Source organism: Typha latifolia, chromosome 13 (genome assembly GCF_019914945.1).
Source record: "Typha latifolia isolate L0001 chromosome 13, TyphaL0001v2, whole genome shotgun sequence".
NCBI classification, from domain to species: domain Eukaryota; kingdom Viridiplantae; phylum Streptophyta; class Magnoliopsida; order Poales; family Typhaceae; genus Typha; species Typha latifolia.
Window position 1 is genome coordinate 2,472,477 of NC_133098.1, and position 273,098 is coordinate 2,745,574.

The 273,098-nt window shown below is 37.6% G+C and overlaps 43 protein-coding genes and 2 long non-coding RNA genes across 85 annotated transcripts; 21 read left to right on the forward strand and 24 right to left on the reverse strand.

Moving 5' to 3' along the window:
* Nucleotides 1-389: 389 nt before the first annotated feature.
* Nucleotides 390-3,409, forward strand: LOC140800052 (galactoside 2-alpha-L-fucosyltransferase-like). Its single transcript, XM_073154690.1, has 2 exons — nt 390-671; nt 1,853-3,409. Exons 1-2 carry the CDS (start codon nt 488-490, stop codon nt 3,322-3,324), a joined length of 1,656 nt encoding a protein of 551 aa, XP_073010791.1. The 5' UTR covers nt 390-487; the 3' UTR covers nt 3,325-3,409.
* A 2,560-nt stretch (nt 3,410-5,969) lies between these two features.
* Nucleotides 5,970-11,004, forward strand: LOC140799922 (probable fucosyltransferase 8). Of its 2 annotated transcripts, none has more exons than XM_073154478.1 (2): nt 5,970-6,424; nt 9,271-11,004. In XM_073154478.1, exons 1-2 carry the CDS (start codon nt 6,238-6,240, stop codon nt 10,761-10,763), a joined length of 1,680 nt encoding a protein of 559 aa, XP_073010579.1. In that variant the 5' UTR covers nt 5,970-6,237; the 3' UTR covers nt 10,764-11,004. The 2 variants fall into 2 exon arrangements, with proteins under 2 accessions (XP_073010579.1, XP_073010578.1); XM_073154477.1 differs by lacking the exon at nt 5,970-6,424 and adding an exon at nt 8,189-8,504.
* On the reverse strand, nt 6,597-7,259 carry LOC140799923 (uncharacterized). Of its 2 annotated transcripts, none has more exons than XR_012111115.1 (2): nt 6,924-7,259; nt 6,597-6,822 (listed from the first exon to the last, which is right to left on the reverse strand). It is a non-coding gene; the product is annotated as an uncharacterized lncRNA (long non-coding RNA). The 2 variants fall into 2 exon arrangements; XR_012111114.1 differs by having other exon boundaries at nt 6,597-6,831.
* Nucleotides 11,005-16,655: 5,651 nt separating the features above from the next.
* LOC140800225 (probable fucosyltransferase 8) lies at nt 16,656-19,609 on the forward strand. Its single transcript, XM_073154902.1, has 2 exons — nt 16,656-16,955; nt 18,122-19,609. Exons 1-2 carry the CDS (start codon nt 16,706-16,708, stop codon nt 19,579-19,581), a joined length of 1,710 nt encoding a protein of 569 aa, XP_073011003.1. The 5' UTR covers nt 16,656-16,705; the 3' UTR covers nt 19,582-19,609.
* A 493-nt stretch (nt 19,610-20,102) lies between these two features.
* Nucleotides 20,103-23,956, forward strand: LOC140800019 (probable fucosyltransferase 8). Its single transcript, XM_073154647.1, has 2 exons — nt 20,103-20,505; nt 22,333-23,956. Exons 1-2 carry the CDS (start codon nt 20,253-20,255, stop codon nt 23,790-23,792), a joined length of 1,713 nt encoding a protein of 570 aa, XP_073010748.1. The 5' UTR covers nt 20,103-20,252; the 3' UTR covers nt 23,793-23,956.
* A 504-nt stretch (nt 23,957-24,460) lies between these two features.
* On the forward strand, nt 24,461-26,392 carry LOC140800139 (probable fucosyltransferase 8). The gene is made up of 2 exons (XM_073154804.1): nt 24,461-24,713; nt 24,933-26,392. The coding sequence occupies exons 1-2, from the start codon at nt 24,461-24,463 to the stop codon at nt 26,390-26,392; spliced, it is 1,713 nt and encodes a 570-aa protein (XP_073010905.1).
* A 5,407-nt stretch (nt 26,393-31,799) lies between these two features.
* Nucleotides 31,800-34,549, forward strand: LOC140800330 (probable fucosyltransferase 8). Its single transcript, XM_073155062.1, has 2 exons — nt 31,800-32,098; nt 32,909-34,549. Exons 1-2 carry the CDS (start codon nt 31,897-31,899, stop codon nt 34,339-34,341), a joined length of 1,635 nt encoding a protein of 544 aa, XP_073011163.1. The 5' UTR covers nt 31,800-31,896; the 3' UTR covers nt 34,342-34,549.
* LOC140800328 (protein WEAK CHLOROPLAST MOVEMENT UNDER BLUE LIGHT 1-like) lies at nt 33,759-37,673 on the reverse strand. 4 transcript variants are annotated; one of them, XM_073155060.1, is made up of 5 exons: nt 37,551-37,673; nt 37,028-37,180; nt 36,758-36,934; nt 34,500-36,262; nt 33,759-34,301 (listed from the first exon to the last, which is right to left on the reverse strand). In XM_073155060.1, exons 2-5 carry the CDS (start codon nt 37,052-37,054, stop codon nt 34,295-34,297), a joined length of 1,974 nt encoding a protein of 657 aa, XP_073011161.1. In that variant the 5' UTR covers nt 37,055-37,180; nt 37,551-37,673; the 3' UTR covers nt 33,759-34,294. The 4 variants fall into 4 exon arrangements, with proteins under 4 accessions (XP_073011161.1, XP_073011162.1, XP_073011160.1 ...); XM_073155061.1 differs by having other exon boundaries at nt 37,028-37,173; nt 37,551-37,649; XM_073155059.1 differs by having other exon boundaries at nt 34,500-36,253; nt 37,028-37,262; nt 37,551-37,649.
* A 465-nt stretch (nt 37,674-38,138) lies between these two features.
* LOC140800075 (photosystem I chlorophyll a/b-binding protein 5, chloroplastic) lies at nt 38,139-39,896 on the reverse strand. 2 transcript variants are annotated; one of them, XM_073154723.1, is made up of 6 exons: nt 39,519-39,896; nt 39,303-39,435; nt 39,059-39,171; nt 38,840-38,944; nt 38,560-38,648; nt 38,139-38,473 (listed from the first exon to the last, which is right to left on the reverse strand). In XM_073154723.1, the coding sequence occupies exons 1-6, from the start codon at nt 39,653-39,655 to the stop codon at nt 38,331-38,333; spliced, it is 720 nt and encodes a 239-aa protein (XP_073010824.1). In that variant the 5' UTR covers nt 39,656-39,896; the 3' UTR covers nt 38,139-38,330. The 2 variants fall into 2 exon arrangements, with proteins under 2 accessions (XP_073010824.1, XP_073010822.1); XM_073154721.1 differs by having other exon boundaries at nt 39,515-39,896.
* Nucleotides 39,897-42,030: 2,134 nt separating this feature from the next.
* Nucleotides 42,031-42,883, reverse strand: LOC140800274 (ethylene-responsive transcription factor ERF109-like). Its single transcript, XM_073154962.1, has one exon. The coding sequence runs from the start codon at nt 42,830-42,832 to the stop codon at nt 42,155-42,157; it is 678 nt and encodes a 225-aa protein (XP_073011063.1). The 5' UTR covers nt 42,833-42,883; the 3' UTR covers nt 42,031-42,154.
* A 3,823-nt stretch (nt 42,884-46,706) lies between these two features.
* Nucleotides 46,707-48,405, reverse strand: LOC140800142 (alpha-amylase isozyme 3C-like). Its single transcript, XM_073154806.1, has 4 exons — nt 48,328-48,405; nt 48,114-48,246; nt 47,113-47,918; nt 46,707-46,982 (listed from the first exon to the last, which is right to left on the reverse strand). Exons 1-4 carry the CDS (start codon nt 48,403-48,405, stop codon nt 46,731-46,733), a joined length of 1,269 nt encoding a protein of 422 aa, XP_073010907.1. The 3' UTR covers nt 46,707-46,730.
* A 1,225-nt stretch (nt 48,406-49,630) lies between these two features.
* LOC140800105 (alpha-amylase isozyme 3C-like) lies at nt 49,631-51,538 on the reverse strand. Its single transcript, XM_073154768.1, has 4 exons — nt 51,371-51,538; nt 51,135-51,267; nt 50,174-50,979; nt 49,631-50,089 (listed from the first exon to the last, which is right to left on the reverse strand). The coding sequence occupies exons 1-4, from the start codon at nt 51,467-51,469 to the stop codon at nt 49,835-49,837; spliced, it is 1,293 nt and encodes a 430-aa protein (XP_073010869.1). The 5' UTR covers nt 51,470-51,538; the 3' UTR covers nt 49,631-49,834.
* A 1,522-nt stretch (nt 51,539-53,060) lies between these two features.
* On the reverse strand, nt 53,061-55,835 carry LOC140800241 (sterol carrier protein 2). 4 transcript variants are annotated; one of them, XR_012111153.1, is made up of 6 exons: nt 55,506-55,835; nt 55,378-55,438; nt 55,206-55,305; nt 54,998-55,122; nt 53,434-53,557; nt 53,061-53,355 (listed from the first exon to the last, which is right to left on the reverse strand). XR_012111153.1 is itself a non-coding variant. In XM_073154918.1 (5 exons), exons 1-4 carry the CDS (start codon nt 55,626-55,628, stop codon nt 55,041-55,043), a joined length of 366 nt encoding a protein of 121 aa, XP_073011019.1. In that variant the 5' UTR covers nt 55,629-55,835; the 3' UTR covers nt 53,061-53,355; nt 54,998-55,040. The 4 variants fall into 4 exon arrangements, 3 of the variants coding, with proteins under 3 accessions (XP_073011019.1, XP_073011020.1, XP_073011018.1); XM_073154918.1 differs by lacking the exon at nt 53,434-53,557; XM_073154919.1 differs by lacking the exon at nt 53,061-53,355 and having other exon boundaries at nt 53,378-53,557.
* Nucleotides 55,812-61,159, forward strand: LOC140800243 (uncharacterized). Of its 9 annotated transcripts, none has more exons than XR_012111154.1 (6): nt 55,812-56,358; nt 57,266-57,384; nt 57,487-57,520; nt 58,972-59,299; nt 59,974-60,051; nt 60,764-61,159. XR_012111154.1 is itself a non-coding variant. In XM_073154920.1 (4 exons), the coding sequence occupies exons 1-4, from the start codon at nt 56,253-56,255 to the stop codon at nt 59,037-59,039; spliced, it is 327 nt and encodes a 108-aa protein (XP_073011021.1). In that variant the 5' UTR covers nt 55,812-56,252; the 3' UTR covers nt 59,040-59,720. The 9 variants fall into 9 exon arrangements, 1 of the variants encoding a protein (XP_073011021.1); XR_012111159.1 differs by having other exon boundaries at nt 55,849-56,358; nt 57,258-57,388; XR_012111158.1 differs by having other exon boundaries at nt 55,851-56,358; nt 57,258-57,384.
* Nucleotides 61,160-61,930: 771 nt separating this feature from the next.
* On the forward strand, nt 61,931-64,958 carry LOC140800033 (abscisic acid 8'-hydroxylase 3-like). The gene is made up of 9 exons (XM_073154662.1): nt 61,931-62,309; nt 62,420-62,738; nt 62,848-63,000; nt 63,101-63,349; nt 63,449-63,538; nt 63,640-63,718; nt 63,806-63,912; nt 64,443-64,561; nt 64,667-64,958. Exons 1-9 carry the CDS (start codon nt 61,951-61,953, stop codon nt 64,758-64,760), a joined length of 1,569 nt encoding a protein of 522 aa, XP_073010763.1. The 5' UTR covers nt 61,931-61,950; the 3' UTR covers nt 64,761-64,958.
* A 2,133-nt stretch (nt 64,959-67,091) lies between these two features.
* On the reverse strand, nt 67,092-74,682 carry LOC140800032 (ferredoxin--nitrite reductase, chloroplastic). 2 transcript variants are annotated; one of them, XM_073154661.1, is made up of 5 exons: nt 74,474-74,682; nt 69,932-70,237; nt 69,242-69,596; nt 68,212-68,500; nt 67,092-68,081 (listed from the first exon to the last, which is right to left on the reverse strand). In XM_073154661.1, exons 1-5 carry the CDS (start codon nt 74,550-74,552, stop codon nt 67,326-67,328), a joined length of 1,785 nt encoding a protein of 594 aa, XP_073010762.1. In that variant the 5' UTR covers nt 74,553-74,682; the 3' UTR covers nt 67,092-67,325. The 2 variants fall into 2 exon arrangements, with proteins under 2 accessions (XP_073010762.1, XP_073010761.1); XM_073154660.1 differs by lacking the exon at nt 74,474-74,682 and having other exon boundaries at nt 69,932-70,410.
* A 4,096-nt stretch (nt 74,683-78,778) lies between these two features.
* Nucleotides 78,779-80,184, forward strand: LOC140800310 (uncharacterized). The gene is made up of 2 exons (XM_073155030.1): nt 78,779-79,480; nt 79,855-80,184. Exons 1-2 carry the CDS (start codon nt 79,120-79,122, stop codon nt 79,932-79,934), a joined length of 441 nt encoding a protein of 146 aa, XP_073011131.1. The 5' UTR covers nt 78,779-79,119; the 3' UTR covers nt 79,935-80,184.
* Nucleotides 80,185-80,946: 762 nt separating this feature from the next.
* LOC140800309 (cold-regulated protein 27-like) lies at nt 80,947-84,211 on the forward strand. Of its 3 annotated transcripts, none has more exons than XM_073155027.1 (5): nt 80,947-81,143; nt 82,427-82,615; nt 82,702-83,002; nt 83,560-83,676; nt 83,782-84,211. In XM_073155027.1, the coding sequence occupies exons 1-4, from the start codon at nt 81,036-81,038 to the stop codon at nt 83,667-83,669; spliced, it is 708 nt and encodes a 235-aa protein (XP_073011128.1). In that variant the 5' UTR covers nt 80,947-81,035; the 3' UTR covers nt 83,670-83,676; nt 83,782-84,211. The 3 variants fall into 3 exon arrangements, with proteins under 3 accessions (XP_073011128.1, XP_073011129.1, XP_073011130.1); XM_073155028.1 differs by having other exon boundaries at nt 80,948-81,137; XM_073155029.1 differs by having other exon boundaries at nt 80,998-81,137; nt 82,375-82,615.
* Nucleotides 84,212-87,382: 3,171 nt separating this feature from the next.
* Nucleotides 87,383-89,645, forward strand: LOC140799759 (heat stress transcription factor B-1-like). The gene is made up of 2 exons (XM_073154216.1): nt 87,383-87,811; nt 88,743-89,645. Exons 1-2 carry the CDS (start codon nt 87,581-87,583, stop codon nt 89,349-89,351), a joined length of 840 nt encoding a protein of 279 aa, XP_073010317.1. The 5' UTR covers nt 87,383-87,580; the 3' UTR covers nt 89,352-89,645.
* A 546-nt stretch (nt 89,646-90,191) lies between these two features.
* LOC140799758 (uncharacterized) lies at nt 90,192-92,645 on the reverse strand. Its single transcript, XM_073154215.1, has 4 exons — nt 91,982-92,645; nt 91,201-91,534; nt 90,704-90,785; nt 90,192-90,575 (listed from the first exon to the last, which is right to left on the reverse strand). Exons 1-4 carry the CDS (start codon nt 92,481-92,483, stop codon nt 90,378-90,380), a joined length of 1,116 nt encoding a protein of 371 aa, XP_073010316.1. The 5' UTR covers nt 92,484-92,645; the 3' UTR covers nt 90,192-90,377.
* A 956-nt stretch (nt 92,646-93,601) lies between these two features.
* Nucleotides 93,602-99,947, forward strand: LOC140799798 (THO complex subunit 5A). 6 transcript variants are annotated; one of them, XR_012111072.1, is made up of 10 exons: nt 93,602-93,957; nt 94,069-94,359; nt 94,921-95,257; nt 95,971-96,305; nt 96,903-97,159; nt 97,536-98,118; nt 98,196-98,309; nt 98,406-98,718; nt 98,831-98,933; nt 99,539-99,947. XR_012111072.1 is itself a non-coding variant. In XM_073154266.1 (9 exons), exons 1-8 carry the CDS (start codon nt 93,772-93,774, stop codon nt 98,661-98,663), a joined length of 2,361 nt encoding a protein of 786 aa, XP_073010367.1. In that variant the 5' UTR covers nt 93,602-93,771; the 3' UTR covers nt 98,664-98,709; nt 99,539-99,947. The 6 variants fall into 6 exon arrangements, 3 of the variants coding, with proteins under 3 accessions (XP_073010367.1, XP_073010366.1, XP_073010365.1); XR_012111073.1 differs by having other exon boundaries at nt 98,406-98,709; XR_012111074.1 differs by lacking the exon at nt 98,831-98,933.
* LOC140799800 (triacylglycerol lipase OBL1) lies at nt 99,276-102,351 on the reverse strand. Its single transcript, XM_073154267.1, has 5 exons — nt 101,905-102,351; nt 101,208-101,401; nt 101,055-101,088; nt 100,344-100,957; nt 99,276-99,788 (listed from the first exon to the last, which is right to left on the reverse strand). Exons 1-5 carry the CDS (start codon nt 102,209-102,211, stop codon nt 99,522-99,524), a joined length of 1,416 nt encoding a protein of 471 aa, XP_073010368.1. The 5' UTR covers nt 102,212-102,351; the 3' UTR covers nt 99,276-99,521.
* A 4,112-nt stretch (nt 102,352-106,463) lies between these two features.
* LOC140799760 (uncharacterized) lies at nt 106,464-108,103 on the forward strand. The gene is made up of 2 exons (XR_012111065.1): nt 106,464-106,555; nt 106,641-108,103. It is a non-coding gene; the product is annotated as an uncharacterized lncRNA (long non-coding RNA).
* A 5,228-nt stretch (nt 108,104-113,331) lies between these two features.
* On the reverse strand, nt 113,332-115,779 carry LOC140799990 (flavonol synthase 1). The gene is made up of 3 exons (XM_073154598.1): nt 115,238-115,779; nt 113,864-114,191; nt 113,332-113,703 (listed from the first exon to the last, which is right to left on the reverse strand). The coding sequence occupies exons 1-3, from the start codon at nt 115,702-115,704 to the stop codon at nt 113,491-113,493; spliced, it is 1,008 nt and encodes a 335-aa protein (XP_073010699.1). The 5' UTR covers nt 115,705-115,779; the 3' UTR covers nt 113,332-113,490.
* A 3,582-nt stretch (nt 115,780-119,361) lies between these two features.
* LOC140800197 (beta-1,3-galactosyltransferase 7) lies at nt 119,362-222,263 on the forward strand. Of its 2 annotated transcripts, none has more exons than XM_073154867.1 (12): nt 119,362-119,373; nt 218,377-218,483; nt 218,655-218,751; nt 218,829-218,887; nt 218,982-219,184; nt 219,471-219,534; nt 220,680-220,752; nt 220,859-220,979; nt 221,067-221,154; nt 221,248-221,373; nt 221,453-221,562; nt 221,648-222,263. In XM_073154867.1, the coding sequence occupies exons 2-12, from the start codon at nt 218,383-218,385 to the stop codon at nt 221,794-221,796; spliced, it is 1,191 nt and encodes a 396-aa protein (XP_073010968.1). In that variant the 5' UTR covers nt 119,362-119,373; nt 218,377-218,382; the 3' UTR covers nt 221,797-222,263. The 2 variants fall into 2 exon arrangements, with proteins under 2 accessions (XP_073010968.1, XP_073010969.1); XM_073154868.1 differs by having other exon boundaries at nt 218,832-218,887.
* Nucleotides 121,536-124,659, forward strand: LOC140800377 (G-type lectin S-receptor-like serine/threonine-protein kinase At5g35370). The gene has a single exon (XM_073155123.1). The coding sequence runs from the start codon at nt 121,611-121,613 to the stop codon at nt 124,452-124,454; it is 2,844 nt and encodes a 947-aa protein (XP_073011224.1). The 5' UTR covers nt 121,536-121,610; the 3' UTR covers nt 124,455-124,659.
* On the forward strand, nt 127,346-132,784 carry LOC140799732 (uncharacterized). 2 transcript variants are annotated; one of them, XM_073154188.1, is made up of 4 exons: nt 127,346-127,540; nt 130,139-130,207; nt 130,299-130,498; nt 132,260-132,784. In XM_073154188.1, the coding sequence occupies exons 1-4, from the start codon at nt 127,376-127,378 to the stop codon at nt 132,264-132,266; spliced, it is 441 nt and encodes a 146-aa protein (XP_073010289.1). In that variant the 5' UTR covers nt 127,346-127,375; the 3' UTR covers nt 132,267-132,784. The 2 variants fall into 2 exon arrangements, with proteins under 2 accessions (XP_073010289.1, XP_073010288.1); XM_073154187.1 differs by having other exon boundaries at nt 127,347-127,540; nt 130,139-130,263; nt 130,346-130,498.
* LOC140799731 (mitochondrial phosphate carrier protein 3, mitochondrial-like) lies at nt 133,320-144,343 on the reverse strand. The gene is made up of 6 exons (XM_073154186.1): nt 143,851-144,343; nt 137,765-138,126; nt 137,626-137,669; nt 133,950-134,164; nt 133,713-133,837; nt 133,320-133,610 (listed from the first exon to the last, which is right to left on the reverse strand). The coding sequence occupies exons 1-6, from the start codon at nt 144,148-144,150 to the stop codon at nt 133,547-133,549; spliced, it is 1,110 nt and encodes a 369-aa protein (XP_073010287.1). The 5' UTR covers nt 144,151-144,343; the 3' UTR covers nt 133,320-133,546.
* Nucleotides 145,685-146,750, forward strand: LOC140800205 (probable E3 ubiquitin-protein ligase RHC1A). The gene has a single exon (XM_073154876.1). It carries the CDS (start codon nt 145,832-145,834, stop codon nt 146,618-146,620), a length of 789 nt encoding a protein of 262 aa, XP_073010977.1. The 5' UTR covers nt 145,685-145,831; the 3' UTR covers nt 146,621-146,750.
* Nucleotides 147,336-149,786, reverse strand: LOC140799538 (L-type lectin-domain containing receptor kinase SIT2-like). Its single transcript, XM_073153891.1, has one exon. It carries the CDS (start codon nt 149,516-149,518, stop codon nt 147,530-147,532), a length of 1,989 nt encoding a protein of 662 aa, XP_073009992.1. The 5' UTR covers nt 149,519-149,786; the 3' UTR covers nt 147,336-147,529.
* Nucleotides 151,578-157,778, reverse strand: LOC140800005 (uncharacterized). Of its 3 annotated transcripts, none has more exons than XM_073154624.1 (12): nt 157,606-157,778; nt 155,738-155,797; nt 155,610-155,663; nt 155,446-155,506; nt 155,286-155,349; nt 154,407-154,456; nt 153,131-153,213; nt 152,892-152,962; nt 152,662-152,818; nt 152,205-152,341; nt 152,016-152,114; nt 151,578-151,872 (listed from the first exon to the last, which is right to left on the reverse strand). In XM_073154624.1, exons 5-12 carry the CDS (start codon nt 155,319-155,321, stop codon nt 151,594-151,596), a joined length of 912 nt encoding a protein of 303 aa, XP_073010725.1. In that variant the 5' UTR covers nt 155,322-155,349; nt 155,446-155,506; nt 155,610-155,663; nt 155,738-155,797; nt 157,606-157,778; the 3' UTR covers nt 151,578-151,593. The 3 variants fall into 3 exon arrangements, with proteins under 3 accessions (XP_073010725.1, XP_073010723.1, XP_073010724.1); XM_073154622.1 differs by having other exon boundaries at nt 155,286-155,362; XM_073154623.1 differs by having other exon boundaries at nt 151,686-151,915; nt 155,286-155,362.
* Nucleotides 158,206-159,842, reverse strand: LOC140799623 (ethylene-responsive transcription factor ERF014-like). Its single transcript, XM_073154004.1, has 2 exons — nt 159,717-159,842; nt 158,206-159,165 (listed from the first exon to the last, which is right to left on the reverse strand). Exon 2 carries the CDS (start codon nt 159,093-159,095, stop codon nt 158,472-158,474), a length of 624 nt encoding a protein of 207 aa, XP_073010105.1. The 5' UTR covers nt 159,096-159,165; nt 159,717-159,842; the 3' UTR covers nt 158,206-158,471.
* LOC140799940 (uncharacterized) lies at nt 165,052-177,574 on the reverse strand. The gene is made up of 4 exons (XM_073154501.1): nt 176,536-177,574; nt 170,265-170,402; nt 165,405-165,644; nt 165,052-165,327 (listed from the first exon to the last, which is right to left on the reverse strand). Exons 1-4 carry the CDS (start codon nt 177,418-177,420, stop codon nt 165,235-165,237), a joined length of 1,356 nt encoding a protein of 451 aa, XP_073010602.1. The 5' UTR covers nt 177,421-177,574; the 3' UTR covers nt 165,052-165,234.
* On the forward strand, nt 179,342-181,621 carry LOC140799539 (uncharacterized). Of its 2 annotated transcripts, XR_012111022.1 has the most exons (4): nt 179,388-179,654; nt 179,736-179,825; nt 180,023-180,105; nt 181,423-181,621. XR_012111022.1 is itself a non-coding variant. In XM_073153893.1 (3 exons), exons 1-3 carry the CDS (start codon nt 179,433-179,435, stop codon nt 181,498-181,500), a joined length of 390 nt encoding a protein of 129 aa, XP_073009994.1. In that variant the 5' UTR covers nt 179,342-179,432; the 3' UTR covers nt 181,501-181,621. The 2 variants fall into 2 exon arrangements, 1 of the variants encoding a protein (XP_073009994.1); XM_073153893.1 differs by lacking the exon at nt 180,023-180,105 and having other exon boundaries at nt 179,342-179,654.
* Nucleotides 182,268-185,583, reverse strand: LOC140800355 (transmembrane emp24 domain-containing protein p24delta3-like). Its single transcript, XM_073155096.1, has 4 exons — nt 185,127-185,583; nt 182,896-183,105; nt 182,726-182,802; nt 182,268-182,630 (listed from the first exon to the last, which is right to left on the reverse strand). Exons 1-4 carry the CDS (start codon nt 185,316-185,318, stop codon nt 182,486-182,488), a joined length of 624 nt encoding a protein of 207 aa, XP_073011197.1. The 5' UTR covers nt 185,319-185,583; the 3' UTR covers nt 182,268-182,485.
* On the reverse strand, nt 186,319-189,328 carry LOC140800452 (WAT1-related protein At1g44800-like). Its single transcript, XM_073155256.1, has 7 exons — nt 188,923-189,328; nt 188,064-188,126; nt 187,846-187,962; nt 187,512-187,749; nt 187,190-187,351; nt 186,953-187,104; nt 186,319-186,718 (listed from the first exon to the last, which is right to left on the reverse strand). The coding sequence occupies exons 1-7, from the start codon at nt 189,111-189,113 to the stop codon at nt 186,547-186,549; spliced, it is 1,095 nt and encodes a 364-aa protein (XP_073011357.1). The 5' UTR covers nt 189,114-189,328; the 3' UTR covers nt 186,319-186,546.
* LOC140800458 (STOREKEEPER protein-like) lies at nt 195,278-198,877 on the reverse strand. Its single transcript, XM_073155264.1, has 2 exons — nt 197,930-198,877; nt 195,278-195,604 (listed from the first exon to the last, which is right to left on the reverse strand). Exon 1 carries the CDS (start codon nt 198,791-198,793, stop codon nt 197,939-197,941), a length of 855 nt encoding a protein of 284 aa, XP_073011365.1. The 5' UTR covers nt 198,794-198,877; the 3' UTR covers nt 195,278-195,604; nt 197,930-197,938.
* Nucleotides 201,690-215,003, forward strand: LOC140799817 (uncharacterized). 4 transcript variants are annotated; one of them, XR_012111080.1, is made up of 19 exons: nt 201,690-203,265; nt 206,414-206,499; nt 206,593-206,970; nt 207,089-207,172; nt 207,246-207,719; nt 208,728-208,794; nt 209,696-209,888; nt 210,217-210,323; nt 210,467-210,685; nt 210,860-211,113; nt 211,199-211,720; nt 211,809-211,862; nt 212,042-212,107; nt 212,208-212,345; nt 213,076-213,129; nt 213,485-213,544; nt 213,935-214,030; nt 214,231-214,327; nt 214,408-214,683. XR_012111080.1 is itself a non-coding variant. In XM_073154289.1 (19 exons), exons 1-19 carry the CDS (start codon nt 202,002-202,004, stop codon nt 214,558-214,560), a joined length of 4,491 nt encoding a protein of 1,496 aa, XP_073010390.1. In that variant the 5' UTR covers nt 201,690-202,001; the 3' UTR covers nt 214,561-215,003. The 4 variants fall into 4 exon arrangements, 3 of the variants coding, with proteins under 3 accessions (XP_073010390.1, XP_073010391.1, XP_073010389.1); XM_073154289.1 differs by having other exon boundaries at nt 211,199-211,423; nt 211,499-211,720; nt 213,935-214,327; nt 214,408-215,003; XM_073154290.1 differs by having other exon boundaries at nt 207,246-207,516; nt 207,640-207,719; nt 213,935-214,327; nt 214,408-215,003.
* A 7,025-nt stretch (nt 222,264-229,288) lies between the features above and the next one.
* LOC140800020 (pentatricopeptide repeat-containing protein At1g05750, chloroplastic) lies at nt 229,289-231,099 on the reverse strand. The gene has a single exon (XM_073154648.1). The coding sequence runs from the start codon at nt 231,080-231,082 to the stop codon at nt 229,427-229,429; it is 1,656 nt and encodes a 551-aa protein (XP_073010749.1). The 5' UTR covers nt 231,083-231,099; the 3' UTR covers nt 229,289-229,426.
* Nucleotides 231,100-231,516: 417 nt separating this feature from the next.
* On the reverse strand, nt 231,517-239,073 carry LOC140799936 (uncharacterized). The gene is made up of 5 exons (XM_073154497.1): nt 238,146-239,073; nt 237,324-238,045; nt 237,143-237,232; nt 232,111-232,851; nt 231,517-231,991 (listed from the first exon to the last, which is right to left on the reverse strand). Exons 1-5 carry the CDS (start codon nt 238,249-238,251, stop codon nt 231,884-231,886), a joined length of 1,767 nt encoding a protein of 588 aa, XP_073010598.1. The 5' UTR covers nt 238,252-239,073; the 3' UTR covers nt 231,517-231,883.
* A 1,029-nt stretch (nt 239,074-240,102) lies between these two features.
* Nucleotides 240,103-243,773, reverse strand: LOC140799937 (protein CPR-5-like). Of its 3 annotated transcripts, XR_012111122.1 has the most exons (6): nt 243,326-243,773; nt 242,338-242,394; nt 242,216-242,251; nt 241,453-242,124; nt 240,462-241,309; nt 240,103-240,372 (listed from the first exon to the last, which is right to left on the reverse strand). XR_012111122.1 is itself a non-coding variant. In XM_073154498.1 (5 exons), exons 1-5 carry the CDS (start codon nt 243,638-243,640, stop codon nt 240,785-240,787), a joined length of 1,605 nt encoding a protein of 534 aa, XP_073010599.1. In that variant the 5' UTR covers nt 243,641-243,773; the 3' UTR covers nt 240,103-240,784. The 3 variants fall into 3 exon arrangements, 2 of the variants coding, with proteins under 2 accessions (XP_073010599.1, XP_073010600.1); XM_073154498.1 differs by having other exon boundaries at nt 240,103-241,309; XM_073154499.1 differs by having other exon boundaries at nt 240,103-241,309; nt 242,338-242,410; nt 243,326-243,542.
* A 2,796-nt stretch (nt 243,774-246,569) lies between these two features.
* Nucleotides 246,570-248,506, forward strand: LOC140800135 (probable WRKY transcription factor 9). 2 transcript variants are annotated; one of them, XM_073154799.1, is made up of 5 exons: nt 246,570-246,816; nt 246,927-247,067; nt 247,171-247,476; nt 247,568-247,681; nt 247,798-248,506. In XM_073154799.1, exons 1-5 carry the CDS (start codon nt 246,595-246,597, stop codon nt 248,302-248,304), a joined length of 1,290 nt encoding a protein of 429 aa, XP_073010900.1. In that variant the 5' UTR covers nt 246,570-246,594; the 3' UTR covers nt 248,305-248,506. The 2 variants fall into 2 exon arrangements, with proteins under 2 accessions (XP_073010900.1, XP_073010901.1); XM_073154800.1 differs by having other exon boundaries at nt 246,607-246,816; nt 246,915-247,067.
* A 1,502-nt stretch (nt 248,507-250,008) lies between these two features.
* LOC140800410 (uncharacterized) lies at nt 250,009-252,582 on the forward strand. Of its 4 annotated transcripts, none has more exons than XM_073155184.1 (2): nt 250,009-250,165; nt 251,272-252,582. In XM_073155184.1, exon 2 carries the CDS (start codon nt 251,349-251,351, stop codon nt 252,360-252,362), a length of 1,014 nt encoding a protein of 337 aa, XP_073011285.1. In that variant the 5' UTR covers nt 250,009-250,165; nt 251,272-251,348; the 3' UTR covers nt 252,363-252,582. The 4 variants fall into 4 exon arrangements, with proteins under 4 accessions (XP_073011285.1, XP_073011284.1, XP_073011286.1 ...); XM_073155183.1 differs by having other exon boundaries at nt 251,335-252,582; XM_073155185.1 differs by having other exon boundaries at nt 250,024-250,331; nt 251,335-252,582.
* A 602-nt stretch (nt 252,583-253,184) lies between these two features.
* Nucleotides 253,185-267,449, reverse strand: LOC140800360 (separase). Of its 2 annotated transcripts, XM_073155102.1 has the most exons (28): nt 266,691-267,449; nt 266,431-266,608; nt 266,229-266,336; nt 265,258-265,392; nt 265,107-265,167; nt 264,674-265,046; nt 264,384-264,495; nt 264,138-264,263; nt 263,015-263,311; nt 262,808-262,927; nt 262,494-262,715; nt 262,247-262,357; nt 262,024-262,170; nt 261,539-261,910; nt 261,355-261,444; nt 260,565-260,819; nt 260,361-260,484; nt 259,344-260,252; nt 258,954-259,197; nt 258,745-258,847; nt 258,374-258,565; nt 256,978-257,033; nt 256,664-256,893; nt 256,334-256,583; nt 255,660-256,056; nt 255,164-255,403; nt 254,466-254,553; nt 253,185-254,340 (listed from the first exon to the last, which is right to left on the reverse strand). In XM_073155102.1, exons 1-28 carry the CDS (start codon nt 267,389-267,391, stop codon nt 253,814-253,816), a joined length of 6,768 nt encoding a protein of 2,255 aa, XP_073011203.1. In that variant the 5' UTR covers nt 267,392-267,449; the 3' UTR covers nt 253,185-253,813. The 2 variants fall into 2 exon arrangements, with proteins under 2 accessions (XP_073011203.1, XP_073011202.1); XM_073155101.1 differs by having other exon boundaries at nt 264,674-265,167.
* Nucleotides 267,450-267,947: 498 nt separating this feature from the next.
* LOC140800403 (nitrate reductase [NADH] 1) lies at nt 267,948-272,680 on the reverse strand. Its single transcript, XM_073155170.1, has 4 exons — nt 271,631-272,680; nt 271,343-271,483; nt 269,520-269,752; nt 267,948-269,416 (listed from the first exon to the last, which is right to left on the reverse strand). Exons 1-4 carry the CDS (start codon nt 272,598-272,600, stop codon nt 268,091-268,093), a joined length of 2,670 nt encoding a protein of 889 aa, XP_073011271.1. The 5' UTR covers nt 272,601-272,680; the 3' UTR covers nt 267,948-268,090.
* Nucleotides 272,681-273,098: the final 418 nt, after the last annotated feature.

Genomic DNA, 273,098 nt, shown 5'->3' on the forward strand with positions numbered 1-273,098 from the left:
GACAAAAATATTTAATGTCTTATGCTAGTCACGGCACCAATATATAGCTACTCAACTTTGTCACACGATTAAATTAATAATCATTTTCCAATTAAGAAACTAAAAAAACCATTGGCATGTTCTCCACACTAATTTCATTTTTCTTTTGACGATTCAGATCACGATAAGAGTATTTGTTATTCAGCTGTCACATTTGAATTTGAAGAGTTTTTTTTTTTTAATGTTAAGGGATTCAATGTACAATAAAAAATAAATAAGGTGGTTATATGTAAAAAATAGGCTTGGGGGTGGGGTGGGGGGGCTTACTCTCGCAGTATCAAGATCATTTTCTATTACTGGTGGCTTTCCACCAAGCTATACGAAATGTATGATGACTTTGTGGGCCAAGTAATTGCTTAATTCTAAGTCAACAAATGCAAAACTATTTCTCTAAATTGGGTGGATCTCCAGAAGCCAGGAGGAGCGTGTGGAGGCGAAGAAGTTAACAATGGATAGAGAGATGGAAGACATTAATTTGGAGGAGGCAAAGAAGAAGGGTGGATGTTTGGGAACCAGGAGGGCTCGGTTGATGCTTCTTGTGTTCGTTTTGAGTCTGCCACTTTTCTACATCTTCTACGTAGATGGATGGGATCCATCAGAGCTTTGGTTTGATGAAGATAGTGAGATAGAAGGTAAACAGCAGCAACTCTTCTTCTTCTTCTTCTTCTTCTTCTTCTTCATAGCAATAACTTTTCAATTGTAAACTTTTCTTCTCCTGGTTGAGTTAGTAATTTCCTATAAAACTTGCCTTGGATTTGGGTGTTCGACTGTTAGTTCCATATGTTTGGTATAAAGATTATTAATTAGGAATAGTCAATTATGATGCCATCCATAGTAGTATTTTCTTACAGTTTTGTAGTCTAATAAGCCTTTAGGTTCTTTTGATCCTATTATTTAATTCAAAAGTTAGACCCCATCATTTTCTTTATCCTTTTTAATGATAAGTGTGTAAATGAGCCGAGCCTAAGCGAGCCGACTCTAGCTCAAATTTAGCTCGAAATTAATTTCAAGCATATTTTGAGAATAAGGCTCAACTTGGCTCAACTCGAATCAAGCCTGAGCTTGAATGAAGCTTGTTATCAAGCTATACACTAGCCTAGTTAGATTGAACCGGTGTTAAACTCAAGCTTGAAACCAGTGGAGGAGGCGGCGATGGCTTGAGGAGAAAGAGGAGGTGGTGGAGGTTTGCTGATGGAAGAGAAGGCGATGTTGACTTATCGATGAAGGAGTAGGAGAAGGAGGATGAGGCAACGCCGACTTACTAAAGGAGGAGGAGAGGAGGCGACGCCGATAGAAAGTAACGAAGGAGGAGGATGAGGCGGCGCCGACTTACCGACAGAGGAGGAGAGGAGGCGACATCGATTTACCGACGGAGAAGGAGGAAAAAGTGGGCCAGCGGCGGGAAGAGGATAAAGGGATTAGTTTGGAGATGGGTCTTGTGAATATTGTTTAGGGTTTGAATTTTGTAAGATAATTTAAACCGAACCTATTAATCAAGTCGAGTTTGAGTAAGCCGACTCCGACTCAGGCTCGGCTCAATTCAAGTTGAGCTAAGCCGAACTTGACATTTAGCCGAGCCAAACCCAAGCCGAGCTCGAGCCGCTCGTTTATTTTGACACCCTTACTTAATAATAGTAAAAATGAGTACAACGTTGTTTTATACTTTGGCAATAGCATTTCAAAATATGCTTCGAAACATTTCCTATGAATTGCTTTTCACGTCTATAATTAATTGTTTTCCTGTGATAGTTTGAAATCAGTTACAAATCTTAAACAGCTACTAACATTTATCTTGAAATATATATTCTACTAGGTTATGAAGCTGATTTTTTCACACCAAATTTTACATTGATCAAGAGAGACAAGCTTCTTGGTGGCTTACTTTTGCCTGGATTCGATGAGCAATCCTGCCTTAGTCGATATCAATCCGCATACTTTCGTAAAGAGTCGCCGTTCCTACCATCCTCACACTTAGTTTCAAGGCTTCGCCAGTATGAATCCCTTCACAAGAAGTGCGGCCCAAACACTCCACTCTACAAGAAATCAATCCAACAGTTGAAGTCCAAGCACAGTGCGAGTAATTTGGAGTGCAACTACGTGGTTTGGACTCCTTTATATGGCATGGGGAATAGGATTCTCACAATTGCCTCTGCCTTCCTCTACGCTCTCCTCACGAATAAGGTCCTACTTATCCATCTCCCACCTGAATTAGTCGACCTATTCTGCGAGCCATTCCCTAATACTTCTTGGGTCCTGCCGTCGGACTTCCCGTTGATCAAGGACTTGGCCGGCCTCCGTCTCGGTTCGCGAGTGAGTTACGGTAGAATGCTAAAGAATAAAGTGATTAATAATAGCCTGAATGTTTCCGCCGAGATGCTGCCTTCGTATGTTTACGTTCATCTTGTGGATGATTACAAGCACTTGGACGGGCTCTTCTTCTGCGAAGATGATCAGCTACTCCTCGACAAGGTGAATTGGATAATAGTGAAGTCCGATGTATACTTCGTCCCGCAATTTTTCCTAATAGAACAGTACATAGACGAGCTACAAAGATTGTTTCCTGCAAAAGAGACGGTCTTCCATCACCTAGGAAGGTATCTATTCCACCCAACGAACCACATTTGGAGAATGGTTACAAGATTCTATTACTCTCATCTGACCCAAGCCGAGGAAACGATTGCTCTTCAGATCAGATATATGCCGAAGACCTCCGAGCTTTTCGAGAATTTATTCAACCAGGTCATGTCATGCTCTCTGAGAGAGAAACTACTGCCAAACATCAATACTACGCAGGAGCAATTCGCTTCTTCTACAGCTGCAAATGGGGGAAAGCGAAAGGCAATTCTTGTCATCTCTTTATATGCTAAGTACTACGAGAAGATAAAGTCTATATACTATAATCACCCAACTACCACTGGGGAAGTAATTAGAGTATACCAACCAACACACGAAGAGGAGCAGCAAACTGAGCATCAATCTCACAACCAAAAGGCAGTGGCGGATTTGTATTTGTTAAGCATGTGTGATGTTTTAGTTACAAGTCCATGGTCTACATTTGGGTACATAGGGCAAAGTCTTGCAGGTTTAAAGCCATGGATTCTTTTCAACCAGGACTTGGAGAAAGTAGCAGATCCACCATGCGTTAGAGCAATGTCAATGGAGCCATGCTTCCATAACCCCACCAATTTTGATTGCAAAGCAAGGAAGGGTGTGGATTCTGGGGCTTTGGTGAAGTATGTCAGGCATTGCGAAGAAGCTTTTAGAGGGGTTAAGCTGGTTGATTAGGGCTTAATTGTAAATTTGTAACTTAACTTTCCTTGACCGATACATACATATATATATATATATATATACACATTATTGGGCTTAATTCTTGTCATCTCTTTATATTTTATTTGATTCAAATAGTAATTATTTTCCTTTGTGCTGTGAAGTTCTCAGATAAAGATCTCTTCTCCAATGCTGGGTTTTAATAAGGCGGCTAACGTCCTTTTCTAATGTCCAAGAGACCACGACTGACATCTATATATACATATATTATAAAGGTAGGTTTCCTTATTAATGTGGAATTGATTAATTAATCCATGGCCATCTGAGCTTTAACCTTATTTTGAGGGAAGATGGAGTTTCCAGTTGTAATAAAATATATTTTATCTATATAAACTATTATAAATGAAGTCATTATTTTAAGAACGCCAGCTCATGGTTGGCTGTCGTTACACGCAATTAAAGTGATAATTTTACTTAGATAATAGAAGCATAGAACTATCACCTTTTACACTATTAATAAGAAAAATAGAAAAATTAAAATGCCCCTTAATTATAATAGCGGAAGGGTTTGGTAAGTGAGTTAAGAAAATAAGATATTTAATTTTTCGTAATTCCTTATTTGCCCTCGACCAAAAGACCAAAACCTCTCTCTCTCTTTGCATCTCCTTGCCCTGTTTTAGCTTTTGTTTCTGATGCCCATTTCGCCATTGCCGACCTCATTTTGAAAGATTTGGAAGAACCCATCTCCCTCTTTGGAAGAAGAAGAAGAAGAAGAAGAAGCCGGTAATGAGGAGCTATCCGCCGGAGAAAGGGAATCCGAGATGGATGGACTGTTGGATCGCATCAATACTCACATTTTTTTGTCATACTTTTTAGGGGCATTTTAGACATAGCATATATCTCCTTATTTAGGGTCTTGAAAAATATTATATGCCGGGGTGTTTAGGTTAATTACACTGCCACACGATTCCTAAACTTTTTTTTACTAAGAATTTTTTTATCACATAAAATCCCCTAAGCTAAGAATTCGTTTACCACATAGACTGTTGAATTAAAGCGTTTATGCGGATATTTCTTTTAGTTCAATAGTCTATAAAGAATTTTCGGCAAGAGTAAAACGACTGGTGTTAATCTGCGGCGACGACGTGGAGTTGGGTCGGAGTGATGGTGAATGATTCTAGTGCCAGCGAAGGCGAGATCTTGGCAATGTCGACGAATCCTCCAATGCGAAGCATCAATCATGGCAGATCACTGTCAAAGCTAGATCCAAGGGCTTGGATCTCAGCTTCAGCGCTGCCAATGTCTTCCCGAGGTAGGGAAAGGGCGATGATATGATCCGCCGGCACTGCCCATCAAGATCCGCACACGCAGCCGCCGATGCTGCCGACGGTGAGGGCGGGGAAAAAGAGGGGAAGGTGGGAGATCGGCGGTCCTGGCTGACTGGTGCTAGGCTGTCGCAAACCGACGGTGGGGAGGCGATGTCAGCAGTCGGCGTCGCCTCCAGGGGAGAAGTCAGTGATGGTAAAGAGTAGGAAGATGATTATATTTTTATTAGAATATCTTTTATCCTAATTTAATGAAAGGGGCTTATAAGATTTACTTATTTTGGGGTTAATTATGTCTGATATAACTATCAGACTCACCTAATTTTTCAGACAATAATAAGTAGGGGAATGATTCCATACTAACCAATTAGTTATCGACAATAATTTTTATTTTTTTAATAAATTAAAGAGTATATAACATAGAATATATTAATTAAAAAATTAGAATTTAAGTATTTTTTATTGCTTATTCTTATAACTGTTTTCTTAATAATAGACCTTTTAACTCCTAACAATTTATTTTTATTTTTATTTTTTTATAAAAATTGAATAGCTAAAAAAGAAATAAAATATAATTAATTTACTCTTATAATTTAGAAAGGTGACCTGTTCATCTAATTAATATGATCGGTACTTTTGATTAATTTTATTTGGTATTATTTAATCTCAAACATTTGATTACAAGAGAAAAACTAATTATTCTTATTGAATTATTTGGCTAATAACTAATCGAAGAGTAACGATGAAGTTTTTAAAAATTTAGAAAGTATATTGTAATCTAAAAAAAAATTAGATATAATTAAGAAGGTGTAGACATAATTAATCCTTTAAACTACACCCATGTAACAATTGAATATAAAAAAAAAATTACTAAATATTAAACCCAAATATGTATATATAAAAAAATGAAACCCATAATTCAACCATTGAAGTACGATGGTAAATTGTATGTGGACCCTGGCTGATCCGGTTGCAGCGGCTTGTTATTCTGCCACCGCGGAGAGTGGAAGGTGATAGAGCCAGGGAAGCAATATTGACTGTTACTTGATGTGATGTAAGTGAATGACATAAATTATTGATGGGATGGCCAACAATGTGTAATTATATTCGACCAAGTTTTGTTGGGTAGTTGAGTGTATTTTTATCTCAATGAACTTTTCAATCCAAGTCTTAGACTTAGTCAATACAAGGCAATGCGCGGCCACTAACAAAGGCCTGGCAAAGTGCATGAATCGGGACGAATGTCTTATTCTAGTTTCGTTATCTTTTTCTTCTTCTTTTTTTTCCTTTTTTTTTTGGGTAATCTTATCATTCTTATCCGAGTCAAAACTTAGTACTCATAGGCCACACACAGCGTTGTTACTCGCTTAATCAGTTCATATCTTCAAAGCAAGAGAGGAGTGAGCAGTTGTATATTTATTAAAAATGTCATACATTTTCTTTTTATTATTGATTTTTTAGTTAAAACTAACAGCTTAAGTATTCAAAGTCACCGAGCAATACGTTAACCAGAGGAATATAATTGCTTAAGTATTCAAAGTTTATAAATGCAAGGCTAGCTAGTTCTCTACTTTGGGTTGTGTTGAGGTGAATCAAATTAAGAATGGAGAGAGAGATGGCAGCAGGTACTTTGGAGCGGGCAAAGAAGCTGAAGGCTGGATGTTTGGGACCAAGGAGGGTTCGGTTGCTGCTGCTTGTGTTCGTCTTGAGTCTGCCACTCTTCTACTTCATCTTCATAGATGGATGGGATCCATCAGAGCTTTGGTTTCAGGAAGTTAGTGACACAGAAGGTAAACAAACTGAACTGCAACTGTTCTTCCTCTTCTTCTTGCTTTCAGAATTTGATGATACAAGTAGGAGATAAAAGGATAAGATACTAAAGGTCAGCAATACATTTCCTATTGATTTTTTTTTTTTTTGTTGAGAAAGTAATTCATTAGTTATAACAAATAACAACATTATGAAGCTATAGACAGTGGTATTTTCTTACAAATATCAAATTCTTAGTAGTGAAAGAATTTAAGACCGTAGCTGTTGTATTATATATTTTGTTGCCTTTGAATTTAAGACAGTAGCTAGCTTTGCCACGAGCGTCATAGATTTGAATGCCTCACAAACTCAGTGGCCAGAGGGGAGGGGAGGGGGGAGCGGGGGCAGCCGAGCGTCGATCGCAGGCCGATCAATTTCTCTGCGAAAGCTGAACGGTGATCGATGAACGACGACCGAAACAACACCTACATGCATGTCGTCAAAACCAAAATAAAGAGACGAGGAGGTAGAGGAACTCACCGGTGATCCCAGGTACTGATGGCTGTTTCCGGGTCCGGTAGTCCTAGAGAGGAGGCGGTAGGGGAGGAAGCAGGGGAGGGCTCGTGTGAGAGATTGATGAACGTGAGGCTTTAAAGAAGAGAGGTGGGGGTGTCTTGCCGCATGTTATGCCGATAGAGGGCTCATTGGTGATTGCAACGGTGATGACTGTTTTTAGGTCCGACGGCCGAGGCCGGCGCAAAGAGGAGAGAGGTGGGGATGGCGACGCCGGAGATAAGGAAGCAGGGGAGGAGGGGAGAGGGAGTAGTTGGGTCACGCACAAGATTAAATTTCGGTGACACGTGACCAATTGACCATACGACAATTTCTTTTTCTTTTTTCTCTTTTGATACTACTAATCTAGTGAAAATTTCACTATATTATTTACATTAAACCCCAGAACTTATTATAATTTTCTACTACAGATCCAGAACCAGCAAGTGGGAACCTTATTAATCATGGCTGTCTATTTTGCAATTGGGCCATGTGCATTTTTTTTTATTGAGAAGATGGACCACTCGCACAGTTACTTCATGTGATGATTCTTGATCTGCATTAGTCGAAGTAATTGAATGCTATTAATTAGTTAACCAAAATAATAACTTACATATATATATATATATATATATATATATATATATATATATATTAGAATAAGTTTTGATGGGTGCCTGATGTCCTTTTTATCTTAATGATGTCATAAATCGAAGACTTAGCCTTAGTCAAAGATGATGTGCGGCCACTAACAAGGACTAGCGAATTGCATGAATCGGTAAACGCCTCGTCCTTTTCTTTTTCTCTTTTTGGTAATCTTATCCTATTCAAACATTAGTACTCGGGGGGCCAGGTCTCCATATAAAGCCAAACGACGTTGTTAACTCCCTTAAATTAATGAATATTTCCAAAGCATGGGAGGAGTGAAGAGATTTTGAGTTAAAATTTAACCTAAAATTAATACCGTTTAGTTTTAAAAGACTCACAGCACTCTTGGAGTATTAGATTATTTCTGCGTTAATTGTTAGTCTACCATGTAGATAACAAGTATCAATTTGAAAGAACCAATGGTTGAGAATATTTGAGATTTTAAAAGCAAAAAGGCAAGGTCGGATAATACCACAGCCATGACCCAGGTCCACGTGGGTGGGCGGCTTTTTCTTATGGATTTATATTATTTAATTTCTTCTTTTTCTCGGATACCACCAACCCACCGAGCAATACGATAGCCAGAGAAATATATAAATATAATTTTGTGGGCCCAATAATTGCTTCAATATTCCAAGGTTTATAAATGCAAGACTCTAGTAGTTGTCCACTTTGGGTAAAGCTATCATGAGGATTGAGGAGGGTTGTGTTGAGGTGAGTGAAGCAAATTAAGAATGGATAGAGAGATGGAAGCAGGTAATTATTTGGAGCGGGCGAAGAAGAAGGGTGGATGTTTGGGACCAAGGAGGGTTCGGTTGCTGCTGCTTGTGTTCGTTTTGAGTCTGCCACTCTTCTACTTCGTCTACATAGAAGGATGGGATCCATCTGACCTTTGGTTTCAGGAAGTTAGTGACACAGAAGGTAAACTAACTGCAACTATTCTCCTTCTCCTTCTCCTTCTTCTTCTTCTTCTTTCTTCTTCTTCATGCTTTTGAGAATATTTAGATTGATGCAAGTAGGAGATAAAGATAGGATGAGATAATAAAGGTGCGCAATTTCCTTTTGTTTTTTTTGTTTTGTTGAGAAAGTAATTTCCTAGTAAAATTGCCTTGGAATTGGGTGTTTGATTGTTAGTGACATAAATATATACAGATATTGAATGGGAATGGTGAGAGAATAGTTATAGCAAATAACAACATTAGTATTTTCTTTGCAATTTTAGGTAGTGTTACAAAAGCCTTTGGGTTTTTTTTTTCTTTTGTTGCAAATATCAAATTCTTAGTAATGGAATTAATAGATAAAGAAGTATAATAAGTTGTATTATTTTGCCGGCTTTGATTTTTAAAATCCTAGCTAGCTCTGCCGCTGCATAAATAGTAACGATATTTTTGGTACTTTTTTTTCTTTGACGAAGGATATTTTTGGTACTTGACATCCAGAAGCTTCTTTATTCATCCTTTCTTTCTGTACGAATAGCATATAGATGTGACATTTTATACTTTATATAATAACATCATCGCATTTAGTAATCAAATGCTTAGAAACTCTACTACAAATTGTTGTGATTACTTAAGACCTTTTCAATTTCTAGTATATTTTTCTTGAGAAGTTATCATAGTTTTTTTTTATATATAAAAAAAAAAGAAAATCTTAATACATTTATATCTTGATATATATATATTACTAGGTTCTGAAGCTGATTTTTTCACACCAAATTTTACATTGATCAAGAGAGACAAGCTTCTTGGTGGCTTACTTTTGCCTGGATTCGATGAGCAATCCTGCCTTAGTCGATATCAATCCGCATACTATCGTAAAGAGTCACCATTCCTACCATCCTCATACTTAGTTTCAAGGCTTCGCCAGTATGAATCGCTTCACAAGAAGTGCGGCCCTAACACTCCACTCTACGAGCGATCAATCCAACAGTTGAAGACCGGGCACAGTGCGAGCAATCTGGAGTGCAACTACATTGTTTGGACTCCGATAAATGGCATGGGGAACAGGATTATCACAATCGCCGCTGCCTTCCTCTACGCTCTCCTCACGAATAAGGTCCTACTTATCCATCTCACCCCTGAATTAGTCGACCTATTTTGCGAGCCATTCCCTAATACTTCTTGGGTCCTGCCGTCGGACTTCCCGTTGATCAGGGACTTGGGCGGCCTCCGTCTCGGTTCGCGAGTGAGTTACGGTAGTATGCTAAAAGATAAAGTGATCAATAACAGCCCGAATGTTTCTGCCGAGATGTTACCTTCCTACACCTATGTTCATCTCAAGAATGACTACAAGCACTTTGACGGGCTCTTCTTCTGCGAAGATGACCAGCTACTCCTCAACAAGATGAACTGGATACTACTAAAGTCCGATGTCTATTTCGTTCCGCAATTTTTCCTAATGGAACAGTACATAGACGAGCTACAAAGATTGTTTCCAGCAAAAGAGACGGTCTTCCATCATCTAGGAAGGTATCTATTCCACCCGACGAACCCCATTTGGAGAATGGTTACAAGATTCTACAACTCTCATCTGGCCCAAGCCGAGGAAAGGATTGCTCTTCAGATCAGATACATGCCGAAAACCTACGCACTTTTCGAGAATTTATTCAACCAGGTCATGTCATGCTCTCTCAGAGAGAGACTACTGCCAAGCATCACTCCTGCAAAGGAGCAATCCACTTCTTCTGGAGCTACAAATGAGGGAGAGGGAAAGGGAAAGGCAAAGGCAAAGACCAAGGTAATTCTGGTGATCTCTTTATATGCCAAGTACTATAGGAAGATAAAGTCTCTGTACTCGGACACTAGTACTGGAGATCAAGTAATTAGAGTTTACCAACCTTCCCATGAAGAGAGGCAGCGAACTGGGCGGCAATCTCACAACCAGAAGGCAGTGGCAGATATGTATTTGTTAAGCATGTGTGATGTTTTACTTACAAGCCCATGGTCTACGTTTGGGTACATTGGGCAAAGTCTCGCAGGTTTGAAGTCATGGGTTCTTTTCAACCAGGATCTTGACAAAGTGGCAGATCCGCCGTGCGTTAGAGCAATGTCAATGGATCCATGCTTCCATAACCCTAGCAACTTCGATTGCAAAGCAAAGAAGGAAGTGGATTCGGGGGCTTTGGTGGAGTATGTGAGGCATTGCGAAGAAGCTTTTCGAGGGGTCAAGCTGGTTGACTAGACCTTCATTTGTAGCTTGGCCTTTCTTTTTTTTTTTTATATAAAATATTTATCTAAGTTCCCAAGGGAAAATATTTTGGGATCTTTGTAGTGTCTTTAAAAATGTTGTACTTAGTAGACAATTAACTGATTATTTAATTTAAAGAGTAACTTTTTTTTTTGTGTATTACACTTTTACCCCTGTAAAGTTTGCAGAAAAGACTGCCATCTATAATATTTTTGGGAACTCTGTTTTACTTTTATTATCGTTTATATCCAATCTCACAATGTTTAGCATTTTACCTTTGAACCTTAAAAATACCTTTAGGTTTAATTTAATCTCATAATATGTGACGAAATAAATAATATTCTATTAATTTTAAAAATGAAATATCTAAAATTACTCCTCATAAAAAGCACTAGACTTTGTGCTCTATTTTTTTTCTTGATAGCAAGAGTATTTTAGTTATTTTATATTTACAGTTAAATTACTTATTTTATATAATTATATTTAATTAAAAAACTAATTTATAAGATGTTCTTGATAATTAAACCTAAAATACACAGATCAAATGATAAATAACTATAAGGCAAGATGTAAATAAATAATAACAATGAAATGCTGAGTATTTTTTTTTATTAATTTCCCATTAGTTTTATTTTTTATTTTTTTATAAAGGTAGGTTTCCTTATAATGTGGAGTTGACTAACTAATCGATGGCCATCCGAGCTTTGACCATAATTTTAAGGGAAGGTGGAGCTCTCAGTTGTTATAAAATATATCGTTTCTTTGACGAAAAAGAAGAAGTAAGTAATGTTATAAACTATTATAAATGGAGTTATTATTTTACGAATGCAAATTGGATTATGATCCAAATCGCAATTGGATGTCACTAAACTCTTGAAATAATTATTAATAACATCCAATGTTTTGACTACATTGTTAATAAATTCGAAAATAACTCGTTCAAAAGATCCAAAAACAAGTCGGCTGGATCTGACTTTCTCCCGCGAGATGTCCTATTTCTAACCCATATTATATACGAGAGGTTCTCACATAACTAAAATTCTATTTAAAATATAATTTTATTTAATTACGTGAATAAAGATAAAACTTAGCAAACTCCACTTTCTGATAAAACCTTTATTAATCGTAACATAAGCTTTCGTTTATTATCAAGATAAACCACACAACTCCGATGGTCATATTAATATGAAAAATATTAAAATAGATGAAATATTCTAATTTTTTTTTTCATTCCATTGTTTAGAGTTGCCGGGTTTGAACCAAGCTCGAGCGAGCTGCTATGTGTTATGTGATACCGAGTCATAATTGAGAAAGTAACCAAACGAAAACATAATTTAATCATCTTTTAGCACCTATTAAGGAACGTGATATCTTGTGAGGTTAGTGTAGATCATCTGGGAAGAAAAGTTTTCTTTTATTCGATGTGTTTATAAAATGAAACTGAACGTGATTGGAAGTGGATGATTTGCGTGGAGAGAAAAAGATATATCCTACCAGGAAATGGGAGGGAGAGAGAGAGAGAGAGAGAGAGAGAGAGATAGCAAGGTGGGATTATGGGCTGCTTCTCCTATGCACGTTTAGCTTATTTATGAGATATTAATAAAAAGAGTTATACTTTATTTTAATTATTAGGGTTAATTTTATTTTATCTTTTAAGTTCTTGCACCCTAAATCACTTTTACCTCTCAAAAATGTTTTTTTTTAATGGGCCTTGTATTTTAACTAAAGTAAAGCAGCTAGATTTTCAATCCAACTCAAAGAAGTCGCCCAAATTATTTAAATACATATTTATATTAAATATAATAAATAAAATAAAATTATAAAAGTTATCCAAAGTATCCGTCTCCTCAATTAGCTTATGAAAATATAAATAAAGATTTTTATAATTTGGATAAACTTTTTATAAGGTGTTACAAACTAGATCTGAACCGATCTGAATATAAAAAAATTATGATAATTTTTTATAGTGGTAGCTTCACGAGTTATGCATCTAATGATTTTGATTCACGTAAATAGAAGATCGGAGTGAAAAGTTAAAAATAAAATTGTAAAAGAAAATTATACTGGGCAGATTGGTAAATATTTAACGACAGTTATCGTCGTAGGGTAGTGGATGGCCAAGGATGGTGGTGACTCATGGATAATGATGGTGACTAAGATTTGAGTGCTTTAAATGGATCTAAGGTTAAGATTTACTTCTACAAAAATAAAGACAGATCATCAACTACGATAAAACAATAATAACTCAAACGTAAAATAACATTATAATCATTCTATACCTCATAAAAATCTCATGACCATTTTTATTTATAGGAGTAGACTCCTAGTAGATCAAATTAATATGAGGATTATTTGTTTTAATTTAAAATTAAAATAATAATTAAATTAGACTAACTAAACTCGATTAAACTATCTCGATCCCTCGCGGTCGGATCATGACATAGAGCCATCAAAATAATCAAGTCTGCATGAGCTCGGCTTGAAAAGCCCTAATAAGCTTAGCTTGAAAATGTGTTGATCTTAATCTTAAAAACATGCTCAGAAAATTCAAACCAAGCTTGATAATGAGCCAGCTCAATAAAACTCAAAATAATTATATATATTATGAGTAAAACTTTTTATTTTTGTTTTAAACTTTTTATGCTATATTTAGTTCTGAATTTTAATTTTATCATATATTTTTTAAATACATAGAGATTTCTATTAGTTTTTATTGTTATAATTAATTGGACCGTATTTTAAGCTCGATGAGGCTCAAAATTAGGTTCGAATTAATTAAGACATCAAAATTACCTATTGATCTACTTGAGCTTAATTAGCTTAATCAGAGCTAAATCAAATGATTTTAATTTAAATTTTCATAAATTTAGTTCGAAATTATTTTTAATTCAAACTCGATTAAAGCTAAGCTCGATTATAACCCCGAATGTTACGTTTTTTTTCGGATGGATGGAAAATCTAGCCGTTTTAGTTTTAATTTAGTTAGAAGAACATGAAATAATTTTAGACATAAGTTAATTAATAAAATATAAGTAACCCATATTATTATTATTATTATTATCTTAGTATATAGTTATTTAACTATTTATTATGGGGAATATAGACTATCATCAATCTACTTGGCAGTTGTGCTCAAATGGATATGATACCCTTACGGAAGTTAATATATTTGAATTATATCTTTTTATACACCGTTGTTGATATAAATGTAATGTTGTGAAATTAAGTAAAAAATAAATAAATACTTCTGTTGGATTGGCAACGTAAATTAAATAAGAAATTAAAGAAAAGGTAAAGATTAATGAATAAAGCAAGAACAAGGAAAAATAATGTGTAAATACTTACTGTTGTATGTATAATAGCAATTTTTACCATTATATATTTATGTATAAAATCACTTAAAAAAATCTCAAACTAATTCTTATACTTATAATTAAAGTAAAATTATTAATTTTTATATTAAACTTAATTAAATAGCATTAAAACTAACAAAATACTCTCATCATATTTGTTAAAGTTTTTGAAATAATACTACCAAATGATTAAAATAGTCACAGTGCTCGATTAAATTTGACATAAAAACTAACAATTTAATTTTAGTTATAAATAAAATGACTGATTTAAGGTTTTTTAAACTATAGGAGATACAATGATTTCGAATATAAGTATAGAATATTAAAATATATTGTATTTTAAATTTAATATTTTTGAGATGATAAAAGTAAAATTGCCGGATTTTTTTTTATATAATTCCGTTCATTTTTACATGTCCCTGCAGACGTCCAACAAAGGAAATAATTAAAAAAAAAAAGATTTACCATCAACACATTCCCATATTAGCTTTTCCTTTTTCTATTTCACTCCCTCCGATGCCCAGATAAACGAAAAGGAAATTAGAAAAAGTAGAAGAACGAATTCCTTTTACTTTGGAGAAAACTACGTTGATTTCACAAGATCAATGCATGTTTCCTTAATTTGATCCAATACTGCGTTAATTAACGTAACCGATCTGGGATTACCTACATACTGCTCGTGAATTAAACACCAAGAAGCCATCCTATTTAGATAGTGAGATGAAAGAAAAAAAAAAGGAGGAGGAGGAGGAGGAGGAGGAGGTGATCATTCCAATGGCGTTGAACAAGTTGGCCGGACGTCGGAGTGCCGAGAAGCTCTTCTGGTTGTTGTTTGCTGCATTAGGGTTGAGTCTGCCTCTCTTCTACGTCCTCCCCATAGCTGGATGGAGTCCATCTCGATCATGGCTTTCGGGAGTTAGATTGGCAATGGATAAAGGTAACCACTATTCTGATTTTAATTCCTTGTTGAACTCTTAAAAATGTTAGACTTATATCGTTGGTTCGTTACTTAACAATGCATTTTTACTGAGAGTGATGCTTTAAAGCTTTAGTTTGATTTCTTAGAACACCCCTGGATGAATGAGTCATTTAATTACCTAACACCATCAATAGTTATACAAGCAAATAATAATATTGGGAATAAGAGAGGAATAGATTTGATGTTATCCATCTTTCAGTGGCATGGCTAGGTGTGCTGGCTTCACAACTCCCAAAATGAAGTTATTATTTTTCAATAACTTAGCCACCAAACCTTCTTCTTAAAAGGTGGATTTTTTACTCAATCTTTTTAAGAATTCACATTGCTGCAAGATGGAGATCAAAGTTATTACTATGATATTATATATAAAGGTGGATTTCTCAATCCATGGGCGCCTAATTAAGCTTTCATATTGTTGCAAGATGAAGGTCAAAATTAATTATTACTATGATAATAGAGATAATGTGCCGTGGAAACTTCTAATTATTATTTTTTAATGAAAACAACGTGAGATTTGTATTTTTTTTTTCAAGAACTGCCAAATTTCAAGATGAGCTTGGTTGTCTATGATAGAAATAAGGGATACTAGTCAACTGAAATAATTAATAATAAATAAAAAATGATGTGGAAAATAGATTTCCTAATACAACTTTAGATTGATTTCTTTTTCTCTTTTCATGTATATTTACTCTTCTATGTTTAGTTGTCTCTTTCATTATTTGTGTCTATTTATGTTGCACATTTTGGGAACAGATATAATGTTTTAGAAAGCTATATATAATTAAGCTAATCAAACTGCCTCCTTTTAATTTATAACAAATATTTTGAAGTATCAAGTTTGTATTTTATATATATATATATATATATATATATATAATTTTTGTGTGGTGCCCATCCAAACAGGTTGGCTAAGAACAAAACTTTGAGGCATAAATTAAAGATTATCTAATTGCATGGATCGAATCAATCTAATTAAATACTTGTGAAGATCTGTAGTAGTTAATTACTTGCACAAATAAGAGAAATCTTTCATTGGGGTACGAGCATTCAAAGGTACCAAATTGAGATCTGATCCAAATATTTAGCTAATTAATTATGTCAGAAGTATTAGAAAAACCAGTGGCACATTCTCTAGGGCAATCTTTCTTTAATTTTTAGGAAATTTTTATAATAATTTAATAATTTTGTTATTAACAAGTGGTTTATGAGTTATTTATAATTGCATATATATATTTTTTACATTACACTCCACCAATAAAGATATAATTTATTTAACTTTATAAATAAAATTACAGGAGTAAACCTGATAAAATATTTTTGACAGAGTTTGGATGTGACTAGTCTAAGTTAATTATCCATAGTGTGCTATGACCATTCTAATCAAAAAGCTCAAAGATGTGGAGTTAGTCAAATATTCACTAAAATTTAGGGAGTAATTTAAAAATTTCCCTATTATATTAATCCGGGAATTACACCTCCGACTTCGAGAAGATCTGAACGTTGACCTCCGACTCCGGGTTCCTTTTTAACTCGAATTTGATTATATATGAACGTAAACCTAAACCTCTTATTCGAGGTCGCCTCATTAAGATTAATAATTAAGCATGGAGGCAAAGAGGAGCGATGGCCATGAGAAGCCGTCGAGCTCTACGGAAGAAGCTCCATTGGTGGAGCCGAAGAAGGCGGCGGAGCCCGTACGTCGAGGCTACGGCGGCGGCAGCCGGTGGTGCCACGTGATTCTTGCTACGTTCTTGTTGAGTCTCGCGTTGCTTTATTTGCTCTCAAGATCTGGATGGGCTTCATCGCAAGCATGGATTCAGGGAGATGGAGTGGTAGTAGATAAAGATAACAAAGGTGAGATTAACTATTCGTGCTTAATTAATCCAGTTAACCTTCATTTTTCGTACCTTGTTGGGAGAGATTAAGTTGATCTTCCATCTACTAGTAAAATCTAATATTATGATGAGAAAAAGGGATATTGCACCAGTGCAAGCAAATAGAGAAACAGGTCCAACACGCAAGAGAAAATTACTAGAAATTAATATGTAAGCAATCATAATGTCATAATATAATAATTTGTGGTTGCTTTTGACATTATGTGTCTTGTCATTTGTCCATGCATTCATTCATCATTTAATTCCAGATTGTTTGAGAACTAAAAATTTTTTTTCTTTACAATTTTTACCAAATATTTATTGACTTGATCATCCAGATCGAAGTAATATATCGCACAGTTTTTTCTTTCTTTAGGCTAAGGATTCTTATTGTTATTTTGTCTATTAAATTGCTCATGTTTTAATTTATTGTTTTCAAAAAGTAATTAGAAGAATAAGAACGCCCTAGTAATTTTCAGTATTCGGAAATTTATAAATAGGTCCTGAGGTAAAAGAAATTCGCATACAGTGAAATAGAGGGTTCTAAGCGCAAAATAACCTAAAAGATACTCCGAATGAATCTCTAGCATTATACTCTCTAGTCCCAACCCTTCTCGATATTTTTCAGTCGAAGGCGATATGATGACAGTTGACTTCATAATCAAGATGCTCTGCACCTCGTTTCCTCTCCAGATTCTTGCTCTTCTCAATCTCCTCCAGGTTAGAGGATCGAGCAATTAGGTTTTTCTCTGATTTCCTTATATTTCCTTTGTTCTCTTGTTTAATTATCTAGGATGTTTTTAGAATTCGAATTAATTGCAGTGCTAGGTCATGGGAATTTTTGTTCTATGTTCAGTATTAGTTTCTAGGGAATTGCAGTGCTACATTCTTCGAGTACTCTGCATCAGGTTTTAATCTAGAATTGGACTTTAATTGTGGTCATGGAAGCAGAAGTAGGTGGTTTTCAAGAATTCTCTGTTGCATTATTACTATTTCTTTGAGTTTTGATTCTCTCATTGTGTTGATACATTAGATTGGTCAATGATTCACTGTGTCAAAATCTATAGAAATGCAATATCTGAAGAAATTCTTGGCAAGTGCAAATGTTGGATAATTTTATTAACATGTTTGCCTTAACACATATAGGTTACGAAGATGCTTCTTCTCGGTCCATTGATGCACGCAAAGATAAGCTCCTAGGTGGCTTACTCTCCCCGAACTTTGATGAGCAATCCTGTGTGAGTCGATATAAATCTGCATTGTATCGTAAAGCATCACCCCTTTTACCATCCTCCTACCTTGCGGCGAGGCTTCGCAAGTATGAAGCCCTCCACAAAAAATGCGGTCCGAACACTCCACTATACAAGAAATCTGTAGAACAGTTGAAGTCAAATCATAGTGTAGAAAATTTGGAGTGCAACTATATGGTTTGGACTCCATATAATGGCTTGGGGAACAGGATGCTTACAATTGCCTCAGCGTTTCTATATGCTCTCCTCACTAATAGGGTCCTATTGATCCAAGTAACCGATGAATCACATGATCTATTTTGCGAACCATTTCCTGGGACCTCTTGGGTTTTGCCTTCAGACTTCCCAATTAAAGACATGAGCAGTAACCATCGTAATTCTCCAGTAACTTATGGGAACATGATCAAGAATAAGGTGATCAATTTGAGTGCAAATTCTTCTGTAGAGTTGGTGCCTCCATACGTATATATTTATCTAGTGGATGATTACAAACACTTTGATGGGCTTTTCTTCTGTGAAGAGGAGCAATTATTCCTTAACAAGGTCAATTGGATAGTGTTGCAATCAGATATATATTTAGTGCCAAGCTTCTTTCTATGGACACAATACAAAGATGAGCTACAACAGTTGTTTCCAGCAAAAGACACCGTCTTCCATCACTTAGGCAGATATCTTTTTCACCCCACTAATTCTGTTTGGGCATTGATAACGAGATATTATGAATCTTATCTAGCCCAGGCTGAAGAAAGGATTGGTCTTCAGATTAGAACTTTCAATTGGCCACGCATTTCTTTTGAGGAGTTCTACAAGCAAGTCATATCATGCTCTTTGCGGGAGAAATTGTTGCCTAATATCACCGATGATGAACAGTCTTATTTGTCTCGATCTAGCAATACGGGAAAACCAAAAGCAGTTCTAGTGGTTTCTTTATATGGGAGATACTATGAGCAGATAAAGTCCATGTATTATGATCACCCAACTACCACCGGAGAGATCATCAGCGTGTTTCAACCAACTCATGCAGAGCAACAACACACAGAGAAGCGCGATCACAACCAAAAGGCACTGGCTGAGATATATTTGTTAAGCTTGGTTGATGTTCTCGTTACAAGTTCCTTCTCAACCTTCGGATACGTAGGCCAAAGTCTTGGTGGTTTAAGACCATGGGTTCTCTTATGGCCACAGAACGAGAAGGCACCTGATCCTCCTTGCGGTCGAGCCCTATCGATGGAGCCATGCTTCCTCAACCCCTTTTACTTTGATTGCAAGTCAAAGAAAGATATTGATCCTGGGTCACTAGTTCGATATATTAGGCATTGTGAAGACAGAGTCAGCGGAGTTAAGCTGGTTGATTAGGCTGAATGGAACCTGAATCTTTTAAAACTCTCTTTTTTTTGTTGCTCTTTTTTAAAAAAAAAAAAAAATTTCTTCTGGATGGAAGTCCTTAGACATCACATATTCATTGAAAAGCAGAAGTTAAAATCTAGTATGAAAGGTAGACAAGTCCATGTTTTTGAGGCTGGTTTGATTATTTGTTGGACGAATTATTTCACCTTACTCATATAGCAAATCCTAATATTAGTTGAACATCACTTTGCCGGCCCATTCACAACAGAAGTCATTCCTCCAAACGCGACATGAATTGAAGACTAGTAAATTTCACACTGTACCATGACTTCGACTAACTATCCTTAACTACATTAAGATATAGTTTATTTAAATTTATAAATAAAATTACTTTTGGTATTCCTAATGAAATATTCTTATTTAGATATTGTTTGTCGTAAATTTGTTAGTGTAAATTGTAAGCAAAAACTAACTTGGTGTTAGTTAACTAAAACATAGGGTGTTATTTAAAAATTTCCTTATTTTTTTAAGCGGGGAATTACACCACCAACTACGAGAAGGTTTGAACGTTGAGTCCTGGACTTCATATGCCTTTAAAATAGACATTAATTTTATGTGGACGTAAACCTGGTCTTCTTATTAGAGGTCATCTGGTCACCTCACAAGGCTTAACAATTACCATGGATACAACAAGGAGCAGCGGCCATGAGAAACCTTCGAGTTCCAGGGAAGAAGCTCCGCTGGTGGAGCCGAAGAAGACGGCGGAGCCCGGACGTCGAGGCGGCTACGGCGGCCGCTGGTGCCACGTGCTTCTTGCGACGTTCTTGTTGAGTTTCACGTTGCTTTATTTACTCTCAAGAGTAGGCTGGAGTCCATCGCAAGCATGGCCTCAGGCTCAGGGAGATGGAGCGGTAGCAGATAAAGATAACAAAGGTAAGATTAATTATTAGTGCTTAATTAATCCAGTTAACCTTCATTTTTCGTACCTTAAGATATTAAATTTATCTTGTTAGCGTATAGGACATGGATTAGGAAGAGGTAATCTCTGAATGGGCAATTTAATTAATGTCGAAAGGGAGAGGTAACAGGGAACGATCTCACTCGGAAAAGGAGAATTCAATTTGATTATTAAAAGTCAGAATAGACTAAGGGGATATTGCAGCATTCGTCAAGAGAGTAAAGTCCAAAAACGCGTGTGGAAAAATAGTAGAAAATAATACGCAAGTGGAAAAATAGTAGAAAATAATACGCAAGTGGAAAAATAGTAGAAAATAATACACAAGTGAAATGTCCAAACTAGGGTTTTGTGCTAAAAGAATTTTCTTTTTGACGACTATAATCAAATACTTTTGGACTGCTTATAGATCGAAGTGATATATCATAGGGTGTTTTCACGTATATTCTTCTAAAAACTCTTATTTATGTGTATGTATATCTCTCAAAAGTTTATATATATATACATTTATTTAAACATTTGGTTTTTGCCTGATTATCACTCATGTCGTAACTTATTATTATAAAAAAAAATAACCTCAAAGTTATCCATGCAAAATCTATGAATTAAAAAAAATACATGTAAAAAAAAAAAATTAAATATATATATATATATATATATAATTACAAAGGAAAGCAGGCTAAGAATTAGTCAGCGTTTTGTGTCCTTAGCCAATTTTTATTTTTCCACTGACCAAGTTAAATTCGAGGTATCATATAAGAATAGTCCTACTTGGCTGCTTGAATTATTATTATTATTATTAATTATTATTATTGCAAACTTAATACTAAATGGTGTTTTAACAGTTTTAAGTCACTTTGCAGTTCAAGTCCTTGTATTTTTCACCATTCAGAAATTTACAAATAGGTCCTAGGGTAAAGGCAAATCACATACAGTCAAATAGAGGGTCCTAAGCGCAAAATGACATTACAAATACTTCCGAATTATACTCCCAACCCTTCTCGACCAGTCTCGCTCCACGGCGATACGAGTGTTGATTTCATGGCCATGTTGTTCTACGCCTCGTTCTGGCTCCAGATTCTTGTACTTCTCAATCTTCTCCAGGTTAGAGGATCGAGCGTTCGGGTATATCTCCGATTTCATTATATTCTTCTGTTCTCTTGTTTAATTATCTGGGACTGTGTTTAGAATTCGAATTCATTGCAGTGATAGGTTATCCTGGAATTTTGTTCTTTTCTTCAGCAGTAGTTTCTAATGTAATAAGGTGAGATTCTTGATTTTACTGTTAAAGAAAAAGGAATTGCTACATTCTTCGAGTATTATATGGTGTTTAAGAATTTATTATTAATATTTGGTTTACTTCCATTTTGACCCCCTGTACTCTGATTTAGCATTATGTTGCCTTGTATATTCTAAAAGCGTACAAATACCTCGTGGATTTTTTAAAAGTTACAATCTTTTAGACGTTATTAAATAATGCCATAAAATTATTTTTGAACCTTCAAAAGTCTAGAAAATATTTGTACATTTTTATAGTACAGGAAGACAAAGTGATACTAAGTCAAAATACAGGAGGCTAAAGTATAATTAAGCCTCAATATTTGTTTGAATGTTAATCTCTCCCTAGTAGATTGGTCAAGAGTTTATTATAACTCGATGAATCATCCAAACACTTCAATTCTTCATGTCACCTTGTCTTCTTTTCGATGATGTCTATTTATATTTGATTTACAAAGCCATAGAAATATAATATCTACAGAAATTCTTGGATAATGTTGTTAACATGTTTGTTTTAACACATATAGGTTACGAAGATGCTTCTTCTTCGCCCATTGGCACACGCAAAGATAAGCTTCTGGGTGGCTTACTCTCCCCAAACTTTGATGAGCAATCATGTGTGAGTCGATATCAATCTGCATTGTATCATAAAGCATCACCCCTCTTACCATCCTCCTACCTTGCGGTGAGACTTCGCAAGTATGAAGCCCTCCACAAGAAATGTGGCCCGAACACTCCACTCTACAAGAAATCTGTAGAACATTTGAAGTCGAATCATAAGGTAGAAAATTTAGAGTGCAACTATATAGTTTGGACTCCATATAACGGTTTAGGGAACAGGATGCTTACAATTGCCTCAGCATTTCTGTATGCTCTCCTCACTAATAGGGTTCTACTGATCCAAGTAACTGATGAAGCAGTTGATCTATTCTGCGAACCATTTCCTGGGACCTCTTGGGTTTTGCCTTTAGACTTTCCAATCAAAGACATGGGCAGTAATCACCGTAATTCTCCAGTAACTTATGGGAACATGATCAAGAATAAGAGGATCAACTTGAGTGTGAATTCTTCTGCAGAGTTAGTGCCTTCATACGTATATATTTATCTAGTGGATGATTACAAACACTTTGATGGGCTCTTTTTCTGTGAAGATGAGCAATTATTCCTTAACAAGGTCAATTGGTTAGTTCTACAGTCGGATATCTATTTAATTCCAAGCTTTTTTCTATGGACGACATACAAAGATGAGCTACAACAATTATTTCCGGCAAAAGACACCGTCTTCCATCACTTAGGACGGTATCTTTTCCACCCCACTAATTCTGTTTGGGCATTGATAACAAGATATTATGAATCTTATCTAGCCCAGGCTGAAGAAAGAATTGGTCTTCAAATCAGAACTTTCAATTGGCCACACATTTCTTTTGAAGAGTTCTACAAGCAAATTATTTCATGCTCTCTACAGGAGTTTTTGTTGCCTAACATCACCAACGATGAGCAATTTTATTTATCTCGATCTAGCAATGTCGGAAGACCAAAAGCAGTTCTAGTGGTTTCTTTATATGGGAGATACTATGAGCAAATAAAGTCCATGTATTATGATCACCCAACTACCACCGGAGAGATCATCAGCGTGTTTCAACCAACTCATGCGGAGCAACAACACACAGAGAAGCGTGGTCACAACCAAAAGGCACTGGCTGAAATATATTTGTTAAGTTTTGTTGATGTTCTGGTTACGAGTCCTTTCTCAACCTTCGGGTATGTAAGTCAAGGTCTTGGTGGTTTGACACCGTGGATTCTCTTACCATCGTGGCATGAGAAGGCAGCTGATCCTCCCTGCCGTCGAGCCTTGTCAATGGAGCCATGCTTCCTCAACCCTTTTTACTTTAATTGCAGGGCAAAGAAGGACATTGATCCTGGGTCATTGGTCCGGTATATTAGGCATTGTGAAGACAAAGTCCAAGCAGTTAAGCTGATTGATTAGGGTGAATGGAAGCTGAAGCTTATAAACCTTTTCCTGTATGATCTTTTGGTCCAGTTAGAAAGCATCACTTTATAAAGCATTGTCGATCTTTCGAACATTTTAATTGTATGACTAGAAGCAGACTCCTCTGAATGGATCAGGTTATGACTGTGATTTTATTACAATTTTCCCACACCATGAATCGCTATAGAGGAACGAAATCCATAGATTAATTTCAAGCCGAACAGTAAAACAGTATGAAATTAGTTATGTCATTGTCTCTATCGTTTTTGTGTCTATTACTTTGTGTCATAGGCAGCTGGATTAGGAGGTGCTGACCCAGAACCTCCCCAAATAATTATCTTCTTAAATTAAAATTGGATTTGTTACTGATGCAGATGTGAATCCTGAGATCAATGTATGGATCATGAGAGCAAATTAGTACTTTGACATTATACAATAATGTGCACTTAAGCTTCTAGTTGTTCTATTTTCTGTAACATAAAGTAATATTATCTTGATAAGTGTCAACAACCAAGGCACCCAATAGACAATTTGATCCACATATTTATAACAAAAGTAAATGAATCAATTTCTTTTGGTTACGTAATGGACTCCATGTTCAGGTAATTAACAGGTTGTCCTCTTATATTTGAGATCATCACCTAACAATACTGAATAGATTAAGAATGGGTCTAACGAGGTGCAGTAGCCATTATAAACAGCATTGTTCTGTGGAGATGGAGGTGCTAGAAGCTCCATTGACGGAGTCAAGGATGACGGCCCGGGTCGCCGGTCGTCGAGGAGCTGCGCGGCACCATGTGCTTCTTATTGTCTTCTTGTTTAGTTTTACGTTACTCTACATAGCCTCAAGAGTAGACTGGAGTCCAATACAAGCCTGTCCTCCGGGAGACAGAGCGACAGTGGATAAAGATATCAAAGGTGAGCTTACTGGCGTCTGATATTTTGTTTAAGATTCTCCAGTGTTTATGGGCTCGACGTGCGGCTCGATTGCAACATAATTTGTACTCTGGATCATATTTGAGGGTGGAGCAATCGGTTCTTTCCCTGATCATGTTTGATTCTGTTCTTCATGTCTTCTTATCTTCTCTATAAACTATGAATCTTGTTATTAACATGTTTGGATGCTTCAACCCATAGGTTTCGAAAAAGTTTCTTCTCCAATCATTGATACACACCAAGACAAGCTTCTGGGCGGCTTACTCTCGTCAGACTTCGATGAGCAATCCTGTGTGAGTCGATATCAATCAACTTTGTATCGCAATGCATCACCCTTCTTGCCATCCTCCTACCTTGTGGCGAGGCTTCGTGCGTATGAATCCCTCCACAAGAGATGTGGCCCCGACACTCCACTCTACAAGAAATCCATAGCACAGTTGCAGTCAAATCGTAGCGTGGGCAACCTAGAGTGCAACTATATGGTGTGGACTCCATACAATGGAATGGGGAACAGAATGCTTACAATCCTCTCGGCATTTTTATATGCTCTCCTCACTGATAGGGTCCTACTTATCCAAGTAACAGGTGAATTAGTTGATCTATTTTGCGAGCCATTTCCCGGGACTTCTTGGGTTTTGCCTTCAGACTTCCCGATTAAAGATATGAGCAGTAATCACCGCAATTCTCCAATGACTTACGGCAATATGATTAAGAATAAGATGATCAATTTGAGTGCCGATACTTCTACGGAGTGGGTGCCTTCGTGTGTCTATGTTTATCTAGTGGATGATTACAAACACTTTGACGGGCACTTTTTCTGTGAAGATGATCAATTATTCCTTAACAAGGTCAATTGGATAGTGCTGCAGTCGGATATCTATTTCGTGCCTAGCTTCTTTCTATGGACTCAATACCGAGATGAGCTACAGCGACTGTTTCCTGCAAAAGACGCCGTCTTCCATCACTTAGGACGTTATCTTTTCCACCCCACTAACAGTATTTGGGGGTTGGTAACAAGATACTACGATTCTTATCTAGCCCAAGCTAAGGAAAGGATCGGTCTTCAGATCAGAACTTTCGACTGGCCGTACATTTCTTTCGAGGAGTTCTACAAGCAAATTATTTTGTGCTCTATGGAGGAGGAATTATTACCTGTAATCACTAACGAGGAGCGACTTCCTTTGTCTAAATCTAGGAATGTGGTAAGACCAAAAGCAGTTCTAGTGGTTTCTTTGTATGGCAGATACTATGAGATGATAAAGTCGATGTATTATGAGTACCCAACTGCCAATGGAGAGGTCATTAGCGTCTATCAACCCACCCATGAGGAGAAACAGCGAACAGAGCAGAATGGCCACAACCAAAAGGCACTGGCAGAGATATACCTATTAAGCTTGGTTGATGTTCTTGTTACCAGCCCCTTCTCAACCTTCGGGTACGTAAGCCAAGGACTTGGTGGTTTGAAACCGTGGATTCTCTTACCGCCATGGCATGAGAAGGCACCGGATCCTCCCTGCCGCCGAGCCTTGTCGATGGAGCCATGCTTCCTCGACCCCTTTTACTTTGATTGCAGGGCGAAGAAGAATGTTGATCCTGTGTCACTGGAACGGTATATTAGGCATTGTGAAGACAAAGTCCAAGCAATTAAGCTGGTTGATTAGGCTGAATGGAAGCTCTTTTTGTTTTGATAAACCTCATCTTTTGGTGATCGATGACCGGGTGTAAATTTTGCATCACCATTAACCATGTAAAATCTATCAAAGCCTCACTATGTAGAGCATTGCCATCTTTTGAGAATTCTTACTGTCTGAGCAAGTGAATGAGATCAGGACCATTTTCTCCTATCTCTCTTCTAGAGAGCTCTTTCTTGCTTTCGTCGGTGTTTTCATCCTTCCTTCTCCTAGCCTGCATAAACTAGGGGATGGGAGAAGTCTTTCTCCCCCTCAGAGATGTTTCTTTCGGTTCCATTTTTCTTCTCTCTTCTACCCCCTCTTCTACCTCTCTTCTTCTTCCCTCTTTTCCAACCATTCCACGATTTAACCTCCTTATCCTTTTCATCGTCCGGGGCCTATTCCACTATGTAAGCGGCTGCAGAGATAGAGGGTGGAGAAAGGTGGAGGGGTTCATTTACGATTTAACTGCCTTCTCTGCTGCCGTCGCTGAGGGGTTTATCAGTTCGCGCCGAGATGTTCCCTTTTGGGTTTTTTCATGTCTCCGTCGGATCTTCGCCGGTCGGCAGCTCGTTGAGTCCCCTCTAGCCGTCACTTTCCTTGGTGCTTGGCCTTGCCTTGTGCTATGGGCTATGGCCATGGCCGAGGCCGATGGTGCGATGACTTGCGGGTTGGGGTTGGTTTGGTCTGCCTTGGGGTTATTTTTCTGGAATAGATTTGCTCCGCTAAGAATAGAACAAAGAGATCATAATAAAATAGTAAATTAAAAAATGATCTCAGTAGATTCACAAGAGTAAAAAGTCTCTAATTCTGTCATAAAAAATGATCTCAGTAGTTCAAGGCAGACACTATCAAACACCAAAGGACAGAAGATCGCAAATCACTAACCTACAATAGAAAGGGAAAAATGATAATAATAATAATAACACAGAGCCTTTAGATAAGACAAAAGAAAAAACTAAAGTAAAGCTCCCAATAAAAGCTTGGTTTGTAAATCTTAACATCGACGAGGCAAGTGAGAGGCAATAAATAGTGGCGAAGCATGTAGTGCTAGATCAAATATGAGACTTTTGTTTTAAAAAAGAAGATAGTTACTCTATCCTTCCTCTCTTACGTATATCAAGCTCACTTGTAACATTTGTATATGTAATGAACTGTTCTCACCTACTAGCTTTCCCTTAAAAAAGATAAATACATTTATTACGATTACCTCACACAGGAAAGATGCACAGAATAGTTTGTCCTCGAGCAATCAAACATCCCCACATCGCCTTGGACATCAATATGTCAATGCCATTTTAAAAAACCCATGTTTGCTTGCAATTAAATAAGCCAGCTAATCTTCTTCTCAGAAGGTGGATTTCTTACTGATGGAGATGTGAACCATGTGAGAAATCAATGTGCATTTGGCAAGATGGAGAATCTAATTAATACTTTGATATTGGCAATAATGTGCGTTAAAAATTTCAAGTTGTTTATTTTTTTATGGAAACATATTTATAATTTTTTTTAAGAAGTGCCAACTTCGTTAAGGCCTGTCCAATGTACGTGATGCAAATCGATTGGAGTAATTACAAAACCTAAATGAGTTGGCCCATAGATTTATCTAGAATTTGATACAATTAACTCTTTTCCTATAATACATTTTATTTGGTTAAGTTTTCATTGTTGGAAATATCATGTATTTAATATGAATATTTTATTAACTTTGAGTCTATATATTATTAATGATCAATTAGTGGTGGAATTAAAAGATCTTAAATAGTATTTTAATATCATATATTCACTTATTTAAATTTACGAAGAGAAGTAAATGAGAATTGACTTTAAAGTAGGTATCATAGTAATAAAAAATAAAGAAAAGTAAGTTTAGAATCATATTAGATATTTTTAAAATATTAGTATGGTATATAAATATCAAGCATTTTTATGGGCTTTGAGCCTCAAAAGGGGTATCTATTTAATAGATAAAGATATCTATACAAATTAATTCACATGCATTCGCTGTCCGACCCCGCTCAATTCAGTTCAAACGAATGGGTTAAGTCTAGGGAGACCAACACCCACTATTTCAAAAGTAATCGGTGGATATTAAGAAAATAGTGTCTAACACTGACTCGATTAATTATTACCGTCGATAATTATTAATATATACTTGTACTATTTTATCTTATATATATTTTTCTATATTTAATTGTCTAGTCTAAACTTAGTCTCTAAAATTTGAGGATTACAAGTATCATAGATCTATCTCTGGGGGGGTCTAAATAATACTCTGTTTTATACATATAAGAACTATTTTAATTTTTTTTCGAACCCCAACTTGACCATAAGAAGTGCATAGTGGGACGCCATCTCGCAATCAAAATTTTTAGTTTCATTGAACGTGCTCCACGTTAATCCTTTATATCAAGTACATGCATGAACGTATACCACGTCCTCTCATTCGAGATTACTGAAACAACTAATCGGATATGGTGAAGGAAGAAGCTCTCCTGGTGGAGCTGAAGAAGACGACCGGAGCTGCCGGCCTCCGGGGAGACTCGTGGCGGCGGTTGGTTCTTATTACCTTCTTGTTTAGTCTCACGTTGCCCTACGTACTCTCGAGAGTTGGGTGGAGTTCAATACCAGCATGGCCTCTGGGAGATAAAGTAACAGCAGACAAAGGTAAGAATGTTGAGCTTATTAGTGTTTGATTATTTTAAACGAAAATTTACTAGAGAGATTAGGATTCAATCGTTGGTGTTAATATCAACTTGGCGTTGAGGTATTTGAAAGATTTTATTTTTCTCTATTTCCCACAAAATATTTCGTTCTCTACGAGACGCTGAATGCCTCGTTCTCTTAAAACGTTAGCGGATGGAAAATTTGGACTTTCTCTAATTTCTATACTTTTCTTCTTCTTTTAGGTTAGAATTAGATTTTGATTGCAGTGTTGAGTTACATGCGAATTTTGCTATAGTAATTTGTAGTTAATAAATTCAGATTTTGAATTTACTGTGGAAAAGAAGTAATGGCTTAGATTGCCGTGTTTCGGAGCACTCTTGGATCATTGTCTGATTTAGAATTTAGACTTTTATTTTCATTTTACTCTTTTATAGCCAAGATTTCATTGATAACATTAAAGAGCTACAAAGTCAGGACATAGAACAAATAGTGAGGGAAGCCAATGACTTTATAATAGATAGCGTAACAAAAGATATTCGTATCAAACCCTAATAATTTAATATGAGTGTTAAAATAAACGAGCGGCTCGGACTCAATTCAATTTAGCTTGGACTGAGCTAAGCCGGAGCCTTATTTTAAGGCTCAATTTGAATTTCGAGCTAAGTCTGAGCTGGAGCCAGATTACTCAAGCTCAACTCGATAAGCTCAGCTCAAATATAATATTTATTAATATTATATATATTATATATAAATTAATTATTAGATCTTTGATCCAATGTCTATCATTAGATCTTTGATTATACTAACCTTAACCCTAAATCTAATAAAAATATCATAATAAACACATTACTTAATCTCTTCCTCCTTTCCTTTTCCTCCTCCTTCTCTTCCTCCTTCTCTATCAATTGGCTACTCCGACATCTTTTGGCGGCCTTGACCTCAACGTCTGCCTCCTCCATTGTCATCAGCCTTAGTGTTGGCCTCCTCATCTTCCTCCTTCGCCATCTCCTTCTCTTCATCTTCCCCCACCATTGCCTCCTCCTCGCCCTTTATCAACAAGCCACAACCGCCTTCTCCTCTCCGTCGGCCTCCTCATCCTCCTCTGGCCTCGATAAGCCATCGTCCCTACCGCCCTCTTCTTCTCCTCCTTCTCTATTCAAGCTCGGGCTCGACCTAAACTTAATTTGGCTCGGCTCGAGTTCAACTCAAGTTGAGCTGAGCCGAGTTTAAATATCTTTAAAGGGCTCGAAATTAATTTATAACTAAGCCTAAGCTAGAGTCGACTCGCTCAGGCTCAGCTCGTTTACACCCCTATAACTTAATAATACAACCATAATGCCCAACAATCAATAATAGATGTAGGGTGAAGATCTTTTGAACAAAAGAACTCAACCTCCGCTAAGAGAAGGAAAACTTCTCCCTTTCTCTTAGCCAAGGTGGTTAGAGAAGGGAAAATGGACAAGGTCGACAATGGCATTGTCGACAGTTCGGAGAGATTTTTTCTGGGAGAGAGGGAAAGAATACCCTAGCAGACGCTTTGGCAAAGGAAGGACAAGATAGCAATTTGTTGTGAACTATAGTGAGAAAGATTTTCATCTATATATTGATTTATCAAAAGTTATATCTGAATTAATTCTTGTTTTTATGTGTCAAATCCGCCTAAATTGTAGACATGTGTCTTATATATGTATCATAGAGTGTTGATTTTGTTATGCAACCTATTAGTTGCCGGGTTAAATTTAGTGAAAACTAACCTCATGCTGATTAGTCTGAATACATTCGATTAATATACTTGAACACATATAATGGGTGCTCGGACGAACCCGCATGGATTAGTCCGCACCAAAATTAAACTTCATATAATCATTTTTGAAGGAAAACCCCCCCCGTAGATGAGGAACTTCATTAGTGACATCTAAATAATTACAAACCTAGTACACAAATAAAATGAGAAAGCTAAGACGGCAGCTATTAAATAAGCCCGGGCAAGTTGGTAATCATCGAAGACACATCAAAAAGAAAAAAATTATATTAAGTCCAAAGGACACAGAAAATGTTACAAGCAAGACACAGTCCAAACGAAAACACAAACGCAAACAGCCCAGTGTCTAGTGGCTCATTCGCAATGTAGATGTAGGCATGCACAGCCTTGGGGGATACCAAGAGAGAGAGCTACAGTGAGAAGCACCAACATGAACACTGATTACCTCCACCGACAGCCATCTTGCTAAACGAAAATGAAACAAACTAAAAAAAAATGATAAGCTCAGGAGCAATCAAACAGAGGAAGGAAAACAACAAGTTGAGATGAAGACAACGAAGCCACCGTCTGAGAAGTATACCGCGCTGTACCAATCGGCTAAACTGAATGACCGAAAACATCTTCTCAATCGCAGCAAATCATCCCAAAATCCCTCCAACCATGAAAATGCGACAAATTTTGATTATTTGCACTTTTGATCGCAGGTTCCCATTGGTTTAGGGGCCAACTTATATATATATATATATATATAAGTTTAGTAAAATGTCCACGTTGATTACTAGCAGCAAAGAATCAAAAAAAAAAAAAAAATACTATCGACGACAGGCCCATGGATTTATTAGGTAGATCTGATTCAAAGAGTATTTAGTACAGTTCCTTCCAATCATGTTTTGTTCTTTTCGAACTGATCCTGAGAAGAGTGGACTCCATCTCTCAATTAAGTATTCTTTTTTTTCTCTTTTGATTCGCCCGACGCTCGGCTTCCATGTTCATTTATATATAGCATACAAACGTAAACCCACAGAACAAGCTATTGAACGGTAGCTGGACAATAATTGTAAGCCTTATGGGCATGGAGAAGGAAGAAGCTTCCGTGGCGGAGCCGAAGAAGACGGCTGAAACCGCCGGTCGCCGGGGAGACTCGTGGCGACGGTTGCTACTTATTACCTGCTTGTTTAGTCTTACGTTGCCCTACGTCCTCTCAAGAGTTGGATGGAGTTCGACACCAGCGTGGCCTCTGGGAGATATAGTGACAGTAGATATTAAAGGTAAACAAAGGTATTAGGTTGGTATTGAGATCATTTTAAAGAACTTTTTCTTTTCTCTTTTTTCCCTCTCATTTTCCATGTATTCCTCTCTTTCTATAATCATGTCTTTCCTATCGATCAACTTTAATTACATATATCAAGTAAGGATGTAGTACTAAGTTAACCTGAAATGGTCGTGTGGCCTAAAGAAATGTGCAAATAGAACCCCCCATGTTTAAGATACTCTGCGGTCCGAGATCACACCTCATTTTTAGCCCCTCTGGATGTCTTCCACTCAATGACATAGGACCACAGATTTCGTGGCCGAGATGCAGTAAAGCATGAAAAGACAGACATAGATCAAATCTCGATTTGATTATGAATAACGAAAAGAAGCTCAGTTAGACTTCATAGATACTAGATTGAAGACATTAACTTTTGAAGAACATAAAAAATCCTTTGGCCACAAGCCTACAAGACTATTTATGGACTACTTAATGAAAAAAACATAGTTTAACTCGCAATAAACACACTGGAATAAAAATTTTCTAAACTAACAAATTTACTGATTTTGAGGATTAAACAATGGAATTTGGTCGAGATTATAATTCTTTTCCTTCTTAATCAATAAGATTTGATTCTCGCATTGCTCAGACCTCTTCCAGATTAGAGGACGGCCGGAGCAATTGAACCTTTTTCCGATTTCGTCTTGTTTGATTATTTAAGAATCGTTAGCATAAGAATTTTGAGTTGCATGCGAAACTTTGCTCTACTGTTCTTGGCGAGTTCTTATGTTCTTGGCCACTGGTTCTGGAAATGCGTTTCCTGCAGCCATTGAGATACAAAAGAAGAAGCTTCTGGGCGGCTTACTCTCCCCGGACTTCGACGAGCAGTCCTGCGTGAGCCGATATCAGTCGCCGTCGTATCGTAAGGCGTCGCCTTTCCTCCCATCCTCGTACCTTGCCGCGAGGCTTCGCAAGTACGAAGCCCTCCACAAGAAATGCGGCCCAAACACTCCGCTCTACAAGAAATCCATCGAGCTGTTGAAGTTGAACCGCAGCGTAGACCATTTGGAGTGCAACTATGTGATTTGGACTCCATTCAATGGCTTGGGGAACAGGATGCTCACACTTGCCTCTTCATTTCTATATGCTCTCCTCACCAATAGGGTCCTGCTGATCCACGAAACTAGGGAATCCATTGATCTATTCTGCGAACCGTTTCCTGGGACCTCCTGGATTCTGCCCTCAGATTTCCCGGTGAACTTGCGGTGGATCACCCGCGACTCTCCGCTGATTTACGGGAACATGGTCAAGAATAACACGATCAATTACAGCGCGAATGCTTCTGCAGAGTGGGTGCCGCCCTATGTCTATCTTTATCTAATGGACAATTACAAACACTTCGATGGGCTGTTCTTCTGCGACGATGATCAAACGTACCTTGACAAGGTCAATTGGATAGTGGTGCATTCGGATATCTACTTCGTGCCGGGCTTCTTTCTATCGACTCGACACGAAGACGAGCTACAGCGGTTGTTTCCGGCAAAAGACACCGTGTTCCATCACTTGGGGCGGTATCTTTTCCACCCCACCAACACTGTTTGGGGATTGGTAACAAGATACTTTGATTCGTATCTCGCCCAGGCTGGGGAAAGGATCGGTCTTCAGATCAGAACTTTCAAGTGGCCACCCGTTTCTTTCGAGGAGTTCTACAAGCAAGTTATGTCGTGCGCTCTGCAGGAGAATTTGCTGCCGAATGTCACTAACGAGGATGGATTCTCTTTGTCTCGATCTAGCAATGTGACAGGATCGAAGGCAGTTCTAGTGGTTTCTTTATATGCCAAATACTATGAGGAGATAAAGTCCATGTATTACGCGCATCCGGTTGCTACTGGAGACGTCATTAGCGTCTATCAACCAACTCACGAGGAGAAACAGCATACAGAGCAGCATGGTCACAACCAAAGGGCATTGGCAGAGATATATTTGTTAAGCTTGGTTGATGTTCTCGTTACCAGTCCCTTCTCAACCTTCGGGTACGTAAGCCAAGGTCTCGGCGGTTTGACGCCGTGGATTCTCTTACCGCCGTGGCGTGAGAAGGCGGCAGATCCTCCCTGCCGTCGAGTCTTGTCGATGGAGCCGTGCTTCCTCAATCCTTTTAGGTTCGATTGCAGAGCGAAGAAGGAGGCTGATCCAGGGTCTTTACTCCAGTTTATTACGCACTGCGAAGATAAAGCTATCGCTGTTAAGTTAGTTAATTAGGCTGGAAGCTAAATCTTATAAACCATAAACAGTTTTTTCTTTTAATCTTTCTTTATTTTTGGTGATCAAAGGCATAATAAGTATATTCTGCATCATTTCTAGTAAGTATAGCAAGTCTGGTTGTAATGTTAGTATATTGGAGGTATAAGTTTAATTACTTTGAAGAATGAGCCTTTTTCCTGGCTAATGACATGATCATTTGTGGAAACAATGACCTCCTTCTCATGTTTGGTTCAGGTATGGCATTTACCATTGCATTTGTTGGCATGCCTGTTCTAGGAACTAGAGAATTGACACCAGGATCAGTTTCTTCTTCTGAATTTGATGACTCGTCAGAGCCTTGAGCAGCATCACTAGATTTTCTTTGCTGCTCACGTCCAGCTCTCCACTTCCTCAACTCCTCTTCTGTAGCCAGTTTCCCACTCCTGGCCTTGTCGGCCTTCTCTATCGCAAGTCTCAGTGCTTTTTTGCTTTCTTCCATTTTCCTATTTGCTTCTTCTAGCTTCTCTAACCTTCTTGATTCAAACTCCTTTGCTGCCTTAATTTGCTCTATTGCAAAGATAACTCGCTTGTTGGCGAGTTCTTCAGTCTCATGGGCCTTCTTGCTGAGCGTGTAGTATTCTTCTAGAGGAAGTGATACTCCAATTTGAAAGGGAGGCCTCGTACTTGCGACCTGTTCACTCTCTTCCAATGCTTTGACTGCTGCAGATGCCAGTTTCTGTGATTCTTTAGCTGCCTCTATCTCCTTCAAAGTAGCATTTAATCTGTTCTCCACGGTGCTGACTCCAGCTTTTGCTTGCTCTGCTTCTTCCTTTGCCTTCCTTAGCTCCTCATGCGCCAAGCGAGCAACTGACTTTGCTTGATCTGCATTCATAGCTGCTTGCTGCAACTCCTTGGGCAAATCTACCATCTTATCTCTGGCTTCCTTCTCCCCTACCAGGATTAGCTCGAGTTTGGTATTGGTTCTGCTCAGCTCTGCTTCAAGAGATGACACTTGTAAAGAAGCCAACTCTTCCCTCTGCCTCAGGGTGGTGAGGGCTGCCTTCTCTCTTTCTAGATCAAGATTCAATGAAGTAGCCGCGACTCTTAGACACATCACTTCATCTTTCGCTTTCTCGATATTAGCCTTTACTTCCTTGAGCTCCTCTAAGGTTTGAGCTAGCGTTGCTTCATTCTCCCCATCAATACTTTCTTTTTCTTGATCTAAGTCACCTTTCCCGTTGGCAGCTAATTCAGCTTTTAGATTGAGCAGCAACGTAGAAGCTTTCTCTAGTTTCGACTCGAGATCGTTCGCCAAAAGAAGTTGTTCATTGAGCTGCTGCAGTTCCTTTTCAGCTTGCTTCAGCTCATTCTCCCATCTAAGCTTGTCTTTCTCCCAGGATAAGGATGAACTAATGCTCTTCTCTTCTGCTTCAATATGTGCAGCATGGGCAGACTCCAAGAATTCCCTAGCTGTGATTAGTTCCAGTTTAAGATCCTCCATGTTCTTCTCAATCTCCTCGGATGCAGCAGTAGATTCTTCAGCTTCTCTAATTGCCACATCCCTTTCAGTGATCAAAGAAAGATACTGTTTTTGAAGCTCTTCCAGCTCCCTTTTTACTGATTTCAAATCCGAAAGAGCCGACAAATACCTTCCATTGGATACCTCAATTTGCGCGTTCACCGCAATGCTTTTGTTCTCCGTAATTCCTTGCTTCATCTCTTTGAGGCTTAGTTCAGCAATTTCTGAATCCTGCTTTGCCTGGGCCTCTTGTGTTTTGGCTTTCTCCAGGCTTAGCTTAAGTTCTTCGATTAGTCTCTTGGTGTTTTTCATCTCCTTTGGTACTTCTTCTTTATTATCATCTGAAGCTTCTAATCTTTTTCTGTACTCTGGAATCCCTTCTTGCACCTTCTCAATTTCTAGTTGGACATTCTTGTGCTTCTACATGAGTCAATAAGGGTGCATTGTAACCTTCTATTAGAGGAAAAAGGGTCTGAATAGAACATGACAAAGGAAGAGAATCTAAAATGTTGAAATTAAGGTTTTTACTTGTGAATAAAGACGCCATCTTATGAGATTAATCTAGAATTTTATTTAGAATATATATTTCTCTTTGCTAATTATGAGCAACTTTAATCAAATTGGGCTGCGGCCTTTTAGTCCAAAACAAAATAAGAATAAAAATAAATACCAAGTTTAATCCTCCCATTTTAAAATTCTTTGCAACTTTTGATCTTTCCTCAACATGAATTAATTGATGTGAAGGAACATAGATACAAAGAAGCATATTAATGGAGAGCTGTTCCAATATCAGATCTTTGAATGTTTAGATTATTTCTATTCCTCAATCATGGTAATCAACAACAAGTCTTTCCTAAGATTGATCTGAAAATCTCATCTATGCAGAAAATAGTCGACATCACAAATTCGCGTTACCTCCAATGTCAGGTTCTTTTGAGATTTCCAATCAACAACGCCTCCAAATTTGCTGACAGCCACTTTAACAGATTCAAAAGGAGCTTGACTTTCTGCAAGGCTTCTATTAACAACTGCCCCTTTTAAGTTTTCAGAAAGTTTCAGTGCTGCATTCTGTGTATCTCCAGCTTCCACATCCTGAAATAGAGCCCTTTTAATCCTTATCTGTCCAATGATCAGCACTTATAACATAATTCTTTCGGTTTTGAATTGGTATTATTCATGTCAAACCTCTATTGATGCTTCCAGTGATGACATAGATATGGCATCTTCTCCAGCTACAGGTAGTTTCTTCAGATTCTCCGATGAACCATCATGAACATTCTTTGGGATTATTATTTCAAAGTAGTTTGATTCGTTGTGCCCACGATTAGTATCTGCGTACTCCATGATGATGGGGGAAGCAAGATTTGGAGATGTTTGAGAAAAATTATCTTCAGAAGAAGGTAGCTTCTAAAATCTTTATCTGATGTTACAACATTACAAGAATAAGTTCAATGCAATAACATGTCTTACTATCAACTGTACCCTTTTTTTTCTTCTTCAGTAAGATGCATCAAAGTTGACTTACATGCCAAGAAATTCAAAATATTCTTGAAAATTTGTAACTTAAAAAATTTATATACGATTAGTTTCTAACTTCCAACTAAATTAGAAAGGCAACAAAAATATAAATCTACTTCATTATCTCATTGACTGTAAATGAACAGAAACATATCTAAATTGTGTAAAAATAATTAAAGAAAAAACTTACTCGAGTCTTTTCTCTATCTTAAGAGCTTGAAGGAAACGAGGAAGGAGAAGGAAATGGGAGTTGGGGGAGGGAAAAGAAAAGCACGTGCGGGAGGAGTTGTCTCCCCCACAAATCCGATATTTGTCTGCATTTAAATATGCTCTTCCTCCTGACCAGTAGATTGCTATCTCTTCTCTCATATTTGAGCCACGTAAAAAAATCTCGATAATTTGATAATATTAATGTGTCTGATTCACTCGTAGTCCAGATTATGGTGTTAGTCAATGACACAATGCCATGTCACCTTAATAATCGCATATTATCCGTTCGAAAAACAGAGCAAAAATGTACTAGATTGATAAATTCCTCGCATATTTATAGCTTTTAATCATTATTAAATAAAAAGATCCATGTCTTGACCCAATGAGGTTTGAAATCCAATAATCTGCATCATAATATCTGATAAAATAATTCCTCGGAACTTTCTCTGTCTGATAATTACAATTCAACCGAGTATATATGTTGAAGTGGTCCTAGTTCCATTATCTCCAACATTAGGTAGGGACTTGACGATCCAACATCATCATTTTAGTGCTAGATCTTTATCAGTTTGATGGCCTTGAAGCTCTAAAGGAAATAACTTTACTTGCAAATATAAATAATTTATACATTGATGTAGTGTTCTCATTGATAATGCTGAGAAGACAATGATGATAAAGATCTTATGTAACTCAATGATCATTCATACAAGTAAAAACATTATGTTCTGCAAGGCAGCAGCAGCAACTTTGTAGCTGCTTCTCAAGAATGTGAGCTCGTAATCGTCTGAATGATAGTTCGGTTGAACGGATCTGAAACATGCGTCAAAAGGTTTTCGATCGGACCAACATGGGTGACAGATGCTTGCACAAAGATGCCAAGCATAGCTACCATTGCCAGCCTCCCTGTGATCACAAGTTTTGTTCATGTCAGCAGATATGCTTCTCACTTTGGAAGTTACTGACATCATGAGAAGATTTAGAGAAGGTACCATTCTTGATCTCTTTCAGCTTCATTTCGTCTGCAGCGTTGACATCCTTAGCAAGGCCAAGTGGATCAAACAACGGTCCTCCTGGATAGCTGTTTGAGATTCACAATAGTAGTAGTTGAAAGTTAGTATAATTTAGTACAATAACATCTTACAATTCATTAAGTAACATGCTCTTATCTTGATAACATGAAACAAGGCATATAGTTCCTTTAAATCTTACCTTCTAACCTAAGATCTCATTTCTAGCATGAGGTTTATGATGAGGATGAGCAGTACCTACCCAGGTTGTAAACCTTCTAGTGAAGCTTCCAGTCCTATGAAGGTGCCTTCTTTCGCTTGTGATCCAGGACTAACGAAATCCATGTACCTCTTCGTTTCGGCGAATCTGTAGTTCGAATCGGAAACGCAAAATAGTGAGTTTGAAAACAATGAATTGGCACATTAAGTTAAGTAGATTAGTGTTTGATAATGGACCAAGACTCAGGTTCCTGAATCTTACCCCATTAATAGGAGTTGAACAATAAAGAGTGCCTGTGTACTGGCAAAGTCGAACTTTACAGCACCTGCTTCAAACCACACTGGTAGATTGCTTACTCCTGTTACTCTAAGAAACTAGAGAGCATCAAAACAATAAAAACTCCATCACTATGGCAGTAAAGCTAGCTTAATTAAATTTAGTACATTCCAACAAGAACAAGTTAGCAAAAATTCAGCAAAAGCGAAGTTGCAATGACTATGCATACATCAGTCACTAGGACTCCGGCAACCCCAGCCATGGCAAAGCGGCAATGCACGAGCTCTGCTTGTACATACCACTTCAAGCTCTTCGGATCCTCACCAAGCCCCAAAGGATCGAATCCGAAGTCACCGACGAGCCTAGAAACAATTGCTCAAAGCTTAATCTATTTGGAGATCTACGCATCACAAACTAAGAGAAATTGAAGGAGATACGGACGTGCCATCGAGGTGAGGTGGTGGGTCGAGGCCGGGGAGCCACGTGGCGCGTTGGGCTCGAGCTAGAAGCCGACGGGAGGAGGAGGAGGAGGAGGAGGAGGTAGGGAAAGGGGTCTTGTTCTTGTTCTTGCTCTTGTTCCATGAGGTGGAAGAGGGAGTAAAGGGGAAGGTATTGGAGATGTTAATGGAGGGAACTTGGATTCCAGCATTGGTGATTGATTTGGTGGGAGTAAACGCCATGGGTGCTGTTCGAAGTCTGGGGGCGAATAACCAACTGCTACTAGCCGTTTGGCGCTGCGACTGCGAGGAATTGGAGATAAGGATGTGGAATATGGGGCTATGGGCCATGCACTATGCTCTACGCTCTATATTCTCTATTCTCTACGGAAGAATAATTCTTTTGTGCTAAAACTTAAAAGAAGACTGGAAAGGGAATTAGGAAAACTTTTATATAATACTTTCTTTGAATACGATTAGGCTTGTGGATGAGCCGATCGAGCATAGCCTATGGTCCGCTCGAAATTGATTGATATTGAGCTCATTTCGAGCTCGAGCTGAGCCTAATAATATGGACTTATCTTAACTCACTAAGTTCACTGAGTTGGCTCAGTTCCTAAATAATTCTTTAATATTTATTTTATAGTTTCATCATTTATATTTTTTGAGAGGGTGCATGTAAAAATAATTCTTCTTTCTTAGTTTCTCGTAACTAAATTTATTCAGCCAATTTAAAAAGTTATTCTTTCTATTACACAAAGCACAGGATAAATCGAACCAGGCTCATCTTGTTTGAGGTTAAAGCAAAATAATCAACTGCTCTAGCTAGAACTTGGCTCATTTACTAATCAAGCTTGACTTTCGACTGAGCCTATTTGACAACCCTAAATGTGACTGTCTCTATCTTCTCATATGAATATATATTGTAATTTTTTTTTAAATAAATTCTAAAGGGTAAGTTAGAATTTAACCTTCGTGTTTTAGTTCAATTTTAGTTTATCTCTTGTATTTTAAATTTAAGCGCTCAATCACCCTAGTTGTTAAGACAAAATTATAACTAATGAAATTTTCATTTAAAAGTAATGTTGTTTATTGATGCTAATATTTTTCGTTCATGAATGAATTGTAAAAGGACTAAATTATTCATACCATTTTCAAGTTAGATTATATTTATGTAGGAGTTATTAAGTCCTAGTTAACAGTTGATTATCAGTTACAATTTAGTATGAACTAGTGATGGAGTTAAGTTCAAAGTAAGATAAAATTGGATCAAACTATAAGGGTGTAAATTATAATATCCTTAATTATTTAAATAACACTATTTTTTTAACAAACATTTCATTTTGAGTTATTTGTAATCAGACTCTTTATTTTTACAATAATTTTCATATAACACCTTACAATTATGTTGACTAACTACTATCAATTATATATTATGATTTATATAATTATGCTAATGAAGTTACAAAAATACCTTAAGGGCATTTACTTAGCTAATTCTATACTAACTGTTGTTTTTTTTTTCAAATTCAAATTTCAGCTTTTTTGCAGGCTTGATGTGCCAGTGCGTTCGAACGGGCCCTAGGGGCATTCGAACGCAGTTCCCAAAAACAGACTGGGTGATGCAGGCGTTCGAACGGCCCAACCGCGTTCGAACGCGAATCTGAACCCGAGAGCAAACTTGATGCATGCATTCAAACGGGGCTTTGGCGTTCGAACGCCAGTCCGCATTTGCACTAGGCGTGTTCGAACGCGCCCCGCGGAAATCCCCAACTTGAACCGGCCCTATAAATAAAAATGCTGGTTTTAGGGCTTGGGGCATTTGCAAGAAAGAAAAACTTGTAGGGGGGAGCCACCATTATTTAGAGTGAGATTAGAGTTGTAAACTTTTTGTATTTAAAGATTTGTATAGTGGATGTAGACACATCGCCGAACCACGTAAATATTGTCTCTCCCTCTTTTCTCTTTATGGTTTGCATTGATTTAGTGTTTATATTTGTGATTACCTTGGGTATTTGAAGTTCTCTACAACTAGCATCTTGTATTTTGGAATTCTCATATTAATATTGATATTAGCTTTGCTAACATTTGGTTTGCCCCAAATTATTACTATTCCATTTGAATTTGTTTGTGGGTGAAGAATTTTGCTTCCGATTCCTTCACCCATTTGAGTATTTACACAACACTAACTAAATTTACCAAAACACTCTTTTGAAAATGTATTCTTGAAGAAGTTTGAGAGATGGGTAATTTTGATATTAGCTCTTTATATCCGATAGTAACTTCACAGATAACCCAATACTTGGGCATCATTGAAAAGGATTTGACTAAAAATCTGTAGTTTTCTGTTCCTAGTTACTAATGATGGGATTTAAGCAATAATCACTTCGCAGGAAGCGCCGTCGTCACACTCATCACACTCGTCACATTTCGAGTTCATGGGAATCGTGCAAGCCAACCCAACAACCGCGTATTGGATATCAAGCCTTCCACGTCTCAATTATTATATAGAGCCCCCAATTAAATAACGTTCTTGCCACTCAAAATTTGCTTCCAAATTTACAAAAAGTAATTCCAATCCATAATCCAGAATTAAACAAAAAGAATTCTGGGTGCTGTGTAAAAAAATTAATTTGTTAAGTAACTACTGATCGCTGAGAGAAGTCATGGACCAGATCTCTCCATCATCTAAAGACAGTAAATCCTGCAGACCATCCCATATCTCCACCATATCGTGCTCTTGTTTTGTTCCTTCTTCGGATCGTTTGGGTGGTGGCGCTGGTGATTTTGGTGGTGGTTGTGATGGTAGTGATAGTTGGCCAGCAGGCAATTGATCAGGAAAGGGGAAATTGAGCTTGGCTCGCGCGCCCCGGAACTCAATTGCGGCGGCGTCGTAAGCCTGCGCCGCCTCCTCGGCGGTGTCGAACGTCCCCAGCCACTTCCGGACGGCGCGCCGCGGGTCGCGTATCTCCGCCGCCCACTTCCCCCACGGTCGCTGCCGCACCCCGCGGTACTTGTTCTTCTTCTCCTTCCTCTTCCCTCTTGGCGCGCTGCAACTGGCCGCCTCCTCTTCCTTGAAAAAGACGCAGCCGAGGCACCCACTGATGCCGCATTGGCGGCACGTCGCATTCTGCTGCTGCTGCGGCGGCGGCGGCGGCAGTGGCGGTGGCAGTGGCAGTTCAGGAGGAGCGGTGGAGAAGCCGGAGATGACGTGGATGAGGGCTTTGACGATGATGGAGGTCTCCTGCTCGCGAGAGATCCGGGACAAGGGTGGAAGCTTTAGCTTCGAGTGAGGCGATTGGAATTGTTGTTTTGGAACCATGGCTACTGAGAGTGGATGATGCGGAGTGTTGAGCCTTGGAGTAGGTTGAAGCGTGTTTGGCTTATAAAGGGAAGGGAGGGAAGAAGGAAGCATGCACGCGGAATGCAAACGCTTCCGATTTGTAGTTGGGATAGGATCGCTAATGGAAGTGATGACGTGGGATAGTATTTAAGAATTATAATTAATAAGAATGTTCGCCGGGAGGATTTGGGGATGAGGTATCACGTGGGAAATGTGATGAATTCTGGTGCCATGGCATTCTCTGGTGGTGTGAACACGGGAGGTGGGGCCACTGACATAATGCGTAGGTCAGCAAGGGTCCAATCTAGTCCACCCCTTTGAATTATGAACTGAACCAGTAAAACCGTACCTCAAGATCACAAGTTCGACTGCTTATAAATGCTAAATTTTTTAACTAGATATATTAAAATATACCGTGCTTATGTGAGTTTGTTTTACTGTTCGTGATTTGATCTATTTATAGTTTTAAGAGTCGACTCTAATATTCAATTTATATATTAGAGATTATTAAATCTTTATTTCTGCTCTATAATTAGCCTATAAATTTATAATTTTATATGTTTATAATAAGATTTAAATTCATGGCTTTATGAGTAATAATTTTGTTTGATATTAAGTCTGTGGACAAAATCATTACAATTCAAACAAATGTTTACAATATTTTTCTCTCTATCGAGTTATTTTTCCTACTCGAATAGAGAATATTGATTGTGGAGAATTGTTTAAATAGCTTAATACATTCCTAGGTAACTTGTGATATCTGCCACTGAATAGAGCCCAAAATGACGTTTGCAATATTGATCACCTTGATTCAGTCACCGTAGATGACATTGGCTCATTCATTAAGCTCCACTAGTTCTTTTATGCCAAATAGGAGAGCGAAAGCTTAAGCTTTACCCACTAGAGTGTGTTGCATCTGTCAAGGTAGATGCTCTTGATCTGTTTAAGGCTAGACCTTGGGCCGATAATCTAGACTCCCACTCCACCTTTATAGTCGCCCTTCCAAGATGCATGAACCCAGCACACGAAACTTTTTTCACTTGCCAACTCGAGTATGCTAAGTTTCATGTTCTTATCGTCTTGCTGCTGAAGGCGGAATAGAAAGATTTCAATCCATTGCATTGAATTAAAGCTGCTGATTTCTGAGACAATCTTTCTAGAATCTTACATATTCCTATCAAATACAGATGCATTCCTCGTTTTCCACACAAACTACATGGTATTAAAAGTATATCCTAACAATTCTTTCAAGAGATCAAACTAGACAATTTTCATGAACTGCTGGGAGATGAGGAGGTAATGAATTGTTTCTTAGTTGCTCATATAGAGAGGGTACATTTTGTCTATTCGCAGCATTCTTTTGTCGAGGATCGCTCGAACTAAGATTGCACCCATTAGGCAGCGCTAGACAAAACACTTGACTCGGACCTTTTTTCCATACCACCTTCCAAAGCTTTGCAGCTTGGCCCGAAGAAAGAGACCTTGCAGACACCTTCGGAAGGGCGTCACAGGCAATTCTTGAGTTAAAATCGTCAGTGGTCATGGATGTCCAAAGTAGCCGATCACTCATTTTCATTGAACCTGGATTTAGAAAAGAAAAGTTTGAGATAGCTCTCGCGACCTCCTCTGAGAATAATTAATGCACCAACTTCGTGCCCCCACCTCGCTTTAAGGAGTAATTGAGCATTCCAAATGTTTGCTCTTCTGTGAAATAAGCAAATAACAACCTATCGTGGTTTTTCAATCACAGAACAGTGACGTAATAGAAATAAAGTTCCAAACTATAAAATTGGCTAAAGCTAAGGTCTTATGTGTAAATACCACTGCCGGCTATAGCCCTATTTTAGTCGGACGTTGACCATGTGAGGTGGACTCTGAACTCAAGTATACAATTAATGAAAGGAGGATAATAGCTGTCAAAGGTTCGAAATCATGCTATTTGTGCGCGGAATTGCCACGGTCACACCCGCATGACGTTGACCAAACCAGACATTTCTAAAATCGGACTAAATTTAAACCCATTTCTATTCAAAGAGATTCTATGAAACCGTGCATATACACTATGAAACCGTGCATAGGAAACCAAGATAACTACCATAAGAGGGGAAAGAAAAATCATAGTCGTCCAAGACCATCGCCGTCTAAGAAAATTTTAAGTCACCGGTGGCTATTGTGGCTCATGCTACAAGTAAAGGAGAAAGAAGAAAAATAATAGAAAAAAAAAAAAAGAAAAAGAGAAAGAAGAAAAAAAAATACAAATAAAAATGAAAGAGATGGAGCGGAGGAGAGTGGAGCGGAAAGACAATAGATTGTTATATTAAAAGAAAATTATATTAAAACATAGAGAGAAAGGGAGGAGAGCACCTTCCTTTCTCTAGACACTAGATTTGAAGAGAAGGGAGGAGAGGAAGATGTTGAAGATGATTGGGTTAACGAAGTTTTAAAATACATCTTCTATTAATTAGATTGTTATATTAAAAGGAAAAAAAATATGTGAGGGTTCCATAATTAATTTTAGAACATATTGAGACTCTTAATTTTATTTTAGAGGAAAAATAAAAGAAAAAAAATTAATGATAAAATAGTTATTTAATACTTTTTCGTGACATTGATATATTTTATGTGGTTTGCTGAGTGTATAAAAAATGAAAATGATGAGAAAGTGCATGTGGCAATAGAGCAACAACAGACGTCTTAACTTAATTACCCCCTAAAATATTATTAAAAATTAAGAAAATTTATGTTTATCATCCAACCTTTTCATATATTGACAGTTTATATCTTGTACTTTTTATATTTATAAATTTCTCTCTATGTTTTATTGATATTTATTTAACACATGTTAAGACTAGCACTATTTAAGCAAATTGCATAGAAAAAGATATCTCATTTAATTCAACTTAATCATGGCCTTTACTTTCATCCTAGACTAAGGTTCAATTAAAGTTGGCTGGATGAAAGAGAAAGATACTTTCGTATGTATGCGAATTGACTAGTTTTTATGAAATTTGTTCTTAGCGCCATCTCATCATACTATCTATCTTCTATGAAGTCTAAACTAATTTTTTTTTGTAAGCTCAGTTGGCATAGTCTCTACAGGCCCGTTGAGACTCGGTATCAGAGACTTTTTGATATTTTAATATTTATTATGATAAATTTATCCTCTAGTATATATATATATATATATATATATATATATATATATATATATATTAAGTTTAATTAAAAAAATTAACGATTTGATATTACGATAAATTATATGAGAGGTGAAATGAAACAAAAGAAAGTTTATAGTAGTTTAATTTTAAGCATAAGGATAAGAAGTCAATTTTTAATTTACCCAAACTTCTAATATGTTAGATATGAAAAATAGTGACTATTAGTCAGGTCACTTTTGCGTTATAACTTATTCTAAGTTCGATATCTACTAGGTTTTAGAGTATGGGAAATTTTGGTCACATTATTATTCTTTTTAGCACCTGTTCCATATGGAGGTTCAATTTCTCATGCTTACCCTGTACATTTGTCCTAAATTAATATTCTAATCGGCAAGTGTTAGGTGTCTTTTTCAATAATATCCCATTTCTTCTGGGCTTGGCCCAAAATTTTATGAGGGTTAGTAGCCATTTTAATACAGCTTACAAATATTAGGGAAATTACATTCAACACTGAATAATTGAAGTACAAATTCTTCCAGGCCACTGCTTCTCATGTAGGTAGAAGATGAGTGGCCCCTTATGACTGAAAGCATTACAACATATATATATATATATATATATATATAATTCCAACGTAGCAATTTTATTCAACTATGAAAACAATGTAAATCAAGCAGTAATAGTATTGCATCCTTGCAGAAATCCACACACCATTTGAATCACCTCTTCTCCCAGACGCAGTAGTCGCTTCCATGAGCAGCAACTTGGAAGTTGGAAGGGACCAAATTGCCAATATCATATCTTGGCCCAAGCTTAGTGATGATCTTGTCATCGATGATTGCCATGTAGAGATCCGCTTCTGCGACGAGAATGCGCAGTGTGCTACTCGGATGAATGTTATTTCTGCTCCTAATTGCTGCCAGGTTGCTGATCTCCTGCTTTAATCCCCACTCGAACAAGTGATCATAGAACTGCACAAGAAGATCATAAACACACCTTGAGTTATAATTACCGTGCTACCGTATATTAATTTAGTATCAGATTACTATAGTAGATCATATTTTTCTTAAGTATATATATATATATATAGGTAAAACTTACAATGGTGGGGATTCCTGGATGAGTCAAGATGTAAGCATAACCCTGCATGACCTTATCAGAAGGAAAAGGCCACATCTTCTGCGTTGATCCAGTGTCATGGTTGTCGACGAACGTCACCGCCTTCTCCGGCCACCACCCGATCAGCCCTGGCGCCTTCCCGTTCGAATCCCGCATCCTCCACAGCTCCCCTTGCACCGCCGCCTGCAGAATCCCCTTCGTCGTGAAATCGAACGCCGTCGCCGGCCCCCCTACTCCTTGCACCCAGTTCACCAGCTCCTGCCTCTCCGAGTCTTGGTTGCTCGCCGGCTTACCGTCGCCGCCGTAGGATAACGAGATCCAGATCTCCGCGACGACAAAGTTGGGCGAGGTGTTGGCCACGTAGGTCTTCGCGACGCTCGCCGAGTAGCCCTTAGCGAAGTCCAAGCGCCAGCCGTCGAATCCGACGTCGGACTTGAGCCAGTTCAGCCAGTCGGAGAGCTCGCGCTGGACGCGCGGGTTGAGGTGATCGATGTCGGGGGCCGCCGCGAAGTCGAGACCAGTGTCGGGGTTGCCGGTCCCGTCGGAGTATTGTGTGTCGTCCCGGCAGATCATATCCGGACCCCAGTCGAGGCGGTTGTCGGCGGTCCCGCCCTCGAAGATGCAGTAGATGCCGCGCCCGTCCTTCTTGTCGGCGCACCGGTGGTTGATCACGATATCAGCGACGACTTTGATCCCCTTGGCATGAAGTGCAGCGTTCAGGGACGTGAGCTCTCCCTGGTTTCCGTATTTTGAGGCGTTGAGGTCGTACAGCCTTCCTGGCATGTAACCTGACAATGCAAACAATAATTTTTTCAATTGCTATTAGTTAACAACTCATTTTAAGAGAGCCAAAAGAAAAAGCTCCAACTCAGCTGGATAAAGCTCATATATATATATATATATATATATATATCAGCAACTGAATTGATTCTCAATAGGAAACAGAGAGCTCTTTCTTTCAAAAGATATGAAGTGAATAAGACCTTGCACTGAAACAGAGTGCGAGGGAGGGGGAAGCCACACGTGCGTAACTCCCGCGTTAGCTATATCATCCACTTGGGCCTTTAAAAAGTTGTACAAGCCCCCATCCTTTCTCCAAGATTCCCAGTTAAATCCCTGCATGTATTACATGTTAAAATATATAAAATATAAAAATTATTGTTCTCTATTAGCTTTCGAACTTTTCAAATTGCTTACCTGGAAAAGGATCTGGGCCAGTACCAAGTTTGAACCGAAGGATAGTAGTAGAAGAAAGAAAACTAGAAACTTGATCATCTCTCTTCTTCTCAATTCACCAGCTATTTGCTTCAAATATGATTCCACCAAACTAGCTAGCAGTAGTAGTAGTAGTTTGTTGAATGTTGTTGCTGCGATATGTGAAGAACCGAACACCCAACGGTAGGTTTATATAGAGACCAAGATCTCTAAACTCCTCACAGTGAGCAATCTCGTGGGTCCCAAGGTTATTCCGGAATAAATGCCAAGGGGATAAGGGAATGCCGTTGCCAACGGAAAGGGAATTAAATCTATGCACTCGAAACTAGATAGAGAGAAGAAGAGTGGCCTGATAAGGGCTAGAGATTGGAGGCGGTGGCGGATAATGGCGGCGGCTAAGGATTTATCGTAATTAATTAGAGACGTATAAAGATATCCGAGTTGGTTTTGTTTCGTTCAGTGGGACAACCCAACCAACTTCGTTATCCGCGGTACAAGTGGGAAAGAGTGCAAGAAAATACGACGGGATGGATTGGTTATCCGGATTCCGTTGGCCAGCAGAGCAACTGGGGAAAGCCTAGCTATACTGGGGGACGTATAGGAAGTGACAGGATAACCTGACGCACCTTATGTCCTTATCCACCTTTCTTCTAATTTTGTGCCTCGGATATTGTGTTGGACTGGACAGAACCTTCTTTCAAGCTTTCAGCTAACGCAACGCATAGTTGTTATATCTAGAATATATATGCATGCTAGCTTCTAGGTTCAATGACCTTTATCCAATGTGGACCACTAATAATTGACTCTATATTTGATTGGATCATTAATTCATTGGGAAATATGGTATTCACATCACTCAAATACTATTTATATCTCTATTTTTCTCTTTAAATTATATATATATATATATATATACAAGTTAAAATGCATGGGACGAAACCAAACTAAGGTAAAATTAATAATTCAAAGAAACAATAGATGCAACCCTACATGTATGATAATATGATATATCCCATTTCGTTACTCGGTAAGAGTACTGGAAGGATGAGAGCAGAGAGCGTCATCAAAGAGTGTCTGACCGAATCACTTCATCCTTCTTGGCCGACCCATTTTGCTTGTCCTGCGGCAGCAAAGGATTCAGCTCTTTTTATCTTTCATTTAATCTGGATGCTAATAGGAAATTTGACGGTTTCATTCAATTTGATTTCCTCTCTATATGTATAGGTTGCAAAATGAATTTACGAGTAACGAAATTTAGAAGATATATGACTCCATTTGTATGATCTTCTTGTCTCAAATGGATCTTCAAATCCATCAGCTTTGAATCACTTGGGAGTGTCCAATGCTTTGTTATACATCAAACCATAATAAGCTGGTACATTTTGAACTCTGCCGTAGTGAGAGCTTTATGATAATTAGCAACATTATCGTTGACTTATACTGAAAAGAAAAGAGAGTATAGTAAGACTTCATATAGAGCTGTTCTTGTTCAAGTGCTCCTCTCCCAGACTGCATAGTTATTACCAGTCGCAACAATCTGGAAGTCAGAAGGAATCAGATTGCCAACATCATATCTTGTTCCAATCTTCACAATAATCCTGTTGTCGATCTTCGCAAGGTAGAGATCTGCGTCCGCGACGAGAATTTGCAACATACTACTCGGTTGAATCCCACTTTTCGACCTGATTGACGCCAACTTATTGATCTCCTCTTTGAATCCCCAGTCGAAATAATGATCGTAGAACTGCACAAGAAAGTCCTCGATATTTCAATGTACATATAAGAGTGCGAGTGAGAATTGAGTTGGTCAAGATGATCAAGAACTCACAATACAAGGTATCCCTGGATGTGTTAGAATATAAGCATAGCCTTGCATGACCTTATCGGAAGGGAAAGGCCACAGATTCTGCGTGGAGCCCGTGTCATGGTTGTCGACGAACGTGACCGCCCTCTCCGGCCACCACCCGATCATCCCGGGCGCCTTCTCATTAGAATCTCGCAACCTCCAGAGTTCACCATTCACAGCTGTTTGTAGAACTCCCTTAGTAGTAAAATCAAATGCCGTAGCCTGATCACTTACTACATCCACCCAATTCACCAGCTCCTGCCGGTGCGCGTTCTGGTCGTACGCCGGCTTACCGTCATTCGCGTAGGCGAGCGAGCTCCAGATCTCGCCGACGACGAAGCTCGGAGCCGTGTTATTGACGTACATCTTCGCGACGTTCGACGAGTACCCCTTGGCGAAGTCGAGACGCCATCCTTCGAAGCCGACGTCGTCCTTCAGCCAGTTCAGCCAGTTCGAGAGCTCCCGCTGGACGCGGTCGTTGAGGTGGTCGATGTCGGGGGCGCCGCCGAAGTCAAGGCCGGTGTCGGGGTTCCCGGTGCCGTCGGAGAAGATGGTGTCATCTCTGCAGATCATGTGGGGCCCCCAGTCGAGGCGGTCGTCAGGGGTCCCGCCCTCGAAGAGGCAGTAGATCCCACGGCTGTCCTGCTTCTCGGCAGTCCGGTGGTTGATGACGACGTCTGCGAGGCAGTTGATGCCGCTGCCGTGGAATGCGGTGATCAGGGACTGGAGGTTGTCTTTGTTTCCGTATTTTGATACCTGGAGGTCATACAGCCGTCCTGGCATATAGCCTGAGGGGTGGAATTTCCACAAACACTTTTGTTACCAATTGTATCGATCAACGAATGCATCGTTATGTGGCAAATTTAACCAAGCATATATACAATTGAGTTATATATCATCTCCAAATATAAGGGAAAATAACTAAGATGAAGTAAATAAACACCTTGCTCAGAAACAGAGTGCGAGGGTGGAGGGAGCCACACGTGTGTAACACCTGTGGCGGCTATGTCATCCACTTGGCCCTTCAAGAAGTTGTACCACTCCCCTTCCTTCCTCCAAGACTCCCAGTTAAATCCCTGCATGCATGCCTAAATTACGAACAAACAAGAGGATATATACCACTTATAATTTCTCCTCTTCTTTTTTCCTTTGTTTTCCTTTATAGGTGTGTACATGTACCTGGAAGAGGATCTGAGCAATTGCCAAGTTGGAAGCAAGAGATAGTAGAAGAACTACTAGAAACAAAGCCAGAGATAGAGAGTTCGTATGCTTCCCCATCTCTTCTTCTTTCTTGCTTCGACGAATAGATGCTAAAACAAGGATTTTATATACAGAGAGAGAGAGAGAGAGAGAGAGAGAGAGAGAGAGAGAGAGAGAGAGAGAGAGAGAGAGAGAGAGCCTTGGCTTTCCAAAGTACTGGTATCAAGTATTTGGGAATTGGGTCCCACCTTATTATAATGATTGCAGAGGGATAGGATCATAGGAATGCCCATATAACGGAAAGGTTCAGGAGGGGGGACAGAGAGAGAGAGAGAGTATATATATTATTTGGGGGTATATGCGGTGGATAGTGGTGCTTTCCCACCTCTCTCTCTTCTAGAGCAGAGCGTATCCGAGCAACGGAGGATTGAGACAATATATGGATGCTTACCTGTTTGGCATATGACGTTATTATTGACTAGAATGCTATGATCTTCAATCTCTTATTTTTCTCTTTCTCCTCTTATTTTTCATATTCCTCTCAGATCTCAACCCTAGATGTAAATCTCACCACCATAATCATCTTTATCAACCCTTACCAGTATAATTTAAAGCCCTTTTCGCCCATGATATACACCTAAGACCCTAAATCATAATCCTATTTTTCTTCTTCAAACTTTGTCTTCCTCTTTCTCTCAAATCGTAACCTTAAGCATCAGTACTAATCCCGTTAGACATAAACATACGAGGGGTAAAATAAATATTTCATAACTTCGCCAAGGTGAAAGTGAGAACTATCTATAGTTGAAGGAAATTAAATTAGTAATGACCCAGTTCCTATAATTTTCACCTTTACTTTCACTAATATCCACCACTAGAGGTTTCTCAACATACAACTCTGCCATGGCAACTCCAACAAAGGAATCGGTGACAACGGAGGAGGTAACGTGGAGCTTAAAACTTCCCTTCACGTGTACTACAACATCATATGAACTCAAAGCCTACGTGACAAGTTCATAGTTATCTTACACCATCTTGTCAAGTAACTCTTTAGAAGGAATTGAGAAGCTTTCTGAATGCCACAACCCACAAGCCATTGATTGGAATTCTCCAAGACACCATTCAATGTATACGGATATAAGATTTATATGAGGACCCCATAGAAAGTGGAGAGAAAAAAAGAAGAGAAAAAGAAACCTACAAAAAGACATAAGAAGATTACAAGCAACCTGGATATTGATACAATTGACTTTTATCTCAATCAGCTAGTAATAATATGGCTTTATAATAACTTAAAAGGCCCACAAAACAAGGGATAGCTCTTGCTCGTTGTAGCGTTACTTCAAATGCACGTATTCACTAACACAACTCACTGGGCAAGCAAGTTATAATATAACACAGAATGATATAAGGCAACAATAATTCATTTCAATATAACTGGTAGCGTAGGCATAATCCACTTCCACAGATATTTCAAGGAGATATAATTGATACAGTAATCAGAAGGGTAATGCATAAAAATACTCATAACCTCCTCCTCAACTAACAAAGAGAACATCAGTCTTAGTAGCAGATATTAGTCGATGGAGAAAAGAAAAGCCTCAGAGAGATATTTCAAACAAAGTCTTTGTTCATCGATCATCGGTGTATATAATTTTGAATCCCTATATTACCAAGATTTTAACCTTCAGGTATACCACAAATTTATTCCACAAAAGGACTTCAAAACATAATGAACTAAATACAGCTGATGCACTCAGAGTAACATTTATGGAACATTAGGTGAAGGAACCTAATTACATCTCAATTCAAACCAGACAAAGAAAATTAAACAATCTTAAAAGACAATTGCAGATAGTCTCTTCTATCCTGACTTGACATTATGTCACACAACTTTATAACGACATGTTCAGGAACACATGGTAATCAACTCCTCATCTCTCAAATATAATGCAAAAGCTTGCCTGGAAGTGAGAGCATGAGAAAGTCAGAGAGAAAACAAGTAATATACTTAACTTTGAAAAAAATCTGTACAAGAGGACCTTCAAGAATTTGGAGTTTGCAAGAGGTCCAAAAATATGAGATTAAGATCAGTGCAATAATTCTTGTCAACTATGTTATGCAGACATCTGATATGGATTCAATCGTCCGGGTACCAAGGAGAATCTAACACAGGAACATTAGAAAAAGTAAACAACAGAACAAATCTGTGCAAATTAGCAACATGTATAAGTACATGTAACAATGCATGAACTGATGCATGCCAGCTGTATGAAGAGGACTCGAGAGGCTTGCAGTTTGCAACACCTACAATCTACCGAAAGGAATGCTCCCCTTTAAGGGTAGGACTTGGTTTCAGACAAATTTAAAGAACATACAGAGAATGAAAGTAGCACCTATTAATACTCTGGTCAAACATCTGAGAGGCATCTCTAATTAGAAGCTATGATCTGTTTCAAAATTTCAATCACTACATATTTCAGGTTTATAAAGAAAATAGGGTTGAGTTTGAGTTCATGAACAGGATTTTGGAACTTGGACTGATCAGATGGTAAGAAACATAGAACTGCTACTTTATATTATATAACACAATTAATCTTCTATAGCAAGGGCTAGCAGAAAATGACAGAACCCATCAAAAATCACCTTCAGATATCTGAGCAAAAATTAAAATATTGAATTCATAACCAAACAAAGTTCATTTTGATGGCCTAATATCTGATTCTAGCATATGAATTAAGACCTTACTTCCTGATTGCTGCACATGCACAATAAAATTCACCAGCATCATTCATCTTACAAGATTCCGGATATAGGCCTTCTAAAGAGGGCTAACTAGCCCTAAATTTCATCCAATGGGCACAAATTTTTTTAACTTGGGTCACTAAAATTTTAACTGTTAGTAGAAACTATGTGAGTTGCTACAATAACCAACATTTCCACAGTTAACTTGACATCTAATGGTGGACATAAAACTACTACAGACATCCAGTACTCATAAACTACAAATTGAAAGATAAATTATATGATTCTCTCTTCCTCCGCTTCTTTCTTCCCACATGATGAACTCATCAGTCCTATACCAGTCGCTGAAACTTTTGCTACATGAGATGCTATGTTCAACATGAGAACTTTCTTTTAGAACTGCCAAAATTAGAAAAGGAAATTGTCGATGTGTTCAAAGAACGTGAAAAACATCCCTATATCCTGTATCAAACATGCCAAGAAACCCAAAACTTGAAATGTGCAGGTACAGCTACTTCTCACACATATTCTACCTAATTTTTCGCACCTAATATTTCATAGTTTACTCCATTTTGCTTCACTACTAAGAGGTGCAACGAGGAGGTGACAAGATGGATATAAACTCATTGTACAGAATGTATCAAACAATCAGCAAATTCATCTACATTACCAACTGTAGCATACAAATCTATGTGAATCAAAGAAGTTTAGTAGAAATGAACATAATGTATTGTGAATTCCTCCGTAAATGTCAACATTGATATCACTTATACACAAACACCTTAAAATAAAGCTATGTAATATTGTTCAAAGCAATTTCATCATGCGATTCTCGTCTTCCATTTCATAGTGCAATTGTACCATGCTCGTATTTTTATTAGGCGAAAAATTATAAGCTTCCTTTCTACATCTTCGAAGGCTTAGGGAAAATATCCGGCGTAAACTTCTGTGCCGCACCTATGCTTCCCTTAATCTTCATCGCACCTCTGCATAATGATAATCAACATAAATCAAATCTCAACTTAAATAGAATAAGACACCAAAAAAAAAATCTCATTTTTTTCCTCGCCTAATGAACGCCATTTGCGGATTCATCTTCCCAGTCGCAATTGAGAGGAAATCGCTATCCGTGAACGAGAACGTGGCGTCGGGCTTCCCTTCGTAAGGACCTAAGGAGATAATTTTAAGCTAGAAGATCAAATTTTGTAGGGGGGGTGGAAAAAGTGAGAAGGGGGGAAAACCTTTGGTGACTTTGCCTTCTTTGAGATCGACGACGAAGATCTCCTCATCCACCCCAATTTTCTGTAAATTAGAAATCAGGACAATTGTTTAGGTTAAAGATAAGAAGAGAGAGAGATAAAGGAGGGACCTTGGGAGCGATGTTGAGTTGGTAGACGAGGCCGATCTTTTTGGTGATGTCTTTGCCGGCGTCGGTTTTGAGGTGGAGCTTCATCTGCTCCAAAAGCGCCGCCGACTTCAAGGAGCTCTCCATCTTTTTGCTTCTTTTCTTTGTTTGATTAGAGGTTCGATTTAGAGATGAGGGATGAGAGGAAAAGATTTGGTCGGGTTATTTATTGCAGGATGGAAGAAGGAGAGGAAGGTGGGTGGCTGCGGAAAGTAATGGCTAACTGCTCGGTATGGGGGGGTTCGCGGAGTTCGAGGAGGATGAGTTCTGTAAGCAGTCTTAAATTACGGGATATGAAAGATAAATTTCAATTCAACTCCACTATATACTTTATTATACTTAACACCCCATATTAAGTTTATTATGATACACCCTCCGCATTTTGGACCTGCTTAGTAACCTTAGTACCTTACTTTGACCTTTATTTCTAAAAAGCACCTAACCATAATTCTAAAGCCATCACTTATTAAAGAGATAAAAACGTATTTAATTTTGGTTTTTCTATTTCTTCAAAAGGATATTATTCTTTTTCTACCACAGCAACAATTTTACCTTGCGCGTAAAATTGGAATAAGAAATTGAAAAGAATACGAGGATCAATCTGTAATAACGAAATGTACATTATGAAACAAATGTAAAAGCAACTATGCAGTAGTTTTATACAATTTTGGGATACGTTTGGTATTTTTCTACAAACATCCTATAGATAAAATGTGGGTAGAATTCTACCGCATCTCATTCAAGAGCAGCGAAGCTTTGCGAAATTTCGGCCGTTGGGGTGATCAAGAAGATGATATCGCCCTCTTGAAGCACAAATGTGAGTAGTAGTCCTTCTCCTTTTCTATAATGATGGATTACTTTGTTTCCGATATGGTTGCTTCTACTGCATCATCTAGTTTGGTAAGCAATTGCTTTGCACCGGAAATTCTATCAAATTAAATGAAAGATTTGATGCATAATTGCTTTTTTATGTTGGGATCTTGCAGTTAGATGAAGTAACATAGTTATATATTATGTTGGAAATTGGAATCTTGCAATTAGATGAATGTGGCGAAGTTTCAAATGTAACGTAGTTATATATTAAATTAATTTCTTTGGGTTGGTTGTTGGAATCTAGTTAGTGTTTAGTTATTCTACACGGAGTTGTCTGTTGTCAACAAATTTCAAGTGCCATAGATGAAGACGTAGGCAAGGTGTTTGTCATAATGCCTGACAGTGTTTCTCGAGAGTCATAGCTGCATTCTAGAACATAATACCCAGAAAGTTACTGGGAGGTAGCTTGTTGATATTAAGAGGGAAGACGCTACATTGTAAGCTAAGAAATATGATCTGCCAGAGGCTTCTCTTTGCATAGTTTTTCCATGACATTTGAAGTGTTCAAAATCTTATGGCATCACTAAAGCAGTCCTTTGTACTGATTTAAAGCACCTGGTTCTTTTCCTTCCAAATATCAGTGAATCCTGTTAAGATGCTGCATTTGGTGTGAAGCAAACCTGACTATTTATGAACAACACTTTGATTTATGTTAACGATTTCTGCCACCAAACTCTAGGTTATGTGGTCGGTTAGTTTCAAGGACAACTTCTTAGTGGGAGAATGGCATGAATGATAAGTTGGTAGTTATTGATTCTCTCGTCAGGATTCGGATTAATCTTAAATTGATTTGATAGCTTGGATTTGTGCTAGATTTGTATCTGGGTACTGATATTGATATAGCCATATAGGTCATATGCAAGCACTGCATGGAGCAACTCAAATCCAATCCAGTCACACCCAGTTAGGCAGCCTAGTAGACCTTTGGCCCAAGGACTGCTACCCAAGGAGCGATCCAACATGGAATTCCGTAGGTTTTGCCATGTTAGCCCATCAATATAGTTGTCTACTAGACCACCCAAATAATTAAGCCACTAGATTGGGAAGCCCTGATCATTCTCTTGCTTGGCAGGTTGAATGTCCAAATCCAAAGATGCCTCAATCTGGTAAGGATCTGCAGGTGTTGAACTCTATGGCTTTCAAGCTTTAGTTGGTATAATGAGTCATCGTGTACTAAAGCTATATGTCGTATACTCATCTAGACTACATATTCCATGCCTTCGTTCTTTATTATCTGTTAGGTATCCTGGGCTGTGGGTTGGCAGTGATCCATTGGTTTCGGAGTACTGGAACTTTCCTGGATTCTCTTTATTATTATTGCATATTGCCAATTATTGTTGCACATTGCCGATCTGCTCATGAATAAGTCGTATACTGATGGAAGTGATGACATATGAAGGTAGTGATATTGTATTTATGTATCCATCCTTTTATCAAAAGAGAAAAAAATAGAAAAGCACAGACATTTGCTTTTTCAGGGAGCTTTGTCTAGCTTCTATGACTCTTTCACTAGCTCTTGTAGGATGAGTTATCAAAAGAGTTGTTTTTATTTTAGTTATTAGGTAAAATATAATTTACACCCCTGTGGTTATATCAAAATACAGAGTGCCTCCTAACTTTTGTTCATATTACTTAACCCCCACTTCATTGTTTTAATATATATGACACTATTTTACATTCATTAGGCATATGCCATCAAATTCCCAGATGCCCCTAGGTTAGGTAAAATTTCTAAAAATGTCCCTACGGTGACAGGTATTATTTGTTGTTTTGAACACAAATGTAAATAATATGATGTTGAATTAGATGTCATATGTGTACATTTTCAAATGTCTTTTGATGAACAATACTCCCAAAATGTCTTACCTTATGATTCTATATAGGATACTGTCAATATAATGCACGACTTAGCATAACAATTTATATATGTTATATGAGTATTTTGAGATGATTTTTATGTCTCTAAGGGTAATTATGTAATTGTGAAAATTTGGATGTATGTGTAATAACAGTTCGCAAGTTATAATACTCTTTAAGCAAAAACATGCTATTTAAGTAGGTATTTTTTAAGAGAAATTTATGATTATGATATTTGAAATGTCATATATATGTATATTATATATCTCATTTTGAGTTAGTCAAAATGCATGTCAACAACTAGCTAGTGGTGTTAAAGATTCATGGATGTTCAGTTTTGCCAAATCGAAGTCGAGTTTTGTTCATCTCGATGCCAATTAGAGAGTGACACATTCCATATCTTTTGTCGTTGTTCTTGGAGGTTGACTGTAATAATGCACCAATGTCGGTATCTCCATTCTTTCGGCAATGGATTAATTCGAGGGGGTAAAAGCTAGGGATCCAAACTTCTGCATCTTGTAAAGGAGATGTATGCCTTCTATCTACCCTAGGTGGAGATTGATTATTGGATAGGTGGATTGAGATATATTTTTGTCAAGTCAAATAAGTTATTATCATCCATTGCGAAGAGCTTAGATTTTTAGTTCCACAAATGGTGGTTCAATTCAAGATATGACATAGTTTTTTTTCCTTGTTTCAGAATCTTGTCACCTGAAGAGAAGACCTTTCGGTGTGTCGCCACATGACCTTGAAAATGTTCTTGAATAACACTAAAAGATTTTGGTCAAAAGATAAGAACATAGTGAAGATGACGCTTACATTGCTGACCAGAGGAGATAGGTTTTTAAGGGAATATTCGTATATCGTTCGTTTATCAAGCTTATGCTCCATGCATGATAACTTTTGATGATGAGTGTACTGCATCCTTTTCAGTTCCTACTTTCTGACTCCCAACTTGTGGAAGTGGTTGAATAGTCAAACTGATGAATGTGAGATACTTATTATCTCAACTGCAGACTGGAAACCAGGTATCGTTTAAGTTAACACTGCTGAAATAATTATTTGAAGATGTCCCTCAATAAAATTATCCTTTTGGATTTGATCACAATAATCTTTTTCTCCCTTCAGCATGCAAGATACAACTTGATGAATAAAAGTACAATAACATATGAACATGTTGCATCATAAACATAAAGGACTTACTAGTTAGACATAGAAAGTTAGTTCTCACTGGAAGATGGTCCACGCTTATGATGTAAGTTTTAGTCTTGCTCCTAGTCAAAGGACAACTCTGGCATTGGTTTATCCGTAAAAATGTTCTCACTGGTGAGGACCATAAGCATAATGTAAACACTTACATGAGTAGGCTTATATTACTCGAAGGAAAAACCTCTTTCAGTTTATGTTTTAGAGCTACCTGGTTCCCTGAATAGTGATGTTTTTGATATATGCATAAATCTTATCTGAATGGATTGTGTGTATTTGTCGATGTGTTTGGGTGGCGATGTAAGTAATATCTCTAGATCTTGTAAACAAATTCTCTTTTAAAAAAAAGTTTAGAGGTGTTCAACTTGAATTTTTTTTTTTTAAAAAAAGATGGATAAGTGTATTAGACTTTAACTCGTAGACTTTCTTGATTCAAATCAAATTTTGTCTTGAGCTGCAAGCTTTTGAATTATGAGTACAATTGCTACACGTTCAGGTCCGATTGCAACAGAGAGAAAGTAGTGAAGCTCCCCAAAGGAAAACGAAATGACAAACAATTTGAGGAGATCAATAGGTGAGTTGTAATCATCATTGGTCACCGACATTTTGGGCATTAGGGATCCAAATTCTAGAGCCAAATACTTGTTGATATGCTTCTACAATGAATAGTATCGAACTAAAATGAAGGAGCAAGTATATCATGAAACATTTCTATCAATGCCTTTTACATGTACTAGTGATTGTAACATCCCTAGAGTGCTAGTCAAAATATGCATCCAAGTTCCTTCATAATTAGGGCAAGGTTGCATCTCACAAAAGTAAGCACTCTACAAGCCTACAACCAAGAAAATATAAAATCCTAGACTTTTGCCTGAACCTCAACATTTTGAATTGAATCCTCAGAGCAAATTGCGAATTTTTTTTTTTGTTCAATTGGTTATCCATAATTTTTTTTATTGATCATGAATTATTAAAGTAAAGATTAATTATACTTACCCCTCTTCTAAATATTTTTTTTATTACATAGACTTCTTAAACTAAGAAATTCTTTCCTAATTATTATTATTATTATTATTATCAGTTTAAAAGATTTATGTGGATAGAGTGTGTGTATAGAAAAAGGTAATAGTTTAGCGAGGTGAAGTGAAATTATCCTTAAAAGAAACCAAAACTTATTATTCTCGTTCGTTCAAGAATATCCAGTCCATTTGAGAAAGCCACAGAACGCTCTCAATCTTGTGGCTAAATTAGCGTTGGAAACCTCACAAACAGTTGAATTGTTACAGGTGACGTCCGACAAATCCAAAGGCAAAATAACCGACTCGGGCGTTGGTTATCTATCAAACGCCGACCTTTCCTACGGATCCGCTGTGGCGTGCCCTTCCACCTCCATTAGAACTATCTCGAACACCCACCCCCAGGATCGTGACGCGTGTCATTTTCGACCTGTGCCCGAAGCCGACGTCTTACGGCCGCACCGTCCGAACTTTCCCGAGCGGCTTGTCCTCCCCGAGTAGGTGAGTGAGTTACGAAAATAGTTTTGTAGAAGAATAATGCTAAAGGAAAGGATACCTCCAAACTAGGTTTTTTTTTGTTTTTTATTTGTTTTTATATATACATAATTGTCGCTTAGAATTTTATATTGAACTTTTTTTAAAATATTATAATCGCGGTTAAAAGATTATTTTGCTCTTATATAAATTATTTAGAATACTTCTCAAGGTATATAATGTGACCAATATAATAGTAAAGAATTTCTTATTCTTTTGTAAGATAAAAATTAATTATAAATGTTTTACGTGTTAAACTTTAAAATTTAATAGTATTTAAGTTATTTATATATATTTGTTCACTTTAATTATTGGTTAAAAATATTTTTGCTCGGATGACAATTCCCAAAGATGTATAAGATTTTTATAGCAATTATAATATTTTTTTAAATTTTCAGCGGTAAAATAAAATAAATCTTGTTTTAAATATGTATGTATGTGAAAATCTTGCAGATTAATAATATTCCATAAATCCTAAGCATATTTTTTTTTTGAAAAAAGATTCATTCATTCGATATCTCTGATCGCATCCGTATACAAAAATCTAATACCTCAAGCTCTCCTCCATTCATTAAAAAAATAATACTGCGTAGGCTCATACTCTCCTCTATGCGGACGTGCCAAGTTATGTCCTTCACCAAAACGATCATAAAGAGAATTGGTTCTCAAATTCAACCGTGAGAATGGCTGGTCCAAGAACAAAGATACACCCCCGAGTCTCCCCTAATCAAAATCTCAGATATGATACGCATGTACTGTGTATGATTAAATATAGTAACCCAATTAATTAAGGCCTTCATGAAAATGATACCAATAAAGTGCATAATTATATATATATATATATAAATATATATATTCCTTACCAGCCATTTGTTCTTATCCTACACCCCGACTTACCACTTCCTCTCTATATAAACCCATCAATGCTTTCCCAAAACACCCACCTCAAAGATCTCCTCAAAACTCTCCAATCTCCACTCTTCGATCATCCCCACCCACCCCTCCTCCTTAATTCATTAGACCTAGTCTTAGCCACAAGAAGAGATATCCCCACCTTGGTCTCAAGCTTCAGGGAGATGGGGATGGCTTGTGCACTAGCTTACACCTTCTTCCTTTTAGCCCTTGCCTCTTATTTTACTGTGAGAAAGCTCAAGAGGAGGAGGAGACCCCAAGAGAAAGCCCTGAAGCTCCCACCTGGCTCCTTGGGTTGGCCTTACCTAGGAGAGACCCTCCAACTCTACTCCCAAGACCCAAATGTCTTCTTTGCCACCAAGCAGAAGAGGTTACTTAATTTCTTAACTCCCTGATCTCATTTAGACTTTCTTTTTTGTGCAAGCATAAGAGTAAACTAAAGCTTTTAATGTATGGTTGCTGGTTTTATTTTTTGTGAAGATATGGTGAAATATTTAAGACCCATATCTTAGGTTGCCCTTGTGTGATGGTGGCTAGCCCTGAGGCTGCCAAGTTTGTGCTGGTGACCCAGGCTCATCTCTTCAAGCCCACTTACCCAAGGAGCAAGATGAGGATGATAGGCCCATGGGCCTTGTTCTTCCACCAAGGAGACTACCACCTTCGCCTTCGGAAGCTCGTGCAGGCCTCCCTGAGCCCTGAATCACTTCGCCCCATTCTTCCAAGCATCGAATCTATGGTGATCTCCATGCTGGATTCATGGGATGGCCATGTCGCTAGCACGTTTCATACGATGAAGGAGGTTAGCTCTACTCAGTTGGTTGAGTTTGAGATTTTCTTTTTCTTTTTCTTTATATTTGTTATTTCCATTGTCATAGCGAGATTTGCTTATAGATCGGTGACCATCGCAGCTTTCGTTTGATGTGGGCATTCTTGAGATATTCGGTGGTCGTTTAAGCGGTTTCTCCAAAGAAGAGTTGAAGAAGAACTACTTCATCGTCGACAAGGGATATAACTCGTTCCCTAACAAAATTCCTGGAACTCCATATCAAAAGGCAATCCAAGTAAGGCTATCTTTCTATATGTGCATTATATTATAGTATATAACTTGAGATGAGACGACTGAATTAATCGTATGTTAATTTGCTTGTTTCATGTATATAGGCAAGGAAAAGACTTAATGAGATACTACGTGAGATCATGAAAGAGAGGAGGATCAAAGGAGTGGTGGAGAAGGACCTCTTAGGGTTTCTCATGGACTCCAAGGATGGCAAGGGAGAGCATCTCTCCGACGACCAGATCGCCGACAACATCATCGGCGTGCTCTTTGCGGCGCAAGACACCACCGCAAGTGTGCTCACTTGGATCATAAAATATCTCCACGACTCTCCTAAGCTTCTCGAAACAATCAAGGTAGGAATTAATAAAAGAACACATTGTTTTAAACCTAATGTATACTTAGCTACTTTGAATCACTTCTAGTGACTTGATTTGATTATGGCATGCATGTAGGTGGAACAGATGGCCATACATGAGGCTAATGGATATGGCAGCAAACCCTTGACATGGGCACAGACAAGAAGCATGACGCTGACTCATAGGGTTCGTACATGCATGCGTACATCCGTCTCAACTCTCTTTTAGAACATTGTCTTTATTCTTATGATTACAAGGATACCTTTTTTTTTTTTCATATGATGCAGGTTATCCTGGAGAGCTTAAGGATGGCAAGTATCATCTCATTCACCTTTAGGGAGGCAGTGGCTGATGTGGAATATAAAGGTAATCTCTTGCATCAAACTAAGGAAGAATTTGATGACATTAGTGTGATTATTAAGGAGATTTAATGAGTTCTATTAATGGTTAAAGGTTTCCTAATCCCAAAAGGATGGAAGGTGATGCCTCTCTTCAGGAACATACATCATAATCCAGAATTCTTCCAAGATCCACAGGAGTTGGAGCCTTCTAGATTCAAGGTATTTATGGTTGTTTCTAGTTATGTTCCTTTCACCGCATTTATTAAATCCTTTCTTTTCATAAGTATTGAGGGACAAGTATAATGTGTGGTTAATTATGACCGTATTATTTGTCACTTTACTACACCCACCCCTAAAACTAAAATCGTTATATTTTAATTTATTAAATTATAGGTCAAATTTTAAAGATATTGGTTATAGACAAAATTGTAGAGAATGAGATAGAATATGATAAAAATATACATATGTTCAATATATTTATTATATTTTTATCATCTGAAATCTAATTAATATTATTTTGAATACATCGAAAAACTTATCTAATCATTTATACAGTTTTTTAATAAGTATCTGTAAACTTTAACTTTAGTTTGATCAAATTTATTGAAAAAAAATAAATAACAATTACATCTTAGTCTTAACCAGGAATAGATTAACACTATACGGATTAAGTGAATTTAGCATAACTACAAAGAAGTAAAATATACTTTCTCTAACTATACTCCTTTTCTCATTTTCTTTGAATGCAGGTAGCACCCAAGCCCAACACTTTCTTCCCATTTGGTAATGGCGTTCATTCTTGCCCGGGCAACGAGCTAGCAAAGCTTGAAATGTTCATCCTGATCCACCATTTAGTAACCAAATACAGGCAAGAATTTGAATCTATTTTCTATCTCTTATTTAATCTATTATCTAATTGTTGATATGTTATTTAGATCAATCGGTTATTAACAATCTCTTTGTTGTATTGCAGGTGGGAGATCATAGGATCCCGGAATGAGGTGGAATACTCCCCATTTCCAGTCCCTAAGAATGGCCTCCCAGCTAAGTTGTGGAAAACGTTCTAATTACGAGATCTTAACATCATCTAGCCAGCTAGAGCTTCCCCAATTCATCCATTTGCCATTGCAGTTTTGTAAAATTGCTGGGCTTATTGTCAGTTAAATAATAAGATTGCAAGATCATGAGTGGAAGATCAGGAGTTGAGATCTTGTTTTAATGATCTTCCAGTGGAATGAAATAAAAGGCCGTATCTTTGCATCTTACTTCCTTTTGCCTCTCATATATATATATATATATATATATATATATATTGATCAAATCTAACTGTAATGTTTATAAGAGAAACTGTTGAGACCCAGTGTTAAGTAATTAGATTAAATAATGGTGACATGGATGAAAAGTACGTAATGTGAGTGCCTTGAGAGAGAGGGGGACGTGAGACTCAAAGTGGGTCGGTGGTCGGCTACTCCTAGATATGCCAAATTAAAAGGAACCAATCGAATCATTCCAACAAGGGCATTGGGTTCCCCTTCCATCTGGGATGGTCAATAGAGTTATAACTTGGTAGTCACATCCACTAGTTTCAATTCCAGAAACCATTGGTAGGGACTAACTCTAGAATACTCCGGGGGAGGAAGAATAATGGGGTAATTTGCAATAAAAAGTTTTTTAGTTTTTTAATTAACAGAAATAAGCTCTTTATTTATTAATTTATAAATTTAGATATGTTTTATTGATTTAGATTAAATTATTCTTTTAATCTCGATGTGCGTATTGTTAAAAATTATAGCATACATTTTGCATAAGCAATGTGTATAAATATATAGGCGATGCATAATATTTTTTAAAAATCTCAATGCGCACATCGTTGAAAATTGCCGTGTATATTTTGCATAGACGATGCGTATATATTTCATAGGTAATGCATGACTTTTTTTAAAAAAATTAAAATGTATCTTTTGTATAGGCGATACGTATAAATTACATAAGTGATGCGTTATTTTTTTTTAATCTCAATGCGTATTTTTTAAAAATTAGAATGTACATTTTGTATAGTCGATGCGTATAAATTACATAGATGATGCATTATGTTTTTAGGACACGATAGTTCTTTTGAAATTCATCAGAGCTAAATCAGTAAAAAAAAGTTCAAATTATAATTTAATAAATTGAAAGTTTATTTCTGCTAATTAAAAATTGAAGAATTTTTTGATGCAAATTGCTCATCTTTTACTCTAAAAAAAATAACACATCGTTGAGATAAAAAAAAAAGAAAAAAAAGAAAAAGGAACCCCTGATCTCGTCCTTCATGTTGCTTACGAGTGAGAATCTTGAAGATTTCCAGTGTCCCAATCTGCGTCTAGAAGTCAATAAGAGTTTATCCAATAAAACTTATGTGACTTGGCTTCCGATAAATCGAGGCCTTTAAGTCTACCTCTAAGTCATACGTTCTTGAGCATTCTAGTCAGTTGACCTGCATGGAGATGGAAGAACCCAATCTATAGTTAATTTGGACTCTTCTGGAGCTAACAAGTGGTCACAGGGAGGCATACTTCTGAAGAAGAGGTTGCTCCCTAACGTTGATAAGATTCCTGCCTCTTTGTATCACACAACCAATTCACAAATTACTTTTAGCATTAATGGTGTTAAAGAGACTTGGTTCACCCTGAGGGATTTGATTGGTTGACATGTATATGGAATCTGGAACACCCAGTCAAAGTTAAAACTTTGTGATATGGAAAATCAAAAGAGGACAATAGTATATGCTCCACTAGGGTTTTGGGCGATTTCTCTACCTCAAGAGAGGGTCTTCTCCGTCACTTATGTTTTCTCCTCTCCTCTCCCTCTCCTAACTAAAGTGACTAAGGGAGGGAAAGGGCTTATCCCTCCTCAACTACTTCTATTCATTCAAGTCTCATACTGTGTTTCTGTGTAGTGTTGACAACAAAGATTACGAGAGAGACTTGTTTCTAGGACCGTTGCCCTATTTTCTCTGATATTTACTTGAATGTTTGTGTTTTTTTATCATGTGCTTGACACAAAGCTTTTCCATTATTTGGTCTGTGTTTTAGTTAAGTACATAGCTTGTTCAAAGGTCTTCTAATTGCCTTCACTCTCTTTCTAGTGTATCAAGTTGTAACTGCTCTACTTAATAAATTAACCTTCTATGAACTTTCTCTAAAAAAAATAACTCTAGGAAACTCGTAGAATCATACACATGCTATTCATTTCAAATTTCCTATTGGTCCCGTAAGCCCAATAATACCATGTCTATAGATAAATTTTACAGTTTTCAAATAATATTAATTAATAAATAGAAACCCAATTTTATAAGAAATTCCAGCAAACAAACCAAATGTTTCATCTAATCCCAATTCAATTGCTAGAGTTATAAGTTAGCGGCCAAATGCATCATATATATTAGTGCTTATTTCTCATCAATGGAAAAGATAACAAGGTTCTGTCTCTCTGAGCAGTTTTATGGATATCATGTACATATACATATCACAAACTTCTTTCTTACACAAACAGAATAGAAGGAATGAGCATTTCATGAAACTTCTTCTCCATATGCTGAAGGCCATCACTAATACATGACAACCCCTTGAACTCAAATAGTATCAAACAGATCAGTTTCCAGTAAGCTCCTCTTCTTCATCTTCTTCTCTCTCCCTAGGAACTGCACCAAACTTGTTCACCAGAATGTCCACCACCACTGGAACTAAGTCCTTGCATGGCACTGACTTCTTGTACACATCTCCCAAATGCGAGTCACTCCCTATCCTTCCACCCAGGTATACATCCGCTGCTTCACAAATCTTCCCCTCCGCATCCTTGGTTAAGCACCCCATGAATCCAATGTCAGCCACCTGCACTTGCCCACAGGTGTTTGGACAACCAGTCCAATGCATCCTCACCGTCCGAGGCACCGACACGAGCTTCTCCACCTCCTCGGTCACCTTCAATGCCCGTGCCTTGGTCTCTATAATCGCCTGCCCGCAGAATTGATTGCCAGTGCATGCAACTAGACCTTTCATTAGCAGAGAGGGCCGTGGAGAGAACTTGCTGAGGAGGGGCTCATCGAGCAATGACTCAATCTTGGAGTTGTTTACATTGGGGATTATTATGTTCTGCTCTACAGTTAATCGGAGTTCACCTGAGCCGTATACATCGGCCAAGCGGGCTAGGTCAAACATGTCGGAGGCTTGTAGGCGGCCGACCGGTATGTGAAGGCCTACAAAGGATAAACCTGCTTGCTTCTGTGGGTGGACGCCGAGGTAGTCTCTTCTCTCCCATTGCTTTTGGATTAGATCTTCTTCAGCTTCGCGCTCTAGCTTCCCTTGTGGCATTCTTTTCGCAACTTCTGCTCTGAACACTTCTATCCCCTGTAGTTGTCAGCAAGGTTAGACATACATCATTAGTTCATCACCTAACCAATTTAAGTTTTTATGTTAATTAGTAATCTAACACATCGTGTATGCCATCATATAGAAGGAGAACAAGAAGATATCTTACGAGTTCATCAATGAGCCACATCATCCGAGTCTTCTGGCGATTTCCTCTGTAGCCAAGGTCTCTGTAAGCCTCAAGAACTGCTTTGCATAGAGGAACTACGTCCTCTCCCGGGACCCAAGCATCCAGGGGAATAGCCTCTGCGCATCTCTTGGGGCTAAAGAATCCACCTACAAGAAGATTGAAGCCAAACCTTCCATTTTTCATCGCAGGCATGTAGGCGAGATCATTTATGTGAGGGTGTTCATAAAGATCATGGGAGCCAATGACACAAACGTTCCACTTTCTTGGACTACAAAAATTGGTAGCTATATGTCAGCAAATTACTAGTGTAGTTTTTATACGAAATATAACCCATTCTACAAACAAGATATGATAATTAAGCATGCCCAATTTGCACAGATTTCAAGGCATCTTACTGTTTACTGTTACTATATTGCAAATCTTCTTCCTTGCAGTACAGAATTAATCCTCTTAAAGGGTAGAAAGTACTATTATGTACGTAACAATTTCTCAAACCTATTCTCTGTAAACTTCTTAGATTCTACATACTATTAGTTACTAACTGTTGCCACACTGAATTGTAACTACCGATCTAACAATGAATTGCAACTGCCCAATTGGGTTAAGATGCTTGACTGCTTATTATAAGAGTTGATTCCTTCTATAGTATGTGAATTTCACAGGGCTCATTGAATAGAGAATATTATAATGAAAGCACCATGTGGAGAGAAGACAAAGCAACAGACATAAACAGCGCGACCTAATATTTTAATCAGAGATTTCTATAAGTCTCTCAACCTCTTTATGACTTTATACTCTTTTGGTGCTTGTTAAGGACCTTTAATAATGTTAATATAAGAAAGGATTCGTCTTTCTCACTAATTATCCTTCACCATGAGCATGCCTTCCTCCTTTCTAAGTCACAGTATTCTCTTGAGATGCAAATTCCAACTAACACAAGAGGAAGTTTTATATTTTAATGGACGGATAAGTTTAACGAGATTCAAAAGGGAACAGTTGGTGTGCTCACAGGTTAGTGACGGCAGGGTTACCCCGGAAGTTGCCGGTGACGAAGGCGGAGAGGAGGTTAGTGTAAGGTCGGGTGTCGACGATTTCATAAGGGTCGATACCGGCGAGAGGATTACCAACCGGATTTCGCACATTGTCCATGCCACTCTGCAGGCTCGTGAGACCGACGCCGCGGAGCCCGTCCATGATATCGGGCACGTCGGGCAGCTGCACGCCGCGAATTTGCCAGTTCTGCCGTGTGGTCACATCGGCGCAGCCCTCCTTCCCGTAGCTCTCCACCACACTCGCCAAGTACCGCGTCTGATCGCTCGTCGTCACGCCGTTCGGAAGTTTCAGCCGCATCATGAACCGTCCATCTGCACCACCACCAACACCATCGTCATTACCACCAACACAAACAAGCATGGCCATTGCAGTTATCACATTTATTTTTTTATAGCTCAAGTTCATATCTTCTAAGCTAGGAAAAATGCAAAACCTTGCGACTTCGAATTGGTGATTCCTATATATATAATCAATCTTCCAGGTATAACAAAATGACTATAAATCCTACATAAAATGGAACCATAAGCACCGATTCTATAGAAGTATTTATATGGATCAATTTTGAAAATTTGGAAATTGCAGTGTCTGAATTAAAAATAAAAATTAAAACTAAAAGGCAAAGGAAAAGAGAGGATGCGATACGTACAATGGTGCTTGCGACGATGGAAAAGGCCGAGCCACTTGAGCCGGACATCGATGTCATCCTTAGTAATCTTAGCCTTATCGATCTCCTCCATCGACATGGAAGCTAGTTCTCGGATACCGTCCTCCATGACAAGCGTCATCGGCTCCTTCTCAAGCTTCACCTTCTCTTGCGGGTTGATCCCGGCCCTATGCTTCTCCTTCAAAACCCAATACCCGTCTCCTCTCTCCTCCACCCTAGCCTCCAATCTCCCCTCCTCCACCTCCACCGCCTTCTCCTTCGCCGGCGCCGGAGAGGGGATGGTCGAGGCTACCACCGTCATCGACCTCCGACGTTGGTGGATCGGTGGGGAGAGGAACCTTTGCAAGGATGCGGAGGAAGCCATTGGTTTTGGTTGGTGGTCTCAGTTTGAATGCCATGAGAAGGGGTGGAGGGGGCTTCTTTAGTAACGGGGAAGAGGAGGTGGTTTTGGGCTCTTGGGTGCTTCGAAAGGCCAAGGTTCAACTTTCTATGAAGATTGATAGGGCGAATTTACCCAAAAGCCCTTGCGTTCTATTACATTAGGAACTTTGGACATAACACACTGCATTTAAGCAAATTTACCATTTGAACTCTTATCATAAATAAGCAAATAATAATAATAATAATAATAAAGTATTGTTGTTAAGTAAAATACAATATTGAGGTTATGTTTTGCTTATTTTATAAAAAGAATTAGGGTGTATTATGAAAAAAATATATTATTTTAACTAATAGTGGTATGTATTTTGAAATTTGGTTCATATAAAGAGCATTCAAATGGGTTTGAGAGCATTCAAAGGGTAAATTCTAAGAGAATTTATATTTTATAGATGTTCGAACGTTTTTCTACGTTCTAGGATAGCTTTTGTGGGTGTTCAAATGCCTCATGGATTTTCTTTAGTATAAATTAGCTCAATAAATAAAAAATTTAGGTTTTAGAGTTAATATTACAAGAAAGAAAATATAAGAAAGTTAGCCATTATTATATTAAGAGAGATTAAAGTTGAGATAACTCTTTGTACTTATATTTTTATAGTAGATTGAAGATTGCTCCACACATTACCGAACCACATGAATTTTAGCTTTCTTTTTATTTTTTTATACTTTATAATTATTTGTAATAGAAATTCTAATACTTGCTTTGAAGTATTTGATTGTTATTTATGTATTATTAGCACCGAGTGTTTCCAAATTGGTTACATCCGTCCATTACTATTCCATTGAAGAACTTTGAAGGTGTTGTATCTTTCTGCCATTTGTAATTTAGCACAAGATATTTGTGGTTGAGACTCTTTGATTTATAAGAAAATGATTGAAATTGCGGTGTAAGAACAGCAAAATCACTTAAATATAAGGTACTATATACAAATTTCCCATATGGTAGTATGGTAATTTGAAGTCATGTAAGGTACACATTCTTTGGACTATAACGTGGGGTGGGAAAGGCATTTTCTTTTTGTTTGGATCAAATAGTTGAAATTAAATACTAAATAGAGCGGCTCGCAGGTGTTCTCAAGAGACGGCTACCCGACCATACCATGCGACGCCTCTTGCACACCATTCCAAATACCAAAGCCCAAACTTAATTACGTAGCGTATCGGTCTTTTGTTATTCTTTTTCATTAGATGAGGGCGGACTCCAGTGTCCAGATCAGCGGCTAATTTTGGCCCTAGCCCAAAATAAGGGCTCACTTACTTGATCCAAGCAGTCGAGTCACCTCGTAGCTTATATGATCATTTACTTACCTACTAATTTTATTTTAATCCATGCATATAGGTTATATACTAGATAATGAACCTAATCCTTTAATTCATCATCCCAAAAAATGAGCTACACCTAGTTCAAATTATACGCATATAATTCTCTAGTAAAAAAGTTTCATAAAATATTAATCTTAATGTTCATCAATTTTGTTATGGATTCGTAATATTTAACCATTGAAACAATTGATGCTGACAAGCTCAAGTATTCAGAAATAAAAAACTTCCTAGCGAAGATGCTCATTAGAATAGACATCTATTACATTTTGCCACAATGTTGATCAGATTAAATATAAACTGGTCGTGTAATGACTATTAGACAAGTTCAAATTATCTCTCAAGGAAAAAGGAAAGAGTATAAATATAGAAATGAAAAGCTTATACATCAAGCTAAACAGAGGGAAGAGAAGTATGCTGTCCAACAAACGACGGTGCCTTCTGCATATGCGTCCATATTAAAGTTCTTGAGAAGGTAATATCCACCAGTATACCTTTTCTCTGAAAAATAATCAGAGATGAGCCGCTCTAGCATTGATTAGGATAAACTACATGGCAACTATCATCAGGTGTGATATGTATATTCTGACCTGCTCTTCACCAAGCTCTTATATATATCTTCTTGGTAACTAAGAGACAGAGTGAGAGTAATTAAACAAAAATCAACTGCTTTGAAAATCTACATTTACATCTCCAGGCAACCGGAACTACTCAGTGGCATCGACAAACAAAAACAAGATCAGTTAAGTTGATATAAATCTGGAATACAGCAAGTAACTCTTCATGGATCCAAGTTTCTTCTCGAGTGCTTCATTCAGTAGTCCCTCTTCCTACGGAAATGCCTGAGAATGAAATTATCAGCATATAATGGGTACTTCTTCCTTATAAGACCTTTGATGCACTTCCAGTATGAGAAATCCACCAGCTCGCCATCCTTCTTGACTATGAACAGACAGCGAGAGTTTTCAAATTCCGGATGAAACCCTATCTGCCAGTAGAATAACAACAAAATCAAAGAATACATTAGTAATGAATATGCAATTATGAATAGGAGAGTGACTTCAAATAGCTTATACCATAAAATTAAATCATAACTTTAGGAAAGCAGAGCTACATGATCACATAGATCATAAATAAACCAGTAAAATAGCAGATAACAAATTTCAAGCATACTGTACATTCATACCTAGGACTTCATGGCACACAAGGCTCCCACATATGTGGATTCTAGGGAGGTACCAACTACCAGGCTTTACCCAAATTCAGCATTGTCAAATACATATATGCCACATGGTGAACAACCTTAAGTCTTTTATTTATTAACCAGATATTAAAGTAATCAACATATAACTAAATAAAATTAAGATCAATGGAGCAGAGTTCTTCCAAGAATTGTACTGAAGCAACAATTCCATAGTGACTGAGGAGGAAAGATAAAAAAAAAAAAATCAAAGATTTTAATGCTGTGCAGCTCAAAGCTGTGCCATGAGGATTAAAGAGAAAAGGTGCCTTGGAAAATGTTAACCTTTTGGAGATGAGCGAGTGGTTAATCAATGAAGTGCCAAGAGAGCTGTATTGATTTAAAAAATGTACGGAACAAACATTGAGATGTTAATGCAATGTATTACAAAATCTACAAAGACCCCTCCAAGAGGAATAGAAAAACTCAAGTAGATATATAAATGAGCTTATAAATTAAAGTAAATTTCCACAAAAATACATCTGCTTGAAAGCCGTTTGATATGCAAGAAGAAGATAATAGCAATTTGAAAGATTTTTGGTTCTAACAAAACATACTGTGATATAATCAATCCCACATCCTATCTTCTTTTCGTACTCCGGATGATTAGAAAGCAACCTTTCAATAATTGTCTTCTCATGCTCTGGACTCAGTCGGTCACCACTTTCATACCTGAAAAAAATACATCAAATAAAACATAAACAAGTTTACTGCAGAATGCAAATACTTTTGCACAATAAAATAAAATCATATCAGTCAGTTTAGCTTAAACCATCAAAGTGTCGGTTGATAGAGAATCAAAGTTAATTTACTAATGATTCACAGCCGAATATTGTATTAATTACATCCTTAATGTTTAGTACTTGCTCATTTGCAAGTCATGTCTATCTACTCTAAGATTAGCTGCTCGCTTGAATCATCAAATTGTCAAAATTCTTCCATTGGGATTTCATCGATGCTAATAAATTCTTGTAGGCAATACCCACCCAGATTTCTTAAAAATTTAAATGCTTGTTGCAACTAAACAAAATGTGAGCGCGATGAGTAGATAAAGGAACTGCGGTGTCAGAACAATCAATTGTCTGTAGCTTTTGCAAATGATAACTGAAGAACTTGCAGGATTTGAATCAAGCATAAGACCTACAAGCATAACAAGCTTCAACTGCTCTGAGACAATCTAACATCAACCAAACATGCAATTCAAATCAACAAGCTATATCAAGATCGTAGTTTCCGTGATCCAAGAATAAAAATGACCTACTCTCCAGACTGCAGGATCATCCTCACGAATCCAACGAGGGGCACCGTGTCCTGCAAGATCATGTCCTCCCAATCCATCAAATCTCCGCTCGACCGCCTCCCTCTCCCCTCCACGGCGACCTCGTCGGAGACGACCGAGGGCTCCCGCTCCTCCGGCGAAGGGGAAGAAATCGAAGGCCTTCGCAGTAGAGCTGGGTCTCGTGCCCGAAGGCAACGAGTCACGGCTCTCTCGGATCTGAGAGAGGGGAGAGTCGAAGGGGCGAAGCGGTTGCGGCGGAGTAGAAGAGAAGGTGAGGAGAAGGAGATGGAGATGGAGATGGAGATGGAGATGGAGATGGCGGCCATTGATGTAGTTTTCCACCGCTTCTTGCTTCTCTCCCGAATTGGATCTTAGTCTATGCCATTGCGATCTCTCTTTCTAAGGATTTGGTTGAGCAGGGAGTGGAGAGTGGGGGAAGGGGGATCGAGGATAGAACCGGCATTTTAGGTAAGATGAGATCGAGCTCGACCCAAACTAACCTTCATGCACTCTGGTTTGATTTGGACTCACACGTCATGTGTTTATTCGTTAATATTTCCTTTAATACGTTTTATGATTATTATGTGCCCACGTGGCTGGATATGCAATTCATGCAGTTATCACAGGGATAAGCAAATAAAATAAAATATGTGATCTCTTAACAAGAGTTTAGAGCAAGCAATAGAGTCGACTTGCTATTGCATTATTGTGCACCAGGGCTTTGCTTCCTTATTGTATTCTTAGTGCCCTTAAGTTTGATTTATTTATTTATCTATTTATAGTTCTGTATATTATAATTAAGTATGAGACTTATATCACTAATACACTAGCTCATCCCTTAATTTCTCCTCTTTTATATACCAGTTTTTTTTTTGGGTATTTGTGTTGGTTGCTAATGAATTGGGCTGCATATGGGCTTTTCAGAAAGAAAAAAAAAATAGTGCACTTATAATTTGTATTATTTTTTCATATATAGTTATAACGAATGTTAAATTCATTATAAAATGATCCAAAATATTTTTTACCAACAATAAATTGGGAAAAAGAATCTTGAGAATTCTATAATCTTGTTCCAAAATTTCTTATACAAAAGATAGATAATATGGCAAAAATAATTAATAAAAAATTATTTTCAAAATCTGAATTTTTTACTTAACTACAACGATATAAATTACAACCTGTTTAAAATGAATACTTACATGAAAGGGTGCTAATAATAGTTACACTGAGACCCTATAAACTATTGTCTATTTTTAAATAGATTTTAGTTACTTACTTTTTAATGGCATTTTGACTCTTTTAACTGTGAAAATTTTTAGAAATATCCTTTTTTTTTAAGTTGTTTATTAAATTTTTCTATGAAAAAATTAAGACGGTTGACTTGGACCCCACACGATCGTACGGCGGCGACTCCACCGTTTCCTGCCGTGTGTCAAACTTTGGGCGTTGGCCAGCTAACTTATATTATAATAAGAGCTATTTGCACCCGCGTGATACCCACTCCTTCACCCAACCCGAACCGAGGGGCCAGCTTGGCTCCAGCTAGGCAACTAACGGGGCATGCACACGTGGCAATTGAGTTGGCTTAGCTGGACCAACGCCACCTTTGGACAGCTACATGGTAGAAAAAGAAAAAGAAATATAATTATATGTCCAGCTTATAATTAGCTTATAGATTTATAATTTATTAAAAACTAGCACTATTTCTTACTCTACTTAGTAAATAGAATATTAACTGCAGTCCAGTATCCATGAGTGATCGAGGGATGCATTTTTAAAAATAAACATTTTAATAATTAAAGAATAAGTTCTCTTGCTGATAACGAATTGTTTTAATATAAATTAATTAATAATCCGAGAGCCCATGAGATCTAACCACTTCATACAGTTATACTAGTAGTTGAGTTTTAAAAAATTATTTTTTTTATGAATGAAGATTCCCTACGGCTGCATAATTATGTAATTTCTTTGTAGAAAAGTACTTGTTTTTATCAACTCGCTCTCAATGATAGTAATTTTTATTTTATTTTAACTCATAATCTTAGATAGTTTGTATTAGTAATGTCATACTTATCAAACGACATCTTTAGCAGACATTATAAGCAATCCTAAGTATTAGAGCTTAAAGTAAAAGTTGATGTGAGAGCCTCAAATTGTGATACTAAATTTTACAGGGTGTTTTCTGATCAATAATCTCTTCCGAAGGTATATTCATTGGGGATATTCTTTATTTACCTTCCAAGCTCGGCAGTCGACTGGTCAGTATTATATCTCATTTAATTGTTGTCATTTTCTTTGATTTAGGCATGATGTGAGCATAATGACACTAAAAACCAAGTCCAAGTAAAAGATATCAATTAATAAATTAAATCTTGATCAACATTGTACTACTCGGCACTTGAAAAGTCACTATAGCTTAGCTTAGTAATTAAGTTTTTATTTAGTAAATGATTAATCTATGGGCTCGTAATATGTTTAAAAAAGGGTCTTAGTATCGTAATCTTTGACCTCTATTAACTTAACATTGATGAGTTTTCAATTAGCCTATATATATATATATATATATATATATATATGCCTCGTTGGATTCTCCAAGGCCATAATTTGCAAGATTATACAGCAACAAGATGTCACTATTGGTGTAGATACAAGTTGTCAATAATGGAGAGCACTTGCTTATGGTGGAAACAAAGTTCGCATGATCAGATAGCGTGTCTTCTACCTCAAATTAAAGACAAGTGGGGATTTAGGTTTTCTGGACCACATTCAGCAATGTCTAAAGTTGGGTGTTGTTATTCCCAAATATACGGGTTCCAATTTGACTAAGTTATCTCCTAATTGTGCAACTTTGAATTAATGTAAGAGTTAGACCAGTAATTAACAGCTTTTATTATAATGAGCTATGGAGTTTATTTATTTGAAGGAGCTTATATTGTACGACAATTTTCGGGTTCAAATTTTGACGGTATTAGTATTTAGTAAAATACCATTAAATTTTCACTTCTCTTTATTTTATTTTATTTATTATTATTATTTTAAGAAAAATATGTAGAATAAGATTTTATTTAGTAACATGATTTGTTACAGCTTGTTTGATTCCTCAATTATAAGCGAAAAAAGATAAAACAAGTCTCACACTTGGTTAAAATATAAAGTAAACAATAGAAGAAAAAAATACTAAAAAATAACAATATTAAAAGAGAGAGGAGAATGAGTGCCGAGGTACATTAAAATAAGTTTCCATCTTGACTGACGTAAACAACACTCTAAAGAAGAATGCAGGGCTAAGTGGGTCAACATCTCACAACTCCGTCAAGCTTTCAAAGACCTAGCACCACAACTTGCTAGAAAAACTAAAATAGACAAACCACGATAACCAAGATAACATGCAACTAAAGCAACAACCATTTACTAATCACAACTCACACGGTAAAGCAAACACAAACAACGTGAGATAGAACATTGTTTGAGCCTTGTAGTGACGGAACCTCGAGTTGGTCGCATTGACCCTGAAAACAAAGCCATACCTAACCCACGAGAGGCATAGTGGGTCGCTGGCCTGAGGCGAGTGACGAGTAGACGGGGAAAGACTCAGCTCATGCACTAATCTACCTTCCTCGCATCTACAACAGCTACACAAGTAGAAGATGAAGGAGAGTGAGGAAGAAGCTAGGCCTCCATGTATATATTTTAGTTATTTTTCATAGGAACATACTTACATTATATCTAATTTACTAAATATATAATATAAGACTAAAACTTTATAAAAATAGATAATGCATAACGGGCCAAACCATAAGCATGCATAGAGGGTCAACGGACAAATGCTTGCCCATGCCACCTATTACCATATCAGGTTTGGTCAGGTCAAACTCAAATCAGACTCTAGTTCTTGACGAGCAAGACCTAAATCAGGCTTAGGCCGTGCATGGGCGGATCGATTCTAATGATAATTTTTAAGGCTAGAGAAGAACAAAAAAGTGCCAATAATGACGAGAAAAAGACTCACTAAACAGAGATACTACAATCGAAAAAATTTAGTGCCGATGATAGAAAAAAAATTATCTCACACTCATGCAGCAATAAAATTTTCACTTCTCTTTTAAAAAAATTACAAAAAAAAAGTGAAACCTATACAATTCATTCAATTAATCTCTCAAAATATTAATTTCCATTCTTCCAATATAGAAGCTCTTAAAAACTCCATTGACCTTTCCCTTTGCGTGTTAATGAAACATTCAAATTTTATAAGTGTACACTTCTTCAAACTTTATTTTATTTTTTAGCATAAATAAAATTTAAATATAAGAGGAATGTTGAGTGTACACTTTTGAGTGCATCCAATATTCCAATGTCTTTGCTTTTCGTTCTTCAGAGTAAAACTTTTCTTATTCAAAACAAATGAAAAAAATAATAATTATGTCTTATTTTCTCTCCCAAAGAAGTAGAGTACAAATTCAAATCTTCCCATAAATCATCATGCCAACTCATCTCAATGAATGAAATTGAATCCATATAAACTCACCTTCCATTCCAATCTCACAGCAGTCCAACCAAATAAGCACTGGACACCAATTACCCCAACAATCATGTGCCGAAATTGCCGTTACTTGGAACAAATCTTTCCTTCTAAGTGCTCAATTATTTACCTTCCAGAAAAAAAAACCATTATTCTAATCACGTTATTATAGTATAAACCTACACCAAATCATGAAGCGGACCAACCGAAAGCCAACCCCTCCTCCTTTCCCCATCTCTCCCCCAGCCCTTTAAAAAGCCCCCCCAGCTCTCTCCTCCCCTCTAATTCCCAAATCCCCCTTTTACCCTCCTCTAACACCATAAGCTCCCCCATCCGCTTGGGGGTGCGGTGGGGGTAGCTCGGATCCCTAATCCATGTCGGATCCCAACGCTAACCCTAGGCTCGGGGGTCTCCTCAAGCAGCGGTCGTGGTCGCCGGACTCGGAGCGGGACGAGACCTGGATCCGCCGCAAGGGGCTCCACCGCGACCGGAGGGGGATCCGGATCCGGAGCGTCACCGACGAGGATATCGACGAGCTGCGCGGGTGCATGGATCTCGGATTCGGGTTCGACTCCGATTGCTGCGGGAAGAGGTTGGCGGAGACGTTTCCGGCACTTGATTTGTACTATGCGGTGCACCGGAGCTACCCCGCCGCTGGAACCTCGCCGTTGGATTCGGCCTCCTCGTCGTCCGTTGGCTCGCCGGCTGGGAGCCCCATCTCGATCTTCTCTCCAGGTAGGATAGAAGAATCGCTGTTTTCTTATTATTTAGGTGGTAGGATATCCGCTCGTTCTCGCGTCCATGATCGAGTTTGGAAGCTTAGTTTTACAAATAAATACCCGTAACTATTTCTTATCACATAAAACAACTTTCGTTCATTAAATGCTGCAAAATAAACTTTCACGCCCTATATTTTGATGATTTCAAAAGTTTAGGACGTATATAAGTTTTAGGGTTTCAAGATATGATTTGATTCTAATAGAATATTTCTTTTGATATCTTTATGTTAGCCTGTGATGTTTTCCGAGTATAAAATCCAAATCAGAGATCTCGTGTGTGAAATATAAATTGCCTAGAAACTAATGCGACTTAGAAATCCTAATGTGAAGGTGACAACCCGGAGGCGATGAAGGCGAGGCTGAAGCAGTGGGCTCAGGTGGTTGCTTGGTCCGTGCGCCATGGTTGCTGAACTCGGCGGTAAAGTTACCGAGATGAGAAAAGGAGAAGGAAGGATGCAGCGATGCCTATTTGCCTTGTGTGCATATATAAACAATAGTTTTATGTATTAAAAAAGAGTTTGAAAAGCCTTCGAGTCCCTGACCTGCCGACTAACTTTGTTTACTGTTGTTATCTTTACATTTTTCTATCTCCTCCTTTCAAATGTATCCTTGGAAATGCAAGACAAAAATATGAAGAAACTTCAGGAACTTTTCTGTTCATCTACAAAGCACTGCAGTTTGTTTGTTTGTTTGTTTGTTTGTTTGTTTGTTTGTTTGTTTTTTATTCTTTTATTTTAATCGTGCTATATTTATACTATTATATGTGATGTCATGGATTGGACAAAGTATGATGGACATGTATGTAATTAGGTATCAAGTTACAATAGTGGATTTTTTTATTTATTTTTCATTAGATTGTATTGTTTTATGTATCATTTGGATGGATTTCTTTTCTTAAGGGAAAGCCATAGGCAACAATTCCATGATACAAGGGGAGATAATGTCGACCCTTTGAACAAATCCTTACAACTTGGGTGATGCTTACGGTACATTGAGGTTAGCATTAAAAAAACATATAAATGATAATTAAAATTTTTAAAATAATACTTAGATCGGAAACCCAAAAAGAAAGTAGAAGGACAAGAAAATTCTCCATCCTTTGCAAGTCTACATTGCACTCTTCCGACAACATTCCAGTCTTTACTCTGTTTTGATGCCTTCCTTGGCCTTATTGGCTAAAGATCAAACTGCATTTACAACTTCCAGTCTTTGTTATCGTTTGTTCCTCTGTTATCTTCAATAATGATGTAATCTTAGATACAACCAATTAACTCCTCTGCGTAGTCCCAAAAATATCTTGGCTTCTGCCAAACCATGTTATTGACACTATTCCGTGTTAGGGGCCTCGCGTCGCCACGTGTAAAGTTCGTGCTACGTGTTCCGAGTTAGGCGAGTTAAGGTAAACCATTTTCTTCCCTTTTCTCCTCCCCACTTCCCTCACCGAGCTTCTGCTCTCTCTCATCTTTCTCTCTTCTCTAAATTTTAAGTTGTAATTCTTGTTCCTGGATAGGATGGATGATGCCATGGATGCAATCCCGGTTTTGGTGTCGGAGAGGGAGTTGTCTGCCATGCAGGAAAGCGACCTCGGAATTCGCGCCAGTGAGGAGAGCCGGGTGAGGGTAGTGGAAGCTTATTCCTCTTGTCTCAGATAAATTTCTATGGGTTATTGCAGCAAATTTTACTTTTATTTGTCGAAGAAGAACTTTAAAGGGGAAATGAATTTGATTTGTTGGTGTGGTAGATGTTTGTAGTTTGGTACTCTCTTGTCACTCAATTTAATTAAAAAAAGGTTAAAATTAAACTAACAAAGAACTTTGGTTTGTGGTTCTTTCATGTTAACTTGTCAAAGATATTGGATAATTTTTTTATTTAGCAATTTAGGTAACCAATGTCAGAAATTTGATTAGCTTTTTGTTCACCAACTCTTACCAACTGCAGTTATCCTTTTGTCTCACATCATGGTTTACACTTGGAGCAATGAAAGATATTAGGATTGGGAAAAAGATGAGGCAGAAAAGAATGAGTTCAGATATTTTAGTTCTTCTCAGACTCTTTATTCAACTAAGTTCAGGAATATAATTTAATATATGATATAGCTTAGCTGCTGCAGATTGGAAGGTTTTATTTTTTGTGAGTACATGGAAAGTTCTAGTGTTGATTTATTGAAATTGGATCTAGTACTAGTGACATAACAGAGGATTATTTTCCATGTAACTAAAGCACATTTGTCTTTCGGTGTGTGTATCCCTATCTCATATGAAGCTTCTTTTGACTCTCCTCGAGTTGGAATGAACTTTAATCATATGTATCGAGAAGATGCTCAAGTGGAAGAGGGTTCTTATAGTATAGTGTGAGAAGTTACACAAATTAGTTGTACAATAAGAGTTTATTCTTTTTCTTTGTAGTTTTGGCTGTCTTTCCTTTACCTCAATTTTTTATATTCAACAAAAGACCCATTAAGGTGCAGTGTTCATAAACTGGCCAAGTTAAATAGCTTAGCATGGCATTTTATAATGAATATTCTTATTTTTCACATAGCATTACTTATGTTTGTTTATGCAGATTCATACTAATCATGATTTTCTTGGTGTCCTCTTTTCTTGGTGAAGTGATTTCTCATTTAGTATTTATTATATATATAGCTCTTTGTCTATTGCATAAATTCTGAGTAGTAAATGTCCGTCTACCTGACATACTGTCTTAACTGATATGTAACAAATAGATACATTATTGACAAGCTTGTCGATTTACTGTCTAAACCTGACTAATATTTTACTCCGACAAGTATTTAGTCTTCTAAGGGAATGTCTTACCTATTTTGTGTGACTTTCTAATTGGTGTGTCTGCCAGATATTCATGATGACAATGGCTCACAAAGATATCTGTGTAATATGGTTCTCAGGAAATAGAACCGATGTCCACTGAATGGACTGACGAGAAGCACAACCTATATCTTAATTCCATAGAAGCATCATTTATAAGTCAGTTATACCACAGCAACTACTGCTCGAACGATTTGCTACATTTGCTGCCGATTATGGAAAAGGATAAGCCATTGACATCACGCACTAACAAGCCAAGCTCTGGCCAGGTACCAGAACTACATCAGTTTTCTTTTTTTAAGTATGTCAACTTCATCCAAAGCTTTTCTCACCATCTGAAAAATCTCTGTTATAGTTCAAAGTACTCCGTGATGGTTTCTGGACGAACCCTTCCTTTGAAGGGGTTAGGGATGGGGTTGATGTAGAAAATGGAACTAGATCTCTAGCTACTAATCCATGGATCCAACATTTTAGATCACCTTTAATTTGCATGGATCAAATGGTGAAATCTTCAGAGGAAGCTGGCGCTACACATACAACCAGTAAAGTCATGAACTATGGAAGCGAGAGGCACACAGAAGAACTTGTAACCGCAAATCTTCCTAGAGCTACCTGTTCTCAGATGTACTTCCGAGATTCGATTGGAAGCAATAGAGGTAAAATAAATTTCTAGTCTATTTTTCTATATATATTTTTTCATATATCCTGGAAAGAAAGATATGTTCTTTTTATGTCTTATATTTGTGTGGTTGAAATATCGTGCCTAATATATGTTACACATTAGCAACAAGAAACAATCCGTATAAAGTGATCATTCCAATTTCTTCTGCAACCGAACACACCATAAGCATTCAGCCTTTTCTCAGGTGATGCATGGGCGAGGGATAAGCTGTAGGTTTTCTTAGTTTTGGTTGGCTTATAGATGTGGAAATAGTTCAAGAAGATCTTTAGATCCTCAAAGTTATCCAGAAGGCCATCAGGTAGCATGCATTTACAAATTCATATGACCAGCATGTGTGTATATTATGGAAAACAATCTCTACTGCGCATTTTAGTACTATTTGATCTTTCCTTTAGAACGACACAAGTTACCGAGTCTCTTACATGCTTAGGATGCCCAAATTACAATAATTTGTGCGGATGCATGATTTTCGTTGCAATATTTGGCACACATTTATTTCTTCAAAATGGGTGAAAATTGGAATTCTCTCAGAGGTGTCGGATCAGAATTTTGTAGACAAGAGTTCAGGAGTAAAGTTGAGTGGATCAAGCAAACGGAAAAGACCGAGAACTCGGGACAGTCCTGCGGCGAAAGATGCATGATACCTGGGTATTCTTTTTTTTTTTTTCTTTGTAACTTCCATTGGCGTGAAATTTTGTGTGCTTATGTGATGGTTCTCAAGGTAGTCCTGAATTCACCTCAATTCTTTTTCAGGTAACTGCATTTAAGAACGCAATCCTATCACCAGGTGCTGATAAATTGGAAACAAAATGACTCAAATTTTAGTAGAAGAATGAAATTACAGAGCAGTATAGGCTTCCTGCAACTTGGAAGCTGGATCTCTCTATTGGTTTTGAGTGTTCAAAAATGTTCATCAATGGGAGACTGTAGCACATCTACAAATGAGGTTACAAAACTGTTTCTATTCTGAAGTTCCTGCAAAATTGATGTGTTATAATCCATTCCTGTATGTATTTTTGTTGTACTATAATTTCTACCTTCCTGTTTCTAAATCAGCCACTAGTCTAGAATAATTTGTGCAAGTGATGATGATTTGTGAACCCAAATATTGTTATTGAACATTATGATTTATTATGACCCAAAACGTATCTCAAGTGACGGGGAAAAAGTCCTCATAGTTGAATTGCGTTTGTCTCCTTGCGTTCTTGCGACGTTTTCTTCGTTTGACATCTAAATCATTGGAGAACAACCCCTAAAGTATAATTGTGATGCAATTTGCTACTCGTTTAAATATCTAATTTAGCCATTCTGGTTTTCTCTTTTCTTTCTTTCAACATGAAATGATTCGAGTTAAGACCTTGAATGTTTCAAGGACTTGGTGCTCCAGAAATGAAGTATATATTATTCTACGTTTACTTAATCTGGTGTGTGGTCAACCTGACGCAGGGGTTGAAATTTAATCCTGATAATGAGGCTGAACAATTGGATTAGGGGCTTGAAATTTAATTTGGAATAAGAGAATAAATATCTCAACCATTTATGCTGGTGGTTAAGTGATATTAGTTAGGTAGTTTTGTTGGAATCATATATTAATTATTGATCTACTTAGGTTGGCATTGGGTAACATATGGGTTATTAAAACTCACTAGATTGGGTTCTTCAAACTATATGTATTTATTTTTGATAATAAGATGCACACAAGTATGCATAAAAGCTTATTTTTGCTATTTTAAAGCTATTTTTTGTTATACAAATGCCCACATAAGATATCTTATATTTACAAAAAACCTTTCAAAATCTACAAAAGTTTTATGTCAACTACTAACAATTGGATGGAGGTGTGAAACATCTTAGTGATTAAATTAGTACAATTGGATGGAGGTGTGAAACATCTTCTCAATTGGACATAAATTTCATTGCAGAAGTCAAAGGAGAATTTTTTTTTCTCTCAAAGATTTAACCACCACCAATGGTGACCCACAAGGGAAAGGGAATTTGGTACCACTAGGGTTACGGTTAAGCGTACTTGCCTTTGGGTTTAGTGATTTATAATATAGTCAAGTCGTGCATAGAAGCAGAGGAAGTCTCATGCAAGACAAGAGAATGCAGCAGGGGATGTTGATTTATCCACCAAATTGTTTGAATATTTTGCTAGGCAGGTTTCAAGCAATTGAAAGGAGAAAGATTAATTTCCAGTAAAATACCAGGTGAATCTTAAAGAAAAATTTGTGATGGATCCATCTGAATATATAATTCTATTTGAAATAGTACAATTGTCACCATATTTTTTTAAATAATGAAATATTTTGATTCTTGTTCTGAAAATATTTTTAATAAAATAGTTATTACCCATCTTTCTTGAAGTTCGGAGAGTAAGGTATTTATAATTAATTTTTTTCTTAAAAAAATAGAGTTTCTTTTCTTGTACAATAACATCGAATAAATTAGATACTTTTAAAAATATTTTAAGTAATTAAGAAGCAATTAGAGGTGAAAATGAGTTGGATTAACTCCGACCCGCTATCCGATCTGATTCGGATCAGATTCGGATAGAAAATTTCTATTAGATTCGAATTCCGTTCGATATCCGTATTCGTAACTTATGATTTTTTGAACAATGTGTTTGGCATTTTCTATAAAAATCTCAATTTAATTAGAAAATAGTGAAATTGACGACTTTTCACTAAGTTGATATACATAGAGAGACAATTATCGAACCGGATAATTGTGTGGATAGCTTTTTTCTCTTTGACTTGATTTTAATTGCTTACCCACTATAATTCTAACCTTTTCCCACCTGCATCTTGATTAACGCAATATATATATATATACACTAGAAAGGGTCATATTAAGGCAAGTAGGCAGGTCCTATTTCAAAATTATAGAATCGTACGGCAATACAGAAATTAAAAATCCGTAGCATAATTTTAAAACGAGAGATGTAAACATAGTAGTCAACTATTTGAGATGACTACAGGACTCGATCAAATCTGGCAAAAACATGAGAGCGTTGAGGCAATCAAACGCGACATCATTCTCTTCTTCAAGTTTGGAGATTTTTTTTTTATATACTCGTATGATTCGGTCAGAGTAAACCCAGCGCTTAACGGATGTATATAGATCAGGAATCAAACGCTATCTAATGGGATAAAAAAATGACCAATTCTAGTAGAGTGAGTAAATACTTTTTTTATGATCAATGATATTATTATTGAGTTCAACTTTAACCCTAAGTAATGTTGTGAAGAAATTATTTTATGAATTGGTAACTTGACTCGATTTGCTTGTCTAGATTAAGCAGTTAAACGCTCAGTCAGCCCTAAATATTTTTATATCTAGAGAAAATTAATTATTTGTCAATTCTATATCTAATTTTCAAGCTCGCGAATGATAATTGCTACTTGCCAAATCAGTCGCTTTTCCACAAATCTATTCGTAACTCCGTCAGACTCAGACCTCTCTCATCGATGGACAGAATTTTCTTTTCTCATATACACCCTCTAAAGTCAGTAATTTGCATGTATACACCCTCTCCAAATATCTACGTGAAAATAAAGAATTTTGTAGGGGTCTATATGCAAAACAAATGAGAGAGAGAGAGAGAGAAAAGGGTGCGTTAGGTACATTCATCTCAATCTCTCAGCTTTCCTTCCGGTTCTTTTTAAAACCTTTTCCTTGGTGTCAGATAACTCCCCTCTCACCCCTTTCCAAAAGACTCTAGAAGCCGCCAAGGCACCGTGTCGCATTGTTTTTGACCACACTAGCCCTCTTTTAAAACTTATTTCCCAAGTAGATTATATCTTAAACTTAATACTAAAATTATTATTAAAATAAGTTAGTCCTTCCGCATTTTATACGGCCAAAAATAAAGTGCCAATCATATTAAAAAAATTAAAGATTGAGTAAAACATATTTAAAAGTAAAATTTGAAGGAGAGATAGTTCTTTTTCTATGATTAGGCTACGAAGAATAACGTACCATTTATAAAACTTTTTTGTATTTTTATATTAGCATTTAAATTTTGATTGGATAAAATATTTAATAATTTAGTGTATTACTTAGAGGGTCTCCATAAAAACCTAAAAATATTTAGAGGGTTTTTGTAAAAATCGAGTATAGTGCAGAGGTGATTTCGATATTAAGTTAGGGGGTTTAATCTATTTAAACTTTAAAATTGTCTAATTTGGTCAATTACTCCCTTTTGGAAGCCGCCCCCAATAAAAAAAAGGCGTGCGAAGCGGGAGGAATAACTACCGGATGACCGGCACGTGTCCCATCCAGCATCCCGGTACGTGAGGCATCCGTAGGAAGCTTCTTATGTTTGGAAGTCGCGACTCCCCACCCAAAATCCTCAGGACTCACTTCCTTATAAAGCGCGTATCTAGAAAGCTATGCTTGCTGCTTCTTCTTCTTCTTGCAAGAGAAAGCCAAAATATCAATTCCGTTGTGATATAGAGAAGCAAACAAATTTGTTATCAATCTCTTCTCTCTCTCTCTCTCTCTCTCTCTCTCTCTCTCTCTCTCTCTCTCTCTCTCTTCCTTATTTGTAGATATGATGAGGCAAAAAGGTAACGGCGGGGCAGGAAGGATGTCGGCGCCGGCGCCGTTCTTGTCGAAGACGTATCAGATGGTGGAGGACGCGGAGACGGACGAGGTGATATCGTGGGGGGAGATGGGGAGGTCGTTCGTCGTCTGGAAGCCGGTGGAATTCGCCCGCGATCTTTTACCAGCTCACTTTAAGCATAATAATTTCTCCTCCTTCGTTCGTCAGCTTAACACCTATGTAAGTGGTAGCTCTTCTCCTTCTTTCTTTCTTTCTTTCTTGAGATCTTTTAGCGTTTGAATTAGATTGGAGCTGAAGTTTTAATTAGTTAGGATTTTGTTTTCCCTTAGAGGAGGGGCTGTTTTAGGTAGCTTCGTGAAGTTGGTGTGGTTTTATTTTCTCTATGGGTGGTTGAAGAAAGTGAAGGAATTGTAAGGATGTGCAGCAGATCGTCTACAGTACCGACTGCAGGAAGTTTTTGCTGTCGGTATACTTGGCAGCTAGTTAAGATTGGGAAAAAAAAAATTCAATAAAAGGGGGAAATTTGCATATAAGGTCTTTTGAGAGAATTTAACCATAGCTGCAGACTAAGATAAGCTTAACTTAATCTATTTCAGTCGGGGAAAATGAAGATGTGATTTGCGACTGAAATAGATAGTTAGGGTAGGGTGTTCTCTGCAATAATTTCGTTGCCGAAGCATCCAGATGCAGGAAATTGCTGCAGGCGAACCAACGATGTCTTGTAATTAAGATAAGTACAAGATTAATTGTCACCCTTAAACTGAAAAATGCCGTTCCAGAATTTTGTGATGGTGGGGATTTTTTTTGGTTGTATCTGTGTCATTCGGGTGATAAGATTACTACCAGCCACGCCAACTGTTTAAGGTGGGACTGGTGTTAATTCAAGTAATTCTGGGTCGCCTGGGCCACTTGACCCAACCCGATTAAGCTTTGGCTCGGGCTTGGGCTTGAACCCTCGTAGCAAAGTTAGATTCTGTAACCTCTTGTATTCATCTTTTTAGTGTATGCGATCAGAGTCTAAAACTAGGTTCCTCTGTCTAAAATTATTGGAGATTAATTTGCGTCCATGAGCAATCCTAAGCGATTATCTGCAGAACTTTTCCTGCAACCAGTGTATTTTGCAGCTCAACTCAAATCTGTCCCTGTGCAGGGATTCCGCAAAGTGGTGCCAGATCGGTGGGAGTTCGCAAACGAGAACTTCCGGCGTGGAGAGCCAAGCGTCCTCGCCGATATCCGCCGCCGTAAAGCAGCAGCGGCGCCGTCCCAATCCCCTCATGCAGGAAAAACCGGCATCTGCGACCAGTCTCCTTCTCTTCCTCCTCCTTCGTCCACCACCAACTCCGGCGAGGTCCACAGCTCCTCCTCCACCTCCTCCCCTCCACCGCCGCCGCCATCCCAGATCCTCATCGACTTGACCAACCAGAACGTGCAGCTCAGGAGAGACAACCAGGCCTTGAACACGGAGCTGGAGCAGGTGAAGCAGCATTGCGAAGAGCTCCTCGGCTTCCTCTCCAAGTTCGTCGACGTCAAGGAGCTAGATTTCCGGAGTCTGATGGAAGAAGAGGCAAAGGTGGCAATAAAGGAGGAGGAGGACGTAAACGGAAAAGAAGAGGAGGGGTGTCTTAAGCTCTTTGGGGTACTTCTAAAGGCTGAGAGGAGAAAGAGAAGGCTATGTGAAGAAGGAGATGCATGCAATGTTGGCGAGAGGCCCATGAAGATGGGATTCCTGCAGCAGGGAAGTGGAAAAGTCTGCAACTGAACTGCTGCTCCCGGGAGTTGCTGTACATTTTGATTACTTTGTTACATGAAATAGAGTATGTCAAGGATGCTGTATAGTGAAAAGAAGAATGAAGCTCAAGCAATGCTCCATTCTTCTTTTTGTTATTGTCCAAACAAAGACAAGTTTGGAGAAATTTGTGTAGTCAAGCACGGTGTGAAGTTGCACCATGTTGATATTTAGACATTTAGTAGTTGGCTGTACTGCTTGTAAGGACCATATATTAATCTTTCTTCTAGTCTCAGATTCAAACAGGAAGGCTAGAAATTTTTATAAGCTTGAAGATGAATTGAAGTTCTTCCTAAGATCAAACACTGTTATTCAAAGAATTACCACACAAGTGTTTGTAAAAAAAAAGAAGAGCCTTTTGCATGCATATCAGAACCTACATTTTAAACAGACTTCCTTATTCCCATTAGGAAAAACAGAAAAACTCTTGCGATGCACCAGCAGAGTACATGGTAGTTCTGACAAATAAACACTGAGAACTGAAAGTAATTGTATTTCTAAGAGTGTCAAGTTGCTATCTCGACTCAATTAGTCTAGAAAGTAGAAACTACAAGATATTTTTATTATGCTACAAAGGAAATTCAGTAAGCTCCGTGGTTCTGAAAGGAACAGACTAAGCTTTCTAGGTAGAGGAACTAATGGTACTTGACAAGGTACTCAAGGAGCGGAAAAAGAATAATAACTCTTCATTTTTGTAAATTTCTGCATACTGTAAGTACTCTTTTTTATGTAGGTAACAATTCCTAGTCTTACTTTCTTGCCTTATTGTCTAAATCAAAAAATACCAACAATATAACGGGAACAGATAGCAAATGCACTTGCAACACTGGCTATAAAGTTTTACTTGTCAATAATGTTTGACATCTGATGCTAATAGATCTAAACCAATTGATTACAACAGTTAAGTGAAAACTCGAGCACTTTAAAGCTTGTGACTATATGAATATTGATATGGAAAATTACCATTAACAGATGTCCGCTAGCATAATCCACAAGATACTAGAAGGCCTGGCAGATGAAGCAGCTACTGATTCGGCCAGTTTTGCTGAAATATGATATTCTTTTACTGGTCCTAGCAACATATTGCGCTTGGTCAGCAGATACTGCAGTACGCATCATCTTTGCTTTTTGTTGGGCAGAGTTGAGCCTGCTGAGAATTTTGTCCATTGAAGATGACCTTTTCTTTTCAAGTTTCATCTGAACCAGTATAACATTTCTTGAATAAATGAATGCCCAATGCAACAATAAAGCTAAGCTCTTATCAGTTTACAAGTAATATATGATAAACCTACATATCTAAGACCCAACATTCAATACAGACATACCTCTAGTTTCTGGATTGCTGCCTCAGCTTTTGCTTTTTGCAGATTCTCCCATGCCGTGATCTTTGCTTCCTCTCTCTTACACCTTTAAGCAATAAGGGGATCAAGGTTTTAAACACAGAATAAAAGTCTGCAGTTTCTCAACTGCACCTAACTACAGGTTTGTAAATTTTATGAAATCTAATCGAAACAGATAGTCCTTTAATTTGGTGAGGTCATATTTAACTTCCCACAGATAATGCTAATTAAAGTTGATCAGTCACCTTTACGAGATGGCCTGACGGAAGACTTAGCTAAGATAAGATAATTAAAAAGAAAAGTATATGAAGCAAAGCTCTATAGTATCCTATCAGCTAAAAATCAGGGCAGTGGTATCCAATTTAGACTCTTAAAAGGGTACTAATGTCTAACAATTCATGTCCCAGAAATGATTCATATCCACATAATGATGATTACAAATTTATTATACCAAGCTGAGAGTGAAACAGAGATATGCTTACTTTGACCTGCGTTTTTCTGTTTCCTTTAGTTCCCAAGAAGAGGCCTCAGCTTCCAAGGCCCCTTTAATCAAATCTATAATGTTTGTTGATCGCTTATCAGAGCTCTGTGATACATGTCTCTTTGACCACCTAGTCGCAGTCACCTGATCATCTACCTGCACATCTCTGACTTCAAGCTTTGAGAACTGACTCTCCAGCTCTGCAATGGGATAGACTGAAGGTGAATGGGAAAAGGAAAGCCTCTCTGTTGGAGTACTTCCCTCGGAGCTCATTTGTGTCGCCACATCCTTTGTTAGAATCACAGGCCCTTCTCTTGTAGTTTCAATTTCCTCATCTGCAAAATCGAATCAAAGACCAATTAGGTAAAAGATCAGAAATTAAGGATGCTGAAAACTCCATCAAACAAAGAAGGGCTTTCATGGAAAAATCACCTCCAGATGACTACTGATACAGAGGTACCAGGAACAAAATAATGGTATCACATGACAAAGTTATTTTAAATAGTTCATAGCATTTCCAAACATTCATGTTAATACTCCTACGAAGCGAAAAATAAAACTTTTCTTTTCAAATAGTAAAAGACTATGTGTGCTGTTTCTTGTGTGTGCTACCATCTAGTATTACCCTTTTGTAGATCTTAGCTACAAAGCTATCAACATCACATGAATTTTTTCTAGTCTATATAAATCATTGTAATATCTCAATCTACAAGAAGCAGTTACCAGATGCCAAATAAGAGATTAAGAGGAAAGAAAAATTAATCCACAACCTTGAGTAGTACCTCGGGAGCTAGGCAACGAGGAAGACGACTCGATCAGCACATCCGACCACCCATACAAGCTCGTCGACCTAACTATACAAGGCTCCCCATTCTCCCCTCCACTGCCGCCACCGCCACCACCTCTTCCACTCTCGTTACTACCTCGCCGCACCATAACCCCAGTCGAGAATGGCGAGCCCACCGCGAAATTCCCGGCCCCGGCGCGGTCGAAGCACGGCAAGACCGGGGAATTCGACGGGTATAAGCCGTTGATTCCAGCCGGTTGGGCCAGCGGCCCGCTCTTGGACTTGGGCCTTCGGTGGTGCGGCGGTGGGAAAGATAGCTTTCCGTTTCCATCACCGGGAAGTGGGCTAAGGATCCACTTCTCCGCGTCCTCCCATTTCGACGGCAATGCCCTTCCATTGGTTAAAGGTAGGACCACGCCGTTGCTTCTGTAACCTCTGCTGGTGCTCGAGGGAAGTGGGACTCTCTCGGAGCTCCATCCTTGGTAGCCCTTGCTCATGCCGCAGAGGTGGGGAGAGTGGATGAGGAAGTGGAGCGGGGAGTGAAAAATAGCAGGAGAAGGGGGAGGAGAATGGTCACTTTTGGGTAGAGCTGGATCTGGAAGAGCAACACTGGAGTGGAGCTCGCGTGCCGCCAAAAGCCTGTGCCTTTGCCAGTTGGGGACAATAAAAAGGTAAAAGACGAAACGATAGAGGACAAGTTAGTCATTTCGAAGCTACTGTTGGTAAATGTAGGACTAATTACTAATTACTAATTACTAAAAACAAAGACAGTTTAAACTAAAGTAAACTAAAAAAAATTCGAGAAAAAATAAAGGCCTTGAGAAGCCCCTCAAGAAAATCGAGAATAATTTTATTTCTCTTCTCTGTTTTTTTTTTAATTTTAAAAATCAGGCTCATTTTATTGCCCGTCCATTAATCATCTTTATATAATCCCTATTCGTTATAATTGATCAAAGATCCAAAACAAAGGACAGCTCTAAAGAAAGAACCTGTCAGATCCATTGACTACCATTTCCAGAGCTCCATCCTTTTCACACACTGCCCTTTTGTTCCTCATCTGCGATACTGTGTATATGCGAATAAAGAAAGACTTTAATTTGAAGCCAGCAGCCCATAATTACATGTTGAAATTAGAGGAGGAGGAGAAATAAGAAACCCGACAAAGGTACCTAAAAGCCCAAAAGGCAAAAATAAAATCAAATATTGAGAAAAAGGTAAAGAGTGATCCAAGAGATCAAGGCGAGAGTGGATTCCGTCCGGATCGGTCCAAGTTCACCATCAAGCAGATCCAACCATCATAATTGAATTTGAAATTAAATACAGACAGCTCATATGATTGATTATAGTGCGGACCAATCTTTCAGGCATATTTACCAGCTCTTATGATCCCCAATTCTGCAGTTCTTTTTAGATATTTTTACATAATTACTACTCAACTTTTTAATTATATATTTTTAGATATTATAATTGTCACAGGACTTGTTAAACCTTTTTTAAAAATATCATTCGGACAGTTAAATCTAACTAGTCACTGTTAAAAATTATTTTATATTTATATAAATTATTTAGAATGACTTTAAAAGTATATAATTAACTAGTCCCCGTCTCCCTGACTACTTTGGTTTTAGGTGTGTAAACGGGTTCGGATCCAGGGGTAGGTCTAACCTCGATCCGGCCCGAGAGGAGGTCTAACCTCGATCCGGCCCGAGAGGACTGAAGGCAGATGGAAGACCGCATTACGGATACCTTCGACTCCGAATCGAGCTGAAGCAAACCGTCGCAGGCATGGCGATGGAGGTTGATGCCGCCGGCCCTAAACCCCGCACCTCTCACGACCTCCTCGAAGAAACCCGCACGGCCATGGAGGAGCTCGCCTCCCGCATGCTCTTCATCAAGAAGGAAGGCCGCCCCAAGTCCGATCTCCGCGAGCTCGTCACGCAGATGTCCCTCCACTTCATCACCCTTCGCCAGGTCCATTCTTGGCCTTCACCTCTTCAAACAACCCTAGAAACCCTAGAAACCCTAGAAATCTAACACTAGTTTCTTCTTTCTCTCTCTCTCTCTCTCCCTCTCTTCTTGTAGGTGAATCGAGCGATATTGCTGGAAGAAGACCGGATGAAGGCGGAGACGGAGCGCGCGAAGGCGCCGGTGGATTTTGCGACGCTGCAGCTGCATAACCTCGTGTACGAGAAGAACCACTACTTGAAGAGCATTAAGGCTTGCAGGGATTTCCGGTCGAAGTATCCGGACATAGACCTCGTCCCCGAGGAGGAGTTCTTCCGCAGCGCGCCGGAGGATATCAAGGGGAAGGTGCTTGCAAGTGATGCTGCGCATGATCTGATGCTGAAGAGGCTCAATTTCGAGCTCTTTCAGGTATTCTCTTGGTTTAGTTGGATGTTGTAAATTATCATATTGGCATTTTAGAGCAGATTCTTGATTTTGCTTCAGTAATGTCCCTTGTTCCGGCAAATTTGCTGTTTGTTCTAGGGTCTCGATATGATTCTATGTTTTTCGGTGGTCAAGACGGAATCTCATCACTTAATCACTAGCTTACATCTCATTGCATTTTGTCCTTAAATGAACAAAACAAATAGTAATGGGAAACTTCCAAGTCTCATGACATCATCTACTAGGCTTTCAATTACCCTAATTTGAAAGGAATTAAAAGTGGAGAATCACCGAGGCCCTAAATTTCCAAAATTAGTTTCTCTAGTTAACCTGTGTTCAACCTAATGATCGTTGAACTTTCTTTCTTCTGAGATTCTTACTGCATAACAGCACACTCATTGCAGCTGTATCTTTTTTTCCTTTTGAGGGGATCATTTTACTGTAAATTTTTAATTGTAATCAGAAACATACTACTTTGGGTGAAGAGTTCTTTCTATATGGAGCTTGTACTCTGTTCAATGAGCGCCTTTTCTTTCTTAATACCAGCGGAAGGAACTATGCAAACTTCACGAGAAACTGGAGCAAAGTAAAAGCAGTCTGTTGGACATGATAGCTAAGCGGAAAAAGTTCCTTTCAAGCCTCCCATCTCATCTGAAATCTCTGAAGAAAGCAACCTTGCCAATGCAGCAGCAACTAGGGATTTTGCACACAAAGAAATTAAAGCAGCAATATGCTGCAGAGTTACTTCCTCCTCCTCTTTATATAGCATACTCACAATTGTTAGCCCAGAAAGAAGCCTTTGGAGAGAGAATTGAAATGGAAATTACAGGAAGTACAAAGGATGCTCAAACTTTTGCTCGGCAGCAAGCTAATAAGGAGAATGGTAATTTTCGATAAATTTGATTTGCATTGCTCCATGTCTATGTCTACCTCTGTGTGGTGGATTGCCATTGATTTGTTTCTTTCCCTACATTTGCTCATAAATGACTTCCATCAATCAGATCTTCATGTGATAAATAAAGCCATAAAGGAGATTATATATTTCAAAGACGCTTTACTATTATCAAGCTAAGGTCATATGGGAAAGTAAATTCTAGTAGGAAGTTCTGGAAATACAGAATTATTATTTATAACAATTTCAATTGGCTTACAAGGTTAATTCCTTTTTCTTCACTAAGGTGATCCCTGAAATATTGACAAGGCTAAGAATTCATCAGGAATGAAGGATAAAGTATAACAGAATATGTTGCAATAATGGATGTCACCAATTATAACTGAGTAAGACACCCTTTATCTTGAATGTAAGTATGTCCCAATGGTGTGAGTCATCTCGATGCCATGTACACAGAAGTGGAGATTAATACCATGTCACTTCTGACTAGTCAGAAACAAAATGTGGTTAGGGTATCTCCACCCAGTCACCCAGATATGTCTAATCCATTCACATAGCATCTCCTTTTGGCTAAAGCATCAAATAGGCCATTAGTAACCAAGGTGAAGCAACCTGTCAATGTGCATTCATGTAACAAGTCTTTTTGGATTTATCATTTGTAGCTCAACTATCAGATAGTTGTAACAATGCAATTGTAATGTCAGGTCTAGTATCAAATGGTGAGAACAATAAGTTGGAGGATGATCTACTCGATGAGGAGGAAGATTCCCAGAGAAGAAGAATGAGGCCAAAGAAGAACCTGGTCAAGGAAACTGCTGATCAAGCAGGGGTTTGCCAACTTCATCCACTCAAAATCATTCTTCATCTATATGATGATGAAGACTCGAATGCTAAACCTCGTAGACTAGTTACATTAAGGTTTGAGTACTTGGTAAAATTAAATGTCATATGTGTTGGACTTGAAGATGCAGAGGAAGGGTCTGACAACATCTTATGCAACTTATTTCCGGATGATACTGGTTTGGAGCTTCCACACCAGGTATTTTCTTGAGCCCGTACGGTAACTGTTAGACAACCATTGAAGGTTGTAATTTTATTGCTGATTGTTAAAACTTAAAGTTTGACCTGGTTCCTGAAAGAGTCCCACAGTTCTAGACTTCTAGTAAATGGATATATGCAAATCAGCTTTGACATGTGCACTTTTATATAAAGGTTACTCTTAATTTACTATTTAGAGATTATTTTTATTTGTCAGCTGTGCTCAAGGCCTAGCATCTTTTGTTTAGTAATAAAATGTTGTGTAATTTGTCCAAATTTTAGGAGATATTGTTAACACATGCAATTTTTCTGTTGAATGTTGTATTGGTCGGACCTTGAGTAGAGATGATGATTTTGCTGAAGCATCTGGTTTCTTTGTTTCTTGGTACCTTAAAATAATATGGGTCTTTAGGTACACATAACTTACTTATAGGATTATAATTAGGTCACTTGAACCAGTCAAAAGATATATGCCTTTCCATACTTCAGCTGCATTTTAATTTCCTGGAGTCTACTTGTATATTATTTTTCTTTTTTCAGTATTTTCTTATTTTTTATTTCCATTAATTGAGAAAAATCTCTGATTGTTGTTATACAGATGGCTAAGCTTTATGCGGGTGATACTCTGGCCTTTGGTGAGAGGACTTCACGCCCATACAAGTGGGCACAACATCTAGCTGGAATTGATTTCTTGGCAGAGGTACCTCTTTCACATGGCAGCAATGAATTTTCCAACAATGAGACACTGAAAGGTTTCGATGTGTCTGCTGGGCTTGCTCTGTATCGTCGTCAAAACAGGGTGCACACAATTTTGCAGCGGATCCGCACCAGGAGAAGGGCTCAAATGGCTCTTATGTGAGTCACTGCACTGGATTTGAGAATTCTGGATGATGACAGTAGATTTTCAGCAGCTTGGATAAGTAGAGCAGAGTGTTTATAGCTGATCATTTAAGCTCTAAACCTTTTCCTCCAATGCACTTTGTGCAGGGAGATTTCAAGCATTTGATGCGTGAAATATGTTTTCTTGCAAATTTATCAAGATATGGTTGTTCATAGATTCCTCCTTGAAATCATTGCAGAGTTTTTTTTTTTTAAAATATGTCCTATATTTGAAGTTGCCTTGATTTGAAACTCAATCTATGGTCGTATCCTTTTTCTTTACTGTGTATCTGTAGTTCAATTGGTGAGGCATGCTTTGTTTGAAGATTTGGAACCTTTTATTGGCTTACAGGGAGCAGCTTGATTCCTTGATGAAGCTCAGGTGGCCACCACTAGCCTATAGAAATGTTCCATGGGCCTTGCAGACCCCATTGTGTAATTTACGCAGTTGGTCACCAGCAGGAGTCATTCCTGACTCATCTTCTCTTTCTTCTGTTGTGGTGCGCAAAGCTACAGGTGTTGCCGACCTTGATCTGGACATAAGATCTGTGACATCATGGGAAGAAATAGAGAGTACAAGAGAGGATGGGGAACTTCCTACAGCAGTAACTTCAAATCTGACAAATGATCCTAGCATCGCACTTTCTAATGGGTCATCTGATCTTCTTGATCATTCTAGAAGCCTGACTTTGATTTCAAAGAGCATTACACCTTCCAAGAAGAGCAGCTCACAAGTTTTGGGTAGAAATGAGGATTATCCTGAACTAATGCTGCTGGATAGTGAGAGTGAAACTGAGCAAGCGTGCACTGACCTAGAAGCTGAAAATGAAAGTCTTATTGTTGACAAAACCTGGAAAGATTATGCTACAAGAGAGTTCAACTTGGTTCTAAGTAAAAAAATTGGAAACGAGAGGATCGTGGAGTTGGAAGCCAAGGTATACACTATTCTACTTCATTTGTTTTGCTTTCATACTCATGGTGTGCTTCCTTAAAATGCGCTTCTGTTTGGCAGGTTAAGATTAGCATTGAATATCCTCTCAGGCCTCCACTTTTCAGATTAAACTTGCTTTCTGAGGGGCATCAAGGTTCGAAATCGTATAATGAACTCCGTGCCATGGAAGCAGAGGTTCGTGGTTATAGAAAAGCCTTCTCAAATTTTGTTTGGTTTTCTAATTTCCAAAATATTATGGGAGTTCATCTTACCTGATATGTGATTTTACAGATAAATCTTCACATCCTTAAGAATCTACCTTTGGCCTATGAGAACTACATCTTAGCCCACCAAGTATGTTACCTGGCTATTTTATTTGATTTCAATTTTGATGATTGTCAAGAGAAAAGAAAGAGCACTTCTGTGATTGATGTCGGACTCTGCAAACCAATTAGTGGAACAATACTTGGTAGATCAGTTAGGGGAAGAGATCGTAGGAAGATGATTTCGTGGAAAGGCAAAGGCTGCGCTCAAGGCTATCCATGCTAAAAGTTTCCTGAATTTCAAAGTTGATTGAGACGCCTTTTAGGCCCTGGTAAAGCAAGTAATTTTCTATGCTTCAGTTTGGCATATATCTTTTCCTGGTGAAGTGCATGTAATGGCGTGTTCTAAACATAGTTGCCTCTATTTATATGTCTGGTTTCTCATTCTTGTAGGATTTTGTAACCATCTTATATTTACTCTCCGATCTACAAGCAAGCTAGTTCAGCCAATTCATGGTGGCCTTGTAGATTATGGCTTGCTCAGACAACTCAATAGGTAGTTATTGAAGTACTCATCTTGTAACTTCATAATGTCACAGTTAAACAAAAACTTATCATGCAAGTCTCTTTTTGTTATGCATTGATAGCAAACTCCCCAAAGTTTATTGCTATTTATATGCAAGTACGGATAGGATAGCAAATGCTGCATGGTAATTGCTATTTATATGTATATACGCATAGCATAGGGTGGTATCTGTTGTATGACTGTAGACTGTAGTGTAAATTGTTGAGTAAAATAAACATATATCTCGGATGTACACCTCCACCCAAATCGATGGTGGATTATTTTGAGTGTGGAATGCTATCAATTCTTGGACACTGTTATCAAGTCACAGGCTGGTCAACAAAACAATTTTATAAATTTCAGATGGAAACTTCAATTACAGCTTATTTCTCCTTAGTTAAAATGATGTACAAGAAGTAGCAAAATTTTGAGTATTATCTGGTCCTGAGCTTCTATTGTTCAAGAATTGAAGAAAAAAAGATTTTCTTATTTTGCACTTATAATATGTTCACCATGGTTTACACTATCCGTTTTATTATTCTAGTTTCAAGTAGGGTGCAAAATAGAAATCCCTAAAAGCTATTCATCTTTGTTAGATTCATCTGCTGGAACGAGTGCTGTTCCCAACCTCGTAGAGTTCACGTAATCTTGCGGCGAGTGAGGTGGAATCCCAGGAATCACCAGTCCAACAATCCTTGCGAGTCTCAGCAGCCACCCTTCTGTGTAGTCCGAACCTTCCACACATCCAATGAACAAACTCCGGATAAGCTCCCATGCTGCATTGATGTACTTGGGTATCACTGTCCAGAGTGAGAAGTAGTTCTTGTTTGGTTCCTCGCTTATTACCTGATCCAAGAACATATTAATGTCATGTAATCTGTTCAGGTTATGTCGATAGGATAGTGATCAAATAGTTAGACTTATACAAATGGTCAAATAGTTAAAAGGGACTTATATTGTACAAGAGATTTTTAATTCGGAATCTCACTTCCCTTTTTTTTTGTTTATGTTTGTTTATTTTTTTCTCTTTGTTTTTAAAAGAGATTGGAGATTAAACTCCAACTAAAGCTTCATTAATAATGAAAAAGAGTTACATGATTAAAGATGCCAAGCGAACCCAAGTAACTAAAACGTTCGACCAGATTGCTAATTTATAGGTGCCTAGAGAGGTATATATGTATAATTGTCCAAAAAAAATAGTATAAGCTTAAATGATTAAAGTCGTGGAAGGGCTTATATTGTATGAATATTTAAGTTTTAAACTCTAGCGACATTCATTGCTTTAACCAGAATATGATAAAGTCCCATTTCTCTAAAAATAAAATATAAACACAAATTTTACAAGAGAGAGAGAGAGAGAGAGAGAGAGAGAGAGAGAGAGAGAGAGAGGACCGGGCTCACCTTTCCTCTGTAGCAGCTGTCATAATAAAGGCATTCTCCACAGTGCTTGAACAAGAGAGCAGAGTCATCATAGGGCACCCTTGGCACTAAGTCATTGCAATAAACAACCCTAAAGTACCTCCTCTTAGGCCTATCCAACTTCTCCTCCACAAACTGCCCAAGCTTCTCATCTCCCACACGAGGTTGCCCAAATGTGTACACCCCCTTCAACTTATCCAACAACTTATCCTCCCCATGCACTGCTAATATAGTTGGGAATAGGATAGCCAATGCTCCTCCTAAGCTATGCCCTGCCACTATAAACTTTGCCTTCTTGTTCTCATCTAACACTTCCCTTAGCTTCTCTCTGACGGCATAGTAAGCAAATGGCTTCGTTGCATCCTTGAGCTCTAACTCTTCTGGCCACCCAGAGTTCCTTTGCAGTCCTAGTGCCTTCATAAATCCACCATGGATTTTCCCCACTTTTGGGATCTCATACCATGAGAAGTCTATGTCAGTGCACCATTGGCTTGCATTGAATGGCTCAGTGCCCCTGAATGCCACTACGACTAACTCAGCATCTACAGGTTTGTCACAGAACATGAAGGCTTGGGTGCTGTATTCTTCTTGGAAATCTGAAACATAGAAGATTACTTTGTTAGTTGATAAGATAAGAAGGTTAATTAGCATGAATAAGATTGTTACAAAACTATATGCATGAAGTAATCTTACCATTCCAGCAATTATAGAAACCTAAGAATGTCATCTGTACATAAGATATACAAGAGAAAAGGTGTTAATTTCTTTGCATGGGTATTTTAACCAAACTTGGTGTAGTCTTATGCTGTATATACATGATGGATTGAGGAAAAAAAGAAATTCTACCTGCCAGTTGTTATGGATAATGGTCTGGATGCATGCTTCATTTTCATAGGCTAACTTTGCAGCCATGATTGAGAGTGATGCATGGTATTTGCTGTCGCTCGGTTTAATTTTCTTATCCAAATCGACTCGCGTGTCGATTAGTCCAATGGATGATCTATAATTGGATGACGTTTTGTCTGGAATTGCAACGTTCCCTGGAAAAGATCAAAATAAGAAGCTCTTAATTGAAGCAATTGAAGAGTTTCAGTTTGGAAACTCATTCGAGTAGGAATCATTAGTTTCTTGATAATGGATTCAAAGGCATCATGTCTTCCCTAAAAAGCTCTTAATCTCGATATAGAAAGTTATATCTACATAGACACAGATGCGGATAATTTGAATGTTTAAAATCATACAGAAATATGACTTTAAATATCGATTTCAAGTGGAACTAGTAAGGTCCTGACGATCGTAACTATGCTAAGTCAAGTTTAATATTTGGTAATATCACTTTCAAAAAGTTGTTAATTTGTAGATGTAAAATGCAAGAAAATCTACACGTCCTACTTGTTTGATTAGTATTAACTACAGCCTAATTTACTATAATCTTGTCACAAGGTTGACATTAGATAAGAACACCATATAAGTTAATATGCAGACGACTTAAACATCTTGAACTATTTTAACACTTCATGCTTAGCAGATTATTAAGACTAACCTTGTAGGATATTTCTGATGAGCTTCCCAAACCCGCCATTTTCCAAGAGAAGGTTCATCCAGAACTCAAGTGCAGAGCCAAGAAGAGCCATTGGCTTCTTGAACAACAATAGAATCATTTGCAGGAAGAGAGAGACGAAGATGGCCCATCGTCGCCGGCTTTGATCAATCACGGTGTCAATGGGGCAATCAATTGCCTTGTTCTCGTCAACTTTGCCGGAGAATAGGAGATAGAAGAGATCAAGCCACCCTCCCTTGTCTGGTCTCAAGATCAAGAAGTCATCGTAGTAATCATCTTGCAGATCCATTACCGTTAGAGAAGAAGAAGAAGAAGAGTTCTAAGCACTTGGAATGAGCCTTTCAACCTTTGGTTGCCTTAAACTTTGTGAATAAGCTTAAACATATAGAGTAATAAAAGGCAAGCCATTAGCCCACTAGGGAAGTGCTTATCCACCTAATCCGACCTATACTATATGTTTAACTCGTTGACAAGCTCAATTAATTGCTTAACCTTTTATTGAGTCCATGTTTTATATATCGTTCATATATATATATATATATATATATATATATATACTTGCACGCAAACGCATGGGCCATACTAGAAAGCTTCTAATATTGCTTGGTCATGATGTGAAATGGAATCACGTACAGTCCAAAGGAACCTTACATGACTCGAGAATCCTATGGAACTTTTGGCAATTGAAAACATTGGTTGGTGGGAAGTTTCGTAGGGCAACTCGTAGTTGACCAGCTCATTGAACAAGGAAAGATATAGTGCATTGTTTAAGTACAATCGTGGTGATTCCCTTTTTCTTTGCACTTTCTCCTCTGAAAAAACTAATTGGAGATTAAGGATACTGCATTCTTGGCTTTGCTTTAAATTAAGAGAAAAAGGAGAAAAAAAAAATTTGAGGATAAATTGGTCATTTAATATTCTCTGTTAATATTGCCGTGGATTTGTTTTTGTGTAATTAACCCTAGATTAAAAATTACACAAGGTGTGAAGTGAAAGTCTTCGTGCGAGAAATAGCTATCAAACTTAAAGCAATATCCAGTCTCCATTACCCACCAAATAAATTAATTAAAGGTGCAAATGGTGGGTCCTTGCACTCTTTAGAAAGGAGGAAAGCCAAGGCTCACTAATTTGAAGAGGCTTTTGGATTTCACTTCCAATATATATGGTAGGGATTATATTGGTATGACAAACGCATTGCATGAGGATGTGAAGAGATTGGATAAGAAATATTATTTTGCCTTGCTTACAAGCCAGAGGTAAAGCCTTCCAAGCAAAGAAGAACAACTGCACGAGATTGACATGCATGATGATGCATGGACTTAGCAAGCTGCTCTTTATTTCTTGAAAATAGCAATGGTAAATGACATTCCTGCCCCTAAAACGACACAATCTCCGTTTACCTGCATAAAAGGCAAATTATGCGTTCTTATTCTTTATAATTGCAATATGATGTTAGGTTAGGTTATAGTACAAGGGTGAGAGTGTAATTTAGTCAAACAATTATAATAGATCAAGCCTTTATGAAAGATGGAAATATATACTTCCATATATTGCCTCTAGTTACTCATATAATTATTATCCCTTGATATCACAATTAATTAGCATATGTTAGATGCGTGCAAGGTAATGTAATACATGTAATACTACATTGATCAAATGACTTACCATGTAAAGAGCATTAGAAGCTTTGAATCGATCAAACTTGATACTTGTTCAATATTCAAGTAGGAATTTCCTAAGAAAAATAATAGCTCTTAAATATTGGTGTAGCATAAACTAAATTATAAAACTTGCACCAAAATATTAATCTCCAGTGTGAAAGCATTCTTTTGCTGCCTATTAGACTAGGCCAAGAGTAAGAACGAATCTTCGTTCAAACAACATAAAATACACGGGAATTAGAAGGCAATGGAGGCTCACCTTCCTGCCTCGCTCTTAGTAGATTTTGATGAATTTTGGGGCTTCTAGCCCTCTAAATATGCTCTTTTTATTCTTCTTCTTCTCTCTCTCTCTCTCTCAAATTTGCATTTAACACCTTGTATTTTAATAAAATTATAGTTTACGCTCAATATTTTTACTATTTATAAATTAAGTCTTATGATTGAGCAAATATATGCAGAAAATACCTTGGATTAGCTTTGAATTAACACCGTGAAAATATTCCGTTAACTAGAGATATTTTATTTCTAATATAACTAAATATCATTATATCTAAAATGACTAAAACACTCTTAGTATGACTTGGTTTAAGATATTTTCATAATTTTCTTAGTATAGGTAACTTAACCTAGATATTTGGTTAAATTTAACTAATAGATCTAACAGCAATGTGCTTTCTGTATATATTCGCTAAATTATAGGGCTCAATTTATAAATAGTGAAAATATAAAGTATAAACTATAATTTCATTAGAAGACATGATGTATAATATAATTTTTTTTAGTTTTTTGACATTCTCTTAATAAATTAATTGGGCCTGGCCCAATTAGATCAAAAAGACATATAGGAATAAACCCAAGATAGAACTCAAACTTCAAGCATCGAGGAAAAATTAAATCCTAATTCCTAACTCATAGGGCAATATTTAATAACGATTGGAATTTAGGGATATATTAATGAGCTTTAGAGAATTTTAACCCACCAAGAGAAGGAAAATTGGATAAGAAATATATGAGCTTTCATTTAGGGGAGTTGTGGGCTACTCGCATAGTAATTATTTGTGACTCCAATTTTCAAATTTCTTTATTGGGCAGGTTTACTGAACTATATTGCATTGAGAAATATTTAAATAACACCTTACGTTTTAGTAACTACGATATTCAAATCACATTCTCGGTTAAATTTAACTAATCATTATGCAAGAAAACAGTGCATTAGTTTTTTTTTAAATAAAAACCAGTAACTATAAAAATATTTTCCACCATTTTCCTATTATTTAACATCTAAAATATTGTTACCTAACTTAACGTACCATCACAAGATTCATACTTCTCAAGAACATTTTTAGGGTATTTTAGTCAATTTCGTTAGTGCAGAAAAAAAAACTGTCTTAATAACATAGTACATTTTGAATATATATATATATAATTTGCTTTCATAGTAGAGTTTTTTACCAATTTTGCCCTCCCAATAAAACTTATAGGTCTAGAACACTCCAAAACGTATATGCAAAACTATGTTATTAAGGATCCCTAATCTGATTTAGTAACTAAATATTTTTTTTATCTATTTTATATCTAATCAAGTTTACTCTTTCAAAAATCAAGACTAAAAAATAAGATTAACCAAGCAAGCCCTCTTAAGTTTTAAAAATTGTTATGTTATCCCAAATATCAACTACTTAAAAATAATTTCAAAATTACTCAAAAAATTTGCCAAACCTACAGCAATCTATATGAAAATGGTTGAATTGAAAATTAAATTTAATATAATTTTTTCCCATAATTTTTTAAGTGATTTTAAATTTTATACATAGGTCTCTAATCCAATCGGCAACTTATATTTATAAATCACTTATTGCAATAGCTATTTTAAAATGAACATGATTTCATATATAAATTTGAAAATAAATTAAAAGTATAAAAGAAAATTAGAGATAAATTGAAAATAGTAAAAAAGAGAGAGAGAGAGAGAGAGAGAAAACTCTTCCAGAGTCGTCTAAAACTTAACAACTTGCAGTTATTTATTAGTGTGAGAATGTGCATCATCATGTGACATTATCATATTTTAGATAGCCGAAGAAATAATTAAAATTGTAAATTTAAGCCCGAGAAGAATAATTCATCTAGGGAGAAAGCAACGGTCAACCACCAAACTAATGAACCCATGTGACGGAAGCTACTTAATTGGAGCCCAACAACGTAGACACGTGTCAGAGTTGGCAATAGGAAGCCAACCCCGACCTTTGAATTTAGGTTGGCCTCTTTAGGAGGTTCATTGTATCAACCCCAACCTTTCAATTTTAGGTTGGTGGGCAGTAGATCCCACAATTGCGACATATTTTACTGTGTCGTACAGAGATGGCCAAAAAATTAAGTTTTCAAGAGATGAAGTTGATGGCATGGGATGGGATGGGGGAGTTCCCGCGACAAATGATGATATGTTTCTTATTCTTGGATCCATCTGCCCTTTTTCTCTTTAATATACTCAAATATATATATATATATATATATATATATATATATATATGTATGTATACCAATATCTAAAGACTTATTCCTGACTCCATTGATGAGCACATGATCGTCTGAAAACTTGGCAGGTTGAAGATATGTTATTTCTTTTCTTCTTTTTCTTCCATAAAGTTTTTCTTTTCAATGGAGAAAACATTTTTATCCTGGTAGAAGGAACGGTGCCGATGCCACTAAGACTCGAACTTGATCGTACTCAAAGAATACGATATTCGAAAGAGAGTGCATCAAAATGGACCGACTCCCAATAGTGATATCCTTAATGAAAGCAACCGGTACATGAGCTCCTTTAACTATACATAAAGAGGAGGTAAGTAAATAACTTAGAATTTACTTCCGCATCGGGTTGATATTTTGTCCTCCGAAAGAATTGTACTTTAGTGTCTTCTGTATTTTTCCACATGACTCAGTAGAGGGGAGAGCTCTCTCTCCTCTACTTAGAGGTAATTTCCTCTAGTCTTATTTCCTTTTTTCTTTCTCTTCTCTACAGGTTTCCTCCTTTGTTATTCTCCGTTCTAAGTGTTGCAGGTGTAGCCCGATGAGGGTGGGTGTGCTCGTGCACTACCCTTTCCCCACCTCGTTGAGCTTTTACTCTTCTCTTCTCTTTCATCATCTCCTCTTCGACCGCTTGATCTCTTCGTCGCTCATTGACATAGAAAAACACGGGAGAGATTTAGGGCTCTGCAACTTCACTCCCTCTACACTGTATCAGCCTAGGGTAGTGGCAGAAGGTTAGAGGAAGACTGTCTCTTTCTTCTTTTATGTCAGTAAGTAACGACTTTCTGAGTGGTGGTAGATTTGGAGTTTTTTTATGGGAGTTCTCTCCTCGCACTATCGTTCCTATGGTAGTTTAGGACCCTACCTTCTTCATTCTTTTTTATTGCAGTCTATGTATATATATTTTTATTTTCTACTATTTCTCTATTGTGATACGGTAGTAAATGTAGGGTTGTGTGTGCCCAGGGAAGGGGTCAAGACAGAACTAAACATTGAGCATTTTTTTTTTTTTTTTGCTTTTGTGTTCTTGTGATCTTTTGTGCACGTCAAGCTTAGTATCATACTTTTACGGGCTTGTTCAAAGGACATCGTATCTCGCCTTTTTACTATTAGACATTATGCTTATATCTTTACTTGTTATGGTTTGCTATTTCCTTTTGTTATGTTGTTCAATATAGACGAGTTAGAGACGTCCCTCAGTTTCTCTCCTTGTATCATGCTTTATAACTCTTGGATATTATTAATGAATTGCTGCCTAAACATAAAGAGGAAAAATATAAGCTTGGGAAAACGATAATTAAACATTAACTTCCTTTACACATCGATCGACCTAACAAGACCCAAATCAAACATAAACAACATAATATCAGGTAACGGATAAATGAACCTAATTATCATAGATAATACGGATAAGAGAATAAATGGGAGCTTTGTGATCCTCCCCTTGTTTGCTGCAACGAGTGTAGTTGGCTCTTCAAGAACTTAACATACTGGATAGCCTCCTCTAACATCGAGGCAGTATCCATCTTCGTCCCACCTGGAACTAACCTTTGCAGTATTCTAATCCGTTCACTTATTCGCTCTCTTCGCATCCTCGCAGCTACGCTCTGTGGATCCTTGGATATCTTCACGTTTCGACGCTTTCGCGGTGGCTCTATCGACTCCTTATCGACCTGGATAGGTTGCATCGCGGCAATTCGGAATACCATCTCTCTCATCGAGTCCATGGAGGAACAGTGGGAGTTGTAATTAGCTACGTTTGTAGGAGTCTGGGGAAAAGTATGGAGCTGAGAGTTCTCCATTTGGAATAACTGCATGCGAATGAGCTCCGTCTGGGCATCCGGGGAGGGATTTAAGAAGTCCACGTCCATTTGCTCCACTTGGAAGAGAGAGAGAGAGAGAGAGAGAGAGAGAGAGATCCACAAAGAGAGAGCGAGAGGACTACTAATCTTGCAGGAAGGCTATTTATAAGGGATATAAATATATTTTACCCTCCCCTCGTGCACAGTGCTGGATGAAAAATATTTTCCTCCAAACTAGTCCTTGTCCTTGAACTTGGTTTGTAATTTACAAAATCACACCATAACAATTTCAAAAAGAAGAAGAAGAAGAAGATACGGACTATGTAAATATGTGACCCTAAAATATAAAAGTAATTTCAATTCATCTTACTTCAAGTAAAATGTATTCAACCATGTCTTATTTTTATGGAACAGATATTCCTAATGAATATTCTCTACTTGTATTTCTCTTGTTGTGGGTATTTATGGAGATTTATTGATATAGGTATGAGAATTATTTTTCTTTATCTTTGGGAGAGCAAGGGTTTCACATCACATAGTTTTGACATTTGACCGGCAAAACGAGGGGCTCTAACACTATAAACCCGAGATATAGTTGATAATGATGTCTAATTTATTCCCCTTGTCTGAATCGCGAAAAGATAATTATTCTCTGGAAAAGGTCTAAATCAAGCTTGAATAAGTATTTGACTCTTTAGAACGTTCTTTATAATATTATCTATCAAGTCCTAATCACTCAAGCATGCTATTACTTGGTCCCCCAAGGACCTAAGGCCAAGCTCAATCTATGTCGGCATGAAAAAGGATTAGGCTTAGCTGGAGCCTAGTTTACTTTTATCTGGCTTAAACTAAATTAACTTGCTCGTGAGTGATATTGGTTGATTCGCATTTTATCTTTATTATTATTTACGCCCTAGTATATTACTCAATGGTTGAATATTCACTCCTAGCTCATAGGGTTTGATTCTCTCTCATAGACATTAGAATTAATATGTAGTAAATTTTTCATCAAAGTGTTTTACATATATGGTGAGTTTAATCTATCTATTCGAGAAGACTAACACATTTGCCTAGCTTTCTAGCTTACCACCTCATGATCAATAAAAAAAAATTAAAAATATTTGCTATTTGATTATGTATTTTACTTTTAATGTCTTAAAAATATTTTATTTTTAATTTTCTTAACGGATAGTTACTATATAGATTAGTTAATTTAACTATATATACAAAATAATCTTCGTCCCTTGAATAAATTTTAAAAATTAGGATAAGATAAAAGGAGAACCAGATTATAAGGCAAATGATGAGGAGTGGTTTATGTACTTTTATTTTTTATTTTTCAAAAGTAAGGAAATGTTATCTATTATATTAGTTGTTATTAGGTAAAACGTAACTTAAAGAGTGTATTTTAGGCAATAAATGTAAAATATATGGATCAAGTAAATGATAAATATCTATGTGCTAGATATAAGTAACAACAAAAACAAAATGTTATATATTTTTGATCAATTTCTCGAGGTCTTTTTAACTCACCTATTCAGAAATATACATGAAGTAATTCTGTTTGATAAACGTCCTAAAAGCACTGTCTAATATCCTTGCCCAATGGGCTGTACTACTGGTCCATATGTGCATTGCAAAATAGGCCCGTCCCCACCAAATAATGAAGCATTGACAGGGATGCAGTCAAACTTTAATCAGTCCATTATTCGCTTTTGCCTCATGAATCCAAAGACATCAGATTCAGTGAATCTCGCAGAAGATATATAGTGTCCTTAGTCAAAGGCCCACACCTTTTGATTTGGCTAATATATAACTGCGAGAAAGAGGGCAACACTGTAACTCGATAGTTCGATTCAATTAGTTATTACGATCGAGTTTAATTCTCATATAAATATTAGAACTAATGTTTAATAATTTGTTTATTAGAACGCTATATGTATATATATATTGGACTATTATATGCATTTCTTGAAAAGATTGATGATCTAAATATTAGAAAGACTTAAGACTTTTTATTAAACCTCTTAAAAAAGAAAAAAGAGAAAAATAAAACTAGAGAGAAGGAATTAGATTAAGAGGTGGGCTCATCTATCTCCAATGCTCTCCTTTTACAAGGACATGAATAACCACTTAAGCAATCTCCAAAAAGATTAATTCATCATCTCTCTGCTGCTATCTCTATTAGTATAAGCATTATTCAGCACTGGAGGCGTAGAAGGCTCCTCTGCTATAGTAAGTGAGCTACTGGAAGTGGCATTTCCTCCTTCATCAACGCCGCCGCCGGAGGAGGAGGAGGAGGAGGAGGAGGAAGGAAGCGAGAAGGAGGTGTGAAGTCATGAGTACTCCTCCACTGGTGAAAGAGAGGAAGATGGCTATAAGTGTATGGAAGAAGCGAGGATAAAGATGGAGAGGAATAAGACGAGGCCATCCTTCTATGGAACTCGTAGAATAGATGCCTCTCTCGCTTTCTAAAGAACTCATTTGCAAACTCCAATCTCTCCGGTATCACCTTCATAAATCCCTGTTCCAGGCATGCATGTAAAACCACATAATTAAATAGCCTTCGTGGAACTTAAAACCTACTATTAGTGTAATAATATCTCTGAATAATATTATGATAAGATACGTTACATACGTATTTATGTGTTGAGTTGACGGACGGACGGAGGAGAAATTGTTGTACTTGAAGCAGTTGGGGAGGAGGTCGCTGGCGAACTCTCGACGACGCCAAACGACAAAAGAGGAGAGGCGGTCGTCGCCCCCACGAGACGACGGTTCGTAGTAGGATCATCTACCAAATGTAACAAGAATGGTACAGCCATTAGCTTCTCCATTTCCTCACCTCTTTCTTTCCAACTCCTCTCCATCTTTCTCTAGATTTGGAGAGATCTACGTAACAAATGGGTTGAATATATATATATATATATATATGATTAATTACACTTACATCTCTTAACTATAACTTATACTAACTTTTCATAAAGACTCTTAAACTATTTTTTATTGTAATATTTCATATAAATTTTGGAATAATTCCAATGTCACTCTTCTCTGTCAGTCTACCGTTACTTAAATTGAACAACTTAGACAGTCATATCAAAGTACATTATATAGGAAATGACCTAAATAACCCTATTCTTTATTTTCTCTCATCCTCCTCCCATCTCCATCTCCATCACCATCACCTCCTCCTCCACCGTTGACGACCTCCCTCCTCTGCCACCGGAACTCGACGACATCCGAGGCCACCAACCCATCCGAGGCCTTACCTTCTTCTTCTTCTTCACAATCTCCCCTGCCCCCTTCCCCTTCCCTAGTCTACGAGCGACACGCCCGCCGCTGAGGCCTCGAAGGCCCTCGACCAGCCGATGCTAGAGGCGATTTTCCCTCCCCCGCCGAGTCGCTTCTATCGCCATTGTTCTGCCGACATCCGTAGAGCTTTTTCTGTCCTCGATACCTCTCTCGCCGACTTGAAATGGCCTCTCAATCTTCTCCTCCTTCGATGCCCTTAGTCTTCCACCAATTGCAAGCACCGACTCCATGGTCTGGTCTTACATCGCCGCCGCTATGATGTCCCCAACCCATCCTCTCGCGCCGAGGCCACCATGTCCCTTGCCAACCCCGCCTTGGACAGCCACCGCAATCGAAAGATTATCGTCGAGGAGGGCGGCGTCCGCCGCTCCTCACCCTCCTCCGCTGCGTCGATTCCAAATCTTAATCCTCCTCGTCCTCCTCCCTCGACGCCCAGATTGCCGACGCCATGGCACTTGCTAACCTCGCCACCGACCACGACTTGGTTGAGTCCCTCCTCGTCGAATTCGCCGTCCAGCGCGCAAGAGGAGTTCGCGAGGGAGAAGGCGTCGTGCGGCCCCTCGTCTCCTTGCTCTCGTTTGAGGTATCCCTTGATGATTCCGCTCCGTTCGACACCAAGAATCCCACCAGCATCCATTCCTTGGTGAGAATCAATTGCGACAGCAAGGGAGAGGGCTTCCCATCGGCTCGCAACCAGCACTACTACCACCACCTGCATCACCGCAAGGAAAGGGAGGACGAGGGCGACGATGTGAAGCTACCACTCAAAGTGAAGAGGGCCCTATGCTTATTAGGGTATAATAGCCTTTGGGCACTTTTTGTCACAGTAGTTTCACTTTAATCCAAAATTTATACAAAAATAACAAAATATATTTTACGAAGTGTAGATATAATTAACTTATATATATATATATATATATATATATATATATATATATATATATATATTTGTTTCAGGTTTCAAGGCAAACCTATGTATATTATGGGTTTTGTATTCTGTGTCATTTGTAGAGATTCTTTTTAAGTACTACACCTCCTCTCTATCAAAATTTAAGGCTCATAGTTGGGATATTCAATGCATCATCTCAAGTTTCTCAACTCACTCAATAAGCTCATATTTCATTAATATTTCCTTTTAAAAACAATAGAAATCAATCATTAAAAACTAATTGCCACAGTTTTTTTTTTCTTTTAAAAAGCCTGGGAGAGAACCCAGGGGATAGCATGATTTCACAACTTAACGTGGGGAAATGGGCCACTTATTTGTTCTTTTTTCAATCAAAGAAATTTGAGAAGACCATACAATTTATTAGATTTAAAAAAAAGGTTGTAGGGTAGCCCAAAAAAATTTCGTCGTGTGGACGGCTAAGCTGGGCCCCGTATCTTAATAGTATTTGATCACTCATTGATTGGGGCAGCCTAAAATTTATCAGATCTTAATAGTATCTTAACATTATTCTCTTATAGGGTGTGGAGCTAGCCTGTAAAACTTTCATAATCTTAACTGGATAGCTAAGGTATACGGGGCCCCTAATTTTATGACTTGGGGACCCCTATCTTAGTAGGGCCGGCCTTAGCCCTTAGGCGACTATATAAGTCGCCTAGGCATTTGGCCGGCCTTAAATTCAGAGCAGTTGCCAGTTAATTTGGCATGAAAAGTAGTTAAGCATTTAGATTACAAGATCTTCAAAATTGATGGATATTTGACTTACCTCTTCATTAAGCAAGTATATGGGTATTGATTTGTTTTCGTGTTCAAACAGTCAAATGGAGTCAAATATATAGGGAAGCTAGCTAATCTAATAAACAGTAATGACTGCGTCTAGCCATGTGCATGAATCGTGCACGCGTGAAAGCTTGGGTACGTTCTTTGACAGGAGGTAGGGACGTGGGACGTGGGACGTGGTACGTGGGACGCGTGTTTGCACGTGATGCTTACTTGGACTTTTTTGTTCTTTTATTGAATTAGTCCGAATAAATCGCTAATGGGCCGTATTGTTGGACTTGCTATGGCTGATCCATGATGAGAGAGGCCCATGAAGTTTTTCTATTAACTGACGATGTCGCTCTTATATTAATATTCCGAGAAAAAAAAAAGACTCGAATTATATTATATATATATATGTATATATATATTTCCAAAGTAGATGAAAGTAACACGTGCATAGCAGAACTTAAACGACGACGACAACTATAACATCAACATTACAAGCTAAAGAATGCGAATGAAATAGTAACCATAATTATATTAATTTAAAAAAAAATTACTGGGGAAGCTTGTTAAGCTTGCAATACTTGTAGTCCTTGTACTTCTTGGCCTTGTATTTTGGTGGATTCTCTTGGTTAATTAGTTGTGGCAGAGGACCAATGACCAGTTCATTTGGAGGCTCGCAGAACACTGGCCATGACATCCGCACCTTCTCCTTGTTCACGGTTGTTCTATGGAGAACGCTTTTATACTTCCCATTGCTTAATATCTATTTCAGATCATATGAGAAAAATATTAAAATAAACGATATAACGTAATATCACATGCAATAATAGAATAATCTTTCTCACTTGTATTGTTGGTCTAATACTCAACGGTAAATTGTTATTTTGTCTAACGTGAGAATGAAAATTAGAACAAGAGATTACCTCAACCTGGTCACCAATGTGGACAATGATGGCATTAGGGATATACTTGGCGTCAAACCAGTGATCATCCTTGAAGACTTGTAAGCCTGAGACTTCATTGGGAACGAGGAGAGTTAACATTGACATGTCAGTGTGTGGTGGAACGCCAAGAGCCAAGTCAGGGCGAGGACATGGTGGGTAGTAATTGATTTTGAGGAGTAGCCCCAAGTCTTCCCCACCAGATGCCTCCTTCATCACATGCTTCTCTAGTCCCAATCCAATTGATAGGATCTCAAATAATTCATCCATAACCTTCACCAAGTGTTCAGTGTATTCCTCGTTAGCCTTCCTGTCAAGTTACATAAATTAAATCAAAACAAGAATACCGAGATATGTTACAATGGTGCTAAGCTTGATCCACACTAGATATACTTTTGGCTGATCTTGTGAAGGGAAAAAATAATAATAAGGTTGCAAATTTACAAGTGAAAATAATATGATTTGAAAATTTTTGGAGAGACCGCCGGGCAAAGGAAAAGAAGTTGCTCGAGGTAAGTGTATGATCTAAGTTTACATCGTCAGTATAAATACTTCTGGAGTTCCTGGATCCTCTAAACTATTATTTATTTTTAAGTAGATTATTTATTTTTATGATATTTAAATCTAGAGATCTGGATCAACTAGACTTTTTTATTTATTTTTCAAGTAGATTCTCTTATATACTTATTTATTTATTTTTATGATATTTACATCTAGAGTTCTGGATCCTCTAAACTATTGTTTATTTTCAAGTAGACTCTCTTATTCATTTAGTTTTATGATATTTTACCTACTTAGTTATCTAATATCTCTACCTCTTCATCATATATAGGAAAAAAAATATTCTATGTCTATTCTGCTCTTAATTTTTCATACCCATTGATCTCGGAGCTTTTAAATAAACACGTGATAATTTTTTCATAAATGATTAACTAATAAAATGAGCATTTAGAAGATTTTATAATTTTGAATGTGCTAAAAAAAAGAAATCTGTGTAAAAATAAACAATAGTTTAGTGGATTACAATAGAATTATTGATTAGAACTTGCGACTTAATAATTAATATAAATAAGATAAATTGGTTGACTCAAAATTTATTTGTTTATGATTTCTGTTTGTTTGCTAGAAAATAAAATTTATAAACGAGTGACTATAATTTTAAAGTAACTCTCTCATCTTATAAAGAAAGAAAGTAGAAAGAAAAAAAAAGAAGTAAAACTACTTCTTTAATAAAGTTACATTTATTTATTGCGATTAAATATTAAAAGATAGAGAAATCCATAAAAAAGTGATTAATTTCTCATGGAACACCTGAGAGAACTAAAGAAAGAGACATAGAGAGAGAATACTAAGAACCTGTACGTAGATGGGTTGCTAGGCCAGATGCCATGGTTAATGAGAGACGGCGGCCAAACGTTATGAAATAAAAAGTCCACCCAGCCCTGCTTCCCTTCCAACCCCTTCCCCAGCTTCGTCCCGTACCCTTCAGTGCTCCCCGATTCGGCTTTCATGGCGTACTTCTCCTTCTCCTCCTGCGGCAGCTCGAAGAACTCCTTCCCCACCTCCTGCAGCTCCTTGATCACCTCCGCCGGGATTCCGTGGTTCACCACCTGGAACATTCCCCACTCGCAGCTCGCGTCCACCACTGCCCTCACGACGCGTGTCCTGTCCGGGTCCGACATGTCCACCACCGGGATCTCCGGGACCGGACCGCGGAACGTCGTCCTCCCCGGCTGTTCGTGCTCCGACCGCACGAACTCCGATGGGATCGCGTCGAGATTTGCCTTGAGGGACGCGATGGATTGCACCCTTTCCACCTCCATCTCCTTGGTATACTGTTGCTAAGAGATCGAGCTAGCTATGTAAGGTTGTGTGCTCACGCGACGTGAGTGGGCTAAGAAAGAGAGAAACGCATTGGCATTTAATACTATGACCCATGGAGGTTGGTTTCTTGAACCGCTGAAGGAATGGATACGTGTAACGACAAGAAGCACACGTTACTTGTACCAACTTAGTAGTTAGGGTGTAGGTTGCGCTGGAAAATTTTACAAATAACACCCTTCATTTAAGTTTATTATCTCTTTATGTATACATCTACTACTTAAGACAACTTCAAGCGTATAACGAGAATGCTTCGTTTGACTAGTAAATAGTTAAAACCTACTGCAGGAAGTGGATTGATCAAGCTTAAGAGTATTTCTGTTCCCTATTGCAGGAAATTATTGCCGTTGGATCATGTGCAGTAGTTGATGTACGTACAGTAGCCGACCGAGCGAAAGAGCTAGAAGGCATCATCACATGTCAACGCTACATCTAGAAGTAGAAAAATGTAGAGAGATGAAAAGAACCCTGTAACGTATAGGGTTAGGGATTGAAAAACGAGTCACCAGCTTTGACTCAAAGGCTCGGAGGTTGGACTGTTCACCAGTTTGACCCAAAGGCGAGAAAGTTGAATCGTGACCAGCTTGACCCAAAGGCACCAGCTTGACCCAAAGGCGGGAAGGTTGGATCGTCGACAGCTTGATCCAAAGGCGAGAAGGTTGAACCATCAATAGCTTGACCCAAAGGCGGGAAGGTTGGACTGTCACTAGCTTGACCCAAAGGCGAGAAGGTTGAACTATCACCAGCTTGACCTAAAGGCGGGAAGGTTGGACCGTCACCAGCTTGACTCAAAGGTGGGAAGACTAAACTCCTCCACCTCTGGGTGTCACTAAAATCAACTTCGACAACTCATGGGACTTGCTGAGTAATGATGATGTGTTGGTTTCTTAGCACGTAACCACCACCATGGTGTCACGATGTTTGCGCTTGCCATCGGATCACAATGGACACTGCCCTTGAAGTTGAACACAAGGCCTCCTTTTTGTTATAACCACTGTTGCTTGTATTGAGGTCAATCATGTCATTTTTGAAGGGGATTTCAATGTGCTCATCAAAGTAATCAACAAGCTAGATAAAGTCCGCTCATGCATCCGAGATATTGTTCACTATTACAGAACCATTTGTTATTCTTTTTTATCTTTCTTTATTATGTATGCCTTTAGAGGTTGTAATAGGGTAGCCGATTGAGCTGCCCGTTTTGGAGGACGGCATTCTTTTGATGCTCCGGGTGGGGTGGCCGCTCATCATCCCCCAGATTTAGCTCTTATCACCTCTACTGATGTCGGAGCATTTTTATCCCTGGGACGACTTTTAATATATAGATGATCTCATAGGTTCTTTAATTAAAAAAAAGACCATGTATGTAATTAATAAGTGTTCATTTAATTGTCAATAAATATGATAGGGTACATTTAACCCTCTTTTTATTTGAGGAAATATATTAACTAAATAAACAGGACTACAGTAAACCTCGCTTAGATCAACTCAAAAAAGTTGCAAAATTGGTGTTATGCAATGCAATAAAGAGCCATCCTTAAAAACACCCAATTAATTATTTAAAATGATTAAATAGGTCTTTTTATTAGTTTATCGTTAAGATTTTTAACATAAAACTATCATATATAGATTTGTGGGTGAGTCCCATGATCCCATCCTTTGCCTTCCAGTTTTATACTAAATTATGTTCCTATTAGACTAAGTCATCTAAGTATTGACGATTTGGTAGATTTGTAAGCTTTTTTATTTTAATGCTTAAGTTGACATTAACTAACTTAATTGTGGACAAAAATATATTTGTATTAATTGCTCCGATAGTATTCCTAATTTTAATATTTTCAGACAAATAATTTAACCTACTCAAACTCATAGTAGTCGTATGCAATCTATTTAAGTACTTAGATCTAGATGGATATGTTGCTTATGTTAGATTATAATCTATACATGATAGATATGTTATAAATCGAGAAAGATATTGAGACACAAGGGAAACCCAACATTTAAGGATAATTTCTCACAGTTTGAATATATTTTTATATAAATAAATCTTTCGTAGTCTAAAAATAATGTAGACTTTAGCATAATATTGTGAGTATTATGATAATATAGATATGTTGTGAGGTGCATAATACTTATGTATGTTTATTTTATGATACATATGACATTTCTCTCAAATCTCAATCCTTAATACCATCACCATCTTAATCATTATCACAAATACTTGTAGTTCTTCTCTTTCTCCCAAACCTCAAATATGTATGTAAATCTCATCACTATCATCAACCTTTCTAATTTTTTGATCTTTCTCTCAAACCACACACTTAAGTATAAATCTCTCCACCACCACTACTATTAACCCTTGTAATTAAGGCCATTAGTACCTGTGATATAGACCCTAAATCCCAATTATTTCTTTCTTCTTTACAAGTTGTCCTTCTCCTCTTTTCTCTCTATCTCTCCTCTTTTTTAAATCCTAACTCTAAATATAACAAATACTACCATCACCACAACTAATCCAATTATAAATAAACTTCTAGATGCTTAATAGTAATTTCCTATCATTTCTTAACACTATCGAGGGGTCTGATCATTTTAAGTAGTTGAAGGGGTTAAGTTGGAGAGAAAAAAATTTAAGGCGATATAAAGTGAAAATGACCGAGAGGATCAAATCTAATTATCTCTAAATGTAACTATATGAGCATGGAGTTTTTCTTGGGCTCGGCCGGGCCCAAAATGAATTGGGCTAAAATCTGGACAAGGCTCTACCCTGTCTAGTTTCGAACTAGTTTTGGACTGGATCAAAGCTTGGGGGATTCAAGTTTTAAGACTGGATTCAGTCTATTCCCATATTGTTAGGGTGGCAGTCCAATTGCAGAATTAATTTTTCAGAAGAAAAACAAAATGGGTCATTTTTCACTTGCATAATAATCTTTGAACGAAAATTTCTAATTTCTATCTCGTATGCAATAGTAAAAATTTTATTATTCTTTGATAGTTGCATGCCTTTTTTTATATGTATTGAGTGCATTTCAACCTTGTTTTGACTGGTGCTTGCTTTTTATATTGAGCATTTTCGTTAAGGAAGGTGGCAAAGAATTTTAAACATAAAATATTAGTTTAAGTAGAATTCAAGAAATTCAAATCTAATATACACGGGCGGACGGACCATCTACGGGCTGATGAGTTGACCATCAATAGATAGATCGTTATCTCTAGTCTCTAATGGATGGGTACAAGCTCAAGCCTCATCAGACTTGGACAAAGTTTAAACCAATCCATTCCCTAAGTCTAATCAGAGTTAGCCCAAAGCAGGCCAGGCTTAGGTCAAGCTTTGACCCGATTTTATTGAGTTAGATATCTACCGGTTATATTTTAGTTGTTAAAAATAAAAAGTATGAAGGAGAAGGTGAGGAGTCGTTATATACCCTCCATTCAAGACTCAAAGAGAGACGAGTGAATAAAAATTACGATCCAACTTTCAACATCTTAGTAGAGTTATAATTACACCTTGACAAATGAAAGGAAAAAAAAAAAGGAAGAATATTCTCTTTTTATATCGTTAAATTGATTATTTTAAGTTGAAAATTTTTAAGTCCAGTGGAGAAAACGGTAAGAAATACAAAACATAATGCCATTTATAAATTTCCTACTTATTGACAAAGTGTGGGGTAATTTTTTTTAAAAGATCACAACCGACGTCTAACATCAATTAATAATTCGAGGCAACCATCGGAGTGGAGAATGATGCATGACTAATTCTCTTATCTTGAGAGAAGGTGAAGATTTGACTTAGATGACAATATCCAAGGTGGGAAATAGTTCATAACAACTTTTAAGATATTACTAATTCATTTTCGTTCATAATTTCTTTTTAAGAGATATACAAAATTTAATAGTATTCTAATAAGTCGGTCATCTTAGAATGTGGCCCCAAAATACTCATACAGTGATATGAAGCGGATTATTCCGTACAAAAGTCTATTAGAATCGGAAAGCTAAAATAAAAAAAGTTCGAAATGAAAACTTCCCATTCCAAGTACACCTAAAGTCTAGGCAGACTTCTTCTCTTTTTTACAAGCTAATCAGCAATTATATTAGCTTAACGATAAGTACGAGTAATTTTATAATTGTTCAAATTATAAATTAGATTTTTAATGCCATCAAATGATAGAGGCAATAGACTATGCAGGCTATTGAGTTGATCATGATGGTTGAGTTCGACTCAAGCCACACATTTGAGAAATTCCTATGACGAGTGCAAATAATAGTTTGTTTTATTGTATTTGCTTCTATTATAAGTTTCGATTTATGAGGTCCACATCTACACCCTACAATTAGATGATGACTATCAGTATGTTGAATTATGAAACCAACCCCACCAACTATAGATTCATTAACAAAAGAATCATCTGAGTTCAATTTGATCCACTCAGCTTGCACTATCTTTTTGTACTTAAGGCACACAATGTGTCATTGTCAATGAAGACAGATAAGAAAGGTATTTCTTAGCTAAAAGTTAAAAAGTTAAGCTAATAGCAAAACAGAAAGGTTAAGGACATGATGAGAAGCAGAGACTTCTCCCCATATTTGGTGTACCCCCCTCCTTCCCCCCCTCGGCGGGTCTCTAGTATGTTATACGAGCATCCCATACCTAAAAGGTACCCAACATAGGTCTTCCCCAAAAACCCTGATCACTAAGGTAAACAAAGTAGAAAAGGCACCAATTTCTATACCCGTTCGTGTACTATATTGTGTACATGCGTGTGTACTTATTAAGGCACACACGTTTACGTACTTATTAACGTGTGCGAGAGGGGTAGGGGGCACATAGTTGTGGCTAATGTCTTTCGCAGCACTTTTACATGCGAACCAAGGTCATCTTGCATTATTTGTTCCAAACAAAAACCTACCAGTAGTGACGTCGAAGTCTCAATTTTAGGTGAGGGATCCTATCTAACAAATATGAGGATGGAGCTAGGTTTTATTTTCTCAATATATAGTTGAGCATAATATCCGTTACCAAAGGCAAGAATTTGAATCCAAGCATTGTGAAGCTATTCCATCTTATTAGATAAAGCAATCTTATTTCTTAACTTTTAGATGTCAACGTAAGACAGCACAACAACCATGAATCTGTGCCTTTTCATAATCAGGTAACCCGTTACACACATACATTCAGAAACTAGCATATCATCTATCCTCTAAACTGACATTATTAGTTAGATGAGCTTTCAACAAATCCCAAAGAGTCAAGCCCACTTTACAATTAAAAAAGAGATTGATCAATGGCTTCTGTCTCATTAGAGCACATAGAGCAACTTAGGATATCATACTTTATCAAGTGAACCATATAGGCACTTATTGTCTAATTCCTTGAAACACCTACCAAGCACGATGATAGAGCAGCTTGGCCTTAAACACAATCTCTTTATAAAATTATTGGGATTAGTTACGATTCTAACTTTAGACAACAACTCCATGCCTTGCTAATCCAGCCTGTTTACACCAACCCTGAAACATGATTAAGGGTGGGATTAGAACATGCAATCCACCATCTCTCTCTATAATCTCGAACAATGTCCAGAGTCTGACTATGACGACTCCAGTTAATGATGGACACGCAAGATGTGTGGGTCCCTCGTAGATAAGGAATTCAACCCGTTTACAGGCTTAGATTCCGATAAGCAAATCCATATCCATGTGAAAAGGAAGCTACAGCCTAGAGATTGCGGGCGCAGCCGCGCAAGCGCAAGCTGGTCCACCATCCAGGTTTGACTTGAATTCGAAACCCAAAGCCGAATAGCCAATAGTTGATTCATGTAGCTGTCTTCAACAAGGGTGTGAGCAGCCAATGCCAATCGCTCTTGCCATCCCCCAAATGGAAAATATTACACGTCGCAAAGAAAAGAATCCAACAGTACCTCTTTCCGAAAAGTCAACGCTCCCCAAAACAAGCAGCAACCCCCACCATCCATACCACCATCACCTCCTCCTTTCCTCACCTCATGGGCTCAACTCCCACACCCCAATGCCTTGCTCTCTCCTTCTCCTCCTCCATCTACTCCTCCTCCAATTCCATTTCCATCTCTCCTTCTCCGGCAATGTCTCCACCGAGTTCCTCTACCCACCTTTCACCGCCTCCAGCCTCCTCTACATCGACTCCGGTGGCGTCTTCCTCGTCTCCCGCAACTCCTTCTTCCAAGCAGCCGTCTACAAGCCGGGTGCCCAGCAATCCCGCTTCTATCTCGCAGTCCTCCACGTCCCATCGAAAACCCTCATATGGGCCGCCAACCGCGCCGCCCCAATGGTTGACACCTCCGGCTACGTCCGCCTCTCCTCCGCTGGCCTCTCCGTCTGCCACTCTAACGGCACCTCCATCTGGTCGACCCCTGGATTCTCCTCCTCTGTCTCCTCCCTCCAACTCCTCGACTCCGGCAACCTCCTCCTCCGTGACGCTACCAACGCCACTCTGTGGCAATCCTTCGAACACCCCGCTGACACGCTCGTCTCCTCCCAGTCCCTCCTCGTCGGGTCGTACATCTCTTCCTCTAGGTCCGACACCGACCTCGCCGAATCCGATTACCGCATGACAGTTACCTCCGGCGACGCTGTTCTGACCTGGATCGGGTCAAAGTACTGGCAGCTCTCCAACGACAACCGCTCCGTCAAAGACCGCAACGCCGCCGTCGCCTCCATGTCGGCGAACGCCACCGGGTTGTATCTCTTCTCCCCGCAAGGTTCCGTCGTGTTCCAGGTCCTCCTACCTCTCGCGGAATTTCACGTCGTCAAATTAGGCTCGGATGGCCGGCTCCAGATCACGAGCTACTCGTCTCTCAACTCCTCGTCAGCCTTAGGCAACGAATTCGTTGCCCCCAGCGGCGGCTGCGACCTCCCCGTCTTGTGCGGCTCCCTCAGCTTGTGCACCGCGAGGGGCAACAAGTCCTCATGCGCCTGCCCCGCACTGTTCGCGCCGTCAAGCAATGGAGGTTGCCTCCCTGCCCAAGGCTCGGTCCTCGCCTCCTCCTCCTCCTGCGAAACCTCAGCCACCGCCGAGTATTTGAGCCTAGGTAGTGGAATCGCCTACTTCGCGAACAAGTTCGCGGCGCCGGTCACGGCTGGGCAGGGAAGTTCGGCGTGCCAGAGTCTATGCAGTAGTAACTGCTCCTGCCTTGGCTACTTCTTTGACAGGTCTTCCAAATCCTGCTATCTATTGGAACATCAATTGGGTTCTCTGTACAACACCAACGCAAGCGAGATCACCGACGCCTTGGGCTATCTCAAGATTGTGTCTCCTGGATTACCACCAGAATCCTCTAACGATTCGTCCAGAAGCCACCACATCCTGCCCATCTTGCTGCCATCGATTGCGGCATTCCTGCTTATCATCGTGGTCTCCTTCATCGCGTTCGCCTGGTTCAAGAACTCCAAGAAGAAAAGGAAGAAGATGAAGAGATCCAAATCCATGATCATGAAAGAGATCCAGCTCGGCCGGCAGAAGTCGCCCGCCCGGCGCACGCCGTCGAACGTGGACTCCGACAACGACGACGACGACACCGGAGAGATCTTAATACCGGGACTACCCACGAGGTTCGACTACGCCGAGCTCGAGGCGGTCACTGACAACTTCCGTACCAAGATCGGATCCGGCGGCTTCGGCTCGGTCTACAAAGGCGAGCTGCCGGATAAGTCACTCGTGGCCGTCAAAAAGATCGAAGTGCCCGGCGTCCAGGGGAAGAAGGAGTTCTGCACAGAGATCGCCGTGATCAGCAACATCCGGCACGTCAACCTCGTCCGCCTCCGCGGCTTCTGTGCCCAGGGATCGCGGCGTATGCTAGTTTACGAGTACATGAACCGCGGATCCTTAGAGAAATCCTTGTTCGCCCGCACCGGCCCGGCTCTGGAATGGGGCGAGCGGATAGAGATCGCCGTGGGCGCGGCGAGGGGGTTAGCCTACCTCCACTCTGGCTGCGACCACAAGATCGTGCACTGCGACGTGAAACCGGAGAACATCCTCCTCGCCGACGGCGGCCAGGTCAAGATCTCCGACTTCGGGCTCGCCAAGCTAATGGCGCCGGAACAATCTGGCCTGATCACCACGATGCGCGGGACGCGCGGCTACTTGGCGCCGGAGTGGCTCACCAACACCGCCATCTCCGACCGCACCGACGTGTACAGCTTCGGCATGGTGCTGCTCGAGGTCGTGCGGGGCAGAAAAAACCGGGGCGATCGGAACGCCGCCACCAACAATTCGGATTGGACGAGCGGCGGGGGGAGTGGGTCCGGCCAGGGGAGTGAGTACTTCCCGATGGTAGCATTGGAGAGGCACGAGGAGGGAAGGTACGCGGAGCTTGCGGACCCGAGAATGGAGGGCAGGGTGAGGGAGGAGGAGGTGGAGAGAGTCGTGAAGGTAGCGCTGTGTTGCTTGCACGAGGAGCCGGCGCTGAGGCCGAGCATGGTGGCTGTGGTGGGGATGCTGGAAGGAAACATGGAGGTGTGGGAACCGCGGGTGGAGTCGCTTAACTTCCTCCGCCTGTACGGGAGGGGTTTCGTCACCAACTCCGCGGCGGCCGGAGGGACGAACCGGTTGTTCGGGAACGGAGGGGATAACATTACCAGGTCGGTGACGAGCAGCACAACGACCACGAGTGGGTCGCCGTCGTATGTGTCGTCGCAGCAGTTGTCAGGGCCCAGATAGCGCCAGTTGCGTTCTGGAGGTCGGCGAATATGATTAATCAGGATATAGATTTGGTTGTTTTTTTTTTCTTAAGAAGAATGGGTATCCCCATTAGATTACTGGATGTTTCCACTTGTTTAATTAATTTGTGCAGTTTCGGGTGTCAATTGTTAGGGAAAGTGTTGACAGCTTCAATAATATATTTCTTGCACAAAGAATTTATTAAGACTTATATGTCTTGAAGCATGGAAACATATTTTTGGTCCATTAACTTGTTTAAGCTTTTGCATCAACTAATTTACCACAATTCTGCATCGGATTCAATGTAGGTAGATTCATATGGATTTATCTAAGTGGTTTGTTGAGTAGACATCAAAATGTTGATAATGAATCTGATGATTCTGATCTAGGACAGCAAAACAATCAAGCCTGCTTCAGCTCGGCTCAATAAGACTCCATCAAATTTGGCTTGAAAATAATTTCAAGTCAAGTTTAATTTTTAAAATAAATTTAAAATAATTTTAAGACAAGCTTTATCATAAGCTAATTTGCAAAGGCTCAAAATAATATATATATATATATATATATATATATAATATGATTAATTTTTATACTATACTATAATTATATTATATTTTAAGATTTACTTAAGTTGATTGTTATATAATCTGATCTTATAAAGTTTAGTTCTAAATTTTAATATTATTATATCTTTTTTAAATACATGAATATCTTTATTAGTTTATATTTTTGAATTATAAATTATTTTAAGCTTGATTCAAACCTAAATCAAGCTTAATATAATCTAAGTTTGATCATGCTCGAAATTTAGCTTGAATTAATTAATGCTTAAAATTGCATATTGATTGCCTCGTTTAGACTCAATAACGGCTTGAGCTCAAAATTAGCTTGAATTGAAATAGTTTTAATTCAAGCTTAATCACAAATATATGCTCGAAGTTAATTTCTTATCCCTAAGACCTCGTCTACTCTAATAATAAGATAAATTCTATAATATATATATTTTTTTATTATTCATAAAATAAATAAAAAATTATGAATAATTATTCTTGTGGTCACTTGAATTTTAAAATAAAAGTATAATAATTATTTTTTACATGATATAAAATAAAAAATTTGTCTTAGTTTTTCTTACTCTTTGATTTGATATAAAGTATATTAATATGAAATTATAATGTTTAACCGTTATTCTAGAATTAAGATTTGTATTCTAAAATTTTAAAATAAATTATTCTCAAAATGAAGGGAGGCTAATTTTAAGTCAAATAGACCTTCTTAATCTTTAAAAATATGTCTCAAAGTTTGGAAATAAAAGAGATCTAGTGTTCAAATACAAAATATAAAATAAATATTATTCTCTAATCACTTAATGATATATAGAGTGCTGGTCTAATAATTTTAGTATCTAGTTATTTTTGAACTAAGACCGAGAGGTTGATTCAAAGTTCCAAGGAGTCTGAGTTGAAAAGTTTGAAACTATATACTCCGTAAGAATCACCTTATTTGAGAGTTGCTGATTCATCTCTATTCTCTAAAAATATGTTAGTAAACAATAATATTTAAAGTCTTATGTTGCTTGCACTTTCGAGCTCTTTAAGTACAAAATTAGCCGCAATCCGTGGCATTGTTTAGAATAACAATTTAGTAGCAATTGTTTTCTAGGAAGCAAATTAGTAGTAGGTTCTCTTCACCTAAGCCAAGCCGGCAGGCGCAGCGCAGAGCAACTACGAAGGCATTGAGAAAGAGACATGAAATTTGTACTACTAACTGGTCCACACAACACGTCAAATCGCATTCAGATTCATTCATGCATCGTGTATTCCTTTTGGCTTTCTCTGCAATAAATAATATGGGCCATCGCCCATCGGACATCTCAATGCTACTCGTTCAACTCCCACCTAGAAATTTGGCCACTAATAAAATTTTATAAGATGCAAGTTTGACTCGATCGTATACAATTTATGACATTGCAAGGGAATACATGGACATGATCCGGCAAAGCACCGTCACAATTATTGACTACATTGTTTATTTGACACTGGAAATACTATTCAACCTAGACTAGGTAGAGTACTATACTTATTTTTAACCCTTCGAATGTCTAAAGCGACGTACTCATTGGGGGCATCAGCAACCATTTCTTTCCGTGGAGAAGATCAGAGTGAACTTATCGGTTGTCTAAAATAATTATAATATATATAGGAAAACATATATAACTGTAGATTGGACTACTAGCTAAAATTAACTCTCTTATTTTTTGGGAAGGTCAAGGTAATCGGCTCATTTTGCCATCTGAACTTGTTTTTTAGTTACTGCCTTTTCATAATTGTAGGAGCTTAACTAGCCGTAGAATGTAAATATACTAGTTGCTTTTCAGCTTTTCTATACTAAAAAAATACAAAAAAATAAAACTATTACTGCTGAATAATGGACTTTTTATTAAACATAAAAGATTTGAAGTGTTTAATGCTCAATTGTATTCATTATCTTTTTCTATATTATATTCTTATTTTTATATCAAAATTTTTTTTTCTACGTGTTACACATTTGTTATGTCATAGGGGCATTTCTAATTAAGAATAATATTACAAACGTCGTTTTAAGCAAACAGTAAATTGTACTCCTCTCTGGTACGGGAACATAATATATTTAATAGAACATGTTAATATTATAAGTCTCAATTATTTTGCTTGCTCGAGTAAGCGAGAGTGACTTGTCCCTTATCTCAGTCATCCGCGCCATCTCCTGTCACACGCTCGCGCATGGTATTATGCGTGCCAAACTCCAGTCCGCAGTCCGCACTCGCCAAGAAAAATAAACGGATCGAGTACGTGTGATTTCGGATTCGGGTTTGTCATCCTCACCAAAGCCTTAAAAGTCGAAGCCCGCAGGGGGAAGGGTAACATTTCAGCAGAGAGGAGATGCGTGGAGTCGGTGGTCCACTTCTCTGCATTGGCGATTTGCTCAACGACGTCGCCGCCGATGACGGCGCCGTGGAGGGGGTCGAGGAGACTCCTCCTCCTCTCTTCACCACCGCGAGCCTTGACGGTCTTCTCGAACCGTCCGATCTCCAACGCTTGTTTGAGGTATTGATCCTAAACCCTAATCAACGTTTCTTGATGCTCTCTTTATAGATCGGAACTTTACATTTGATTTACTATGCTTAGATTTCCCGGTTTCTGCTATCTACTCGATTTGAGAATGTGCGTTCTTGTCTCCCTGATACTATTTTCGATGCTGTCGGTTCAAATCGACATGTTTCGATATTTATCTACGAATGATCTCTTCTTGATCAGATTATTAACGAAAATAGATAAATTTTAATTGAGTACAAGAATCCGTGGTGATGAGTTCTTGTGTTCTTGATTGAAAAATCTACACGGTTGTATGTAATCCAGTTCTTGGTTCTTGCTCCTATTTTTCTTGCAGTGGTCATAGATTAGATTATGTTAATTAGAAGCTAGTGCAGGATATGCCTCAAGAAACGTCGACCATCTCTTTGTGTTGGTTGTTATTGAGTGATTCTTGGCCTTTGGATGCTGCACAATGTAGTGCCTCTCTCTGACTGAATTGCAATCATCATGTCACCATGCATTGTTGTAATTTGATTTAGAAGACATAACTGAGAGCCATCCTCATAGTTTTAGTATTGGCCATCCAGATAGGTATGATCTCATCCTCTCGATTCCAGTTGTGTCTGTTCTCAATTGGGCTTCTTCTCCATTGGTACATTTTCCCACAGATGATAATTTGTTGAAGTTTAACCTCAAAAGTCTAGATTCTTGTGAATTCTTATGCTTCTCATAAGTTTTCTATTCATTTCTTTAAGTGCAAAAGAAAAAAAAAAATTATGATGCAACTTGTTTGCCTAAATTTTGTCAAGGAGTGGAAGTATTTTTGATGTTTGTCATCTAGAATTAGTGATTGATTGGACAAGCAATAATTTTTGGCATAAAAAGACTTACCATAAAGCTTGAACACCATGGGCATACCTTCTCAAAAAAGCATAAAGAATCATAGAAACTTTTTTATTCTCACTATAGAAAATATATGTCGGAGGATCATTTTTTCTTCATGTTACTTCTGTTTTCTTCCAATTGATTTAATATAGCAAGAAAACCAATGATTGGCCTTATCTAGATCTTTGTAACCTTAACAAGGGCTATAATTTATATGGTAACAATGATCCATTCTTATCGGTTACTTTACTTCTATATGAATTCTTATACTAAATTGTTTATTTTGATCTAATCGAACTTAAGTCTAACTGTTTTTCACCTGAACTCATCAATAATGTAGTTTCGTTCTTGGAACTTAATAATTATGAAGTGAGGAATACTTATGAGGACTTAGCACAAGCTTATACATGGTCTTGGACTTAAAGGAGACCTTCTGGTTCCTTTTGAAGGTGTCTGATATATACAAGTGGCGCTGAATCAGGTCAAGGTGACTAGTTCGGCACCTTCTTGGGATGTAATCTTGATTCCTTTTAGTGTATAGAGGTTGAAGCGGCAGTGCTTATTAGATTTTCCTTCTATGGAGGAATTTCATGAATAGATTCCTATTAAGTTATCAGAGGTCGAAGCAAAGTGCTTTTAAAATTTTGGCTAAATACCATTTAGAACCATTGAATAGATTCCTATTAAGGTATGAGAGGTCACACTGCTTCTGTAATTTTAGCTTTTCTAAATAACAGACTATTCTCTGAGTAGATTTTCCTGGGAAAAAGATGACAAATCTTTGCCTTGATGGGGAGTTAATATGAATAGACGATCACATCACCAATATGAATCCTCTTCTTCCAAGTGTATTTTCTGCCAATAGAAGGGCATCATAGGAATTGCAATTTGTGAAATTTATTATGTTAATGAGTTCTCAGATTTGTTTCTCATGATCCTCGGTTCAGCTCTAAGATTATCTTATTCCTCTGACATCCAGCTTCCCAATAATTCTTCATATTGAATCCATTTGAATTCTCATCTATGAAAGCAGAAATATGGAGATTACAGAAAACTTGGTTTTGATGACCTCTGAAATATTAAATACTAGAATCGCAAGAGGATACGCAGTAGGCCCTGGACATCTCTAGAAGCTGTATGTTCATATCATGGATGGCCAAACTGTATTTTGAGGTCTTTTCTGCAGATTTCTGTGAATAAAAGTATAAAAGACAGCTTAATGAGATAAGTTGGAGGTGGCAGATATTGGCATATAGCTAGGACTCTAACAATGAAGACTTTGACAGTATGTGGTATGGTAGTTGGATTGAAATTGTCAGGATTACATAATTTTCATATATATAGGATATAGTTAAAACATATGGATACAAATAATGGACAGGGTGGATGACTTGGGAGGCACAGATTAGAGTCACTGTTAATATCATTCTCTAGATAAAGATTCCTTCTCAGAATTAAGCTGCAAAGAAATGGAGATACTTTAATATTTCTATAATAGAACGGTTGGCACTAAGGTGTAAGGCGTGATGTGATATATTATCTTTCCTTTGTGCTCTGCATGTCAAACCTGGCTGATAATGATTTTCTTAGGGTTGACTAGACTCAGTTTTGCAATTTCGTTGCTAATGTTGTTCCTTGTCATGCTTGTATGCTTTAAATTATGGCAACTTTATACACATCCTATGTGACTTTCATATGAGTAATAAATTTCTTGCCCTGATGCAGGAAAATTACGAGCAGTTGATTGAGTCACTATCTGGGAGTGATCATTCATGGACTGCTTTGATGCTAAAGGTGCTGAGTCTTTTCTTAGGGAAACTTAATTATATACTATATAGAATTTTGTCCCGGTAATCCAATCTCATTTTTCTTGGTAATATTCTAGTTATGCACTGCTTTAAAGACTGCTGATAAATTGGTTAGTACTGCCAGTTCAAATGCTGGATTATTACTTGAGAAAGTAAAGGTGCTTGAGGGCATACTAAAGAAAGGTGATTCTGCTATTGCTGCAGCAAAAGCTCTCCATACCACGCACTTAAGTAAAGAAGTCTCTTCAACCACTAGTTTGGAGGCAACTAGGCCGAGGTAAATGAATTACATAAAGAAATTTTTACATAATTGTTACTGAAAAGCTTTCAAAAATCACAATTGTCACTATATTCTTCAAGATATTATAATTGCCATTAATTATGATGCTCTTTTAAAAATATCATTTCATTAGATAAATATAACTAATCATAATTAAAAACATAACTTAAGTTTAAAAAATTATTTTGCCCTTGCCTAAATTATTTAAAATGGTCTAAAAGCTATCTAATATTATATCCAGTAGAATATTAAAATGAAATATATTTTCTTTTATGCAAGAAGAAAATTATTGATAAATATTTTACATTATAAACTTTAAAAAGGTATTTAAGTTATTTTTGTATGTTTGCTGATTTTAAAAACTAATTATAATGTCAACTCTGAAATAGTCAAAAGGTTTTAATGATAATTTTAATATTTTAAACAATATAATAGTAATCATGATATTTTAAAAGTTTTCAGTAGTAATTATGTAAAAAAACCCTTGCATTGAAGGTAGAGAACTTTATGTTCCATTTAGAATGCCAAACTACCATGGATGCTCGAAAACTCTCCTGCACCCCCTTCCTGGGCAATTTGTTTTTGAAAGAAGCTGTCTCCCTCTCTCTGTAAGTTATCCAATATAAGTTAAAAGGAGCATAGAATGGATTTAATGATTGCATGATATCCTTCTATTCTTTTTATCTCTACTATTGCAAGAATCCTTTTAGAACTTTTGTGCAATAATAATTCAATTGCTAATTTTCAAAATCATGAGATACTACTTTTGAATCAGATTATCTTCTACCAATTCCTCTTTGAAGATCTCTTTATCAGTGTTTTAGATATAGCAAACAAATTTCCTGCTTTCTACTCTTAAATATTCAATTAAAATTCATTTGGCTCAAGTGTTTGCTGTCGTCTCCTCCTTGGGCAATGCCGAGTGACTGCAATTCTGAGCCGTTTGTTGGGTTGACAAACTTTCACGCCAGTCTAGCTTTGCCTTTTGATCCTCCCTCTAGTCCCTAGCCTTTCTCAAGGGTACTACCAACTTGAGGTAGCAAAGGATGGGGAGACCTTGGCTGAGGTCAACAGGGTTAGAGCCTTTTGCAGTAGCATGGGCCAGCTTGGAAACTCTTACGATTTAATCTCCATAGGTTTTCGACCTCGAGGTCCTTCTCGGTGGTCTCCCTGGACTCTAATGCTCGCGGGTTCCTTCTGCCCCACTAGGCAACCAGTTTAAGTAAAACTTCCTTGCCCTCCAAGTTGAATTTTTTTTTTCTTAGTTGGTTGTCCTTTCATCAAGTTCATATGGGCTATTTGCTCACTAGGAAATGGCCTTCCCTTGGCCCCTTCAGCATTTTCTCCTTGATTGCATCTTTCTTAGGTCATACCAGGACTTCTTCCTTATTCCTAGTTTCGGGGTGCCCTCCCCTCCCATGGTTGATAAATAGTACTGTTTCTCTCGAAGGACAAAGACATTGTGCCAACAGTGAGGCATGCTACAAACCCACTTCTTTGGCCTATTCTAGTTGCTCATTTGGAACGAGAGGAACCGACAAGTTTTTAGTCCAAGTTCCCCATTGGCATTGGTTTCCTTGTAGCCTTCCTCCTCCCCCCTCCTAACTTACATGCTTTTCTTGTTAATGAGCATTTCATGGCATGCTTCTGTGCTCTGTCACGATTCATTTCTTCGTTTTTTTTCGTTTTTGAACTACTTCACTCTTATTGATAATTCTTTTACACAAAAGGTTGAGCTACTCTAAAATTTATGTGCAGGGATTGAAGGACAATGCAACAGGTACTCGGCAGGGCAGTTTAGCATGTCAATATTTAGTCACATAATCCTTTTGCATCTGCTAGGGTCAGGAAATTTTTTCACTTCCTAAGGGCTTCTCCCCCCTCCCAGAGGCTCTTCCCTATACTCTGCGAGAGGTCTTTCGTTCCCTTCGCCTTCCTTCTTTTCCCTCATTCTTCTTCTTCCCCTTCCTTTTTGCACTTCTCATAGCCTTTGTTGTTCCCCTAAATCATTCTCCGCGCTTTGTCGCTTGTTCAGTTGGATTGTTCAGGAAATTACACTTGCATTTTCCATTCAAGGTTCTTCCCCCGTGATGCTGCAATATTGACCGGGAGGAAATCTTACTTTTAGAGCTATCGCCCAACTTCCTCCCCTTTTGCAAGTGCTTGTTTCTTTGATTTGGTTAGTGCTACCTTTTATAATATGAGATTTTTTTCCTTAAAAACTCCAGATATTTGATTGCAATTTCTTCTTGTTTTATATTTGAATTGCAAACTCTTTTTTCATATTTGTGGTTTTACTTTTTAAAAGTTTCTGACAACGACACTTGTGAGAGTAGAACGATTATTTTATACCGATTTTCGAGGTCTCTCTTTAAACATTATACTAAAAAGAAATCAAAATTTTGAAAGTACAAATCCTTTCTGTATTTTAAAATGCTTCATTTTAAAATCTATACATGAGACACGCATGCATCATGATCAGGAAGCCGCAATAGTCTTAATCGTAAGTATTGCGGCAGTCCATATCCTTCGCAAAAATTAATAGACCAGGAACCCTAGTTGCTGCCGCCGCCTTCTATTCCTACTGAGCAATAGTCTTAATCGTAAGTATTGAATCCTCTTTGAACATTTGTTTTCGTTGTTCATCTCATTTGTAGTAAATCCAAACCTCTATTCCTAAAATCCTCAGCAAGGTTCTCTCGTTCATCTCATTTACAACATAAGTTTTTATTCACCTTGTCGTCTTTCGTTCTTTTCTAGTTATTTTGGTTTGGGTCGCATTGTACACACTTAGGCTTTATGTCAATATCCAAAAATGTAGTTCAACTTTTAAACATTCATTGGAAAATTTTTAGATTGCAGCAGGATGAGAGAATCGGTTTGTCATTCTCTAATTATCAAATGATAACCTTGGGATAACTATGCCGCCTTAGGTTTAGGGATGAGAGAGCAAAAACATCCCATGACACGCCGAAACGACTTCAAAGAAATAATAAGAACCCATCAAGGATGGGCACATGAATACCGCTAGTCAGCTGTAGAAAATCAAGCAACAGCTTTCACCTCTGAAGCTGGATCTGCAGCAGGAGTAACTCCACCTGTTGTTGGCCTGGAAAAATTCAAAAATTCAAACTCATTAGAAGGAAGATCATGGTCAAAATTTTCTCCTAATCTATCACAAACACAAAAATTCAGAAAGAGAGATACTTACAGACCAACCATGACTTTGAAAGCATCATAAATACCCCACTGAGCCCCAGTAAGAGTGCCAATCATGACAATACGAAGAGGAAGTCCACGAGTGAAAAGACCCCACAGTCCTAGCTTTTTCACGGCCTACAACCGAAAAACCCAATTCATTTTATAGATCAAGATGCGCGAATTCGGAAACCAACAAAATGACAGGTAATATTCATAAATAGAGGACATAGAAACTTAAAAATCTCACATCACCAACAGTAGCACCCTTGGCGTTGTTAAGGAAGGAGACAAGGTTGTCAGCTGGGTGAGAAACGACGGCACAGAAGACTCCAGCAATGTAACCACCAGCAAAGCTCACTCCAAGCTGTAGAGACTTGCTGCACTGATCCTTTGGTGTGGGAATTGCGTGTTTGTAAAGCTGCTCCACAATTGTCTCAAAAGATGCAAATTTCATCATAGTATCTGCATACATGAATCATCCAAGGTAATAAAGCAGTTGGAAATTAGGCTTTTCCTTAGGAAAATAGAGAGAAAATATTTCCTATTTGTGTATTTATTTGAATGACATTTTTCAGGAAAATTTTAAATAGAAAATGCCCCTTTCATAAGGGCAAAATTGCCAAACTTCATTTTTTTTTTCCCATCTCTTCCTCTCCCTCTCCCCTGTCACGCACTCTTCTCTCCTCCGCCTACCACCACCTCCTCCTCCCATCTCTTTTCTTTCTATTTTTCCCACCAAAATTATCTAAAATATCCAAACAAGAAAAATTAAATCAATCCAAAGGAAAAAATCACATAGGATTCTTTAATTGCACTTTCTCATTCCTACATGTCAAAATTCCTAAGCTAATGAATAAAACTACAAAAAGTAAAAGCAATCTAGGTTTTGATTATTGCTTTTGACAAATTGAAAGCACAACACAGGAAACTTGGGAAAGTAACATTGAGATAAATGGGAATTTCAATAATTACAAATTAGCCTTGCAAGGCACCCCAATAAATCAGATCAAAAGTTTATGATACAAATAGTCTCCCTAAGTATAGTAAGTAGCCTTTTAATCTCAACTAAAAAAATGAACTGCATACAAAATGACTTCAACACTTAAAATTTCAATCGAAATCTCAGCACAAGAACTCTGTGCAGAAGAAAATAAGGAAGTACCAAATTAAGAGGGAAAAAACTTAAATGGCTAAGGAACTAAAAGTATCGTTCCACTTAACAGTATTTCTCACAAGTTTACAACTCATCAATGCAAATTAAAGGCAAAGCTCTCTTAATTAAATACAGTACAATATCTAACAAAATTATTCAGGTCAACTTAAGCAACCATTTATATTTTCAAACAGGAAACGGCAAATGATTTAGCTTCTACCAGTGAACCACACTCAAGCATGTTTCTATGTTATTTGAACTACAAACTACTTCATTGGAGTGCAACTCCATTTACATAAATATGAAGAGTACTCAAGCAGAGAGGAATATTGCTATACGCAGCCATAAAATCTTGAGAACCACAATTAGATTACAAGAAAAACTACGTGCATTGTGGCAGTTTCAAATGTAAAAAAAGTTGATAATAGTGGGGCAAAATTTTTACCTTCATCACTTCTTTAGAAAAAATATTCCATTTTGTATAAACAAGTTCATACAGCCTAAAAGAGACAAAAGACAGTTGTATTTTCTTTCAGTAATCCAACTAATCAGATTTCACATTAGCTTATATGACTAAACTAAGGTTTAAGAAGAATAACTTAGTTATTAAATATAAGTACTGAATCAGTTAATTGTTTGTTATAATGAGTAGCTCTTTACTTCCACTCAAATTTCTACAAGACATAGATCCACTTGTCTGCAGAACCTATTCAATGTAGTTCGATTAGTGATGCATTCCAATCCAAGGAATTATGTGCCACACGACATTTACTTGTCAAGCAGACATCTAGGGGTAAAAAGCACCATATAAGAATTGGATGGCGCTAAAATCATCTAAGTATCCAATTTTTTTCTTCAAATATGATTACGGATATGGATGGTGAATAATTCATATCCGCTAAATACAACTATGAATACAGATACCAGATATATTCATATTCAATTTTTGAATGCATAAAAACTTGTAACGTAATTACTATAATCTATAGACAATTAGTAAATATATGTGAAAACTAGATTAGATATTCATATAAAAGTATTAAAAAGTCTTTTATAGCACTATTTTCATAATATTTTAAACTAAATTATATGTGGATATTAATTTAGATATTATTCTTCAACTCATATCCGTATCTAAATTCGAATATCAAGATAAATAGAAAAATCTCAACCTATATCCCACAAAACTAGGATATACAATCGGATCGGATTGGATTTAATCGGACTCGTTTTCACCCTTATGGACATCTCATGCTAGTGGGTTGTCGGAACAAAAAATGGCCGAGGAGGAGAGCGAAGAGAGAAAGAGATTTATCAAGGAAAATCAAATTATGAGTACAACAACCATGTTTACTTTTTTAATCCTCTTGAAGGACGATCATAATTCTTTAAGAGAGTAAATCATGAAATTGACATTTCAAAAGAGCAACACAGAGGGTGCATTCGATTGCATGATTAGATAAGGAGATTTAAATCATCTCTAAGCTTATCCCAAGAGATAACATTAATACAATATTAATATCATATTCCAATTTTAGTCAACTATTTGGCTAAAGTAGGACTATGAATATGAAAACTAAATAAAATTACATTGTTATCCTTGATAATATAAATTATTATTTTAAACTGATGCTGATTATCTTGAAGTTAAATTATATCATTAAAAGAGATTTTTTTCATATTTTAAAATAAATAGTAACATTAATTATTATTTTTTTAACAAATATTAATTATCAAAAGTAATGGTATAATATAATATAAAATTAATATAAAAGTGCATAACAATAAAAAAAAATTAGACTATTTGATACAGTAATACTTTAAATAAATAAAATATTAATAAAAAGTAAAATAAAAATAAAAGTAAAAGTAAAAATTTAATAATTCAGATTATTAATTTGTTACTAATATACCTAAATATTAAAATTTATTATTTTGTTATATAAGAATAATACAATAAAAAAACCCTTATCTCTTCACTCGAGATATAACACCCCACCCCTAAGTGAGATGTTATAATGGTTCTTGCCGGATCGACCAAAATCGATTCCGATCCAGGCCCGATCAAAACTCTCTATCTTTCTCTTTCACTATATCTCTCTCGTTCACTCTTTCTCTTTTTCTCTGTTTACCATATAGCCATTGTTTTTCTTATGGAGAGATCTAGCTCCAACGAACTCCGGCGAGACAAATCTAACTCCGATAATTTTATTTCTTTATTTCTCAGAATTTTATTTCTTCCACTCTCTTTCTTTTTTTTCTTCTCTTTTCTTTTTACACCATAGTTTTACTTTCTTTTGTTTGATTTTCTTTCACTCGCTATCTATCTAATCTCTTCTTTATAGTTTCACTGCAGCATAGTTTTTCTTTCTTTATTTTCTTATTTTTGTCATTTTTTTCTTAATTTTTAGAATTTTTTTGTATTTTAAAATAATATTTATAATTTACGTAATTAATAAAAGTTTGATCGAATCCAGGCGACCGATACATATCGATTTTTCAGAAAACTAATCTCGATTTTTTGAATTTTGCTATAACCCTTATTTTAAGAAATAAGGCATCTGATCCGGACTCCTAGTTCCAATCATTTATGAAGTTCCAATCATTTATTTCATACCTAAGATATGTGAAGCTCTCGAGATCACTAATTCAATCTCATCTTTATGTTCCCAAAATAGATGCACTCAAAGAAACAACTATTATGACAGAGATAAACATATGCATTAAAACCATTTGGTATCTATGAAAAAAAAAGGAGACGGGTACTCACAAGGTATCTGTCGTCCCCAGAGTGGAACCAATCCTTTGTATAGTCTGTATTATGGAACATCAATATAGTGGTTACCAACTATTTCTAAACAGGAGGTTAAGAAACAAGTGAGATAACCAATAAAAAAAAAGATTTTTACCCAGTGTAGCCTTCGGATTTGACAAACTTTGGCAATCCATCAGACAATCCCCTAGCAAATCCAGGCTGTGTCTGCACACGCACCTTTACTGCCTCCATGGGGCAGAGAGCTACATCTGCGATGACTTCAGCAGAAGCAGAACCAGCAAGGTAAATCAATGTCTTATATTTGGTAGCATATTCAGGTCCCACAATATCTGAGTAATACTTCTTAAAGAACTCGTAGAATCCAAACTTGCAAGCCCCTTGAGCACTGTAACCAAGCAGTGTAGGCACCCAGCCCCTGAAGAAACCTCTGACCCCTTGCTCTTTGAGAAGGACGCCAAATCCTGATGTGATGCTCTTGTACTTGGCTGGATCAATCTGGAAAGTTGCAACAGAACCTTCAATTCTAGACCAAAATACTTCTATATACAACAGATAACCTACAATTCTATAGAAGCTAGTGTGAAGCCACAAAAATGGCAAGAAAAAGATGAACTAAGATCAAGATCTGTATCCCTATTATATACAGACGTCTACAAACAAGCATGCCCTCCCAAGCAACTGAAGAAACCAAGATTCTCTAGAATGAAACACCTAAATCAAGTCAAAATCAATATAAGTGTTGATCTCCTCTGATAATTAATTACTATAAGCATCCATACTCCAATTATTTAAAACAATAAGGATGGGCCCAAAAGCTCCAAACCTGTCAAACGCTAATCACATCAAACAGAAGAATCTAAAAGCATAATATGGTTCCGGAGCAAAAGAACAAGTCCAAGATACTCTAGAATGAAACATTCAAGAACCAAGCCAAAATCAAGAAACCAGACCTGATCTACTATGTATAAATTAAACAATATCAGCAATTAAGCATCAATATAACAATCAAACACCAATGGCATCAAAAAAAATGTAAAAGCATAATATGCTCTCCAAGCAACAAAAAGAAACAAGATTTCTAGAATGAAACATACAGGAATCAAGCCAAAATCAAGAAACCAGTGCTGATCAACCATGCAAATTAAATCATATAACCACCAATATAACAATTATTTAAACCATGAGGATATCCAAACCGATCAAACCCTAATCACATCAAACAAAAGAACTAAAAGCATAATATGCCCTCCCAAATCCCAAGCAAATGAAAAAAACCAAGATTTCTAGAATGAAACATATTAAGAATCAAGCTAAGAAATCAGCGCCGATCAACTACGCAAAGTAAATCATATAAGCTTGCAGTTCTTTAAAACCATCAAACCCTAATCACATGAAATAAAGAATCTAAATGCATAATATGCACTACCAAGAAAATGAAAAGACAAAGATTGACTAGAATGAAACACACCAAAGCCAAGCCAAAACAAAAAAATCAAAACTGATCTAAATGCAAATTAAACAATATAAGCATCAATATAACAATTATTAAAAACCATAAGGATCTGCATACGGATACAAATATATCAAACCCTAATCACATCAAACAAAAGAATCTAAAAGCATACTATGCGCTAGTGTATTGAAAAGCATCGTTGGCGGTCATCTTGGCAGGGCGGCGCACCGACCACCCCACTTATAGGGAAGGCAACCATCTCTTGGCTCGCAGGCCGAGCCAAGCTGAGCAACCCGCTATAATGTGTGAGAGAAACTAACCCTTTTCTTAAAAAAAAAACCCATCATTCTCCCTTATTCTCTCACTTTGATCCCTAATAGGCTAAAACCATTGCTCTCTCTCTCTCTCTCTCTCTTTCGTCTCCTAAGAAGCAGCAAGCAATCAACAACGGTTAGCAACGCTAACCCTCAAACCTATTTCTTTCCTTTTTACTCTCCTCAATTTCTTCTTTAGAATCAAGCTCTCATGGCTAGCTCGCAACTTCCCGATTTGGAAGGCATAGGTTTTTTGAACTTGGGTGATGCTTTAGGGAACAATCTTCTCATAGCCACTTTCCTAGAGGTTATTATCGGGCTAGCCAGATTTGGGCTAACTGGACTTAAATATTTGTTCATAGTTCAACCCACCAATCACTCGGGTTGGGACAGGTTAGAATATTCTAGCCCATTACCGACCACTGGCCCGTTAGATATTAAGCTTGAGTTGGGTATAATGGGTCTAACATAATGGGACATATAGTTTATTAAACATCCAATGTAGGACAAAAAATTTTAGGAATATGCATGAATTATGAATCGAGCAATAAATAAAAGTAATGGGTCGAGCTTTTGGGACCGAGCTAGGTGAGCTAGAATGTTCTAGCCCGGCCCGACTCGAGTGATTAGCGGCTTAGGCCGTGAACAAATATTTAAGCACGGTTGGCCCGAAAAACACGGCACAGCCCGCCTGATGAAAACCTCTAGGCTAGCCCGACTAAAATCGAGCGGGTTCAGACAAGGTTTAGGCGAGTTGGGTCTAACGATCATATTTACACTTTCCTCTTACATCAAGCACTATTTCTTCTTCTGCAACAACCTGAATTTATTCTCTATTTTAATATTCCTAATACAATGCAAATTTGTATTCGAAGGGTAATTAGAAACAAAAAGTTATATTGAAAATAGAGATTAGAAAGTTGTATTACTATTTGTAATGCACTAATGTAGAAATCATAAAGCTATTTTCTGTTTCTAACCACAACTTAGCAAGCTCATTTATTCCACTATGTAGAAATTGCAAACATTGTGGTCAGGGAGTGTAACTTTTTGAATTATCAATTATGTTTTGCGTCTTGCTATTTTTGCCCAATTTTATATGCAGATATGGCCCTAATTTCTCTCAGACGACACCTTTGGGTCGGTCAACATCATCTAAAGTGTTTGTTAGCTCCATTAACCATAGGTGGAAATATGGTTACTTTACTTGTAAGAATGACGATAGAGTAAAATGCAAACTGTGAAAATGTCACAAGGGGAGGAATTAATAGATTTAAAAAGCACATTACTCATATTAGAGTTAATGTTGTGGCTTGCCCAAAAACTAGTAATGAAGTACAAAAATTAGTAAGGAACATCTAAAGGGGAATCAAAAGAAAAAGGATGAAAAATCAAGAAAGGCAACAAAACTGAGGTAAAAAAAAAATAAACATATTTGAAGAGAAGTAAGATTTAGAAATTTTAGATATTGCAAATAAAAGATTAAGGGATAGAGGTCCTATGGATAAATTCAGCTATCCAAAAATTGCAGTTAGAGAACAAAGAAAGATAAGAAAGAAGCATAAAGAATAATTTTGAAAAAAAGATGAAAGAGAGAGTGAACAACTGCTTAGGGCACTGAATATACAAGTGTAGCATCCTCTTTCATTGCATTAACGACTAAGTATTTTATGTATTGATAGAAGTAGTTGGTCAATATGGTATGGGGTACCAGTTGGCATATATGCATAATTTATGCGAGTCACTTTTAAAAAGGGCAAATAATTAAAACAAATGATGATTTGAAGAACCATAGAGTTGCATGGAAGAAAAATAATTGCTCGCTTTTAAATGATGCTTGGATAAATCAAAAACCAAGAAGCATTATGAATTTATGAAACAATTGTTAGTTGGGGGTTAGTTTTCTATATTGTGCTGATTGTTCTAAAGAGGCATATTTAGGTGAATATATCCATGATATTGTTATTGATGGTTTCAAGGAAGTGAAAAAGAAGAATGTTCTCCAAGTTGTGCTACTGCAAATTTAGCATTTGTAGCTCAGTCAAGGGGCCAAAAATGAGTCCCGTCGACAAGTTTTTTCCCGCAAAGGCCTATGCCAAGCACTGTCAGCCGCAGCGGGCAACTAGCAGTCGAACGACGGGTGCTCGCTGCTAAGCAGTTTGTGGATTCTCGGCCAAGGGGCCAAAAATGAGCCTCATTGGCTAGTTTTCTCATGCACAGGCCCATGCCAGGGGGATATTTGCTGGAGCGCGCGACGCCCATCCGCACTAGCCAGTAGACCTGTTTTTTTGGCCCATGGCCGAGGGCCTCAAAACATAACGCCCCACAGACGGTTGCTAAAAAAAATCCCCGCATATACTAGACATTTTGTGTCCCTCACTGTATAAATCAAATGTTGGAGATGGTATTCAAGGAAAAAATGATTAAAGCTTTAACTGAACGTGAGAAGGAAATCATGATCTTCATTTATGTGACATCACAAGAAATAAAGTATGACGTGGTAGTTTATTGATGTGGCCTAGAGATGAAGAACATCCCAATATGGAAAAGTATAAGGAAGCATCTAAATCCACCCCTAAGGAGAAAATATAAGGCCTCTATAATTGTTTATCTACCTCCAAGTATCATTTTCATACTAGCATGGTTAGATAAATTGAAAAAATTAAGATAGCCCACCAAGCCATAGGGAAAAGAAAATCAAACCCACATAGATCGGTAGAGACAAAGAAAGCATGAAATCCACCGTAAAAGATAGAAAGGAGAAAGAGGAGAGAAGGTAAGAGAGATAAATGTGGAATCCTCCACAAAATTATTATTTCTCAAATTTCCATCATTTTTTCAAAATTCCCTTCACCTCTATGTATAGAGATGAGATCACATCAAATCATAATTTAATCTAATTCGGATCTTTCATAATGTAACTAAACTATGACTTGTTAACTTAAAAAGCAACCAAATCCCAACAAATTTACCTCAAAACAAATTAACAATCAAATCTCCTAAACTTTTAGGAGTTTTAACTAAATTGAACACTTACATCAAATCTAATTTTTTAGATAAAAATACAATCAAAGATAAAAAGAGTAAATGAAAATATAATTCCCATCATTTAAGTTAGTAAATTAATACCTAATTTTTAAGCTTAAGCTAATTGGAGTGGATATAGAGCTGGAGCCCCTACTTGAAAACAAAGATTTAAGTTCTTAATTTGACATATACCTTCTTAAAATATGACAAAATTAGAGCTCATTTGAATTAGTAATATACTATTGTATAGATTAAGCTGTCAATTCTAATCAATAAATTTTATTGTCATATTTATTTAGTCTTTATTTGAGATTTATTCAAAGAAGATAAACAAATTGGAAATAAAGAGGTGGAATGATCTAGTTTATGTATAATTTAATATACAAATAAAGAATCGAAAGGTAGCAAAAGAGAAGGATCATATAGCTTCAAAAGAAAAAAGAAAGAAAAAATGCAATGGATTTATTGGATAATGAGTCTCTCGAGCAAGAAGCCTTTCCAAATAAAGGGTTAACTTAGAAGATTGTGACAAAAGCTAAAAAGTATTTGGCATCGAGGAAGAACATTAGATTTGCGCAAGCTACTACTAGTAAACTCCCTCCCTTTCTCTAGATAAGCAATTAATCCGATAGGATGAGGGAAAAGACGGCAATAATATTGTCGAGGTAGAGCTTGATGATGATTCCAATAATAAATTATTAGCAAACAAACCTGTTCCTCGAAATTGTGAAGAATATTAGAAGAGCACATTTATGTGTTATAGTTGTGAACTTGATAGTTTTGATCATGTTATTTACCGTGGTTGTAAACTTATTCTTAAGGTTTTGATAACTTTGATCGTATTATTTATTATATTATGGTTGTGAATTGTGATCATATTATTTAATATTGGTGTAATTTACTATTAAATTTTTATATATACTCTGTTAGCATATATCATATATTATATATAATTATTTTTTATATTTATATCTTAAATATGATAGAACTCCTCGGTGCCCACCTTCTACCCAGCTGCTACTCAGTACATTGCTATGCCCTCCCAAGCAAATGAAAAGACTAAGATTTTTCTAGACTGAAGCATACAATAATCAGCTCAAAATCAACAAATCAGCCGCGCTGAACTATTATGCAAACTATATAATAATCCGTATACGCATTAAACAAAAAGAACCTACAAGAATAGTGATCCCTGAAGCAAAATTTTTTAGAATGGAACATATAGAATCGAACCAAAATTAAGAAAATAGTATTGATCTACTATGCAAACTGACTAATAGTATCAATAATTCATCAATTATTTAAAATCGTAAGGATCTGTACACGGATCCAGGCCTATCAATCCTAATCGCATCAAACAAAAAGAATCTTTAACCCTACATCTAGACCTCTTGCGCAATTACCAGATCTAAGTATCTAACTCACCTGCATGTTGCACTTGACGAGATCGAGCGGGGTGACGGCCGTGTGCGTGAGCCCGCAGCTGGCGATCCCTCCGGCGGTGCAGGCGGCGTAGAACGCCGGGGAGTACATCTCGATCTTCTCCTTCGGGGACTGGATGAGGAAAGATCCAGCCGGATCGCCACCAACAGCAGGAGAGGGATTCGCCGCCGGCAGGCTAGGGGTCCGGTTCAAGAACCTCTCGATCCCCATGGTCCTCGTCGCTGCGGACGAGTAGAGAAAGTTTGGAAGCAGCGATTCGCGGGATTGCTGGGAAAGATCCATCACGAGACGAGGTAGAGATCGAGGTCGTTGTTTCTTGTAGGGTTAGGGATCGATTCGGGAGGGAAAGGAGCAAGAAAAGGGAATCCGTTTCTCGCGTTGTTTCAACGGAGAACGGAGAGGAAATGTGATGGACTCCAGCATTTTAGGGTATTATAAAGGAAATGAATCGAATTTAGTCTAAAATAAACTCTATAATAAAAGAAACCAGTGGCATTTCGTAATTTTATTGATCAGTTTTGGAATATCTGAATGAATATTCCCTCGAGAGCCACCTGGAGACTATAGATTGGACTCAGTGATGGTGTCTCCTCTTACAAAAGAATAATATATTCCTAATTATTATTTAACACCCTTCCTTTAAAACCTATTTTCGATTTACACTATTTCTTTTTAATAATTTACAAATTGAGCCTTAAGTTTTATTTAATACATAAACAATCTGATGTGTTAATTAAATATAATTAGGCTTCTAGGTTAAGTTAACTATACTATAAAAATTATGCCTCATCCAAAATATATACAATCTTCCAAAAATCAACTTTAACTGTTATATCTAACCTTATTCAGTTATATGCAAATTAATTTTCTTTTGGAGTATTTTATCTAAGGAAGAAGAAAAATGATAAATAAGAGTATTTCTAGTCGTTTTAGAAAAAAAATATTATAATCTAAACGGTGTTAGATTATAACTAAATAGTTCAAGTTGATGCATCCGTCAACTTTGTCATCCTCATGACAGGTCAAATATTTCTGCATGTATATATTTTTTTTCAAGATACTCCTTTCTCTTATCATGCACTTGGATCTACATTCAACTGACTTTACTCTCAAGAACCTGGAGGATATATTTTTCTTTTTCACTAGCTCATGTATGTACAAGTTTGAAAACTGCATAAGTTTGTGCCTTATGATAGATAGCTATGCATATAGTTTTCTATTTTTTTCATCTTGATGTCACCGTTAAGTACTTAGGCCTGCTTTGAGTTCAGTGACTCTCCTGAATTAGTTCAAAAAAATTTAATTTGATTTAGTAACTAAATACATTTTTATTATTTTTTATATCTAACTAAGTTTACTCTTAAAAAATTTAGGCTAAAAAATAAGAATTAATCAGGTTTAGTAATCAAATATCTTTTATTTTTTTTATATCTAATAAGATTTAATCTTTAGAAAAATTAAGACTAACTAATCTGATTACGGAAAAGCCTTAACAGTTTTAAAGCGACTTCACGAGTATTGATGCATATCATGCATGCCTACATTCAAAGAACTTCCGACACAAGCAACCATTTCTCGCTTTGTAAAGCGTTTATTATACATGACCCATGGGCCTTAAACGTGGCCTTATGGTTGAGTTGGGGCCTGGGACAATTTTCTCAAAGATGACCTTGGCTTTACTTGGTCTGGTAGCTAATCTTACAACAAGCTAGCTTTGCAACACAAAACTTTCTTTCTTTCTCGCACTCTTGCGATGCCTTCCTCCTCATTCTCTTGGTTTCAAGCAATAAGGTTTGCATCTTTGTAAGGCAATCAATAATTTACAACTCGCCACAGGATCGCTTTCTACTCCTCGGAAAGCTATTCTTTCCATCCAAACTATGCATTCCACCCCCATATTATTCCACCCACTATTCGCCACCACATTTCCTCTCTAATCCCTGAAATCTTCAAGAATCAAGACATGCCGTCGAACGTCGCGGGGAGGACGTGCCGCCTCTTCTGGTGCTATGAGTGCCGCTGCGCCACCCGCATCATCTCCTCCCCATCCTCCGAAGTCTTCTGCCCGCGTTGCTCCGGTCGCTTCCTCCTCGAGATTGACTTTCCTCGCCCCGCCCTCTCCCCCGAGGTTATCTCCCTCCCCTGCATCCGCTTCCACCCTAACCGATCTCAAAACGCCTTCGATAACTTCCCCCGCCGCCGTCTTCCTACGCCGCCTATCCCAACTCCACCAATGGAGCGCTCAATTCCACCTACCGTCACTACGGAGGACTATTTCACCGGCCCGAACTTAAACAACCTCATCGAAGAGCTCACGCAGAACGACCGTCCCGGCCCGCCCCCTGCGCCGGCCTCCACCATCGACGCGATGCCGACCGTGCTCGTGAGCGAAGCACATCTGACTGATGGATCGCAATGCCCAGTTTGCAAAGAGGAGTTCGAGTTGGGGGAGGAGGCGAGGGAGATGCCATGCAAGCACGTGTACCACTCGGACTGCATCGTACCATGGCTCAGTATTCATAATTCATGCCCTGTTTGCCGGTTTCAATTGCCGGGTGGAAGAGATGGGAGTAGGAATCAAGATGGGAATGTGGAGAGAGAGCCGAATCGACCAAGATGGAATCCATTCGCTTTGTTGTGGCCTCGACGGGACTACGGATCTAGGAATGTCGAGGGAGATGATGACTTGATGGTCCTTCGTACTTTTGTTCTTGTCTCGGTTTGCTTTGCCGTAGTCTCGTTCCTTATTTAGAATATATGCATGCAGCTTTCACAAACTGAAGGCAATCTAATCGATGTATCTATTTGAATGACTGCATTAAGATGAATGCTAATTGAAGTCCATCCAGTAAGTCTGGTAAATTATATCAATAAGTTTGGGAGCTGGGTCTTTATTTGATAGTATTTGATATGATGTAAGCTCTCATTCATTTTAGTAATACTTTATTTATTTATTTTAGAATAATAAGTTGAACATCATAACAATTTCATTCTAAATTTTAAACAATAATTATCAAAATTATATCTTATATTATACACTAATTTAATTACTAATTTATCCTTGATATATATTTTATCAACCTACTTTATATCAAATTGAAAGATATTTATAATAATTTTATAAAAAATAAAAAATATATTTTTCATCTCTTTCTTCACTTTATATCAAATCAAAGATAATTATTAAACTTTTATTTCAGAATACAAATAAATATAGAAATAATTATTCTTAGAAAAAAAACTCATTTGAAAATAACAAAAAAATGCTTCATCCCCACTAGAGGCAGAGGCATTGGCCCTTAGTCCTTAGACTAGCAGAAAAGTTTTAGAGAGCAAACCTTCAAATTTCTTACTTCTTTATATCAAGAAAAGAGAATAAAAACCTTCGTGGCTGTACATCATCTCTCATCCTGGGTAAATTCAAATTTCTAGCCTCTTCATAACTCAATCTATAGAACTAACTCAAATAAAAACCTGATTTGATTAGGTGAGCTTGATATTAAACCGAACTCTTAACTCCATCTATGTCAACGGTAATACATTATTCATCCACATAAGGTAAGCTTGATTACAATACTTTACTATTATTTATACTCATATTTATCACAATTTTCTCCAAACGACGCAACAATCCATCTTCTTGCACGTAGAGACTATTCCATCACCTCCCTCCCTTGAGAGAGCCGGTCGTCATCGTCCCATATGACGAAGGATACGACATCCGAGACGCGAAGAAGTCCATGGTGTCGACTTCTGAGAACAAAAGAGCCTTGTCCTCTGCAAGGAAGTAATCGCCGTTGAGGTATTGCATCACCTGCCTCATGCTAGGCCTGACCTCCGGGATGGACTGGCAGCAAACTAATCCCAATTTGAGCACCATTTCCATCTGTTCCTCCGCGTAGCACTTCCCAAGCCTCGGATCGACCACTCTCAGCAGCTCTCCCTTCATCCGGCACTCGTTCACCCAATTCACCAGGTTCGGTTCCTCCGACGGCTCAATCGGACGCCGGCCGCAGGCGACTTCCAAGAGCAATGCGCCGAAGGCGAACACGTCGGAACTAGTCGTTGCTCTGCCCGTCTGCGACAGCTCCGGTGACATGTAACCCAGAGTCCCCACCACACGAGTCGTGTGTGGGTTCGTCCCGCGCTCGTGCAATTGGGCGAGACCGAAGTCGCTCAGTTTCGCGTTCATGTCGGAGTCGAGGAGTATGTTGCCTGCTTTAATGTCCCTGTGCACGATCACTTGCTCCCATTCTTCGTGCAAGTAGAGAACACCAGAAGCAATAGCCTTAAGTATCTTAAACCGCTGTTCCCATGGAAGTGCGTTCGTATTACCGTCAAAGAGGAGCTTGTCAAGGCTACCGTTAGGCATGAACTCGTAGACTAGAAGCAAGTCGTGGTTTCGCTTGCACCATCCTTTAAGTTCTACCAAGTGTCTGTGTCTCACCTTCCCCAAGCTCGCCACTTCGGTGACGAATTCTTTCATCCCTTGCCTACTACCATTTGAGACCCTCTTTATGGCCACTACTTGCCCGGTGCGCCGCAGCACCCCCTTGTACACATGGCCGAAGCCACCGACGCCGAGGAGCTCGGTATCTTTGAACCCCTTGGTTGCTTTGTAGAGATCCTTATATGCAAATCTGTGGGGGTGGTCAAGTTCCCAGTCTTCTATAGTTTCGGCTAGTTTCGCCTGCTCCCATATATACCAAGAGGCAAAGATCACCATGGTTATCAGAACAAACGTACCAACAGAAGATGCAACTCCGATCTTAACGCCGACTGTCTTGGAGGTTGAAGGACCTCTCGGCGCTCGTGGGAAGTTGGGTAGCTGCGAAAGATCAAGGGGTTGAGCAATCCCATTACTCTTGAAGCTCCAGCCAGAGATGAAGTGTGAGCTTGCCGCCTTTCCAGTCGCGGAAGAGAAGCCGACGTACATGTACTCCTCAAAAATAGGCGAGAGATCGATGACTTTCGATATCAGAGGGCGGCGAGGTTTTGGTAGTGATAGAGGAGCTATTGTCACGTTGAGAACTGTGGTTGTGCCATTGTAGTCTATCCATGCTTGAATCGGTTCCCCACTCTCCATTTTCAGATCAACCTTCTTGGAGTCGTCGGCATAGTAGACGGCCGATCTCGAGATATTCGATATGAGGCTGTTTATGTCAACGCCAACGTGGTTGTCGTCTATGTCAAGAAACATGGTTGCCTCCTGAACTGTGTCGAACTCTACCGCAAAGACATGATTGGAGAAGTTCCCATTGTTTTGTGGTCCTAAGATGCCAAGAAACGGCCCGGGTTTGACGCCGGGTAGAATTTTTGCGCGGGAAACAGCGAAGACGAAGCCCTGGCCGCCGGCGTTTCCGTCAGGGACAATGTCGAAGACGAAGGCCGTGCTGAAAGAAAGAGCCCTAGAAGTGTTATCGAGTTTTTTGAGCATGAGAACTGGAGAGGAGAAGAAGGCATGGCCCATCACTCTTCTGGTGCTGTTGGTGAGTTGGAGCACACCTTCCAGTGTGACGAGAGCTGAGCCATCCAAGCTTAAATTAGTGACATTTCGGAATCCATTGAAGGTGAATTCATCAGTCGTCAGAGATTTAGCAGAGGAAGCTACAAGGAGAAGGTAAAGAAGAGAAACGCAGGCGAACACCATGGCTTTGATCAGAGATGGGAGACTAGAATGGGAGCAACTAAGAGATTGTGCTAGACTGCTAGTGAACTAGTAAACTAGCACAACCCACAATAGTGATGGAATCTTTTGACATGTCAAGGGTGACTTTGTTGATCCATAGCCTGGAGGCAACTAACTGAATATATTATCCAGTCTAGGAATCAGCTGAGATGATTATGATTACACCCTCTACATCGAACATATTAAATCGTAAGTAAGAATAACTACCTTATAAGACAATAAAATATATGATGAAAATAATACTAACACTGAATCTTTGTTTTGCATTTTAGTGGCTAACTTGGGATTGAAGGGTTAAAACAAAAAAAATCAGATTAAAATTAGGAACGTTCTGTTAACGATCCAAAGTTTGGTTCGAGTTGATCTTCAAATAATTGAACAAGTCAAGACAACAGTCAATGGTCACATATTAAATTTACCATGTACGGACCTTGTACATACCAGGTTCAAAAAAAAAAAGAAAAAAAAAAAAAAACGTTTCTCTGCTGGCAACCATAAATACCACACCAATCTCATTAAATGATGTCCGGACTGTTCGACATCAAATGACAAGAACGTCGGCCTTTGACAGACACTGCCTCACATGTCTGCTGCCATTCCCAGCTGTCGTATCCAAGCTTAGTTTGGTTACCCTATAGAAACCAATGGACGCACCATTCATCTTTCCGTGATTCAGTCTACATCCGATGTACGGTACCAAATTGATTAGCTGACTAAGCTTCCGGTGTTCACGAGATCGACTTAATTTTATCGTGGAAAATTTTATTTAATAACTAGTGATGATTTAGCTTAATAACTCGAATCGATTGATTAGTTGACAGTACGATTGATTTAAGAATCAGATCGTACGATAGTTTAAAACAATATTACAACAACATCTAGCGACACATATAATTTAAAATCTAAATTAGACGATTTAATATATTAATTAAAGTTTAATAAATTCTTAGTACCTCTGTACTATTTGTCGAGCTCATATGCAGTCTTCTTTTTTTTGTATTTAGTAGGTAGGCTATAAATCCGTCTGGCAGGTAAAGAGACGGGAAAGGCGGTAAAAATTTCTCTTCATTTAAAGAGAAGAAATAAATGATGTGACGTGAAAACTGACATTGAGTGAGGAGGATATGTAAAGAGAGCCAAAGAGGTTTCCTCGTTGTGGTTCAACGGAGCCCACGTAGAGGATCAATATTCATGCTCCTTTCACTTGAGAGAATCTTTGGTATAAAGTTCGTTATTTGTAGTCAACCTACATGATGGCTGTGAGTAAAAAATTGAAAAAAAAAAACAACTCTGAAAGTTCATGAACCCAAGGCATATTTTTGTTGACATCTCTGAACAGCAGAGATTTCAGGAGAACATACAGCATTACAGCAGCGCGACCAAGACAATTGTGGATTAGAGCATAAATAAATAAATATATATATATATATATATAATACTAATTAGTTCAGTATTTTAAGACCGAACAAAAATACTAAACTAATTAATATTTTTACTTAAAAATAAAATACTAATTAGTTCAGCATTTTTACTAGGGCCACAACAAATTAGACTTTATTTTTAGTAATAAATTTAAAAAGTAATCTATTTTGGTAAAATAAATCAGAACAAGACTAGTTTTGTCAAAAAACTCTATTTTTGTTGACTGGTGCAGCAGCTTCCTCCACCATTTGCAGAGAAGCGAATGTTCATGGACCCAAGGCAAAAGAACACTTAAATCTCTCGTGTGATTTTAAGAAGGCAAACTTTCCTCCAATTAATTAGACAATTGAAACCTTTATGCATCTTCTTCTCCTTCCACAGAAGTACACTTATTTTGTCCAGTCGCTTAATATAACTGAAGCTCTTCTTTTCTTTTCTTTTTTCTATTGCGACGGTTTGTTCTGATAGCCATTGTGATCTTTCCTCTTTGTATATATGAGGCGGGCTAGGCCTAGGGCCAAACCCAGCAGGCCCAAGAGCAACACTGATGATATGCCTATATCCTTCCAAAGGATGAGAGCATTTTGACCAAGTTCTGTACTTCAAGCTAATTTTCAATATATATTCTTCCAAATTATCAATTTCTGTAACAGGCATATACATACTATAGGCAAGTTGAGAATAATCATCACAAGTCGAACAGAACTTAGCAGAAAAGAAAGTTGTATTTGATAATTCAAAGCGTTTATACCATGGCAAGAAAGTGAGTTAATCTTGATTAAATAATAATTCAAATAATTATTGTCTTCTGCCCATGCCATAAATAAATGAGGAATTGGCTTACTTCCGAGAGGCTCGCCCTTTAAGACCAAAATGAAGCATGCCTTCAAAACCTGCATGAAATCCTTTTGTGTAAGCTGCATTCTTCAAAATCATCTGCGATGAATTTGGATGTCAGATAGTGTGCACTATGAAAGGATCTTTACCGGTTGTCAACATATGCATAATCAGAAATGGTAATGCAATTAATACTCACTGTCATGCTCTCCAAATCAGGAGTAACGCGTCCCCTGACTCTATCTATAATTGAAGATTCTGGTAGTTCTTTGGATTCAGTGCTCAAATACTTGGTTACCTACAAGGTTCGGTTTGACAAAAGCAAAATTAGATAAAATCTTAGAAAGATGAAAGGTGATATGAAGTAATAAACCCAAACCTTGACTACCTCTGCCAGGAAAACTGGGGAGATCTTTTCCAAGACCTCCTTTACAAACTTATCAACATCCGTAGCTTCAGCCAGTGGATCAGTTGTCCGCTCTGTTATGGTCAAACTTTGAAGATTGAGTTGACTATTAACTTCCACTGCAAAATGTAAGACATGTTAAATTTATGCTTGAATATGATAAAATCAGTCACCCAAGAAAGAAGATTTATAGCAAACCGAAATTTTGTTGAACAGTATGTATTACAAGGATAAATAAGGAAATACAAGACCTATATCATTAAACTGCAGACATTGTGCCTATTCCTGAAAAACCAAGTACAGATTATGCACCAAGTCCCCAATACAACTAGAGTAGGAAAACCGATGGACAAGAAAGAAAAGGGGCAAGCAGAACAAAAACAAGTACAGATCATGCATTCAAAAAACAGCAAGTCATGCATATTTGACAGTGCTTCACCTGACGGATATGTTGGCTCTTTCTCCTTAGGCACATTATGTTTATTTGGGAGATGAGCAGAAGTCACTTTCTCCACTGCAGCTGACAAACTTGGACCTCCAGATGGAATGAGGGATGCAAGATCAGGTGGTTGATCCTTACCTACCAATGGAGAAGCCTAATACAAACCAATTATTGTCATTTATCCTCTTTAAGAATAAATGAGATACTTTTACTTCTAAGTAAATCACCTCCAAGTCTACATATGTTGGGTGTCTTCCAATTGAAGTCAAAAACTTATCTAGGTTGACTGCACTGAGAGCTGCCATAAAGTATGACAAGAAAAATAACCACATTAGTAGTTTGGACAAGGATGGAAGAAAAAATTACACAGCGAATGTTCTAAGTTACTCCAATCAACAAAATACTTGACTTAAATAATTAACATAAATTTAGCATTAAGGATTCCATGTAAAAGATTGACCCTTACCTAATGTTACATCATTTGTGAGTGGATGAAAATAGCAGCATTGTTGAGCCTTAAAACCTTGGTCCAACAACAATGAAACAGTACTGCATTGAAAAGGTATAGCATAGTAAGACCATAGAAAAATGTATTATTTGACTCAACACGGCCTCCAATTTCATTATTGGCCCACTCTACGTTAAATATGATCTTTGCCGAGAAATCAAGTCATAAAATAAATTTAAACTGGCCCAAAAATATGTTTTGTATTTCTTGTTATATTCTTTTATGGTTCTTTTTTTATTTATCTCACATTATTACATATTTAACTTAAGATAAGTAATTATATTTAATTATTATTATCCAAGCACATGCATTTGTGATCTCAGCATATAGCAGATAGAAAGCTGCTGAGTAGCTCACATAGAAAAGCTTGCAATCTCAAAACCATAGTTGTTTTAAATCTTTAAAATTTACCATTGAGATTCTTCAATGCAAATTAATAAGAAAAGTTGCTTGTGGAGTTCAAGAAGCATATCAATCCATTGATCATAGAAATGATCCAACATTTCCAACATGTCATAATTGTGATTCCACTCATGGATTGCAGCATCAATCAGCACGAGTCATATCGTCCCAGTGAATTATCAGCACCGAATACAGGGGGGTGGGGAGGAATATCTCGATACTATCTCATGGTTACCCATATCGACACGTGCCTATAGGAAGTAGAAATTGAATATAACCTATTTTAAATAAAGCTAATTTAGGATCTATTTCATCCCTTGTCATGTCTCTTCATATTGTGGTGCTTGATCTATATAGATTATATTTCACATTTTAGAAATCAGAGTAAAGTTTTGCTTTTCATGAAATTATTTACCCTAACTTAGAAGATCCGATAAAAATGATGTATTAGAACCTAATTGCATATGTTACACCAATATCTAGTGTTAAAGGACTTTATATTAGGCCTTCAAACCTATTTTAAGGTCCCTAGAAAGAACTAAAAAATATTTTTTCGACTTGTCCAGGCTATTTAGTGTGCCGACGACATAGCATGCATCAGCGATATGTAGTGTCAAATCAAGGTCGGCCTTTAACACAACAATCCTTGGTGCCACTGACTGTAAACAGAAGAGAGCAAAGTTCTGCACACACCAGATAGCAATAAAAAAATGCAAATAAAATAAAACTAGCATTCTAGTCAACTTTACAGCTAATGTGGTTCAAAATATGGAAAGAAAGGTTTCTACTCAAATCAGGATGCTCAATGTAGCAAATCAGACTAATGACATACCTTGCAGACTCGTTAACCAATGCAAATGGAGTAACACAGCCTAACGGCACCTGGGAAATAAATAGAAAAGGAAAGTTTTAGTTTAAAGAAACACAGTAATATACCATTTTACATATGACACATATTTAAAGTCAACAATTAAGAACATTATGTCCCAATGCCCGACTAATTAAGATCAACTGAATGAAACATTTCTGCCATTCAATTCTATTTGGACAATGTCCTTTACCAAGCTAGACACTAACTCCTACCTAACTTCTTTTTGGTGTTCCTCTGTGCTGTCCAAAGACACCCTTTCCCATGAACAGGTTCACTAATTGTTGGTTAGCTTAAATTCTCCGAATCCTCCAATTCATAATTCCTAGCATCAGCAATGCTCCGCACAAGTAGTCAGCATGCCAATCAAAATCACTCATTTCAACACCATACATCATAAGCTTGACTTAACCAACACTGATCAAAAGAAAATATTTTCAATCACTAGTCTACTTCCTCCAAGAGTACATTACAGCTAAAACTTCCACAATATCTCTATCACACTTTATAGAGGTTATCTCAACACCACCTTTGGTTTCTGTGCATTATCCTTCAAAAAAATAGCCAGCCCACGTTTAACATTGGATCATCTTCCCTAGGTTTCGACCTCTTTATCTTCCCTTAATCATCACACATGGTAATTCTTCAATACCTACTGCATCCACTTCTGATTTTTGGCATTGACACGGCTAAACTTGTTCCAAGTACCTAAGTATTTTACAATTTACATACGACAGCAATAATGCAATGAACATGAAGCTGATAGAAAGGTTATAGCAGGATCTTGCAAGACAAGATGACACTGTCACTAAAAGAAGGAAGAGAGAGAGAGAGAGAGATCACCTGAAGTAACTCTTGCAAAGCTTCCTCGGGAGCCATCCGCAGGCCTCCTTTTCCCAAACCAAGCCTTTGGGACAGTACTAATTGTTAAAAAAATAATCAGCAGTATATTAACTTAGATAATCAAAATTTTGCAGCTAGATAATGAAGTGCGGAAATGTACTTTTCAAGTCAACTTTTGTGCCTGCAAGAGCAGAAACGATGTAAAATCTATTTTTCTTGTCCTGCATGTCAAGAAGCAAGGCAGAGTTAGGCACTTAATATTTGAATGATTATAAATTTATAACAAGTATGAACTGCACAGTTGATCATCTTGACTCAGAATACCTTTAACAGTAGATTTTTACTCAGTCCACCTCCCAAATGTCCAACATAATTTGCCTAATGAAAGCCAAATTTTTGTCAGCATTGTATTATTTGAGAGAGCAAAAAGAACAAGTTCTTCATCCACTAACCTGAGCTTCAACTGTCATTACAACAGGATGTTCATAGCATGTAAAATCGATCTTAAGCTCCTACAAATAACAAAGTATAATCATTAAATAACCTTTTTGTGGTGTTGCCCAAGAATATCCATATTATAGTGGAATATGATGAATTTAAATTTTTCAGTGGCTTCTCTTGATGTAGTAATTCATCACTTTTAGAAAAGGGAGCACAAAGAGCATCTATGGCCAGCATTCAATGAAAAACACAACAACGTTTCACCAATGTCCACCGAGGTACCTCCGTAGCACACTACAAACCCAATAGTAGGAAGAACAGAAGAGATATACTTCTGCTGGGTTCATAGAAGCCAATAAAACCAACTTAAATGTAAAGTTGCCTGGACTGGATCTTCATAAACCAGAAGTTGACCCTAATAGGCTAATATTCCTTATGATTTTCAACAATAAGGAAATGTAAAAGGAGATGAAATGTAAAAAAGAAACCGAGAAACATATTTCATACAGATAAGCATCTGGTAACTTGAGGAATATCTATAATTTATGATATCTAACATTTCAGGCCAATTGAAAAACAATGTTGAGATGTTTTTTATCAGTCTGTTATCTAAGTTTAACTGTGTGAGTTCATAGAATGCAGAGCACCTAAACTTAAATAGTCAAACATGCATCCAAGAGACTTCTATGACCATCTACTTGCACGATCTCAAGAATCTGTAAAACAAACTTTCAATCAAAATAATTTCAAGAAAAATAAAAGAGATAGGAAATGTGAAACTATAATTCATAACAAAGAAGTCTTAAATTATAGTACATTACGAATCAACATAATGAAACTAAAGAATGAGAATCCAATAATCCTAACTCTAAAATTTATAAATTACGAGAACAAAAAAGAAGATTTAAGATGGGATTTGCACTCATACATCAGGCCAAACCAGGGAAATGAAGTTCCTTCGAATGGAACAATATCAACTAAATTAAAAGGCATGTCTAATCTTTTGCTTGATAAGACTAAGTATTGAGTTTACTAAGTGAAATAGGGAACTGCACAAATTACCTGTTAGTTTTAGGACTGCATAATGATTTGCCACACACTATACAGAAAAAAGTCTATCCTGGCAACTATGGACTAGATCTTGATGTTATTTCTCGATTCTATCTATCATTATAAATATAACGCCATTGTTTAATTCTGGTTATCAAATATGAAATTGATAATTGCTCATGTGTCGCAACAAAAATGAGCAAGAAACAAAGCCATTTTCAGCTCAGCTTGCCACAATGACAAGATATACACGCAGCAGGACAGATGTTTCACTATATATATACTCCACTCATTATGGAATGCACATCGGCTATGATACCCCTTTGGTATTTCATGGGTATGCGCTTAGCTACTATTCTTTAGTACAAATAATTTCACAGAAAATGATGAGATTACCTTCACAAATACACAATTTGGAGTTTACAACCACATTAATGGAAATGAAATCATTTTGAAAGTTCGCGGTTCAAAAACTACGACCAGCAACACACGAAATGCTTCAAATTATGCATTCATTGCTGACGAGCCAACATTATATGCCCCTTTCAAAATATTGCAGTATTGCACACTTCAAGTTAATTTCAAGTAAAGAAAACTAACTGAGTTCTACTAGTACTACAGCCAACTCGTAATAAAAAACATACTGGTCTAGCCAACAAACTGAATCAAATGTCAAAAGAGATCAAGAAATCTCATTGAAGAAGTCTATAACAACCCGAGTTTGAGCTAATCCGGCAAAATATATCGGAGCCGAGGGTAGTACAAGGTTTAATCAGGATAACTTTCCCATCGGAGATCGAAAGGAAGAGAAGAGATCGAGAATATGAACCTGGAGGCGCGCGAGAAGCTTCTCCTTCGTGTAACCCATTTCTCCCTCTCGAGCAATTCGATTCTTTTGCGGCTCCGACGGCAGAGTCTCAAGGGGAGAGGAGAGAGAGATAAGAAGAAGAAGACGACGACGACTAGGGCGTTTCCCTGACCAATTCTTAGCGAATCAAAGCCGCCGATTGAGTTGAGTCGGGGTCCAATTAACCTGACTTGATACGAGCCAAAGTCATACCAAGGTTCGATTATGGTTAGGTTGTCCTTAAATCGCATTAAGATGCACAATCACGAGAGAATCACGATGCGTCGACTCGACTGGCTCCATCACAGAATGTCACAGAACAACGAACGAGTTAACCTTATTCAATTTAGAATAGTCACATAAACTTTTCATTATGACTTCCTAAACTAATTTTTACGTCACCTCACATGTAATGCAAGCTTGTGGTGTATAATGTTTGCCTTTTCCTTTTTGAAAGCAATAATGTTAGCCTTTCATCTTAAAGCAAATCCATTATGGGCCTACTCCTATTTTGTTCCTTTTGTGATGAACTTTTCTCCTGTGCATTTGCCATCCTTCATAGATCAATCTGAAACAAACAAATAATAAAAACTCTTCCATTATTAAAGTTCACATGAACTTATAGGATCCATTCTGAGTCCTTTTACACTGGAAACATAGTATATCTATTAATTCACTCCCAGGAAACTACCTAAAATATGTAGCTCCACAGAAGCTATTCATTGCCTTAATTAACTTAATATAAATCAAAATACTACGACCAATGCGGTCATTTGCAGTAGTCAGTATCCTCTTCTCCTGATCTCAGCTTAGAAAAGTAAGAGAAAGAGAAGCATATCAGGAATTGATCAGCAAAAGCTCCACAAGCTTATCTCACCCTCCTCTTCCCAGTCCTCAATCTGCGCAGGGGCAAAGAAGTTGCATGCACTGAGCATGTAGTCCATGCACTTGGGCGATTGGAAGAACGCCTCTAAATCAACTAACGACTCATTCAAGCTTTGCTCTGCCACCAGTTCCTCCGTCAGGCTCGTCGCAGACGTGTCGTCGGCTGTGGTGTTTGAATAAGGCGACGGCGGTAACGATGACTGCGGGTGGTTGACGATGGCATTGGCGGTGGCATTGGCGGCGGCGGCAGCCGCGACTCTTTGGATGGATTTCGGCGACATGGCGGCGGCCGGGAGGTGGTAAGGAAGAGAAGGGGGGAAGTTGAAGCTGGCGGAGGAGCCCTTGATGCAGAGGAGCGCCGCGTCGTAGGCCCGCGCCGCCGCCTCTGCGGTGGAGTAGGAGCCTAACCATATCCTAGCCTTCTGGTTCGGTGCTCTGATCTCAGACACCCATGAGCCCCAGCTCCTCATCCTGACGCCTTTGTACTGCCTCTTCCCATTGCTACCTGCACTCTGATGGTGGTTACTATGAACTGCTCCCGTGGAGTTTTGTGGGCTTTGGAGGACTTTGCCGCTGCTCTTCACCATTGGTGAGTGCTGTTGTTCGAGATATTAATTATTGTAGGATTTGTCTCTCTTTTGTAACAACTTGGATTCTCTGAATGCGTGAAAGGCAATCGAGGGATAAGTGGCTTATTTATAGATGCTTATCCTGGCAGGATAGAATAGTCGTATCACAAACTTTGTAACGCAGTAGGTCAGATGGTACATTAGTTTAGAATAATTTAGTACTTTTTTCGACACACTTGTATAATAGTTTCTTATCAACGCATTATTGTTTTTGTTCCAATTGCCCGTTCAAACTAATGACTTACATTAATATATATATAAGACATATAATTCAGTACAGATGACCAAATCATACTATTCATGATTAAGTAAAAAGAGATCCCTAATTGGAACTAATCACCCGATGAGTTGACCATATGGCATCAGTTGTAGATTGGTCGAACCACCACATGCATGGGATGGAGGTATTTTTACTTATTAACGTACATGGGTAGATCGTATATGGAAGGCATAAGACGTTAAGCCTATTAAGAATATAGATCTATTTTGCCAGAGAAAACAAAGGGAAGTCATTAGATCTAAGGAGCCTTTCGCTTTGTTCACACAAGGCGACAGGGAGTAAAATAATTATACAACAACCTGGGATTCTCTTGGGGCCGGCCGAGGCAGCTTCGTGGATATGCGAGTGTGGGGGAGAGTTGGCGACGTGGAGAGATGTGGACGCGAGCGCAGCGCAGCGTCAGCCAACAGCCAGTACTGAACACTTGTCCTCCCTAGGGAAATATTTTTTATCCTATTTATAAATCACCCCTCTCCTTTCTGATAAAATGGAAGAAGAAGAATAAAAAAACCACAAACACTCTCATTCTAGGGTGCTATCTACAAATTTGTCCTCTATCCGAAAGGACAAGGAGGAAAAGAAAAAAAGAAAGAAAAAAGAAACAGATAATGGTGTAGGAGAGCTTAGCTGGAGCTGCACTGGCTTCCAGAGGCCAAAACCGCGTCGAGCCTCGATCATGTCTCAAAATCCCAACTGCTATGTCTGCTCCCCATCGTCGACCTCCTTCCAACGAAGCGCGTTGGCGATCTTGACTTTGGAGAAACCGACGTCCTTTTCGTGTACTTTTTATACCTCGCTTTAATTTTATCCGCTTGTGGGTATGTGAGAATCTACTGGTAGCTTAGAATTGATTGATACTGATGTCGATTTCATGTGACTGTCACTGTGTGAGGTGAGGCCAGTCTCGTCTCACTTTACTTGCAGTGTGTTGTGTTGTTTGTATGGCAGAGCCTCTCAGGTGATCAGCTGCTCGGCTATTTTATGCGCTGTTTGTGGTTAATTAATTTTCGACGTCCGAGTACGGCACGTCGAAAGTGCTGCTATTATTTAAATATTTATTTTGAGCTTGTTAAAATATAAATTTAAGTGCATGTAAAGATAAATAACATTACCTTAAATTAACTCTCGCTTCTCTATCATATAAAAAAAAAAGCAGTATTTGAAATACAGTTTTTTTTTTCTGACATACACTTAAATCCCTCTCTCTATAAGTACTTAATTTGTTCTTTTTAGAAGCTTTGCATTTGATAGTAAATTGGTATTATCCTGGCTACCAGATAAAATTTTCACATACAATATATTAATGCATGAAACTAAATATGTACGACAAAAATAGTCTCAACCAAATGAGTTATTTATATTTCTACATACAGTATCAATAAATACATATACCTTGCATATGTGGAACTAAACGAACTTTAAATTTTTAGAGTAGTTAGTGATTGAATTAATATGTTATTGAGACGGAGAACTTGAGATTGAATCCTTCACTCATTTAAGTCAACTTCATTTTTTATGTCTATCGTCACAAGCTCGGAGAGAGAGAGTATTAGAATATAAATGACTTGGAGAGAAAATAATTATCCCCCTTATAATAACTAAATAATTTTCCTAAAGGTTTAATTTATTTTCTATTTTTTGAGTTTCTTTTAGATTTAATTTACGATGATTCTTATATTTCTTCTCTTATCTCTTCTTATTTTGTTGTATATTTTTCTCAATTAATTCATGTTGTTCGTTTAATCTTTTTATCTAATAGCTAAGTAGCCTAGCCAAAAACACTAAGAATAGTTGACGTAATATTCTATCTTAAACTAGTGAAGTTTTAAAATAAAAATTTAATTGTTTAAACGGATAATTAGAAATAGTACATTATGTATATACACATTAGAGAAAAATTAAATAAAATTAACAAATTAAGCTTTTAAAGCAATTGATAAATTAATAGATCTTAGTGTCACGTTAAAAGCGTGCAAGATAAATTGTTGGCCATTACCTAACTTAGGCTTTTAAGTTAATTATTTGTCTAATAAAAAGACTCAAATTAGCCCAACGACTGGGTCAGTCAATACCAGGACGGATTAGGTTAATTTTACACTATTGGATCTGTTTAATTAAAGTTGAAATAAATCTCATTTACGAAATTATTTTATAATGAAATTCGTAGACTACGTGATCATTTGAAGAAGTCCTTGTGAAAACTAAAGGGAACGCATGCTGTGGCCTCAAGGAAATCTTAGTAGTCACCTAAAACACCTGTAAAAGATTAATAAAGTTTAATAATAATAATAATCTCTATTCAAGCTGATTAATTGAATCATATAATATTATATAATGACCAAATATGATGCCAGTTGTCAAGACATGCCCCATTAGTTTAGAATCTAGAGTGAAGCATTTTAGTCAAAAAAAAATTATATAATAATAGTATTCTGAGTGAAAGCATTAATTATCAGCTTTATTGACTTCTAAGCTAAGTACCACTGTACTTTATTCTTTAACATAAATTATAGAGATAATTATACTTAAATTCCTAAAATATTATCAATTATTATATAACCTTTTCATTATTTATTTTGGTATCTTGACTTCCTTAATTATGTAAAATCTCTAAAATATTTCTTTTATTAAATATTATATAAACACTCTTAAAAATTATTTTATACTTATTTTAGAGAAACCAGAGGGAAAAATAATAATATTATTAAATATATGGTATATATTGTTAGTCCGTTACATAATAATTTCAACTAATTAATTATCTTATATAGTATTATAGCTACTTTTTCTACGAGTTATGAGGTTCAAACCTCAATAACTTTTCTAATTCTTAGTATTATTGTATAGTGAATTGCACATTGTATTATCTATCATATATTCATATATGATATTAAGGGTTGTAAGTTGTAACTAAAGAGTTGTATTAAAACTATGATATAATAAGATGGTTATTTGATGTTTTCTCTTTAACACCATCACTGAGGTTGAGAGATATTTAATAGTTTATAGTATTAGAGCTACTTTTTCCAGAGGTGTTCAAACCTTAATAGCTTTCCTAACTCTTAGTACTATTTGTATAGTGGATTGTGCATGTCCATGCATGATATTAAGGGTTGTATGTAAAAGAGCGTTATATAACAAGCTGGTTATTTGACGTTCTCTTGTAACACCATCACGAGGTTGAGAAATATTTAATAGTGTAAGGGGTCAAAGTCTCATAACAAATAAATAAATAAATAAATTTACGTAAAAATAAGTAATAATTTAAGTATCTAAACGTAATTAACTGCAAAGAAAGAAAAGGAGAAAGAAATTCATGTGATTAGATTCTTTTTCTTTTTGGAATGTGATTACTATGATGCCGTATTACTTTAACTTCTCTTTCCTTTTTTTAATAACTTTTTGACTAATAAATGAGCATTACTTCTCCCGTATGCTCATGGTTACGCGTCTTTAACAGCCTGGATCCCAGCACGGGATCAAAATAGCAAATCCCATGAATTAAGTACGAGCTTCACCATCCCAATCAATTATAGTCAAAGGGGGGGGGGCGGAAATAGGCAAAAGGATTTAATTACACACCCTTAGCCTTCATTTCAGAGCTGTACTCCAATTAATCGATGCCTGGGAGGCTGGAAGGAAGCAAGGGAGAAGCTTCTTTGAAAGGGATTTTGTCTGCGAGACAGTTGTTAAGCTTAATTAGAGCGAGGTAGATGCATAGAATCTGTGGACGAGAATGACATCAGTGTCAGGAATCTTAATTTGTGAGACAACTGACAAGCTATTTAAAACCGTGCTTAATAGTTGAATTTGCCTCTTTGAAGCTTGTAGGAAGCTCCTCGGCCTCATTAGTTGTCTTGTGGAAATAGAGAGCTAGATCGAGGATGTTGAAGTCATGCTCAATAAATCGGATGTTGTGTCCTTGTCTTTGAGGGTGTAGTTTTAGTACTTGCATCAACAACAATAATGGTGATCATGGTCTTATTCGATGTGGATAAGGTGGTGCTTGTCTCTCTGATACAAATAGATATGAAACACAATTAATTTGGGTACCAAGCTTATATGTTTGGTTTTCATGTCCGGCCTTAGATGTTAGCTTATTGATCCAATATACTTGAGATAGAAATACAAAACAAAATTCTGGTATGATGCTATATTTATATATACAGGGATAATTACACTCTTGAAATAGTGCTTATTTTCACACAAATTTTGTAAAACCTTTGAAATGTCTTTTTTATTAATTACTTTACTAAGACAGTCATTAAACTTTTTTTTTATTAATATCATCGAGAGACGAGAGATATTAGATAATTAATAGTGTTAAAACACAAAAAAAATTTAAAAAAAAAGAGAGAGTTTATATGAAAATAAGCTATCATTTAGAGAGTCTAAACATAATTATTCACACACTAATATATATATATATACAACGTGGGCATTTGGTGCATCACGATTTATCCACGTTTGGACCACAAGGTATAGCGTGATTCATGTGGGATAGAGCTGCTTATTACACGATTGGTTCATGAATAAATCCATTCAAAAATCAGCTAGATTCATAGGATTCAGGACGGTTTAGGACAATCAATCTGCAATTCTCACGTTTTCGGATATTGATTGAGAACGTACGATGATGAAAAATGTTATGTATACTTCCCATTTTAATCTAAGAGGGATCTATTGAGAAAGAAAGAAAGATACAACGAAAAAAAATACCTCTCCAATAATAAAAGAAAGTTTTCCTTCGTTTCTCTCCACTCTCCGATGGAAAAAAAGATTAATCAATAAAGGTCTCTTTTCTTTTCCTGTTCTCTTTCTTGTTCTGTAACAAATTCTATGTAAACGGTGAGAATTTTATTTTATTTTATCGTATTCCCTTCATCAAATAGATATCCTATTAAAAGACGTTGTCGGAGCGCCTTTTATTGCCGACTTACTGGAACCCAGTTCGATTAAGAGTCAAAGACCTACGTCGGTGTTAGATCTATGGGTTTATGTGGACCAACTGAGAGCATAAAAACGAAATGAAGCTGCAAATAAAGCATACTCCTCCCAATGAGAGGATGACCACCTCCTCCAATTTCCAATCAGCAAAACATATAGGCTATAAGCCTATAACCAATGCTGGAATCAACATCAAAAGTCTAGAATCAACAAAAATAAATCACCATAACTGATGCTGGAATCAGAAGGAATAGAGAGAGAGAGAGGGAGATGAGCTGAAGAGAGTATACTAACCTTATGAAGCCAAAGAGAACCAGCGGAAGCCAAAAAGAATAAACCAATACAAGTTGCAGCCATTAATTTCAGAAAATCGGAGGAAGCCAGAATTTACAGTATGAGGTCATGCAATGGCCAAAAGTTTCTGAATCGCAAAGCTTAAAATGAAATCTAAAAGACACTTCAGAAGTACGGCAACTAGTTGCACGAGATTCGGGCATTAATGAAGCACAAGGACAGATCAAGACAAAAGATTAGGCAGTTCCCAATCCTTCCACAAGAAAAATATGACAAAATGAATCCTCTATGTATATTTAATAACTTGTAGGAAATAATATTTAGTCCAGCAGAGTTGACAAAAAAGAGTAAAGAAAAAGACAAGGTTCTTTACTAAGGTAGGAATATCTGGTATAGATGAAAAAAGGTGTATCCATTAAAAAGTATCAAGCATATCTCTATGTTGAGATATTATTAGAAGATGTTTGTTACAATATATGGTTACATCATCGATGTTGAGTTTTCCCAGATTACATGCTGCTGACTGAATCATCAGGGAAAAATAAACATAATCATATACTGAACTTGAGAAACTACCTATTGTGAATTCGCCATCCCAAAGGAGCTCAAAGCACTGATAACATGCTCATACACCTTGATGCCTTCCAGAAACACCGTATCCTCCAGAAACTGAACCCAGAAGTCAAAAATGTCAGCTCAATAACCGAAAGTAGATTTATTAAAACAAAGGAAGCCTGTATATAAACCTCATTATGGTCATGAAGCAAAATAGGAGTATTTGCCATTGGAGAAAACCCAAGGGTGGGAATGCCCATCTCTCGCATGAACCGGGCATCAGTTGTCGACGATAAAATTTCAGGTCTAGCTAGTTTCCCACCAGATGCTATTACGGCTTGTTCAAATACAGGCCACCACGGGTTGGTTCCATTAGTTGGTGTCATCAAGGGACGTCCTGCATAGTCCTTTATTGGTCCTTTCTGAATCAGCTGCCACATTATAAAGAACATTAGGAACAACAATGAAGGATGCATATTAAGACCATAATGTATTCAAGATCTGTGGGGAGAATTTTCTTGCACAAGGTTTATAAGGATCATATACAAGGAGTCTTGTACAAAAGAATTCACTTATTCTAGCAAGATCTGATGGGACTTATACTAAAAAATGCCATATTGTATTGCAATTAAGTCGATTTTATGCTCCAATATGGAGGGAAGGCGAGTTCAATGCCTTATTTTACCATAACACAACCAAGAGAATGAATCCAACACCCAAACATTTTTGAAAAGACCTGAAAAAAAAAAGTTTAGCATGAAAATATTGATTTGATCAAGCTTCCGGACCAAGACCAGAAAGCAAATATTCGATGATTTTAGTATGATCGGAGTGATTAGATGTGAATTATGTTGAAAATATAACGTATTTGACATGAATATTTTATTTAACTTTGAACTCAGGTTTAAGTGGGGTTAACATATTATTGATGAAAGATTAATAGTGGAATTAAAAGAGCTCAAATAATATTTTAATGTTATATATTCACTTATTTAAATCTATGAAGAGAAGTGAATAAAAATTGACTCTAAATTGAATATCATAGCAATTGAAAATAAAAATTGACTCTAGAAATTGATTAGCGGACATGAGATCCGTGAGTGGGCCGATTTTTCCATTAGTTTACTCGTCGTTTTGGAACAACAAACTATGAGAACTTTCATACTATCCTTAGCAAGATGATGCAACGAACATCCGAGTCGGGGTACTGAGCAGAGTTTGAGAGGGTGCCGAAGTCGTTGCATACTATCCTTGCCCGAGATCACCTTGAGAAGCACTTTTATTTCAGAGTTGCGGGAGGAGATTCAAGGGGACGTCCAAGCTCTCAATCCTCTCACCTTGGAAGAGGCCTTCGAGAAAGCCATACGGCTGGAGCAAAACCACAAGGCACTGCGAAGTGTATCAAAAACAAAGTGGACTGGCCAAGAGGGTCGTTTGGCACCACGAGAGACCGGTGGTTCTGCTGCAAGTTTGAGGACAGCAGTTGATGCATCTAGTTCGAGGGCCCCTCTTAAACAATCTTCAGATGTAAGGGGAGGCACACGTTTCTGTCCAGAATTCTTACACCTGCCTAAGTGGAGGACCGAAGGGCGAAAGGGCTGTGCTTTTGTTGCGATGAATATTTCACCCTCGGGCACCGATGCTTGAAACCAATCGGGAGTGTAATGCTCATTTACGGTCTCGAAGATGCTGAGGATGAGATTGATGGTGAAGAGATCATAGAAGAGCCTCAAGAGGAAGCCTTGGACGAGTGCGCAGAGGGGGATGTGCAAGCCGAGATTTTTTTACACATATATTCGGGAACCGCCGCGCCAAAGACCCTACGAGTGGATGGCCTTATTAGAAAACGCTGTGTGCACATCTTAATCGACTCCGAGAGCACACATAATTTTCTAAATGAGCGGCTGGTTAGAGTCATTGGATTGGAAGTGGAACCGACGATTGGGTTCAACGTCGCCATTGGAGACGTCACCAAGTTGAGGGCGAACAACTTATGCACCAGGTCGGTATCTGAGTCCAAGGTCACGAGTTGACTGCGGATTTGTATCCTCATGCATTGCGAGGTGTTGATATGGCCCTAGGCACATAATAGCTACAAGGTTTGGGCCCCGTCACGTTCAATTTCAACAACATGTGGATGACTTTTCCAAGAAACAATAAAGTGGTGTGATTTGATGGAGTCAACTCTTAATCGACCCTAACATTAAAAGCCAATGGTGGGGCTGCTGGGTGCACGTGATGAGGCTTACCTTTTTCAGATGGGACCAGCCGAACTTGAGCCAAACTTGAGCTCAAATACACCTATTACATTGCTGGACTTATTTGCTGAATTTTTAGATCTATTTGAGGAAGCGAAGGGGCTGCCGCTGGTTAGAGAAGTCGGTCATCGTATAAAAATAATTCTGGGAGCTGAACTGGCGAACGTAAGGCCTTACTGATACTCTCATGTGCAAAAGGAGATTATATCAAAGATGGTTGCTGAAATGCTAGAGTAGCAAATTATCTAACCAAGTCGCAGTTCATACTCCTCGCCGGTATTGTTGGTGCGAAAGAAAGACGGAACGTGGCGCTTTTGTGTTGACTATCGGGCATTAGACGTCATTACCGTCAAAGACCGGTATCCCATTCTTGTCATCGAAAAGATGCTGAACGAACTTGCAGGGGCTACTATGTTCAACAAACTTGATCTCATAGCTGTCTATCACCAAATTAGAGTTCACCAAGCAGATGTGCACAAAACGGCGTTCCGAACTCTAGACGACCACTGAGTTTCGAGTGATGCCATTTAGCCTCACAAATGCTCTAGCAACTTTTCAAGTTCTTATGAATGATGTGTTCAGACCTCTGCTGTGTCAGTATGTGCTAGTATTTTTATGATATTTTGATGTATAGCAAGACCGAGAAAGATCACATTGAACATCTTTGCGAAGTGCTGAATTTGCTAAGATTGAACCATCTAAAAGTGAAGATGTCAAAGCGCCTATGGGGAAGACCACAAGTGGAGTATCTCGATCATATTATTTCAGCCAAAGGGGTGGCGGCAGACCCAAGTAAAATTGCATGCATGCTCGAGTGGAAGACAATGCGAGCACTTCGGAGAACTACTAGGATAATCTTAATAAGAAGTTATCTATATGAGTGTGAAGTGGGTCGCTTATATGAGATGACTAAGCTAAATCTCTTAAGCAATAAAAGAATTACCATGCACGTTCATAGCCAAAATAAACACACCATATAGAACCGTGTTAAAAAGAAGCTGTGTGAGTATTACTGTCTTGGTTTATACAAAAGCTAAACAGTTCAAGACATCAAATTCACTAGTTAGCAAATAAATCGATAATACTTGCACTAGGAAAAACTCAAAGCCAAAAGTTGTCTATCCTAATATGATAACTTTTCATTATACTCTCAACCAAGTCTATATTTCATATGTATTTACAACTAATTTATTTATGTGAGGAATTATTAGAAATATTATGTATTTGACATTAATATTTTATTAATTTTGAGCTCATATTTAAGTGGGCTCTACACATTATTAATGATAAATTAATGGAGGAATTAAAGAGCTCAAAAAATACTTTAATATCATATATTCATTTATTCAAATCTATAAAAAGAAAAAAATGAAAATTAGCTCTAACGTGAATATCGTGGTAATGAAAAATAAAGACAAATGAGTTTAGTACCATATAAAATATTTGAGAAATATTAGTATGGTATAGAAGTGTCAGACTTTTCATGAACTTTGGGCCTCAAAGAGGGTACTTATTTTATGGGTAAAGACATCTACGCAAATTAACTCACACATATACGCGTGCTGCTCGACCTCACTCAATTCGGTCCGTTTCTCGCGTGTGGGTCAAGTCCAAAATTATTTTTTACCTAATACAGAGTTGGATATAGTCTAGTTTAGGTCGGGTTCGGGTCTGATTGAACTCGAAGTGGTGCATCCCTTGGAATCTAAAGCAGTTAATCCGTTTAAACTCGAAGATATGCATTCTTTCATGACCAGATTCCAACCGTTTGCATCCCTTCGTTGTGCCTATTTAAGTCTTTACATAGTTCGTCAATCTGCATTATTTTTTCACAGAATTTTGTTCATTCTACTTGAGTCTTGTCTACATTTGGGAGAAAGTATTGCATGGTTCTGGTTCAATAAGACATTCGAATAGTAGCTTCCTTTCGAGTGCAAGACAACCGTTGTATCCTAGAAGACTAATATCTACTGTTCTATAAGCAATTGGTGGATGGCAAATTAGTCTTTGAGAAATAGTATCCAACACTAGACTCGATTATATAGAATTTTACATTCTGTAATCTGCAAGTTTATTTAATTAATTTACTTGTTTTTAATAGAATTTTTTGTGACTTTTAGAATCAGATTGTTACTGTCGACAAATCAGTCAATTCGAGGCCAACAACAGAATGAAGGAGCTTGAAAATAGCTTGCTCCTGAAAATGTAAATAGTTTATCATACACATTTGTGTCAGATTCTCTTGCTGCCACAAAATGTAATGGCGAGGATCATGCATATTCTTGGACTTGTATGAAGCCAAAAGATTTTAAGTATAAAACAATTGTCTTCAGATTGTTGTATATAGTATGGGTGAAGCAAATTTTAAAGGTGCGGTAACCTCTGCGATAATCTGGATGCAAATATGGCATAAAAAATAGTGTTATAAAAAAAATCACGACTATTCCACACACATTAAAAGCTATCCATAGTTGAGTAAGCTTTTGGTAACAAAAACAAATAACAGAATAAACTGAGGTACAACTAATATCATACTTCAGGGTAATGTGCAACTGGCCTTGCATCAATGAATGGAGGGATTGCAACCTGATCACAATGTCTCAGCTCCTTTCTGGAGTAAATAATCAATCAAGGAAAGTTACTCCAATTAAGTATCTGAACACTTTATTAATTTCCCTTTCTTGTTGTCAACCAATTCAAACAGCAAAGGACATTGAAGCAAGAACTCATGAACAGTAACACCAAAAATAATAAGAATAGAAAGAGATTATAAATTGCCAAAGCTGATCTCACCTGGAATGTCATATTTTTAATAGTCGGAGCCCATTCCTCATTGATTCTTTTTATTAAGAGTTCTAGATCTGCAGTTGGTGGAAGGCGAACATCAAAACCTACCTCAGCTTCTGAAGGTTGCATGTTCATTACAAAACCCTGCAGTGATTTATTCCAATTAACACGGAAAGCCAACAAGGAATTCCATTGATCAAATGGTATATGACTATCTTTGATGTAATGGCATCTACACAGACTGATGAATCATATGTCATGCTTTATGCAATTTAGATATACATGATAAGATCAGGTGATAAACAACAGCATATTAAGGGATGATAATAAAAGTGTACTCTATTTCAGATAAAACCTCGAAACGTTTACAGATCTCAAAAGAAAGACGAGCATTTTTTTTCCCACTCAAAATGACCATTTTAAGAAAAGTTTATTTATCTAAGGTCAGTCTTTGATATCACAAAATCAAAGGTTAAAACATCAAAATTCATAACAAGGTAAACTAGAAAAAGATTTCACATGCCATCATATATATACTTCAAGCATCATATAGACACACAATTGCCAAATGCTAATGATGTGAAACACAACACTTACTGACATATGCCAGAAACATAAGCTCCAGCACACAATTAACTAAATATGATACTATCCAAACCTCTTTCTTCCATTTTTCACATTATAGCTGACAGCCAAAATGATTCTATTACGGATTCTACGTAAATCACACCTGACAAATTATATCCAATCATTCTATATTTGCTATCCAATCCGATGATTTATAGGATTTGCTGCAACTTATTGTAACTGCATTATGTTAATATATACATATGATTGCCTGGCTCTCTATTCAACTTTTGATAGAGGAGAAACTTATTCCTTGTGTTTCTTCATGGCATCAGAGGCTGTTGTCTAATGACACTGATCAGAACTCATGACATCTGCTGCTTCTACCTCAACACCATCTCTCTCCTCCTCCCTTCCTTCCATTGATATTCACTTAGACTCTACGCAGTTCAAACATTTTCTCTGCCCTATTAGCTACTTGACATTGTCGAAGGTCGTGTTCCTATCCCACTACCTACGGTCTCGTCCTCTCGCAAAGATGGTGTTCAGTCTATTGTCTCTTCCAATCCCACCTATGAATCATGGCTCATCTGTGATCACTTGCACTTGGTTGGATCAAGCACGTGTTATGCAAATTCGCATCCAACTACATCACTTATAGAAAGGCTCTCTTATAATGGCAAAGTATCTTTGTAAAGCCCATAAGAATGTAGATAGTCATACTACCATTGGTCGTCCCCTATCCGATGATGAGGTTGCATCTCGTCTTCTACTTAGGCTCGGTCCTGACACTACTCGCAGTTCAGAACGGCTCTCAACGCCATCGGATTTGTTCATACTATTGAATCTCTTCATGAAATTCTTTTCACACAAGAGGCCTCTTTACTTCTCGATCAAACTTCTCCTATTGAAGAAACGGCCACATCTCCAATGGCCAACATAGTTCAACACACCTACAAGTATGTTGTCTCTGATTCTTCATCATTAGCATCAACTTATTATGGAGGAAAGGGTTGTGGCAAAGCACAACAAGGGTTCAAACGCCAAGTTTGCTCTCGTCATGGCCACTCAGCCTTGACATGCCACAATCGCTTTAATCCAAACTACTGATACCATGCTCCACAATAAAGTCCTCTGTTGCAAGCTACTGTCACTCTTCTTCCTAGCCCAACACACCTGTTAGTGATTCATGTAGCATCCAGACTCTGGCGCAACTCATCATGTCACATCTAACCTTGCCAATCTATATTTAGTCAAGCTATGCCAGACCAGATCAAGTCAAAACCAGTGATCGTTCATGTTTAGTGACTTCCCATATCAGCTCCTCTTCTTTTATTTCCAATAATCAATTTTCCCGTCTTAATAATATTCTACTAGTGTCTTCTATATTCCATCATCTTCTCTCTATTTCACAATATTCCCTAGACAATAATTGTTATTTTGGGTTTCATTTCACCTTTTGTCTTGTGAAGGATCAGTCTATGGGCAAAATACTTCTTAAATGTCATTTGCAGAATGGGCTATACCGCTATATTGTTCTCTACTTTCCGACTCACACTCTTCCCTGGTCACTCTCCTTGCTACCTGGCATCCTCCCCATCTATTTTCTACACTGCATCATCGTCTTGGTCATGCTGCTATGGATACTACTTGTCTTGTTGTCTTCTTCATCAAGAGTCTTTGTTATTTTCTAAAAGCAATGATGTTTTCTGTTCAGCATGCGTCATGAGTAAATGTCACCAATTACCTCCTATTAATAATATGTCGTGTGCTTCTGACCCATTAAAACTAGTTCACGCAAATATTTGGGGTCTTAGCCCTATATTGTAGAGGAATGGTTATTGTTATTACATTCATTTCTTGAACAATTATTCAAAATTCTCATGGTTTTATCCCATCAAAGTTCATTCCGAAGTTTGTGAGATTTTTCAAAAATTTCGTGCTCATGTCAAAATCAAGTTTCTACAAATTGAAGGTGCTTGTGAATTTTTGTTCAAACACTCCAATCCATTCTTTTGACACATGATATTGGTCATCGCATTTCTTGTCGTCATACACCCCAACAAAATGCGGTTGCAAAATGAAAACATCACCATATTGTGGAGTCGGGACTTGCTCTAATACATAAATCTAGTGTTTCATCTCACTATTGAGACTTCGCTTTTGAAACAGCAGTATATGTTATCAACCATCTTCCTACTTGGTCTTACGTTGGTCATCACCATAGGAAGTCTTACTTCACAAAAAGCTTGATTATGTTTTTGTTTGTGTTTTTGGGTGTATGTATTTCCTATCTTCGACCTTACACACATCACGAGCCCCGCTCTACACCTTGTGTTTTTCTAGGATATCCAACTAGATACATTGGCTATCATTGCCTTGATATTTGGTATGATCACATCTATATTTCTCATCATGTTTTCTTCGATGAGAACACACTTCCTCTTCAGTCATCTCCACTTCATTCATCATTGTCTTCTTCCCTTATTACTCTTTCATCTATACCCATGCTTAGAACATTTTACCTCACCCATTGATTTTTTTCCTCTAGTGTTTGCTAGTGTGCAAGTAACTTTGGTGTTTTTGCCACATCAACTACTAGCGAGTCCCTACAACCTCAGCTACTACCCACTATCCCTTTGATGAAGCACTCATCTCAGTCGATTGGTCCACCTGGGCCACCATTGCTGAAGGTATATAGTCGACGACCACGTGAAAGTATCGTTAGTGTTTGATCAACTACCACCAACATTTCAGTCCAAGAACAAACATTTACTTGCAATGTCAACTCTGCTTCACACATCGACTCCTAGCAAGATACTAATGTTGTTTCATCAGCTCCTGATGTTGACACCACTAATGTTCATAAGGTGCCTATGCTTGTTGCTCCAGGTGATCCTGTGACTACCAAATCCACCTCAACTATTGCTGACTCCTCTCATTGGCCTATGATTCCTCCTATTCAGCTATGTGTCAATTCTCCCACTCCAACTATGGTGTCTCAGTCCTCTCATTCTATGGTAACAAGACTCAAAGATGGCATTGTCAAATCCAATCCTCGTAATGAAAGCAACCATCCTCTTGCTTTTATAGTTTATGGTGCTCCAATTGAACCCACCTACTTTTCTCAAGCAACCACAAATCCCAAATGGCGGCAAGCTATGAGTGAGGAATACAATGCATTAATAAGTGATGGCATTTGGACCCTTGAGCCACCTTCGATTCGACGCAATATTATTGGATGCAAATAGGTTTCCAAAATAAAGCACAAATATGATAGTTCTATAGACCGTTACAAGGCTCGACCTGTTGCCAAAGGCTTCAATCAATGAGAAGGGGTGGACTACACCGACACTTTCAACCCGGTCATCAAGCCAGTTATCATCCACAATGTTCCCACATTGGTTGTTTCTAGAGATTGGCCCATTCGTCAACTTGATGTCAAATACATCTTTTTAAATGGTCATTTGGATGAGGTTATCTATATGAAACAACACCCATGCTTTATTGATCCAGCACATCCTGATACCATTTGTCACCTTCATCGATCTTTATACGGTCTCAAATAAGCCCCTCATGCCTAGTTTCAACATCTCAATTCCTATCTGTGTACTTTGGGTTTTAGCGCTTCTAAAGTTGACACCACTGTTCATCATGCATACGTCTACTTAAACTATCTTTATGCTCGTATATGTAGATGATATCATCTTAATAGGGTCCTCTCAATTACGTCTTGATGCACTTGTGTAGTCTTTGTAGGAGATTGCTATGAAGGACCTCTAAGCTATTTCTTTGGTATTGAGACTCGTCGTACTTCTTCAAACTCGGTACTTACTTGGTCCAAATATATACACGACCTGTTACAGCAGAGCAATGTGACTGGCCAAACCTGTCTCTACACTAGCCTCTAGTGGATCCAAATCTTCTTAAGGCAATGACGAGCCTTTTCAGGATGTCGGCCTATATCGCAGCATAGTTGGGGCTCTTTAGTATCTTACTCTCACCCAACCGGATATTGTTTTTGCCATTAATCAAGTGTGTCAACATATGCATCAACCACTCATATGCATTAATCTGATGTTAAACACATCCTTCATTATCTAAAGCACACTATCTCTCATTGGCTAGTTTTCTCACGTGCTACTATTGATCATCTTTATGCTTATTAAATGCAGATTGGGCAGGTGCTCTAGATGATCATCATTCTATGAGTGGCTTCAGCATTTTCTTAGGCTCTAATCTTATCTCCTGGAGATCTAAGAAAAAATGCACGATGCCTCACTCTAGTACAAAATCTAAATAAAGGATAGCTAACACTACTTGTGAAATTTTTTGGATTCAAAGTCTTATTGGAGAATTATGTGTGAGTTTTACAAACTCACCTATTATATGGTGTGGCAAATTCTTAGCTATTTATCTTACGATCAATTCGGTCCTTCATGCTCATACAAAGCATATTGAGATTGATTATCACTTCATTCATAAGCATGTGGCTAGCAAGCAACCCCATGTCCGGTTCATTTCCACTATTGGTCAAGTTGCTAATATCTTCAGAAAGGGTCAATAATCTACACGGTTTCAAACATTACTATCCAAGCTCATGGTTAGGCAAGTCCCCATTCACTTGCGGGCCAGTGACAACTAGAATGATTCTATTATGAATTCTACGTAAATTCCAATTGACAAACTATATCAGATCATTCCATATTTACTATCTAATCCCATGATTTAAGGGATTTGCTACAGCTTATTGTAACTGCATTGTGTTAATATATACATGTGAATATGTGATTAACCAACTCTTTATTTAATTTTTGATAGAGGAGAAATTTATTCCGCATGTTTCTTCAATAGTCATTAGGTTTCAAAATTACATGAAATTGTTTGAAGATATCAAACGCCTTTGGCAGGCAACACACTGAAATTTACAGATATCAAATGCCTTATTTTACTTGGTAGAGTACATCATTAAATTTAGACAATTAACTAACATTTGACTAATCTTAGTAGCCCAGTGAGTTGTCACTATGGAAATAACAGAAGTGCAGAGACTGAAAAATGTAACAAAATTAAGTTATAGCAATAATATAAAAGTATCAAAGTGAAAGGACAAAATGGGATATGGAAATTATATTTTATAGATTAATATAATAGCCTAAGAAGTAAGAAATCAGAAGTGTAAAAAACAGTTGTTAAGTGTTGATTTACAAGAAACATATTGACTTACATGGTAATCTTGATTCTCTTTCCTTGTTAGCTTTTCAATACTAAAACGGGCAGTTCTACTCAGTCTTTACCTTTTAATGGGAAAAAGGTCATGTTATATAAATTAAATATGACCTCATTTAATTCTAGTACATGAAAAATTCTCTTCCTACAAAAGATATATCATGCATGGTATCTACCCTCATATCTAAATTAGATTAATTGTTCCACAACCATTAGGCTACTGATCTCACACACAAATATGCCTTCGGTCATCATCAAACTCCTTTCCTGTATTATGTCTAACAAAAAGATTTAACCATCAACTGGTATCTCACTTCCCTAGTTTCATTTAAGTGTCTAACATTTTCCCTCTTCCCGTGACTAGAGTTCTAAACATGGATAATTTTTAATCCAACTTTACCAGTATCCAATACTTCCAAGCATCAAGCCTAATAGAAATATCACAATTAAAACAAAATAGCATGTAAAAAAATCAGCTCACTGTGGGGCTCGGTGTGCCAGCCTTCATGTAAACTGGATTTGCCGAAATCACCTCCGATGCTGCCCTGACCCCAGCCTTCACCATATCAAATTGGCTCTCCCTAAACCTCGCAACAGCCTCCACGCAGTCCATCAAATTCTCCATCGCGCTGCCATCATACATCGTCGATCCATGCCCCGGGGACCCGACCGCCTTCACGATCAAACGCCACGGCGACCGATCCGCGTAGAACACCCTAAACTCCTCCGTCGGCGACGCCTGCCCCTCATCAAGAACAAACCCAACATTAAGCCTCCTAAATCCCTCCGACGCCGCAAACTTTGCGGCCCCATCGGCGCCGCCGATCTCCTCATCAGGGACTAGCGAGACGTGGATGGAGCGGAGAGGGGCAAAGCCGGAATCTTTGAGATTGCGGAGGGCTTCCAAGTATTGGATCGCGATGGACTTGTCGTCCTGCGCGCCGCGGGCGTAGATGCGGCCTGTGGAGGGGTCCCGGAAGGCAGCGAATGGGGGATGGAGCCACTTGGAGGGCTCGGCGGGAACGGAGTCAAGGTGGGAGTTGAGAAGGAGAGAGGGAAGGGAGGGATCGGAGCCCGGCCATGAGAGGAGGAGGAGGGGTTTATTGGGAGCGAATTCGAGGGTCAGGGTTTGGAGGCCAATGGACTTGGCTTCGGAGAGGAGAAAGGAGGCGGCGGAGGAGTAGTCGGGGTTGGGGTGGGCGGTGCGGATGCGGAGGTAGGACTGGAAGCGAGCGATTTGGGCTTCTCCTAGTGGGGAGAAGGATGCGGTGGGAGAGACGAAAGGGAGGAGGAGGATGAGGAGGAGGATGGAGTGTGTTGGAGTGGGAGTGGGAGCGGGAGCGGGAGTGAGTGAGAAGAGAAGCATGGCTGGAAGAGTTTTTCTTACCTTTTTTTTTTTTCGGGGGCAACAAAGGCACTAGTATTACCTAAAACAAAAAAGCTCAAAAATAAATCAAGCATCAACAGTGCTACGGAGTGTATTCCTAGATTTTCCATGATCAAAGAAAACATGGAAGGGCAAGCTTGTGAATTGTGATTGAGAATTTTGATGAGAGATTTCAAGTTTGACTTGAAGGTCATAATGGGAAACTTACGAGACAATGCAGCAGCGGGCTATAAAGCCCATGCCAGCCTAGCCAAAACCAAGCGAAAAGGCCCATCACAATTAACTCAAATGACCCCTATCGGGACGCTCGGCCTAAGAAGCCCTGATGCTCGGCCTGCAAAAGGCTATGAAGGGCATCAAATGCTTCAATGGCGAGTGCAAGCGCTCCATAGAAAAGCAGGCTCGTGGTAGAGGTCTGCTTGTTGTTGAAGATTCGGTCATTGTGGGCCTTTCCCAGCTGTTGTACGCTTTGAGCAATTAGGCATTTTGGGAGCGCGGCGATTTTTTTGTCAAGAGCAACACTTCTAAGTATCTAGTTGCCATGGCTCCACTCATCCTGGAGCCTGAAATCCACTTGAATATGTTGTTCTGTAGTCATCCAAAATATCTTGCCACCTGTGCATTTGATCAAAATATGCTCCATTGATTCCTTAGCATCCGACTATATCGAGTAAGAAGCATTTTGGGGCTAAGAAAAAGTTATCAAGATAGGCATTAGTAGACAGGCTTTTTTCAAAATACCTTCGGCGCAAATATTTTAGGGTATGTTTGGATACTTACAATATTATAGTATTTAACTGATTTTATAGTATTTTAAATTCTGTAAAAAAATTATACAGAAAGATGTTTGACAGCACCTCTTATGGTTAAAATTTACTATGGTATCAAGCCAAATTATGCTAAAACTGTAGTAAAAGAAAATTTAGGTTGAGCTTCGTATTTTTATAAACTTGGGATCATCGTGTGCTTTTTTTTTTTTTTCCTTTCTCATGTATATTTTTTTTTTTCTTCCCTCACTCACACTCACTCTCTCTCATGTGCGAGAAGAAGACATGAGCTTAGTCTGCATTGCTCTCGCGAGCCACTCTAGCGCGCATGCTGTATTTGGATCAAGCGCAGCTTCACTGTGCAACATGAGTGCTTGACTATAGAATGAGGTGTCCTCAAAGCAATAGAGTTGGTCTCCTTGGGAGCTGAGTTGATCCCAAGTGACTATGGCGGGCTTACCCACCTATCTCGTGCCTCTAGTCTTCGCCAACCTTGATTGTGCTGGCTTTGCTCCTTGACCTTATCCTAAAGACATGGGCTTCACTTTGGTTGTAGGTGGAAAGGCAGCAATTGATGCCCATGGATTACTATTGTCATTGGCTATTATTGTCTTTAGAAGTTTCTTACTTGATCTTGGGTGACGGTGAAGCTATAGAACCCCACATGTTATCTTTATCGTCGTGAGAGGATGAAGACTTTGTATCTAATTCTCATCTCCTCCTCGACTGCAACTCTTCCCCGATATCCCTCTTTATCTGAACAGCTTATTTTTATTTATTTTCTAAATAGTTGGTGGAAAAAATTCAATATAATTTGTAAAGCTCATCCAAGCAACGTATAGTTAAAAACTCAATGGTATTATATCTTCATAGTAATAAGATATGCATCATCTTATTACCGTGGTGTTAAAACTCTGAAAGAAAATTTACATTGTATCCAAACATGACGTAATCTTGATTGAGAATTTCTAAGGAGCATGGCTGGAAGGGGTTTGATCAGGCGTCTTATGTATGTTTCCTTAGTCAGTTATTGACTATAACAGTATAAGGTAAATTTAAAATTTTAAATCCGTGTCGGTGAGTCAAGGCTTGTCTATATTGGTCATTGGGCTTTGCAGTAGCGGCCCGGCCTTCGATCTATTACAAAGCCCAGTTATTCATGGCAAAACTTTTTCTAGTCTCTTTATCCAGCAAAAGAATTCCCGAGAACTACTCCCAGAATCCATGGCAGCATTAATCCTCCCACCCACTGCGTTCGCCGCTCGCCGCGGGGTAGTCGTAGCCGCGGCGACACGGGCTTTCTGCGGCACCACCGCCGGCGGGCAGAAGCGGCGTTTGGTCCTCTACTCGAAGCCAGGATGCTGCCTCTGCGACGGCCTCAAAGAGAAGCTCCACGTGGCGCTCTCCCTCGGCGGGCCCCACTCCCTGGAGTCCGTCGACCTCGAGGTGCGATCACTACCCCCTTATCTCTCTCTCATCTTCTCCCTCATCCTCCTCATCCTCAGCTATGCCGACTTCTCCCTTCAGGTGCGGGACATAACTTCGAATCCAGAATGGGAGCGGATGTACCAGTACGAGATCCCGGTGCTCGCCAAGGTGCTTCCTGATGGAACCGAGGTTGGTCTCTCTTGGCAATTCTTAATTTAATTTCTTTGTTGGCTAGTTGGATTTCATAAATTTATGATCTTGGTATTATTTATCTTGTTTTATAGCGGAGAAATTTGGGTTCCTGGGTTTTATAGATAAGATTAACCTAGAGATCTCAATTAAGGTATTTGCGAGCTTCCTTGCTTATCTAATATTCCTTGCTGAAGGTTGGGTGGAGATAGCAAGCGTTATCAATCTTGATGATCAAGATTTATTGGAGACATGCCAGGATATTGTGGATAAATATTGGGTAAATGGTGCAAATTTAGTGTGGCTGTGATGTGCATTTATGGTACCTAACAGTTACTAGTACTGTTTTCTGATGAATTATCTGCTGCTATGGGCTATAAGCATGGAAGGAAGCTATTGAAGGATTTGGGGAAGAAGGGAAGGATTTCTACCAATATTGTGTACTTCCCATGAGTACAAGATTCAAGAATGATCTAGCTTGATTTTGAAACTTTCTAATTAGAAAATTGAAGATGTTGACATTATTTGTTGGTATGTTCCGAGTGCCAAAATTTCCCTCAGTAATCTGCAAATAGTTCGACTATCACAAGTTTGGCCTCTGCAGCACTATATTAAGTGCAGCATATTTCATAAGCTTGTTGAACTGCAAACTATGACACGTCAAGTAAATCAATCTGTCAAGAATTCAATGTCATAATATTCCTTGGTCAAGAAGCGTGTATACCTAGCAAATATAACAGATTTAGCAGATATATTGCTGATCTAACTTTGGTGCTCAAGGGAGCATCAACTGTCTGTCTGTTGTTACGAGTACATTCCTCAATTCAAACATTCTTTGAACCACCTCTACTTCCTTTGTTTCCTTCAGCCCTCCTTCATGTCCTAGACAATCCTCATCTATCAAAATTGCAGGAAATATGTTTTTGTGCATGTATATAATGTTGAGCCATCAATCTTAATTATTCCAAGCTAGAAATTTGAGGAATTTTAACCTCATTTGTTGGTATTTTCTGAGTGAAATTTCCCTCCATAAAGTAAGCAGCTGCTGACCATGTGGCGTCTGACTATCTTCATCAACTTAATTTATATCTGCAAATGATACATTATCATGTGTTTAATCTCTGCATGCAACTTTCTAATTTGTCAAGTGTGTCATATTAAGCTCGTTGAGCTGCAAATATAATGTGTGAAATGGAGAAATTTGTCAAGGATTCACTCAGATGGACTATTGCATAGTGTCCCCCCATAATTAAGCATATATACCTAGATCCTGTGCTGCATCCATTATAAGTAGATTGATTAGATCCAACCTGGACCATAGTTGGATTTTGCCGTAATATTTTTTAGACATGAACCAAATCAGTATAGCAATATATTTAATTTATAAATTTGATATATCAGCGGAACTCTTATCTAATTGAAAGAAGAATGGAATATGAAAAATAACTAGATAATAACTGCATTTTTTATGAAATTACTTCCAAGAAATATACCTGCTGCCAGCTGATTTCACATGTATACTGCTAATTTTGTGGATTACCTTATTTATTTATTTTTATTTAATTGATTAGCTCATTTTGGAAATGTACTGTTGCAGGAAACACTTCCCAGGTTATCCCCACGCGTAGGCGTGGAGCTTATCCAAAAGAAAATATCTGCAGTATTTGATCAGTAAAGGGGATTTGTTTTATCCAATATATCTTGTATCCAAATACATCAGTTTTGCATTGAGAGCTGTAGAAGTAAAATGGCTTAAAGATTACTTGAATGGATTGGTGGACGTTGTTTGTCTCTCATTTCCCCTGGTTATCCATGTACTATTGATGTTGTGCATTTGTATTCACTTTGTTATTTTTCTTTTCATTCAGATTACTACTTAAGTACTTTTATTGCTACTCCAATTCTACATCATGATAAAATTGGTGGCCACCACTAGCTTTCAGCTAGTAGGATTAAGCTCACTTATCCTTCAGAAAGGATTCTATTTATTAGGTGTATGTATATAGGCATCTGGAGGTTGTATTATGATAAACAATAAGCATACGATCAATATTTTGTCTTCTGCAGAGATTGCAAGTGGATTGCCACATAGCAAGCTAGGAACTCGTTGCTCTTTTAAGATCAACTTTAGTTCCTCCGAACAATACAAGAGAAAATTAGATGAAATAATAAACTCCTGATCCAAAAGAGGCTAGACTGAAGAAGGAAAAAAAAGGCAAATCGGAACTAATTTAGTGCGTACAGAGAATTGAATATTATTAGGGCTCCTTATCTGAGTGGATAATCCAAGAGCAATAGCAGCCCCATGATAGGCATATCATTCCGAGGTGCCAGACAAAAAGTAAAATCCTCATCTTTGCTTTCCATAGGGGCCCCATTTCTATGATGAGATTTAATTTGCTCTAAATTTGAAGAAAGTTGAACCACTATCCACATAAATCATGAAGAAAAGGAGATCAAACAACGGCAAGTTCAAAAATTACGTAATAAAGAAGCATGCAGGGCCTTCTCAGATCGACATTCCTTGTTGCAGAAGTCGTACAAAGTTTGGGATCATGGGAAAATTCTGCATATGGAAAATGTTTGACAAAGATATGACAAAAATTCTATGTAGTCTCAGAAATAAAATGGAACCGTGGGTCACATTATCAAGAAACCATCTAAATAAGTTTCTTCTTTCGGAAAAACCCCTGTAGGTGCCACAACTGCAAAACGGAGACAATGATGCAAACACCAAGGGACATAATACTGAACCATGCAACCCTAGAATTGGTCTTCTCACTCACTTCCCTCATCTCTGCTTCCCTGCACCCACAGATCGAGCATCAAAGTTAGCCATTTATTCTGCAAGATGTTATGGTAGAGGAGCAAATCATGTGGGAAAATTACAGATTTTTTACCTGGATTTAAGATACAACAGGTTATGATGAATAGCCTCCACTGCTGCTTCTAATTTCCTTAACTCTAGCTCGACTCCCTAGAATTAGTAAGTTCAAAGATCATTTGTAGTCAAAACTCAGAACAAATAATACAGGTAATGGAAATAACTTATGCTGTGTGAGTATTTCACCTCAATCTTCTCTTTCCTAGCAACAGAATCCCAGTCCTTTGCTGCGATTCCAATTTTCCAGTCAAGGTTTACACTTGTCCCTACTCCTTTCTCAGCACTATCTAACCAGAAACATGCCAAGTAGTTGCCAGATTCTGTAGTTGTGAATGCAAATTGCCCTACTGTCGCATTTTCATTGTGATGTAAAGTGTTCCCATATGGTGAGGTAACCTGTAAATTCCATGAAGCAATATAAGGCCCATATGTGTTTGCAAAATAAATAAATAAATAATCATATCATCCTACCAGCATAAGAAGATTTATACCAACTGGATTCATGTAAAATCAAGTGTACTTAGAGTAACATGCTTATCGCCAAAATAGAATACGCTTGCGTTAATTCACTAAATCAACAAGTCTATACACAATGGCTTGGAGAATTGAGTGATCTCCTTTGCACACATCTCCCATTATCACAGTAATATAATTACTTTCAATCTCATGTTCAGTATTACAATGCTCACCACAAATAGTACCTCAGAGGATGAAAGGATTAACACCATAAGTTGTGTTCTTATTATAAGCATGTCTGAGAATAAGATACTGCGTCCAACTACTGCACACTTAAATACGCAGATACCACTCAAAGCCATCTAGATCCATGAAATGTTCAATCTAAAACGGAAAATATAGATATTTCAAATCCCTATCCGTTTACAAAAGTATCAATTACATTTTGCAAAATAAGTATGGAAACTATTGGCATGTATTCTTTATACATATAGATAGAAAATATTGGCATGTATTCACCATCAACTGTTCCCATCAATATTATCAAGACCTCTTCACAAATAAATGAGATCCACCATGCAGAAGAAAATTAATCAGGCAACTTACTTGGAATATATAGCAGAGATTCATTCCCACCGATCAGGCAGATTTGTAGTTCTAAAATTGTAGTACTTACCAATGATAAAGCACACACAAAGAGCAACCTTTCTGATTTCAGCTTACAAAGATGCAATCAAGATGCAGATTCTCACATATAGTCATCGCTTTCCAAATATCAAAGATAATCAGAAAGGAACTGAAATTTCCTGTGCAAATTTCAATTATATCCGGGGCTCCATTACAATCTTAAAATTCAGATCAAGCATGATGCTACTGGATCCAGCTGTGGATGGAGGGAGACTGGTTTTCAGTAAGAAATCAAGTTCCTAAGACAATCTGGGACTGAAATATTGTAAAGGGTCAAAGCTAAGTAATGTTTGTGAATTGAGTAACACAAATTCATGCATTTTATAGCAACTTAATCCAGAAATTAATTTTAATTTCTTATTTAAGAATCGCATATGCTATAAAGTTGGTGCTAGCATGTATATTGTCACTGAATCTAGCTTCTACAGCTAAGCAGCACTGTGAAATTCCACATTTTAACATATGAACTCTATAGAGATTAACTATGTAAATTTTAGGGTAGTTCCAATGCCCATTGGACTTTAGATGTTCCAACAATACCATATGCTGAACAATTATAGTGTCTATGTGATAGATGCCATGTGATTGGCTCGAATAAAGGAAATAATGATCTAGTGTCCCCCACCTTCAGAGTTACCTAGTCGTTTCTGCCTTCCCTTTCTCACCCATGAATCTATCCCTCTTCTAACCTTCCTCCAACAACATCCACCTCGGATGATCTCCCAGTCATTTCTCGTAGCTCAACCTTAGGGTTTCTGTAGCAATTCATCCCACCTTTTTCTCTCAATTTTTTTAGATATCAAAGTTATAAGGACAGCAAAGCAGCCACTTTTAGTTCATAACGGCGACCAATCTTTGAAAACCTAGATATGTGCTGCTGATGCAATTGCCGCATATGATAAATCTCAGTTTACAAACAATAGAATCAAATGGACTTGAAGTTACCACTCTTATAGGCATTATATTACCATGATAACATCCTAGTTTCCATGCGAGTAAGATCCTTAAATCTTCCAAACACAATCAAGTTCCACCTCTTTATCTATTAATAAAATAAACCAATTCTCCCGATACCTCAATCAATTTAAGGGGCTCCACAACCTCGATCAACAACCCGAACTCCCAAAATCATAACTCTTTTCCCTATTTACCAAGCAAATCCTTCAAAAATCGAGATCCCAGCTCAAATCCCCCATCAATCACGGATCCTAAGTTGACAAAAGCAAGCCAAATATTCCATAGAGAAAACAAATTGAAAGGAGTAGGGTTATTACCTTGACGCCGATGGTGGGGTGGCCATGCGAGTGATCCTCTAACACGAGGGAGTATTCGGCGAGCACCACCACGTTTGGCTGGATCTCCTCCGACACGCACTTGGTACCCGACGCCGGCAAGTCCAGCCACACCGCGCTCGCGCCCATAACCAACCACCACAGCCCAAGAACCACCACCGCACCGCGAGCCATCTAGGGCTCTTACTTGTCTTATATCCTCCTCTTTTCCTCTCGATCTCCCACCAGGATCTATCGGATCTCTTCGAGACTCACTCGCCGGAGAAGAAAGGCACGAGAATTTTAGTCACGGGGTTGGTATTTTGGGAGGCAGGTCAATTTAATATTCTAGATATTCATCCATTTCATGGCCCGGGCTATGTTTAGCTGATGGATCTTCGGATCTATCATCAATGGATCACATTTTTTCTAAATTAGCAGTCTTTTTACATGTTCCGTTAGTTATTATTTAGATTTTTTTATTAAAAATATAACATAAACCTATCTCGTGATTGATTAATTTTAGACTTATTACAAACTATTTTATCATTATTTTAGATCAAAGAAAGGGAGTAAAATTGATGTGAAAATAGTCATTTCACATTTTGAGAAATTTTTCTTAGATTTTCTTTAATTGTCTAGACGGTTATAAATACTCTACAAACATTCTAGTAAATTAGTCGAAACTCTACAACCATACATGGGAGAAAATTTGCACATAAAACTTATTTTTTTAGTGAAATTATAGTTTACACCTTATATTTTTACTATTTATAAATTTAGCCCTATAATTTAGTAAATATAGATAGAAAACACCATTACATCTATTAATTAAACTTAACTAAATATTTGAGTTAAATTAATTATATTAAAAAAATTACGAAAATATTTCAACTAAGTCATATTAAGGATATTTTAGTTATTTTAGAAATAAGAGTACTTTAATTATTTTAGAAATAAAATTTTTTTACTTAACGAAATATTCTCACGATGTTAGTTAAAATCTAATTCACGATATTTTCTATATATATTCACTAAATTATAGAGCTCAATTTGTAAATAATAAAAACATAGGACGTAAACTATAATTTTATTTTAAAAAGTTGGGCGTTATATACAATTTTTTTAAAATAATAACATTAAGTGGGCCAACAAGGGAAGGGAGGCAATAAATAAGATACTAAAACACATTAAATTGACATTAAAAATAGTGCAGCACAATCGGATGGCAAGCCAACACATTGATGCCTGGCTTTATTCATGATATCGATCTACTACATTCTTTTCGACAACTCGAGAGCAAAAATACCATCACAAAAATTATTTTTTATGCATACTTTAACATTAGTAGAATTCACGCAAGGACTGCACTATGAGTGCAAACAAATTAAAGATGCATGGTCTCGTATATGCTCAAAGATTTCTAAACGGCAGTATAATTGGTGATCTCCAATTTGTCAGCACGAAGTGTAGCAATTGGCAGCTCAGTTGCTCCCTTGTTTCCACTGCTCTCTGATGACTGGGTCAAATGATCCTTGCTCTTGCCCCATATAAGGGAGTAAAGCCCAATAACTATGATAACTGCACCAATTACACTACAAAAAGAACAACAACAAAAAGGCATTATAATTAGCATAGTAGATCTACTGACAAATTATAGTTTGTCTTCTTTGGTTGGTCCCGTTTTAATTTATTTCATGCATGTATTTCAAACTTTTTAAATTCCTTGTGATTCAGATTAAGTTGTAACTGCTGAATTTTACATCCAAAACTAACTGTTTTGGCACTAATTTTTCTCATCAATAAGGGTTAAAAGAGTTGAGACATACCTTCCTACAGTGATCTCTTCTGCTAGGATTATGGAGCCCAAGACAGCAGTTATGATCATGCAGAGGGGGTTAAAAGCGGTCACAAAAACTGGACCTCTTTGCTTCATCACTAGCCCTTGCACATAGTAGGCCACACCAGAGCACACCACTCCCTGTAGAAGAAACCAATTGATCATGAACTTAAATATCTTTCATCTCTTCATTGCTATGGCATCAAAGAAGTTGCAGTAATCTTACAGCGTAGACGGCGGTGAGCAACCGCATGTCGACGCCAATGATCCAGGGCTTCGCATTGCCATGCTCCATGATGAGGGCAAGCGCGCCGCTCATCACAGCACCCATGAAGCATATCAAGGTGGTCAGTGAGAGCTCAGCAGGGTACGACTGAAGTGTGTTAGACTGCACAAGAAAAAGTATACGTTTAAAGGTATATACATACATTGTAGATCTATTAACTAATAGTTTAAGCATTTGGTTTGAAACTTTTAGATCAACCAATCGAGTTATAAAGCGGTGAGTAGTGTAATTAAATCTTGTGGTGTTTTGGGATGTTGATTACTTGTAGGATGAAGAAGGCAGACCAACAGAAGCAACTCCCTATCAGCATGATAGTTCCCTTGAGCCAGTTGCCACTGCTGTGGCCGGCTTCAGTGGTATGGTGGCTTTTTGGTTTGGACCATGGGAACTCAATGACTGCACCCTTGTAGATTATCATGAGCAGTGCACCGATCACCGTAACAATCGTTCCGACGATCTTCGCTTGACTTCGTCGTTGCCTTACAACCAGTTTCTCAATCCTAAGGGCATCCACGAGTTTTGATCACAATGAATGTGTAAAACTATCAAGGAGTAATTAACAAGATGGTGGATAGGGTTATGAACTAATTAATTACCTTAGGATTGTGGCCATTAGGAAGGTGAAGGCAGGAAGCATGTTATACAGAGCAGCCCCAAAGCCAGCTGAGGTCAAGTTTGCTCCCATGTAGTAGAAGTTCTGGTCAAGCACAGGTCTGCCATGGAAAAATTAGCAGTATCTATAGTAAGATACTTATTGGAATATATATATCTATAACTAAGTTGCAATTTGGATAAGGGAGATAGAGTTCAGTACTCAAGTAAAGCAAGTGCCATAATCTTGAGGAAGATGGAGATTGTCATTTTGGGCCTCACTTTCCTGTTGGAGAAACAGAAGAGATGAAAAGGTGAATAGAGCTGGTATTTTATTAATCTTTAACTTGTGATTAAATTAATGCCTGATCGAGAGCTAGGAATTAATTCGAAAAGAGCAACCTTATCATGGCAACCTATGTGGACCCACTATTGACACATAGTGGGAAAAAAAGAGAGATCCTGGCCTATTAGGTGATGGATTATGACAAGGAGAGTATAGGTAATGATATGTAATACTTATCTTTGCATGCACCAATGTTAATTAATTAAAAGTCTAAAACATTAGTCTGATCAAGAAAAAAATTGAAGAAGCTATATCACACCATTGATTCCATATTTCTAGCTATTAAAATAATCCCTTATTAATAATGGCCACATAAGGTGAAGGCTCCCATGGAATATTAACTCAAATTTGGTCTAACTAATCTACTCTTATAATATAATATTACACAATTACCTCTATCACGTAGGAAATATTAATTAATTACAAGAAACTCTACAAGTGTGGGGGGGATGTCCCTCTTAAGCTTTAAAAAAAATAACAGAACATTTTTGCTATCTAGCCCCTTATTTTTTTTGTAAATTTGGTGTATATAGAATTCTAATTAATAGTCCTTTTTAATGTTTAGAGCCCTAGCGTTTTTCAAAATTCTTGCATGGGCATGCATAAATATTCAGAGTTCAGTCCTCCTCACCATTTCATGTACAAGCTAGATATAATATATTCACTACTAACATGGCAAAAAAACCAACAAGAAGTGTATATATATATATATATAGAGAGAGAGAGAGAGAGAGACCTCTCAACCCAGAGTGCAAAAGGGGCCATGACAACGGTGGCGACGATGTTCCGGTAGACGACGAGGACGTAGTGGTTCATGCCTTTCTTGATGGACGCCAGCGAGATAACGTACATGCCGGCAAACCCGAACTGCAGCAGCACCATAGCCATGTATGGCTTCAACTCGTTCATTACCTTTCCCAGAGACATCTCTAGATATGTATATATATATATATATATATATATATCTCTTACTCCACAGTGACACTCTCTTCGATACAATCTCAAGTCCTAGAACTCCTCTTCCCCCCTCTCTCTCTCTCTATATATACCTTCAGAGGCTGTGGAGGAGAATGTATGAGGCTGCCATGCCTTTTATAGGAGGTAGACAAAGAGCACCAGCAGATAATCCATTTGACCACCCTAATATCCTTAATTCCCATATATCATACTTACGCATAAAGGAAAGGAGAAAGAGAGAGAGTCTATATTTTCTAGGGCAAAGGGTGAGGTGATTGTCCTGGGCAGTGGGCACTACCCCTTTAGAGATATGCGCTGAGAAAGCTCCAAATTTCTCTTCCTTTTTTATGGTTAAACAAATCAACCGTGAGGGTGGGCAGTGCACTCGGGGTGCATGATACTTTTTTTTGGGGGGGGGATTTGCATATTACGCCATTTATTGAAGCATGTTTACATTTTGAACCTTGTTATTCCTTTTTACTTTTAAATTTCTACGTGTTACCAATTTGAACAAAAAATCCCTTCGCCTTCCTCAATTTCTTTTCTTTTTTACGTCACTAAGCCACTATAAATTTTCTCTCCCAATACGTACTTATTTCACCGAAATATAATTATTTAATTTATTTGTCATTTCTGTTAATAATATCTGTAAGAACAAGATTTAGAGAGATAAATCGATCTTCATTCAAAGTACATGAGAGTAAAATATATTTAATTTATAATTATAGAATTTTTTTTCTCCCTTTATAAATAGTGAAAGACTACTATATGAATTCGCCTAAACTTAGGGAGGTATATGCAAATTTTTCTCTTACTTTAATTCTCCAAGAAAACGAATAGAGTCGTCCACCAAGCTTAGTGCATGCTGATGCATTGATGCGTTTGAGCTAGCTCTCAATTGCTTAGTGGTGCTTTCCTGTTAGGATTGCAACCCATGGCAGACCACAGACACATCTTGAGATGCTGCCACTGGTTTGGTAAATTGGAGTGAAAAAGCTAGCTGAATGGTAAACGTACGAGCTGTTCCAGAATATTTAATATATATATATGTGTGTGTGTGTGTGTGTAAGCATTACTTTGGAACATTATAAGTAAGGTAATTAAAGTTCGTTTGTAGATTAATAAGAATCTTCTTCACGGCTCCGAGTCTTTGTTGCGAACTCGTATCTTGCTTCTTAAAGCACACTTAGGAAACTTTAATGATGTATTTAATTAATGGTATACACATCGGATCCTTTGTGATTAATGGAGTAATGCATGGAGCTAATCTAATCATGAATTCACTAACGCTCTCTGGCTGGATTGGAGATGAATCGGATTTATTTTTATTAAAATTTGATTTACGAAGTTATGTTAAGAGTTTTTTTTTTTTTATTGGTTGTAATTAGTGGTAACGAGTATGAAAACTAGGGGCTAGCTTGAGATGCATGCTTCTCTTCTAGATGGCCATTACGTTTGATGTACTTCTCACATCATTCTTGCTGCAAAACAACCTTCAAATAGGCCACTTCTCCACAATGCGTGATTTTCTCAACAACAAAAGAAAAAGGTTAAATTATAGGAAAATTTGCACCCAAAACAAAAAGTCCTATATTATGAGTTTTTTTCTTTTCAACCCTAAATTTATTAAAAAATTTATTTGTTTAACATTCCTAGTTAAGTATGAGCTCAATACAATAATGCAAATAATACAAATAAAAAAATAATTCTTTTTCCATAGCTATTGACTGGCTTTTTCTTCCTTATTAATTGCCATAATAGATTAATAAAATAACATATTCCTTATCTGGTAGGCTAAGATGAGTTTAAGTTAACTCTTGGTATTAAAATCTTTGGTAAACACATAAATGTTTTTAATTTAGTAGGGTTCGAACCATAAAAAGTTCATAATATAGGGATTTTTTTTAAAATGCGTACATTATAATATATGTAAAATATAGGGTGCTATTTCAAAAAGGTTCTTTTTTTTTGCGTGTATACCCTTCAAAATCCCTTATTTATTTATATGCCCTTCAAAATTGATATTTATATGTATACCCTCTAAATATATATTATTTTCAAGTTAAGTCTCAATAATTTAATAGAAAAAATAAATATTCTAATTAAGAAAATTTTGTGAAATCTAGAATAAGGATAGTTTCATCTTTAAGGGATATATAAGTAAATATAAAATTTTGGAAGGGTATGTATGCAAAGAAGAAGGAAACCCTAAAAAAATTCTAGATTGTATGAACAGGGGGGTGATGTCATCCAAACAGTCTACTAGAGTCTAGTACGGTTTCGTTGTTGGTGTCTAGGCTATCAAAAATATTCAAGCCGGCTCGAGCTCACTTGGCTTGATAAGGCTCCATTAAGCTCGGCTCAAAATTAAGCTGACCTGAGTCTAATCTTCAAAATAGACTCAAAAATAATTTCGAGTTGATTACAATATATATATATATATACGAGTAATAATTTTTATACCATACAATGCATATGTAATATTCTAAAATTTACTTAAGTATACTATTATATACTTTGATCTTACGGATCTGAATTCTTATCATATCATATCTTTTTTAAATACATAAATAATTAATTCTATTCATTTATATTTTTAAATTATACTTTATTTTAAGTTTAATCTAATTCGAACTTGTTCTGGCTCGAAATTTAGTTTGAATTGTCTATTATTTATTGATCAATTTGTTTAGACTTGAGCTCGAAATTGACTTTAATTAAAATAATTTCATTTCAAAGTTTATCACACATTTGGACTCGAAATTATTTTCAATTTAAGTTTAATTAGAATTAGGGTCGATTACACACCGCGTTGGTATGTTTTTTTTTAAAAAAAATTTCCTCCTATTAGTATCTTGAATCCCATCAAAATGCAAAATATAAAAACTAACTAGATCTTATATAATACTGAAGTAGAGATCTGAAACTTAAATCCTACCAAATATATGTTTGTTTAAGAATATTCACCTATTTGAATCAAATTTATTTCTCCAGTCTATCTCTGAGTCTAAAAATGAGAATGAGTGCTGGGATATCGAATATAAAAACCACATCATGCGATCATCAAGTGCTTATGAATCCTTTTACAAATAGTATTTAATAGTGAACATATATCCAAATAGGGTTCAATTAAATGGTGATAAAACCTTGTGGGTGTTAGAATTATAATAAAAAAAAAACCAACCTTCAATTAATCCATCGACCTGCTCTACCAATCGAAGTCTTAAGTTAAAATACACTTGCAAGTTCTAAAAGAAATATACTGGATCAATTCTATGTATAAAATCAACTTTCAGAAAATGGAATGCATAGCAGTAACAAGGACCTCTTTCATTCTTATATGACCAATTTCTTTAAAAATTATTAATTGTTAAGCAATAGAATAATAATATCTATAATGCATTTATATTCAGATATGGCACCTGAAAATTGTTATTATAATACTATATTAAATGATAGATTCGCTAAAAACTTAAACCGTTAGTAACGAACTAATATATATCATGGCTTTTCCCCACCTAGAAAGTTTTGATCATGAAAATAACTTCATTCTATCAGTATGAGTTGAGTAAACTACTGAGCCATTGATGATCCATCGATCACCACAACAAAAGGCAAGGCTACTCATTAAGCAAGAATTTAGAGGATGTTTTTAGCTCAGATCTGACGTGGAAGTAGGTCCCTTTCCTTCTGATGACACGTTGGATTTCCAGGCCCAGAATATCTGGAAGCAAACGAATGGAATCTCCTTTTTGAGAGGACATCTGGACAAGAATCTATAGTCCTTTAGTTCAGTAGGAATCTGTGTGTCATCTTCCAACTGCACCATTTGCATCAATGCAAGCTTATTAAGCACCATAATAAACAAAAGCAAACACCTACCATTATCACAGGAAAAGAATAGACCTGGATAACTTTAATTTGATCGAGATCATAGATATTCTATCTGTGAATCTACTGACTACATCTTGTCTTGTCTGGTATATCGTGTCATGACACGTCCTCTCATGCGCAATCCGATAAATTACACGTGGACGGATGATGAATAAGAGAGAATATGACTTCTTTTAATAGATAATAAAAGATGATATTAGTTGGTGTGGGTGAGGTTTAAACTGGTGGCCTTAATAAAAGTAACTTTAATACTATGTTAGATAATTAAATTAATTTAAATTTAAGCTAGTAAGTAACATACTAAGAGAGAAATATCATATGACGTTACGGCAAGAACTATTTCTAAACCTTAAAAGATAATGCTCAGATAGTTAAAAGTGGCTTACATGCATTGGTTTATTTGGGAAATTAAGTTCCTAGTTCTGTATAAATTATGATGGAAATGCTCGTAAGGGAAATAGAGTATGACGAGCTACTAATACGAAAATTGATATCTATGCTACTTTTGAGTCAGTCAATCAAAAATAGAAAACTGTCCTTAGATTTAATTAGTGTGGAGTAACAATGGTTGTGATTCTTTAACTGCCTAAGCATATATATTATTTGTTAATTGGAATTGGGAATCTCTTTCTTCCACTGGTGGCAGTATAGCTAAGCTTGGATGTCATCTAGATGAAATAAGCACAGGAACGTGTCGATCACTGAATATACCACTGGGACAAAATGATTGTTTAACAAAGATCGGAAAACAGCGCACTGTTCGCCTTGGGATCGACTCTTAGTTGTGCATTGCTATATATATATATATTTTTTTTTTCATGATAAAAGAGTAATTTTATATTAAGTTAGTTAATAGGTGTAAAATTCTCACAAAAAATTGAACAAGTTCAGAAGAAAAATTCTTATCCCAAATACATCCGAAGCCAAATTTTTTTTCCTTATTTTGCATACCAATCCACAGCTAGCTTAGCTTGGCGAGGTATGTAAGTATTGCTCGATCTTTGAAAATTTTGGAAAGAAAAGAATACTAAGAACAATAGAATTTTCTATTTGGAAAGAGAAGAACAATAGCTTTGCAACCAGTAACTTTCCTCTCCCTCTTTACAGCATTCTACCTCCTTTCTAATATAATTGGATTCTACCTTTTGTCTATTATAAAAAAAAAATGATTTGAAAGTAGCACCTAGTGGCAATTTTTTTTTTCCCTTTCCTGATGCTAATGCATTTTGATGCGTTTATTTGTTGCACATTTTGAAAGCAGCATACAGTTATGAGTTCAGCGGGCCCTAAATTATAAGAATTCATTTTGTTTAAATAAAAAATTAGAAGGCTGCACTTCCCGCGAAAGAATAAGTAGTTTGACGTGAACATATAACATGCATACCTTTCCAATTACTAGGGAAAATTATCCTCTAATTTACAAGATATATAAGAAATATATGATGATTGATGCTGTTTCTTGCTGCGCATGCTAATATACAGCTGCTAACATATGCTGAGAAAAAAAGAACAGGAAGCAAAAAGTATGTGGCAATGCTTAATATGATTACACTGGTAATGAATAAATTGCATAGTATAAGAAATGTGTAGTTCTATAGATATATCCATATGAAATTTTAAGAAATATGAAAACATTCAGAAAGCAGTAATTAGTGAACAATAGCAGCCATGATCTGATTGACACCTAATGACAACGTTATCTGGTACTACTGTGCCAGAAATGTTTCCAAAGAAGTCAATGCACGGTTAGGAATTATAAATGTCAATGATCTATACTATTTCCAAAACTATTTTGACAAAATCTAAGAACAATTCAGGTCAATAATATTTACAAACTATTCTGCAAATTCAGAGAACAATTAACTAGCCAGCAGAACATGAATCAGAAAATGTTCCAATAACCTACAAGATAGCTATTAGGCACATGATTCATGATAACTAAGACTCCCTTTTGTTCCAAAAGAGATTCTAAGAAACACATTCAATGACTTTTTCATTGAAGAGTTGATTGATGGAACTGTTCCAAGATCCATGAAATGTGTACTTACACATCCGCTTCACTAATGGAATGTAGAAAGGCAGATTGTAGAAAGGCAAACTCAATAATATGCACCTTATATTCTAATGAAAGTAAATTTTGAGACATTGAATTCACTAGCTGCCATTCACAACCAAACTACATGATCATGTCATCTCCATTCTGTTAATCAACAACAAATATTGCCATGTGAAGTCAATGATGCACACAAACAAGGAAGAAATCCCATTAAATCATCCATCAAGTCACATCTGATGATGTCCATACTACTACCTCATCAGTACTCTACTGGCTGCAAGGGAAGTCAAGAAAAGGAAACATCTTTTCTCTAAATTGTTAATACAGATCTCCGAAAACTTTTACCTACATCACTTGTATCCACATCAAAGTTAATTTCATCCAACTTTCCGGAGCATCTTGATATAAATGTTAAGCATCCTCAAATCAGCAACTAAGGACAGAAGGGTTTGGTTTGATCTGTCCATAAAAAGCAAACTGGTCTTATGTACACCAGCCAGCTACACCTTACCTATAGCATCAAAGAAGTACAATGGTAAAAACCAAATAGTTTGACATAATAAAAGCAAAGGAGATTTTTCACAGATGAACAAAATAAGAAAGTTCAACATATATGATAAGCGGCTCTTCACAAACTTGGATTAATCAAAAGCTGATAAAACAGCAACTCAAGGACAGGTTCATATAAGAAAGTTCACAAGCATATGAGAACAAGCTAGCTTGTATAAGGCTCATCCAGATATGACCTTCAGGGAGTTTCTATATACAAGGAAAATTATTCAAACCGCTTATTGAAGCAATTAAAATACATAAAGATGATAATAAAATTAAAAACAAAAAGGTGCTAGATTAAGAGAGAATCTTTTCATCCAGAACCTAATGATATGCAAGCTAAAAGATTTTGTGCGTGTATATCAGAAAAAATCACTCGATCCCATTTTAGTTACATGTATCAATAACTTGTTCCCGGGTTGAAAACATATATACACTGTGTAGAAGATTAGATGTAATGAATAAACTAGCAATCATTATCCTCTCCATAAAAGTTACCTTGACAATCTAATAGGATCTTGGACTAATAATGAGACAAGTTTAAGACAGTCATGTGGAAAATGAAGAAAAAGCATACGATAGTCAAGATAAAATAACCAGAATGAATAATCCCATACTAAGCGTTTCTACAATATTGTCTAGAATGGATTACGAAAACAGAAGGTAGCATGCTCCAATAGACTGCCAATAGTAACATAGTTAAAATATAATACAACTTCCATAAAAGATAAATGATGAAGCAACAACTAAACTGCCTTTAGATTCTGATCCATAGGTCGTCGGTATGTCCAACAGAATATACATACAACATAAATCATGAATTGATTATATGTAACAGACACAAACATAAATTGAGATTTTACTGACTCAGGGCAAAATCCGGGCCACCAACTCATGGAGAGTAGAGGTCCATATCTTCTAACTTCATTCGACTTGGTGAGCACAGGATAGGAGAGGAGGGAGATAGAAAGAACTAGCATGTCCTTGTCAGACACTTTATATTTAGTTAGTATTGTTAAGCATTTAACAAATAGCAAGTAAATGGTGAGAGCACAGAGGCAGCTCTAATCTATCCTTCACAGTTTGACGCATCTATATGCCATTGTCTACTTGATAGCTGTAGATTGTAGAACCATATGCTGACTGGAGAATATAAACCACATAAGCTAATAGATGTTATGCTGGTATAGTTACTCATTACTCAATATTGTTTTGAACTTTTCATAAAAATATTTTGATCCCCCAAGAAAAGTTTTAATCGTTTATAAAAGTATTGACCATCTACAAACCTCTCCATACCACAGGGTGTCATATAATTATAGACAAGCTAAAAAATATTAAGATTAATAGTTATCATATGGATGAAGAAACTGATTTGGATTCATATGGGTCTTGTTTTCGATTTGTGCCTTTAAAAGTCATATTTCCAAAATATCTACATTGGGATGGCATAATAAATTATCAATTTATGAGAAGGACCAATGATTCACAAATTGAGGAATATTAAATATTAAACTATTTAAATACTTCTATTAGATCAAAAAACACCATTGGTCAACAGAAGACGGTCGATCCTTAAACAAGGAGAATAGTACAAAATGATCCACTAATACACATTCTTGGGTATAACATGACTCCATCCCTCTAAAAAAATGTCTACAAAAGAAAATGCCTCAAAACATTGATGCTCCATTTGAGTTATATATCCAAACTACTATGACCACAAACTTGAAATTGCTTGAGACCGTGTCCTCCACCTAAACCTATGAATTTAACCACAAGCATGCAGAAGAGAGATTCAGCAATGGATGATTTCTCTTGCAGCCACAAACCTCTGCAGGATCAGAGGGCTCCCACATGCCAAGCAGGCATGAGAGATAAAGATGCTAGATTCCCCCTTTGTAATTAGCATGAATTCAAGACTTGATCCAAGATAGGGATTCTTATTAAGATAAGTTGACAAACAGACTTGCATTCCAAGCAAAAAAAACTAACGTAGTTACAGTTTCTCATCTCAGAAAATAAAAACAACCAATCCAACCATTGAACATTTACAGATGGAAATTGCTTTTAGAGAGGAAAAGATGCATAACAATGAGATGGGCAATATAGAATATATCAAATATAACAAAAATAGCTGATACAATCTAAACATGCAAACCTAAGCAACAAGAACTATATCTAGAAAGCACCAAAAATAATTAAATCCAATGTCAAGTTATCTAATCATGCTTAGACTTGCAAGTATTCGCATTCGGAAAAAGAAAGAGAATTGCAATCATACCTGGAGAACCTATGGCCCCATGCCTTTCAGGCCCTTAATCAGCAACCCATAAACCTCCTTGAAGATCTCATGCCGCTTCATCTGCAACACCAACTCCGCCTCCAGCTGCTTCCGCCACTTCACTTCCAGCCTCTTCGCCTCCGATGGCTCGATAAGCTTCAGCCCCTTCTCCAGCGAAAACCCAGACAAATATTGCGGATTTGCCTTCCAGTACTCCACCAACGCATCCCTCAGCAACGGGCACGAAGAGTTCCCCTCTTCCTCGCCTTCCTCTCTTTCCTCGTCCTCCTCTACCCCATTCTCTGCCTCCTCCACGCCATCAGCATCGCCATTTCCCTCCTCCTCCTCCTCTTCCTCGTTGTCGTCCTCCGAGCCCCAGAGCTCGGCCGACAGCTTGTACACCAGTTGCTCGTGGGGCTCATCACGCGGCTCTGTCGTCTTCATGAACTTGCCCTTGAGGCGCTTGAGCTTGTAGTATACCTTATCCTGGCCGAGGTGGGGAGAAATCAACCCCTTTACGGACTCATAGAACTCCCTCATGTCAGGTCGCCTCGGGGCCAATCCAGTCCTACTGCGGAAAGCCGTGGCGCCGGTGAGGAGCGCGACCTCGTCTGCCTCCGTCCACAGCTTCTGCGACGCCAGATTGCTACTCCCGGCGGCGGTGTCGGGGAACTCGCGGGGCTTCCGCTTCCTCTCGCTCTTCCTCGAAGGCGTGGGCGAGGGCTGGGAGGAGGGGCTGGAGATCTTGGATTTGGGCTCTTGGGGACTGGAATCGGGGGATTTCTCATGGGAATTGGAATCGGAGGGCTTGAGCTTCTTAGATTTGGGGTTCGGGGGTTTGCTCGCGGAGCGTTTTGAAGGCATCTTTCTCGTCTTCCTCTTGGAATTGGGGGGAGAGAGAAGAGGAGGGGGGTGTGGACTGGGTGGTTTTGGCGTGCTTTAGAGGAATTGCAAGTTGCAACGGTCGCAGCCGTAGTAGTAGTAGCACTGTAGCAGTCGCTGCAAATGGGTCGGGTTGGTTCGTTTTCTGATACGAATGCAATCCGGATCTGATAAAGTTTGAAAATGAGCCAAATTTGTAAAAGCTTATGTAATTGTGTTAATTCCCCCTTTATTTTATAATGTATTATTTATTTTTAAAATTATTTGCCAAATGAGTATTATAAACTTAGGGTAAGAAAATTTATCATGTTTTTCTTATCCAAGGTTTTTAGGTGGGATAAGAGAATTCGAAAAGCGGCCTTTGTTGAAGAGGAGGGAAGGAGAGAGGGCATGGTGGTGAAGGCAGTGAGGGAGAGACGATGAGAATGTTGTGGTGAAGACAATGACAGTGACGCAGTAAATGCAGAGAAAGCAGCAAGACAATTAGGACAAAATGGGCGGTAGAGTCGAGACTACACACCTAACGCCACCTCCTTGCTATTCGACCATTAACAATCCAGAATGAAAGATGAAGAGAGGTGACAGCTAGGCATGAGACGGTAACAAAGAGAGGTTGAGGCGAGGTCGACAGCCTTAGAGCGGCAATGGTAAGAAGGGCGAGTAATTGCGGCGTGAAAGGAAAGAGAAACAAAATGGGCGAAGAAAGAGAAGGAAGATAGGAGAAGGGAGAAAGAGAATGAGATGAAAGGGGAAAAGACCATCTAGATTAAAAAAAACCTTCCCCTCTCCTAGCTAATCTGGGCGACTGCGAGAGGAGATTTCATTTAGAGGAAGAAGAAAAAAGAGGCAATGAATCCTAGCAGAGCTAGAGTTCAGTGCTTTCTTTAGTTCTAGACCTAAGGCCCTGTTTGGACGAATAAGGAATATTTTTCTGAAAAATTCTTAATGCATATAGAAATTGAAAATTATCATTATGATCTAGGATTCGATGTTAAAATTTTCCTTTGGATTGATTTAATTCATCTTATTTGAATAGTTTAAGAAATTTTGGAGGAAAAAATAATTAGAAAGAGAGAAGGGAGGGAGAGGGAAAAGGAGGGGGAGGGGTCATGGGTGAAGGGGGAGGTGGTGGGTGAAACAAGAGTTGGAAAAGAAGGCGGTGGTGGTGAAGTGGGTGGAGTAGGAAGCGGTGGCGGTGAATATTGGAGGTGGAGGAAGGTGGTGGTGGTGAATATTGGAATGTGGCTATAAACGGGGAGGGAGAGGATAAAAAGAGTGGAAGAAAAAAAACAGAGGGTATTATTTATCTTTTTGTGAAAATAGTGTTTCCAAGGGAAAATGATCTTTAAAAGTTTTCATTCTCACTTAGAAAAAATTTCTATCGTACATAAAAATTCTCCTAAACTTTTAGATTTTTATACAAAAAGTTTTAAGCTATCCAAACAACCCCTAAACAGGTGTCACTCATAGTGACCAAAGATTCCAACCACCGAACAACCCTTTTTAACTACGAGGCTCATGCATCTCTGAGAAATGCTTCAAACTCTGGTGGCAATGTCATGCTATTCCTGTGAATCTCTTGGAACTTACATGTGCATGCCAAAAACTAATTGAGCATATACTATATAGGTAGGTTGGTTTTCAGTTTACACCTTGGTTCCCATTTTTCAGTTTACCCCTTGGTTTTCAGTTTACATCTTGGTGGTTAGTTAGCAAAAAAAATATAATAATTATGTAGACAAGAGAGTGAGAACTAAGGCGGACTCCACGTTCCTAAAATCCTCTTCTAAATAAACCATTTACATTAACCCTTACAAATATGTCACCAATTTCTTGATTCTTTATTCCACTCAGAAGAAAGGACATTTCTTTTATATAGTTTTGTCTCATTCACTGTAGCTCTTATTTAGTAGTATTTCAATGGCATTTGTGATTGACTTTGGTAGCAAATTGAGGAGTTTTTTTTTTTATAGAAATAGACTATTCCCTGAATTTATTACAGATTTAATTGACTGTAGCATAATAAAAACATTAAAATGATCAGCATTTTTGTCTAATCATAAAACACTGAACTAATCATCATTTTATATATAATTTTTTTTAACTTAGTCTTTCAGTAATTAAGGCAAAAAAATACATCATAATAAAAATTTAAACTAATCAATATTTTTAAAAACGTTGATCAGTTCAAATTAGATTTAGTTTGATAATAATTGACAAAAATGGGCAGGCAATTCCCCTCTACCTTCTTCCATTGAGACTTCGTTGTGTAACCCGGTTAAAGTGGATTGCTTGACCTCCTTAAAGCTAATAACCATAGACTAAGCATAGAGGGTCGACATGAATTAAATTTAATCATATTCAATGAAGAGGCTAGAACACGATATAAATAATAGCATAGCCAACTCCCTCTCATTTTCTCCCCCAATATTTACAAAAAGAACCGAAAAGAAGAAAAATATATCGAAATACACCAGAAGGGTCAGTTATAGTGGGAGGCCCAGCCTTGACTACCAACCAACTAAACGTAGACAAGACGAGGAGTATCCGCCGTTCCTTTCTCCAGGCTCTCGTTATCAACGCCATCCTCTTTTCTCGTATCCCAAACATTTTATTTATTTTTACCGTCTTTTTCCGGGTCTTGTCTTGTTCTCCACATTTTTCTCCCACTGAAAAAGAAAATACAAAATTGCATAGAACACCATATTTGGATCAAAATTGGACCTACGTAAAGTTGATTTCTTTTTAATATTAGGGTGCGATATGTAAATAGTGAAGTTAATGGGTCTGGAGTCTGGACGGAAAAATGTAGGGTCCTATATGCAAAATATCCTGGAAATGAACAATTATAAAGAATGGACTTTCACCATTCGAGATTACGCCACCGCGTGCGTGCACGAGCCACAACCCACAACCCACAACTGAACCCGCAAAAAGAAACCCAAGAAAAAGAAGGGGAGGAGAGAAAAAAGAGAGAAACCAAACCCGTCTTCTGTCTCCCTTCGGATCCGAAACGCAAGCGAAAAAATCGGAAAAAGAAAAGAAACGGAGAGAGAAAAGAAGGGCCCCGACGAAACCCTAACCCTAGCCCCCGTGCACCGCCGTACGCCATCGTCGAAAGGGGGGAGATTCTTGGGGTTAGGGTAAGGGTTCCGGCGATGACGAGATCCTGGGGTCGCGGGTCTCGGCCATGAGCGGCGGCCGGGGCCACCGGCGCAAGATGGTGGGTCGGGTAGCCGACGGCGGCTGCGGGACCGAGGAGCCCTCGTGCCCGGTCTCGAGTTCGCCGGCGCCGGCGCCGGCGCCGGTGGAAGGCGCCGTGGATGTCTTTGTGCAGGCGAGGAAGGCCCTCTCGCTCCGCTCGCCGTTCGACACCGAGGAGGACACTGCTAGGGTTCCGACGCTTCCTGCCGGATTGGCCTCTTTCCTCGCGCGGCAGACGGACGGCCGAAAGAAGCACAAGAAAAACCTAGGGGAGTCCGGTGAGAAGCCCCCGAGTCACGCCCCTGTCGCCTCGACTGTTTGGGACCAGACCGAGGAGTTCTTCCGACCAGTGACATTAGGGGACATCGATTTGTTGGTCCCAGAGCTGCTGGTTAGTGCTGGGCAAATGGATTCTTGCTTCTTGATTCCAGTCTTGGGAAGCGTGACAGAGGAAGAGAAGAAAGAGGGCATAGTTGATGCTGCAGCAGTTGAAGTGACTTCAAATTCAACTCAGGAGAACTTGGAGTTAGTCAAAGAGGAGCAGAGTGCAGAGCTGACGAAGGCTGAGTTGGTGGAGGAAGAGGAAAAACCAATGGAGGTAGATGAAGTTGGGACCAGTGGCAGTGGATTGCCAGAGAAAGAAGAAGAAGAGGATTTGTCATTCAATTGGGTTTTAGGTGCGAAGGAGCGATTTGTTCTCACTTCAGAGAGACCTAACAAAAAACGCAAGCTCTTGGGTGGCGATGCTGGATTGGAACACCTTTTAGTGCTTCCTAACTTGCAATCTGAAGCCGGCAGTACCTGCGACTTCTGTTGCTTGGGAGACAGTGGGACGAAATCAAACAGGTTACTTTGCTGTGACTCTTGCAAGGTATTAGTGCATCAGAAGTGTTATGGTGTGCATGAGATGCCGGATGGCTTGTGGTTGTGTTCTCGGTGTGAAAAATTGCAGTCGACAGGAAGATCGTTAAAGAAATCTTGTGGTGACCCCAGTATGGGACGATGTGTGCTTTGTCCGAAGGAAGGAGGGGCCCTAAAACCTGTGGAAAGGGATTCTGGAAGGAATGCAGATAGCAACACTTTGAAGTTTGCTCACTTGTTTTGCAGTCTATGGATACCTGAGGTATATGTGGAGGACACTAAAACAATGGAACCAATTATGAATGTTGCAGGTGTCCAAGAGACTCGAAAGAAGCTGGTGTGTAATGTATGTAAGGTGAAGCATGGTGCATGTGTCCGGTGTAGCCACGGTATATCCTTGCTTGACTCCCGCCTTTTAATTTAAAATTTTGTATGATTTCTTGCTTTTCATAATATAATTTGCATTGCTGTGTGGTGGACTTAAAGAGAGAATCTTGAATTGAGCAGCATTTTGTGTCCTGTGCAGAGAATCTTCTTTTCTTTTGTTATGGCTACTCCAGTTTAATTTGTCATGGTCAACAAGGTCTTGTATTGTATTGTGGAAAATGAGTGAGATATCACATACACTTTCTTTAAAAAAAAATCTAATTTCACTTTAAGCGCATAACATTTCTCTTATACCAGGTTAAAAATGACCTGCAAAATGTTAGTAATATATGGCTAGCTGCAAGGAGAATGACCTTTTTGGTTGATATATTCTAGGGAAGTTAACTAGTGCTTTTCATTTCCTTGTAAGATTGCGCGTGGTATAACTTATTACATAAAAATATCCAGTGGCTGCTGGAGAGTATCTCTCTACTAATCTACATGTTTGGAGAATATTACATAGGATTTGGAAAGTACTGCAAAAACAACTTTATCTGCCAAATATTACAAAAAGTCATCAAAGTGATCATAAAAATGCAGTAATAAGTTCAATTATTGATAATGATCTTTAATGTTAGAAACCTATTTTCTTCTTGATTTTATTCTGCACTATAATTTTTGGGAGGAGTTTTCGTTTTGTCAAGTTTGACAATTCAAGTTGGAAGCTATAGAAGTACATAAATTTTAACTAGAACAAAGAGTTTATTGTAGAGAAAAAGCACCTTTGAAGTACATAATTACATAGGAGTCTGCGATGAATCTGTTCAGTCAGTTTTTGTAGATCAAGAGTGACTTATCAGGAGGAAACATAGTTATTCACTTATTCTTGATCTTTTATGTGTCAACTGTACCCTTTGTTGTTTACTAGGGTGCTATTAGAAATCTAGAATATGAAGCCTAAAGTTTCTTTTGAAATTTGCCAATGTACTAATTGATGATTGATATGATTTATTGCTTCTAAGTTCTTTATCAATTGAAGGATAAACTATTTTCACAGTGGTCATCTGTAATTTATAGGGACCTGAGAGTAGAAACTTGACATCTCTTTCAGGTTACTTTTGATCTGAACTGAGATGTTTCATCTTCCACCCCTAGTCTTAAATAGGTTTGACCTAGACAAAAATGACTTTTGCAGTTTTAAAATTACATTCTTTTGAGACTACTAATCATTGAAATGTATTGGTTTTGCATTAGATGGAAACGTTGGAGGCAAAGAAGATCTTAGTTACTTCTATAAAAGTTTCCCAATGCCAACATAGGCAGTTTTGGTTTCTGTTTAAATCACTTTGCTCCATCCTTTTTTAGCTATATTTATCCCTACATGATGGGTCCTAATATAAAGCAATTGCCTAGGGCCCCCAAGTATGAAGGTGCCCAAGAGTTAAATTCTAACTGGTATCTTATTATAGTTTCCTTCAATAAAACCCCAACAATGGAAGAGAAAAAAGACTCTAGGAATATAAACTCACTATCATAAATGATTGATATTTGTGGGGCTCCAAATTATGGTTGAATTATAGCTACCTTCCTTCTTGCTCACCCTATAGGTTGGAATGTGGATGTGTTTTGGAGAAGCGTACTATTTGGTCTACAAGGACAATTTTTCTCGCAAAATGAAGATGCACAATACTCCATGAATGCAGGAGTCCTTCAGCCCATCAGACTCTCTTCCCTAATTCATAGAAGGCTACAACTTATGAATCATAATAAGGGACTGAAGCTTGACTCATTTGCTATACTGATTTCGTAATTCACTAACTCAGAGAAGGCACTCTATTCTATCTTATGATTTAGGACTGTTACTGTATTTCTTCTCTTGCTTGTCCTCAAGCTGCAGAGCAAACCTTTTGAAATTTGATGATGATGCTGCCTTATCAATTCGTTCAAAGATGAATGAGTTTATGTGGAAATAAAACTTCAACCTTCTCACTTAATTGTGACGGGAAACTTTTAATGTCCTTTCTGCTTGGAATATTGAGTATGTTCTGGTAACTTTGACTTAGCAGTAGATTACACAACTTTAGGTATTGATTAGACTTTCTGTTAGCGAAAACAAATTTGCTCTCTACCTTCAGGAACTATAAAGGAGCATTTCACTTTCTCTCTTTCAGCATGATTATTACTTAGCTATAGATTTTTAGTTATTATGCATCTATATTGAAACAACTCATAATTTGACTTAGCTTGTTTTTGGAGTTATATGTAAAGAGCCTTGGCTTCACATTTTTCTCATCTGTGATGTTTGGAATATGTTAATCATTCGTTATAATCTCTCTTTGTGGTTTTAAAAAAGAAGTGCTTTTAAAGCTAAGCATGTTCCATCTTGAAAAATGCTGCTTTTTGACCTGCATTTTGGTTCTTTGTTTTATCGCTTAGAATGATTTGACTTCAGGGGCCTGGTTGATGGTCTGCCTTTCTTTGAGTTTCAAGTTTAATCTAAACTTCTAAAGGATTCCTTGCATATGCCTTTCTTGGACTTCCACACTCCTTTTAAATATATAGTCCAGTGACAGTCCTTCCATGATGGGTTTTTAACATGTAAAATGCTGGTGGGTAACTATATATGCTAGTGGTTATGAAAACCTTAATCAGAATATTCTTTTTTCTGAGCAAACTGGAAGCTACATATTTCATTGTTTCTGGAGGAACATGTAGTCGCAGCCCTAGAAGTTATGAATTCCACCTTTCATTGTTGACCTTGATGGGCTTTTTGAAGAATGATATGACATTGCCTCTGCTGAGCTCTTATGTGAATAAATCATATATAACAAAGATTACTTATTGTTCCAATGTACTTGTTCTCTGTTGGGGTTTAATGGATTTCTTTCTAATTTTCAAGCATCTTCTTGAGGCAGTTCATGTGTGATGTCTAATCAATTGCTTTATGTCCTTTCTGCGATGAACTACTGCTCGACTGATTTTGTCAGTATAACCTACCCTGCTACTGGTGTCTGGTAGTAATTTTCTTTTTCTTTGTTTTGTTCCGAACAAGCTTCTATTATCCGTTGTTGAGGAAGGACTGATATCTTTTGATCATCGGATTAAAGGATTCCATTTTCTTTTCCCCTATAAGTTCTGGAATGTAATAGTTTGTTCTATGTGATGTATCAGGAACATGTAGAGCATCTTTCCATCCTATTTGTGCAAGGGAGTCAAAGCATCAAATGGAGATATGGGGAAAGTTTGGAAATGACAATGTGATGCTCCATCATTCTTTCCTGCCAGTATCTTTATCTTTGCAGTTTCCTCACATGCTGATTTTGACATTGTCTTATTGGGTGCTTTTCTAGGTTGAGCTGCGAGCATTTTGTTCAAAGCACTCCACCATTCAAGATATTAGTAATGCCAAGAAAAACTTTAATAAGAAGACTGTTGGAGACGACTCTTTGGCAGGCAGGCCTTCACATGCAATTCTTGCCACCCGGAAGATACCAAAATTAAGATTTACCCGCAAGAATAGAGATAAAAGTATGGCACATGAATTGACAACTTCCAGTTCAGATAACATGGTCAAAACGGAGACTAATGTGGAGAAGGATCTCGTGGCATCTAGACTTAAAAGGGCAGGTACTCAAGCAGTGCAAAGCAAGGAAATGGATACTGCTGGTGCTGCAGAGGGTGGGAATCTCACACAAAATTCTGCTGATGTTGCTGTTGTTCTTAGAAAGGTATAACATTTTTCAACTCTCCGATTGAAATGTATAGCATATAAAGTTTCAAACCATTAATGTATACATTGATACTGTTCAGACATTATGCCTAAGCTTGTGCTTTGTAATTGTGCAGCTGATTGATCGTGGTAAAGTTAGTGTTGGTGATATAGCATCAGAGATAGGAATCTCATCGGATTCTTTAGAAGCAGCCCTTGTGGTACTTCTATATGTTCTCATTGAATCACTCTGAATGAGTAGGGTGCTAATTTTGCTAACTTATCCTTTTGCAGGGTGAAACCACCACATTCTCCCCCGGTTTGAAATTGAAGATAATCAAATGGCTTCAAAATTCAGTACATATGCCAGCTGTGCAGCATCTGAAAGACATAAGTAGCTCTGCTGTAGTGTCAGATAATAATTTTGATAGAGCTGCTGGTCCAAAAGCTCCAAATGATGATAATGTAAAGAGTCCATATGTTCTCAGCGATGACAAGGTCACAGCCATTGACATACCAGATCCTGTTCTTGTCAAATCATTACCACCAAGAAGAAGAACTAAAGGTAGCATTCAGATTCTGAAAGATAACAAAACATTATGTGCATCAGGAGTAGCTCATTTTCAGCAAAATGGTAATAATAAAATAGTTGATGAGACTGGTGATATTGCATTTCTCCTCACTGAAGATATGAAAGGAGAGGCTAATGGCAAGATATCCTCTATCAGCAATCAGGAATGTATTAAAGAAGAAGAGTTTCAAGAAATGGTAAGTGGACTACCTTATATGTTATGATCTTCTGATTTTGTGCCTTAGATTGACTTAATTAGTACTTCTAGTGAAACTTAATGAGTATCATTCTAAGTTATTCTCTACTTCTTTTGAGTATTAGTTGAAGGTGATTAATAGTCTTTCCTTTTCCTTTTCTTTTTTGCAGCATTGATATTTTAATATCAGGCCTGACAACTGATATGACCATTGCTTCTACTAATTTGTGAACTGCTTTATGTAACATCCTTGTTGGTTTGTTGTACAAGGTTTAGGCTATGAAACCCTATTTGAATGCTTGACTCGATCAGATTGCCGTCTAGAATTATCTCGATGGTGTAAGTTGAATTTACGTGATCTGGAGTCACCAATCATAAGCCAATTTCATCGTCACCCCATTTACTGAACTGATCTGTTAACTGCTATCTGATTCTACCTGTTCTTCCTAGAAATATGTTATCAGTCCTTGGCCAAATAGTTGGATTTCAGCCCAACAAACCTGATCAAACATATTGTGATCTCATATATGTTTACTGTATGTCTGTTGTTGCTATGGTACAGATCTACAATTTATTTTCTTGCATTGAGTGACCTCCGGCCTTTCTTAACTAGTTTTACTTCAGAAGATATGTGAAATTGCTGAGAAATAGCATTTGTACTTCAGCATTTTCATCTGTTCTTAATGCTTAAGCTAGTTTTATCCCTTAAAATCTTGACTTGGTAAGTGCTTCAATGATTATGAGTCTATGTGATCAGACTTTTTGTAGTTAGCCTAGAATTTGATCACTCTAGATGAACCACATTAGTAGAAATCTTCTGCTTTTCGCTACTGCCACTGAGTTTTTATATTCCATCTGACAGTTCTGACTCTGATGTTATGGTTTCTTTACTGACATATGATGCTTTTCTTAATTTTTTCATGTAATGTAGTTCTTTGATTTAATCAAGCATTATTTTATAGTTGATTGAACAACTTTTACAGTGTCGTATTCTTAATTTTTCTGGCAGACTGTAGGTGATTCCTTAAATTCTACTGATGCTAGTCCTCCTTTGGAGTTACTGTCAGGAGATAAAGGTAAAGAGTCTGCACTTGATGCTATCATTTTCTGTTCTCTAGTAACTACCAGTATTCATTTTTCATTAGTTTGTATGATTGACTGCCTATACAACCTTAGACTTATTAATAAACATGAAAATAAAGATCCTTTTTATGAAAGATCAAGAGTAAGTTATTTGTTTTGTAAATATCTGAAAGAAATCAGTTCTTTCATTACTTCAATTGTTCCTCCTAGCATTTGTTTCTACTGTTGTTTTTAGCTTGGCTGTCTTGACTCTCTCTTGTTTATCTTTGTGTATTTGCTTTACTGTTTTTTTTTTCAGATTTGCCACTAGTTTTACATATTTTGATAGGTACGCCGCATTTTGAACTTGTTTTGCTTGGTATTGTGGTCTTAAAATTTGGATGATAGTAGTTATATTTTGGGCAGATGTAGATGACCCTTTTGTATGCTTAGATAAAGTAATCTTATTTAAATTTATGATTGAAATAATACTAGTAGATTTTGAAGAGAACTGGTAAGTTACCTAGTTAGTTGATATTGTGTTTGACAAAGTAGTGGTGTTAAAAAGCTATTAGAGAACAATAATTTCATATTTTACAATTGATAGGGGATATGCGAGTTTGTCAAGTGCCTACTTTAGTCATGCATGAGAATGTTAGTAGAAGATCATTTATAATTTCTATCACTCTTTAGCTTAGCCTTATAGTTTTTGCCCCAATCTTGTCAAATCTGCTTGTTGAATTCACTAATTTGCTTTGGTTAAAAGGTGCTATTATTCACAAACCACTAATATTAAGGATAAGAAAAGAAGTTAGGATATTTACTTGTCCTGTTATGCCCTTCCTATAGTTGCAACTTGCAACTGCAATTTTCACTTTATGGACTCATATGATTCTTATAGTATGGTTTGAACAGGAAATCCAGTCAAAAGAGAAAACTCTTTTGAGGCTGAACAGAAAGCACAACCAACTGAAGGTTTTTCTTCTTTGGATTCTGGTGCTAATCAGGCTAATGAAGCAAATGGCAGGGCAAATGCCTTAGCGAATGGTTATTTGGGACATCTTGATCTATTTGGTGATCAGATACTGTCTGACAAACATATTCTCAAGTAAGATTCAGGAAAACATCTGGTGCAGTTGTTATATGAATACTGATATGATAATTTAAAATCTTAGTAGAGAAGTAAACAGAATTTAAAGAAAATCTAGCATTAGCTAGAACCTTGTAACTTGTACTATATCACCTGCCATTGGGATGATCAAAGGGAAAGCTATCCCACTGCTCATCTTTTCCTAGATTCATTTTCTATTGGTCAGTTTGCTTCTCTTTTCAATTGCATTAGTAAATGCTCTGATATTTGTTCATATTTCCTTGTTTTCATTCCTGAAAGTACTGATGAAATTATATTAAACCTATAACTTTGTTTAACTATGCAGCTTTGGTGGATCCTGTTCTATTTCTTCTATTCACCCATTTATTAGAAAAAGGTTGATGCAAGTATGTGGCCATATGAAGCAGGAAACTTTGGAAGCACAATTTAGTGGTAAATCCTTATAACAATTCTATCAATAAGATCAAATAATGAATTATTCTTTCAAACTTATAATTATCCACAATATTTTAGATTGGCAACAAGTAATTGTATTTTGATTTCCTCTTTTATCTTCTTTTTTCCTCCTCAAACAGAAGTAGCTAAATCTGCTGGTCCTTCGTGTAGTCGGCGGCACTTTCATTCTTCCTACGCTGATATGAACGAGAGATCTGATGTAGTGGGAATGGACCAGGTTTCCAAAGCCAACTCTTTGGGAATTTTGGAACTCTCTGTTGAAGATGAAGTGGAAGGAGAACTAGTGTATCTACAAAATAGGCTACTGAACAGTGCTGTTGCCATCAAGCATTGTTGTGGTCATGCACCTCTCTTTTTTTTTCTTCTTATTCTATGTTTATTCTCTTCCAAATAGTTTATGAAATTATTAAATAAGCTTTAAGAGTTTGGTTGTTCCCTGATTTTTTGTTTAATTCTTTCATTCGGTAAATTCTTGACCATTCTATTAATATTGGGTTTATGCGACATTGCAGAAGGTTTGATGTTTAAGGTAGTTCAGAATCTTCCTGAAGAACTGGATGTGTCCATTAGAAGAAAATGGGACCTGATTCTTGTGACCCAGTTTCTTCGTGAAATTAGGGAGGCAAAGAAACGTGGGAGAAAAGAGAGAAGGCATAAAGAAGCTCAGGCTGTACTTGCTGCAGCTACAGCTGCAGCTGCATCCTCCTCAAGAAACTCGGCACTAAGGAAAGATGCAAATGATGAGATAGTTCCCAGTAACCAAGAGGTTGTCACTCTGCTTTATGATCGGTTACCAGTCTCTCTGAAAATGTTATGCATGTTTGATTGCTTAACTTTTCTTTTGTTGATAGAGTCCTTTGAAGTTTAGTGGTGTTACTGGGAGAGTTAGGCAACCATCTCCAGCAATGCCGCGGACAAAGGATTCTTCAAGATTGGCTCTCAATAAAGTCTCATCAGATAAGCATTCGGGTTTTCTCCAGATGCCGGATTTTGTAAAAGAAAATGCACTCTATTGTGATATCTGTATGCGAGTTGAGACAGTGTTGAACAGAATATTTGTATGTTTCAACTGCAAGGTGCTGATCTTGTTTTTACATGCTTCTCTCTACAGATCTGCTCTTTCTGTCACTAACTTCTGGTATATTTTGCAGGTTGCTGTTCATTTAGACTGCTATCGTAGTCTTAAGAATTTTATTGGCCCCTGGAGATGTGAAGTTTGTGAGCAGATGCCACTGCAGGCTACTAGTACTAGCAATCAAGCAGATAGTAGGGATAGATTTCTGTTTGCTGCTGAGTGCAGTTTGTGTGGTGGTGCATCTGGTGCTTTCAGGAAGACAAAAGATGCGCAATGGGTTCATGCATTCTGTGCGGAGGTAATAGGAATTATTCTTAGATAATATGTTTATTAGAGCTGGTTATTTTGTTTCTCTCACTTAATTTTTTTCCAAATTTTTTTTCTAGTGGTTGTTAGAGTCAAAATTCAAAAGGGGGCAGGAAAATCTGGTAGAAGGAATGGTAATGCATTCATCCGTATCAGGCCTTGCACATACTTGCTCCATGGCTATTTTATTTTTCTATAGCTACTGATTGAAAGATCATTGCTCATATATAAAGCTTATATCATCATGCGCTATCTATACTAATTCTAGAAACTGAACTTCTCATGTAGAAGTTTTTGCTATATTTATTATCAGGATAATATTCCCAAGGAGAAAGATTTTTGTTGTATCTGTCAAAGGAATGTTGGTGCATGCCTCAAGGTTCAACTATTGCCTCGTTATCTCATCTTAGTGTATATGTGAATGATCAAGTATTGCAAAAGTTACACCAATTTTCTTTTTTCTTTTTTTGTTCATGCAGTGCAGCAATGGAGATTGTCAAATTATGTTTCATCCTTCCTGCGCTAGAGGCGCAGGTTTCTACATGAATACAAAAGGAGTTGGTGGCAGGCTACAGCATAAAGCTTACTGCCGAAAGCACAGTTCTGTGCAAAGAGAGGTCACTTTGTGCTTGTCTCGACAGATCTTTGACTCGTTCTTAATCATGCATAATTTGGTCATATGAGTCTGGTGTCCCACATCTAGATGTGCACTGTTTGCATTTAAATATTAAAGATCTATGATGTATCAAGGAATTTGCAAGGGCACATATAACATATCTTTGCTTCACTTTTTTCTTCGCGTTCCCTTGTTTTTGAAAGTTTCTTTCAATATTGTACTGTCATCTTGATTCCTGATTTTAATGAGTTTCTTGAAGCAATTTACTTCTGATTTTGGAGAGGATTCTTAAAATTGAATTGAGAACTGCTGAACATTCCCTGAGTTAGTGAATTAGATGACAGTTTAGACTAAAACAGCACGGAGACATTCAAAATCACAAGTAAAGCATTAATGAAATATGAGGGATGCTAATTTAGACGTAGGAGATGGTTATAAGGTTGTAGAACATAAGATTTCATCTGATAGATGATGAAACATTAGGCAGATTACTTGAATTTTTTGAAAGGTAGTTGAGGTTATATGTGCAGTACAGGAGATAAACTTGGATATGCTATTAGACACTACAAACAAAGAAAAATTACTCAGTTAGCAATTTGTAAACCTTCGGCAAGGGTATTAGGGATTTGTAGATTTGGTTTTTTTCTGGCCTTATCTTTTTGAAATTGAATTTTACATTTACAATATTATCTAATAGATTCTCATTTTGCTTGTTTCTGAAAATTCCGCAGGCTGATAGTCAACAATATGAAGCTGAGGAGCTCAAGAGCATGAAAGATATAAGGGTTAGTGGGAGTATATGTTACATCATATATATATTTGGGGATTTCTGTTCTGGAATATATGAATTAGAGATATACTTGTATTATAAAAAATAGGAAGTTAATTTTTTTCACCTTGGAGTACAAATTTATTCTTTATTACATTCTCTTACAAGCAAGTGTCTACTGCAAAATTGCTATGTGAATTTGGTTGTGATAGACCGTTTCTGGTGAAAAAATTGAAGCCCAATGAAAATTGAACTTGTAGGAATTGAAGTTTTATTTACAGGAGATATTGTCTTTCTATTGAGAATCCTGTTTATTTCTTTTCTAAAAGAAATACATTTATTTATTCATTTGAGTGATGGCCTCATTACAGGTTGAATTGGAGAAATTGCGCCTTCTTTGCGAGAGAATCATTAAAAGAGAAAAGTTAAAGGTACATTAGTTCTTAATCACATCTGTAGTAGTTATCTTCTTTGTAATTCATACTACTTTAAGCCATGATCCAAAGTTTTGGTTGGTTTCTGTTTTGATCTGGAAAAAAAAAACATTTTGTGGAAAGGACTAGTTTCAGCTCAGTGTGGTCCGAAACCAGGTAGTTAGGATGGCTATTTAGATTTCATCATCTGCTCATTAACTCTCCATCTGCAATAGGTCTTTCATCATTCTCGAAGAAGCTCCGTCTCTCCTTTTTTAATATAATCAATTTTATCTAAGCTGTTTGGTTATGAAGTTCATATTCTACATGTTTTATTGAATGTTATTCTTTAATGAACTTAGATGGGGAACTTATAAATTTGTTCTGTTGACTGGTTAATCTTGGCAGAGAGACTTGGTTCTATGTTCACATGAGATACTTGCTTCAAAAAGGGATTATAATGCTTTTTCGGAGCTTTTGCGGAGTCCTTTCTATCCACCTGGTGTGAGTTCAGAATCTGCCACGACTTCTATAAATAATAAGTCGTATAGTGGAATGATCCAAAGATCTGATGATGTCACAGTAGATAGTACTATTTCTGGAAAACGCACACTTAGGGTTTCTTTGCATAATAGAGATGTTGACAGACACACTGATGACAGCTCTACATCCCAACTTTCATTTAAACGAAAATTAGCTGACAGGGCATCATTTGCTGGTAAGCAACTTCCACAAAGACCACCATCTGTTGGCTTTAGAAACTCAGGGGAAGATGGAGAAAAAAAGTCCAAGTCAAGAAAGGTATTTGAATTGTTTTTTGTTTCTGAATTAATCAATTTATTTTTGAGGGTAATATTGACTTGGTATCTCTTAATTTACAGCCTACAGAAACTTTCCAGAAGGAGGTCGTAATGACATCTGACCAAGCGTCGAGGCAGAATCAGCGGCTTCCTAAGGGATTCGCTTATGTTCCAAAAGAAAAGCCACTCGCTGGAGATTCTGAGTCTTGTGAACCACAAGAACCTGGTGGATAGGACCAATGAAGAGCATGATGATGCTTTATCTTTTACTCCTGAAAAACATGAAATTATCCTTGTGGACAATCCAGAATGAGATTGGAGCTTGGTCTTCGTATTTGAAGTGCACATGAACCAAAAGAATGGATTAAATTGTGCTAGTCAATGCACGTGCACCACAGAGATCCAGCAATGATTGCAGAAAATTTTGTGGCCAACTTTGTATATCTATGTGAGAGAAATTGTACAGAGGGTGAGTGTGAGTGCTGATTAAAGTATGACACAGGCTTCCAGCGCCTTGTTGACTGCTAGCCTATGGCAGCCCAGTTGGAGGGTCACAAGGAAGCATCACTGTTTTAGTTGTATATGAGGAATATAGGGATAATGTAGGATGCAGATTTTGTAAAATTATTTTGTACATTCTTACCATTGCATCAATTAAATACTTAGGTCTGAATTAATTGAGGCAAGTGAGATCATTTTGAATTGACAAGGTTTCTTTTCTAGTGTTATCTCATCTTTCAGGATTTGGAACGTTTAAACAAATGCAACAGTAAATTTATAACAAGGTGTACAATCCTTAACTGCCTTTGACTGTGGGATTACTGGCATGGATTACGTGTTGCAAGGTATGGCTCACTATTATCCTTGATGATCTTGTATTGTATCATGCTAAAGAGAAGGTAATCTCAAGAAATCATACTACTGTTGAATTGCAATTTTCATGTTTATCTTCTCAGAAAATTGATATGCTTATCGTGCAAAAATACTTTAATTTGGCATTTGCTTGATATCTTAAGTTCATGGCGCAGAGTCTATAGTACATGTCCTTGTCAATTTTTAGTCCCGATGCTACTGTAATTGCAGGAAGTTATCCAGCAGGAGATTGAATTGATAATAAGTGTGCAAAATTATTGAGAGCTTTCACTTCACATAGCAACTGCAGGAACAATGACTTACTTTCACAAATGACTTGGGGCGCGTTTAGTTTTTGGACATTAAAAGCAATCTTTCTTATGATGGAAATGCATAACCTTGCCCTTGGGTAGTGCATGCGTCTGTTTTCACATAGCACTCACAATAAGAAATCAGTTATCTAGATCTACGTCATTTCCTTGCCTAGATGTTTTTCTTTTCCTCGACTCAGTAACTTGATTAAGCTGGTTTCTCACTTTGTAGAGTATAAGATATGCATCTGATGTGAGTTGCAGCTGCTGGATTGGTAGTGTCTGGCACCATAAAGTTGAATATAGGTTTATGTTCTTTTTTACAGTAAAGTGTAAACTGTTCTAAATTAGCAAACATATTTTGTCAATCTATTTTGATGTTTGCTGAGTCTGTTCTTTAGGGCATGCTCTCCTATACTAGCATATTTAGTTTTTTTTTTAAAATTGAGCAAGTTACGGTTGCGCGGTGGAACTTATTAGAGAGTGAAACTTATTAGGAGGTGCACTCTCTGATGCATGATTTTTTCCTTTGTGATTAAAACTTTTATTTCTGTACCACACGATTATTTGTTCAGGCATTCCTTCGTCTGTCGAGAGTGATTTGGGTGATATATACCTAATTGATTTTAATAATTCTCAACAAGCATGTTAACGCATCATCAAGAGATGATTTTTTATCTGGAGGAACGTTATATGTTGCACATATACTAATGAAAGGTTGATTGACATTTATATACTTTTTGCCCCATCATTTCAGTGAAGGAAGATAATAAATCAGTTCATTTATATTAGCCTTATCGTCATTTGCGTCGATTTTGAAAAGAGTGATTTGTTTTTAGAAGTTACAGTTCGATGAAGTACCATTCAGGCGAAGTGACTCATCTTCTAAAAAGAAAAATTTAAAAGAGAAATAAAGCTATTTCTGATAGGTAAGAAATTTTTTTAAATATTTTTTGTAAGCTTCGTTTGTGTGAACTTGCCATTTATGTTCATTTTGAGCTTTCACCTGGTTCTTTCCCATTTGATACGAGTATAATGCTATGGATCTGATGGCTGGTTAGCGATGATTGTACTGTGACTACTGATGAAGCTAGTTGTTGGTCAAAAGCTTAATAAACCAGTTACAGCTTACTTATAATTTGACATTTTATAATTTGATAAATCAATTTATAGGTCTTTATGGGTATTTTTTGCAAATCGAGACACTATTTTTTTTTAAAGTCTGATGCATATTTTGCTATAGTAAAATTCACACAATATACATATATGATTAGTGTCCATTATTGCAAATCAAAGTATTAAATTCAGTTAAATTGGAAAAGCGCCGGCCTTTATGTTGTGAACCCATTATTAGTTGTCTATATCTTACCTTTTTTTAGGTATGTATATTCTGCATCTTATCTTTGAGTCCTTTTACATCAGATTTCCAGTAGAAGCAAAATGAGGTATCTTAAATTTTGCTTGGAATCTCTTTCTTCAATGATTGCTGACGAGAATTTTCCAGCAAATTTTATTTCAAGTGGGGTTGTAGCATCTGTCTACTGAGTCTGACAGGTTGGAACAATCAAACTCCAGGCCGTTGCAATGGTATGTGGGTATCTGTACGCTTTGGTGAACTCGTTGTGACCATCCATTTTATACACCTTGTCTATAAGAGTGATCTATAGCCTGGCAATTCAAAGTTGGCAGTGTAGGTATGTATTGTAATGTGTTGGTATAAACAGCCAGAGAAAGCTGTCTGCTATGACTTAACACTGCAGCAGCATCAAGTTGCCAGCCATTAAGCCTCTAAAGAAATGCTATACGAACTCATATCTTTATCACAACACAACACAAATGGGCTGCTTGCGTTGGTAAGAGGTTTGTGAGTCCTGTCACAGTTTGCTGGCAAATAAACGATTGGGTGTCTTGAGATTTGGACGTGCCACATTCACCCAAGTATTGAATTGATATAAATAAAGATTAGATCGATGTAGGTTGTACCCGTATAAATCCCAGAGTCAGAGTCCCATGTATTCTTTTTGAGACAAAGATCAAAGTTTTCATCCGATAGCAAAATGCACAACATTTTTTAAAAGTAACAGGTTGACTGTATGGGGTAGGTAATTCTCTAGCCAAAACTTAAAACAAGAATATAGAAGCTCATGTATGAATCCGTTGCCATCCTATGTCTGATGTATCTAGTATTCATTTCTTCTCTCTCCTATTGGCCTAGGTCAATCCAAACATTGGACGTACCCCTGTCAGAGTTCCAATTCTCCAACAACCATTCCAATTCAAGTGGGCCAATTGCGGGAAAGAGAAAAGTGGACAAAGTTCTTTCTTGCCTAACATGGACTAATTTCTCACCCAATTAAGCCATAATTAATACGGTCCCAACTATGCTAAGATAATGACATCGGAACTTTGGGGGAAAAATACCCCCACCAATCCCTTTGGGCTGAGAGAATCGCTCAACTCCGACATGGACAAGAAGGCCGGCACCGTCACCTCTTTTCCCTCTCTCACGCGCCACGTGGCAGAATGGCGATCTAGCCCACTTCGTCCAATCTGAGGCGGTAAGTTGACTGCCGGTACCCGTAAGCCATTGCGTTGCGGTCCCCGTCCAAAGCCAAAGTCCTCTGAAGGTTCCTTGTCATTTCTTCCGCTTTCTTCTTTGACGGCATTTCCTTGATTTTCTTTGAATTCTAATGAATGCAATCCTCTTAGTCTTCTTCGTCCTTCCCTTCTCTCCGCATCGATTCCATAAGCTTAAGTTCAAAGATCTTGGTCTTTGCTGAAGAGAGTAGAGAAGGGAAGGTGTGTGTGTGTGTGTGTGTGAGAGAGAGAGAGAGAGAGAGAGAGAGAGAGAGAGAGAGAGAGAGAGAGAGGAAAACGGTAAACGGTAAGATAGATGAAGGGTCGAAGCAGTAGTAGCGAGAGGAGAGTTTCCGCCAGATGGATTCTTATTCTAAGTGTCTTCAGCTTCGGCCTCGGGATGCTGTTCACAGATTGGTTAGTATTCTGAGTAAAGATCTAATTTTTGGGCTAGATCCTATTCATTGAAGAAATTGAGATTTGGATCCCTCTAAAAATAGTATTTTTACTCATATATTGTGATCCATCCAATTGGGTTTTCTTTGTTTGTTGGATTTATATTATTTCTGAGTTCTTTCGGTTTGATAGGTTCTGGGATGCTCCTGAGTCGAATAATCAGATCATATACAAGAGGCGGCAGGAGCAAGAGTTGCAGATAATCTCCGAGGATTGCTCCACCAAACGGGTTAGCGTTAACTCCTCTATTTTGGTGTCCTAAATTTACGAGATCGTTTTTAATTTGGAATCTATTGTTTTCATCAGAAGCTTGACGAAGATGCGGATATAATGGGGGAAGTGACCAGGACACATGAAACCATACAGTGCGTAGATGAATCCGAGAAATGTTCTTTAAAATTACTTGAGTTTGGTTGTTTTTAACTAAAAATGGTGCCCCGTGGGTGTTGATCTTATCAGATCTTTGGATAAGACAATCTCTACTCTGCAGATGGAGCTGGCCGCCAAGCGGAGTGCTCATGAGCTGCTTGGTGTTGGTGGTTCGCCGTCAACATCGGCAAGTGATCAGCAAAGGAAGAAGGCATTTGTTGTGATTGGAATCAATACTGCATTTAGCAGCAGGAAGAGGCGGGATTCTATCAGAGAGACGTGGATGCCTCAAGGTAGTTCGTTGTACTAACACTTCATATAATCATTATTATTAGTTTTCCCTAGATGCTTCAAGGCAGTGTAGCTCAAGGTAAACTAAAAATGATCTGGAGAAGTTGGTGGAGCACAGAGAAATTCCCTACCAATATCATTTTGTTTTAAGAAGTAAATGAAACCAAAGCACCGATTTCTTAAGTAACTAATAATTGTTCAGTTATTTCTTTCTCTTGTATACATATTGTTCTGCCATCTTCAAGTTGCACAGACAGTTATTGTTTCACTCGTCCTTTTTTCAATTAGGCGAAAAGCTTCAACAACTTGAACAACAGAAAGGAATTGTCATTCGGTTCATGATTGGCCATAGGTAATTTTACCCAGCTTCATTTAGCATTATATACTACAGATGCACGCATTCCATTCTCTTTGCAATGTCATTATGTTGCCATGTGAGTTTCTGCTTCATGTTAAAATCAATTAAACATGAAATATGTAAGAGATATTTAACCATATGTCATATCACTTGTTTTTGCTTCAGTACAATGTATCTTTACCACACTTGTTTCGGTTCATATGGATAATGATAACTGCTATGAAGATTCATTTTCTGAAAACGTTGTTGGCATATTAACTTTTTGTGCATCTAGATTATGATATTTTGCACATCTTTATTTTGCTTGCTAGTTGTATTACTACCACTCACAGTGCATCTACTCTGTTGTAGGAAGTCTAATATAAATGTGCTTTATGGTATCTATGTATTTGAACTGTTGGTTTATGATCACTGACTGATACGGGTTTTGTAATTACTAATAAGTTAGTCTAATTTGACCACTTTTATTATCTTTATGATATCTATGTGTCACTAAGACTCCTCTAAGGAGATAAGAGTATGGACAGACGGTGGGATCAGAAATAGGAAGATAAATCTCTAAGGGCTACCATATTATTTCCCAAAGTAAATTATGCATGTAATTTCGCAGTAGATTTGGCTAAATGAAGGCCAGATGACATTCAGAGCTACTAAGTTGTGAAGAAAGTAATGCTATATACACCTAATTTTCAACTAATGTTAAATAGCTGCGGGATTTGTTCCTAATGAATGATAGTATGGCTTAGACTGTGAAGTACCCCTGTTTTAAAGTTACTATAGACTAGGCTAACGGAGGAGATATAAGGAAAACATTAGAAGCATAGCTAGAAATGGAGGATTATTTTTTATTTATAGAAAACTCTATATAAGATGCATGATGATCTAATTAGCTGTCTCTTTTAAATCTTATCCATACCTGGACAGACTTTTGGATTAGTGTTCTAGATCTGGACTTGAGTGCAAAAAGATAGTTTGGCTCCATTAATCTTTATCATTGTTTGTTGTGCAAAATCTTCATGTTACTTACTAGTCTTTTCGTTACGATCTTACCTCTGTAGCATAGTTACCGATAAATCACAATAAATCAAGGTAATTATGTTCTTGTGATTGAAAGACTAATTATTCTTGTTGTTACACAGTGCTACATCAAACAGTATTTTAGATAAAGCTATAGACTCGGAGGAAGCTCAGCATCATGACTTTCTTAGGCTGGTATGTTGAATTTTTTGGAACATTCAATTTAGTCACATCTCCAAGCTTGCCATTTATTCAGAAAATGTGACTTCTCTATCATGAACCAATATCCTCATACATGTAGGAGCATGTTGAAGGGTATCACGAACTATCTGCGAAGACAAAGATATTCTTTTCTACTGCTGTTGCCATGTGGGATGCTGACTTTTATGTCAAGGTGGATGATGATGTCCATGTTAATCTAGGTTTGTATATGGCATCTTTGGAATCATCACGCCTCTTGGAGAATTTTGATGGATATATTTTACTGGTTTCTAATTTATATGATTCAGGAATGCTAGCCACAACTTTTGCCCGACATAGATCGAAACCAAGAACCTACATTGGTTGTATGAAGTCTGGCCCTGTTCTTTCTGATAAGTAATTCTCTTACAGAATTTCCCAAAACATGCCATCTGAAAGCAACACTGTATGGAATTTACATGTCTGAATTGTTTTGTATCATTCCCATAGAAATGTGAAGTACCATGAACCTGAATACTGGAAATTTGGTGAGGAAGGGAACAAGTACTTTCGCCATGCTACTGGGCAAATTTATGCTATCTCGAAAGATCTGGCCACCTACATCTCAATCAACCAGTAAGATTATACAACTCACATGAACGAATTTACTTAATAAGGGCATAGTCATCCTAATTGATCGAGTCATATCCTGCAGGCCTATATTGCATAAATATGCAAATGAGGACGTAACATTAGGCTCTTGGTTTATTGGGCTGGAAGTTGAACATATTGATGAGAGGAACATGTGCTGTGGAACTCCGCCAGGTTGGTTTCCTTCTTAGTTACTGAATGTCCAATCATTATTTAAAGACCATTCTCATTATTTTTGTTCTTCTTTAAACTACTCCAGACTGCGAGTGGAAGTCGCAAGCAGGAAATGTTTGCATTGCATCATTTGACTGGAGCTGCAGTGGGATCTGCAAATCGGTGGACAGAATGAAAGATGTGCACGCCAAGTGCGGTGAAGGAGATGGTGCTGTTTGGAGTGCTTTGCTCTAGCGATGGGATTTGGGCCTTCAGTGGCAACTTCAAATACTTTCTCAATCTCAGCAACTGTGAAAATGAATGCAAATCGAAAAGTACCTTTGAAGGAGAACAATGTACGTCATCGGTATATCTGTGGTTACTACGCCCATTAACAAGAATGACAATGCAGAGAATTCCCTTGTTTCGATAAGGATACCTTGATGATTTGATGATTGATCATGTTGAGTGCACTTGGTAGGACAAGTAGAAACAGAGAGATGATAGCTTGTACTGCATTTTTGGGGGAAATGGATTGTGAAAGAAGAGTTGAGAACATATAAAAGATGGACTTAGGGAGATTCATTTCTGACATGTGTATGTCATAAAACTCTTTGACTCTGTACACGTATATTTATCTCCAATTGATTCATTATTCACTTGTACGAATCTAGGACTGCTCATTGTTCAATTACAATATTTTTGTCCTTTTCTCTTTGACAGAGTACTTGCCTCTTGAAATCCTATGTGTTGTGTTGTGATATCGCAGAGCAAAAACCACTCTTTGCTGAGTTATATATATATATATATATATATATATGTATGTATGTATGTATCATTCAATTTAAAGCATTTGTGGTTGCTTTATCTGGAGTTAGACAAATAATCCAATCTTTAATTAGACATGGATTAGGATTTAGGTGAACAGCTTGTAGCAAGTCCCAAACTCGAATTTTGAACTATCAAGTCATTGAGAACATAGATTACCAAGGTTTTCGATAATGGCGTAGGATGAAATCTCAAAGCACAACACAGGTCTCAGCGTTTCCAAAGCAGGACTCGGCCCGGTGCCGTCATCTCCCTTCAAGGAGAGGTAGTACAAGGAAGAGGGAGGGTAAGAAAAGGCAAAAAAATGGTCGAATTATTTGAGATAAACTTCCTTGTGATTTAGAGAGATAGCTAGGAAGAGAGTATATGTGTGCATGCATGTTATGTTCATACATCATAACTTGGGTTTAGAGATAAGAGGTTAACTATAACACTATGGAATTAAGTAACTTTTAATTCGTGCATAATGAATGCTTATTCATAAATTTAATTTTTTCTTAAATACATTTTGTAACTAAATATTTATTTACGTAAATTTTAATTAAATCTTATATAAGATAAATCAAAGGGACCAATTATGTATAAAATGTTACAGCCAGAGAGATGCGATAAAAGGCACATTTTCTAAGTTAGAAAATAGTCTCTATTAGCTGAAAATGAACAAAATACCCTCCTCTATACAACCATTTTCCATTTTTTTAATTCCTTCCAAATCCTATTTCCATTTCTATTAGCGAGACATGACCAAAATAATCTTATCTGTAGTTAAGAGTATTTGTCATTTATTAAATTACAAAGTTTTTTTCAAAATTAAGTCAGAATTTGGATCTGAAACCAAAACATAGACAACAGAAGGGATGGTGGTGAACGTAGGGACGAAGAAAGGGATGGATCCTATTTCGGCATGCCGTGGAGATGTGCATTTTATTTCATGTTTGCCGAAAGTGTAGTAGAATGTGGACATGCATATAATTACCATCACCTAAAGGCTAATTGCCAATTTCCTAGTATTTGTTAAAAATATATAATTTTGTGTATCAATTACTCAAACTATTTATTTTGATAAATTATGTAGTTTTTCATCGTATTTCCACAATAAACACTTAACTCCTCTATAATCTACACTAAATTATAACGGTTAGATTTTTCATCTAAAATTAATGGCACAAATACTAGAATATATGTAGTTTATTAGCGACAAGATTTTCATCGTAATATAAAAGAAATTCTATAAAACTTGATAAATTTTTTAGAAAATTTTTAAATTTTATAATTGGATTAGCGATATCTAAACACACGTATTTTCGAATTTAAGTTCAAAACAAATTAGTCATGTAAAGAAAAAAAGTTACAAGTAAATTTAAAATAGTCAAAAAGTAAGAAAGAAAGATATGAAAATATACTGTACTAGTAGTGTCCTTCCTTCGTGGACCCTGCGCTGACTTTCCAACTTACTCTCTTTTCAACTTTCAACGCATCAAGGGATCGATCGATTGGTTGGTGCATATAAGAGATGGAAGTCTTACGTTGACTTTGTTGAGTGGGCATGGGAATATGGATGTAAAAGGAGAATCTCATAGTTGACGAGAGAAGGATAGCAATTATGGTCTCTACCACCCAACTTGGGATGAAGACTGAGGGACCTTCAATTCTCCAAATAATTTTGGGTAATTGGGCCATCCCCACGAACTCCATTCATCAACCATCAAAGGGATCAACCAACGAGTACTTGGCTCTTTTTTAACAGCATAAAGATAGCTAAAATAATTTTGTATAATTTTACGAAGCAAAGTTTTGAATTCGATTAGTTACTCACATTTTTTAGTTTTAATTTTTAAAAAATTAGATTTAATTAGAAAATATCTCTAAACTCAAAGCAAACAAGATCTTAAATTTTAGTAGTAATAACACTGAACCTATAAAATTTATGCACACTCTAATAGAAAATTAACACACTCAGTTTTTATAAGAATATGCCAAAATATTTGCACAAAATTTTATTTACAAAAGTTTTAGTAATATTAAGATTCGACTTTTATGCACGTGTTTCTCATATGAAAATTAAAATTATGCACATTTTATGATAGAAAATTAAAATTAAAAGTTTTTTTTTTGTTCAAATAGCCGAAATATGCCCAAGATATTTTGTAACTTTAACCCAATATATATATATATATATTAAATTCACTAACAATTTCTTGAGAAAACAAATAACTCAGATAGTGCAGTGCAGTGCAGTGCAGGGTGCCCACAGATCACTAGGTCAACTAGTTCTCGCACCACTCCTGAATTAGTAGTTGGGTGAGCCCACCTTTCAATTTCCTGTACTACTAACTACTAAGGTGGAGATCACAAGAGAGTCCCATCAAAGAAAAAAAATATATTCAAAGGAGCTACTCATGATCCTCCTAATTCATTTATTTAAGTTAAAATTATAGCTCAGTGATTATAGTGCAGTGCATTATGGGCTTGATTCCTGCTCGATTCCGTATTTAGTGGATATTTCTATTAAAAAGTTATATGAGTATGATAATTAAAAAAAAATTTAATTATTTAAGTCATCTCTGGCTGCTTGCTAAATAACTAAAATTGAATCCATTATAGATTCAATTTTTATACATAGCATTAGATAGTGTTTAGATTAGTTAGGAAAAGCGAAAGAATAATATTGGAGATTAAACTACATGAAGAATGTAGGCAGAATTAAGGCTAAATAAATGTGTTTACCTTAGCACAGGTGGGGAGTGGTGGATCCTTTGCATCTCAAGTTGTAGAAATTCCCGACAAACTAAATTTTATGCATTTATTTTAGTTTACACTATATACTTTTTTTCCCTATTTAATCATAGAAAATATTTTGTGTAATACATAATCAATCGTTTGGGATATATTTTAAAATTATTTGCATAAACTATAATAAACACATAATCGCAACTAACATAAATTGTTGGGTCCTATACCTCTCCCACTAAAACATTATTAAAGTTTAAATCCTTATGAGAATATTTCTATGAAAAGATTAACTCTGTTGCCCAATCAAATGTTCATCATATTGAGCTATAAGTTAAACTCTTAGAATTATCAAAAGGAAAAAAAGAAGAAGGAATCTACAGCTCCATGATTGACCAATCATAAACATCATCAATCACTTAGTAGTAAACTATATTAAAATATTTTGAGAGAGAGAGAGAGAGAGAGAGAGAGAGAGAGTAGAAAATGGACACAGGATTCCGTAGCATGGACGTACAAAAGTCTTTAAGGAAATTGCCACGATCGATCACTCCCTTCTCCCAACTTTTCTCGGCGCCTATAAATCATTCATCTCCTAACGCTTAAAACCCCAGAAGCCGAAACCGAACTCCAAGCTAGCATAGAAGAATATCGTATATATATATATATATATATATCAAGATCGAGCAGCATGCAAGAGGAGAGGAGATCAAAGATGAAGAAGGGATCGCTGGCAGTAAGAGTTGGGCTGGAAGGCGAAGAAGGTGGCTTTAAGAGGTTCGTCATCCCCATATCCTACCTCTACCATCCTCTCTTTAAGACCCTTCTCGAGTCCGCCCAAGAAGTCTACGGCTACGCTTCGTCGGGGCCGCTCAAACTCCCCTGCTCCGTCGACGACTTCCTCCATCTCCGGTGGCTCATCGAGCGCGAATCGCAGGGCTCGTCTCATGGCCACCAGCATCACCAGCTCTCCTTCTCCTTGCACTCCTGTTGATGATATTTATATCTATATTTACATACAGAGAGAGAGAGAGAGAGAGAGAGAGAGAGAGAGAGGGCTATCTTTATTAAGTTCTTGATCATAGTCTTTTTGTAGTTGTATACTGAAGAGCAGAAGCGAGTTGTTAGATTCTCAAACATCGATGAAGTTTTCAAGATGGTAATTTGTTAAGATCGGAAGGATATGATTAAAAATTTCTTCTTCTTTTGTCTCGTTTTAATCGAGAGTGTAATTTCTGAGTTCAGATAATTATGGTTCCGAGGAGCTCGCAAATCGCAGTTAGTGACTTACTGCTGCGCACCCTGCAATCGTCTCGATTAAAATAAGTCAAAAACTTTCAATATATTTTCGTTCGTAATTTCTTTATGGAATCCCATTATTTTATATGATCGACAGTTCAAATAGCGTGCGATAAGTAGTCATGAGGTCAAAGGGGGTTCTACTGTATAAGTTGGAAATGGACGAATTATTTCCTCAGGAGCTGTAGAAGGAGAGTTAGCCGGAGGTCCTTAGGTTGGCGTAAAGTTATATAACGTTTACTTTCACACAAAAATAATGTTATGTAATGTGAAGAGAGAGTACGGTTAATTATGCCGGCCACTGTCACTCCTCCTCCTCCTCCTCCTCCTCCTTTCATCTTTCTAATGGGAGATGAGTGAGACTAATCTTTTCCTCCTCTTCTCTCTACTTGTTATTGTAGATTTATCTTGCTCGACCCCTTTCTTGTCTTCCATCAGTCAACGACTATAGCGGTGAACTCTCACCGCGAATCTGTTTATTATTGTAGCTGAGTATGAGGCTTATGTTAAACAATCGTCACTCTATTCTTTTTCTCAATTGGTATATTAGGTTGTCGTCATTAATGCATTAATGAATCTTTAAGACTAGGGAACTTTTTTCTTCTGAAAAAAATAAAGTATTATGCGGTCGCATCGTAGTGTAATTACATATCCATCTTAGGAAAGTGCAGATAATTAATTACAATATGATTTAATTTTTCAAAGGATGCATAACCTTATATGCATATTGTTACATAAAGTTCAAATGCAAGTGCTCGGATTCAGACGGCACCACAAGTAGCTGAGTGGGTGATGAGTCTCTCACTATGTTACATGGACCGCACCACTTTATACTTTATTCGTTTACTTTATATCGATCGAATACATTTTGACATACAAAGTTGATGCATTTTTGCAAGGATATCGTGGAGCTTATTCTTCTTTTCTTATTCTTCTTTTATTGGGATAAGATTAGATCTTCACACTTTAATTACAGATGCATGGGATGATAACCGATAAATATCGCGGTGCTTATACAACTGTAGTTATTTGCGATTTCCCAAAGTTATCATTCTACCAATTCATACGGTCTTCCACTAGATATTTGTACATATTAGTAGAATATAAAGTTATCACTGATATTTTATTATCTGAGATATTTATCATCCCACTCATGTATTTAATATCTTAGAAACACTCTTCTTAATAGATAGTTGCCACATATAGATGAGTTAAATTAATTATAAATATAAAATAATGTTAATATCATTGAGTAAGTTTTTTTAAGATTAACATAACAATAAACGAAAACCTTATTTTAAAGTTAAATGAGGAATCTTTTAGATATTTTAATTTCTTATTCCCAAGAGTAATAGAATATATATATATATTTCATCAAATGCAATTTGGTTAAAGTTAACTCAGAACAATTTTAAGGCATTAAAAATAAAATATTGCGGTCTAATCATAAATATCGGATTCATATGATATGAATGATAATCTAACACTAACATTAACCCATCCATTTTCCGCAGCCGCTGAAAGGTGTAAAGGATATTATAAGAATAAATTAGTGAAGAGATATTTATACACATGTATGGAAATATTTATTTTCCATGCATTAAACCATATCCATGGCACTTATCCGGGGATTAAAGTTAAATATTTCAGGATCCCGCAGTTTAAAGCACTCTTATCCTGGATATAGAGGACTTAAATTACCATTTATTCTTAGTAACACGGATAACTATCACGTGTAACGATAGCTTAGCAAGATAAGACGCACTCACAGTGCGACCACTTTGATGCATTTATCTAACCGAATCAGTGGAGGTGGTCCAGTTTTATATTAAAACTAGCATGGTGTGCTAATTGCCTAGTTCGACTATCTTTATCCTAATAGGAATCCTATTTAAAAGAATGAGATCAAATGTTCCAGAAGCTAAAAAGATTTTGTTCGGATTTAAAGAGTGTAAAAGAAACGTTTGGAACATTGAATCATTAATTTTCTTATTTTTTTTGGAGGGGGTGGGGGACGGGAAAGAAGGAAGCTAAGGTAAACATACACGTGTTTGGCAAACAGCAGCCTAGTTAATGGGTTAAATGGACATCATTGTTCTCATGGGCGTCTCGGATCTAAGTTCAATTCTGCCGTCTAAAAGAAACTTAATCAAAGTTTTGACACTATCATTATCATCATATATGGTATCTCAACTCTCAAGGCAACTTGTTCCCAATTTACATTTGATTCTTACATTCTGTACAAGAGTAGCAATTCCATTTCCATAGAACAAGAATTCATAGAAATTCCTGTGCCGACGCCTTTGGCGGGCCACGGATCACCTTCTCAATTTTCCGGCGGATTTTGTAGAGTAAGAAGAACCATCGAGTCTTCAAGGAGAGAGGTCTGGACTGCTATAGGTTTCTCCGTCTCGGAGATTTGGAGGCAGTGGAGGGCCTTTTTCCGGGTGTCTTTTGATGACTTGCTGGCGTTGATCTCTTTATAATTCTCTGTATTCCTTCCCTTGCAAATCCCTCCCTTGTTTCTCCTCCCCTCGCCCCTGTCCTCTCTTTGAAGAGAAGAGAAATCATAGAAATTCCTGTGAGTACAAAATACTGATAGGAGGAAAATTTCCTGAAAGTCTGAAAGAAAAACTGTTGCCTTGTTCGTGTTCTTGGATCAAGTCAAGGCAATTCAAAACATGATCCTATGCATGTGGAAAGTATTGGTGTTCATATCATATGCTACGTAAGAGTGTACGTTGTAACTCATCCTTGTACAGGGAGAACCGTTCTTCTCTCTCTTCAGTAACTTTAACGTTTATATGGTGGAATCCCAATAAGCAAGCCTGCTCAGACTTCTTTCCTGTAGATTTCTTGGGATTAGAAAGCAAATTGTTCTCTAGTTATGGACAAGTAGAAGTCTTGGAGGCTTTGACTGTTAGCTTCCATAGCAATTCCAAGAGACGCTTTGGATAGACAAATGACCATCCTAAAGACTAGTAAGTAGATGAGAAATCTTCCATCATGCAGCTAGTTCTTGTGACCATCACAAATCAAGCATATGCTCCTGGAGCTCAAAATCACAGTTCTCCATCTCAACTTGAAGCATCTTAAGCATCCCATAAATTTCATCAGACTGCGGATGAGACCTATCTGCTGCCACAAACTCATGTGTATTGCCATCGATCTCTACTGCACTAAACCCGGGCTTCTTCTTTATCCCTTGGGCTTTCATCAAATACCTCACCTCCCCAACCCCATCCCACATCCCTATTGCCGCATATATGTTTGATAGCAGCACATAATTGGAGTCAATATCTGGTTCCAACTCGACGACGTACCTCATCAGCTTCTCAGCCAATTTAACATCCCCATGCATCCTGCTCGCTGACAGAAGAGAACCTAATATCACCTCATTTGGTCTCATCGGCATTCCCTCAACCACTCGCATTGCTTCATCCAGCCGCCCAGCCCGGCCAAGCAAATCCACCACACATCCATAGTGCTCAACCCTGGACGGTATCTTGTACTCCTTCAACATGAGATTGTAGTATTTTAGCCCCTTGTCTGCCAGGCCAGCATGGCTGCAGGCTGTAAGAACACCAGTGAATGTTATTCCATCTGGCTCAAACCCCTGCCTTCGCATCACCTCAAAGTGCTCAATTGCATCCTTACAACACCCATTGATTGCAAAACCAACCACCATGGAATTCCAGGAAACCAAGGTCCTCTTCGTCATCCTTTTAAACACCTGGCAAGCGAAACCAACATGCCCACATCTCGAATACATATCAATGAGCGAATTAGAAACACGAACATTATCCCTAATAAATTCTATCCCCATGACATACCGATGAATCCAGAGACCCAACCCGAGGGCACCGAGTTCTGCGCATGCCGAAATGACTCCAATGATAGTAACATAGTCTGGTTCCACCCCACTAGCAAGCATCCTTCTGAAACAGTCCAAGGCTTCTTCTAACAAACCGTTCTTGACGCACCCATCAATCAAGGCCGTCCAAGAGACCTTATCCGGTTGGGTAATTTCATCAAACACCTCAAAGGCGCCTTCAACATCGCCATTGTGCATTAGTCCGGCGACCATGGTGTTGAAGGAAACGGAGCTCTTCCGCACCATTCTGTCAAACACCCTACGGGCGAGGTCGGGGAGGCGAGATTTGCAGTAGAAGCCGACGAGGGCAGTGGAGAGGAGGAGGTGGGAGTGGGAATGAGAGGGGAAGTCGAGCTTGAGGGAGAGGGAGTGGAGTGAAAGCGCGAGCGGGAGGGAGGAGGAAGAGAAGGGGAAGTCGGCGCAGGAGGAGAGGAGGGTGAGGAGGGTGACATGGTTGGGGAGGACGCCGGAGGAGAGCATGGAGGAGAAGGCGGCGGAGGCGGCGGCGATGTCGCCTCGGCGAGCTGGGCGGGCGATGGCGGCGGTCCAGGAGACGACATCGTGGGGGTGTTTAGAAGTATATTGGGTGGATGGGTGGAGTAGCTTCGGGGAGGTTTTCGGTGGTAGCGGTGGTGGGAGGGAAGGGGGGAGAGGGAGGTGAGTTAGAGTGGAGATGGCCATGGAGTATATTGAAATTGAATGCACAAAAAGGTCGTTTTGGTAGTTAAAACTTAAAAGACGAGGATCTGTAGGTTGTATGCAATCCCCGCTGCAGGAGCTTCCTGCAGTGAGTACTAGCAGACTTACCATTTTCTTTCTCCAAAAAAAAAAAAAAAAAAAAAAAAAAAAAAGAAGCAAAAGAACGTAGAACCTATAGACCGACTCGTAGGTTACTAGTTTGATCGAAGCAGGCATAATTCAAACCCCATTATCAAACCAATATATTGAAATATATATATATATATATATATATATATATATTATAGTGATAAATTTTCATTACTAATTTTATTTTCCGGAATACATAAGAAGATATTTTTAATTGTTCATTTCACATAAAACTAGACTGAGATTTTATATTTTGCGACACAAGGCCCTTTTATTATTTTCCTACCAATTTGATCAAGTTAACTAGTTAAGTGCTAGGAAAAGCATGTACCTAAACGAGTCAGACTGTCAGAGGTATAAATACTAACATGATGTAACAGTATCAAGGAAAAAGAAAATTCCCATTCTCCAAAATATTCAAATTCTTAAAGCTAAGGAAATTCTATATACCTTTCTCGTCAATTCTCATCATTTCTCAAGGCAACAAGAAGAAAACAAGCCAAAAATAAAAATGAAAAAGAAGAGAGAGACCTATGTTTCGAAAGATAGCATGCCAATGTAGCTCCTAAGGACTGAAGAACCTGTACTTTATTTTTCATTTGGCATACCTTCAGCAGCAAACACAGGGAAACACTAACAAATCCCTCCTAATTTTTCACCAGCAAGAATATCTACCGACTTTCCACCTCTCAGATCCTCTAAATGTCAATGGAATAATATTTAACTACTTAAACTAAATAATCACTAGGCCTGAAGCAGAGGTAATTTAACAAAATTCATGCCTCAGGCATCACTGCCAGTTAAATTGTCTGCAGATGCTTCTACTAGCTCTTCCTTTAATAGAATCTTCTGCTGTAACAGCTTAGAGGATTGGACTAGCTCTTCCTTGTGCTGTAAAAAGGATGTAAAAAGAAGTCAAATATTGCAGTGTCTCAAGACTAGATAACACTAAGTAGCTTTCGCCAAACATGTAAATGGAAGTCTTTGATATAGACAGTTAACTGGATTACCTTCATGATAAAAGCATCAATCTCCTCCTTTGTGAGAGCAGCCACCTCTTCATTTTCATCCCAGCCAAGTGAGTGTAAGAAGGCCTTTTCTTCTGGGTCAACAGGCTCAAAAAATGAGTTGGTTTCTTCATTGTCAGTCAGAAATCTCTGAGACTCCTCGCAAGCATCTGGATCTTCACAACTACAATTTCCGTTCTCTGAGGACTTCAAGTCAGAACTACCATTCTTCCCATGGTCACCAGCAGAACTCAGCTTTCCTGAATTTACAGAGCTGGATGAAGGTGAAACAGAGCCGGACTCAGGAGTAGCACCAGAAGAAGAATTTGATGTCTTGTTCCGTATGTAGTTGAAAAATTCATGCCTGTCCTTAGCTTGGGACTGCAACCTTTTCTCACCAAATGAACCTAGGGAAGACGATGCAGTGGCACTCTTGCTATCACCTTTGAATTTTTGGTTAGTAGGGCTCTTCAAAGAAAGAATTGATGCAGGAGCTAGACCAACAGGGGTCACAACGTTGCTAACATTTGGGCCATCTTTAGCAGTAGGAGAGACAGAATTCTTTTCTCGGTTGAGTACTTGGAAGCTTCCCACTTGAGATAGCTTTGTGATATCAGATCTAACTGGGGCATGAAAGGCAGAGTTGACAGGCTGAGATGACAACTTCTGCCCGATCTTAAAAGCAGTAGCAGATTCCCCACCTCTTGCTCCTTTGGCTTTTAGCTTTTCTGATAAGCTTGAAACCTGAACAGGGAACAGAATCTTGAAGCATGAATAACTTTACTCAAGAGTTGATGACCAGAAAAATAGTGACAGTCACAATAAATAATGATTAGTCATCTATTCTCCACAAGTAAAAGAAATAAAAGATGCAAAACGAAATTTCGCATTGAAACTATAACCTTATTAGAAAGAAATAATCATAAGTTGCAAATGACAGTTCCAGTAAGATAACAAAAAACAACAAAATCCCTCATAAATGCCATCAAGTGGCAAAAGGAAGGTTGACAAATCAAACTTAGCATCTAGATAACCTCCAAATTTTAAAAAACAATTGTGAGGAGAGGATACGGATTAAACAGATAGAACTTGGAAAGGCTGTAATAATTAATAGCATGTCAACCAATATTTAGGGATACCTACATAATGAATTAATTTGATTAACTTTTCTATTTAAAAAAATTAGAAGGCCTAAAAAGAAGATGACAGTTAAGAAAGAACATTTTAGTACTAAAACCTAATGTAGATTATAAAGAATTTTGCAAATTATCGTAAATTAAACTTTTGGTTAATACTATGAAACTTGTGAAAGAATAACTAAATAAAGTCAATAGAAGTTAAAACAAACCTAGTGTATCTGAAAAACAAGTTTGTTTTACATCATGTAAATCTACATTAGAAGCTACCTAACTACTAAGAAGATTGATGTTGAATTTTAGAGAAAAGAAAAGAGCCTTACGTATGTTAATTAATTTAAAGAGGCCTATGATAGGGTCTCCATGTAGAATTAAGGTGGTTTGCTGTAGAGAAGAAGTGCAGTGAAATCGGTAGTATGAAGCATAAGTATGTTAGAGCTATCATTGGAAGGGGAGACAAATGAAATTCTCCAACTATGGCTGCACAAAAGTTTATCCTCAGGTCCTTAAATTTTTTGAATTGTTAATGAATATATTAACTAAAAATATTTGAAATGAGCTTCCATGGTGTATTTTGTTTGTTGACAAAACATCTATTTGATAAATCTACAACAGCGTCAAACAGAAAGATAAAAGATATTAAATGAAAGTGCCAATGCAAAAATTTTAGACTCAGTAGATCTTAAACTAATTATATGCAATGAGATTCTTAATAGATTAACACATAACAAATAGAAGACTGTAGAAGAAAAAGAGTAGATGAATACTGGTGCAGAAAATTAATCTAAACCTATGACCTATATCTTCCATTAGTCACTAACCTCTCTTCCTTCACTAAAACTAATGAACAGCAGCCCTAGGAAGAGGAATCTGCCTAAGAAATAAATCATTTGAAACTAAAACAAGCTAGGAATTTTGCTGATTTCAGAACAAAAGTCGTATTCAGGAAAATCTGTGCTATTAATATTTGTTTCTAAAATAATTCAGGTTTTAAATCAGTAGGAACCCACTTACAGATCTAACAAATAGAATTAAGTCTAGAGATGGCTTCAACATCAAGAAAGGAATCTTGGATTGAAACTAATAGATCCTGACGAATGTTCAAAGACAAGTAGCTTTAAATATTAATACGTTATCACTAAAGGTAAGATAATCACACAAGAGTATGGGATTATCGGGATTTCGGTATTAAACTTATACTCCTGCTATATTTCAAAGAAGACTAAGCAGGGTTCAGATATTAATGGTGTTCATAGATTGCACTAAAGAGAAACTGTTAGGGGGCTTTTGTTGCGAGATACAATTAATCAGCTTGGTTTTGATCTAGGGCGAAACTTTCGAGAACAACTACGAGCAATCTAGCCATCTAAAAGATCTGTGATGAGTTGTTCCTTTTGAAGTAAGGAATCCAACGCAATCAGAATCACGTCAATTGGAGGTGTAGATCAGAAGTTATGAAAAAAATACTGACTGATAGTCAGATGGTAGCGAGATGGTCGTGGTTGGTGGAAGGTGGAGTAATGATTAGGGTATTGGGAGGTGACAATGGTAGCGATGGGGGAGATAAAGCATTAAGCTAGATAAAGGGATAGAGGATGGACCGATCCTTGATAAGCAAGGGGGCATGGTCGGATTGAAGAAGGAAAAAAACGACGTCTGATGATGGATGCCATAAGAGAAAGAGATAGAGGTATAGGAAGGAAAAACTTCAATATTTCATCAATAGCTTCAATAAGGTTGGCTTTTGTCTATTTAAAGGCTAACCTAACAAGCAAACAAAGAAAAGATAACCCTAAAAATAATGCATTCTCGTCAGGTGCGTTCGAACGGGGAGCGAGCCTGTTCGAACGGTTCAAAAACGTTTTCTATATTTACGAACGTGTGCAAGTGTTCGAACACAACAACCAGAAGTATAGAAAGTATATTCCAGGGGGTTATTGTTCGAACATGACAACCATTAGTTATTATTATTAGTATTATTATTATTATTACTAAAATTACTATTATATTCCAGGGGTTTCACAAGATTTGTATGTTTATTCTCGTATTTCCTTGGATTAGATCATAATCTTTCTTCACTTTCTTCCTCATTTACTCTCGAAAAATTTCTTCTCTTCCCTTAAATGTGCAAAACATGTTCCATTGATTCCCTCTTCCATTTTAATGAGATCTTGACTATTGTAAATCTTTAAGGTTTGCTTAAGTCTCAAGCTAATTGACCAAACAGAAAAAGAAGGTTTAATAAATCAAAACAAATAGTTGGTTAATCACAAATCTATTTTCTTCTCTAAAAGAAATTATAAGGCCGTTAGTTCTACTACTCACTGACCCAAAAATGTTACTCTCTAATTAGAAAAAATGATGTTCTTTCAATACTTTCTTCATACATCTAAAGGGTAAGTTGGATCCAGATTTCAATTTCAATCCAGTTAAGCCCTTGTGGAACTGATCTATTTTCAACCCACACAATAAGTCACTCCATGAGTAGATATTCTATCAGTACCCTCCTTACTCCTAAGTAACATAAATATATGAATAAAAAGATACAGTTGTGCATAACATTTAATTATTGTTGAGACTTAAGAAGCAAGCTAGAGAGAGATTAAAAAAAAATCTAGAGAAGAGTCTAAATTTGAACTTTCTTCTTCTCCATCAAGAACAAGAATATATCTTGCTACCACTTAGCCACTGAACTTCCTCTTGTTGATGGAAAAGAAACTTCAGCCCTTTCAAAGTACAGGAATTCTAAGATTGCCATATAAAATATATGACAGAGTAACATAAGATCTATGAAGCAACAGATATTGTATTGACAGAAATTCTAAGATTGCTTCAATATTGTTGGCATGTCCACATCAGATACTGTGACAGATGTAGCATTGAAACGTCGTGGACACGATCAGCTCATTTTTTTTATATTTGATATGAGTACCTTCAATATTGGAGCTCATATGTATATATAAACTCTATAATCCATGCTTTATATGTCAAAACCAAGCTAAATTAAGACAAATTTTTTAAACGTTTAGGCTTTAATCTATAGTTCCATAAACTATGAAAAATCAGTAATAGACCAAGTTCAAGTTCAACACCCAAGATTGTTTGAAAAGTTATGGTGCTTAGGGACAAAAGGGCATTTATCAAGACACCAAGTACAGTGCAAGTTTGCAACAAAGAAGAAGAATGTACACTTGTATAAGTAGTTGAAAGATCACAATCTGTTTTTCATGCTGGTCTAATGCATAGTGGAACAGCAAAACCAATTGTCAATGTTCGTGTGCTCTAGAACAAACTCCCTGAGCAAAATCCAAGTTTTAAAGCATTCTACACAATAGTGAAAAATGAGATTCATGAAAATGAGGACCAACAAGTTGAACTAGTCATCATGCTACCTAGAAAACATATAACTAGACTATCTAGATACTACAGAAAATTAGTGAAACAACTAAATATACATGCCAGTATGTTATATAAAGGTAAGTTTCTAGGCAGTACAAGGCAGTGGATAAGTCAATGTAAGATAATTCTAAGCATCAAGTATCACCCTAAAAACCTACATACATAATTCTCCTGCTATGTTCTTACTTGACAATTATATTATCTAAATTTGTTTGAGAAAGTATATCTGAAGTCTTCCTATTAGTTTTATAATCATTAAAAGCATGGAAAACATTTACCATTATCATCCAGAAAGAGAGAGAAAGATTGTCAGTATAAAGCAGTACAGAATGCAGCAATAACTAATATATGTTCCATTTGTGGATATCCTTTTAGCGATAAAATAAAAACAAACAAATATTTTTCTACACCATTGTAGATGCACAAACATTTTTAAAATAATATTTAGTAGAAGGGAAGAAGAAAAAAAACTTGAAGCTTAAGAAATGTCAGGAGCTTACAGAATTTTTGGTCATTGAAGGTGTCATAGGTATTAGCTGCTTGCATTGTCTAAGAGTCAGTTCCTCAATCCTCTGGGTATCAATTGGCAACTAAAAAGAATATTAAACATCAATACAAAATAGTAAAGCATCATATAAATGAAACAATTCAACATGATTGTTGTCACATCCACTAGTCTACCTGGGGTGCAGTACGAACTCGTGATGGAGCTTGTGCTACTGTTTCAGCCATGTTTAAGCCTGTTACAGTGCTTGAGGCTATAGGGACCTGAATGGCAGGTGCAGCATGTGAAACAGATGTTACCCCTGACCCATTAGCGCCAACTGCCAAAGGTACTTCAGCTAATACAGAATTCCAGATATCAACACCAGGTATTGCTCCAGCGCCAATAGGAATGCTTTGAATAGGGGTGCTAATACCAGGAGATGAAACCCTCTTTATTTCTGGCCGGCCATTCTTCTCTTCAACTCCAAGGGATGGGAAGTCTTTTTCAAAGGAGGAACCAGTTATATTCCCTCTAGAAAGAACACTACTACTTGAATTTGTTCCGACTCCTTTCACCCATGTATCAACTGGCCTCCCTGAGACCATAGAGCGAGATCGCCTCAAAAGTTCCTTTTCAGACCTACTCAGAGTTAATGGATCCAAATGGTCATTGAACCCATTGTCAGCCAAGACCATCCTATTATCTCTGTCACGAAAATCAGAATCCTTTTCCCGCTCTCTATCACGATTGCTCCTACCAAAACTACTGTAAGCCCTTGATTTCCCTAAGATATCTTTATCATGACTTCTGGATCCATTGGTGCTCAAACTCCTTCTAGAGGAAGATAAAGAACCTCTCTCACGATCGCTCACCACCGACAATCTGTTTCTAGATGATACGCCTATACCATATTCATCTACAACAATTTTAAAAAAAAAATCATTGGTAATAAATACAAGAATCAACTAAACTAAAACTACCAAGTAACAATGTAAAAGCGCAAGAAGAACAAATACTTGAATACGAGGAAGTACTGGCGTGATGATTCGAAGTGGCATTGCCACTAACCCCGTTGGATGACTTCAACCACTCTGGCTTGAATGCCGGCTCACTTTTCTCCATGAGGGACAGCGATCATCATCTATATACAAGAACTAATTCTTCCTCCCTGAGACCAAAAACAAGTCTTTCTTTCCCACTGAATGCCTTCTCAGTTCTCACCATACAAAATACACAATCCAAGGAAGAAGGAGAATAAACCCATCAAAGGGCCATCCCCAGACCAGGGACCAAGCCCTCCCCACACCCTCCAATGCAGGCACAAAGAATCTATGCCGCACCAAATCCTCTCATATAATTAAAAAAAAAAAATACAATTTTCCACGATTACAACAACCCTAGCAATCAAATGAAAAGACGAGAGGCGGGTCTTCCACAAAGACCGGATATTGGAACCCTAAGAAAACCTAGCGGAGAGCTTCTATCTAGAACAAACCAGTGCCAGAGTTGGGGATAGATATATATTAATACCAATACGGCGGCGAAAAGGTCGGGGCGAGAGAAGAGTAGTAAAGTTGGAGGAGGACTCCCTCCTATCCGCAAACTTATTCGCTATTGTACTTCCAGAATAAGAGCAGGGATCGGGATACCGCAGCGCGCTGGCGGCGAAGGGAGAGGGAAGAGGTCTGCGCCAATGTTCGTGCTAATCCAAATGTTGGGGCGAATTGGAGAGGAATAAGGCGGAATAAGCGGGAAGAGGATTGGGATTAGGGGGTGAGGAATAAAGCGAATAGAGTTTCGTTCTTCCCTCTCTTTGAAAACCAATCAGAATTGTTTGTAGACAGAATAGAAGAAGAGAGGAGGCCTCGTTTGCTCTCCTCCCAAAGAGTTGCTATTGTTGTGGGTCTCTCTCTCTCTCTCTCTCTCTCTCTCCCTCTGGTTTCCTTTGGCTTTGGAAAAACCCTATGGCTAAGTAACTAAACCAACTCGCCTTGTAGGCTTTAACCCAGACCACAACTCCCCCGTTACTGTTAGATATGAAGACTAGTGCAACGCATCCAAGGATCGAATCCTAGCCGTCCAAAAAGATTATATGGGTGTGACAGAGGAGGGACGGTTGCGAAGATTTTGGGCCAAAATGGGCTCGTCCAATAGGGTCTTGCCTCGTTTTGTCTCCAGATACGCTACTTCGGGTTTAGCGTTATCCGTAGATTTAGTTTTTGGGTTTTCTACGTAATTGCCACTGAAACTGTAATTTTTTTGTTTTTCTTTACTCTTTTCAGAATTGTCACTGTGGTTAATTTTTAAAATAAATTTATATTTTTATATATGTAAATAACTAAAATACCCTTCTTTCTTGAAGTTTAGAGTAGAAAATATTTATTAATGATTTTTGTCTATATACTATGGTATTAGGTAAAATATTGAATAGCTTTTAAACTGTTTTCAATTATTAATTTTTAATCTAATTTGGTATGATTAGTCAGATTTAAGTAATGAAATGATATTTTTAAAAGAACACAACTAGTTTAATAGTAATTATGATATTTTAGAAGTTTCAGAGACAATTATGTAAGAATTGTTTGTGTTTTTCTCATGATATTGATGAGTGTTGAACGTTTTGGTTCATTTATGTGGCATATTGATGGCTTCTGGACTTCTCTAGTAGGTTTCAGATCATATCAGAATAGAGCCTAGCTTTTATAAGAATATCCTACCATATGAGAACAAACTTATTGTGTAAGAACGCAAAACAATTCAATAATACTATTGAAGGATAGACAGCATTTTCCATATCTTCCAAAATATGACAAGGACCTCGTCTTCATCTCAGACACACAAATGAGTTACTTCTTACAGTAGCATTCATTGTATGGCAACTCATCCATCCTATGACTTTTAGCCCACTCGATCTCAACAACAACAAAAAAATGAACACTAATAAATTCAAGTTCCTTTCCATTGGAGAATCAATTGAAATCATAATACCCTAACCTTGCCATATAACAACCCAGTAAATAATACACAACAATAGTTTAAGTGCTATCAAAGAAGAAACAAATGTTACACACTATTTCAGAAGTTTTTTACAGATGTTGAAATGGTCTCAAGCCATAGTCTTTGCAGGGGAACTTTCTCACTGGAATAAATAATGTTAGGATAATAACTTTCATACTGCAGCTTGATCCTTCTTGGATTGAAACAGATTCGCTGGATGCCACCATTCTGTCACGCTTTCGATTCCTAGTATGATATACTGTCAATAAGATAAATAGCTAGTGCTTGTATAAATAAGTTCCATCTCAAAGCTCCAGAAGAAAAGCTGAACAAACCTGCTGACTTCTCATTCTACAAGGAGGCCAATATTACTTATACACCATTGTCTTCAGCAATCACGGGACATAAAGCTTGCATTCCCTGAGATCGTGGTCAGCTTGAACAATAGCAGGAAAAGTTCCTTTGTGTTTTACCACATAAATACGGCCAATACCCTGAATGATACCTGGACATCAAGAACTGCTGTTGAATACATAAACTTTGGCTGAAGAGGATGACTCATACTTTTCGATCATCATTGATCAAGCTCATGTTCACCAGATGATGTGCCAGTGACTTCCACAACCACGCAAAACATATGCTTCACCAATGTACATCATCAAGTTCTTACAGGTGCAAGTATTATTTTGCCTGCAAAGTGCTCCTTCCAGTCACGAATAGATGCAAATGGCAGCAAACCCGCCGATACAGGAAGAACAAGTAAGAGGATACTGTAGAATGTGTATCGCCTAAGCCAATATGGCAGCTTGGGGACTTTGGTTCCTTGAGACAGAGAAATAGGGCCACAGAGAATATGATAGAAAGAAGATGGGAATATATTTCCAAGGAAATGAAGCAAGCAGAGACCCTCCCAGAATAGGAGCCACCAGTATCCATGCCCTCCTAGTGCATCTACACACAACTTTCCAGAAAAACCACAAGCAACTCCTAACAGCACGACATTGAATGTTACAGGCATACTTGGCCCAGACACCAGTGAACGTTGGAGAATCAACCAGACAATGGCTAGAATCATCAATATGCCAAAGAACATTCTGGTTAGGACTATCACATGACATCTCAAGAAAAGCCAACCTGAACTAAAAGATGCAGCCGACTTTGGCATCCACCAAGATCTAGATTCCTAAAACAAGAACACAGAATCAGACATAACTCCTGATTCCCCAAAACATCAGCATGCATTACAAATTTCTAAAACTTAAAAAACATAACTGGGTCCAGGCCCCTCATTCCCGAATTTCTAAAAGTTAAAGTACTCTAATGTACCTTGGATGTGGCTTTGCAGGCTGATGCAACCTCAGTGATCCGTTGGTACGAATAAACAGAAGTTCCATAAGCAAAACAACCCAACATGATAATCAAGCCAGTGACAAGAAGATCGATGAACCTCTTGAGAAGTTCTGCATGCCTTGAATCCAGCATCTGATTCCTCAATTTCTCTTCTTTGAAGGAAGCTTTAGCTACCCCCATAGAAATCTTTATCTTCTCTAACACATGTGTGTAGGAACTAAGAGCTAATTGAGATTCCTTTAATTGTAACCTTTTCATAGTTAGACCTATTTCAACCTCCTTAAGGTCATTAGAGCGACTTTGCTCCTCCACAGATCTCTCATATGTACTAATGATATGCTGATTAAATTCAGGGCTAGATATATTATGACAAATGTGAGCTAGCTGCCGACTATTTTGCCCATGAAGAATAAGTTGATTGTTCATAGAATCCAAGGACTGATTCTCCTGGAACTCTTCGATGCCACTCCGCAAATCAAGGCTATCCAAATTTTCTGCAGCCCCACGACTGCTATATAGAAATGAAGGACGAGAAGTGTATCCTTGCTCAGAGGTAGATGTCTCATTGATAACATGAAGCGTTCTCAATGTGCTGCCAAATGACTTTTCGAAGCTTCTCACGAAACAGTTGTACCTGTTACCATATATCTATTTAAAAAAGCAAAACAAAGCACTATTTCAGCACAAACAAGTTCATACAAGAAAATTACTGACAGAAAGAAGTTAGAAACAGACTTACATTTACGACCGATTCTTTCACAGCCGAAGTACAGATCTGCATATATATTTTTCTTGAGTGATCATACAAGGCTCTAAAAGCTTGTAGCCATCATATGTTAGAGCTAGGGGAAAGAGAAATACCTTGCAAAGATGATCTACAGGCAACCTTTCTCCTGAGATAGTCATTCCATTCAAAACCTGAAACAGCACATTCCTATCATCAAGTTAGCAGTTAGCTAATTGTGGAACTAATAAAATGCAACATAACAGAAATTCTACATTCATATAAAGGATGGATTCTATCATGTAATTAAAGCAGGAGAAAGAAAAATTGTCTTGGCCCTTAGACATTGAGATGAAGAACACCACCCTTAATGGACAAGACGTATGTAGGAGGGATTATTTTCCTTATGTTGGATATAATGACACTTACCTGGATTTTTCATGAAAAGAATTTAATGAAAAAGATAATATTGATGTAGATATTACACACAGAATTTGAACATGAGTGTTAAATGAAGAAGTGCCTCTTTCTTGTATAGCTGTTAAACTGAAAAGACAACATCTTAAGGTTGCTATAAGATCACCCAAGTTTTATGAATATGGAATGACGGGAAACAACTGGCGTATGAAAAATTCAGTGAGATGTGAATGGAGAACAGGACAGCATCGATTGCCAGGATCGGATGTTTATGCAAAAGATGGGCATGGATTGTGAATCTAGCATCAGTTATTCTCTGTGCCCCTTAGAGAGATTAGGAATCATATTATTCCTGCAGCTTAAGCTGTACACGTACTTACGAAGACTGCCAGAGCTAATTAGATTTATTGCCATCAGACTATAAAATTTTCACATGTTGAACCCAATCATTATGTACAGTATACCTAATAATCGTAATACAAAACAATATATTCATGGCATAACAAACAACTTCTCAATTATACCTAATCCAAGTTCGAGAGCAGAGAATAAAACCTTAAAAAGCACCAAATCAAATTGATCACCTTTACTCATTGGATCCAAAATCAATTTCCGTAAATTACAATAAAAGTCAAGAGAAATTGGACCAAAAACCAAGCATTTTTAAATCAAACTATCTTGAAGCCCTAGGAAGTTTTAAAAAGGAACCTGGGCAACAACAGCGGCAAAGGACATCCCGAGAGGAAGACCAAGATCTTGGACACTGTCGCCGTCATCCGAAACACCACCTCCACGATTGGCCGGCCAAGCTCGTCGCCGTAACCTTAGCCGCACCCCTCTCTGGCGAGAGTGGTAGAGAGAGGAAGAAGACGAGGAGGAGGAGGAAGAAGCGGCATCCTTTTTCCCCCTCTTGGCCTTAGATGTTACAGCCATCGATCCTTTCACGACGGGCGGCGGTGGGTCGGCGGCGGAAATCTGATCTCCTCCACCGATGCCACCGCCGCCGTACTTGAGGGGTTCCATGATCGGGAAAGGAAAAGGAGGTGAAAGGGGTGGTACTCTTCGAATCGGGGATTTGGTAATAATTAGAATAATTATAAAACAACAATGGGGTAGTTTTTGGGAAGTTTCTTTCAAAAGCCATGCTTCCGACCATTGCACTAGAGAGTTACTAGACTCTAATAAGATTTAGTAGCAGATCTTAGTTTGAGCTTGGATTCGATTTACAAGATTTTCTAGAGCTTTTGACCAAATTAACCCTCATAAATCTTTTTTACGCATAAGATACTCATCAAAACTTAAATAAAAAATTAAATATATTTTACCACATCAACTAATCAAAAACTCAATTTTCTTGCCAGAACTTGAAAAAAAAAAGGAATATTTAGAAATTTTTAATCCTAATTAATCAGACAAGGGCTAGGTTTTTTCTTGATGAACAGTCCGTAGGCCTTCTAATTAAATGATTTAATTAGACAAGCACTTCTAAAAAGAAAGTGCTCCATTGAAAGGTGTTAATCCTAGGAATGAAACCAATACAAGTCCACTAATCTTCAAAACTCTCACATTGTCTTCAATCTTAGATCCCTCACAGATTTTTAACCATCAGTTCAAACTTCAAACAAATCTTGGCAAGACTAATAACTTATTAAATATAAACGACTTATTAAACCGGTTATATATGTTAAATAAGTTATTAGCATAAGTTATTCAAATCTATATAAAGTATTCAGATTATAATAAATTGTTTAAATTATAAACATTTTTTATTATAAATATATTATCGTTTCATAAATGAGTTCCACGGGTCAGATCATAATAAGTAAATTTAATAAACACAAATATAATTCGTTTAATAGTAGGTTAGATAAATTCACCTATTTACAATCTGAATTCAAATAGATTAAATTCAAATTTATCTAGAAACTGAGTCATCGTATCAATTTATCGAGTCAACTGACTAAGAACTAGATTGATAAGAAAAAAAAATAAAAAGGAAATATCTTCATCCAATCTTCAAAAAAAAAAATTTATCTTGGTGCGTGAATATTCTTGGATATTGAGTTTAAATTCTAACGGCGAAGGCTCAATTAATATACCATTTAGTTTCCACATCTCTGAAAACAAAAATAATACTCATGTTTTGATCTACTATTTTATGGCTTATTCGGAGTAGTAAATCTCTTCCAAAATTCTGCACGTTCTTAAAGAAAAAAAAAAAATCCATCAACTTGTTCTTTTTAGATTATTATACAATGGGAGTCAACTTTTGCCACCGATGGATTTATTAGGTTCGAGTACAAATAACAAATGATATGAATCTGGTCTGACTCTTAGATTTAATCATTATAAATATTTTTTTATATAGATTATGAGCACTTAGTTTAACATAACTAAATAATTGGGGCTTACCCTTTCTGATAAGTATATATATTAGTCATTAATTAGAATAACCTTTCCAAAAAGAAATGACACTAATTAATTAAAATCACGTTAAAAAATATCAATCTCAATATTTATAAGAAATTAAATTCATGATGTTCGTCGGTAAGACTCGATTATTAATTTCAATACTAATTCTATTGCCATTTCTTTCGCATGAAGAGAGTTTCTGATATAACAATCTCTCGGTCAAGAATTAAATTAATTCATGGAGTATTCCCAGGAACAGTCAATCAAATTATATTTATTTCTAGGTCAATAGAACTAACAATGATATGGGCAAATTGGAGAACATGGGGAGGTACTCTTCTAGTTGACAATTTCTTTTTGGGTTCTTCTTAACCTCAGAAGATGCCTAAGTATTTTCTGAGTCTCAGATCTATTCCAAAGACTTCTAGTTACAGCTATCCAATTCTATTTGTTCCTAATAACTAGTTGACCACCGCAATCATGAGGACTTTAAAAGTCTTGATAGGATAAGAGAAATTGTAGAAGAACAAGACATCTTTTTGAAATTCTTCTATGAAGTTGATCTTATACAAATCACAAGAATAATAGTAAATTTATGTCCTTTTAGTTTTCTCAAATCCAACTTCATCATTTGGCTCCTACATTCGATTTTAATAGTTCACAAACATCTTAGTTTTCTTAAGGTCAATATAAAAGAAAAGGATCAAACTTTAAGATTAAATGAGGAATATTTTCGTCGACATATTATTTATTCTGTCAATTGTTATTAAAGTTAAGATGTTAAAAATAAAATGTAAGGTTTGAATGATCAAATATCCATATAGCTGGAAAATTCAAGTGTCTTATATGGAAAATATCAATAGGAATTTCCCTTCAATATCGATATTCTATGACAAATTTCTTTAAAATAAAATAGTGCTGTGAGTTGGATGGAAATATATAATATCCCCAATCAAGTTATAACTCAAAACTCTATAAGTAAACGATTCATAATTCTATTCGGATTCAAATGGCAGCAGCCATTATATTTTGTCTGTAGGCGGATTGTGGTGTTGTTTAGTAGGATGAGAACAACGTCAGCCAAGAAATTCGAAAGCGTTGACTTAGCTCTCCCATCGATGACCCAAGAACGCATTAGAAAAAGAATTCACAACGATGGAAGCGATCTCGACTCACATGACCAATTTAAAAATAAATAAAAAATAACCACTTGACTTCATTGGGTATCTCTTTGTCATATGACATCACCAAATATAAGAATAATTTGTCTGAGGTACTAAAAAGTCTCTCAAAATATAGTCGATGATTAGAATTTTTCTTGTCATGCCAATATTTTTAGTCATCGACAACATTCTGAGTGGTTTTATAAGTATTCTAGATTTAATCTTGAGATATATAATATTAAATATTAAGAGAGAGAGAGAGGGAGAGAGGAGAGTCTTCTCTTCTCATTGCCCATTTAATACGTCTTAGACGCGAGAACATTGACTTAGATGCCTCGAGAGTTGCATTAAAACCCAAAAGGCAAGATGGAGAGAAAGAGAGATTAAACCACCAACTACAAGATGTCATTGATCAAGAAGAAGGGAAGGAGTTTAATGCAAATAGACCTCTCTTTGAAGATAGAGGAGGAGGAGAGAGGAGGAGAAGAAGAAGAAAAGGAGGAAGGTGAGGTAGTTGCAGTAGATGAAGAACAAGAAGGAGATGATGATCATGAAGAAGAAGAAGAAGGAGAGGAGACCAAAAAAGAAGAGAAGCCAACGATAGATTATATGGTGTCTGATGAGGTTAACGTCTGCATAAGCTATTCTTTCATATATTTTTTTTCTTTCTTTTCCACAATTAAATTAATTTTTTCACAAGATATTAACATATGACCTTGAAGTTTTTGGTGTAGCTAAGGGCGTTGCAGTCGGAGATGAATCGCATGAAGGAAGAGAACGAGATGCTAAGAAAGATGATCGACGACACCACCAAAGATTACTACGAGCTGCAGACGAAGTTTGCAGCGATCCGCGAAGCTGATCATCAAACTAATGTAATTCGTCTACCTCTTATGTATTCTCTTATCTCTATACATCTCAAGATCACACAATTTTTATTTTATTCCTATGATATGCATATAACTGCATAAAATTTAGGAGGCCCGAGTAATTCTTTCTCTCGGAGGAGAAGGCCATCGCCTGCCGAAGAAAGCAAAAGCTTTGTTAGGCAATGAAGTAGATGAAGGTGATGAGGAACTAGGTTTATCTTTGAAGCTGCAAACGTATGTAGACACACATGGAAGAGAAGAAGCAAGAGAGGATAAAGAGAAGGAGCTGAGAAGTACTTGGCCGCCATTAATGGAGAGCAGTGAGATCCATTTGGGTGGAGTTATGAACCAAAGTATCAATCCAGCAACCAGGAAGACTAGGGTTTCGGTCAGAGCTAGATGCCAAGGGCCAACTGTAAGCTCTACGAAGAACATTAATCAAGCAATAGTTAAGAGTTATTTATATAGCTTGCAAATTAAATTTTCTTTTGTTAAGGAACCAACAGATGAATGATGGATGCCAATGGCGGAAATATGGGCAAAAGATTGCGAAGGGGAATCCATGTCCTCGAGCTTATTATCGGTGCACAGTGGCAACGGGCTGTCCCGTAAGAAAACAAGTAAGAGTATGTCAACTCATTAATTACTCTAAAAGTTCAAACTATTAGATATATATAATATTGATCTCTTGAAATACTACTAGTATCAATTATGCATCAACTATCGCATTGAACAGGTTCAAAGATGCCCCGAGGACAAGTCGATACTAGTGACGACGTACGAAGGGACGCACAACCATCCGCTTCCGGTCGGTGCCACCGCCATGGCTTCGAGCACCTCCACAGCTGCGAAGTTCATGCTGTTATCTGGCTCCAGTTTCTCATCATCCACCATTTCAAATAACTTATCTAGTCAGATGGCAATGTCCTACTTAAGCCCCTACCAGACAAACCATAGAAATTCAAGTACCTTTGATCTGGCTAACTTGAAGCACCCATGGGATGCAAACCTATATTCAGATCATAGCAGGGCTGGTGGAAGCTCTACATGGATAAATGAGGGTGCAAAGACACTAGTAGGAAATTTTACTCATCCAATTGCTTCAGACCCGAAGCTCACAGTGGCAGTCGCGGCCGCCGTCAACTCATCTATGAACAAGGATAGCCATGGAGTGGAAGCTTCTTTGCAGACTTTGGTTAACAAGGATGGAGAGAGTAGTAAAGGTAGTAGTAGATGGGTCTAGATTATTGTCACATTTAGTTAATGTATACTTGCCTACTTGGATCCAAGCTGATTCTTCTACTTAGTGATGTAATTTGTAGCTCCATTTTACCTACTTGAGCGTCACATCGATTTTAATTTATTTATCAAATTTCAATTATTGTTGTTGATCTTAAAGACTTTTATGTAGGCCAAAAAGAATAGTGTGGTCAACAATTTCAGCATCTTTTTATCTTCTTAATCTCCCTCCTTTGAAAGTCTAAGATCAAACAGTATGCTTTGTTCATGCAATTCCCTTGTGGGGTTTAAATAAGCAAAACAAAAAAATATTGTTACTTAACTAAGGGTGTGTTTTGGAACCAATTCAAGATAGAATTCAATTGATTTCAATTTAAAAATCAATTTAAAAATCAATTTAATTTCACAAATTTAGAGTTCTCCAAATATGGTGCAAGTAAAAAAATCCAATAATAAATTTATTGTCGGGCTAGCAGGCAACAACGGGCTCTTATTTTCTTCTTCTCATCTCAAATCTTTTAGCTCTACTTGAAAAGAACAAAAGATTTAGCTTACTCGAATCCAAACACAATAAGATTCGTCGATAACCACAATAAAAAAAACAAACAAACAAACAAAAAAATGCTAGTTATTATGTTCTTGGGTCATTCATTAAAAGTTTTTAGTCAAAATATTAGCATTTTCCTGAAAGAAATAAATCACTTCTTAGCTCTTACTCTCATATAGTAGTAGTTGCTATACCTTGGTTATATTCCTAATATCTTATCCAGTTATCCATATCAACGTATTTGAGCCGCAAGGCTAGACTAAGCCAACCTTTTGAACCACTCCTATTGGATCAGAACCCATGGGTATGACGTCACATCACGTGATAACAGCTCACGTGTCAACCCACCGCCCACCGCCTCTAGCTGAGGGCCCCCTCAACGCTTACTTCCAAAATAAATAAATACCAACCGTTCATCAAACAACGCTATCTATAAAAACTATAATCTTTATTACTTCATAGTTTTTAAAGTTAATTATGCTTAGACTCTTAAACTATTATAAATTTTTTTTCATATTTTTATTAAATATAAACCCTCACAAACTATTAAAAATATTTTAAATATATCTTTTCAATTGAACAATTTATTTATTTTGGAAAAAGAAGATAAATTTTAGTTTATCAGGGGAGTATTTTGGTTTTTTAAGTGTTTTTATTTACAACATTAAAATGAGAGATTTTTAATAGTTTAAGGTTCAATGTGTAAAAAAAAATTTATGGGTATATTAAAAAGAGTGATAACTCTGAGGATCTAAATATAATTATTTTTAATTTATATTCCATCATAATAAATGAGGGAGGTAAGAAGGAGGAGAAGTGAGGAAGAGGGCCAGAAGAACATAGTACAGTAAAAATAATTTCTCTATTTTTTTTATTCATACTTACAACTCGGAATTAATAACGTATAAAAAAAAGGTTATCTTCCTGTAAATTTGAATGAGACACTAAAAGTAGCAGAACGATAAATTGAAAGAGAAACAACGAAAATATAAAAATGGGCTTAACCTTTGAAATCGAAAATTTACTCTATTTTTGTTTTGAAATAAAATCGAAATATAAATACGGAAAAGTAGTAGGATCTGAATCGTAACTTTATTAAATATAGGGTGTGAAATGTAATTTTCCTTTAAAAAAAAGCATTTTATAAATCACCACTACCTCGGCTTCTTTCCTCTCGATTCCATCGATCGGTGACCGGAATGTGACCGCGACTTTGGTCACTTCTAAATCCTTCCTCATCTCTCTCTCTCTCTCTCTCTCGCGATCTCTCGATCTCGAACCCCTTCCACTTCGCGTCACCGTCGGTTTCGTTCGAGAGGTACTCTTCCCGCCTCGATTCCGTGCATTTCTCTTCTTTCCTTTCTTCCTTGTGCTGGAATCACGGATGCCTCGTGGAGCAACGAGGAATTAGAAGCACTTGCTGAGTAAAAAGAAAAAACTCCATTCTTTTCTCCCCTTTTCTTCTCAAGATCTACGGATTTGCTGTAAGATCTTGATTCGAATCTGATACCAAATTTTCGATGATTAGCTGTTTGTGTGTGTCAGATGTAAAATTTCCAATTTCAACTGTTTCTGGCAGAAAATCCATTCTCTTTTTTATTTTTTCGATTATTGGATGATTGCTTTTTTAAGGGAAATAGATAATTTCGATTTCTAGCGAAGGATAGCAGAAAATTTAGTAATTCTGATCTGTTAGATTATTTCATCTTTTGGTTTAGAGGATTGATTTTTATGATGAATTGAATTAGATTTAGTTTGTCTAGTTTATCCTCTCTCTTGTTCTCTTGCTGTTCCTCGTATCCTCTCTTCCAATACATCTTAAAAACAGGTTTAGATCCGAGCTATTAGATCAAACTTCAAAGACTTTTTAAGACTTCAATAAATAGAAAAGTGCTTTATATCCTGCCATTGCAAGCATCTACAGCATAAGAGATGGTGATCTTGCACATCTCTCCATGGCATAATTAGTTTCCTATACATTACTGCTGCTGATTTGCTGAAGGGTGGTTGCCATTTGTTCTATGCTAGAGGTTAGAATTTTCTCTCAAGTTTGTGCTTGAATTGGAGAGCAGAGCAAAGCCTTGTAAGAAATCTTATCATGATGAATTTATAGTATCCTTTTGAAATATGCATTATAGTTCGTTAATGTAGGACATAGTGTAAGAACCTCTTCTTTCACCTAGATATGCTCTTCTCCACTATATGTAGTTTGCCATCCATTTCATTTTCTTTTATCTGAAAACTGTTTATTTCATAAATTATTAACATGTTGATATGTGCTTGTAACTGTCGTAACTGTTAGACTTAGATGATCTTGTAAGAGTACATCTTCCTGGGGGAAAGCATTAGCCGTCTCACTAGCTCTTTTCAATTTATTATGTATTGATAAAGATTGCTTTATCTGACAAAGTGTGGTCTTTCCAGATAACTAGGTACAGAAATTGGCTTTTGTTTTGGAATTGAATTGGTTATGGTTAATCTTCGTAGGTTTTCTGCGGCAAATGGCAGGAAATACCAGGGGCCGAAGACTCTCACTTCATCATCTCAGGATGACTCCGTATCCCAGTCCTTCCTACAGATGGAAGTCCAGGAAAGATGCCACCCAGAAAAAAACATCAGTAACCCTGGAGAAAAGGGACTGGGAAGATGCCACCTGCGCAGTGTGTATGGAGTATCCACACAATGCTGTCCTGCTCCTTTGCTCATCACATGAGCAGGGTTGTCGCCCTTATATGTGTCGGACCAGCTATCGCCACTCAAATTGTCTCAATCAATTTAAGAAGGCTTACACAAAGGTGGCATCGCTCCATCACGGGTCAGGCCCCAGCCTCACCTTTGAAAGTGAGAAATCTGATATAACAAGGATTGCATGTCCTCTGTGCCGTGGACAAGTGAAGGGATGGACTGTAGTGGAACCTGCTCGAGAATATCTAAATAGTAAAAAGAGAACTTGTATGCAGGATGATTGCTCATTTATAGGGTCCTATAAGGAACTTCGCAAGCATGTGAGATCTGAACACCCATCCGCAAGGCCACGAGAGGTGGATCCTGCTGTTGAACAGAAGTGGAGAACACTCGAACATGAAAGAGAGAGGCAAGATGTGATCAGCACAATAAGGTCATCAATGCCAAGGGCCGTGGTGTTTGGCGATTATGCAATAGAAATGGGTAACAGTGGCTCGGACAGTGATGAAGAGTTAGGCAATGTGGATGGAGGCTTTGATGGAGGGAGTCGTGGCATCGGTACGAACATTCTTTACTTTTTCCTGCGAGAGGGTGCACGTCTCATGAGGCTTAATAGGGACAATGGTGCGTCTGAAGGCAGGGAAGAAGATACTGGTTACATTCCTATCACTGGCAGTGGTGGTGATGCTACTGCTGCTTATTCCTCGGATCATAATAATGAGGCTGATCTAGTAATAAATGAAGGGGGAGATATGGGTACGCTGGAATCTGAGAGACGGAGACGACGTCGACGTAGAAGTCGAGGAAGGTTGGTCTTCGGTGCAAGCTGACAAAAAGGAACTGGCTTGGATCTTTGTTTACAGCAAAAGAGAGTTTATAATTAATTGCAAAAGTATTTATACACATTTCGTTGATTAACTGATTTAGGCTCATGTGGTGAAGGATGAAGTGGAAGTTGCCTTAATGCATTAAGCTCATGCTTTGGTTCTGCAAAATAAAATTGTACAACTCTCACTACTTTATGTTGTCATGAATCTTTCATTGCATTCATCAGGGTTATTTAGTAGTTGGACACTTCAAAAAATTTGTTCCCTTTTTCTATTAATCTATTTAGAACAGGAGTTAGTGAAAAGCTGTATTGAGGACTCTTTGTTTGTCTTGATAAGGAGAATATACCTCTAATTATGCGGGATATAAACACCAGTAGAGTAGGTATCAGGCCGGTATTTACGTTTTGAGAGATTTCTTGAAGCCGAACACAGGAGGATAGCAACTTCAAAATCTATCTTACTACTTGACACATGTTTCTGTACCGGATCGTGGTGTCACATTAAAGAAATCAAGATTTGAGCTAGGCTACTACCATAATTCAGTGATCAGTCTTACTAGTCATAACAGAGCTAGGCCACTACTATGTTGTGATCGAATTTTGATGGATTTTTTACTAGACCGTTACATACATATGATTTAAGTTGATTGTAACACATTTCTTTAGAGTAGTTGCCCAAGAGAGGACTAGTTTCATCCAGCCTATGATTACATATGATACGCTGTTCTGGATTGCAATAGGCCCAGCTAATGTAAGATATGAGAGGAACCACGATGCAATTTGGTTGATGATTCAATATCCCCAATTCCTCTCCAAAAACAAATTAAGAATTAAAATAATAATAATAATAATAATAATAATAATAGTAGTAGTATACAGAGTAATCATCTCACAATATACAGAATAAGCTGGGCTTGTAACCAAGAAGACTCGGCTGCTGAAACTTTGGAGTACGCATAACTCAATAAGTCAACTTTTCATTTTTCATTTCATGTACAGTCTACAGAGCGGTATGCTGTTGATGCTTTCCAAGTGAACATACTACTCTGAATCTGAGACATGCGACATAAAACTTAAAAGTAGCAATTTGGTTTCCCACGATTGGCATAGCAACCCATGAACATTATCGCACATCAGCTGCTACAAAAATTTCAGCATTTTGCTTGACGATGAATTGAATGTTACATTCAAAGAGCACCCGCGCAGAGCTCGCTCCAATGCAAGGTTTGTGGAGGGCAAGATTTACATCCTTACCCGCATTACGAAGTAGGCTATTTCCATGCATTGGATATCACATGGATCAGAGAATGTGATATACATGTTTTATACTTTTATAGACAGATGCTGCTGAATCAACATATGGTAAGCTTTGGTCATCTTCACTTGTGTGTTTTCCATGACAAGAATGATCCTGAGAAAGCCACGCATAAGATTATCTCCCTTTGGAGTAACTTATAGCTGTAATTTCTTCCTCACGATGGTAGGAACACCATAACAAACAGGTGATGCCCCAATCAACAATGGGAGCTTGCAAGCGTCTCTCGCTTGGCTCATGCGTGATGCTATCCGCTTGCTTCCACAATAGTGGCATCTATTGTTTTCACATGACTCCTGCGGTTTCTTTCCTCTGTAGGGTTTTCTTCTTGTCTTCAAAAAGGCTGCATTTCCTTCATTGTCAACGCTCATGCATCCAAACTCTTTTGCTAATCGGCAGGAATTTGAACAATTGTCCTGAGCGGCTAGTTCTTCTTGCAACCATGAATTGAGCATGGCTTTACCAAATCGATCAATATCCTTATCTGTAACATCCCACAGATTTGCAACGACAGCAGGAGAACCAGCAAATAAATAGGACAGTGGAACACCTTGAGGGGCATAGCACCCTTTGCAAAGGAGTGATCCGCTGCTGCAACCCATAAGAAGAGTAGCAGCACATTGATCAACTTTTTCAATTTCATTTCCTGAAATATATTGGGTTCCTGCACCAGATGGCTTGACTTAGGTATTTTTAGTACAAGAATTCCTAGCAATACTAGCACAATAAGCAGTGTCACATTTGGAGCAACAGATACTAAAGAATATCTATGTGACTAATTTGACGTACCACTACCATGGCCGAAGTAAAGGAACATGTCATGATTCTGCAATGCTGAAACCAACTCTTCAGTTGTTGGAGCATCGCCAGCCTTTCCCTGCATAAAGATACCTTCAACTAAAGTCCTTGCATCATAAGAGAAGCTATTGATGACGATCAAACAAGAATGAAACACAGATTCAGCCCATCTTGAAAGGAAAGAAAAATATAATAACTGATCTTACACTAAGACATCCATGACAACCAGAACGTACATAGAATATTCCCTATTGCTTGGCTATGAAAGGATAGTGCGCTAGAGAAGGATGAAGAGAAAATTAGGTTAACTTTGTCAATAGAAGTATAGAACCCTAAACCTCTAGTCCTTTGGTTCTCTATTTTAAGTGGATTTGCACTAAATTAAACAGCGCAAGTGGATTAGGAATGCGGACTCTTTTCCTCTTTCTTTATTATGTTAACTCTCCCTCACATATTATTAACCAATTACAGATCCAGTGGATTAACTTGTGCTATAAACATTTTGGTCAAGGAAATTTTACAATGAAAAACAGAAAAAAAAGAGAGATTTAAAAGTTATGCATTCTTGAATTCACTATTTATTCCACTGTTGCTTTGCAATTTTTCCAAAGATGTGCAACATCGACAGACTTTTGCAATTAATGTTTAAAGAATCAGTTTTTTGTTTGCATAAGTTGACAAAAATTTACCTTCCAGTTCTGATTTCTGAACCACTGCTCAAATTCCACCTGTGTGCTGTTGAGATCTCCACTAGGGTTCAGCAAGTAGTAAGTGTTGAAAGGGTTAACTATTGGAAAGTGAGCACCAAATGCATCTCTCTCTTTTTGATGACAATGATTTTTATCAAATGTAAAAAAGATGCTGCCTACAGATGGCATGCGATATATCTCCTGACACCTTAGCATTGGTAAGTTCTCCCATGGGAGCATCTGCATCAACAACCAGTCACAAAATTAGGTCAGCTTATATCAATAGAAGAAGAAATTTGTATAATATAAGAACAGAGTGTTAGCAGAACAAAGCATGCAAATGTAATTTCCAGAACTGTTGTCACCAAAAACAGGAGGTACAGTGCTGGCAGAGGTAATAAATTATATTATTTTATCTCCAAAATGTATCCACAACATCAGTATTGTATGACTCAAGCAAGAATACTGTATGAGTCGTGGAAATTTAATGTCTCACCTGCACATCAGTATCCAGAACGAGAATTACTGGTTCTCTATCAATTGGTTCTGACTGCTCAACAATTGCTTCTTGTAGCAAGAGAAGGATGGATTCAGGTATATCAGCTCCTATCTGACAAGCAGCAGAGAAAGCCCTAAATCTTTCCATCCCACAACATGCTCCCCGACCGAAGTAGCCTTTGTACAATACAAGCTGAGAAATACATGCTTCAGCATCAGCTACAGATTTGGCACCACCTAGTATAGCTTTCACGATGCTCTGATTTACATCAAACTTGAATTGGGATTTCAGATCATTGATCAACTTTGGCAACACTATGTCCATATGTTTATGGACTAACTGCTGACCCAAAAGCAAACACCCCCAGGGTCCCAGCCATGATTCCTCCATATTCCTGGTTAAAATAACAAAAGAGTGAACAAAAGTAGTATGGACACCAAAAGCCCTAATACATGAGTTTCAGTAACACAAGAAACACAGTTAATTTAAGAATTCGAATGTAAGAGGTGGTCAAAAGACTCTATCCAAGCATCTCAATTATTTGGGGTCCTCCAAATGTTTTGGCACTCAAATTGCATAGGGAATACCAATAAATATTTACTGAAAATCCATGAGGGGAAATTTCACAGCATTAGTAGCATAAGTCCACAGCCTAAAGAAGGTGAACTTACTTTAGCAACTTATCCAGGCGATTGTTGAGATGGGTTCTCTGAGACCACCATTTAATATGGTTTGCTTGTCCATCAGCTGGAGTAAAGGTTGTATTAGAGAGAGATATAAAGTTCTCTTCTAGTAGCTGTTTGAAAGATGGAGCCACAGAATCCACAATAGTGCAACCCCAGGGACACTGCCAGCTCTTTACTGATAATGAATTTGAGGTGAGAAGTTCTTTGCTGAAGTTAGCATCTTCAAGTTGCAGTTCTGGTAAAAACCCAGAGCAGGTAAGAAATTCTGAAACAGTGTTGCACATGTATCTTTGATTCAATGAAAAGATGCTGTACCTTCCAATATGAGATCCACAGGAAGAAGCATTGCAATTGGTTGACTAGTTGAATCCATTCTTGACACCAAAACCCAGGCAGGGAAAAAAGAAGGGAGAAGCAGAGTTTCTCCCAAGAGATTCACATAATCACCTCCAAGCATGCTTATGCAAATAATTGGAACACTTGGGAGGCTCTGGAAGAAGTCAATCACATGTTGTTCAAGATGTTCTAGTTTTCCTGATAAAAATCTGCAACACAAAATGGTACTGCAATTAAGCTAGAGTTGAATGGCTTGGAGTACTACATTATTCTGGCTAGTAAGACAATTGAACCTGAGGAAAATGGATGGTCCATTATCTGTCTCAGTAATGGTATCACTAGGGTGACCCTGAAAAGCAGAAAAGACAATAAATAAAAGAAAATGTCTTGGAAACTGTGGACAAAGGAACTCGCACTATGCTAGAAACGTCATAATTTGTGCAAACATGAACACCTGAAGGGATGGGAGCTTACATCATATTTAATAAACTGATGTAAACTGTAACCACCATATGTAGCAAAAATAATTAGTATGTAATCAAGGGAACTGAAAGAGAACCTGAAGTTTTGATCTTGCAAATAGCAACCACCAAATACTACTTTTAATATCATGCACATGCTTTTCATTAGATAGCTGTTTCTTCATGATTACAAATCAACGAAGCCCAAAGTAACACCACTCCCAACCTGAGATGTTAACACTCATGTTGTCCGTCGTGAATTTTGATTATCTCTAATTAGTGTTGTAATAAAAAAAAAATATTGTAACTGCTGGACTCTTCACTTTGATATTGCGACTCTTTCTGCACCAATTATTTATCATCATAAGATATATTCCTTCCCAAGTCTACTTTCTATCCATATCATGTCATATCCATATCCTATCTCCTGTTTCAACTCAAGAAAATATCTTCTCTTTAAACAACTTCTAGCTATTTGTTATATTAAGTTACTCCAATCAGATTTAGCAAGCATTTCACAGTGATTAAGATTCAATCATTACCCAGTAATAGAGCATAACTAATGTGAGAAACATTTAAAATTGTACTCTCACCATCAACTTTTAACTGCTGCCACTAATGTTCGATCTATCAAGAATGTGCAATATTTAGATGGTACAAAAAACAAGGATAAAGCATAGTCACTTAGGTTTAGCTCTGGACTATACTGAAGTGTGAATCTATGACAAAACAATAAAAGAAGTGTTCTCCAATTGAAATTGCAAAGGACAAAGCAAAAATGATTTAAACTGTCATATTAGATATTCTTAACTGAATTTAAATACATCAAGAAACAGAAGATAGCAAGGAATAGTATAAAAGGAGAATCTATAAATTTTAGAAATCAGATGGCCTGTCTTAAACACAATAAATTATGTAACTTTTTAGTAGCAGTTGATATTGTATCTCTCAATTCCATATATTGTATCACATGCTTGAGAGATCCCAAAGATAACCTAAACAACTTGATGAAATTTATTGTTCACATAGACATAATGCAAGAGTATAAGCAACTCAAGAATAAATTTAATAAGATGTGACTAGAGTAGAAATGAATACACACAAATTACCATAAGACATACACCAATGTTCTGGAGCAGAAGGTGAGTTAAATTGAAAAAGAACAAAACTAGAATGTTGGCATGATTTTGATGAACACACAATGTAATACAGGACCTTCTGACATTACCTTCGAAGACTCAGGATTGCAAACCTCTCTTACACCAGAAAGGTGATGACAATGTAGAGAAGTACCAAGAGAAGCTTGATGAAAGTATGCTGCCCAATGATTCAAAGATAAAGAATTTTCAGAATACAAAGGTAAGGAAATAGAGCAATCCATCGCTGAAAGTAAGAATATGGAAGAAAGGAGCCTGCAGATCTGCACCAGAAAAATTCAAACTAAGAAGCCATTTCACAGTAAATGATGAAAAATCATAATATAGGAAAAGGAAAATTTTCCAACCAGTTTCAATTATTTACAGGTGAAGATACATATGAGCACCAACACAGTTAGAAACTAATTTATTGTAGTTAAACAAGGCAGAGCATGTCCAGGACCTTCTGCAAAAGTGCGGGAATCTCTTGAGAGAGTACGAAGGCCCTCAATAACCAAGGAACAACTTCAGACATCCGGACATTAGAAAGACTGCAACACTCACCCCTGCCCATGCAATAGAGAACAACACTGTCAAGCAGTGATCTAATATTCTTGGACAGCAATATCATATGAGAAACCACATGTATTCAATAACTAATTAGGTAATCACCTGAGTTGCTCTGAAAAACAGCCCTTTAAAGAAAAGAAACTCATATTATATAGAATTGTTGCACGTTCAACAGAAAGAACATCGCCTGAATTCTCATCCAAAATTAGCGCGATTAAATTAGAACCAGGAACTTCAGAATAGGTCTGAGGAATGGATCCACAGAACAAAAGAAATATGCATTGCCAATATAGATCATGTACTTCGTGTGCTCCATGCTTTCCACCATGAGCTCCCAAAGATTTTGCTATACACAAATCAAAGAAAACAAAATAAGGGCTTCAAGGAATACACATAAACTTCCAGACACTTGGCAGCATCCTAAGTGAAAAGCAACTCGTCTGTATATCGTGTGTTAAGCAATAAGCTTAGCATGAAAGGAGATGGTGATACCTATCTTTAGAAGAAGAATCAAAAGTAGACGCCTACGATAACACTCCCATCTCAGAAATGTAATATCTTGCATGGATCCATCATTAAGCACTTTGATCAGAAGGCAGCTCCAGCATCCTTCCTTGGCAGATATGCCCTTGATATTGCATCGGATGATATCTATAGAACTTGTCTTACATGTTGCTTTCGATTTTCTGAGACTCATAGAATCAGCACAAAATTCATCACTCGTAGAGTTTTCATATTTATGATCCACTTTGGTTTCAATATTTTCACATTTTTTACGTGACAGTCGGTTAGTTGAACGAGTTCTTGTTGTCTTTGCTTCAACTTCAAGGCTTTTCTCTTTGAGTATAATCTTTGATGCATTTCTGGTTTTTCTCCTTACTTGCACGTTTTCAAGTAACCCACCACCTTCAGCACTAAAACAGGGTTTTTGGTCATATTCTGACTGCAAATGTCGAGCATGACTAAAACTTGAAAATTTATCTATAGCTACACAAATGTTACATATAGTCGATCTTACTTCCTTCACCAAGGAAGATCTTCTACCACCGTTGATACCTTCATGCTTGGCTGCTACTCTATGCTCTTCATCAACCAAGTGCATATTAACTTCAGGCTTATTATAGATGCTAAGAGAGCAATCAAAGTCAGCATGATTCAATTTCTTCAGAGCTGATCTGTACATGCCTAAAGCTTGTGATAAGCTATTTGTAGACTCAGTTTGGAAGCCTTTCTCAAAAAGGTTTCTGGATAAATCTCCAATTTGCATATCAATTGTGACTTCGAGGGTCAGCTTGCAGTGTTTGCAGGAAATAATCTTATCATTTTCTTCTAAAAGTTTTCTAGCACACTTGAGCTCATTTTCTGCTATATCCCATGACTGTTTCTTGCAATATAATTCACCTGAAATAGAACCAGAAAGTAATTTCAGTATTTAAAGCCTATAGACCATAATAGATGCAAAGTGCAGACAAACTAAAGGAGAAAGATCTAGAAATGTGGAGGACCTACCTAATAATGACCCAAAAGTAATTCCAAAAATTGGTAAACCTTGCAGATAGGATATATCTTTTCCTGTCCGAAAAAGAACTTCTGCTTCAGCACCATTACCGGTTGATTCATGGATGATCCCAACCTATGTATAAAAACATCAGTCCCACTGGAACTACCAAGGCATGTGCAAATATTCTAATCGAAGAATACCACAATATGTACCTGCAAAATGCTCTCAAGATAGCATCTGAGAACAGTCCATGGAGTTAGGAAAGAGTCTTCTAGAATGCCTGATCTACTAAAATCTGGCCAAGTTTCAGTTATAACTGATCCCAGTGCTTCAAGACAAAAAAGATCATGCCTAGTCAGAGTTTCTTTTCCAGAGTCAACACACTTCTGCTGCTGAAAGGAATAGATGAATTTCCTCCTCAGAAGTTTCTTCCGAAACTTGAGGGCCTCTCTTGCATATGAAAGAGCCTAAACATTATATCCACAGTGATGACACTAGTAAGAGAGCAACTCAAGAAAAAAACATATATACCATAAATTTATTCTGCGTCCAGATACTGAAAACAATAATCATAACATATGTAGCTTGTCCTTTTAATCAGTCTGTCAGCATAACCTTGCTTAACACAACGGGGAAGAAAAGGAGAAATCTTGTCTAAGCTAGGTGATACTAGTAATTAACATACAAGCCCATGTTTATGATTTAAAAATAAAGCATTTAATAGCACGTGCATGCATCAAAATGGATGCAGTCACTTATGAACCCCAGAGCATATCTTGTACCATTCCAATTATTTTAGCTGATTACTAGAGAGAAAACAAGTAAAATATTCAATAATGTTTAACACAAATCAGCCTATGCACATATCTTGAGCAAATTAGAACTTTGGTCAGAGACACTAATCTGCAGGTAGTCAGCTCTTCAACTGAAGCATAGTTAATTGAAAAAATTTTAAATCGTAGCTTAACAAATATAGATATCTGGGACAAAATTGCATATTACCTCAGAAAGTCGTCCTTTTGACAAAAGCTTTTCAGACAAATCATAGTACAGATATCCAGCAACATAAGCTGAACGACTTGCCAAAGGAACCTAGAACAGCCAACACAACAAGGTCAACAGTTAGAAGTCCATGGTTATTGGGACAATCAGGGTAAATATGCTACAATATACCAAGGGAACTTACATCAGAAATTAGGGAGGATACAATTTTTCTAACTTCATCAATGCTTACTTTCCAACCAAGTGATCTTCCAAAACTATGTTCACTCACTTCACGGAAAATACAATCAGTAAGTGACACCTTCTGGAGAAACATGCATAGAGATGGTGGATGGCCTTTGATACAACTTATCCAGAAATCAGTAGAGTTTGCATTAACACCAAGTTGTTTTGATATGTCAAATATTAATTGTTTGTCAATTGGAAAGGTGCAAAGTGAATGGTTAAGGCGTCTGTCACTCCATAGCATTGCAAAGCATTTTTCAAGAGGGATATTTTCCCGCTTCCATATCACGATCATCAGCTTGAAGATATCAAACTGGAATTCTGAGCAACCCTGGAGAAGTATAACAATGGTAAGAATATTATGTCCAGAAGGTACCAGTAAGAATTTCAAATTTGAACAGTTTTAGGACTATACAGCCAGTTATGAACACTAGAATATCTTACCTTCAAAAACAGTAAATCAACTATGGAACATAGTAATGGGATCATAGTTACAGCTGTTAGTTCAAACCGCCCATCTGTAGCACAATCACCCTGGATGTCTAAACTTAACCACAAATTGAGCGCACAACGAACATTCTGCAAGATTACCTGTTTCAACCAAAGAAGTTCAGATGTAACAAAACAAAACCACTTCGCAGTACATGATTACCTCATTAGAGAATACCTTAGAATCAAGATTGGCCTCCTGAGCACACTGTGCATTCAGGCAGTATGCGATTGCCAATTGATGATAAATGGAAGCATGACTTCCAGAAGCATAAAGAGATACGTCTTTCTGTAGCATCAAGAACTAGAATCAACCACTTGAGTCCATTGTCCAGGACCCCAGGTTATGTGGCTTATCCAAACAAAAAGATGAGCAATAACTTCAGAGCAGAAAAGATTTTGTTTAAAAAAAGTTGGAAACTCACAAGCAAAGAAATGGCTTCAGAGAGACATTCAAGAGAGCTTCTTAGGCCATCTAGTCCACAAGCCCGAAGTGCTCTTGCCTTCCTAATAAGAACCCTTGACTTCTCCAACTTATAGTCTTTTGAAACATATATGTCATTTAAGAGAATAGCTATGATTTTCAATTGCATCTTTTTGCTTAGAATTGGGTTTCGAGCTTCCATTAATCCATATGCTAAAAGCTCCTGTAAAGTTAATATATGCCCATAGAGCATTTAATGATAAGAAAAGCAGTTGATACTTATTTAACTGAAATTTAATGAAACAAGAAACATACCTGCTCTAAAATCTTGCCCACAATCTTCTCTGGCCACGTTGGTCTATAGCTCAATAGGGAAGAGTAGAGCATCGGCACATCATCAGCCATCTCAACTCCTTCGAAATCTTTACAAATAATCTAAGGTTTCAAAAGGCAGTCAAATTGAATTAAAATGTTAACCCACCTCAGCTCAATCAAATGAAGTTGAATATTCACAAATTATACCTTAACCCATTGTTTGATCAAGACCAAAGAGCCACTGGAACTTACAAACGTATCGTCAACTGCAGAAATTTCAAACAAGCTCTTAATGACAATTTCTTGGATGGTTTTGGCACAACATCTGTGTAAAGTATCAACTATCATGGTAATCCTTGTAAGTGCATCTGAAACGGCATCTTTGACTGAGTCCTTGGAAATGTCGATGATACTGTTACCACTCAACTTGGTTGAAGATCTACAGAAAATGAGTTTGATATTTTGCCATATCGCTTGACAACACAACTCCAATGCCACTGGTGCCTAAAAAGAAACAAAATGGAAATTGAATAAATGAGACCCCCATCTCTAGTAGTTAAATCATAGAAATTATGAAACATTAGAACTAAAATTGCAAATAGACAACTAAATCCATAATGCTATATTATTAGCAATGAATTATCAGGAACAGATTTCATCTTTGTTTAACTTCAGTAACAAAATTAGCTTGAAAAGGTGTCTTGCTAGAAAGAAGATATGAAACCCTCTAGTTAGGTGATGCCAATATGGAGAGAAAGAAGATAGGACTTATGAGTATTTAACTGCATGCACGCATGAACATGCACAACACATATTCTTGACAATGGTTGGGTTATTGCAATCACAAAATTAAATATAGGGAGAGTTGGGGAAAAAGCATGCATCTTACTCGTTTATTTTGTGATTTCCTTCTTTCTAGAAGTTGGATATGCAGGGCATTAATCCATTTCATGTTGGAACTTAAGTACTCCCAAGTTCAGAAAAGAAAATCAACATTTGGCAAGGACCTCAAACCACAAATGCCACTCCTTCAAGGTTCATGTTATGAATCAAAGAGATTACTTAGCTAGCATCTAATTCTTCGAATAGATATTTGAATTTCATCTGTCCTGTGTTTGCTCCATAAACTTTAGCTCGTCAAGAACAGCACAAATTAACGATAAAGTAGGTTCCATAACCAATATAATCACCAATAAATGGGGAAAAAAGCACGAACAACTATGAATCTATATGTATTGTAGTAGAAATGATGCCACTGAATAGATCCCTGAGAAACCAAATCAAGTATGATGAACCAATGCTGCGAATCAACATTGTAAAAAGTAAATACCTGTTCAAAGTGCCCAATGTTGTACATTACAGCCCCAATGTTACTGAGTGCTGAAATAAGAAATCTCAGTTCCTGAGGTTCAACCCACTCATTTGAAATAACATAGTTAATGGAGGAGAGACTCTTCTGAACTAAGAAAGCAAAACAAATTAGCAAAATAATAAGTAGCAGATATTTACTAAAAAAATAGAAGCAATATGTAGATGATATAGCTTCCGGAGTTGACATATAATAACCAAATTAAACCTGGCAACATCCGCTTGTGAGAAAGGAGATTTTCAATGCTGAAACTGCTGCTTCAAGCAGTGTTCTACGCCTTTCATATAATCTCTCTCTTTCACTAGATGTCCTGACGCATCTATACAGTAAAAGGCCAATAGTAACATTCTATAACTTGTCAATTTAGCATTTCAGTAGTAGTTGCTGTGACAAGAACACTAACAGAACTAAGCATAAGATATCTAGACAAAGGCATTTAAGTATGCCAAATATTAAGAAAAAAATCTCATTTGTCGCTCCCTATATCATGGGCTTACCTAAAAGCAGCAATAGTAGAATCACAGAACTGATGTAGTGCATTGAAGATATGCTCCATCTTTGCAGAATGATGGAACGCTTTCTTCTCAGAAGACCATTGTTTCCAGGCTAAATTCACATATGAAAGTAACATCTTGCATAGGAACTCTAGAGCATCTATGTAAGATATAAAAGAAGCATTTCCATGTAAATGATCACAAATTTTAGTCTTATTGGACTTTGCCGGTGCTTTTGACACAATCCCTGAATCTTCTACTGCACAGTCAAACAAACATTCGTGCTGATTTCTGCCAGTGTGGTAGTGAGTTTTTAAGTATAGCAGTGAACTGGTCAATCTTTGCAGAGTTTCTACATTGTCAAGCAGAAATTTAACTATACTGGAGTCAGAATATACTTGATGACTATCTTCACTTTGCCTAACTTGGATATTACCAGTGTTAAAATTTAATCCAGTAGCATAGAGTAGCAGAATTGAGGCAACAGCAGGTGAAACCTGATGAGAAAAATGCAGTGAACCAGAGGAAGAAGGAAGAGCTTACAAACTGCTACATATCAATTTCGGATAATACAATTTAAATTGTACCTGGCTGAATGAACTTCCTTGTTCATAGAACAATTCTGAAGCACATCTACAAATATCTATATTTGCAGCATGAAAGCAATCAGCACAGTATGATACAAATTCAAGAAACTCATTTACAGATTTGCTCAAGTGACCCTGCAAAAACATGAGTAAATGATGTTGAGTATGAGATAGCCTTAGGGACAGAGTATATTACAAGGGGGAAAATCTAATTATTGTAACTTTAAGGGGAAAACTATTGACAATATTTCGGCATTTTGAACTAGAAACAATTATACAAGAAAAGAATTTTCTCTCTAAGATCTATTTCGTTACAACTTACAATATTTATGTGCTGCTACATTTCATGTCTTTGCCTTAAAAAAGAAGAAGAAAAGACTACAACTCTAAAGAGAATCTATACTCTTTTATGTACACTTATAGGTCGTTCTATTAACAAATTATCTGAACTTGAGCTCAAAATGAACAGATCTCAAGCTTACCTCAGCTCAGATTAGCTAGCTTGTCGAAGGGTAGGTAGCTATGATTAGCTATCTCTCAAGCCTATCTCAGTTCTGTACAAAAGACTGCCTGCTTGAAACACTTTGGCAGACATAAGGCAAGACAAGGGCCCTTTACAGGCTCCAAGCTTGAGCTAATCTTGGACTCAGTTTTCTGAGGTTCCAAGCAAAGGTCTCTAGATCTCAGCTCATTTACAAACCTAGCTATCACAGTGCAAGTTGTTTCTCCACATTGCAGAATTTCAAAATCAAAATCAAGAGAGAAAGCAAAGATGTTATCCCAAGCATATTTATTATTCTAATCATATCTTTGAAATCTCAAATAGTGATCACCATTATCACTAAAATCAAATAATCAAGCTATCTTCTCTCTGGAGAAATGATTTGCTCACAGATATATAGGGTTCTTATTAACATAAATGGTAATACTACAGAAAGTATCAAAAAATAGTATGGAAAGGCAGAGCATACCTTGCATTCACATAACATGGATTTAAGGATCAATTTTACCACATCAAGCATAAGTGCACCCCTGCCTTCCCAATGCAAGTCAACTGAAGAACAGATCTTGCGAGCAATCTGCAATTCAAATTTCCAATACTCATCGTCCACTTAACATATTCCATCAACAAAAACTTACGAAAAGACGGAATCAACTAATATGCTACTCAACTATTGGAAAACGGTCCACCGAAGAGGATTTTGCACACTCCTTCAACATCATGATGCAGAAACGCTGCACCAGATCCCCATCGAACGACATACACTCTGTTGTCAGGAAAACTGAACATCTATACAAGGCATTCACAAGCAACGAGTGGTACTTCTTTAACATCTCCGTATCCAAAAACCTGCAGAAATGTCCATTTAACACCCACTAAGAAACAAGATTCTAGCAGCCATTTATCCAATCCAGCTCAAATTAACACCCACCGGAGCCACGGGTGGACTTGCTCGACGAGCACCAAGATCCTCTCATAAGCCGCTCCATTCCTCGTCTCACTCTTAACAGCACAACTGGCAAGGCTTATAACCACCTCAAGAGCCAAAGTGGTGATCTCAGAATCCTCAACACCCACAACCTTCGGATCCGGCAACATGATCCCAACATCCGCGTTCCTCCTCCTCTTCTGTGATTTCCCGAGCACGGTGCGGAGGCTCTCGAGAAGCGAGATCGCCTCCGCCTCTGCCTCCGAGTACCTTCCCCCAGTTTCCAAGCAGCAAACGAAGCGCCCCCTCTGGAGGTGCACGGAGTAGGGCTTCCCCGCGAGGCAGGGGCTGATGCACGCAAGGCATTCGAGCAAATGCCTATATATCCTAAAGAGCTCGGTTGCGGTATCTTGGTCGTCTTTGGAGGTTTTGCGGAGTATGGAGGGGAGGAGGTGGAGGGCTTGGCAGAGGAAAGGAAGGAACTGCTTCGCCAAGGGCCGGAGAGATGTGGAGGGATCGGGGTCGGGGTCGGGGTCGGGGTCGGATTTCTTGGTTTTAGAGGTAGGTTTTTGCTTTAAGGTGGATTTCTTGGAATGGAGGAGGAGATCGGAGAAGGGGAGGAGGAAGGAGACGAAGTGGTCGGAGAGGCCGCGGTGGTCGGAGGCGCGGAGGCTCTCGAGGAGGGAGGAAGCGATGGAATCCATTCCTCTTGTCGATTTTGGGATCGAATGGGGGGGATTTCGGGAGGGGTTAAGGGAGTGCAGAAATGGGCGGGAATAAGGGTTTCGAGCGAGTTCACACGGCGGATTGGCGGCCTAAACTTTGCGAAAATTGAATTGACGAAGGAGACAGAGATTGGATCGGGCTCTAATAAAACTTCAATCGATCGAGCTAGGGCCCAACATGTTTTGTGTTGGGTTCGTGTCGAATCGGTCAAAGTTTAAATGGATTATTTATTAAATTAGTTATACGAATTAATAAATGATTCATAACTTATTATTTTAAATTTATATTATTAAAGAGATATATTTGAATTATAAATAGTATTATTTGAGAAAACCATCCAAATTTCATTAAATTATTTGATCTGGTTACAATTAGTTTTAAAATCTTTAAAAGTCCAACATAGTTTGAAGTTTGCCTGATATATATTTGATAAGAATTAAAGCCGAAGTTTATTGGTCAAAGTCAAAATTATTATTAAGATACTGATTTTAATATTTATTTTAGACCACAGTAAACTTGAAATACGACCAATAATATTTTAATACACAGTGCATTAATTAATTAATTCAACATCATACAAATATTATTGCCACACAATACACCGAAGAGGCCACTATCATCATGGATAGATCACATAGGTACAATCGTACATACTTCGCTATCTAATCCGCCTCCCCTCAAAATATAAGACAAGAATTAGCCACGTCATACTTCATCTTCTCCAAGTTGGGCAGCACGGCGAACTGGATCATCGGCGGCGGCCCGCAGGCGAGCGCCAGCGTGTCATCCAAGTCCCCCATGGGTATGTGCTCCCTCAGGATCTCCTCCCTCACGAAGCCCACGCTATATCTCCACCCCTCCTCCGGCTTCTTCACCTCGCCCACCACGTACCACACCTTGAGCCGCCCCGGGTTCTCTTCCGCCCACCGGTCCAGCTCCTCCTTCAGTAGAATGTCGTCCTCGCTCCGGTTCGCGTACACCAAGTGCATCTCGGTGGGGTCCTCCGGCTGGTCGCGGAGCACCGCCTGGATCACCTGGTACACCGGGGTGATCCCCGTGCCGCCCGCGATCATCGCCAGCCGCCTCGCGAATCGTGCCTTGCCGTTGATCAGGAAGTTCCCGCGACCGGTGTACTCGATGTGGCCGAGGGGGCCCTTTATATCCACCGGGGAGCCCAAGGGGAGCGAGTCCAGGTGCTGCGACATGAGCCCGCCGTTTGGGAACTTTGCGTTTTCCCCCTTGAAGTATACTTTAATTACGAGCTCGAAGTGTCCCACCACGTCGACTGCGCTTCTTGGCGTGTATGCTCGCATGCATAGCTTGCCGTCGATGGTGGCGCACAAGAAGATGTGCTTGCCGACGGGCAGGCCCAGGGTTTGCTCCGGCGACGGCAGCGCGAACCGGAATACCCGGACGTCGCGGGAGATTTCGGTTTTGGAAACTAATATGCATTGAACCTTCTCTCTGGGGTTTGCGAGGGCCACCAGAGGAGGCCTCGCCGCCTCGCGGATCGTCGCCAGGTGGGAGAGATTGCCGGCGCCGTGGACCGAGGTGTCGGAGCTGTAGCCCGTGGCGATGAGCTCGCCGATGCGGTAGGTGTCGAGCAAGGCCTTGGCCTTGTCGGAGTGGATGGAGTCGAATTCTTCCGAGCAGTCCTGGCCGGCGTTGATCAGGATGCTGTCGGCGCCGCCGGGGTGGTCCTTGAGGAAGGCGGTGCAGTCGTAGACGTGGCCGTGGACGACGATCCAGGCGGAGTCCTGGGAGGAGTGCTTGCGGACCTCGGACATGGAGAAGTGATTGGTGGAGGTGTTCATGAAAGGGGTGGAGGTGCTCTTTTTAAGTGATTGGGCTCCCTCGGCCGTCTCCAAGTGCTTCTGGCGAGCCATCCACCCGCCGGGGTGGTTGCCCGGCTGCGTCGGGTGCTCGAAGACCAGGCCGATCTCGCCCTTGTGGGGCCGGCACACGTTGATCTTCACTTTGAACCAGCAGTTGTTCATCATCCCCTATGCCGCAACAATTTTACAATTAAAAACAAACAAACAAACATAGTGCTATTAATTAATTGAAATTCACTACCAAATTTCTTTTATCATTAGTTCTAATTACCATGAGGTTCCAGATGAGGTTCTCTGGCTGGGTGTTGAGGGTCTCGTCCCATGCACGAACGGCGATTTCCTTGGCACCGAGGAGGTCCAAAACCTCCACCTCCACGGCCCAGAAGCACCAGCACCAGTACTTGCCGTACTTGTTTGGCTTCTCCGGGTGGTCAAGGCTGCAGACAAGCCAATTCTCCCCACCGTCAAGTGTTATCTCCACCCTTGTTACCTTCTTCCCCCCACCTAGTACAATATTGAGAGCCATTGTTAGCAACTTGGAAGTACTAGATATCCAACACCAACTTACAACTTAATAAATCGGTGTACTATTATAATTAAACTTAGGTAAACTTGTTTAAGCAATATCTCATTAGGGTCTTAACTATGATAATTGCATGCAGTACATGCAAGTGGAGATATTACAATATTGACAATATCGAGAGCCATTATCAGCAACTTGGCACTAGATAATTGACACCAAATCTCCAGTGTGATTTTTTTTTTCGTAAGAGTAAAATGAGAACTTATTAGTGTCTCAGTGTTATTGAGATTGAGTCTAGATACGCCCATTTTAGCACTACTCCTGTGGGGTCCCAGCTTTGATAATTGCATGCTTTAGGTACATGCAAGTGGGGATATTGCATCTAGAATGTATTTTTCGTTAAAATAAAAAAAATATTAAAATTATCATTCTTTCACATGCTTGAGATTTTAAAACAATTAAAGAGTTGACATAGAAGTAGAACATAGGCCCTGAATTTGAATCCTTTCATGGGCACAAAAGAGATATTATATATATATATATATATATCTTTTTTGGATTTTCCATAGATAATTTTTAAAACTCTTATTTTTGTATGGATACTCTTTAAATATAATGAATAATTATCATTTACTATTATTTATATGTATTCTTTTTAGTTAACAATTTGTTAAATGACTAAGATCCTAATTTATAAGCACTATAAAGTAATTTGGAGAGTATTAACCAAAAATCTACGAGTTTTAAAGAACATACACGCAAATATATAATTTACAAGTGTAAGAAACTGTCCCGTGAATACCTTTGGTAACGTCATATGTGCTTTCAAATTTTTAATTGAGACTATAATTTATGGGAAAATGGTATAATATTTTTCAGAATGTCATTTACATTCTAATACACATAAAAAAAAATCCTAATATTAATCTTCTCTTTCCTCTTATCTTACCACGTGTCACCCGTGTGGCTATCACGCGCAAAAGGATTTAAAGATGTATTAAGAGAAATGTAATCCTTATAAAGCTAAGGGTGGTTTATTTTAGCCCCATAAACTTTTAGAAATTTTTTTTTATTTTAGAATAATATCTAAATATCATAATAGTAGTATTTAAGAATACAAAAATTATTCATCAAAGTTACATCTTATACCCACGCTAAACTAATTATTAATCTATCCGTTATTATTATAACTTTAATATATATATATATATATATAATTTTCTCATATTTATTTCCCTTTATATCATATTAAAAATAATTTATAAATTAGTGAACATAAGAATAATTTTTTATAAAATAAATTTGTTATTTTGATAATAATAAATAAAAATTAATATTCTTATTTCACATGTGAATATGAATGAGGCCTACCGGTTTACCATCTAAACTATTGTTATCACTAAGTAGCCGTAAACTTTTAAGTTAAAAATAGATTTATTTAAAAAAAAAGAGTTAATTAAGTTACGTTTTAAGATATAGCTCGAATAAAAAAAATGAACGAGATATTTAACGCTACAAATAAATATATTTCACCTAAAATAGAGAGAAAAAAAGAAGAAGAGATGACTCACCAGAGTATGCGTATCCCTTCATAGTGTAGTGCCTCTGCGTGGTCAACGCGTTGATGGGTAAAATCTCATCGTGTCCAGGCGTCGTGATCACCGAGTTAATGTTCAGCTCGTTGATGATGTATTCCGGCTTGTACCACCACGCTGCTCCAAACGAAGGAAAAAACCAAACCCCCACTAAGATTTTGGAACTCACTACCTACATTCTAACATTTTTGCAAACAACCCCTTCGCATGCAAAAAGAAGGGAAAAGGGGGAAAAAAGAAAAGAAAAGAAATATAATTAATTACCTTCGGCGTTGGCGAGCTCAGCGTCGACATGGGAAGGGAGGACTCTGTTGTCCTGGTAATGGTAATAACTATCGGACTCTTGGGTCGTAACGATGATCCTTTTAAGCCATTTGACCATCCTACCCCCGATAAAACCCGGGATAATAACTCGGATAGGGAACCCGTGATCCGGGGATAGCAATTCCCCGTTCTGCATATAAGCGAGCATGATATCCCTACTGGGGTCCATGGCCACCTCGCGATGCAGGCTCGTCCCGTACGTGGAGCCACCGCCACCTGGCAGTTCCTCCGCGCCCTCGAAGCAGACGTTAGCCGCCCCGGCCTTCCGGCCGGCGATCCCGCACCGGCGCAGGACATCGGAGAGCCTGACGCCCCGCCACACGGACGTGGCGATCGCCCCCGGGCCCCAGTTGAACCCCACGGTCTGGCGCACCATGTTCTGCTCCTTGCGCCGGTTCCCGGCGCAGACCAGCGTGACCGGGATCTCGATGGGATCGAAACTTTGGATCAGCTCGTCCACAGTGAACACGGCCGGGCGCTTGACCAACCCGATGACCTCGACCGTCCACGTTGACCAGTCCGCCCTGGGGACAACCCCGTGATTGCGGACGTAGTGGAGCTGGACCGGGGTGAGGAAGCCGTGGTGCATGAGCCGGCTCAGGGGCGGCTCGCAGTTGAACGGGTGCCGCCCCGTGAGCCGGATTAGAGTCGGGTTGCGCTCGATCCAGTGGTCCGACGTGCCCTCGTCCCGCGGATCCAGGGACGAGGCCTCCGCCTCGATATTCGCGTAGATGGGTTTCCAGTCCTGCCCCTCGTCGGAGTCGGACTCGGCGTCAGCATCGGCGGTCTTGGCAGGGAGGGGGATGAGGTGCGAGAAGCTGTATCCGCGGATCGGAGAGGCGGTCCGGTTCATGGAGCGGACCGGGCGGTCGAGGTCGGGGAACTGCCGGTTGTCGACAGAAGCCGCCATGGGATTGGGGTTTTGGACTGGAAGACAACTTTTGGATCTTGGGATGGCCTTTTCGGCAAAAGTGGGTGGTAGTTTTGGTGGGTGAGGGAGAAAAGGGTGGGCGACTCCTCGCCCTTATATAGGGAATGGTTTGGGTGGGGCCTTATCTCCAAATCCGGCGTCATATTTGGATTAAACTGCAAATAATACCAACAGGATCTTTACTTTTCTCAAGATTCTTGAACCCTCCCGAATCCCCGACACTTCACGCTACACTCAAAAGCTTTACTCGTAATACTTACTCTGTCAGGGTTGAAAGTGTAAAAAATAAATAAATAAAAAGTTAAAAACATTTAAGACCCATTAATAGCAGCATTTCGTCACGGCTTCTTCCTCCTCGGCGTGAGGACGAGTTTTTATTTATTACCAAACTAGCCCTCTCTGTTAAATTTTATTTATCAAAATAGAACCCCCATAAATTTAATATCTCAAAAAAAAATTCTAAGACACGAACTTAAC

Excerpts from the sequence above, each read along its gene's own strand:
- LOC140800033 (XM_073154662.1), top strand. The coding sequence starts at position 61,951 with ATGCTTTCCCAAAACACCCACCTCAAAGATCTCCTCAAAACTCTCCAA. Across the intron at positions 63,539-63,639 it reads GCATGACGCTGACTCATAGG|GTTATCCTGGAGAGCTTAAG; the intron begins GTTCGTACATGC and ends CATATGATGCAG. Across the intron at positions 64,562-64,666 it reads CATTTAGTAACCAAATACAG|GTGGGAGATCATAGGATCCC; the intron begins GCAAGAATTTGA and ends GTTGTATTGCAG.
- LOC140800355 (XM_073155096.1), bottom strand. The coding sequence starts at position 185,318 with ATGGCTCGCGGTGCGGTGGTGGTTCTTGGGCTGTGGTGGTTGGTTATG. Across the intron at positions 183,106-185,126 it reads ACCCCACCATCGGCGTCAAG|GTTACCTCACCATATGGGAA; the intron begins GTAATAACCCTA and ends TGGAATTTACAG. Across the intron at positions 182,803-182,895 it reads CTAGGAAAGAGAAGATTGAG|GGAGTCGAGCTAGAGTTAAG; the intron begins GTGAAATACTCA and ends TACTAATTCTAG.
- LOC140800032 (XM_073154661.1), bottom strand. The coding sequence starts at position 74,552 with ATGGCCGCCATCTCCATCTCCATCTCCATCTCCATCTCCATCTCCTTC. Across the intron at positions 70,238-74,473 it reads TCTTCTACTCCGCCGCAACC|CCTCGACCATCCCCTCTCCG; the intron begins GCTTCGCCCCTT and ends TGACGGTGGTAG. Across the intron at positions 68,501-69,241 it reads AACCCTGCCGTCACTAACCT|TCCAAGAAAGTGGAACGTTT; the intron begins GTGAGCACACCA and ends CAATTTTTGTAG.
- LOC140799937 (XM_073154498.1), bottom strand. The coding sequence starts at position 243,640 with ATGGAACCCCTCAAGTACGGCGGCGGTGGCATCGGTGGAGGAGATCAG. Across the intron at positions 242,252-242,337 it reads CTGTAGATCATCTTTGCAAG|ATCTGTACTTCGGCTGTGAA; the intron begins GTATTTCTCTTT and ends ATATATATGCAG. Across the intron at positions 242,125-242,215 it reads TGAAAGAATCGGTCGTAAAT|ATATATGGTAACAGGTACAA; the intron begins GTAAGTCTGTTT and ends TTTTTTAAATAG.
- LOC140799732 (XM_073154187.1), top strand. The coding sequence starts at position 127,376 with ATGCGTGGAGTCGGTGGTCCACTTCTCTGCATTGGCGATTTGCTCAAC. Across the intron at positions 127,541-130,138 it reads ATCTCCAACGCTTGTTTGAG|GAAAATTACGAGCAGTTGAT; the intron begins GTATTGATCCTA and ends GCCCTGATGCAG. Across the intron at positions 130,264-130,345 it reads CTATATAGAATTTTGTCCCG|TTCAAATGCTGGATTATTAC; the intron begins GTAATCCAATCT and ends TAGTACTGCCAG.
- LOC140800452 (XM_073155256.1), bottom strand. The coding sequence starts at position 189,113 with ATGTCTCTGGGAAAGGTAATGAACGAGTTGAAGCCATACATGGCTATG. Across the intron at positions 187,963-188,063 it reads ATGGCACTTGCTTTACTTGA|ACCTGTGCTTGACCAGAACT; the intron begins GTACTGAACTCT and ends TTTCCATGGCAG. Across the intron at positions 186,719-186,952 it reads GAAGAGATCACTGTAGGAAG|TGTAATTGGTGCAGTTATCA; the intron begins GTATGTCTCAAC and ends TTCTTTTTGTAG.
- LOC140800105 (XM_073154768.1), bottom strand. The coding sequence starts at position 51,469 with ATGGGGAAGCATACGAACTCTCTATCTCTGGCTTTGTTTCTAGTAGTT. Across the intron at positions 50,980-51,134 it reads GCACTCTGTTTCTGAGCAAG|GCTATATGCCAGGACGGCTG; the intron begins GTGTTTATTTAC and ends TCCACCCCTCAG. Across the intron at positions 50,090-50,173 it reads ATCCAGGGATACCTTGTATT|TTCTACGATCATTATTTCGA; the intron begins GTGAGTTCTTGA and ends TTTCTTGTGCAG.
- LOC140800197 (XM_073154867.1), top strand. The coding sequence starts at position 218,383 with ATGAAGGGTCGAAGCAGTAGTAGCGAGAGGAGAGTTTCCGCCAGATGG. Across the intron at positions 219,185-219,470 it reads AGAGACGTGGATGCCTCAAG|GCGAAAAGCTTCAACAACTT; the intron begins GTAGTTCGTTGT and ends TTTTTCAATTAG. Across the intron at positions 221,563-221,647 it reads GTGCTGTGGAACTCCGCCAG|ACTGCGAGTGGAAGTCGCAA; the intron begins GTTGGTTTCCTT and ends AAACTACTCCAG.
- LOC140800205 (XM_073154876.1), top strand. The coding sequence starts at position 145,832 with ATGCCGTCGAACGTCGCGGGGAGGACGTGCCGCCTCTTCTGGTGCTAT.
- LOC140800403 (XM_073155170.1), bottom strand. The coding sequence starts at position 272,600 with ATGGCGGCTTCTGTCGACAACCGGCAGTTCCCCGACCTCGACCGCCCG. Across the intron at positions 271,484-271,630 it reads TGAGCTCGCCAACGCCGAAG|CGTGGTGGTACAAGCCGGAA; the intron begins GTAATTAATTAT and ends CGTTTGGAGCAG. Across the intron at positions 269,753-271,342 it reads GAAGGGATACGCATACTCTG|GTGGGGGGAAGAAGGTAACA; the intron begins GTGAGTCATCTC and ends ATATTGTACTAG.
- LOC140799539 (XM_073153893.1), top strand. The coding sequence starts at position 179,433 with ATGGCAGCATTAATCCTCCCACCCACTGCGTTCGCCGCTCGCCGCGGG. Across the intron at positions 179,655-179,735 it reads TGGAGTCCGTCGACCTCGAG|GTGCGGGACATAACTTCGAA; the intron begins GTGCGATCACTA and ends TTCTCCCTTCAG. Across the intron at positions 179,826-181,422 it reads TGCTTCCTGATGGAACCGAG|GAAACACTTCCCAGGTTATC; the intron begins GTTGGTCTCTCT and ends GTACTGTTGCAG.
- LOC140800139 (XM_073154804.1), top strand. The coding sequence starts at position 24,461 with ATGGGTCTAACGAGGTGCAGTAGCCATTATAAACAGCATTGTTCTGTG. Across the intron at positions 24,714-24,932 it reads AGTGGATAAAGATATCAAAG|GTTTCGAAAAAGTTTCTTCT; the intron begins GTGAGCTTACTG and ends TTCAACCCATAG.
- LOC140799922 (XM_073154478.1), top strand. The coding sequence starts at position 6,238 with ATGGAGAGAGAGATGGCAGCAGGTACTTTGGAGCGGGCAAAGAAGCTG. Across the intron at positions 6,425-9,270 it reads GGAAGTTAGTGACACAGAAG|GTTCTGAAGCTGATTTTTTC; the intron begins GTAAACAAACTG and ends ATATATTACTAG.
- LOC140799538 (XM_073153891.1), bottom strand. The coding sequence starts at position 149,518 with ATGGTGTTCGCCTGCGTTTCTCTTCTTTACCTTCTCCTTGTAGCTTCC.
- LOC140800309 (XM_073155027.1), top strand. The coding sequence starts at position 81,036 with ATGGATGATGCCATGGATGCAATCCCGGTTTTGGTGTCGGAGAGGGAG. Across the intron at positions 81,144-82,426 it reads GTGAGGAGAGCCGGGTGAGG|GAAATAGAACCGATGTCCAC; the intron begins GTAGTGGAAGCT and ends TATGGTTCTCAG. Across the intron at positions 83,003-83,559 it reads TTCGATTGGAAGCAATAGAG|AGGTGTCGGATCAGAATTTT; the intron begins GTAAAATAAATT and ends GAATTCTCTCAG.
- LOC140799936 (XM_073154497.1), bottom strand. The coding sequence starts at position 238,251 with ATGGAGAAAAGTGAGCCGGCATTCAAGCCAGAGTGGTTGAAGTCATCC. Across the intron at positions 238,046-238,145 it reads CAGTACTTCCTCGTATTCAA|ATGAATATGGTATAGGCGTA; the intron begins GTATTTGTTCTT and ends AAATTGTTGTAG. Across the intron at positions 237,233-237,323 it reads GAGTTCGTACTGCACCCCAG|TTGCCAATTGATACCCAGAG; the intron begins GTAGACTAGTGG and ends TATTCTTTTTAG.
- LOC140800241 (XM_073154918.1), bottom strand. The coding sequence starts at position 55,628 with ATGGAGAGCTCCTTGAAGTCGGCGGCGCTTTTGGAGCAGATGAAGCTC. Across the intron at positions 55,306-55,377 it reads AGAAGGCAAAGTCACCAAAG|GTCCTTACGAAGGGAAGCCC; the intron begins GTTTTCCCCCCT and ends TTATCTCCTTAG. Across the intron at positions 55,123-55,205 it reads CCGCAAATGGCGTTCATTAG|AGGTGCGATGAAGATTAAGG; the intron begins GCGAGGAAAAAA and ends ATCATTATGCAG.
- LOC140800075 (XM_073154721.1), bottom strand. The coding sequence starts at position 39,861 with ATGGCCCATAGCCCCATATTCCACATCCTTATCTCCAATTCCTCGCAG. Across the intron at positions 39,436-39,514 it reads CCACCTCACCTCGATGGCAC|GCTCGTCGGTGACTTCGGAT; the intron begins GTCCGTATCTCC and ends AATTGTTTCTAG. Across the intron at positions 39,172-39,302 it reads CCGGAGTCCTAGTGACTGAT|TTTCTTAGAGTAACAGGAGT; the intron begins GTATGCATAGTC and ends GATGCTCTCTAG.
- LOC140800019 (XM_073154647.1), top strand. The coding sequence starts at position 20,253 with ATGGATACAACAAGGAGCAGCGGCCATGAGAAACCTTCGAGTTCCAGG. Across the intron at positions 20,506-22,332 it reads AGCAGATAAAGATAACAAAG|GTTACGAAGATGCTTCTTCT; the intron begins GTAAGATTAATT and ends TAACACATATAG.
- LOC140799731 (XM_073154186.1), bottom strand. The coding sequence starts at position 144,150 with ATGGATCTTTCCCAGCAATCCCGCGAATCGCTGCTTCCAAACTTTCTC. Across the intron at positions 138,127-143,850 it reads TCGTCAAGTGCAACATGCAG|ATTGATCCAGCCAAGTACAA; the intron begins GTGAGTTAGATA and ends GCAACTTTCCAG. Across the intron at positions 137,670-137,764 it reads AAATCCGAAGGCTACACTGG|ACTATACAAAGGATTGGTTC; the intron begins GTAAAAATCTTT and ends TCCATAATACAG.
- LOC140800052 (XM_073154690.1), top strand. The coding sequence starts at position 488 with ATGGATAGAGAGATGGAAGACATTAATTTGGAGGAGGCAAAGAAGAAG. Across the intron at positions 672-1,852 it reads TGAAGATAGTGAGATAGAAG|GTTATGAAGCTGATTTTTTC; the intron begins GTAAACAGCAGC and ends ATATTCTACTAG.
- LOC140799817 (XM_073154288.1), top strand. The coding sequence starts at position 202,002 with ATGAGCGGCGGCCGGGGCCACCGGCGCAAGATGGTGGGTCGGGTAGCC. Across the intron at positions 210,324-210,466 it reads TTTGGAAGCACAATTTAGTG|AAGTAGCTAAATCTGCTGGT; the intron begins GTAAATCCTTAT and ends CTCCTCAAACAG. Across the intron at positions 213,130-213,484 it reads AGAGCATGAAAGATATAAGG|GTTGAATTGGAGAAATTGCG; the intron begins GTTAGTGGGAGT and ends GCCTCATTACAG.
- LOC140799623 (XM_073154004.1), bottom strand. The coding sequence starts at position 159,095 with ATGGTGAAGAGCAGCGGCAAAGTCCTCCAAAGCCCACAAAACTCCACG.
- LOC140800377 (XM_073155123.1), top strand. The coding sequence starts at position 121,611 with ATGCCAATCGCTCTTGCCATCCCCCAAATGGAAAATATTACACGTCGC.
- LOC140800243 (XM_073154920.1), top strand. The coding sequence starts at position 56,253 with ATGTGGGTAGAATTCTACCGCATCTCATTCAAGAGCAGCGAAGCTTTG. Across the intron at positions 56,359-57,265 it reads CGCCCTCTTGAAGCACAAAT|GTCATATGCAAGCACTGCAT; the intron begins GTGAGTAGTAGT and ends ATAGCCATATAG. Across the intron at positions 57,521-58,971 it reads TCCAAAGATGCCTCAATCTG|AATCTTGTCACCTGAAGAGA; the intron begins GTAAGGATCTGC and ends TCCTTGTTTCAG.
- LOC140800020 (XM_073154648.1), bottom strand. The coding sequence starts at position 231,082 with ATGGTAAGTCTGCTAGTACTCACTGCAGGAAGCTCCTGCAGCGGGGAT.
- LOC140800005 (XM_073154622.1), bottom strand. The coding sequence starts at position 157,644 with ATGGGTTACACGAAGGAGAAGCTTCTCGCGCGCCTCCAG. Across the intron at positions 155,664-155,737 it reads TAATGACAGTTGAAGCTCAG|GCAAATTATGTTGGACATTT; the intron begins GTTAGTGGATGA and ends GGCTTTCATTAG. Across the intron at positions 152,342-152,661 it reads AGAGCCAACATATCCGTCAG|TGGAAGTTAATAGTCAACTC; the intron begins GTGAAGCACTGT and ends TACATTTTGCAG.
- LOC140800410 (XM_073155184.1), top strand. The coding sequence starts at position 251,349 with ATGGCAGGAAATACCAGGGGCCGAAGACTCTCACTTCATCATCTCAGG.
- LOC140799800 (XM_073154267.1), bottom strand. The coding sequence starts at position 102,211 with ATGGATCTGCAAGATGATTACTACGATGACTTCTTGATCTTGAGACCA. Across the intron at positions 101,402-101,904 it reads CATCAGAAATATCCTACAAG|GGAACGTTGCAATTCCAGAC; the intron begins GTTAGTCTTAAT and ends GATCTTTTCCAG. Across the intron at positions 101,089-101,207 it reads TTATCCATAACAACTGGCAG|ATGACATTCTTAGGTTTCTA; the intron begins GTAGAATTTCTT and ends TCTTATGTACAG.
- LOC140799990 (XM_073154598.1), bottom strand. The coding sequence starts at position 115,704 with ATGGAGGTGGAAAGGGTGCAATCCATCGCGTCCCTCAAGGCAAATCTC. Across the intron at positions 114,192-115,237 it reads AGCAACCCATCTACGTACAG|GAAGGCTAACGAGGAATACA; the intron begins GTTCTTAGTATT and ends GTAACTTGACAG. Across the intron at positions 113,704-113,863 it reads ACATTGGTGACCAGGTTGAG|ATATTAAGCAATGGGAAGTA; the intron begins GTAATCTCTTGT and ends GATCTGAAATAG.
- LOC140799758 (XM_073154215.1), bottom strand. The coding sequence starts at position 92,483 with ATGAGCAAGGGCTACCAAGGATGGAGCTCCGAGAGAGTCCCACTTCCC. Across the intron at positions 91,535-91,981 it reads CTCGTTGCCTAGCTCCCGAG|ATGAGGAAATTGAAACTACA; the intron begins GTACTACTCAAG and ends TCGATTTTGCAG. Across the intron at positions 90,786-91,200 it reads ACAGAAAAACGCAGGTCAAA|GTGTAAGAGAGAGGAAGCAA; the intron begins GTAAGCATATCT and ends TATTGCTTAAAG.
- LOC140800310 (XM_073155030.1), top strand. The coding sequence starts at position 79,120 with ATGTCGGATCCCAACGCTAACCCTAGGCTCGGGGGTCTCCTCAAGCAG. Across the intron at positions 79,481-79,854 it reads CATCTCGATCTTCTCTCCAG|GTGACAACCCGGAGGCGATG; the intron begins GTAGGATAGAAG and ends CCTAATGTGAAG.
- LOC140800330 (XM_073155062.1), top strand. The coding sequence starts at position 31,897 with ATGGGCATGGAGAAGGAAGAAGCTTCCGTGGCGGAGCCGAAGAAGACG. Across the intron at positions 32,099-32,908 it reads AGTGACAGTAGATATTAAAG|CCATTGAGATACAAAAGAAG; the intron begins GTAAACAAAGGT and ends CGTTTCCTGCAG.
- LOC140800360 (XM_073155101.1), bottom strand. The coding sequence starts at position 267,391 with ATGGATTCCATCGCTTCCTCCCTCCTCGAGAGCCTCCGCGCCTCCGAC. Across the intron at positions 262,928-263,014 it reads TGATCAAACAATGGGTTAAG|ATTATTTGTAAAGATTTCGA; the intron begins GTATAATTTGTG and ends TTGAAACCTTAG. Across the intron at positions 262,716-262,807 it reads TGGGCAAGATTTTAGAGCAG|GAGCTTTTAGCATATGGATT; the intron begins GTATGTTTCTTG and ends TTAACTTTACAG.
- LOC140800142 (XM_073154806.1), bottom strand. The coding sequence starts at position 48,405 with ATGATCAAGTTTCTAGTTTTCTTTCTTCTACTACTATCCTTCGGTTCA. Across the intron at positions 47,919-48,113 it reads GCACTCTGTTTCAGTGCAAG|GTTACATGCCAGGAAGGCTG; the intron begins GTCTTATTCACT and ends TTGCATTGTCAG. Across the intron at positions 46,983-47,112 it reads ATCCAGGAATCCCCACCATT|TTCTATGATCACTTGTTCGA; the intron begins GTAAGTTTTACC and ends CTTCTTGTGCAG.
- LOC140800458 (XM_073155264.1), bottom strand. The coding sequence starts at position 198,793 with ATGCCTTCAAAACGCTCCGCGAGCAAACCCCCGAACCCCAAATCTAAG.
- LOC140799759 (XM_073154216.1), top strand. The coding sequence starts at position 87,581 with ATGATGAGGCAAAAAGGTAACGGCGGGGCAGGAAGGATGTCGGCGCCG. Across the intron at positions 87,812-88,742 it reads TTCGTCAGCTTAACACCTAT|GGATTCCGCAAAGTGGTGCC; the intron begins GTAAGTGGTAGC and ends GTCCCTGTGCAG.
- LOC140800274 (XM_073154962.1), bottom strand. The coding sequence starts at position 42,832 with ATGGTTCCAAAACAACAATTCCAATCGCCTCACTCGAAGCTAAAGCTT.
- LOC140800328 (XM_073155058.1), bottom strand. The coding sequence starts at position 37,186 with ATGGAGTACGCAGATACTAATCGTGGGCACAACGAATCAAACTACTTT. Across the intron at positions 36,935-37,027 it reads CACTGGAAGCATCAATAGAG|GATGTGGAAGCTGGAGATAC; the intron begins GTTTGACATGAA and ends GCTCTATTTCAG. Across the intron at positions 36,263-36,757 it reads AAAAGAACCTGACATTGGAG|AAGCACAAGAATGTCCAACT; the intron begins GTAACGCGAATT and ends TGACTCATGTAG.
- LOC140799940 (XM_073154501.1), bottom strand. The coding sequence starts at position 177,420 with ATGCTTCTCTTCTCACTCACTCCCGCTCCCGCTCCCACTCCCACTCCA. Across the intron at positions 165,645-170,264 it reads TTAAAAATATGACATTCCAG|CTGATTCAGAAAGGACCAAT; the intron begins GTGAGATCAGCT and ends ATAATGTGGCAG. Across the intron at positions 165,328-165,404 it reads TGCTTCATGACCATAATGAG|TTTCTGGAGGATACGGTGTT; the intron begins GTTTATATACAG and ends TTCTGGGTTCAG.
- LOC140799798 (XM_073154266.1), top strand. The coding sequence starts at position 93,772 with ATGGCGATGGAGGTTGATGCCGCCGGCCCTAAACCCCGCACCTCTCAC. Across the intron at positions 95,258-95,970 it reads GCAAGCTAATAAGGAGAATG|GTCTAGTATCAAATGGTGAG; the intron begins GTAATTTTCGAT and ends TTGTAATGTCAG. Across the intron at positions 96,306-96,902 it reads GTTTGGAGCTTCCACACCAG|ATGGCTAAGCTTTATGCGGG; the intron begins GTATTTTCTTGA and ends GTTGTTATACAG.
- LOC140800135 (XM_073154799.1), top strand. The coding sequence starts at position 246,595 with ATGTCATTGATCAAGAAGAAGGGAAGGAGTTTAATGCAAATAGACCTC. Across the intron at positions 247,477-247,567 it reads CTAGATGCCAAGGGCCAACT|ATGAATGATGGATGCCAATG; the intron begins GTAAGCTCTACG and ends AGGAACCAACAG. Across the intron at positions 247,682-247,797 it reads GCTGTCCCGTAAGAAAACAA|GTTCAAAGATGCCCCGAGGA; the intron begins GTAAGAGTATGT and ends CGCATTGAACAG.
- LOC140800225 (XM_073154902.1), top strand. The coding sequence starts at position 16,706 with ATGGAGGCAAAGAGGAGCGATGGCCATGAGAAGCCGTCGAGCTCTACG. Across the intron at positions 16,956-18,121 it reads AGTAGATAAAGATAACAAAG|GTTACGAAGATGCTTCTTCT; the intron begins GTGAGATTAACT and ends TAACACATATAG.